A 288,358-nucleotide genomic window follows, 5' to 3' on the forward strand; every position below is an offset into this window, starting at 1 on the left:
CACTTAACTTACCCTTCTTAACTTCATGAAAATTTGGTACATAATTATATATGAAGAAAATGACTCTTGTGAGCACTAAAAAAGTCTTTATTCTTCTGAAATTAAAGACTGGACCATCATTTGTTCAATATTATTCCTAAGAATTTTAAAGAAATGTTAATTCAATAAATATTTATTAAATGCATTTTGTTTTCAGAATGAAGGGGTAGTATGGTATAGTGGAAGATTCCTTTGATCCAGAAAGAAATTAGTTTTAAGTCTTGCTTTTAAAATCTTCTGGGACAAGTCTCTCTCAGTTCCCTAGATATCTCTCTCATCTTCTATGAGTTAACAATCACTTGTGGATCTGATTTAGTATAGTGAATTATCCCAATCCCAAAAATCACAGATCTGGTAAAAAAAAAATAATAATTATATATACTAAAAGGTATTTTATTCAGGAAGACAACTGGAATGCAAGATTTATTTTGTTTATATTTATAGTTCATTTAATTTTCCTTGTTACCTTTCCCCTTTCCATCTTCCCATAAAGCTATTTCTTAGTATCAACCACCCTACTATGATACGCATGTATAACAGCATTTATAGTAAAAATACCACTGCACGGCCTTCACCCGTGACTTCCCAAAGTACATGTGGAGACCCCTATTGTGGGCGTTATAGTCCTAGATGCCATTCTACTCAAACTAGGAGGCTATGGTATACAAATTGTTTCATGTTCACTGAAAGAGGCAAACAGGAATTTGCATGAGATTGGACATACAATGGCACAATAAGCAAAATCTTTGGTTTAATGATTCAACTTGTGCCTAAATGATAGTTTTTGATTTATCACTTCTATTCTCACAGCCACTGAAACTCATATTTAATCTAACTTATCAATGAGCCCTCCATCCCATTTTAAATTTTCCTAAGTGTTCAAAAATCATTTATTTGGATAATAATCGGGAATTTATTTTAGAATGAAATTTTTCTTCTTTATTATTTGGAAAGTAGAACTGATTTTAGTTTATAGTATTGACATGGTTCAGGAAAGTTTATGACTATCTACTGAAAACAAATACCAGTACTCTCATTTTGGGAGAATTTTCTTTTCTTTTTAAGAGAAGAGCTGAAGAAATATACATTGTGACTTATACTCATAAAACAGTGAGCCTTAAATATACATTTGTATTTGTTTTGTCTTTCACCAAGGTTCTTCTAGTCTCAACAAATCATACAGATAAATCTTAATTCTTAGATTTTGTGAACAAAATAGAAGGTACTACCCAGATGGAACAGCTTTGTCAACAGGTCCAGGTGCCAACTACGTATTGGTCATCTGAGAACTACTTGTCTAAATCAAGTATGGAGATTATCACAGAAAGGAGAACTCAAAAAAGTGCTTATATTTAGCCACAGAATTTCATAAAGAGAATTTTCCAAGGTGTAGAGGAGTTGCAATGTAGTACCTATTTCCCCAAACCAGTCCCTCAGAAGAGATAACCATGGTTATTAAATGATGAATCTTAAGGTCCCATGTTCGAACTAACTTGTTTCCAGTAATTCACTCCAGTAGTGCTCCTAATTAATTCTTTATCCTAAAGTCTTTTTCTACCTTTTCTTACTGAAATTCTATGTAATAAAAATAATACTAGCTCATTTTTACTAGTAGGTACCAAAAGAAAATGGACCCAAACACCTAAAGTGTGTTATGCACAACTTAAATGAACACAGTAAGGGGTAAATGAAAGAAAATTATGCTTGGGAACAGGGAAATTAGGTTCAAATCACTATCTATAAGAACAGAGAGAAGTTGATAATACCTCTGAACCTCAGTTGCCTTGTCTATAAAATGTGGATAACATTTGCATTATTCATCTCATAGAATTACTTTGAGTAAAACTCTTTGCAAAGTTTAAAGCACTAGAAAACCATGAGGTGTGAGTTTTTCTAAAGAAAAAAAATTAAATCAGCCATGAAAATAAGCATTGGGCCATATGCCCAGAATTGAAGAAAATTTAGGATGACTCTGATTATATATTCTGTCTTTTAAGTTTTTGTTTTTTATAGATATTTGAAAGGGAAATGCTTAGTCTGATGCAGAAAATGATTTGTGAAAACTCCATTTTGCTAATAATAAAAGGGGGGAAGAGGAATAGAAATTAGGTGGAAAAGCAAATATTAATTATAGTAATGACTAGCATTTACATATATTTTAAACTTTGCTATTTTACATATAAATATATACACATTTCCATCTATTTAATATCTATATAGATTTATCAATCTATTTATCTAATTTGTGCCAGTTATACAAGCAAATTTGATTTGGGGGACAAGGAAAGAACAGATTGATATTGTTTGTTTAAAATTATTTCTAATCTAATGTTTATAATTTGCCCTCTGGTATATAAATAAATATTCTTTAAAATACTTAGTGTAGAGTGTCTAAACACAACATAAATAAAACAAAAATCTCCATTTGGGATGGCTACACCTTTCTCAAATTTGTCAACTACAATTATGCTTCACTCCAAGATCACTTTAAGACTGGGCCACCATACTGAATAGAGAAATCTATTTAATTGGCAGCTTGTTTTTTTTTTTTTTTTAATTCCCTGAGGCTGAAGAAACAAGAAAGCAGCAGAAGAGAGAAGGTGGAATAAGATAGAAAACATCTGGGACAGTATTTATTCATGTTGGTCTTTCATCCTTTTACACTATTTACCTTCTTGTCTATATACAACTTTCTCCCTTCCTTTCTTCTCTGCTTTCTCAATCTAATGTAGATCCTGGTTGTAGCCACTCTCCATTTTAACTACTCTCTTCATTAAACTTCCACAAAGCTTACAGGAGGGCATGTAAAACTACTCGGAAATGGATAGATGATTTTATTTATTTATTTTTACATTTTAAATTAATTTTATAATTATAACTTTTTTTTTAACAGTGCATATGCATGGGTAATTTTTTACAACTTTATCCCTTGCACTGACTTCTATTCTGAATTTTCCCTCCTTCCCTCAACCCCCTCCCCTAGATGACAGGCAGTCCCATACATGTTAAATGTGTTATAGTATATCCTAGATACAATATATGTGTGCAGAACCGAATTTCTTGTTGCACAGGAAGAATTGGATTCAGAAAGTAAAAATAATCTGGGAAGAGAAACAAAAATGCAAACAGTTTACACTCATTTCCCAGTGTATAGCTGATTCTGTCCATCAATTGGAACAGAATTAGATCTCTTTTTTGAAGATTGGATAGATGATTTTAAACCATGGTTTAAATGCTTTTTACATCTTCATGCATATGCATGATATCATTTGTTTTCTGGTTTGAATGATTAATAAAAGATTCCTAAATAATTTGGGTCAGATGCTATACAACAGTCTTTTGATTAACTATGTTATGGTTCTAGATATCAAATTAATGCATTATAGTGTTGTTCTGTTTATGAATGGAAAATCAAGAAAACACCTTTTTGAAATGAGTTACAATACAGGTGAGTAATAGTGATGGCAATTTTTTTTTTTTTTTTTTTTAAGTACCGTCCAATGCTTCATGATCTCATTTGGGATTTACTTTGCCAAGATATTGAAGTGGTTTGTCACATCCTTCTTCAGCTAATTTTACAGAAGAAAAATCTGAGGCAAACAGGGTTAAGTGAGTTGCCTAAGGTCACACAGCTAGTAAGTGGCTGTAATCACGTTTGAACACAAGAAGATGAATTTTCCAGATTCCAGGCTCTGCATTTTATTCACTATGCCACCTGACTAGAATTTATATAGCACATGAAGGTTTGCTAAGAGCTTTTCAAAGATTACCTCATTTTAGCCTCACAACCATATTGGGTAGTGGAGGATTTCATTATCCCCATTTTACAGATAATGAACTTGAGGTAATAAAGGGTTAAGTGACCTGTCCAGGATCACACTTCTTGAAAATGTCAGAGCATGATTTAAACTCATATCTTCTTGTTTCCAGTTCTAGTGCTCTATCTTCTACACCACCTAACTACTTTACAAAAATGCTACATGATTCAATCTGTCTTCTAAATTCCCTTCACGTCTTCTGTACTGTAAAACTGAGGCAAAATGTTTGGGGGAAATTGTGTTAAAATTGCAGTCATTTCCACAAATTACATTAGATTTTTTTTTTCCCCTTCAATATATTTTTTTATGTCAAGGAAGACTTAATTAAATTTATCTATTGGTAACCAAACAGGAGAAATGAAATATTTAAGGGTTGCTCTCAAAAATCTAAGGACACTGGAATACCAAGATAAGGTTTCAGTATTACTTGATCCTTGAGATCATTTCAATTTTCAGGACAGTACATGATTATAGGATTTTTCTAAAATGGTCTATCATTCAACAATAATAATATATCTGCAGGGCCTTAAGAGTCCATAACTCCTCTTAGTCACCTTTTTAAAAATTACTTCACCTTCTAGATAGTTTGTTTTTAATAAAATTTTAACTTCTTTTGACCTTTCTGTATATATCTGTGTCTGTAGGGGTCCACGAACTTGGATAGTGGAAAATAATACATCTTTATTTTCATTTTGGTTTCATTTGTATTTTGTTTCATTTCATTTTATTCATTTGAAAAGTTATTCTGACCAGATGGATGGGCTTCACCAGATTTCCAGAACAATGCATGATAGGAAAAAAGAAAAGGTTAAGAACCCTTTGTATATAAATCCAATTCCTTAAAGTTATTCATTTCTTCTCTCCTTTAGGTTTAATAAACCTATGCACTTTTAACTTTTTTTTTCTTTCACTGACCTTTCTATTGGATTATTGAATAAAATATAGTTAGGCTACTAGAAAATAACAATATTTTATATTTTTCTAATGCTGTAAGTAACAAAGGCAAGGGGAAATAAAACTCCCCATTTTCTTATGGGAACAACTTTGATCATATCATTATATCTCAGGGGGATTAAGCCTTACCACAATTAAACTTACCCCAGAGAATCTAAAAAATAATCAGCTGATGGAAACTCAAAAAATGACAAGCACACTGTAAAAATTAAACCCAACAATGTTTTGAAAGTTTAATAAAGCTTTGATAAAACTGAGCTTGCAGTATTGAGTACAAGAGTTTATATTCTGTATTACCCAAATTAACTTGTACATTTATGTAATTAGAGATTCCATGCCAGAAAATGCAATTAGTTTGATTCTAATTTAAATATGTACACTTTACAGTATAATTCAAGCATAGATTCCACAGTAGAGAACACAGACCTGCTGTGCAGTTAATCTGAACCGCCTTTATATTGTTTAGCCCTAAGGCTGGGCAAAACTATAAGAGATGAGACAGAAGTAGTCTTACAAACAGATCATGAACCAGCCTTTGGACACTTTCTATGTTATTCCTTGGTAGTAAGCATGCATTAAGTGGCCCTTATGTGCTCTAAAAGAGTAAATTTGCCTAAGTGCCTATCTTACTATCAAGAAGTAAGTGGCTTATGTACTGGGAAAATGAAGTACATTGTATTAGTTAACTAGCAACCTTCCATAAGATAAAAGTTCAAAAAGAATCATGTTCTGTTTGTTATTTTCAGTACACTCATCAAAAATATGTTTTCATGTCATACCACATGGCTAAGATATGAATTCACATATGATTTTTTAAAGTTGAAGACACAAATTATCAAAATTATTTTATTTCATTTATTTATTTACAGTATTTGGATGAATCAGGTTGGAACATGTTCATCTTGAGGGGTTCTGCAACATGAGAATTCTATGAAAAGAGAATATTCTGTAGTAGCTAACTTAAGTAGGATTACTCAATTCATTGAACATTTTGTAGTGTTGCAAGGTATCTTTCCAGTGTCCATTACAATACTGATCACAATATCAATGGGCCAAAAAACATCTTGATGCTGATTTAATTTTATTACAGACTCTTTCTTAAAGCCCAAGTCTCACAAAATCTGCCAAGTGACAATGCCCAGAAATTTATATTTTATTCAGTCCATAAAATCACATAAGGCCATTGTGCTAAGGAAGGGCACCATACACAGAGTAAACAAAAGTTCCAAAAATCACTTTGACAAGAGGCCTCCGGATTGAACAATTTGGTAATAAGATGACTTGGTTGGACTAGAGGGCAGAGAATGCCAATAACTAGTGAAGTGAGAGAAAAGGACATCATTTCTCTGTTAACTATATTCAGTATAACTGTGAACACAGTTCTGTTTCATAGTAATGAATTCATTGAGAATGACAAACTACCCTGAGTGTCTCTCACCCCCAATCCTAGAAAGCAAAGTGTTATATTATAAAAAGAGACAACAAGGACAAGCAAGATTCACTCAGACAAATCCATTTGAAATAGATCTTAGAAATAAGTCAAATTTTAAAATGTACTTCAGAGAGTACCTTTCTGGAAATGACATCCATTGTTCATATAAGGCAACTTTCACCAATAAAGAAACTATAATCCCTTCACCCAACATAACACATAATCTATTCATTTTCTGAAAAAAAAATGGGCTTAAATGGTGGGACCAAAATGGGCTCTATACACAATGAATAATCAATGTTGAGTAATACTAAAGCATGCCTTTCCTCTGATATTACCTTCCATTTATACTGCATATTTTTATACGCACATTTTTCCCATTAGAATCTGAATTCCTGAGACCAAAGGATAAATTTTTGCCCTTTTTTCGTATAAATCAATCTTACATCCCCTCATTTCATATTAAGTGCTTAACAAATGCTTGTTGACTACTTTTTTATCACATGATCCCAGCAGGATTCATTTAAATCCTATTGTATTTTTATTCTTATATATAAATAAATCACATTTTGGATAGTGAGATACTTGAGTAAGGGATGATGCCACTGGGAGACAGAGAAGTATTGATGGTTCATTCAGAGCAAAATGTGTCTGTTCTGATTTTTTAGTCTTAATGTTATGAGTTTCACCATAATCAGTTACTTGTCTCTATATGTGTGTGTTTGTGTATATGTAAGAGAGAGAGAGAGAAAGAGAAAGAGAGAGAGAGAGACAGAGAGAGAGAGAAAAGAGAGAGACAGAGAGAGATAGAGAGACAGAGACAGAGAAAGAGAAAAAAGAGAGAGAAAAGAGAGACAGAGAGAAAGAGACAGAGAGACAGAGAGAGAGAACAGAGAGACAGAGAAAAGAGAGAGACAGAGAGAGAGACAGAGAGACAGAGAGAGAGAAAAGAGAGAGAGAGAGAAAAGAGAGACAGAGAGAGAGACAGAGAGACAGAGAGAGAGACAGAGAGACAGAGAGAAAGAGACAGAGAGAGAGAGAAGAGAGAGAGAGAGAAAAGAGAGAGAGAAGAGAGAGAGAGAGAGAGAGAGAGAGAGAGAGAGAGAGAGAGAGAGAGAGAGAGAGAGAGAGAGAGAGAGAGAGAGAGAGAGAGAGAGACGGGGAGAGAGGAGGGAGGAGAGAGGAAATTCTTCCAGTGATACCTGAGGAGCAAAGCCTCTTCAATCTTCTAATATGAATATGTAATGTTTAAAGACTTGCTTGGAGCCTAGAGGGATCAACAAATGACTTATCACACACCTAGGCCTTTTTACTCAGTCAGTGGTTTTCAAACTATTTGGTCTCAGGACCCATATATAGTCTTAAAATTTTTGAGGAATCCCTTCCCTCAAAGACAGTTTTGTTTATATGGGTTCTAGTTCTGGGTATTTACCATATTAGGAATTAAAATAAATCAGTTTTATTATGAAAATAGTTTTAAACTGTACGATTTCTGAAAAAGTTTCTGGAACTTCCACACTTTGAGAACCACTGAGCTAAGATATACTGTTTTTCTACAATATCATTTACCCTACTATATACATTCAAAATAACTACTCTATTGCTGGAGAAAACATGAACCAATGCCACAGAATTACTGAGCAATAATACATGGTCTAATGTTAAAGAACAGGACCAAAGGTTAGGATGACTTTAATTTGAATCTAATGTGTGACCCGTGGCAAGCTACTTAGTCACATCTTTTGTGAATGAGGGAGTTGGATCTGATAATGTTTTCTATGATTCCTCGCAGCTCTAAATCTATGATCCTTAGGAAGTTACTAATACACACATACACTCCTCCTAAAATAAAGAAAACTAGAAGATAGGCCATTGCTTTTTCTGCCTTTATAAAAAGGGCCATAAAAAGACAGTGAAGATATGGTTATCTCTTCAAATTGCCAACTCACTCATGCATTCCATATTACTGTCTCAGGTATTCCATTGATTAATAACTGCAACTTCATGCTAACTATTCAAATGTTTCAGAAGTGGGGGTTAAGAAAATACTATTGGTCAAATCTCAGTTCCTGTGCCAATTCTTATTATTGCATGATCCTGATAGTCATTAGTACTTGCCCCTTCCTCCTTCTCAAATTAACATGTATATATCTGTTTAAATCTTTACATTCTCCATTATAGTATGTAAGCTCCTAAAGAGTAGAGAATGTCTTTGTTTTATCTTTGTATCCATGGTACCAAACATAGTGCATTGCTTATGCTGGGTGCTTAAAGGATATACATGCTAGACTGGACTAGTTTAGCGCAGGAAGTCTAGTGAAGCCAAAAGTTTGCTAACATTTTGTTCTGAATGTTCTGTGACATTAGATTTTCATTTTTTATGTCCTATAAATTTCTTTTATACAAAAAAAATATCCCTTCCAAATCAATAGTATCAAATGAATTGAAAAAAATGTTAAAGTATGGAAAGAAATGAGGACAATAAACAAAAAAACTAGTTAACAGAGGAAAAGAATACAATTTAAAATCAAATTAGACCTATATATCTCTTATAGTTAAATATTTATCATAGTTCATTATTAAATGGTCATCTTGCTTAGAGATAATTTCTTGGTCTAAAAGTGAGAAAAATTTGACACAACAGTTTTTATATGGATTCAATTGATTCACAGCGCAATAGAAAGCATTCGTCACTTAACTTGTAATCATAGTCTTAACATATTCAAAGTAAAGACTACTAATTGTTAACAGCATTTGTTCATGTGCTGGGTCCTATAAAAATCTGTTTGAGAATGTAAGTTTGTTAATATTTTTAGAAAACATAATTATTTAAAACTTTTCATTATTAAAAAAAAAATCAAGTTTAACTTTCCAGAAAAGGGACCAAATCCTAAAGATATCTCAAATCAAGCAACATTTCCTCATTTTTAGCATTTCCACAGCATTTGTAAAAACAAACAAAAACATAAAAGACACTTTACATAGTGATATCACTGCATATTTGTGCCTTGCATTTAAAAACTTAATTCTATAAGGGATATCATTTGCACAGCCCTAAAATAGTACAAACTTTATGAATGACTCTTATAAAGTATAAGTGAAAGCCTCCCATGATCCTAAATGACAGATAAACTTAAACAAACATTGAATTAAAATTTAAGATTACAAATAATTTAAGGCTCAAGGAACTGTTTAATAATTGTATAATGCCAATAACCTTAGCATTCTAAGAAAGTAAACATGCAGCAGGACTATTATATTGAACAGAACAATACAATCTCTATTGGAATTATACATGTACATGTATATATGTGTGCATGGGTACACATACATATATGTAAATATGTTAACTTAAAATTGTACTGTGCCCTGAAATCTATCCACTCATTTTTGCCTACTATACACTTTAGAAATATAGGGGAGAGTAATACCTCCTTAAATATTTTCAGAATGTACAATATAAATATAGTAAGAATCATGCCATAAAACTAAATGTGAAATTTGCACATTATTGCATGCTTGGTGTGATACTACATGCCCGTTAAGAATATCAGGTTCTTTTTTATTTTTCCCCATTATAATTTCCATTTTCAGCATAGTCAGCATTACTTGGGAGGAGCAATGTTGCCATGAATACATGGAATACACAGGGAAATGCCATCTTTTTCACAATCTGTCCTATGGAGAAGCTTACTTTGTCAGACAAAATTTGGACTATTACTAACTTCAACTTTAAATAATGCCTAAAAGTCTGCTCTTGTTATGTGAATCGATCAGAGTTCATTTTTCTTAATTTTGCTGGAAGGTTCCCTTCCATTCTGGCTGCACCTCCTGACATCTTTTGAAGCTTTGGTGGCAAATCAGCCACTGATTGGCTTATGGGATCAGATAACATCTTTGTGGTTTTGGATACCAGTTTTTCTTCTGAATTGCCGGGAACTGAGCTTATTCGTTGAAGTTTCATGGGTAAATCTCCCAGACTGTAGGCTTTTTCTGAAGTTGTAGAACTCATTCTTAGGAGTTTTTTGGGAAAGTCTTCCCTTCCAGTAATTTTCTGCAACTTTGATGGGAGTTTGGTACTAATGTCATCTATTCCATCTAAACATTCAACAGAATTATTCCTTTCTTTAGTGTTAGTTATAGCTGGTGCTATTAAAGGGGAGGACATGAGAAGCATTTCTTCCTGTTCTTTCACACTGTAAGGTGGAGTGGGGACTTCAAAGGTTGCATGGAATTGGGAATAATCAACTTTAAAGAATCCTTCCTCTAAGGAAATAACAGGGAAAAAGCGGTGACCCCAAAGAACTTCATCTTCTGTGTATGAAGTCCGAGCTTGACAGGTCATCCCTATAAGCAGAAAAAAAAAGAACTTAATAAATAACAGGCAATTCAAAGCACATGCAAAACCAACACAAATCAATAATTCCAAGTTGCATTATTATTATTATTATTATTATTATTATTATTATTATTATTATTATTATTATTATTATTATTGGAATTGCTTTGGATCACTGAACCACTGAGAAGAACCATGCTTTTCATAGCTGATCATCCCACATTCATGATGTCATTGTGTACAATGTATTATCTCTGGTTCTGCTTGTTTCACTCAGAAATAGCTCATGTAAATATTCCTAGGCCTTTCTAAAATCAGCTTGTTCATCATTTTTTATAGAACAATAATGTGCCAGTTATCTTCTTTACCACAGCTTGTTCAGCCAGCCATTCTCCAATTGATGGGCATCTATTCATTTTCCAACTCTTTGCTACCACAAAAAGAACTGCTACAAACATTTGCACATGTGGGTTCCTTTTCCTCCTTTATGATTTTCTTTGGATATAGACCCAGTGGTGGCCCTGCTGGGTCAAAGATATCCATAGTTTTATATCTCTTTGGGCATAGTTTCAAATTGCTCTCCAGAATGGTTAGATCAGTACACAACTCTACCAACAATGACTTAGTGTACCAGGTTTCTGACATCTCCTCCAATATCTATCATTATCTTTTCCTCTCCCTCTTAATCCCTCATCCCAAATTCCTAAATAAAAGTGTTGAAAGAATGCTGGAAAAACATAGGGAAATTTGAATTACAATCTGTACTATTTGATGGAAAATGAGCTAGCAGCTACAGAGGGCTCTACACTGTCAATGGCCCCAGTGGCATCCTGCAGCCCACCCCATAAGCAAGTTTAGGGCCATCACCCAAGTGCAGTACATCCTGCCAACCCTGACCTAGCAGGTGCAAATAGCCCCAGCCCTAGCAGCTCCTGGCCCCAAGCTGTCCTCAGATGGTGGGGAGGGGAGAGAGAATATGAGGTCCCATGGTCAACCTCCACTTTGCCTTTCTACCAGGAACTACCATGAATGGGAAGGTCCTAGCACCAGCCATCCCAACCATTAGGCTACAATCAGGACCCTCTGCTGCACCCCCACAAAAGTCCAATCAATATCTCTATTACAGACCCAGTCATGACAGGCTCTGCCCAGATGCTACCTGGGAAAGTCCTGGTACCCCTGAAAGTACCTAGTATGGCAAGGCTAGGTACGGGAGTAAGGGTAAGGGACTGGCTTCTATCCCTGGTGAGCCTCCCCTTCTCTGTTCTGTTTGCAGAAATTTATTAGCTTTGCAGAAATTTATTAGCTATATGATCTTAGGCAAGTTGTATTACATTATGGCAGCTGCTCAAAGATTATATGGTCTTTGAAGAAAAAGTGTTCAATGAAAGGCTTGAGACAGAGCAGAATAATAGAAGGAAAAGTAATTTAAGGAATTAGAGAGGGGAATGAGAAAACTAATATTTTTTTTTACAGATCATATGGTGACATTCTATAGAATTCCATAAAATCAACTAAAAAATCTACTTGAAATAATTAGCAACATTAGCAAAGTTGCAGGATATAAAATAAACCCATATAAATCATCAGCATTTCTCTATATTACCAAGAAAGCCCATCAAAAGTGTTAGAAAAAGAAATTCCATTTAAAATCAGTAGAAAATTAAAAAAAAAAAAAAAAATATATATATATATATATATATATATATATATATATATTTGGGAATCTATATTGCCAAGTCTATGTGACAAGAAAAATTATATGAATACAATTCAAGAAACTTTTCACACAAAGTTATATCTAAACACCTGGAAAAGTACCAATTGCTCATGGGTAGGCTGAGCTAATATAATAAAAATGACAATTATATTTAAGTTAATCAAATTACTAATGTCATGCAAATGAAGTTAGCAAAAAAAATTTGTAGAACTAGAAAAAATAATGCCAAATTCACCTGGAAGAATAAAAGGCCAAGAAGATCAAAGGAAATAATGAAAAAAAAATACAAAGAAAATGACTCTAAATATCAAATCTAAACCTATAGTAGCAATCATCAAAATTACTTAGTTTTAACTAAAATGGAAAATAATAGCATAATATTTATGTGAAATAGATTAGGGTACATATGACACAATAGTGTCATATTGCCTATACATAATGCCTATAGTAATGTATTGCTTGATAAACTCAAAGACTAATTTCTAGGATAAGAACACTATCTAATAAAAATTGCTGCAAAAACTGAAAAAAAAATAATATGGCAGAAACTAAGCACTGACCAACATCTCATCATATACTAAAGGAAGTCAAAATGGGTACATGATTTAGATATAAAGTGATACCATAAGCAAATCAGTAGAGGAAGGAATAGTTTATTTTTTGATCTAAGGATAAATAAACAATTTATAACCAAAAAAGTGATAGAGAACATTGTAAAATATAAAATAGATAACTTTGATTACATTACATTATTTTTTTTTGCACAAAACAAGCTAATGCCATCAAGATCAGAAGGAAAGCAGAAAGATGGAAAACAATTTATATAGCCAGTATTTCTGATAAAGGTTTCATTTCTAAAATAGAGAACTAAATCAAAATTTTAAGATAACAAGTCATTCCCCAATTTTAAGTGGTCAAAGGACATGACAAACAGTTTTCATTTCATTTATAATCGTATAAAAATGTTCTAAATCAGTACTGAATAGAGAAAGGCAAATTAAAAACAACTCTGTGGTATACCTCATTCCTATCAGATTGGCCATTATGAGAGAAAAGGTAAGTGTTAAATGCTGGAGAGGATGTGGAAAAACTGGAATACTAATGCACTGTTGGTGGATTTGCAAACTGACCCAACTACTTTGGAGAATAATTTGGAACTGTTTCCAAAGGGGTAGAAAATTGTACTTACTTTGTAATCCAGCAAATACTACTAATATTTGGAAAGGATCCACATGTACAAAAATATTTCTAGTAGCTCTTTTTGTGGTTCCAAAGAATTTGAAATTAAAGGGATGCCCATCAATTGAAGAATGGGTAAAGTAGTGGTGGTTTATTAATGTAAAGGAAGATTATTGTTCCATAAGAAATGATGAGCATATGAATTTCAGAAAAAACCTGTAAAGAATTACATGAACTGAGGCTGAATGAAGAGTGAAGAACCAAGAAAACACTGTGCATGGTAACAGCAATGTTATGGGATGATAACCTTTTTCTTTTTTATTAAAGCTTTTTTCATTTTCAAAAGATATGGATGGATAATTTTTCAAGATTAATCCTTGCAAAACCTTGTGTTCCAAATTTTCCCCCTTTTCCTCCACCCCTTCCCTGGATAGAAAGTAATTCAATATATGTTAAGCATGGTAAAATATATGTTAAATCCAATATATGCATAAAAATTATACAATTATCTTGCTGCACAAGAAAAATGAAATCAAAAAGGAAAAAAATGAGTAAAAATAAAATTCAAACAAATAACAACAAAAAGAGTGAAAATCCTATGTTGTGATCCACACTCAGTTCCCACAGTCCTCTGAGTTTAGATGAATCACTTCATCATAAGATCATTGGAACTGGTCTGAATCATCTCATTGTTGAAAAGAGCCACATCCACCAGATTTGGTCACTGTAGAATCTAGTTGTTGCCATGTACAATGATCTCCTGGTCCTACTCACTTCATTTAGCATTAGTTCATGTATGTCTCTCCTGGCTTCTCTGAAATCATCCTGTTTCTTACAAAACAATAATATTCCATTACACTCATATACCATAACTTATTCAGCCATTCTCCAATTCATGGGCAGCCACTCAGTTTCCAGTTTTTGGCCACTACAAAAAGAGCTGCCACAAACATTTTTGCACATGTGGGTCTTTTTTCCCTCCTTTATGATATCTTTGGGATATAACCCCAGTAGAAACACTGCTGGATCAAAAGATATGGACAGTTTGATAGCCCTTTAGGCATAGTTCCAAAGTTCTCTCCAGAACGATTAGATCACAATTCTATTAACAATGTATTAGAGTCCCAGTTTTCCCCACATCCCCTCCCACATTTGTCATTATCTTTTCCTGTCAGTCAATCTGAGAGGTATAAGATGGTACCTCAGAGTTGTCTTAATTTGCATTTCTCTTATCAATACTGATTTAGAGAACCTTTTTATATGACTATAAATGATTTTAATTTCTTCATCTGAAAATTGTCTATTCATGTGATGATCACCTTTAATAGAATTAACTTCTCAGCAATGCACTGCAATGCCAATAAAGACAATTCCAAAAGACTCATAATGGAGAATGCCATCCACATCTTGAAGAAAAATTATGGAGTTTGAATACAAATTGAAGTATACTATTTTCAGCTGTTTTCTTTTCACAACATGGCTAATGTAGAAAATACATTTTAAATTATTTTACATTAAAAAAAACAAAATATGGATCTGATTAAATAAGAACTGATACTTAGAAAGGCAAACTGGGAACAAACAAACAAAAAAAAAGTTTTGTTTTTGCATACTTTCTGCTAACTTCTCAAAGAAAGTTTCTCAGTTGAGTTCTGTAAAGTCATCATTACACTTGGAAGTGCCTTTATTGATAAGGAGAATGAATCATATATAGAGAAGATGGCAATCATTTCCTAAGGTAATTTGGAGAATCTAGCTTAAGTGTAGGGAATATTTTTATTTTCCAAATTCATTACTTCCCCTTTTATTCCTCTTTTGCCTCTCTATCACTAATATCACTGAAGCATATGTTCAATCTGGGAGAGGGAATCAGTCTAAGACTCCAACAATTTCTGAACTTTTTTGTAAAATTTGGTTTTAACCTTCTTCAATTGTTTGAATGGATGATCTACCTGGGAAATAAGATTAGTAAGTGTTAGGGGCATAGGGGAATTCCTCTCTCTGAGATTTGTCGAAATGCTTGTATACAATGTCAGCTTTGGCAGGGTGGGACTAAGGCATAAAAGGGGGCATGCCCTCTGAGGTGGGATATTGTACTTTGAAGGAGTTATAGGAACTTTTAATAGGTTCCTTGAGGTAGTAAAGGGTGTGTCCTCTTGTTAGATCTCCTCCTTGGGTGCAACATCTCTTCACATGCCTCCCTTCTGTGGTTCCACCTAGAGCAGTGTTGAGTGGGCTGGGCACAGGTAATCTGGGAAGAGAGGAAGCATAAATAGCTCTGAGCAAAACTTGCTCTCTTACTGCCTGCTATCCCTAGAGAGGATGACTGAATAAAGACATATGGTTTGCACTTCCCAATTGGCTCATCTCTGTGTTTAATCAGTGGCCTTCGAAGACTGATATGTATGGCTCTGGCACCCTAGAATAGTATGCCTGGACAGTCCAGCATATGTTAGGGTCAATTCCGTTAATATTCTTATTATTGATTTATAATGTAAATTTTTGATTATTGCCCACATACCACAGCTAATAATTTCCAAAATCATGTCCATATATATATATATATATTTTTTTTTTTTGTTAAATATTTGTCCGAGAGAAAATAAAAACAAATAAAAATTATTTTGTTATGTCTTCCCATCATCCTATTTTATTTTGGACATTGCTATCTTTTCTAAAGTTCTTATTCCTCTATTCCAGGAGAGTATCCTCTTAAAAATCATACCCTATTATCCCACTTAGCTACTCCAATCCACTGCATTGGACAGGTAATGAATTTGAATGATTGGTAGAAGTACCATACTGGAAATGGTAGTGGAAATGAATTTAATTTTGAACACACTGATTTTGAGATATCCAGACAGATAAATCCAACAAGTAGTTCGAAATACTGGACTTAAGAGAAGATAAATATTTGATAGGAATATGCATAGGTATAATAGTAAAAAGCAAAGAACTGTCAGCAGATTAACAAGGAGGGCAGGCCAGAAACTTAGTGGTAGAAGCTGGAGAATAAAGCATCTTAGAAACATGTGAAGTAAAAGGGTGATTTGGTGATAAGAAAGTCATTAGAAGCTTTAGAGACAGTTTTTAGAGAGCAGATAAAAATATCAAACTGTGAGTATTCAGTTAAATTTTAAACTTAAAAGAGGCCTAAGAAACCTGAGTTAACGTGAGAATGATTGCTAATTAAGTAAAGGTTGTGAGACTAAATTGTTCTTTTTTTTATTTTGGCAATAAAGGAGAAAGATAGAATCATAGTTTAAGGAGATGACAAAGGCAAAGGAAATAGTTTTTCTTTTAAGGATACCAGGTATCTAAGTGTGTCTGTAGTCAGCAATAAAAGAAAGAGTAAAGAGGAGGTATGACAGATGTAACAAGGTTAATGGAGTATATAAGTAGAGATGGGACTAAAGGTTTTAGCTTTAGCAAGGGGAAACTTTTTCCTTCTAAAACTGAAAAGAAGTAGATAAGGATATTTGATGAAGTGAAATACTTAGTAGCCAAAGGTAATGATAATTAGACTGTAAAATGGTATGTAAAATAATATGGTAAATAGCCATAGAAGATGATGAGAAATATCATTTATTTTTTAAAGAGTTTTTATTTACCAGATATATGCATGGGTGATTTTACAACATTGACAATTGCCAAACCTTTTGTTCTATTTTTTCCCCTCTTCCCCCCTCCCCCAGATGGCAGGTTGACAATACATGTTAAATATATTAAAGTATAAATTAAATATAATATACATATATATATATATATATATATATATATATATATATACATATATATATATATAAACACACACACAAGTTCAAACAGTTGTTTTGCTGTGCAAAAAGAATTGGACTTTGTAATAGTATACAATTAGCCTGTGAAGGAAATCCAAAATGCAGGCGGACAAAATTAGAGGGATGGGGAATTCTATGTAGTGGTTCATAGTCATCTCCCAGAGTTCTTTTGCTGCTTATAGCTGGTTCAGTTCATTACTACTCTATTGGAACTGATTTGATTCATCTCATTGTTGAAAATGGCCACATCCATCAGAATTGATCATCATATAGTATTGCTATTGAAGTATACAATGATCTCCTAGTCCTGCTCATTTCACTCAGCATCAAAACATGTAAGTATTTCCAGGCCTTTCTGAAATTATCCTGTTGGGTATTTTTTACAGAACAATAATATTCCATAGTATTCATATACCATAATTTATTCAGCCATTCTCCAATTTATGGGCATCCATTCATTTTCCAGTTTCTGGTCACTGCAAAAAGGGCTGCCACAAACATTCTTGCACATACAGGCCCTTTCCCTTCTTTAAAATCTCTTTGGGATATAATCCCAGTAGTAACGCTGCTGTATCAAAGGGTATGCACAATTTGATAAATTTTTGAGCATAGTTCCAAATTGCTTTCCAGAATGGCTGGATGTATTCACAATTCCACCAACAACATATCAGTGCCCCTGTTTTCCCACATCCCCTCCAATATTCTGCTTTATCTTTCCCTGTCATTCTAGCCAATCTGACAGGTGTGTGGTGATATCTTAAAGTTGTCTTTATTTACATTTCTCTGATTAATAATTACTTGGAGCATCTTTTTCAATGGTTGGAAATAGTTTCAATTTCTTCATCTGAGAATTATCTGTTCATATCCTTTGACCATTTATCAATTGGATATTGGCTTGAGTTCTTATAAATTAGAATCAATTCTCTATATATTTTGGAAATGAGGCCTTTATCGGAACCTTTGACTGTAAAAATGTTTTCCCAATTTATTGTGAGAAATATCATTTAACAGAAGAACAAAATCAGTTTAAAAAATACTTAATGAGAAATGAAAAATCCAAAAACAAGTTATCCCAAAGTAATTTAAGGATAAAATTGCAAAGCAGATATCAGAAGCAAAAGGGGGAAGAATCTAAATGTACTTATTTATCTATCTATCTATCTATCTATCTATCTATCTATTTATTTATTTATGTTTATCTTGGGGGGTAATCAAAACTGTGACTTCATCTTGGGATCAGAATACATCAAGATGAATATAGAAAACTAAGTTACCTCTGGAAAACTGTAAAGCTCTTTTGATGACTGCTAGCTTCTCCCAAAAACAAAATGTATCTTTTGTATACTAATATCCTATTCAAATTATTCAGCTGCAGGACTGAAAACACTAATTTTTCAAAAAAAAAATAAAATGAGTTTCAATGAGATAGCAATGGTAATAGTGAAAGAGCTTTATGATGTAAAACAAAACAAAAATAAAAAGACATTTTGAAGAAAACTTTAATAAATAAATTATATCAAATGGGAAATTTATGATTGAAAAATAAGGTTAGCAAGTTGTATGGCCAGAACATGGATAGATAAATTGACAAAAATCTTGTGTGCTCTACCAGTACTGGTGTGATATCAAGAAAAACAGTGACAATACCAGTAAAATAAATGGAATCTCTGTGACAAATTTATGGAATGACATTGAAGGGACACACAGGATATGCAGGCATATTCATGTCACCCTTGGAGAGAAAACCAAAAATGTGAATATTTGAATATCCTTTAAAAGCATTCATTTTAGTAAATCTGATTTTTGAATGAAATTTAGTACAAATGAGAGACAGAAAATGTTCTCAAAGATGGGAACAAGTAGATTTTATCTGAAAAGGATTCCTAAGATAAACATTACTCAATTAAAACTTAAATGAAAAAATGGACAGATATTGACCTAGAGAAAGAAATAATTTTTGCCTTAGATAGTGGATGGATTAAATTCATTTAAAATCATTCCACTGAATAAAGATGTAAAGACAGGCATGAATATAAACAATTTGGACATCTCTACTTGTGCATGAACACATTTCTGGCATGTGAAAATCTAGACATGAAAAGGAATTATTGGAAAAATTGGGCAGTGTGCATACATTCATCTGAAATATAAGGTAAGAGAAAAGGGAATTAGAACACCTAATAAGAGTTTTACAAAAAGGCTGAATAGAAAAATATTTTTAGTTCTAGAAACAAATGCTGATTTAAATAGTGGTTATTATGAAGATAAAGCCAATTTTGTTAAATTTCCAGAGTAATGTGAATTTTCTTTACCAAATATAGAACAATTATCTGCATTGGTGGCACATGATGAAGTACTCATTTTAAAATTTTTGTACAGAACAGTGCATACATGAGAAAATGAATCACAAGTTTCCAAATATATTGTTTTTCTCAAGTAGCCAATGACATCGTAATTCTAGTAGATTGTGGATTCTTAACTTGTGGTACATAGAACTAGAAGGATTCATGGATAAACTCCAGGGGGTTCTTTTATCTTGGATGAGAAAAAAATTTTAAAAACTTTTAACTGTAATTTGGCATTTACTTTAATTTTTAAAAACAAATTAAAAAAACAAAAACAAAAAAAAAAACTTTGTTCTGTGGGGTCCATAGGATTCACTGGACTGTCAAAGGGGATAATTAACCCAAAAAAGGTTAAAAATTCACTGTTTTAAGGTAAAAAGCAGATTGGGAAGTAGAGATTTACTTGCTATAAAACTAGCCTAGTAAAGATGCTGATTTCCTTAGCAGTAGCAAATTTTCCTTACCTTTCTATAATTCTTTCTATACCATCCCTTTCCAAGAAAAATGGGTAAAATCCTTTTGCTTGACACTGTTTAATTTTGTCCTTTTTGTTCACAGTGACTAAAAATGTATATTTTTCATGTAAGAATTTACTAAATACTGAATTTGGATAGAGTATATTATTTCAATTATAATTAAATGTAAATTCTATACATCCACTAGAATTCTGTTTAACACCATATATATTTACATAGAATCTATGGCTAAAATAGAATAAGCTTTAGAAGAATCTATGGCTAAATCAGAGTAAGCTTTGGCAGATTCTCGCAAGCTAGAAATTGCTCAAGCAAATCCATATACTCAACTACATAGGTCTGTTGTCCAAAAGCCAGACTAGCTAAATACATGGAGGCACATAATGATTTGCCCTCAGGTTAATGACACTGAAAGAGAGTATATGTTATTTATGTTTTCACCCCAGAATATAATTAGTACATAAAAAAGCACTTAATAAATGCTTGTTTATTTAATAAATGAAAGAATAAATAAGTGATTAAATAGACAAAAATAAAAATAAACATTCTTGAGAGATCACATTTCAGCTATAGTAGCTCTCAAATATAATCTGCTAAATTAAAGACATATTATATTGTTAATGGTAGAGAGAGGACCACAGCACTTAACTTACAAGTATGTGGGAAAAGGACAAGGTAGGGTCACTTAGTTTTTGAAAAAAAAATTCAGGTGGGAGAAAGGGAAGAAGTTAGGGGAACAAATGTAATGATAGGGCTTAATTGTTTCTACGTGAAAAAAAAAACCAATTTCAAGGGGGCAAGATCAGGGGCAAGGTCAGTGTATGTTAAGTTTTTTATTGCTATGCCTCACTAATTGAGAAATAGTTAATTAGTCTAATATTTGGAGGAACATGAGTGGTTGTTATTAATGGCTATAACATATAAGCAACTGAAGGAAATACTAACCATCAAAATTTGAAAAAGAATAAAAACAAATAAAAAAGAAATGTGAAACTTGTATGACAACAGGATCCTAGAGGTTGCCTGTCTTTTTTCTTGGTGTCTGTTCCCTTTTATCTAAACATTTTAAAATATGACTTAATATATTGCATAAAACAATTATAAGAAATGTAGATCTTGTTAAAATCAATTGTGGTATCCTGGTAATTATACTGAGCACTTTCCTCAACCTTGTTCTTCACAGCTGCTCATTAGCTATAGATACACAGACACCAAATATTTCCAACCAGGGCCTATGAACATCAGAATTTTGAGATCTGATTTCACCTAGGGATCTCATTAGTAAATGAGTGTTTGTAATCAATATATCGCTAATGAATACAGCAGCTTGGAAAATTAGATAAGGCTAAACTGTCTAGAGATACCAAATGATAGTTTGGTAACAAATATATTAAAATATTCTTTTAAAGAATAGAATTGAGTTTCTTGTGATTAAAAAAAAAAACTAAACTAAAATATTCTCAAAAACACGAATTGTGTTATTTATATAATGAAGCTGCAAAGTTAGATATAATTCAGGATGAATTTTCTTTAGGGATACAGATTTCAAAATTATATATACAAGTGTGACTCATTTCCTTTAAAAAAAACCTCATGTTTAAATTCCTAAATATCACTTAAATTTTGAATAAATGCATTTGAATTCTGTTATCCAAATAATCACATAAGAGTTGTCCAAATGGACAATACAGAAAAATACTACCACAGTTTAGTGATAACCATTAAAACATAAGATGTTGCCACTAAAATAAAACTTTTTTATCTCCCAGTTCAGAAACATTTTATTTGGGAAATATCTGTAATTCACTGCTTCGTGCACATAAAACATTAAATATTGGCTGCATTGAAATATTTTACTATTGTTACATACCAAAAGGAATCTATTATTCCCCATTTTTCTTTTTCTCCCCATATTTATTGCCTATATCACTCTACTAAGATTTTAGTTAATTTCTTTCTACTATACTCATTCATTTTCAATTAAATGACCAAATCAAAAGCATTACATTTGAAGAAATGTATCCATCAATGATTTTTTTATTTTCATGATACATTTTAATCCAGTTGTTATGTACTTTCCTCTATAATTATGCATATGTAAACCAGACTTTGAGCATGTCCAGTTTTTCTAACATGGATGCTACCAATGCTTGAAAGTTGAACCCCAGAGGGTTTGGATTTAAAACTCAGACTGTGCTTTACAGGGAACAGAATTATGTATCTAATCTCCTTTTTTCTCAGAAGCTGAAATGGTGTGGAGGGAGAAGGAGATTATGATTCCTGTATGTGGAGAAATGGAGTATGTCTATATATTTATGAATATCTTTTGAAGTAAATATTCCTCTTTGAAAAAAGTTGCATTGTTACATTAGTAATGTATTTGCACTGTTTAAAGGAAAAGATAGAGCAATACAATACCTAATTTTTTTTTTTTTTTTTTTTTTTTTGCCTATATCATGTTACTGTTTAACTGTTTGCTATCAATGACTTTAAAAAAAATGACTGGTTGTTAAAAATGCTATCTGCTTAATCTCATCATTGAGTTTGTCCTTCAAATTGATTTATAGTTTATATTTGGCTCTATTTTCAATCACTATGACACGAGTAAAGATCTACTGAATACAGGAATAGACAATCTTCATTCACCATTTCTATCCTTGTCCAAATAATAGGATCATTGGTTTTTAAAACTAATACCATGAATTTTTAATTGGCTATTTATTGTCCTTTGGGATTCAAGCTATTAGTCAGACAGTTCATTTTACTACATGATTTGTATGACATCTTTTCAAAAGAAAGGCTTCCTCTATTACACGTCATCTCAATCTTCTTACTGTTCTTTGGCAGTATGTTGAGCAAAATGTGCAATTTTCTTCCTTAAAAATTAAGAAATCTTACCTACTCTCAAGATATGCCAAGCATAAATTCTAATTGCTACATTAGGTTTGTCCTTTGCCATGTTTCAATTGGCTGAATTAATAAAGTATGTACATTCTTTAAAGAAGAATCATAATGATGGGGTTCTAGTGGCAAAGAGTTGTGGGAATCCCCTTTTGGTAGGTGCAGGTCCTTCATGAAAGAATTCATGGACCCAAAGAGTTTTAGGTGGCAAAAAGGGAAGTTTATTGTTGGATGAGAAGAAAACTTTGCTAGAAAGACTGACTTCTTCAGTGGCAAAGTCCTGGTAGAGGAATAACAAAATATTTTTCACTGAGAAGAAAATGTTTTCACAGCAGGAAGGGTCCTGTCAGCTATGCCAAAGACGGAAAACATGCTTCTTTGGACATTCTGCACAGAACTGAGAGAGCAGAAGCCTATTTTATGAGCAGATCTTGGCAGGAAGGGGGGAAGCTGGGGGTAGTTGCAGCTGATAAGACCAGGATTTCCCAATTGAAATTACTTTGAAGGCTTTTTCAGCCTGAATTTGAATGGTGATCCAGCTATCAATGGAGGTGATTTGCCTTAGAAATGAGCCAGCCTGAGAAATGTTCTCTCTCACAAACTCCAGAGCCTGGGAGACCAGGAATCAAAGAAGACAGAATTTCAGTGTTAATTCTACAGATCAAAAGGCAACACAGTTTCACACCCCTGTCATCAATGTGTCTTTGATGCTCTTCCACAACTAAAACAAAACAAAAAACAAAAAACCCTAAATGTGCATATGAAATATTTAAATAACATTGTAATTCTGACAACATTCCCTCTGGAATGGTGGTAATAAAACAATGAGTAAATGCATTACTCCTACTAGTGATGTTTTACCTATTGGTAAGATTTTTTTTTTTTATCAAACTTTAGAATATTCTTTTTTTTTTAATTTTTTTTATTATATATATATATATATATATATATATATTTTATAATATTATCCCTTGTATTCATTTTTCCAAATTATCCCCCTCCCTCTATTCCCTCCCCCCGATGACAGGCAATCCCATACATTTTACATGTGTTACAATATAGTCTAGGTACAATACATGTGTGTGAATATCATTTTCTTGTTGCACAATAAACATTAGAATCCGAAGGTACATGCAACCTGGGCAGACAGATATTAGTGCTAACAATTTACATTCACTTCCCAGTGTGTCTTCTCTGGGTGTAGCTACCTCTGTCCATCATTGATCAACTGGAAGTGAGTTGGATCTTCTTTATGTTGAAGATTTCCACTTCCATCAGAATATATCCTCATACAGTATTGTTGTTGAAGTGTACAGTGATCTTCTGGTTCTGCTCATTTCACTCAGCATCAGTTGATTTAAGTCTCTCCAGGCCTCTCTGTATTCCTCCTGCTGGTCATTTCTTACAGAGCAATAATATTCCATAACCTTCATATACCACAATTTACCCAACCATTCTCCAACTGATGGACATCCATTCATCTTCCAGTTTCTAGCTACAACAAAAAGAGCTGCCACAAACATTTTGGCACATATATGTCTCTTTCCGCTCTTTAGTATTTCTTTGGGATATAATCCCAGTAGTAGCGCTGCTGGGTCAAAGGGTATGCACAGTTTGATAACTTTTTGGGCATAGTTCCAAATTGCTCTCCAGAATGGCTGGATTCTTTCGCAACTCCACCAGCAATGTATTAGTGTCCCAATTTCCCCACATCCCCTCCAACATTTATCATTATTTGTTCCTGTCATCTTAGCCAATCTGACAGGTGTGTAGTGGTATCTCAGAGTGGTCTTAATTTGCATTTCTCTGATCAGTAGTGATTTGGAACACTCTTTCATGTGAGTGGATATAGTTTCAATTTCTTCCTCTGAGAATTGTCTGTTCATATCCTTTGACCATTTATCAATTGGAGAATGGTTCGGTTTCTTATAAATTATGGTCAGTTCTCTATATATTTTGGAAATGAGACCTTTGTCAGAACCTTTGTTTTTAAAAATATTTTCCCAATTTGTTACTTCCCTTCTAATCTTGTTTGCATTAGTATTATTTGTACAGAAACTTTTTAGTTTGATGTAATCAAAATCTTCTATTTTGTGATCAATAATGATCTCTAGTTCTCCTCTGGTCATAAATTCCTTCCTCCTCCACAAGTCTGAGAGGTAGATTATCCTCTGTTCCTCTAATCTATTTATTATCTCCCTCTTTATGCTTAAATCATGGATCCATTTTGATCTTATCTTGGTATATGGTGTTAAGTGTGGGTCCATATCTAATTTCTGCCATACTAATTTCCAGTTTTCGCAACAGTTTTTTCCGAATAATGAATTTTTATCCCTAATGTTGGAATCTTTGGGTTTGTCAAAGATTAGATTGCTATAGATGTACCCTTTTTTGTCCTTTGTATCTAATCTGTTCTACTGATCTACCGCAAACTTTAGAATATTCTTATTAAGTCAGTGGTTTTAACAAATAAGTAAGTTGTACAATTGTTATAGTAAGTTAATTGTTATAAGTTAAACAATAAGTTAAAAATGATATAATTTAAATATAAATAAGTATTTTGAATTGTTTTGTGTCTTTCTTCTATAATAAATGAAAAGCTCCTATGTGCTTAACAAAATATAGAAAGCTTGTATCTGAGTATAGATGGTAAGTCTAACTAAATATAAATAATAGGGTACATGCATTTGAATTATACAATTTTTAAAATTTAATTAAAAAGCTTTAACTGAAAAGTTTTTCCTATTAGACTTTTGAGTGATGGTATTTCCAGATACACATTTACCAAACTGTCAAACATGAAACTCAAAAAACTTTAATGAACAATGGCCAGAAGAAAAATAAGGCTGTGTGTTGAGGCAGGTATAAATGTACAGAGAGATGAAAGGGGCCATAGTTGAAAATTTTAGCTTCATTATTTATTTGACTAAAAAACAAATTTAAAATATTTGCCTTTATCTCATTTTCAACTCTGACCTCATTCCTAAGAATCAAATGGAAGCAAATGAAGCATTTTCCCCCACAGTATTTCGTTTTTAGTTATTCAATATAGACAGTTTTCCTAAAACTTAACTTAGATTAATAATCGATAAACATTTATTAAGGACCTACTATGTGTCAGGCATGGTGCTAAGCACTAAGAACACTAAAAGGGATAACAAATTACTTCCTGCATTTAAATAGCTACAATCTAAATAGCAAGAAAGCAAATATAGACAAAGTGAATTACAAACACACACTAAATATGAAATAATTAACAAAGGGAAGGCACCAAAGTTCAGAGGGATTTAGCTGTGTCTTTAGAAAGCCAAGAAGTTCAGTAGGTGAAGTGGAGGAAAGAACATTCAAAGCACAGGGGACAGTCAGAGAAAAATACTAGAATACAGAGATGAAGGGTTTTGCTCATGTAACAGTCAGACGCCCATTGTCACTAAATTGAAGAATATATTTGGAAAGTTACGTGTAAAAACTGGAAACTCAGAAAGAGAGGGGTTATAAGGAACCTTTACTATCAAACAGCATTTGTATTTGATCCTGAAGACAACAGACAACAAATGGAGTTTATTGAGGTGGGAAAAGAGAGATGACATTATTGGACTGGTACTTAAGGAAAATCTCTTTGGCAGTTGAATGGAGAATGAAATAGAGCAGAGACAAACTTTAGGTAGACAGACCTAGCAACAGGCTATTACTGTAATCTAGATGTGAGGTGATGATGATAACTCTAACCAAAATGATAACAGTGGAAGAGGACAGAAGGAGACATGTTTGAGAGTTCTGCCAAGATGAAATTGACAGGCCTTAGCATCACACTGAATCACACAGTGAAAAATTTAGGATAACTCTTAGATTATAAGCCTATGTAACTGAAAGGAGATGCTGCCTTCTACAATAATATAGAGGGGAGAAATTTAGGGGGTAGGATAATCAATTCTGTTTTGGATCTGTTGACATAAGCATATATGTTGAATATCCAGTTTAAGCTATCTGAATGGGGGTAGAGATGAGAGATTGGAGAGTAAGAGAGAGAGCAGAATAATTAGATTTGAAAATACATAGTGGAATGTGCAAAAATGTTTGTGGCAGCCCTTTTTGTAGTGGCAAGAAACTGAAAACTGAGTGGATGCCCATCAGTTGGGTATTGACTGAATAAATTGTCTGCAAGAAACAACCAACAGGATGATTTCAGAGAGGCCTGGAAAGACTTACATGAACTGATGCTAAGTGAAATGAGCATAAGCAGGAGATCATTATACACATCAACAACAATACTATATAATGATCAATTCTGATGGACGTGGCTCTCTTCAACATTGATATGATTCAAACCAATTACAATTATTAACTGAGTGGGATCAAAAACATAGCATTCTCACTCTTGCTGTTGTTGTTTGCTTACATTGCTTTCTTTTTCAGTTTTTTTTCCTTCTTAATATTATTTTTCTTGTGCAGCAAGATAACTATATAAATATGTATACATATATTAACATATTTAATATGTTAAAAATGAAAATAAAATATATGGTGGAGAAATAGTAATTAAATCTATGAAAGCTGATGAGTTTTAGCAAGTAAAGTAATGTAGAGTAAGCAAAGAAAAGGACCCAGGACAGAAGCCCTGGAACACCAATGGTTACAGCAAGACTGGGGAATGGTCTGGCTCATGGAATAATTTGGTGAGACAACCACAAGTGATGATGAGCTGAAATCTAGGTACAACAACTTCTCACTGCTTGACTTTTATAAGTTGATGATTTTATATGGTCCATGAATGATTTTAAAAATATCCAGATGGGATTCAGATCCTTGGGAGAAAAAAAAAAAAAGCTTCCTCACCTCTGGACTAGAAGGTATGATGTGGAAGAAAATCCAGAAAAAATAATTAGGAATGGACCTGTCAGGTAGGATGAGAACCAAAAGAGAAAGGTCCCTCAAAAACTTAGGAAAGAAAATGGAAGAATCAACAATGTCAAAGGTAGCAGAGAGGTCAAGATTATGAAGTCTGAGGGAAAAACTACTGGATTTGACAACTAAGATATCATGATAGTACTGGGCACTACATATAGGACAACTGCACTTAACAAGATGCACATTCTGTAGTTAATCCTTCCATTTAAAACTTCCCTAGCATAAAATGTACCTATATTTTGATAAATATTTCCTAAGTTTTATCTGTCCTTGATGATATAGATAGTTCAAATGGAAATTTAATGTGCTGTTTATTTTTACTACATTGCATCATCCATGTTGAATTGACATTTTAAGTACCAGTTCCCAGCAGTTAGTATACTACCCAGAGGTTAGGAAAGTATCTGCTGAAGTACTTGACAAAGTAGATGCATAATTGATGTTTTTTCATTAATTGATTTTCTAAGAAACATTTTTATAATCTTAAACAAACAAAAAAGTACACATAGAATTATGTAATTTTTAAACTTTTTTGTTATTTTTATTGATCTCATTCTGTCTCCATATACCTAAAACATACCTAAACACAGTTTGGATACATCCTTGAAATGAAGCTATGTAGTTAACCTGTAGACCTCAATTTGAAGTTTCTCCTACATTGGTAGCATATACCAGAGCTTTCCAATATGAGGGAATAGACTTCAGGGTCACCCTCTATATTATGATTTTAAAAACTGGATTTTAATAGAGGTCATAAAGTTATAAAGGTCTGGAGAGATTTACATAAATTGATGTGGAGTAAAGTGAGTGAACCAAGAGAACATTGTGCACATCAACAAGATTATGTGATGATTAACTCTGATGGACTTGGCTATTTTCAACAATGAGATTATTCAGGCCAATTACAACAGACTTGTGATAGTCATCTGCATCCAGAGAGACTATGGGGACTGAATATGGACCATAACATAGTATTTTCACCTTTATTGTCATTGTTGTTTTCTTGTTTATTTTTGTCTTTCTCATTTTTTTCTTTTTTGATCTGATTTTTCTTGTGCAGCTTGATAAATATAGAAATTTGTGTAGAAAAATTGCACTAAAGATTTCTAAAATTGAAATTTTGCAGTGTCATCATAAATATCTTCCTATTAAATGAAATGTGGGTATGAAGTAGAAGAGGGAGAAAAATAAGGGGAGGATGAAAAAATATTCTAGATTTTTGCTTGATTGCGTTTTACCTTTGATCATGAGCACAAGTAAAGAAAAATGTTCCTGCTATCATGGCAACAGCTATTGAAAGTAATAACAAAATATGAGAACTGAACATTCAGGTAGGGAGAAGATTGATGAATCAATTGCTTAAAATATACATCATGCCATCTGGAGGTGCTTTAATCTAGGACATAGTCAACAAAATTTTGATTTGCCGAAAGTAAATCTATAATTTTCTTGCTCATGTATTCGGCCAAACTTTGTTTATCCTTTCCTGGGAAATCATTTGGATTCTTACAAGGCAGGGAACAAAGAAAGAAAAGTTGAATAGTAATCACATATTTTTTATTGTTCCATATTTGCCAAAAGACTTTCTACTTAATTTCAGAATGACAATTTAATCTTTTGATTTTCAATGAAATTGGTCCCAATCATCCAACTAGAGTTTTGTATTTATTTAATTAATTATTTTTAAAAAATGGTCCTTAAATCATCTAGAGGGAGAACAAAGGCCCTCTTATTCACTCATTTTAGTATTATTTAAATACACTTTTGAGTGGATTTTGAATATATAATCTAGGATTATATATTGGCTATCAAACCTTAAAATTGATATTTAGAGGCACTATCATTTCTGGTTTTGTAGCTGCAACATCAGTCATAAAAAATCCCTAAATAGTTTAGTGGTAAATAAGAACACCAAATTTGAAAAATAGATATAATGCTTATATGCTCTTTCCTCAAAATTTTATATCTGTGTACTATCACAAAGAAGACAGCAAAGTCTCTAGAAACTATTTAGAGTATACCAAAATCACATTGGAGTTTTAAGATGTTTAAGTTTAAAACTGCACTAATACTTTTAGGACATACTGTTATAGTGGAACTCAAGAGTTGGGAATTCCTAACAAAATAGAAAATACTCTGAGTCTGGTGATGGACTGAACATCTGTCATCTGTAGATTAGACTATCTACAGAGAAGCTCAGGATCAGGTTGGCCACAAGATAATAAAGATTTTGCATAGCCAACATAATCAAAGTTATTTGAAACACTATATTGAATGAGGGTATGCTCATATATCCAAATACATTTGATTATAATGACCCAATTGCAAATATTTATATGTCCACAAATATGGAAGTATGTATATGTATGCATACAAACATATATATATATATATATATATAGGTCATTAAAATTTCTTCAAATAAATATGTATTTCATATATTATACATTTTAGTCATACATGTGTGCATAATTCAAGTTTGATTTTATTTATGCATATATGTTATAAAATGCTAAAAAGACACACAGAAAAAATCACTTATGTTAATATTTTTCTGTGAAAACACTTCAAAGTAAATTTTAAAATGATCTTTTATTTCCTAAAGCTATTCTATAGAAATCTTTCAAATATGAAATTTAACTATCCCAAAGATAACATGCTTTCTATATTTTCATATTATATTCATGCCAGTTTCTAGTTTTAAATAAATGACACTTTCAGTGGACATGGCATAAGACAAACTTATCCAAAGATAAAATATAACTTTCTTGATGGTTTATGCTGTTTTATTTTTGGCTTTCCACTCCCAGTATTATGGCCATTATTTAATCAATGTCTGTTGAACTTAATTGAATGTTTAGTTAGAATCAGAAATGCCCTGACCCCACAATTCCTCATCATTTAAAAAATGTGAATAGTAAAGACAAAGGTGTTTAAACTGCTTTTAATGCTTGATGGAAGAGATTAAAGAACAATGGTATAAATTTCTAATCATTTCAACTCAAATCATAACATATTGAAACTATAATAAAGATGTTATGTCACAAGTTCATTCAATTTTAAAAGATGCTATGTATGATATATACACACATACATGTAGAGGGCTGAAACTTTGAATAGGTGTATTTGAATCAGACAATGGAGCACTTAAGGCTAATTACCTATTCTAATTGAGACAATGACTCTATTAGCATATATTTGGATAAATGACTCTTCTCACAGTTGCTGGGTGAATGTTTAGTGTTAGAGGCTGAGGGACAGAGGCCATAGTCACTTTTGCAGCAGGACCAGGAGGAGAGAAGGTGGTGACTTTGGTTGGACTTGAGAATTCTGGATACATCTTTGGTGAGCCTTGTGGAAGCTTGCCTGCTTCTTTCACTTCTCCCTCTAAAGACCAAGGACTTTTACTTATCCTGACTTTGGCTGATCCTGAGGCCTCCAGGGAGCTAGCTCAGGCTTTACACATACATATATTTTATCATAACTTGTCCTAAAATTTTTCATTTGAAAAATATTGCACCAAGATAAATTTCCTGAATATTAAAAAATGGACTATTTTACAGTGTGATAGTTATCTTCTGGTTACAATTATTTATTTCTACAGTATATTAACTGGAAGAATAAGAGAGAATCCCTCTACATTTTGTCTTATACTCATATTGATTTCTTATCAATAGAGCTAGATTATGATAATGAGAGCTAGTAACTCTCAGGAGATACAGCAGAAAATATGCATCTGAAATTTCAGTTTTCTCTACAAATATGAAGCACTAATTTTCTGTTGTGCCTCCATATCTAACTATGCATAATATTTGCTTCTATTCCCATTTACATAGTATTTTAGTATTATACAAAATATTTTCCCACAAAAATCTTGAGTACTACACGATACAAGTATTAGTATCTTTGTTTAAAGGTCAGAAAACTAAGGCAGATGTTTATTATATCATACGGAACAGGTAAAGAAAAGCATATCAGATAGCACTGGGCCAAAACTCAGGAAGCATCTGGTTTTAGACAGGTCACTGAATTTGTTTTTCTCAATTTCCTCAACTGTAAAATAAGGATAATATTGGCAACTACTTACCAAAGGTTGTTATAAGAATCAAATGAGATAAGTATAAAAATGCTAAGCACAGTACCTGGTACATCGTGTTATATAAATATTTTTGTTGTTTTTTGATTGTTTTCAATTCTTTATGACTCCATTTGGCATTTTCTGGGTAAAGACATAAGGGAAGTTTATCATTTTCTTATCCAGCTCTGGTAGTATCTGAGGCTGGATTTGAACTCAGGAAGATGAGTCTTCCTGATTTACATGGACCATTACTATCCATTGTTTCACTTGGCTATGCCGTATAAATGTAAGCTCTTGTATTGTTCTTGTTATGTCATTATCATCATCATCATTCATCAGATAATCAGCAAGCAAAGAAGATGGTATTTAACTCCAGGTTTCCTAACTCATAACCCATTTTTCAAATTCCTCTGTTAGGGACCAAGTAGATCATGTTCATTATCATTATTTTGGAACAGGAAATCTGTTACTGTTTAATGATCTGGTTTTATAGTCATTTACAATTGCAAGCACTATAGCTTGACCTGATATCTTTTAAGGCCATCCACATCCATCCATATTATCCACCTCCACTTTACTTTAAGGTACAAATTCCTATTGCTAATATTCTGACCACAGTCAGATAAAGATCTGATGAAAAGAGGTTCACTGAATCAGCAAAGGGTGAGAACTCAACATGCAGAATGAAACAGATCATCCAATGCCTGTCAGCAGTTTGTTTAACCACTAGTAAGGAAGGTCAATAAACAAATTTTTATGGGTTATAGGCAATGATGAAATGGATATTTGAAATATGTCCAAGTACATCATTCTCTCTGCTTTGAAAACAAAAATTCCATCAGCTAAAGGAGGGAACAGAGACATGCCCTAGAAACATCAGAGCCTTTAAGCACCCAAAATTTCAGTTCAAAATAAATCTCAGTTCAGAGAGTGAAAGAATTTAAACATACAATAGGGGAAACAATAAAGAACTCTAAAATAAAGCAATAAATAAAGTACTAAAAACTCAAGATAAAATATTTTTATTGCTCAAATTATATTCCATGATTACTGAGTTAGCATAACATCAGTGTTCTGACACCCATTTTAGAAAACTCTTAGGCAATATAATTTAGTCTTACCCATTTATAGTAATATTTATCAAGATGCTGAAGTTTATCTGGACATATTTACTGGAGCTTTTTGTCTAAGAAAAAAAACCCTCAGATGATACTCATATTTGTGTACTAATTAAAAAAAAAGAAGAACTTATCTGTCAAGAAAAGAAACAATGCATGAGGGTACATGTACCCTCTTCCAGCTCTTCTTATGATCTAGAGTTCATTAAGTTTTCATTATTTCTTAAAAGCCACTGTTCCTCCCCTGAACATTCCTTAAAAAATTAAAACTTGCTTGAATTCTTATATTCCTTCTGTTTTTGTTCAAATGGATTTTCACATTATTTCAAATCAAAGACAAGAGCGAGATTTACTTTAAAAAAGTTTTTTTTTTTTTTTTTTAAATCTCCTTTTGGCCGCCATTCAAATTGTGTGTGTGGGGGGAGGCTTGGAAGAGATATTGAATAAATAACTGCAACCCCACATTTTTTCCAACTTCATATATTTATGGTAAAAAATTTCATGGACTCGTTCATCCATTTAGGTTTTCCCATTTCACAGTTCTGTTATTTATACATCTTATATCACAAATAAAATCTTTATTACTCTATGGCAATAGTTCTGAATAGTCTTTTGTTTTTGGTGTGAAAACACCACAGTATATTAAAACTACAAATATATTGTGTTGGCATAAATAACAAACCTGACGCTTCTTATCTAATTTAAATTTCCATTATTCTAAGAATTTTTAGAGGAGGAATGAAAGATATCTAAAAACAAGACAAATGTGGATATATTTAAATAAGTCTATAAAAGGAAGTATTTTTTCTTATATAAGAAAAGGTTGAACTAGCAAAATTTGTTCAAAATTATATATAAATTCTCATCTTTTAAAATAATTATTATAATGCACTTCATAAACCACCAAAAATATAACCAACGTAAGGAAAGTGCCAAAAATTACAAACATCTGAAAACAGAGGTACAAATAGTGACTATCTATAACTGCTTTTTTCAGAAGGAAAATAATATAGATCATCTGAAAAATTAAGCTAAAACACAACTGTAGCCTGGATTTTCTCCTAGGGCTTTTAAAGTGACAAAAGATCTGTCTAAAATAATTTTGGTAATGTGATGAAACAGAATCCAGAAGCAAAATTCTTAAATGGCTTGGTGACTTCAAGGGGGAATTTCATCTTTTACACTGTTGAGGATCACTTTTAGACTTTGAATAATATTTTATATGATATAAATTTTATTAAGAAAAAGCACCAATATGAATCTGTACATTCCTCTAAAAGGAATCTATACAGCAAAACCTTATAAGTAAAGAGGATTGGGAAAGGAAAGGAAGAAAAATACGCACTTAAAGCAGTGGAATCTAGTTACCCTTCCCCCTCGAAAAAAAAAGGCAAAACCTATGGCCAAAATGAAAAGAGCAATATATTTCAGTGAAATTTTAACTATTAATCAAATATGGGATTTGTTCTTTCCCCTGAATTCCTTCCTGCATACAATTTGAATGAATCTTATGATTAGTGTCATTGTTTTGGTCTAATTGATTTTTATTTCTTTCAGTGGAGCTCTGAGTTGAATACATTTCCATGGAACTAGTTACGTGTAGAAATCTCTCCCTTGAGGGAAGAGTATGAGACTTCTCTGTCTGGAGGCTAGTGACTGAGAGTGCACTGAGGATGACTAATGAAAAGCTCAAGGGTGAGCATACTTGTTGGAGGTCCCTCTCTTCTCTGTGGTCAAGTAAGACTAAAATTTGTGAAAAATTCATCCTGTTCTCCCTTGAACTTCCAGAAAAGAGAGATGGGGAGGAGCATTTCTCTCCTGATCCCAGCCCACAGCATAAACAACTTATAAAGGCAGAAGGAAACATGTTTGAGATTAGAATTCCTAATTCTAGTATTAGCTTTCTGCCATTTTCAGCTTTTGCTTCCATTATTCCACACTAGTCAAAAACTAGTTCTCCTGAGCAAAGACTATTTCCAAGTTTGGGGGTTTTCTCTTTCTTAATGCTGAGTTTTTTCATGAGGCACAAATTACTCGAGGTTCAAAGTATCTCAGTCCACTAATAAAATGGAGGCAGTGTTCCTAAATGTAGCTTGATATTTTTTCTTTTTGACTTTTATATTTGGGCAGAGATTTAGGTGGCATGGGGATAACAGCACTAGTCCTGGAGTCAGGACTACTGTGTTCAAATCCAGACCTCTTTCATTTACTAACTTTATGGCATTTGACTTTAGTTTTTCATCTGCAAATGAGCTGGAGAAGGAAATGATGAACCACTCCAATATCTTTGCCAAGAAAATGACACAGAGTAAGACATGACAGAGATGACTCAACAGCAGTGATAAAAGGATTCTATTACAAATAAATATATAATTTAGTGTTAAAAACTCCCAAGATTCTCTGACTTAATATGCAAATGAATTTGGTACAGAAAAAAACTGAGGAGGCAAGATTAATATTTTTTATGTATCTTTCTTTATTATGCCCTGTCAGCTATAAGGCCAAATTTCTTTATTGCTAAATTTTGTTTAATATAAATTCTGTTTTTCTGCAAAACTAAATACTTTTCACTCCAATAACCTACTAACTAGAACCTTGCATCTGTCTAACACATTTTGTATTGTTTTTGAAAGCATATTAAGTTTAGAACAATGAAGTCAAGCTTTTCATGTCAAGCAATCATTTTTTTTCAATAAGTTAGATGGTATCACTAGAAAAAAAAAGTAATGTGCATATTTCCTTAGGAAAAAATGCAAAGTTTTATAACAATACTGCAATTACAAAAACACAACCATTTTAAGGGTTCATTACTCATTCATCCCACAAAATCTTGAGTGTTTACCATATATATGTGTGCATATGTGTGTGTATGTGTGTGTGTGTGTGTGTGTGTGTGTGTGTGTGTGTGTGAGTATGTGTGTTTGTATAAAATATATATAATTTTCCATTATCTGGAAAATACTGGGCAAAAGTTTCAAAAAGGTCAAAGAGCATGCTGGCTAAGAAAAGGCATTTAGATTACTCTCTTGTTAGTGGCTATCAAAAGGACAGTTTCAGTTTAATAATCAATGTAAAGATTAAAAGAGGTTAAGAAATGTGTGGGAAATGAGAAAGTAGAGGCAAGGAGTACAGAATTACTTTTTCTTGGAGTTTGCAAAACAGAATAGATATAGGAAAGCAGACTAAGATGATGAAAAATTTTCATACTTTTATTTTGTTTTGGTTTTGATCTAATAAATATCTGAGAAAAGATCTGAGATGAGGTCTTTCTGATTCTAGACTGTCTGGCATCATCAGTTGGTTCTAGATAGCTAAGACCTTATTGTAGGCTACGCTACAAAAGTGTTTCCGAAACTCTATATAAATTCAAGTGTGGGATATTTGTAATATGGTCAAAATCACTGCAGAAGCCATCAATCAACCAGTCAAGCGATCGCTACAGAGAAGGCCAAAATTATAAGCTAATAAAATCATTATTAAGAATAATCACTTAGTCTGATTTCTCAAAATCAATTTAGTTTTTCTTTAATTTTAAAATGTATTGAATTACAGAACTTCAATCTAGATAATATTTGCTTAATAACAAGTTTGTGCAAAGCACCATAATTGGTGCAAATGGAAACAAAGATCCTTTGTTATAATGAAGTTTACAATTCATTTGGGAAGATAATGCATAGTTGATATAACAAGACAGATACAGGTGAACAAACAAAACAAAACAAAAACCCTAAATACCAATTCTACATAATAGTAGTCGATGAATTTTAGTGCTAGAAGGTATTTTAAGGGATCATCTAACACAGCTTATTCATTTTAGTATATCAGGAAGTTGAGGCCCAAAGAGCTTAATTGATATGTCCAAGGCTTAATGGGTTAATCTGGTAGAGTCAGCACTAGGACCTTAGATCTTCTGATTCATAAACAAATTATCTTTCCATTTTTTTTTAGAAGGATTACTCAGACTTCATGAGAGAGATGAAAACCTAGAAGACAGGGATTGACTAGGGAAAAATGTTGGTAGGGGAAGAGTATTATAGGCTGAAGTGCTTTACTGAGTCAAAGATTTAAAAATAAGAATGAAAATCACATACATAATGGTGGTAATAAATATGATTCAAGCCTATATGAGCATGCTGTCAAGGCTATATTATATGTTCAGAAAGATACACTGGACACATAATAAGAAGAATTTCAACATCAAGCTGAGGAATTTGGACTTTATAGGCACTACAAGTATGGTGTATAGAAAAAAATCATCATCATCACCACCACCACCACCATCTACTTCTACTACTATTTCTTGTCACTTTGGAGGGTTTTGAACTTTCTCCTACTCATTTTCCTTACCCAAAGCTGGAAATATTTTCTTCTCTCTTCAAATATGTTGAGAGAAATTTAGATCTCTTCCTTGTCATTCATATATGGGGTGTCTTAAAAATCATAATACTATTTACTTTTCAAAAACCATGTAATACAAAAAATAGTTTGTCAATAGAGAAATTTGAAGTTTTAAACAAAGTCAAAAATTATGGTGAAACTTTAGAGACATTGGGTATTTCCGTGTATATACAATCTCATCTAAGTAGATGAGATAGTAAGATACTTGATGGCCAGAATAATGTCAGTTTTAAATTTTGCATTCATAACACCTAACACGGCTTAATGTGTACAGGGTAGGTGCTTAATAAGTGTTCATTGAATTGAACTGAATCCTAATAATAGATCAACAAATAACTAAAATGTTCTGCCTGTTTTACTTCAAAGGCTATATTTTAACAATAGAAATGAACACTTGTTTCACTTTTATTTAATTATTTCACAATCTCAAAGTTGTAGAGGCAAAAGAATCATCAAGAAATTCTATGACCACTTATGGAATATTGCGGTTATGAAAGCGGTATAAGACTGATACACAGAAGAACAAAATGCAGACCCTTTTAAAAAAGAGCTTATGTGGGGGGCGGAGCTAAGATGGCAGAGAAGATACACGTGATCCTGTAAGCCCCTTTCTTCCCTCAATATCAATTAGTTAAATCGTCTCAAAAATAGCGCTGGACTGATAGAAACCACAAGGGCTGGAAGCAGGACTTACCAGGTGAAGAGAATCTGGAGTTTCAACAAAAACGGTCAGTTCCCAGGGGAGGAAGAGAGGGCCAGCACAGACAGTTGGGTGCTGGCACGCTGCGCCTATCGCGCTGGGGAGAACTCTGGGATCAGAGAAGCCACTGAGATAGAGGAATCTGGAACAGGCTGTTAGCTCTTCTCTGCTTATAAAACAGCAGTTCCAAAGAGAAATTAAGCCACTTTAAAATTTAAAACCAGATCCTAGAACCACCCCGACCCGGAAGTGACTCAGCAGATCTCGGCACTGTGGGTGTGGCCGACTTAGTCTGTCCAGGCCTCACCTGGGGGTAGTTAAGAGATTGAAAAGCGGGCAGACATGTCCCAAGGTAACACATAGTACCTTCCTTGGCTGGAGGCTGTGGAACTCAACCCCAGAAGTCCCAGAGAAGCGGAACCTTTGAACTAGGGACCAGGGTTTCTGGCAGACACTTCCAGTTTGAGCACAGGGGCTTTTCATGTCACCTGCGGCTGACATCCACGCCCCACCAGGACGCATAGGCTGGGCTTTGTGTTGCCTTTACTGTTCAGTCTTAAACCTCAGGAAAGTGGCTAGGACACACAGCCCTCACAGTACAGTCCTATTAATCACCTCTGAGGCACTTCCAGGGAGGGGGTGGGGAACTCTCTCCCAGAGCTCTCTCTTAGCTCAGGCACAGGAGCCGCTGCATCCATCCTGTCTGGGAGGAAGCTGGTAAAGAAATAAATAAATAATTTCCTACCCCAGGGATAGACCCCAAAAGGTTTTTTAAAATATGAGTAAAAAGCAAAGAAAAACGATTGACTCCTACTACACAGAGAAAGAGCGGGTATCCAACCCCGAGGAAGTTAACAGCAGATAGTCAGCAGATAACAACCCAAAGGGGAACGATACCTGCCCCCCATCACATAACTCTCTCCTAGAAGACACTATTAAAAAATTAAGAGAGTTTGAAGAAAAATGGGGAAAGGAAAGGGAAGCTATGATAGAGAATAACAACATTCTGAAATTGGAGTTGGAAAAAATAAAGAATTCACAGGAGATGCAGGGAAACAAAATTTGTGAATTAGAAAAGGTTAAAAAATCACAGGAAAGAAGGATTTCTGAATTGGAAAAGATAAAAAAGTCTCAAGAAAATAGGATTTCTGAATTGGAAAAAGAAAATGATTCTCTAAAAAAATTAGGGAAATGGAAAAAAAATTCAATAGAGCAAAATAATTCATTTTAAAATGAAATTGGGCATTTACAAAAGAACTAAAAACTGTGAATGAAGAAAATAACAACTTAAAATTCAGGATAGAGCAAATAGAAATGAATGATTCCTTGAGAACCCAAGAATCAGTCAAACAAACAAACAAAAAAAAAAAAAAAAAAAGAAAAGAAAAGAAAAGCTGGAGAACAACGTCAAATATTTACTGGGAAAATCTATAGACCTGGAAAATAGATCTAGGAGAGATAATCTGCGGATCATTGGACTTCCTGAAAACTATGACCAAAAAAAGAGCCTAGATTCTATTTTACAGGAAATTATCAAAGAGAAGTGTCAAGAAATAATAGAAAGGGAAAGTAGATGTTGAAAGAATTCTTTGAACTCCTTCTGAAATACACCCTAAAAAAAGAACACCACCTAATATTGTGGCTAATCCGCAGAATTACCACACAAAGGAGAAAATCTTGCAAGCAGCTAGAAAAAAACAATTTAAATACCAAGGTGCCACAATAAGGGTCACTCAAGATCTGGCTGCCTCCACATTAAAAAATAGAAGGGCCTGGAACCTGCTATTCCGTAAGGCAAAAGATCAAGGATTGCAACCAAGAATAAACTACCCAGCTAAGTTTAGCATCTTTTTCCATGGAAGAAGATGGTCATTCAATGAAATAGAGGAATTCCATATGTTTATAAGAAAAAAACCAGACTTAAACAAAAAATTTGATCTACATCCACAAGACTGAAGAGAAACAGAAAAAGGTATACAGAACCCTTGAGAACTGTATCTCTGTTATGGGTATAGAGAAAGTACGCATGGATAATTTGATTTTACTGATATAAAAAGGGGGGTGTAGTAAAGGGAAGGGGGTAGTATCAGAAAATGGGGAAGAAGTGATAAAAAGAGGGAAACTACATCCCAGGAAGAGGCATAGAAAATATACCATATCTGAGGGAATTTAGAGAAGGGGAGAAACATTGTGTGAATCTTACTCTCATCAGAAGAGGCTCAAAGAGTAAATAATTGACATATTTGTTTTTCAGAGAATTTTCTCTCACCTCATTAAAAGGGGGGAGAGGAAAAGGGAAAAGGAAAAGGAGAATAAGGGAAGGGACTTGGAGGGAGAAGGGAGGGATACTAAAAAAAGGGAGGGCTGCGCGCGTCACAAGTGGGGTCTATAAATTAAATATTGGGGAAGGGGTTCAGGGGGGTCAAGGGAAAAAGCATAATCTGGGGATAATATGATAGCAGGAAATACAGAATTAGTAATTTTAACTGTAAATATGAATGGGATGAACGCTCCCATCAAATAGAGACAGATAGCAGACTGGATCAAAAATCAGAACCCTACAATATGTTGTTTACAGGAAACACACTTAAAGCAGGGAGATACATACAGAGTAAAGGTAAAAGGTTGGAGCAGAATCTATTATGCTTTAGGTAAAGCCAAAAAAGCAGGGGTAGCTCTCCTTATCTCAGATCAAACAAAAGCAGAAGTTTAGTTAAAAGAGATAAGGAAGGAAACTATATCCTGCTGAAAGGTAGCATAAATAATGAAGCCATATCAATACTAAACATATATGCACCAAGTGGTATAGCATCTAACTTTCTAAAAGAAAAGTTAAGAGAATTGCAAGAAGAAATAGACAGTAAAACTATAATAGTGGGAGATCTCAACCTTGCACTCTCAGAGTTAGACAAATCAAACCACAAAACAAATAAGAAAGAAATTAAAAAAGTAAACAGATCATTAGAAAAACTAGGTATGATAGACCTTTGGTGAAAACTGAATGGCAATAGACAGGAATACACTTTTTTCTCAGCAGTTCATGGATCCTATACAAAAACTGACCATATATTAGGACATAAAGATCTCAAAATTAAATGTAGGAAGGCAGAAATAATAAATGCCTTCTTCTCAGATCACAATGCAATAAAAGCTACATTCAGTAAGAAGTTAGGGGTAAATAGACCAAAAGTAATTGGAAGCTGAATAATGTCATCTTAAAGAATGACTGGGTTGAACAGCAAATTATAGAAACAATTAATAATTTCACCCAAGATAATGACAATGATGAGACATCATACCAAAATCTGTGGGATGCAGCTAAAGCAGTAATAAGGGGAAATTTTATATCTTTAGAGGCTTATTTGAAGAAAATAGAGAAAGAGAAGATTAACGAATTGGTCCTGCAATTAAAAAACTAGAAAAAGACCAAATTAAAAATCCCCAACCAAAAATTAAACTTGAAATACAAAAATTAAAAGGAGAAATCAATAATATTGAAAGTAAAAAAAAAACTATTAAATTAATAAATAAAATCAAGAGTTGGTTTTATGAAAAAGCCAATAAAATAGATAAACCTTTGGTAAATTTGATCAGAAAAAAGAAAGAGGAAAATCAAATTGTTAGTCTTACAAATGAAAAGCCGGATCTTTCCACCAATGAAGAGGAAATTAGAGAAATAATAAGGAGTTACTTTGCCCAACTTTATGCCAATAAATTTGATAACTGAAGTGAAATGGATGATTTCCTCCAAAAATATAGGCTCCCTATATTAACAGAGGAGGAGATAAATTGCTTAAATAGTCCCATTTCAGAAAAAGAAATAGAACAAACTATTAATCAACTCCCCAGGAAAAAAATCCCCTGGACCAGATGGATTCACATGTGAATTCTACCAAACATTTAAAGAACAATTAGCCCCAATGTTATATAAATTATTTGAAAAAATAGAGGATGAAGGAGTCCTACCAAACTCCTTTTATGACACAGACATGGTTCTGATACCTAAACCAGGTCAATCGAAAACTGAGAAAGAAAATTATAGACCAATTTCCTTAATGAATATTGATGCTAAAATCTTAAATAAGATATTAGCAAAAAGACTTCAGAAAATCATCTCCAGGATAATACACTATCATCAAGTAGGATTTATTCCAGGAATGCAGGGCTGGTTTAATATTAGGAAAACTATTAATATAATTGACCATATTAATAATCAAATTAATAAGAACCATATGATCATCTCAATAGATGCAGAAAAAGCATTTGACAAAATCCAACATCCATTCCTACTAAAAACTCTTGAGAGTATAGGAATAAATGGACTATTCCTTAGAATAATCAGGAGCATATCTTTAAGACCGTCAGTAAGCATAAGATGCAATAGAAATAAACTGCAACCTTTCCCAGTAAGATCAGGAGTGAAACAAGGTTGCCCACTATTACCATTACTATTCAATATAGTACTAGAAATGCTAGCCTCGGCAATAAGAGCCAAGAAAGAGATTCAAAGAATTAGAGTAGGAAATGAGCAAATCAAACTATCACTCTTTGCAGATGACATGATGGTATACTTAGAGAACCCCAAAGACTCTGCTAAAAAGCTATTAGAAATAATTCAGAATTTTAGCAAAGTGGCAGGATACAAAATAAATCCATATAAATCCTCAGCATTTTTATATATCACCAACAAAATGCAACAGCAAGAGATACAAAGAGAAATTCCATTCCAAACAAATGTTGAGAGTATAAAGTAGTTGGGAATCCATCTACCAAAGAAAAGTCAGGAACTATAGGAGAAAAATTACAAAACACTTGCCACAAAAATAAAGTCAGATTTAAATAATTGGAAAGACATTCAGTGCTTTTGGATAGGCCTAGCGAATATAATAAAGATGACAATACTCCACAAACTATTCTATTTATTTAGTGCTATACCAATCAGATTCCCAAGAAACTATTTTAATGACCTAGAAAAAATAACAACAAAATTCATATGGAAGAATAAAAGGTAGATAATTGAAAGGGAACTAATGAAAAAAAAGTCAGAGGAAGGTGGTCTAAGTGTACCTGATCTAAAGCTATATTATATAGCAGCAGTCACCAAAACATTTTGGTACTAGCTAAGAAATAGAACGGTAGATCAGTGGAACAGATTAGATACAAAGGACAAAAAAGGGTACAGCTATAGCAATCTAATCTTTCACAAACCCAAAGATACCAACATTAGGGACAAAAATTCATTATTCGGAAAAAACTGTTGGGAAAACTGGAAATTAGTATGGCAGAAATTAGATATGGATCCACACTTAACACCATATACCAAGATAAGATCAAAATGGATCCATGATTTAGGCATAAAGAATGATATAATAAATAGATTAGAGAAACAGAAAATAGTCTACCTCTCAGACCTGTGGAGGAGGAAGGAATTTATGACCAGAGGAGAACTAGAGATCATTATTGATCACAAAATAGAAGATTTTGATTACATCAAACTAAAAAGTTTCTGAACAAACAATCCTAATGCAAATAAGATTAGACGGGAAGTAACAAATTGGGAAAATATTTTTAAAAGTAAAGGTTCTGACAAAGGTCTCATTTCCAAAATATATAGAGAACTGACGCTAATTTATAAGAAACCAAACCATTCTCCAATTGATAAATGGTCAAAGGATATGAACAGACAATTCTCAGATGATGAAATTGAAACTATATCCACTCATATGAAAGAGTGTTCCAAATCACTACTGATCAGAGAAATGCAAATTAAGACAACTCTGAGATACCACTACACACCTGTCAGATTGGCTAAGATGACAGGAACAAATAACGATGAATGTTGGAGGGGATGTGGGAAAACTGGGACACTAATACATTGCTGGTGGAGTTGTGAAAAAATCCAGCCATTCTGGAGAGTAATTTGGAACTATGCCCAAAAAGTTATCAAATTGTACATACCCTTTGACCCAGCAGTACTACTAATGGGCTTATATCCCAAAGAAATACTAAAGAATGGAAAGAGACCTGTATGTGCCAAAATGTTTGTGGCAGCTCTTTTTGTTGTAGCTAGAAACTGGAAGATGAATGGATGTCCATCAGTTGGAGAATGGTTGGGTAAATTGTTGTATATGATGGTTATGGAATATTATTGCTCTGTAAGAAATGACCAGCAGGAGGAATACAGAGAGGCCTTGAGAGACTTACATCAACTGATGCTGAGTGAAATGAGCAGAACCAGAAGATCACTATACACTTCAACAACAATACTGTATGAGGATGTATTCTGAGGGAAGTGGAAATCTTCAACATAAAGAAGATCCAACTCACTTCCAGTTGATCAATGATGGACAGAAATAACTACACCCAGAGAAGGAACACTGGGAAGTGAATGTAAATTGTTAGCACTACTGTCTGTCTGCTTGGTTACATGTACCTTCAGAATCTAATGCTTATTTTGCCACAAGAAAATGGTATTTACACTAGGTTATATTGTAACACATGTAAAATGTATGGGATTGCCTGTCATCGGGGGGAGGGAGTAGAGGGAGGGGGGAATAATTTGGAAAAATGAATACAAGGGATAATATTATAAAAATATATATAATAAAAATAATTAAAAAAAAAAAGAAATGAATGGAACCAGAAGATCTCTGTACACTTCAATGTTGTATGAAGTTGTATTCTGATGGAAGTGAATATCTTCAACATTAAGAAGATCCAACTCACTTCCAGTTGATCAATGATGGACAGAAACAACTACACCCAGAGGAGGAACACCGGGAAGTGAATGTAAACTGTTAGAACTACTGTCTATCTATCCAGGTAACTTATACCTTCGGAATCAAATACTTAATGTGAAACAAGAAAATGGTATTTACACACATATATTGTATCTAGGTTATATTGTAACACTTGTAAAATATATGGGATTGCCTGTCATCAAGGGGAGGGAGTAGAGGGAGGGAGGGGATAATTTGGAAAAATGAATACAAGGGATTATGTTATAAAAAAAATTACTCATGCATATATAATGTCAAAAAATTATAAATAAAAATTAAAAAAGGAATCCTTCTGCCACAGTCAAGGCAAAAAAAATTTTTTTTTGAATCCCCAGGGCTTACTTGGCTTTATCTTCATTAATTCATGTTATGAAAAAGCATCATGGAATAAGGGAGTTTCTATAACTCTTTAAAACATTTGTTCCAATTTCTTACGATACAAAGAAACAGCTAATTTTTTAAAAAATACTCAGTCTAATTACAAGCTTTTAGGAATAATTTCTGTTAAAAAAAACTATTAAAAGTAAAACACAGTTTTTAACCATAGGTCTATGATTTCCTCTATATAACTAAATCATAACTCTTGATTATACCACCTCCAAGACCTTTTTGCTTCTTTTGATCTGACAGTATTCTGATATTTTATTTAGTAGTACTTTATTTTTTCAAATTACATGTAAAATAATTTCAATATTTAATTTTGTAAGATTTTGAATTCCAATTTTTGTATTCTCATATCATTAGATTGTTATTGTACTTCTTAATCTGCTTCTATCCCAGAGCTACACATATTCAGTTTTCTTAATTTTTTTAAGACATCAATCTTAAAAAGTATTTACATCATCTACTATATATTAGATAAGGAATCCATATCATGATCCTATACTAAAATTTAGTGTCAGTTTCTTAAATACCAATATTAAAAAATCTCAGGTATTAAAGAGGAACAGTTATCAAACTACTAAAGTCAAAAAAGCAGAAAACCCTTAAAAGTAAAAATTACATGATGAAGAAATAATCTTCCAAACCACACCAAAATGAAAGCATAAACCTACTAGAAGAACAACTACTGTTAACTGGCTCTGAATGTGAAAAATGTGAATATGCCCCAAGAGTACATGTGCATGTGCACATGTGCGTGCGCGGGCACACACACACACACACACACACACACACACACACACACACACACACACACTCTTTTTGTGGCAAGGAGTAAAGTAACTTGTCCACGTCTCCCTCCTAGTAAATGTCATGTATCTTAGCAGTCCTCTATCTATTGCATTACTTGGCTACCTCTCCTAATAATATATTTTAAGTAATGAAGAAAAAGTAAAAGATATAATGTAAATTTATCCTATTTTGGATGTTTATGGATATTGTTTTATGCAACCAATTAAAATATCCTTTGACCACTTTTCAAAATATTTCTCATCATTTCAGATGTTACCACATTAAGCTGTTACCACTGACAACAAACTCAACATTTAATTCACCATTACCTCTATCTTCCTTCAAGGGAGAGTATGAACATGCCGCCATACTCTCTCCTTTCCTAGTTTTCACTTCTTACTTTTCATAATTCTCCTCCAGCTAATTTCTCTCAGGTCATTCCAGATACCTCAGGAAAATATTACTTCATATCTTTTTAGTTGTGCTGAAAGATTAAAATTCTATATCATCTGAATATATAGATAGAAATATATATATATATATATATATATATATATACATATGTATTTTTATAAACACATACATATATGTATATGAAATAAAATACAGTTATATTGCTATTAACATCTAAAGTTCATGAAAGGGGCAGATAAAATAAAAATTTCCAAATACTTTCACATTCTCTTCTTATTAAATTTTCTGAAGCACAAGTTTTCAAAATTAAGAAAAAAAAAAACACAAATTAACTTGTTCAATTGTAGTTTTAATGGTTAGAATTATTTTAGTTTTATTCTAACTGCTTTTAAATATAACTATACAATATTCCATCAATATTATGGATGGGATAGAATTTCATAGTTTGAGAACTTTACTACCAGTTTCAATATGACTCATAAATAAATATATTTCCCAAAGAGGCCTCTCAGTGGACAAAGGGCCCGGCCTGGAGTTAGGAAGATGAGGTTCAAATCCAGCCTTAGAAATGTACTAGGTATGAATTTGGGCAAGTCACCTAATTCTGTTTGCCCCTATTTTCTCATCAGTAAAATGAGCTAGAAAATGAAAGGTATGTCACTCTGGTATCTTTGCCAATAAAACTCCAAAATGGGTCATGATGAATCATATATGTCTCAAAATGCCTGAATAACAACATATTCCCCAAGTTCTAAATAAGAGACTTGAAAAAAATTTTAAATAAAATTCATTTTTACATGTAGGACTACTTGTACTATTTTTGTGTGTATGGTGTATAGAAAAAAATATTTTTCTTGGAAAAGCCCCAATGCCATAATTAAGAATTCTGGTGCCGGCACAAATTCACCTCAAGAGACTTCTGACTATATATAAGGTAAGATACCAGATCTTGGACATAAAATTGCATAAGGGCATTGACTTTGGGACATTATCATGTTGGGGGAAATACATACTCTAGTCTAGAGTGGTCTCTATGGATAAAAACAATGGAAAAACAATATTGGAGAGGTCATTACTGAAGCAATGAGAAAGGAAAAGTTGGGACGGACAATGATTATCTAGGTCACAGAAAGACCTTGGAATCTCATGTTAGCATATACTAGCTTTCATCTTCATTGATTCATATTCATACTGTCTGTATGTGAAAGACAAATTGCATTGCAATTAGGTATAGTCACATCACGGACAGAGAACTAGGTCCGCAAAGATCTAGTCCATATTTCTGTGGTATAGCTAACATCTGAACTCATTTAAGTTAGAAGTGTGGGAGTAGAATCATAATGGAGGAAAGGCCCCTAGAAAAAGTTACTATTGCAACAGAATCCTAGGGGTAAAATCCTACAGTTAGGCAAGAAAACAGAAGTGGCCACCTCTGTTTGTATTATATGTTATGTACTCTATATAAAAAGGTACAAAAATAATATAACATCAACTATGAAGTTGAAGTGTATCCCTCTTTAAAATTTAGGAACATAAGTTTTCCAAAATAGCAATTGTGCTGAATTTGGCATAATGGCATAATAAAAATTTAAAAAAAAATAAAAAAGAAATAAATAAAAGAGAGCTTTTATGTGAAAAGAAATAAAGTAAAAGTAATGACAGCTGGAATTTATATGGTACTTTAAAGTTGCAAAGCACTTTACAAATTTATCATTTGATCTTCTTAACAACCCTGTGAGGTAATCATTCAGCCAGGTACCCATTGTTGTGAATGATGAATTAATTGTGAAATGTTGATAATACTTGAATTTGTCCTGCATATTTCCTCTGGGCTGGAACCAATTACCATCTTTTACATAACTATAATGTCAAATAGCACAAATTTGAATACAGGAGACCATTTTCCACCAATCAGCATCTTGCAATATTATCTCTATTATGGATGAAATGAGGACAAATTTAAATTCAGATATTCAAGATTCCAGATTGACCTCTCTATTTAGTGTAGAAGCAAGAGGGAAGCCACATGTATGAGGAAGTCAGAATTTGCAATAATGTTACATAGAAAAGGAAGAAAAAAGGATTTCTGAAAACTTAGGACAGAAATGAGACATTCAAAAGGTTAGAGAGTTCAGTAGCTTGTCCTCTAAGACATGGTGCTCTAAAATCATGTGAGAAATCTTCCATTAAGATGCAGAGGAAAAAAATATGTGCTCTGTGCTCTAGTTGGTGACTTCCTGCTGCAGATCACCGAAGCAGCTGCTCCTGTGGTAACAATAATCAAAAGAACAGCTGTCTCTTTGGAGCATATAGCTAAAATACACTAAGAAAATCTTCTATAACATGTCAAACTGGATAATTACTACCTATACCTGGTAATTTGCACTGGCTCAAATGCTAAGGTAGAAGGAGTCAGAAAAGAGTGGTAAGAACTAGGAAGTCATGGGCAGGATCCTAAAGCTTTTAGGAATATACATCGTCATATTTGCCTATCAATGGTAGGCTTTGTAAGAGATATATCTGATAATCAAAAAGATCCTTAAGAAAATGGTCAGAGAGAAGAATTGGATTTGTATTACTATCCATACCAACCCGCAATCAAAATTTTTCTTTTGTCTATACATCTCCAAGTCAACCCTTTCCTTCTTTCACAAGTTTCAAACATGGCTCAAATTTGTTTTCTCTCCTCCTCAACTCCTGTTTTAAACAGGATCTTCATCATTTTTGACTTTTCCTCAAGCCCTCTAATCACTGAGTTCTTCAACCTACTCACTTACCATTACTTTTTCCTCCAAGCCATCTTAACAACAACCAAAGAAGGTTATAAACTTTACATGCAAATGTACACCCTTCATGTTCAAAATTCCAAAATCCCAAAATCCCAAAATCTGAACATGATTTTCCTCTTTCTCTGTGCTGTCCCTTATAAAACTACTCTTTATCTACTCTGTGACCTCAAGTCCTTTAAATCTTCAATTCTTTCCCAGGTCATCATTCTTACTCTTCCCCTTGCCTTAACGCTCTGTTAAATTAATTCTAACCTTGAGAAATCCCTGTCATTTGCTACCTTCACTCCCCCCCCCAACACACACACAGCTGAAGGCTAAAATAAGGTTGAAAATCATCAAACTATTAAAACTTGCTATACTTAAAATTTGTTTATACAACCTCAAAATAGGTCCTTACTTCTTGCCTTATTATCTTACTCTGCCAGTATCCATTGTCATATTTTAAACTGCTTCAAACTGAATGTTCAGTAGACATCTTAAAACTTAACATGTTCAAATTGGAACTCCTAATCTTTGTCCTAAATTCTACCCCTTTCCTATATTTATTACTTTAGACAGTAACACTATTTCCCCATATCTCAGGCTTACAGGCTATATAAGTTAATTCCTCATTCTCATTCCCCAACTGTTGCAAAGGCCTCTTGATTTCCCCTTTACAACATCTCTCAAATACTCTAACTTTTCTCCTCTGTTTCCATTCTGTTGTGGGACTTTATTAGCTCATAGATTATAGAAAAAGTGTACTAATGGGTCTGCCTGCATTTACCAACTCTAATTCACCCTCCATTTAGCTATTAAAGTGATTTTCTTAAAGCCCAGGTCTGACTGTCGATTCAAAAAATTCCAATGGCTCCATATATTCTCCAGGGACAAATACAAAAACCTTGTTTGACATTTTCAATCTGTCATAACCTAGCCTTCTCCTACTTTTCCCATCTCTTTATATGTTATTCCCTATCACATATTCGTTGATCCAGTATATTGGCCTTTGGATGTTCCATAAATAAGAAACTCCATCATTTAGTTGTGGTCATTTTCTCTGGCTATCCCTCACACCTGCAATGTTTTACCTCCACCTACAATTTTCCTGGCTTCTTTAAGTTCAAATTAAAATCCCATCTGAGAGCTATCTTCAGAAATCCTGATCTATATCTTGCCACTGGAACCCAGAGGGCTCTGGAGGAGAAAGTGAGGCTGGTGACTTTGCACAATCCTCCCTCACTCAACTCCAATTCATTTGCATCCCATGACATCACCTCCCTAATATCATGGTTGTCTTAGAGAACTTCAGAGACAAACGTAACCTCTGTGAGTAAAAGCTGACCCACAGAAGACTGGGCAATAGAGATAGCTTCCTTCCTTCCTTCTTTGATAAGTTGGGATTCAGGGGCTAGATTTCTTTCTTTAAAACCATGCATTAAACTCAAATCACTCTGGCTCTCATTTATAGCCAACAAAAAGATCCCAGGAGAAACTTACTATTTTTTGGTTTGGATCTAGAGTGCCTCAGAGTGAATATAAACTGCAATTGTTATTGTTTTGGCCAAAAAGTCTAAAGGTCTTCCCTTCCTAAACAGAGTCCTTATTTGCTCATTAATCCATTTACTTTGACTGGGTAAAAATGGCCAGTCTACTTTATTTCTTACCTAGCCTTAAACACCAATTGGCCACTTCCTCAACCAAATTAAGACTTGTTAAAGAGTTAAATTTAGAAAGACCAAGGTCTCTCACTGTATCCAAGGCCATCTCCAGTCATTCTGATCAATCTCTGGACCCAGATGGTACCTTAAGAGAAAGTAAGTTGGTAATCTTGCATAGACCTTCCTCACTCAATTCCAGCTGTGTCACCTGAATGCCATGGCATCAAGTCTTTGATGTAATAGTTGAAAGACAAATAACAATCAATTCCACTCTTTTAAAGTAAGCTTTCCCCAATTCCTCTTAATTCTGAGTCTTCTTTCTTATTTCCTATTCATCTTGTATATAAGTTGTTTGTATAGATTTGTTAGTTGTCTCTCTCTGTTGTAAGTTCCTTGAAGGAACTGACTTTTATTTCTTTTTCTATTTCTAGTAATTAATATAGTACCTGGAAATTAGTAGATGCTCAATAAATGTTAATTGATTGATTGGTTTCTAGACCATAACTTTTAAGGAGGAAACACCATTATTACTATGACTATTTGCTGCTGCTGCTATCAATCAAACAAAAAGTACCTGTTGTGTGCCAGGTACTTTAGTGCTACAATTACAAAAAGAGGCAAGAGAGTCCCTGCTCTCAAGAAGTTTACAATATAATTTTACTATTCCTTCTCCTCTGTTGCTTCTGCCTCCATATAAAAACCTGTTACTGCTGTTGCTACTGATAATATTACTATCATTTATCCTCCTGCTGCTGCTGTTACCATTACCAGTTTCTGCTACTACTACTGCTACAATTAGTCCTGTCACCATAAATATCCTTATTATGTTACTCCAGTTATGATGGTGATAACCACAATGAGGTAAATTCTTTAGGAGAAGGGAATCTAAATCATTTTTCCTCTTTGAATCCATTGTGCCTTTCAAATAGCTGGTATTTTTAAAAGGTTTGTTTAAATATACTGGATAAAATTTTAAAATGATGAACCTTTTAAAAGCATCCCTTTGGAAATTGTGTTTCTCCTAGATGGCATTTCAGTTATGATTAATGTTTTGAAAATATATCCCTATCAGCTGTCAAAAGTTTTGGGGTGATTTTTAAAGCATGAACTGATATTTTGTATGTTAACTATGCCACTCAAAAAAACCCATACATCTATTTGCCAAATTATGAAAGACTAACCAGATTATTATATCTAATGAGGTAAAAATTCAGCTTTAAAACAGAAGATCAAAGCTTTTAATCATGATTGAAAATCCTGATCTAATTACTGCAATCTTACTAGGCAATGGAACTGCCTGGGCTTTAATGCTTTTGCTTAGCTAGTTAAAATTTCATGGAAGACTGACATCATTGAGATGCAACATTTTATTTCCCCAGGCTCCTATTAACAACAAGCATGTTAGATTATGCAAATATTCAACTCCAACATATAGATTTTGATTTATGTAACAGGGCATCTTGCCCAGAGGAACTATAAAGTCAATGCCTATCTCTTAGTTTCTAGAGTGCATCACAAAACAGGAAATAACCACCCTAAATAATAAAATCAAACCAAAAAGATACATCTATTTCCACCAGTTTGAATTTGCTTTGTTTCTTTTTGCTCCATTCTGATACATATAACTATTTTAAAAATATCTACTTTCATTACATAAAAGTTAAAAGTAGAATATGCTTAAATATAAGATCTATATTGCATCCTACATACCCCTTTGACCCTGATATCAATGTATCCACATTTTGATCATTTCCATTAATTTTACTTAAATGCTTTCTATTTATAGTAATTTCCAGAGCCTTTCTTTTATATATTCCCTTATCTCTTTTCACATATATTATACTATTGCTACTCTAACATGATTTGGGGGGCTTTGGGCTTTTTTTGGGGGGGGGGCTTCCAGTCTTTCCACCTTCCCATCCTTTTTCTATATAATTGCCAAATGGTATTTCCAAAGCAGAGATCTGATCCTCCCTATTCAAGAAGCTTCTTTAAATATATAATGTAACTCTAAGATTAAAAAAAAACAAACAAACAAAAAAAACCCCACCTTTTTGGCATTTAAAGTCCTTCACAATCTGGCATAAATCTATCTTTGATTACAAATTGTTCTCCCTATTACATGCTGTGTTCTGGCAAAAAACAGCCTTCTTACTTTTCCCTTCTGTGTCCCTGTGCTTTTCCACAGGACACACTGTCTTCTATTTTTGCCTTCTCATCTTAGAAGTTCTAACCTACAAGAATCTACCATTTCATTTGTGTGGATATTTATTCCAAAAATACAGGTCTTGTGATTTTTGCCTATGTCCTCCCATAAATTCACCAAGTGGTATCCATCCAATATTTCAGGGGTTTTCCTATTTTTGTTTTTATTGGGGATGTCAATGTAAGTCCTAAGCTCATTTTTTGACAAGATCCTTTACTTTGCTTTTAATAGACACTTCGTTATATCGCAGTCATGAAATAATTCTGTGAAAATAGTTTATAATGTAAGTCTTTGTTTTAGAAAGATGTTTGATGTTATTTATGGTTTCCCAAAGAAAACCCAACCATTCTGGGTTCTTTAATTCTAGATCCAACTTATTATGCACTCACAGTGACTACATCTACATTCATAGAAGTAAATACACTATGGATTAGCTCAGTATTTTGTAAATATAAGTACTATACTACAATAGATATTCTTTATCAATTTTTAATGGGAATCATTTAAGGGAGTTCCTTTGAGTGGCTATGGATTTTATTTGGTCTAAGTGTTAATGCAAGCGGCACAATATATCTGTAAGCAGAAGTATCTAGTTTACCTCAACATCTATTGGAAATCTTTTCTTCAAACTTGCCATGGTATTTTATGTGTACCTAGTATTTATATGTAGTTTCCTGAATTAGAATATAGTTTCTTGAGGGTGGGGACTGTTTTTATGATTTCGCCTTTCTATGTTTCTCTAGTTCTTAGAACATTTCCAGGCAAATACATATGTTTAAGAAAAGGATGTTGAATGCCAGTTGGTCATTAAAATAGAGAGGCAGAAAACAGATAAATCTTAAACAAAAATATTTGCCGTAGTTATGGAGAAGACCAAATACAGAGTCTAAAATGATGAACTCAGTAAATATTGTGATTTATTAAGATAATCCTGCTGGCTGCTCCTTAATGCAATAGAGTTCTGAAACATTGCAGAGCATCCTAAATGAGATTTGTAATCATTCAAAAGATATTAATCTAAGTATCCACAGTGGAAAAAAAAAGTGAATGAAGAATGCTTATATTCTTGACTAGAATGTATAGATTAGGGGTCAACTGAATGGAATAAGAGAGAGAGCTGATAGCCTCTGGACAACTATAATGTTCTTTTAATGACTGATAATTTTTTTATGAAAAAAATCCAATTACTTTTAATATGTTTTCAATATATGGCTGAAAGTCCCAGCACACTAGGTTAAACCTGAGAACAATCCAAAGTAAAGTGCAAAGGATTGGTGAGCTTAAGGTAAACTTTGCAAACAAAGAATGAAGTGATAATCTTATAGAATATTAAATTTTAAATATAATCTTAAAGAAACCTATGGTGAAAAAGGAGATGGCTTGATTAGGTGGTACATGCAAGAGATAATGGATGGAAAACAGGTCTATCTGGCAATCTACTGAAATGTTTGTGGTATCAGGAAAAAGCAAGAAAAGCCCATATCACCGTGGTCACAGTTATACTAAATGAAATTTATGTAAGTATATGTATGTGTGTATATAAATATATATATATATATATATATATATATATATATATATGCATATATATGTATGTATGTATGTAAAAGTTGTAATGAAATAAGGTCATGAATAAGGTGTGATCTGCACTATTTCAGGAAATATTTAAACTGACAGAAGTCAGATCTATTTGATATTTGAGGAAGAATTATTTATTTAATTAAGGCCTAAAAATGTATCATTTATGGACTTCTAGAATCTTATTCATTTAATTCACAGATATCTTATCTACTCATTTAAATAGGGATAGTAATTCTTATTATAGAGATACATAACAGTAATAATCATTGACATGTATCATCATCTAAATCAAAGTGTTATAATAGATAAATAAAGTGGCTTTTTTTTTTCCTCTTGACTTCTTGTAATTAATACTAGGAAATTTCTCTTCATAGGGGCTACACTAAAGATATTGATTCTGGTAATTATTTTAGCAGAGTCATGAACATACCAATAAATTCATAAACACTGGCACTGATCAACAACTCACTACACTAATTATAAATCACTATATGGGAGGCTGTCTTGGGTTACTCCAAAAATTAGCAAAGAGGTCAATGAAATTTACCAATAGTCATTAAATTACACTAGAAAACATACCATAGAAATATGTAAAATGACATAACTTATTCCAACTAGATGAATGTTAGAATTGCCAGAAAATATGATATAGTCAAAGGCCTTATTCTTAAGAAGAAATAGGAAATGGGAGAGAGCAAAGGGAAAACATAGCTTCTCTTTCTTTTTGAACTCCATATTCATATTTTTAAGAAAGCCCTTTATGTCAGCTAATCTGTATTCTTCTTAACAGTCAGTTACATTAGGAAACATAACCATCCTCATCTAATCATGTGCCATTAAGCTAAGAACAATTACTTTCAACTAAACTGTCTTTCCATTCTGTCAACCTCAAAGGAAATGTTATGACCGAAATGTCACCTCAAATCTCAAGTTTCTATTCCTGGCATTAATTTCATTAATTATAGCCTTTTTGTTTTACTACCTAGCTGCTGACAGAGCATTGGCTTTGTTTCAGCCAACTAATCAGATTAAGTAAATTTAGATTGAAATACACGGGGCACATAGAGAAACAACTGCCATCCAAGGATCTTTTCTGGCTAAAAGGGTATCAGAGTAATGTCATGATGATTTGATGATTCTGAAATATAGGTTTACTGAAAGTATTATCTTTGCCTAATCAATAGAAATAAGATAGAGAAGTGATTTCAATTGCAAGGAAATTGGCAATAGCTCTTATGAGTAGAGAATTATTTTCTTTATAAGTATATGATCTTGTTTTGGTATAAAAAGGTTAGCTGAGAGAGGAAAAAAGAGATAAAAAACAGAGAGACAGAGGCAGAAAAGAAAAAGAAACAGAGGGCGACAAAGAGAAGAATTGTGAAGGCAGAATAATTTTTAGGGTTTAAAACCAAGACTACCAGATACAATCTAGCCATTTAATTTTAAAAGATGAGGTAACTGAATATTCAAAAGAGTGAATCAACTTAAAAGATTTGGATTTGACTCTTGATGTGCTATCTTGTGTCCATAACTTGGCACCAGGTTCTCTTCTGTAAAAGGGGTATAGGACTACTTGCCTTATAGGATTTTGTTAGGATCAAAGAGATAGTATTTGTAAAAGTACTTTGTAATTGTGGCATAAGTAGGAGTTTTCCAAGATCCTACTTCACTAACTTACATTAACACAAAAACATAGGAATATATAATATATAATGCTGTCAAATACAGTTGAAGAATTAGCATAACTGTCCAGCTAATTCTGACAACAACTAAGTTTCTGAAGAAAACTCATACTTTCTTAGTTTTCAGGCAAAAAGCACAAACAAATGGAGACCTATATGAATGACAAATTAGAGGAGGGAGACTTTAGACATAGCTACAAAGCTAAAATAGTTCAGAAAGTCAATCAATAAGTATTAAGTTCCCACTTTGTGTCAGACATAGTGCTAAGTACTAAGAATATAAAAACAAAAGATAGTCTCTGTTATCAAAGACTCTGAAGTCTAATAGGAAAAATAAGATGTAATTATGTGCAAATAAATTACATACAGTACAAACTGAAAATACTCAATGGAGGAAAGGGACTAGCATTAAGAGGGATTAACAAAGGCCTTCAATAAAATATAAGAATTTAGCTGGAACTTGAAGAAAGTGAGGGAAGTCAGGAGGCAGAGAAGAGGAAGGAAAGCAGTCCAGATTTGCAGTATAGAAAGTTCACTGCCAGTGGAGTTAAGGGTTGGGGGAATAAAGAGACAGACAGACAAATAGATTCAAAGACACAGAGAGAGAGAGAGAGAGAGAGAGAGAGAGAGAGAGAGAGAGAGAGAGAGAGAGAGAGAGAGAGAGAGAGAAACAGAGAGAGAGACAGAGAAGAAGGAAGAGGAGGAGAAAGAAAAGGAGTAGTAGGAAGAAAAGGAAGTAGAAGAAAGAAGAAAAATGAAAAGAAGAAGAGAATAGAAGAGAGAGGGAGGAAAAAGAGAAGGGGAAGAGAGAAGGAGAGAGGGAAGGAGGGAGGGAGAGAGAGGGTAAGAGGGAGAGAGAAGTAGAAAGAGTGTGAAGGAGGAAAGGAGAGCAGTCAAGCATGACAATAAAATGTTGAGCCAGGTCCATAGGAAGAATGGTGGTACCCTTGACAAGATGCAATAAGGATCTGAATAATCAGATTCCAGTTTTCCTGTCATATATATTTCATTTGCTGTCATATGTTGCCACATTAGGATAAATGATCCTTAAAGGAAGTGATGGGAAGCTGTGATTCTTTGTCTCCCAGCATCTAGCATAATGTCTGACATATATTATGGGTTTAATAAATGCTTATTGACTAACTGACGATTAGTAGTTGTAGTGAACAGAACAGGACATGTGAAATATACAAAGAATTGCTAGGATTTAGAAACTGATTGGAATTTGCATATGAAAGAGAAGAAAGAAGACAAGGTGTTTTAAAGATGGAAGAATGGCAGCATCACCATAGAAATAAAGATGGGAGAAAAAAATTGCTTAAAGTAGAAATGTATAAGTTCAGTTTGGGGCACCAACGTCAGCATATTGGTGATACAGTAAGGTGGAAATGTTCAATAGGTCTTCGCAATGTGGAACCAGAGCATAAAAAAAATATTTGAACTTGACATCATCTGATATCCCTGGGCCTCATCTTTCTCCTGTGCAAAAAAATAAATTAGATGGCCTTTGAGGTCTTTTTCAGCTATCTATGATGTTATGATTTTGAGAGTCATCTGAACAGAGAGAGAACTGTGGTTGGAGATGAGACTACCAAAGAAGATGTATAAAGAGAAGAAGGTAAAGAATAGAGTTTCAAAATAGTTAAATACAAGGTACATGAGGAATTCTCCTACAATGGAAACATCAAATTCAAAATCTATCATCTTAATAGCTAATATGCTATAGGGAAGAAATAGAAATGACATTTAAGAATATGAAAATTTTACTTGGAAAGAAGTATTAACTCTGACTCAATTTAATATGGATTCTAGTTAGGATTACCAGATGATAACTCAGGTTGTTTAAACAATTCTCTAGCTCAGAATTCACACCTATAGTTCAAACCTTTAAAAGGAGTTTACATCTTTAGACTTCTGAAAAGGAGTTTACATATTTAAAGGAGTTTACACCATTAAAAGGAGAAAGTTCATTGATTGAAGTATTTCCCACAAACCCCTGAGTTCTCACATGCCCATTCTCTGGGAGGATAAAAGAAGACAACATTGGGCCTGGACAAGCAGTCTGGATTGGGGAAGGACAAGAGCTGGAAGAGATTCAGAGCCAGGATTCAGGAAGAAGAAGAAGAGGCTGGCTGGAGAAGAGGCTGCTCACAGAGAAAAAAGATTATACAGAAAAAAAACCTCCTCCCATAGAAGGATTACGACTGAGAGAAAACAGGACCATTACATTTTGGCGCCCACAACGTGGGGCAAAGATTTTTGCTTATCCTGACTAGGGCTGCTTCTGAGCCCTTCAGAGGAGCTAGCCCCGACCTTGACAGATTCTTTTCAAAGATAAGTGATACAAGAGTCACTTAGAATATGATGTTCAAACTTTCTTAAAATATATTTTAAAAATCATGAGAAAGATCATGAAAAGTATCATGTTTCAGTCTTCCAAAAAGAAAGGAGAAGGAGATGAAGAGGAATAGGAGAATTTTACCTCTTGGAGAAAAAATGAAGACTCAGAAACTCTCTTCTCTAATTATCTTCATTATATTAAGTTCATAAAAATTCCTCAATAGAAATAACTATAAAGATAATTTTGTCCATGATGTTCTAAGTATAAATTAAAACATAAAACAGAGAAAAATGTTTACCAAACAATCAGAGAATGTCACATAGTCCAATAGAAGAAGTATGGTCAATAGATAGAGATACTATGAATATTTCTTTTAAAATATGACATTTTGTTGATCGCATTACATTTTGGATCATGTAGAGAGCTTTCTCAATGTGATTTCATAGCTACTTGAAAGAAACTATCCTAGTACTTTATATAGGTGAAAAAAAAGAAATAAGGAATGCATACTACTATAATCTAGCAAAGTGTCAGAATAAAAAGTTCTGAACTATTTACGTTTGCTCTCACTCTGCCTCAAAAAAAGAACAAGGGATTTTCCAAAATTAACAAAGGAATAATGTTCAAAAGAAAATAAAAAAAAAATACTGTAATATAATCTCTAAAGAAAAAACTAACAGTAAGTAAAGGCTGCACTTTTGACTCAATTATCCTTTGGCCATATATTACTACAATAGCCATGTATAGCATATTTCTAATGGTTTGTGATTATAATGATTTCTGAATTAAATGATTTTGAAATTAAAAGGAGATACAATGGGAAGGCACTAAAGACTCACACAGTTTCCTCCAGAGTTCATCATACTTGCTTGCCCCTCATTCCCTAAATCCACCTTAAGATTTGCACTGAATGAAATTTGCTACAATTTTTTCTATCCACAACATTGGTTTCTCTTAATCAGTCAGTTAACATTCATTTATGTGTTAGAATTCACTGCATGAAAAAAGGAAAAGGTAGAAGATAACTACAAGTAGATCAGCCAATTGCCTTCATCATGTCAGTCTTCCTAACAATATTGAATTAAGCACAATTCTTCACCACCAAAAAGAAAATGAGTCTCAAGTCCTGGGTTAAGACAAGGGTTGGGAACAGGAAATAAACAAGCAAAGGAAATTGCTTACACAGCATTGAAGAAATACTAAAGGAAAAGAGTATTTCAAATTGAATCTTCAGAAGAAGAGAAACATTATTTTTAATTATTCACTTTGAACTACCAAAAATGACTGAAAATTTAAGAATATAAAGATTATGCAAAATTGTAAACTTCTATTTACAGTTTGTTAAATATATATTAATTTATATAGTACTAAAAATCCAATGTATTCTTTCATGTTTTCTTTTGCTTTGTTTTCAAGAAGAGAATAATGTTACAATAGCCTAAGCAGATAAAATGAAATGGCCATGAGAATTCTGAAAAAGTTGAAAGGTCTAATCAGAAAAAAAAAAAAAAAAGTGAAAGAAAATATAAGGAGTGGATTAGGAGGCCTAAAATGGAAGTTAGAAACATACACAAAAATTCATAAACATGTCAATATATGTTAATAGAATAATTTTATAATTTGCAATTCCAAAGGAAAATAGAGCACAAAGAGATCATCTAAAGACTATTTATGACCTAGTTTCAAGTTAATTTGGGAATATTTTTATGAATTTCTGGGTACTGAATTAAGTAGAACAAGAAAAACAATTTACTCAGTAAAACAAATTTAAAAAGGCAACAGTAATAACAACTCTGAAAGGACTAAGAACTTTCATCAATGAAGTTACCAGCAAATATGACAGAACTGAAATGATACATGGCAACTATTTTTTGACAAGAGAGGGTGGACTCAATGCAGAATAAAGTATGGGTGTGTGTATATATATATATATATATATACATATATATATGTATATATATATATATAGGCATTAATAACATGAAAACTTTTTTGTTTGACTATATATTTTTTTCATATGGATATTTTTTTCTTTTGAATGGTGAGGAAAAGGAATAGGTTATTTTGTTAATTATAAATAACATTTAATTCAAATGATTGGTATAATCTTGTAAAATATTTAATAAAACTAAAATTAATAAAAATAATAAAATAAGTAACATGCTGCATTTTAAGAAATTATAGAAGATAATTGCTTAGAAGTATTAGAAACAGAAATGACAATAATAACCCACAGGTCACGAAAGTATAAACTACAGATAAACAGGAGCAAAAATATTATTAGCAACATTTAGATGTTCAATCACTTGAAGGGATGACAATTCACATAGCAATTTTTGCTGTAGACATTCTTCATTCTTCCCCTTCTTCTTCCCTCCTTCTATTAGGTGGATCTCTTTAAAGAACTCAAAGGTCTCAGTGAGAAGGATTTCTACATGTTCTAAAACATAATGCAATCAAAAATGTGATCTTTTAAGAAAAAGATCAGGAAATATCTCCTATTGTACTCTGATATTCTTTGACCATTTCATAAATAGCTGTTTTAAGTATTAGTTTATAAGTAGAAAATAATAAAGTGTGTTTATGGTTATTTATATCCAGAAAATTTTGAAAACTTACCAACATATAGAAGATACCTTGTATCTTTATTGGAACTTTTAACGATAACACAAAAACTAAGAAAATAGAGAAAAAAATTGTAAAAAGGAAAAAGCTAAACGGTAATGAATTACAAGTGAAAATAACATCCTGTAAATTTTAATATATGGGAGGGAAAAGAAGGATAAGAAAATCATGGAAACCAAAGTCAGAATTTTTTTGTAAAATATGTTAAAGTATATGTTAAATACTATATAGATATGTTAAAGTGTATGTTAAATACTATATAGATATTTTGCTGCATAAGGAGAATCACACTTTGAAATAATGTAAAATTAACCTGTGAATAAAATAAAAAATGCAAGCAGATAAAAAAGAAGGGTTGCAAATGCTATGTAGCGGTTTACACTAATCTCCCAGAGTTCTTTTGCTGGATGTAGTTGGTTCTATTCATTATTGAACAAATGGAATTGATTTGGTTCATCTCATTGTTGAAGAGAGTCACATCCATCAGAATTGATCATCATAGAGTATTGTTGTTGAAGTATATAATGATCTCCTGATCCTGCTCATTTCACTCAGCATCAGTTCAGTAAATCTCTCCAATCCTTTCTGAAATCATCCTGCTGATCATTTTTTACACAACAATAATATTCCATAGCATTCATATACCACAATTTATTCAGCCATTCTCCAACTCAGTGGATGGACATCCACTCAATTTCCAGAGGGCTGCCACAAATTTTTTTGCACATACAGGTGCCTTTCCCTTCATTAAGATCTCTTTGGGATATAAGCCCAGTAGTAACACTGCTGTATCAAAGGGTATGCACAGTTTGATAACTTTTCGAGCATGGTTCCAAAACGCTTTCTAGAATGGCTGGATGAATTCACAATTCCACCAACAATGTATCAGTGTCCCAGTTTTCCCACATCCCCTCCAACATTCAGCATTAATTTTTCCTGTCATCCTAACCAATCTGAGAAGTGTGTAGTGGTATTTCAGAATTGTCTTCATTTGCATTTCTCTGATTAATAATGATTTGAAGCATCTTTTCATATGGCTAGAAATAGTTTTAATTTTTTCATCTGAAAATCATCTGTTCATATCCTTTGACCATTTATCAATTGGAAAATAGTTTGATTTCTTATAAATTAGAGTCAATTCTCTATATATTTTGGAAATGAGGCCTTTATCAGAACCTTTGACAGTAAAAATGTTTTCCCAGTTTATTGTTTCCCTTCTAATCTTGTCTGCATTAATTTGGTTTGTACAAAAGCTTTTCAATTTGAATCAAAATTTTCTCTTTTGTGATCAATAATGATCTCTAATTCTTCTTTGGTCATAAATTCCTTCCTTCTCCACAAACCTGAGAGGTAAACTATCCTATGTTCTCCTAATTTATTTATAATATCATTCTTTATGCCTAGATCATTAATCCATTTTGACCTTATCTTGGTGAATAATGTTAAGTATAGGTCAATGCTTAGTTTCTATCATACTAAGTTACAATTTTCCCAGCATATTTTGTCAAAGAGTGAATTCTTATCCAAAAAGCTTGGGTCTTTGGGTTTGTCAAACACTAGATTATTAAGGTTATTGACTATTTTGTCCTTTAAATTTAATCTATTCCACTGATCAACTAGTCTATTTCTTACCCCATACCAAGTGATTTTGGTGACTGCTGCTTTATAATATAGTTTTACTTCCTTTTGTAATTTTTAAAAATTATTTTTAAAATTAATTTTATAACTATACTTATAACATATACTTTATAACATATGCATGGGTAATTTTTTACAACATTATCCCTTGATTCATTTCTGTTCCAAATTTTCCCCTCCTTCCCTCCCACCCCTCCCCTAGATGACAGGCAGTCCCATACATGTTAAAATGTGTTATAGTATATCCTAGATACCATATATGTGTGCAGAACTGAATTTCTTGTTGCACAAGAAGAATTGGATTCAGAAGGTAGACATAATCTGGGAAGAAAAACAAAAATGCAAACGGTTTACACTTATTTCCCAGTGTTCCTTCTCTGGGTGCAGCTGATTCTGTCCTTCATTGATGAACTGGAAGATATCCACTTCTATCAGAATACATCCTCATACAATATTGTTGTTGAAGTGTATAATGATCTCCTGGTTCTGCCAGCATCAGTTCATGTAAGTCCAGGCCTCTCTGAAATCATCCTGCTGGTCATTTCTTACAGAACAATAATATTCCATAACATTCATATACTATAATTTACCCAACCATTCTTCAATTGATGATCGGCATCCATTCATTTTCCAGTTTCTAGCCACTACAAAAAGGGCTGCCACAAACATTTTAGCACATACAGGTCCTTTTCCCTTCTTTAGTATTTCTTTGGGATATAAGCCCAATAGTAGCATGGCTGGATCAAAGGGTAGGCACAGTTTGATAACTTTTTGGGCATAATTCCAGATTGCTCTCCAGAATGGTTGGATTCTTTCACACCTTCACCAACAATGCATCAGTGTCCCAGTTTTCCCACAGCCCCTCCAACATTCATCATTATTTTTTCCTGTCATCTTAGCCAATTTCACAGGTGTGTAATGGTATCTCTGAGTTGTCTTATTTGCTTTTCTCTCATCAACAGTGATTTGGAACACTCTTTCATAATATGAGTGGAAATAGTTTTAATTTCATCAGGTGTGGATTATTTATAACAGCTTTTTAGTAGAATCACTGGGGTTCTCTATGTATACCATCATATCATCTGCAAAGAGTGATAATTTGGTTTCCTCATTACATACACTAATTCCTTTAGTTTCTTTCTCAATTCTTATTGCCAAAGCTAGCATTATTAATATAATATTGAATTGTAATGGTGATAGTGGGTAACCTTGTTTCATTCCTGATCTTACAGGGAATTGTTCCAGTTCATCCCCATTATTACTGGTTTTAAATAGATGCTACTGTTTATTTTAAGGAAAAGTCCATTTAGTCCTATGCTCTCAAATAGGGATGGATGTTGGATTTTATCAAATGTATTTTCTGCATCTATTGAGATGATCATATGGTTTTTGTTAATTTGGTTATTTATATAGTCAATTATGCTAATAGTTTTTCTAATATTCAACCAGTCCTGCATTCCTGGTATAAATCCTACTTGGTCACGGTGTATTATCTTACAGATGATTTTCTGTAATCTTTTTGCTAATATTTTATTTAAGATTTTTGCATTAATATTCATTAGGAAGATTGGTCTATAATTTTCTTTTTGTGTTTTCAACCCACCTCCTTTAGATATCAATACCGTGTTTGTGTCATAAAAGGAATTTGGTAGGATTCCTTCATTCTCTATTTTTTCAAATAGTTGATATAACATTGGAGTTAATTGTTCTTTAAATGTTTGATAAAATTAAATGTAAATCCATATGGCCCTGCAAATTTTTTCTTATGTACTTGATTAATAGCTTGTTCTATTTCTTTTTCTAAAATGGGACCAGTAAAGCAATTTACTTTCTCCTCTGTTAATCTGGGAAGCTTATATTTTTGAAGGTAGTCATCCATTTCACTTAGGTTATCAAATTTATTGGCATAAATTTGGGCAAAGTAACTCCTAATTATTGCTCTAATTTCCTCTTCATTGGTGGAAAGTTCTCTCTTTTCATTTTTAAGACTAACAATTTGATTTTCCTCTTTCCTTTTTCTAATCAGATTTACCGAAGGTTTATCTATTTTATTGTTTTTTTTTCATAAAACCAACTCTTACTTTTATTTATTAATTTAATATTTTTTCTTTACTTTCAATTGTATCAATTTCTCCTTTTAATTTTAGAATTTCAAGCTTAGGATTTGATTGGGGATTTAAAATTTTCTCTTTTTCTAGCTTTTCATGTTTCAAGCCTAATTCATTGATCTTTTCTTTTCTCTATTTTATTCAAGTAAGCCTCAAAAGATATATAATTTCCTCTTATTACCACTTTGGCCACATCCCACAAATTTTAGTATGATGTCTCATTGTTGTCAGTCTCTTAGGTGAAATTATTAATTGTGTCTATGATTTGCTGTTTCCCCCAATCAATCTTTAGGATGAGATTATTTAGTTTCCAATTACTTTTTGCTCTATTTACCCCTAGCATTTTGTTTCATCATGATCTGAAAAGAATGCATTTACTACTTCTGCCTTTCTGCATGTAATTTTGAGGTCTTTATGTAGTAATATATGTTCAATTTTTGTATAGGTTCCATGAACTGCTGAGAAGAAAGTGTACTCCTTTCTGTCTTCATTCAGTTTTCTTCAAAGAGCTATCATATCTAACTTTTCTAATATTCTATTTACCTCTTTAATTTTTTTCTTATTTATTTTGTGGTTTGATTTATCTAATTCTGAGAGTGCAAGGTTGAGATCGACTACTGTTAAAGTTATATTGTCTATTTCTTTTTGCAACTCTCTTAATTTCTCCTTTAGGAAGTTAGATGCAATACCACTTGGTGCATATATGTTTAGTATTGATATTGCTTCAGTCTATGCTACCCTTTAGCAAGATACAGTTTCTTTTCTTATCTCTTTTAATTAGATCAATTTATGCTTTTGCTTGATCTAAGATAAGGATGGTTACCCCTGCTTTTTTGATTTCACCTGAATCATAATAGATTCTGCTCCAGCCTTTTCCCTTTACTCTGTATGTATTTCTATGGTTTAAATGTGTTTCCTGTAAACAACATATTTTAGGGTTATTGCTTTTGATCCAGTCTGCTATCCACCTCTGCTTTATGGAAGAGTTCATCACATTCACATTTATGGTTAAAATTACTAATTCTGTATTTCTTACCACCTTATTATCCCCAGATTATGCTTTTCTTTTTCTTACTCTCCTTACCACACTCCCCAGTATTAAACTTAATGGGTACCACTTGCCTTACGCGGTTCTCCATCTTTAGAATCCCTCCCACTCCCTTTGAGTCCCTTTCCCTTTCTTATACCTTTCTCTTATTACTCTTTTCCTTTTCCCTTTTCCTCTCCCAATTTTAATGAGGTGAGAGAAGTTTCTCTGTAAACCAAATATGTCAATTATTTTCTCTTTAAACCAAATCTGATGAGAGTAAGATTCACATAATGTTCCTCCCCCTCCCTAATTTCCCTAAGATATGATAGGTTTCCTTTGCCTCTTTGTGGGATATAATTTCCCTCTTTTTTTCTCCCCTTTTCCCTTTTTCTGATACTTTCCCCTTTCTAGCAAAATCAAATTATACATGCACTCTTTATGTATGCCCATAACAAAAAATAGTTTTCAAGGTTTCTTTTTACCTTTTTCTGCTTCTTTTGAGTCCTATAGTTGTAGGTCAAATTTTTTGTTTAGCTGTGTTTTTTTCATTAGAAACAAATGGAATTCACCTGTTTCATTAAATGTCCATCTTCTTCCCTGGAAGAAAATGCTCAACTTAGCTGGTTAGTTTATTCTTGGCTGCATTCTAAGTTCTTTTGCCTTTTGGAATATCAGATTCCAGGCCATTCAGTCCTTTAATGTGGAGGCAGCTAGATTCTGAGTGATCTTTATTTCACTCCTCGATATTTTAATTTTTTTTTTCTGGCTTCTTGTAATATTTTTTCCTTAGTGTGATAGTTCTGAAATTTAGCCATAATATTGCTTGGAGTTTTTATTTTAAGGGCTTTTTAAGGTGTTCAATAAATTCTTTCAATGCCTATTTTAACCTTCTGAATCTATTAAATCTGGGCAGTTCTCTTTGATGATTTCCTGTAAAATAGAGTCTAGGATTTTTTTTTAATCATAGTTTTCAGGAAGTGCAATAATCTTCAGATCATGTCTCCTAGATCTATTTTCTAGGTATGTTATTTTTCCAAGTAGATACTTTAACAGTTTTTTTCATTTTTATTTATTTATATATTTATTTATTTATTTGGTTATTTGGTTTTTTATTTATTTTGGTTTTGCTTGACTGATTCTTGATGTCTCAATAAATAATTTATTTCTATTTGTTCAGTTCTAATTTTTAATTATTTTCTTCATTAACTTTTTAAACTTCTTTTTGTATATGTCCAATTGAGTTCTTAAATTGAGTTCAGTTGTTTTGCTCTATGGAATTTTTTTTTTTTCATTTCTCTATTTTTTTTTCTTTTTTATCTGAGTTATTTTCTTTTTCCGCTTCACAAATTTTACTTTCCTGGGTTTCTTTTTCTTTTCCAATTCACATTTCAGGAAGTTGTTTTCTTTTTCAACTTTATCAAATTTTTCTTTTAGTGTATTATATTCCTTTTCTATACTCTCTTGCAGAGCTTCTCTTTCCTTTCCCCATATTTCTTCTAGCTCTCTTTTAAGATCTTTTATAATTTCTTGTAGCAGAGCCTTGTGTGATAGGGAACAGGCTATATCCTCCTTTGGGGTTTGGTCTGGAGACTGTCTGCTATTAGTCTCCTCAGCGTTGAATACCTCCTCTCTTTCTATATCAAAGTTATCAATGGTAGAGTATGCTTGGTTTTTTACTCATTTTTTTTAAAAAGGCCTTAGGTTCTGCCTTAGCCTTCAGGCTAAGGAAGTTACCAGTTTCCTCTGCAGAGCAGGGATAGATATATGGACAGTAGCTATCCTGCAAACAGGCTGCTAAGAGAGGGTAAGCTGTGGGAATGCCCTGGGAAGAGCCCCATTCTGGAAGTATCTTTGCCCTGGGAAGTGCAACAGGAGGTTCTATTGCCCTGGGCAGAGCCCACCCTCCCCTCCCCTCCATGCAGATTTGTAGCTGCCCTGGGCAAAAGCCCCATATTGCAGAATGTGGCTGCATGGCTATGCTATGGTCTGTGCTGAGTCATTTCTGATGCTGGGTAGGTGTAGCCAGATCCTGATAAATTCTGGCATTTTTTGGAGTACACTCTCTCTTTGGCCTTTTTGTAAATTCTCTGCTGATCTACTGCTTTGCAACTAAAGAAGAGCAGCCAACCTCTGGTAGATTCCTCCCTGCACATTTTCCACTGGTGGAGACCTCACCCTGCCCCAAGTCCACTCAGTCTGCTAGCCTCTCTGTTCTGCCTCCCTTCCTAACTTGGTCTGTTCCCACTGATAAGAACAAACCTTTTTTGGTGATCTTCCTGATTATGTTTGCAGTATTTGTGGATTTTACCAGTCAAGCACTATTTCTGAGGCTGGATTTGGTAATTAGTAGTGAGGATAGAAGAGAGGCTTAATATGTCATGTGTGTCTTCTCTGCCATTTTGTCTCAGCCCCCCAGAATTTATTATTACTTTTTAAAAATGCAACAGTAACAAAAGAAATATAAGAAAAGTTAACATAACTTTGTGATCCTGGCCAAGTCACTTAACTACTCTATAACTCACTACCTCCTCTTTTTATTTATTTAACTATCTGCTCTAGTGACTGTAACTCACTAGTCTTTCCTTTTTTCATTTATCTGTTTATTTTTAGCTTTAATTTTTTATGGTAATTTCAAATTTTCTTCCTTCCACCTCTCGTACACCTAGTGAAAAGACAAGGAATATGATATTAACTTCGCATGTGAAGCTCTGAAAAATATATTCCCACATTAGCCATGATCCAATATAAATAGATGAATGAAGCAAAACACAAAGCAAGAAATAAAAATAAAGGGGAAAAGTATGTTTCAATCTACACCCAAAGTTCATCACTTCTCTCTCTGGAAGGTGATGATATTTTTCACATGTAAAATTGGAATAATAATAGTACCAATATCCCAAGACATTTGTGAGGATAAAAGCAGATAACATTTGTATCTAGCTATTATTAAAATATTTTTAAATTCTAAAATTTAGAAAGGAAGGCTGTTATCTATTGTCTGTTCATACCACTATATCAGTCTTCCTTTCCCAATCTAGTTTAGAGTGAATTTAATAAACTTCCCAAGATGCTTTCCCCAGCCCCCAACATCTCTATTTTAATAATCATTTCTCATTTAATTACATTAAAATAGAACAAAAATAGAACTGTGGGTTCTATTTTTATCACTAACATTGTAATACTGGGGAAAGCAATCTTTAAATGAAAACAAATTGTGGGGTACAGATAGGTACCTTACCCACTAATTCCTAACTAAATTATTGATATTTCATAATATTTGCATTTACAAATCTGATTAAAGTATTTATTCCTAACTTAAGCAAAATTCTTTAACAGTCAATAGTCCTTACTTACTCTTATAAAACATGTAACTGATTCTAGAAGCCCAACAAATACCAGAATACCTTGTAGCTGGCATCTCTGATTTAAGTAACTCTTACTATGTCTTCCTTCTTCTATAAACTTCCAAAGTACCAGAAAATTTAAGCCCCTTCTCTTCATATCCTGTTTCATCTGCTTTTTTAAATGAAAGTGCCTAGAAAAGTAATTTTTTGCAAAGTGCATTTCTATATTATTAAGGAACTTCAGTAACCATAGTTTTAAATAAAAAAGGTCTCTGGGGTACTTACTATTATTTTTTTTTCCTTTTTTGAGATTATATGACTGAAAGCCCTTTTCAGATAGCTATTTGCTTTAAATTATCAAAGAATATTCCTTTTATCAAGCAGTTCTCAAGAAGGCTTAGCTATAAATTGCTTTATGATCCAGGCTGCCTTATTGTTACAGATCAGTATTCAAACAGAAAGGATACATTTTCATACAATGCATTCATATAAGCTGCTTCCAACAATTTAATCATTTTTTCTTTTGAGAATAATGTTATAATTGGGGAATTCAGTCTTGATCAGCACCAAATAAATAAAAGACATAATTGGAAATGTCATCAAAACAAAATAATGAAAAGAAATTAAAAGACATTAACTTTTCTAATGAAAACATGGCATAGTAGGAAGAATATGTGTTTGAAATCAAAAGATCTGGTTTTAAATCCTGGATTAAGAAGTTACCAGGTAATCCTGGAAAAGACATTTAAATGTTGTAAGCCTCACTTTCCTTTCTTGCAGTCTATATCAATCTATATCTACTTACATGCATCTGCATCAAAATCTGTAGTATTTGAGTAGAAAAAAAGGGCAAGCGTGTAATGTTCAAATTTACTGAAAAGTAGTAATAATACTATAGTATTTTTTTTAAGGACTAAGTAACTGATGATCCAAATCAGACATATCAAATTGTGTCTTCACATGATACTTTGCATGATAATTTTGCCTTACATTTAAGTCATTATACCTACATTTAGGTATAAATATAATTTACTTTAAAGATACTGATTCCAAGTTAATAAATATTTCACATGATGAACTGGTAGACACTGTAATTGTATTCTTTTGACACAGTAATTAGGTAACTCAACAAAACATTCTCCAATAAAGCACAATAAGTTATCACTCTTATTATGGAGAAGAAATTTAGCTACACTGTCAAGTTGATTATATATTTCTTTTAATATATAAAATTTTATATTTAAACCTCACTGGACTATGGAAATAAAGATGATGACATTTCCACATAATTGAGGAAAAACACGAACTGTTAGGCATTGGCAGAGGATTTAGACTCAACTTAAGGGTCTTGGGTTAACTATTCTATTTTTTACTTCACTTCATCCCCATAGAAATAAATTGGAGTTGAAGACTTTATCTTAGGAGTTATAAAGTTGTTGTAATCCATATATTCATGCAGTGCCAAGAGCGGGGATTCAAAGTACCATGACAGCTTCTTTCTGTATGTCTTCATTTAATATATTACTATTTTAGAAAAAAAAATGAGCATTCCCTGATGACTCATTGCACCTTAAATGTTTGAACAACTGCTCAGTCCCATATGAAAATGCCATAAATCTACACCTAAGAGTTAGAATCAGAAATCTATTTTATCACAAGTACCATGCTTCCTAGTTTGCAGCATCATTAAAGTTGACAATTTGCTCTGGAGGTAGTGAAGGCTACAGTGGCATGTTATGATGCTCTGACTCCAGAAATATGAAGCTAGCACAACAAAACCTTTTTTAATGTTTCTCTTCTGTCAGACAGACGCACTTTTAAAATTAGCAAGTTTTTTTTTTCTCCTCTCCTTCTTAGAAAGGTTTATGCACCAGCATTTCCATCATCTCTGTAGCACTGAGAGGAATTCACTTTATTTTCTTCAGAAAAGAAAACCATTCTGAGCAAAACATGAGGGATAGTTAATGAAAGCTCACTTAAACACTATTAGAGATCATGATCTGAGGGTGCATCAACTATTTGAAAAAACAAACAGAGGATCAGAAAATGAAAGGCTACATGTACCAACCCTGTAATTTATCTCTGAAACAAAATTCTTTTAAATGGTTACCAGTATAATGTGTTGATTTTCTATTTATTCTCAAATTATCAAATCTATATATCCAAGGTAATAGCCCCTTAAAATATAGCTATTTATGTATTTATATACACACATATATACACATGTGTGTATATATGTACATATATATATATCTACACATATACCATTTTTTTCCTACCCACATTTATTTATTTATGCATTCATTTATTCATTTATTTATAATGACCTTTGTTTCACCAGCAGACCCTATTCAAAGTCTTGGCCATATTTTTGGTTTCTCTACAATTCATGACTTGCCTAACTCAATAGCTGACTGACTTTTTTTTCTTCCATGAATAATCTCTATATCCTTTTTGATGGTATGCAGAGAAACTTGGCAAGATCAAAAAGAAAGGCTTTTGCAGCTAAAGACAAAAGCCTATAGGACTTCTTTTTCTATGTGTAATTATAGTTGAGTTCTGATAAGAAAGAAAAAATGCCAAATATATTTGTTGGCTCTAAGACTAAGATTCTTCTTAAATTTTCATTAATATTTAAAAGTAAAGAGGTAACAGGAAGAAATCTTTTTTTTAAACTCTTAAACTATGATTAATCATAAAATTAAAGAAAATAATTCATAGAAAGAAAGCCAGCTTGCATTATATTTCTGCTTCTATTTCAGGAGAAGGGGGGATAATTTGGATATTATCACAACAGACTTTGCTAAGAAAATAAAGAGCCATTTGGAATCTATTGCTTTTTAAAGTACATCAATGAAACCAGCATTTAGTTTCCAATTTGAAAGTCTTGCCTATGGATGTAGTTTTTTTTCCCTAAATTGGTATAAAACAATAATTCTGGGAGTATTTAAACATATCAAAACTGACCTACACTATGATACTGGGAATGTGTATTTCTGTGGAAACCTGAAGCAAGTAGAAATTAGGCAATAATAAGGTCCATCAAATTTTCTGTTCATTTTGCTAACATTGCTCCCACAAGGAAAGACAAACTCTTTATTCCTTTTAAAGGAACCAAGGAATCTACTCAGTTTGCAAATAAATATGTGGCATATAGTTAGTGGTGGAGCATTACAGGAGATGTTTTCTTACCAAAGAAATAAAAAAAAATACAATGAATTTCTTTTTTTAAAGACTATAAATTTATGTTTCCTGGTATATAATAAGGGCTTAATCAATTTTTACTGACTGAAATTAGCATGAAAATGATCATCCCACTTCTTAGTGTTCCATACAAAAATGTAATTTGAAAATAAATTTCTCTAATGTTCTTGTATTGCATGGCACACCCCGAGATGAAAAACTTAGAATATGAAAACATAGCCAATATGTAACATGGTGGTAGGGTGATGGAGGTATAGTTTAAGTCACAAAGGATATGGTAGGCAATTAAACAAAGGAAAATGTGGGTTAGCAATTAGTAAGCATTTGTACACAATGCTATCTATTAGACCAGAAAAAGTTCTCCTAGGGGAAACAGTCAAAGCTTTATTGCCAAAGTCACATCAAGCCAACTAGACAAAACAATCAAAACCATTTTAAAGGGAACATTCACTCAGAAGCTGGAGGGTTCAATTAGATAACCTAATACATCTTCCTATCTTTATATTTTCATGATTTTACAATTCTAGGAAATTTGCCAGAAAGTTGATGGCTCAGTAGAGAGGCTTTAATTTTACTTTTTATGTCATATCTAATAGGTGAATGGCAGTAATTTTGAAAGCTTCGTCTAGCTTACTCTCCAGGGTTCAAATTTCTGGCAGGAAACTCAATACAGCTCTAACATAAACCTCAATGAAAACAATAATTGCATAGTATTCCCTATGTAAAATTTCTAGTAGACATCTAAGACTCATTTAGCTGGTGCCAATGTAGAATTATTGAAATTCAAATCAAACATGTTTACTGAAAAGAAGTATTAAGATAGTTTTGAAAAACCTTGTAATGATTAAGGCTGCAATATGTCTAGCATTATTAAGAATATAAAAGGAATAAAAAATGTGCTGAAATTCTGATGAAACTTTGAATGTTAAATGTAGAGAAATCTTGATTATTGGGAGGGAGAAGAGTAGATTTTTATTTGAAATACAATGAATTCACTCCAATGAGAATGGCTTACTTTTGTTTTTCTAACATGAATCAGTTTTCTTTATATGGCTAACAGCTGATATAATATGGGAACTAAGGATCAAAATTTTTTTTAAAGAAAAGAAAATGAAAGCCTCAAGTTATTTGAAATCTAATACTACAGCTTTATTCTTTTGATACAAATGCATGCAATTTTGGTGCCTAAAGCAAAGGTCAGGCAAATCAAACAATGTTATGCTGAAGTTCCCACTTATATTTCAAGAAATTGTCATAGAAAAATTAATAACACTTAAATATAAATGTCTAACAAGAGTTTTTTTTTTTTTTTTATTTACAGCCTACAGAAACTTTTATGGTTACTACTTTGTTGAATATAACTAAATACCTCCACTTCTGTCTCAGAAGCAATGAACTTCCCCTAGAGTGGTAAATGATTTGTGTACAGAAAGGATTCTGTTGATTTAACCTATCCAGATAAAATCAGACATTGTAAATATCATTTCTATTAATTCACTAAAACCAAATAGTCTAGTCTTTATGAAACTAAATAAATTCAGTATAATTACTAACAAAAAACAAATAGTTATATTTCATTCTTTTTTTAGACTCCTTTATAAGTACAATAGGAAAAGAAAAAAATAAGTTGTAATTCATTTGCTTTGAATTTAAATTAGCAATTTGAAGGAATAGGCAAACCTGACGCTGTATACCTAAGTCTTCTCAACATTAATCATAGCAACAAAAAAGTTGTATCAACTCAAATATCATAATTTATATTTCTTCAATTTCATTCCCTTTCATTCCATTAAACTGAATATGATAAAAGGAAAATCTCAAAATTTTCCATCTGAATCAACTCTAAAGTTAAAGATACTTTTGATATCGAATTATAAATCCTACTTTTTCGCATTTCTAGAGATTATGAAATAATTTTCGTTTCTTTGCAAGTCACATCTTTGTTTTCATTAGTTATTAATTTCATTAAAATTGGAATTAGAGTAATGGACAAATATGAACACAATAGCCATTGGGTTTTAATGCCTCCTTTTACAGCTCATGTGTTGTGTTTAGTACTGATTCCCAGAGTGAATAAATATTTTGTGTATAGTAAAAAAATATTTTTGATAATGATAATGAAAAAAAAAATAAGTAAACATACAGATCAAGTAGAGTGATTAAAAACTGAATTATAAAAACATTTAAATATGTATACATTTATATATTTATTCAATGGTTCTCTATGCATCATCTCTACATCTCTAATTCTTTATATAATATATATATATATATATATATATATATATATATATATATATATATATATATATATATATATCCATCCTAATGTTTTTTTTAATAAATTTGTTTGATTTCTAACTCAGACACCAACTTTCTACAAAGTAAGTATAAGCTAAAAAAAATCCAGGTTGCTAATTCAAACTCCCCTCTGATGAATTAAAATGTGCTAATAGATATCTATTAGTTACCAACTATATTTTTAAAATAGTCATTCTTCTGATTTTAAATGTTATTTTAAAAATATTATTCTTTGAGTCTTATATCTAAATATGATGAAACTAGACCATGTAATAAATAAAATGAGAAAAAAAAGATGACTTTCTCAAAAGTGGAAGAAATATGTAACAGTAATTTAAAAAAACACAAAGAGCTTTAAAATAAAGACTAGGGGCGAAGGCAAGACGGCAGAGAAGAAACACACGACTCTGTGAACATCCTTACTCCCTCACAACCAATTAGATAAATCAGCCTCAGAAATAGCGTTGGACTGAGGACTGATAGCTACCACAAGGACTGGAAGCACGACTTACCAGCTGAAGAGAATCTGGAGTTTCAACAGAAAAGGTCAGTTCCCAGGGGAGGAAGAAGAGAGGCCAGCACAGACTGCTGGGTGCTAGCATACTGCGCTGATCGCGCTGGGAAGGGCTCTGGGATCAGAAAAGACACTGAGATAAAGGAATGTGGTACAGGCTGTTAGCTCTTCTCTGCTTATAATACAGCAGTTCAGAAGAGAAATCTAAACTACTTTAAAAATTCAAAGATAGATTAGATCTTCCCTGATCCTGGGGGTGACTCAGCAGATCTCGGCACTGGGGGGTGTGGCCCCTAGCTCCCACCTGAGACTAGTTAAGAGATAGAGAAGTGGGCAGATATGGCCCAAGGCAACACACACTGCCTAGCTCAGCTGGAGGGTGTGGAACTCAGCTCCTGAAGTCCAAGAGAAGCTGAACCTTTGAACTAGGGACTGCAGTTTCTGGCAGACACTTCCACTTTGAGCGCAGGGGCTTTTGACGTCACCTGCTGCTGACATCCACGCCCCAACGGGACGTATAGGCTGGGCTTTCAGTTGCCTTTACTGTTCTATCTCAAACCTCAGGGAAGCGGCTAGAACACAGCGCCCTCAAGGCACAGCAGTGCTGATCACCTCTGAGGCACTTCCGGGGAGGGGGTGGGGAACTCTCTCCCAGAGCTCTCTCTTAGCTCAGGCTCAGGAGACGCTGCAGCCATCCAGTCTGGGAGGAAGCTGGTAAAGAAATAAATAAATAATGTCCTACCCCAGGGACAGACCCCAAAAGGTTTTTCAACTATGAGCAAAAAGCCAAGAAAAACCATAGATTCCTTCTACACAGAGAAAGAGCGGGTATCCAACCCCACGGAAGTTAACAGCAGAGAGACAGCAGATAACAACCTAAAAGGGAACGATCCCTGCCCCCCATCACATAACTCTCTCCTAGAAGAGACTATTAAAAAGTTAAGAGAGTTTGAAGAAAAATGGGGAAAGGAAAGGGAAGCTAGGATAGAGAATAACAACATTCTGAAATTGGAGTTGGAAAAAATAAAGAATTCACAGGAAATGCAGGGAAACAAAATTTGTGAATTAGAAAAGGTTAAAAAAACACAGGAAAGAAGGATTTCTGAATTGGAAAAGATAAAAAAGTCTCAAGAAAATAGGATTTCTGAATTGGAAAAAGAAAATAATTCTCAAAAAAAATTAGGGAAATGGAAAAAAATTCAATAGAGCAAAATAATTCATTTAAAAACGAAATTGGGCATCTACAAAAAGAACTAAAAACTGTGAAAGAAGAAAATAACTCCTTAAAAGTCAGGATGGAACAAATAGAAATGAATGATTCACAGAGAACTCAAGAATGAGTCAAACAAAACAAAAAAAAAAAAATGAAAAGCTGGAGAACAACGTCAAATACTTACTGGGAAAATCTATAGACCTGGAAAATAGATCTAGGAGAGATAATCTGCGGATCATAGAACTTCCCGAAAACTATGACCAAAAAAAGAGCCTAGATTCTATTTTACAGGAAATTATTAAAGAGAACTGTCCAGAGATAATAGAAACAGAAGGGAAAGTAGATGTGGAAAGAATTCATCAAACTCCTTCTGAAATAGACCCCAACAAAAAGACCACCACGGAATATTGTGGCTAAGCTGCAGAATTACCACACAAAGGAGAAAATCTTGCAAGCAGCTAGAAAAAAAACAATTTAAATACCAAGGTGCCACAATAAGGGTCACACAAGATCTGGCTGCCTCCACATTAAAAGATAGAAGGGCCTGGAACCTGATATTCCATAAGGCAAAAGATCAAGGACTGCAACCAAGAATGAATTACCCAGCTAAGTTTAGAATCTTTTTCCATGGAAGAAGATGGTCGTTCAATGAAATAGAGGAATTCCATATGTTTCTAAGCAAAAAACCAGACTTAAACAAAAAAAATTTCATCTACATCCACAAGACTGAAGAGAAACAGAAAAAGGTACACAGAACCCTTGAGAACTGTAACTGTGTTGTGGGTATATAAAAAGTACTCATGGATAATTTGATTTTACTGATATAAAAGAAAAAAAGGGGGGTGTAGTAAAGGGAAAGAGGTCGTTTCAGAAAAAGGGGAAGGAATGATAAAAAGAGGGAAACTACATCCCAGGAAGAGGCATAGAAAATACACCATATCTGAGGGAATTTAGTGAGGGGGAGAATCATTGTGTGAATCTTACTCTCATCAGAAGAGGCTCAAAGAGTAAATAATTGACATATTTGTTTTTCAGAGCATTTTCTCTCACCTCATTAAAAGGGGGGAGAGGAAAAGGGAAAAGGAAAAGGAGAATAAGGGAAGGGACTTGGAGGGAGGGAGGAGGGATAAAAAAAAGGTAGGGCTGATCATCACAAGGGGGGTCTATAAATTAAATATCGGGGAGGGGATCGGGGTGTCAAGGGGAAAAGCATAATCTGGGGATAATATGATGGCAAGAAATACAGAATTAGTAATTTTAACTGTAAATGTGAAGGGGATGAACGCTCCCATCAAAAGGAGACGGATAGCAGATTAGATCAAGAATCAGAACCCTACAATATGTTTTCTGCAGGAAAAACACTTAAAGCAGGGAGATACATACAGAGTAAAGATAAAAGATTGGAGCAGAGCCTATTATGCTTCAGGTAAAGCCAGAAAAGCAGCTATCCTTATCTCAGATCAAGCAAAAGCAGAAGCTGATCTAGTTAAAAAAGATAAGGAAAAAAACTATATCCTGCTGAAAGGTAGCATGAATAATGAAGCCATATCAATACTAAACATATATGCACCAAGTGGTATAGCATCTAACTTTCTAAAGGAAAAGTTAAGAGAATTGCAAGAAGAAATAGACAGTAAAACTATAATAGTGGGAGATCTCAACCTTGTACTCTTAGATTTAGACAAATCAAACCAAAAAACAAACAAGAAAGAAATTTAAAAAGTAAACAGATCATTAGAAAAACTAGGTATGATAGACTTTTGGAGAAAACTGAATGGCAATAGAAAGGAATATACTTTTTTTTCAGCAGTTCATGGATCCTATACAAAAATAGACCATATATTAGGACATAAAGATCTCAAAATTAAATGTAGGAAGGCAGAAATAATAAATGCCTTCTTTTCAGATCACAATGCAATAAAAGCTACATTCGTAAAAAGTTAGGGGTAAATAGACCAAAAAGTAATTGGAAAATGAACAATCTCATCTTAAAGAATGACTGGGTGAAACAGCAAATTATAGAAACAATTAATAATTTCACCCAAGATAATGACAATGATGAGACATCATACCAAAATCTGTGGGATGCAGCTAAAGCAGTAATAAGGGGAAATTTTATATCTTTAGAGGCTTATTTTAAGAAAATAGAGAAAGAGAAAATTAACGAATTGGGCCTGCAACTTTAAAAGCTAGAAAAAGACCAAATTAAAAACCCCCAACCAAAAATTAAACTTGAAATATAAAAATTAAAAGGAGAAATCAATAATATTGAAAGTAAAAAAAACTATTGAATTAATAAATAAAACCAAGAGGTGGTTTTATGAAAAAGCCAATAAAATAGATAAACCTTTGGTAAATCTGATCAGAAAAAAGAAAGAGGAAAATCAAACTGTTAGTCTTACAAATGAAAAGGGGGATCTTTCCTCCAATGAAGAGGAAATTAGAGAAATAAGGAGTTACTTTGCCCAACTTTATGCCAATAAATTTGATAACTGAAGTGAAATGGATGACTAACTCCAAAAATATAGGCTCTCTAGATTAACAGAGGAGGAGATAAATGGCTTAAATAGTCCCATTTCAGAAACAGAAATAGAACAAGCTATTAATCAACTCCCCAGGAAAAAATCCCCAGGACCAGATGGATTCACATGTAAATTCTACCAAACATTTAAAGAACAATTAGCTCCAATGTTATATAAATTATTTGAAAAAATAGAGGATGAAGGAGTCCTACCAAACTCCTTTTATGAGACAGACAGGGTACTGATACCTAAACCAGGTCGATCGAAAACTGAGAAAGAAAATTATAGACCAATTTCCTTAATGAATATTGATGCTAAAATCTTAAATAAGATATATAATACTATATATATATATATATATATATATATATATATATATATATATATAGATATATATTGTATGTATAATATAATAAAGATAATAATATAAGATATATATAAATAAATATAAGATATATATAAATAAATATATATAATAAATAATATATATAATATATTATATATATAATATATTTTATATATATTTTATATATATAATGTGTATATATAATATATATATATTATATATTTATACATAATATATATATTTTATCATTTATATATTATATATATAATATATATTATATATATAATAATATAATATAATATAAATTATAATATGAAATATTATAATATATTTATAATTATATATATATGTAATTATAAATTATATATATATAATTATATATATAATATATACATATATATATATCATATATAATATTATATATATTATATTATATATAATATATGATATATATAATATAATATATGATATATATAATTATAAATTATAAAAATATAATATATAATATAATTATAAATTAAAATATAAAATTATAATATAATATAATATAAAATAATAATATAATATAATATAAAATAATAATATAATATATATATTTATTTATTACATATATATTATATATATATAAATAATATATATACATAATATAAATAAAATATAATATATTTTATATATAATATAACATAATGTAAGATATATATAAATATATATATATAATAAATATAAGATATACATATAAATAAAATAAAGATAATAAATAAGATATATATATATATATATAATATAATATAATATAGATGACAATATTCCCCACCTAATCTATTTATTTAGTGCTATACCAATCAAACTCCCAAGAAACTATTTCAATGACCTAGAAAAAATAACAACAAAATTCATATGGAAGAATAAAAGGTCAAGAATTGCAAGGGAACTAATGAAAAAAAAAACTCAGAGGAAGGTGGTCTAAGTGTACCTGATCTAAAGCTATATTATATAGTAGCAGTCACCAAAACCATTTGGTATTGGCTAAGAAATAGACCAGTCGATCAGGGGAACAGATTGTATACAAAGGACAAAAAAGGGTACATCTATAGCAATCTAGTCTTTGACAAACCCAAAGATACCAACATTAGAGATAAAAATTCATTATTTGAAAAAAAACTGTTGGGAAAACTGGAAATTATTATGGCAGAAATTAGACATGGATCCACACTTAATACCATATACCAAGATAAGATCAAAAAGGTTCCATAATTTAGGCATAAAGAGTGAGATAATAAACAGATTAGAAGAACAAAGGATAGTCTATCTCTCAGAATTGTGGAGGAGGAAGGAATTTATGACCAGAGGAGAATTAGAGATCATTATTGATCACAAAATAGAAGATTTTGATTACATCAAACTAAAAAGTTTCTGTACAAATAATACTAATGCAAACAAGATTAGAAGGGAAGTAACAAATTGGGAAAATATTTTTAAAAGTAAAGGTTCTGACAAAGTTCTCATTTCCAATATATATAGAGAACTGACCCTAATTTATAAGAAACCGAACCATTCTCCAATTGAGAAATGGTCAAAGGATATGAAAAGACAATTCTCAGATGAAGAAATTGAAACTATATCCACTCATATGAAAGAGTGTTCCAAATCACTACTGATCAGAGAAATGCAAATTAAGACAACTCTGAGATACCACTACACACCTGTCAGATTGGCTAAGATGACAGGAACAAATAATGATGAATGTTGGAGGGGATGTGGGAAAACTGGGACACTGATACATTGCTGGTGGAGTTGTGAAAGAATCCAGCCATTCTGGAGAGCAATTTGGAACTATGCCCAAAAAGTTATCAAACTGTGCATACCCTTTGACCCAGCAGTACTACTACTGGGCTTATATCCCCAAAGAAATACTAAAGAGAGGAAAGAGACCTATATGTGCCAAAATGTTTCTGGCAGCACTTTTTGTTGTAGCTAGAAACTGGAAGATGAATGGATGTCCATCAGTTGGAGAATTGTTGGGTAAATTATGGTATATGAAGGTTATGGAATATTATTGCTCTGTAAGAAATGACCAGCAGGAGGAATACAGAGAGGCCTTGAGAGACTTACATCAACTGATACTGAGTGAAATGAGCAGAACCAGAAGATCACTGTACACTTCAACAACAATACTGTATGAGGATATATTCTGATGGTAGTGGAAATCTTCAACATAAAGAAGATCCAACTCACTTCCAGTTGATCAATGATGGACAGAGATAGCTACACCCAGAGAAGAAACACTGGGAAGTGAATGTAAATTGTTAGCACTAATATCTGTCTGCCCAGGTTACATGTACCTTCGGAATCTAATGCTTATTGTGCAACAAGAAAATGGTATTTACACACATGTATTGTATCTAGGTTATATTGTAACACATGTAAAATGTATGAAACTGCCTGTCATCGGGGGGAAAGAGTAGAGGGAGGGGGGGATAATTTGGAAAAATGAATACAAGGGATAATATTATAAAAAATATAAAAATATTAAAAAAAATAAAATAAAGACTAAAAAAAGTGACAAATCACTAACCAAACTGATCAAGAAAAAAGAAAACTAAAACATCAAAAATAAAACAATGAATAAGTGAATTTATGACAGGCAAGAAATAACAAAAGTTATCAGGCACAACTATGCAGTTAATAAATCTTGGGTATTCTTAGACTGAATACCAGTTGAGCCTAAGAGTTCAAGTCCAAAATGAGGAATTACATGTCCACAGTCTAGACGAGTAAAACTACAAAGTTGACAGCGGTTCTAAAACACAAAATATCTGAAACCTCAAATGTGCTCATTTAGAAAATATATAACTACAGAATTAAGCAAATGAGGAAATCTCACTCATGGCTGTATTTATTTTAAAGCATAACAAAACAAAATCTCAAGGGTTTTTTATGTCATTGAAGTATTAGAAATGCATGCTTTGTAAAAAAACTCACAATATAATAAGAAAACAGATTAAATTTAAAAAATCAATCAAAATTGAAATAGAATTTTTCCTTCCTTATGGGGCTTTAAAGAACCAAATATCAGTTCACACATACAAAATATGTATGACTAAACATATCCATATCATTGAGGTGAAAGTTGTATCTTATTTAACAGAACAACCAGTCTACTATATCTTGTAATTTTCTAGAGCCAATTCCAATTTGAATATGATGAGTCTCTTTGACAAACTACATTGTTACAAAAAAGAACTGACCAGTGTAATAAAATAATATTTTAAGAACATAGTAAATTTCTTTAAAACATCCACACAAAAAATTAGTAAATTTCAGATAAAATATAAACACTATTATTCAAAATATCACAGATTAATAATATTATAAGAGAATATTACAATAGAATCTCAAAATAATTAATCATGTGGCCCATTCATTATAGATAATATTTTCATTACAAAAGCAGTGAACAAAAATCTTCATAGTGGTTTGTTTTAAGAATGTTAACTATTCTACTAAGCATTTCTTCCTCCCTCCCTTTCTTCTTTTTTTTCTTCCTTCTTTCCTTCCTTTAAACTTTCTTAACCTTGAACTCACTGATCTCTTTCAAAAAATCTTCTAAGAAGGCTATTACATTAAAAAATGGGAAGATACAGAATTTAAAATTAAATATTAAATTGATATCCCTAAAGAACAAATTTTGATAATGTCAATCTCCTGCTCAAGAAGCTTCAGTGGTTTCCTATTACCACTAGAATATAATACAAATTCTTCTGTTTAATATATAAAGCCATTCAAAATATAGTTCTAGCTCTCAATCAAGGACATTTACACATGTGCAATCTATGCTGCAGCTAAACTGAGTTTACCTGACGTTCTTTATGCATGTTATTTCATATCCCACTTTAATATCTTACAAAGGCTGTATCTAGCATTCCAGAGGTGTTTTACTTCTCATCTCCATGTATCAGAGGTCCTAGATTACTTTAGGCTTCATTTCCAAGTGTCATTTTATTCAAAAGGCTTTTCTTGATGCCTTCAGGTATTAGTACTTCCCAGCACTACCTGAAGAAATCATGAAACATACAATATATCCCACAAAGGGATTTGTATTTGTCCTGTTATCAAGTAATTTAATACAAACCTCTTTGTGGAGACAGGGACAGATTTGCAGTGTCAAAGCCCATACTGATTGAAGATAAGCAGGGTAGAATTAGTAGAGCAAAAATCTCTCTCAGTGCCCTAGGTCTCAAGCAGTGGTCTTTCTTTACTTTAATTCTTCTTCTTTCACCTATAGGGTTCTTTTCTTTTCTTTGGGTAGAAGACATTAACGGCAGAGCCATGAGCAGGGGTGGAAAGGGAGAAATCATAGTACTGTACAGGAAAGCTAACATACATGTTTTTTGGGGGGCAGATTTATTTTAGATTTATTACACAAAGTATAATTTTCATAATGACAGTTTGTTTAAAGCAAGAACTATCTGTATAGGGTTTAGGACTCTCTGAGGTTTCAGAATTTTAGAATATATCCCCTGCAGACAAAATAGGCTGCTACAGATAGATGGCACTGATATTCAAATCCAACACTTTATATAAATAAACATGATTTCATATTGCCAATGATGGAAAAATTAGAATGATAAAGATTTTAGTATTCAACAAAAATACTACATTTCATTTTTCTATCCCAAATTTTGATTTTATCAAAAATATTACTCTAATATAAAAGCATATTTCCTTTGACTTAAATTTTATATGTAATTGATATGATTTTAAGTTTTTGTTTGACTGCATTCATACATTGCAATTAAACATTTTTGACCACTTAGTTGCATTTATATCTTATTCACATATGGAACAAACTAATATGATTTTAAAGCATTTTCCCAATGTAGTATTTTACTCAAATGAATAGTTTGGTAACTAGGAACTGGTAAAAAGCACCTAAATCAAAGAGCTTTGAACAAATATGTTGCTTTAATAATAATGATGTTGCTTTAACCATATCAGTTAAATACCTCTATTTGGTTATTTAAAAATGTAATTCAAATATCTCATAAACACAATGAGCTTATATTAAAGATAAAAGGAATCTAAAATAAAATTACCTCTACTATGTTAATTTTTTATTTTAGTTATGAACTTAATTATATTAACTAAGATAACTATATTTAATTATGAACTTGAGAAGTTAATTAGAATAACATTCTAAATGATCTTGTCATAGTTTTCTTACTTTTTTATATTGAACATTCTTTTTAGCATTTTAAGTAATCCATGATATGTTCCTATGCATCAAAATTTTCTTGATCAAGAAAAACAATTTGGCCTCTGTTAAATACTGAACAAAAACAATTCTATCTGATTGCATAATTCCTGCAAACACATAATTATAATTTTATAACCAACTTTGATCACTTCCCATTTAATTAAAACTTCCAGAAGTTTTGTGCTAACATAAAATCTGTGAGATTCTGAAGTTTGAAGAAAAGGTGAAATCTGATGAAGAGTGAAATTGACAGTACTTGACAACAGACTGTATGGAATAAGTAGGGTGAGAGAGAGTGAAAAGTAAAGTTTTCACCAATGTTGTAAGGGTGGGAGGATGGTGGTGCAAGGGGATAGGAAGAGGGGAAGATTTCAGGAAAAAAATATATTGAGTTCAGTTTTAGACATGTTGAGTTTAAGATATTTACTGGATTCAACATGCTTGAAATGCATCTGAAGATATGAAAATGACTAGAAGTCATTAAAGGAATTAGGACAGAAGATGGATCTGAGAATCATCTGCACAGAGATGACAAATGAAATTAATGGAAATCTATGAGATCACCAAGTTGTAGTACATAGAAAGAAGGGAAGAAGCTAGGGGATAGAGCCCTGTGGGACACCTACAGTTAGAAGCCACAACCTGGATGAGAATCCAACAAATGAGATTAAAAAGGAATAGTTTAATAGACAAATCAGGAGGAAAGAATGTTTAGAAACTCTAGAGAGAAGAGAATATTAAGGAAGAGAAAGTGTTCAATAGTGTCAAAGGTTGCAGAAAAGTCAAGAAGAATGAAAACTCAGACTGTGCCATTGGATTGAGCAATTAACAGATAAATGATTACTGAAGAGAGCAATTTCAGTAGAACAATAAGGTCAGAAGCCAGATTGCAGGAGTATAAAATAAGAGTGTAAAGAAAGTGGAGATACATATTGTAGATACCTTTTTAAAGGAGTTTAGTCACAAAAAGCAGAAGAGTTGTAAGATGGCAGTGGGGATCAAAAGAGGTTTTTGAAAATGAGAGAGACATGGGAATGTTTGTACGGCTTTGTAATGGTAAGAAAGTGGCCATTGACAGGGAGAGATAAAAGGCAAATGGCAGAATAAACATGAAAGAGAGGGTAATTGGTTAAAGAAGGGTGGATGGAATAAGATAATTTATGCAGGTAGAGTGATTTGCCTTGGTAAAGGGGAGGGGACAAAGGTGAAGGCATCTCAGTGCTATGAGATGAAATAGGAGGAGAGAAGAGACATCTCATTGCAAATAGTCACTACTTTTTTTTCTGTAAAATATGTTTGAATATGGATTGAATCACACTATTTTTCACTTTTATTCTTTTAATTTCACTTGAGTCTTGTATAGAATGACCAATATGGAAATGTTTTACAAGATTGCATATGTATAATCTATATCTCATTGCTTACCACCTCAGGGATATTTCGTGCTTAATAAATACTTGTTAGCGGAAGCAAGATTCTTGACTTGGAGAGGGGGATGGGGAACCTTGGGATTTTTGAGGAAGAATAAAAGGTTTGGGAGAACTGCTGAGAAAATTATAATAATGAGTTGATGAAGGATTTTCTACCAATTATGAGAACACAATTGAAGTTGTGTATCATCAATGTGCAGTGGGTCTAGTCAAAACACCTGCAAGATTTTTTCAACTTTGGCCCAGCAAGGTATGTGTAAGAGTAAAAGTGGCAGATAGTGGGATGATACATGGCTAATATTTGCCACTGTACAATATGTTAAAAGGGCCAAGAAAAGAGAAGAGTAAAGAGTTGAACTATTTCAACAACGGATCAAGTTGGGGGAAAGAGTAACTAGTGCAGTGTAGTAGTCTGGGACTACTAAGAGTTTGAGATATTGGAAGTCTTGAGGCAAAGAGTAAGGTTTCATAAGGGAGGGCACAGAGAGAGAACTAATAGATTATGGAAAGATAAAGATATTTTAGAATTCTTCAACATTTATTAGTACTAATAACTGCAGAGAGATTAGCAAGTAACAGGAAGTTAGTAATTTGAGCGACCAAAGAGTTAGTATGCTTGAGGGGGAGTCAAAATACATGTTAAAGCTTCCTCAAATTATATGTTAAAGCTTCCTCAAATAAGAGCAAGAGTTGGGAGGAGAGAAAAATTGTTAACCAAGTATTGGATTCACTAAAGAAGAAAAATGAGTGACTTGGAATTCAGTAGACAAATACTAGGATTTTGATTCTGTGGTAGAGATGAACCTTAAAGAAAGAGACATTACTACCTGAAAAAGTTAGGGGGAATAATCTGAATGTAGTCATGTGGATCAAAGAGTATTCCAACTCTTCTGCCTCAACTTGTTAGTCAAAGATTAAAATATTTACAAATGAATAATGGACTTATCAACATGGATAAAATCATAGATTTTAAAATAAATATTTTAAGAAGTCAAAAATATATAATCATTAATATATATCCATTATATATGGACTATAGAAAACAGAATTCTTCTTAAGGCATTAGAAAATTAGGAGAGTTTTATTCTTAAATGATTATTTCTTTCACATGATTTCAGAAGAAGAATTTGAAGTATAAAGTGTTTACTCTTTAGTATCTGTTGAAGAATAGACATAGTAGAAATGTCAATTTATAGGCTCATAGTTGAAAGGATCACAGATACAGAGATAGATGGAACTTTAAAGGTGCTGAGGCTGATTGATGAAAGGATTTTAATCAAATATAGTCCCTGAAGAACTTGGCATTTTATAACTGAATTTTTCTGTTAAATCTTTATAACAAAAAACCACAATTTTGGCCCAGCAGCTGGAAAGGCATACCTCTCTCTGACAAAGTGAAATGATTCATATAGGTCATTAGGGTCCATTTGTATTAGCAGAGTGATAATCTAACAACTCCCGGATACAACAAGTAACATAAGTATTGTCAGAGTAGTCTCAAATAGTTGACATAATTCATTTCTTGGCCTTTTGTGTTTATTTCTGAGGAGCTCTACGTGATTTTTAAAGTCTAGTTTGTCTTCACAGAGTTTATAAAGGCAAGAGAGTATGGTCATTATCATCTCTGCTTTACAGAGGAGCGCTAAGTTCTGGGCCACTTTCCTGATAGAATCGACGACTATACTAAACAAAGAGAATCTCTAAGTTGTTTCCTTATAAAATAACTGATTTGCTGGTATAATCCTGTTGGCAAAATCTTATTTTCTCACAGATTATATATCAAAAAAAAAAAAAACTAATCTTGGAAAATTTGATGCAATGAAATTGAGAAATCAAAGTTCAGTTAAACTCTGATTGTAATATTATAATTAGGAAACAAAACTTTTCTCAGTAAATAACAAAAATACTTTAAAACATTCAGTAAAGGGAAGTGTACGGAAAATCAGGGAAAAAGAAGTAAAGGAAGGCAGAACAATAAAAAAATGGTAAAAGAGGGGAAAAAAGAAGAGAAACTATTTATCTATCTATGTTTCTGTGGAGAGCAATAAAGAAAAAAACAGAATTCATCAATCTACCTTGAAAGTGATGACTAGAAATTTGTATTAATTTTAGGCTATTAATCTACTTCATTACTCTTTTAAATTTTATTTCCCTTCACAAAAATTGGCCATTTATTTCTTTAGTTTAAGTCCTTCAAGATTATAGATAACCTCAACTATCAGTGACTAGTTTATTTTTTCTCATCAAATGATATTTGTTAAATCTTTCCATACAACTAAAATTTGTACTGTGCAAACCTAAAACACTGATATCATATGACATTTTATTGCTTCCAGGAAACTAATTTCCAGGAAGCTAACCTGACAGCTCAAAGTACTCAAGCTGCTTAGCAGTGACTTTGTAAAAATACATCATTAAAAGGGTATAGTACTATTCACTCACTGTTTTCTCTCCAGTTTTAAATCAGAATATAAATATAAATATAGAAATATTCAATCATACAAGTCAAGTCAAGTAAATAAGTATTTATTGAGCATTTTGTGAGTATTATATATCGGGTTAAGAATTGGGGATGCAACTAGGTGGCAAATGGATAGAGCATTAGCCCTGAAGTCAGGAGGACCTCAGTTCAAATCTAAGCTCAGACACTTTACACTTTCTAGCTGTGTCACCCTGAACAAGTCACTTAACCCCAATTATCTCAGCAAAAAAAAATGGGAATACAAAAGCAAAAGCAACTCCTGATTTCAATGTACTCATAATTTAATGAAGGGTATTCTTTCCCCCTCTACTTCAAATGTACAGAAAGAAGACCTACTATGTACCAAGAACTATGCCAAGCATTTTGTAAATATAATGTTATTTGATTCTATATTATAACAACTCTGTGAAGTTTACTATGCCCATTTTATATTCGAAAAAACTGAGATAAAGAGATTATGTAACTTGCCCAAGAAAATACAGCTTACTGGCATCTGAGGCTAGAGTGCTGCTTAAGATTTCCTGATTCTAAGAACAGCATTCTATCTGGCAATTAATTATATAGTGCCAATTTAAGGTAAAGAGTATTGTCTCTTTCTTACTATAATCTGGGAGCTTTGTTTTTACCTTTCTCCTCTGCCTTTAATTCCATACGAGTGTGGAGACCTCCAGAGTTTCTTTAACAAAATACCTCCTCCATAAGTTTAAGGATATAGTATCCTCTCAAGAATAAAGTTGGAATTATGAAGACTTTCTAAGCCTAAATCAAAAAGACTTGGAAGAAGGTAGATCTTCCTAGCTGAAGGAAATAAATTCAGAGGCAGATTAAATGGCTGTCAACTCTGTGTAACTGTCTGATTATACTATTTTTGCCATGGGGACAACAACTCTTCCAGGTAAAAGGGAAAAGTGCCAATAACTAAAACTTTAGGAAATTATAAATCCCCCTTTCCTCAAAAAGAGGGGTTTACCCTGGTGATATCAGTTGCATAATTGGTATTTTCTGCTAAGACTCCTAAAACTTACCAACCTCTGAAGCCGAAAGATCAAAGATCAAAGAAATATTCTGACATAGGGAAAGGGGGAGAATGAGAAAAGAAATAAATTCTACAACCATGTGTCTTTAGAAGAGAACTATTAGAACTATTAGAAGAGTACTGTCAAGCAGTCATCCTGAAAATAATGCAGTAACACCCAAAGGACCATCCAGGAAGTAAGAGCAATGTAAAGACCTTGCTTGCTTTGCTCCTCCCCATGTATAGCTTCAATATATTTGTATCTATTATATGGATGAGTATTAAAAAAAAAAAAAAAAGAACACCATGGTACCTTGAAATAAGAGTAACTATAGAAGAATACATTTAAGGTGGATTATATCATAATTTAATAACCATTTTCTTTCAAGGACTGATATTTATTATTATCAAAGTGTCATTTTAATAAAATTGACATAAATGTCTTTTCTTTTACCTATTTGTCATGTACACATACATCTCTCCATCCCAAAGTCTTTGAAACAAATCCAAACTACACAGAAACACAATAGTGTGATTTATTAGATTTGATAGAACTGAAAAAAGATCAGAGCACAAAAGAATATAAATTGAATATTTTATATATTATATTTTTAAAGTTTAATTTTGCACTAAAAGTAAGAAGAATGCCATTCAAGAGGGAAGAAGCAAAAGTCTGAGACAATGCAATGTTACATCTATTTTAAGATGATATATTTGCAAGGAGAAATGGATATACTGGTGAAAACTCAAAGAATAAAAAAGCTTGCAGATTTGGAAAACAGGATTTACACAGAAAGGCTAATGTAATTATCATAAAGAAGAGATATCTGGATGTTGATTAAATCAGTTCCATATATGAGGATAGGATAAGAATCTTGTTGATTTCTCCTAAAAAACCAGAACTAAGACAATATCAACAATAAAAATAATAACAAAAACCACATACCTCTAAAGATATTTAAGGTTCACCATCAAGAAACAAAGAATTTCAGAGATGGAAGAGCTTTATATATCATCTACGAGGCAGCATGAGAGTAGAAAGAATCTGGGAGTTGGAATCAGGAGAGACCTGATGTCACTTCCTAGTTCTGTGAAAATGGAGTGGGCAGTCAACTAAGCTTTCATACAATGTTTCTTCAATTGGAACAATGCAGGTGCTACTTGTCTTTAACTCAAAAAAAATGTGTATGATAAAGCACATCATATATATGAAGTTCTTTATAACCTTTAAATAACTGAACAAGTTTACCTAATATTATTATTACACCATGAAATATCTACTTGTATACACTGGGACAATAATATCATATGATACTTCAGTGCCGTATTCACAAAAAAGCAGTATTATTTATAATTCTTAACAAATCTAGATGAATAGCGGTGCTGGAAATCTAAGGCATGAAAACTACTTTTATCTGAAGCAACATCCTTCTTTATTTAAGGAGCTCATTGGTGTTCACTTTCAGAAGCTGTCACTAACATTGATTCAAGAATATTTGAAGCCCATATTTGGAGAAGTCTTTGTTCTGGTAAATTGGATATGAAACCTCAAATCTGACAGATACACTTGAATGAATCAGAAGTCTCATCATAATGTGTCCTTTGTACAAATGTAAATCATACTTTTTCCACCCATTCTCATTTAGCTATATCATAACTTTATTTCCTGGACTAATGAATCTGAACTATGATTACTTTTTTTTTTTTTTTTTTTTGTTAGAGTGGCTAAATGTTTCTTCTCCTGGTTCAGTTACATTTCTTTTTCTCTGCCTGAGAATAACAGATATACTTCACATTATTTCTCCTTGACATGTATGTCTCCTTAGAGAGGATTGAACCTTGAGATAACTTCTTCTTTGGACATATTTTCTCCATCTTCAAATTTGCTAGGCCATATTCTTTAAAGCATTTCTGACAGAAAAAAAAAAATCTACGCTCTTGAAGTCAATTTTTTTTAATTTTTAGGTAAATCAATATCAAGCAAGGAAACTTGCTCAAACATTTTGCTACTGTCATGAAGAATGTCCTATATTAAGTCTACATTGAAGAGGAATTACTTATAAAGGAAGAAATCCCCAGGATGTTTCTATTTGCCTAGCCTTTCCGCCGAAGCTTTCCAAATTCCTTTAAATAATGACAAAATTTAGAGTGTCAGAACACCCAAAAATTTAAAGTAGAACAGTTTACAGCCAAAAACAACTTAGCATCAGCAGAAAAAGTCTGTGACATCTGGGTGGGAATCCTGGAGCAGGATGCAGTGCAGCCCTAGTCACAATCCCAACCTGGCATGGTCCAGCCCAGCCCAGACCAGCGTGGCCCCAGCCCTGGCCCTAGTTGTCAGCAAATCGGATTTCTGAAACAGCCACACTACTGGTGGCTTCCAGACTTCTCAGACAAGAGGACTCGGAACTTCAGCAGAAAAATTCTGGGGAACCAGAATAGGAACCAGTATGAAATTATAGCACAGGCTTTATCAATGCAGCTCCTTGCCCATTCCAGATTCCAGGGTCAGCAAAGCAGGACTCTGTTGCTTTAGCACACTATTCTACACTTAAATCTTAAGTTATAATGGAGGGCAGGGACACTCCTAACAGTTCAGGATAGAAAAGAGTGCTTATGATCAGGTCCCTAAAAGAATGTGTGAAAACTGTTGCACAAAATCCCTGAAGTTTGGGACAATACACCCCCCACCCTGGAAACACAGTCCTATTTTAATGAAGAATTAAAAGCTGAGTGATAAGCTAGGAAAATCACAAGAAAACAAAAAAAATTCTGACCATTGAAAAGTATTATGGTGACAAGGAAAAACAAAACACACTCAGAAGATGATAACAAAGTCAAAGCTTCTATATCCAAAGTCTCCAATAAAAATAAGAATTGAATTTAGGCCACGGAAGAGTTCAAAAAGGATTTTGAAAATCAAGTAAGAGAGATAAAGAAAAATTGGAAAAAGAATTAAGAGTGGTGCAAAGAAAATTTAAAAAGCTAATGAGAAGAAGAATGGCTTAAAAAGCAATATTGGCCAATTGGGAAAGGAAGTACAAAAGCTTGTTGAGGAAGATAATTCCTTAAAAATTACAATTGAGCAAATGAAAGCTAATTACTTTATGAAAAATCAATATACAATCATGGAAAATCAAAAAAGTAGAAAAAAATTAAAAATATCTCACTGGGAAAACAATTGACTTAGAAAATAGATCAAGGGGAGAAAAATAAAAATTATTGGTCTAAAAAATTATTCGTCTACCTGAAAATCATGATCAAAAAAAGGAGACCGGACATCATCTTTCAAGAAATTATTAAGGAAAACTCTTCTCATAATCTAGAACCAGAAAGTAAAATAGAAATTGAAAGAACTCACTGATCTTCTGAAAGAGATCCCAAAATGAAAAATCCCAGGAATATTATACTCAAATTCCAAGGTCAAGGAGAAAATATTTCAAGCATCCAAAAAAAAAAAAAAACAAACCTTCAAGTATAGTGGAGCCAAAATCAGGATAACACAAGACTTAACAAATTTTATATTAAAGGACAGCAAGACTTGAAATATTATATTCCAGAGAGCAATGAAGCTAAGATTACAATGAACAATCACCTACCTAGCAAAATTGATTATAGTCTTTCAGAGGAAAAAGTGAACATTCAGTGAAACAGGATTTTCAAACATTTGTGATGAAAAGACCAGAACTGAAGGGAAATTATGATATTATAACAATGATATCAATAAAGTGACATCATAATGAACTTAATTAGGTTTATCTGTTTACATTCCTACATGGGAAGATGATACTTGTAACTTATTAGAACTTTCTCATTATTATGGCAGTTTGAAGGAATATAAATAAATAAATATATATATATATATATATATACACACACACACACACACACACACGCACACACATATAGGCAGAGGGCATGGGTGTAAATTGATTATGAAGGAATAATATCTAAAAATGATGAAATTAAGGGGTGAGAGAGAAATGTACTGGGAGAAAGGGAAACTATCTGACAAAAAAAAAAGAGGGAAGAAAAAGCTTTTATAGTGAAGGGGAAGGGGGGAAGAAAAGAAAAGTGAGTAAACCTTTCTCTCACCAGAATAGCTCAAAGAGGAAAAAAAAAACATACACATTCAATATAGGTACCAAAAACTATCTTACCCTGAAGGATAAAGGGAGAGGAATGGGATATGGCAAGCAAGGACAGTGATTTAAAAAAAAAAAAGTCATATAGGGGAGGGAGGGGTAAGTATCAAAACACTTCTGAGGATGGAAAGGGTGAAAGGAGAGATAGAATAAATAGGGGAAAATAAAATTAGCAACAGTACCTATAAATCATTTTGATGCAAATTTATATGATAATGACATTTCTCAAGCATAAGCGGAAACAGTATCAAAAAATAAGAGTCATGATCCAATTGATAAATGATCAAAAGTTATGATCTTTGACCAAAGGGCTATAAATTTATACATACCCTTTGACCTAATAAAATTACTCTTAAGAACACCAAAAGAGATTTTTAAAAGTAGGGGGGGGTAAAGGAAAAGAACCTATAAGTACAAAAATATTTGTAGCAGCTCTTTTCTCAGGGCAAAGAATTGGTAATTAGGAAGGATTGTCCAACAATTGGGGAATGGCTGAATTAATTATGGTGTATGGTTGTCATGGAATACTGTTGTTCTATTGGAAGTGATGAGCAGAATGCACTTGGGAAAAAATCTGGAAAGTCCTCCATGAACTCAAGCAAAGTGAAATAATTAATAGCAATGTTCTGGGATGACCAGATGTAAATGACTTGCTATTGTCAGTGGCACAATGATCCCCAACTATTCTGAAGGGCATATGATGAAAAATCCTACCCATGCCCAGTGAACAAATTCATTTTGTCTGAATACAGATTGTATCTTACTCACTCTTGTTTTGTTTTTTTTTAACTTAATTTTTCTTGAGAGTTTTTTTGTTTGCTTGTTTGTTTGTTTTTTAGGGTGGGACATCATCTGATTTTCACAACATGAGTTTTATAGAAATGCTTTGCATAACTTCATGTATGGTTTCTTAATGATGGTTGGAGGCAGGAATAAAGAATCTGGAACTCAAAAACATTTAATGTAAAAAAAAAAATGTTTTAAATGTAACTGGACAAAATATTAAGACCAAACATTCATAATCATGAAAACCAGGTAACATCTTCACAGTTTTGTTCTCAGAAGAATAAAAATGCAGTGACTTAAAGCACAAAGAAAAAATATATAGTGGTTGTAAACAACCATATTAGAAAAGCAATTGTTACACTGATTTTGAATATAATTCTCTGGAGGCAGCTAGGTGGCACAGTGAAGAGAACACCAGCCTTGAATTCTGGAGGGCCAGAATTCAAATCTGGTCTCAGATACTTAACACTTCCTAGCTATGTGACCCTGGGCAAGTCACTTAACCCCAGCCTCAGGGAAAAAAAAAAAAAAAAAAAAAAAAAAAAAAAAAGAATATAATTGCCTGAGTGACTAATAGAAATGGGTCAGAGGTAAGGGTCAGTAATAGGGCATTCAAGAGAATATGATGGTCACAGCAGTGAGTGATTTATACAGTTCTAGGGCCTGGATGATTATAGAAGGATTACTTGAGAAATTTACCTTTCAATCTTTACTATTTAGAGGGTAGGGAGTCAGCCAAAATGAACACTTCTAGGAAAATATCTTCCAAAAATCAAAATAAGAAAGAAAAGTACTGGAAGATTGATAGCATAGTAGCTGCTTTTGTAGTAGCCAAAAATTAGAAATTAAGACAGTGTTTATCTATTGGGGATAAGCTAAACAGATTATACTGTAAGACTGTAACAGAATATACTGAGCCATGAGAAAAAATGAAATAAACAGTTTCAGAAGAAACTTAAGAATTCTATAAACTGCTATAGAATGGAGTAAGCAGAATCAAACAATAGTATACAATAAAGCAACTCTAATCAAATGTAATGATAAATCAGTACTGGAGAACATGGAATTTGAAGCACGCAAACTATCTCCTACCAGAAACAACAGATTTAAAATGAAAAATTTGAGATATATTTTTGAGTATGAACAACATAGGAATTTGTTTTGCTGTACAATGAATATTTATTATGAGGGATTTTCCTTTTTTAAAATTATTCTGTGAAAGTGTAAAGACTTTTTTAAAAAGAAAAAAAGGAAAGTGATAGGGAACAAGGTATCAAATTGGCCATTAGAGATTTCACACTTTTATGATCTTTTCCTCCATTTAGAGCAAAATATTTAAGTAATCCCAGACTTTATAAGCTCATACATAAGAGTATTAATTAAATATAAACATAACGATGAGATTTTTCCCTATGGACATTTATTAAATTCCAAGGACATAATTACACATTAGATTTTTGTAAAATTACGAGAAATTTTGGATTGACAACTTCCCATGACACGTTTTCTCTCATGAGTTTAATGTTTTGTGTAATTTTGTTAATTGCATCCTTTTCTGTTTTCAAAAGGTTAATAAAATATTATTCAAGTAATATAAATGATAATTTTATACTTTATACTTAAGCAAATTGATTCACTCTTAAGTACAATGACCCCAGTAACCTCACTGTGCAGAAAAAGCCCCCATCAGCAGCCAAAGACTATTGGCTGGAAAGCTGAGATGCCCTGTCTGAGTAAGACCAGACGTAAAGTCTGTTTTCCTACTGGAATAAGAAATTTGTCCCCGATTTTTCAAAAAGGTCTTTCCTTCATCTCAGTAGTATTGGTCATCACCAATATCAACCCAAGCTTCTTACTCCTATATTGTCTGGTCCTGCCAGACCCAGATAAAAAGGCACCATATTTTACTTCTTTGGGATAAGACTGCATCATTCTATTCAGGCTCTCAGCAGACTCCCCAATCTCACCCAGAAGCCTAGCAAATTTCTCTGGATCTATCCTCCATGCCCTTTTTGATTCGTGAGTATATCCTCTCAATAAATCACGTTTGTTCTACTGCCTTGTGAATTTTCTTGTATTTAAGACATTTTAATTATAAGAAAATACATGTTTAGAGAAATGTTTTTCAAAGAACTCAAGCTGCACATTTTAAATAATACTTGAAAAGTCATGTTTTGCTAATCAAATATGATAAAATTTATAAAAAGTGCTTAAGCACAGTGTCCAGTACTTAGTAGGTATGCTTATACCATTTATTTTCTTTTTCAAAGTAATAGAATAGCCTGTGCTTCTTTCTTTATATTGATTTTGCTTTTCTTGCATGATATAGTGATGTGAAAATTACTTGTTGCAAGCAGTAATTCTGACATGATTTCATTTTGTAACAGTAATGGTTTATGCATGTGTGTTTCCACATTGAACTGATTCAGAATGCATAATCTTGATCAAGCGCTACCTTTCCAAGTCTAGATAGTGAGATACTCTATTTTGTGACATTAACAAGTATCCCATTTATTTCTTTTGTTGTATATAATAATTAATGGGAATAATAACTAGCATTTATATGATAACTATCATTTGTCAGGTACTAAGTAATTTAAAATAATGTCACATTGGATCTTCACATAAACCCTATGAGATAACTGCTATTATTATTCCAGTTTTCCAGATTAGGAAAATGAGGAAAGTAGATTAATTGAATTGTTCAATATCATATAAGTAGTAAGTAACAGAGTTCAGATTTTAACTTAGGTCTTCCTGACTCCAGTCCCAGTGTTCTATCTATAATGCTATATAGCTGTCAGGATCATGATGATGATGATGATGATAATTATCATCATCATCAACATCAATATTATCATGTATGAAGTGATGCAGGCATGAACTAGAGTAATATCAGTCTCAGAGGAGAGAAAAGAAAAATATGTGAAAGATATAGTGAATGTAGATATAAGAAAGTCACAAGATTTAAGAATCATCCAAATCAATAAAGAAGCAGAATCAGTCATAATGAAGAAAAAAGAAAAATATAAACAAAATGAAAAACAATGCCCAGAAATGACAAAGTTTTCTTGCAAACAGCCTTACGGATCATTAGATAAAATACATTAAGAGGGAACCTCATTACTGGAAGAAATATTATTGATTCCTTTAGAATACAGTTTAAGATTTTGGAAGTTACAAGAAAAATGATAACTGCAGTAGAAAAAATTAGTAAGGTTAATTGTTATACTGTTGAAATCCACTTTTCCATTCAAAGATATACCAAATTCTTTTTGTCAGATTTCCAGATGAGCCAACAAGATATGGATAGTCATTTTAATTAGACCATAAGCTATCAAATCTTCCCAGAAAAATTGTTTGGGTGTTTGTTTTTTTACTTCCAAGTGGATCTTGAAGTCTTTTCTCCTTTGGAGCAAATAATGAATTTTACTAAACATATTAATATACTGAAAAGCAGAATTCTTTCCAGGTTATAGAAATTCCCTAAAGGAGATAGATTACTACTATATAACTAAAGGTTAAGAAATGTATCCATGAATTGAAAGATCAGCATCCATCAAAATGCTGGGAACTTGTTCAAGTTGCACCCATTCAAAACTTATGACATATAATCTTAGCTATTCTTGTAAAAATGAATTGTTTGTTAAAGGTATACAATATCCATTATGATAAAAATCTGGTTTAATGATGAAGAATTAAATAAAATTTAAAATTAAAAGAAAAAAAATTGTGAACTAAATCCCATATGTTAGTTAGGAGGGTTTTCTCTCCACCTGGGAATTTCCTGTACCAGTGAAATCAACTAATACTTAGCACCTATATTCTAAGAAGAAAAGTGACTAGTGATGAAAAAGATCAATTAATATTTAGAAATAAGTGAAAGCCTCTCAAAAGGTGTCTAGCCTAAAGATACTGCTTTCCTTTCCTTGTGGGAAATGAAATCTCTCCTCAGAAAAAGAGTATTAGGCCAGAATTATATCTATCTGTCTCTTCTCATCTCCTTAAATACAAACATATTTAAAACCCCTTAAAAATTTCTCTTTAAAAACTTTTAGTCTAGGGGAAATAATTTTTAGTTTTAAATTGGGTTCCTGATATTTATTTTTATTTAATAAAAAGGAGTGTTTCAGGCTATATCTCCAATACTCATCTCCCTTTCTCCAAATGCCAATTCCACATGCAAAAAACTATATTATATATATATACACACATACACATATACACATATATATGTATATATATATATGTATACATATATACACACATATATACACATATATATGTATATATATATATACACATATATACATATACATACATACATACACACATATGTATATATAATAAATAGATTAATATCAGAGTTGATAGTTGATGGCAAAAAGAATCAGGACTACAGAGAAGATATACATATAGATAAGAAAATATATCAGAAAGTATACAGAATAAATCAGCTCTCACATTGAGAGAGAGATACCTCAGCTCAACAAAAAGAAAGAGCCAAATGTAACTCAAGGGAAAATTCCTTTAGGTTTCTAGTGTAGTAAATTGGAGACAGAGATGATATCAAAGGGTCATCTCTAAGCTTATTCCCAATCTTTCTCTCCCTTCGGGTACCTTAACTGAATATTTCAACCACGTACTTTCCCTCTCAAAGACTGAACTCAGAATATAAGGGTCATTCTTCCAAGCTCCCTCCAACTTCAGCCAATATACAGATACAGAGCACTGAACAATCAACTCCACCAAAGAGTATGGTTTCATAAAAATAACCTTTAAGATATAGATCATATGTATATTTGATATGGGAGAATTTTCCATACTGGGACAAATGATAGGCCCAACTAAAATGTTTGATTGTCTTATAAGGAAAAAATGAAATATTTTGCTTTAATTATGATAAGCATTCAGTTAAGTTCCATTCTGAATGACAATTCAGACCTGAGTGACTTAATAGCAACTGAATGACAAATTACTGACGGAATCAAGTGTCAACTACTTTGAATTTTTGTAGAAATAAACAAATAATCTAAATAGTACATATTGTTATTAGCACTAATGTTTACATCTTTAAATTCAAGATTTTTTGTTATTGGGATGGGACAAAGGTATGAGCAGTATCCTATGATGCCAAAGTAATTGTGGAGTGTCATAGTCTGATTCAGGTCCTGTTTAAGATTGGCATAAGCTGGCTACTTGATTATACACAAGTAACTTGGCCTCTCTGTACCTCAGGTATCTTTAGTAAAGCTCTAAGCTACTGAGAGGTTGCCTAGAAATGAAACGATTTTCTATTCCAGAAATTCCCTAAATCAATTAAGTCACAGTTCTGAATTAAATATAAAAATAAATAAAAAATATTAAAGGCCTAATAAAATTCAATATTGCTCAAGGTGTCACAGCTAATGGAATTAGTTAATTTTTTAGTCACAGAATTCAGGTCAGTTTTGAAGTTCTTTTTATGAATAAACTTTATAAAGGTACTAAAAATTAATAAGGGAAATCCTGATGACTAATAACATTAACTGAGGAAAAGTCTATTAAACAAATAAAATTTTTTTTTCTTCCTTTATTAGTTTGTAGCATAAAATTACTTTGTATTCACCAAGGATTTTTTGGGAGGAGGGCAAAAAAACAAAAGTTCCATATACTTCATCCTAATGACAGCTAAGGAGACATATTTAGGCTTTCAGCAAGGTGCTATTTGGGAAAGGTACCAAGATGCCTCTACCATATAAAGGTATCAAAGAGCCTTAAACTATGAGACTTTGATTTTAGAACAGCTGTATCCTGCTGTTATATCTTTCTGGTGTTTAGTTTATTTTCTGTAAAATGTTTGTATTACTAATCCTACCTACTTCTGAGCTTTGTGATATTCAAAGGAGATAAGGAATATGAAAGTGCTTTGGAATTTTAAAAAATCAATAAGAGTGAACTATGATATTATACTGAGTGATATATGGGTTAAACTCAAAATCTGAATCATCCTGTTCCTAGGAAGCAATACTGGATTCCCAAAACATTCTTTGGAGCCACAAGGGCATCACATTTTCTCAAGCAGGAAGATAAGTGTTGTCTTCAATTAAGATATGAAATTAATGTAAAGAGAGGTTAGTTCCTAAAAGAGAGACTCCCATTAATGACAGAATTTAATTACTTAAAACTGCTTTTAATACATGCCAAGAAACCATATTTATCCATATCATACCTGCAACCTCCAAATAAACTATCATGTTAAATTAATAGATTATGTGCATTTTCATATGAAGTGCATCTATTACCTATCCTTGTCAAAGCAAAATGACCACTCCACATTAATATTCTGCTTTCTTTATTTGTTTACTTGAAAATTAAAATCTATAAAATCTCAGTTATATCTTAATGTTTTGTCTCTTTCTTTCTCACATTTTTGGATAACAATTATTTATTAAATGTTTTATCCAAGATTCTGATAAACATATGAATTTGGGTAGAAAATATCTGAAAAGTAATTTGTAGTGCAAATTTGTTGAGGTAACATTGTATGAGCTTTATTGATAGGAATGGGGAGGAAATTCCCTCAGTTTAATTTAATAATTTTAAAAACAAAATATAATCCTTCATGAAATTTGAAATTGGACTTCGTTTGCCCTAATGCTAATGAATATATTATCAATGAAGTCCCCAAGACTAATGTCACATGACATAATTCCTCCACTGGAACTAATGGGGGAAAAAGATATTTTAGTATAGGATATGCAGTATTCTCTGTAATGGGATGCATTATAACTTAGTCATTTTCTAAATTATCCAGATTTGCTGAAGGGTTGGAGCAAACTTTCAGTGATCCTACAGATGTACAATATAACCCACTAAAATAAACAGGATCACTCAATTTCTTTATACACCTAAATGTGACAGTGGAAAAAAGGGAAAAAAGAATGATGAAGAAATAAATAAATATTAGTAGTAGTAGTAGTAATTATTATTAATAGTAGTATGAATGAATGATCTTTTTGCATAATCTTATTATATAAAAATAATTCAATATGAGTTTGGTGAGTCATAGAATTAGAATTGAATTAAGCAAGTATCAGTACTAATTAAAAACAGGCTTTTGTTCTTTAAAGGAAAGAAGGCCAAAATAAATTTTAAAAAATAAATAAACAACTCATAAGAGGGAATCTGCTTTCAACAACCTTAATCCATCAAAAATGTATATGCCTTTGGGTTTATATATACCAAAAACCCCTCCTAATACTGGATCAAACATGGACATTCTTACCCCATAACTTTAACTATCAATTTTACAAGACCAAGATTCTTATAGCAGGTATAACTGCAAAGAGATGGCCAAAAGATAAAGGAAGGAAGGCAAATGTAATTAACTCTCAATGAATAGAATTAATTGGGATCTATTGAGGAAGTAGAGGTGGATTTGTAGAAAAAAGTCAAAGGAAAGCACGTTCCAAACAAATGTGAGGTTTAATATTCACCAACTGATAAGTGGTCAAAGTAAAGTAGCCAAAAACAGTTTTCAGAAGAACTCAAAACTATCAATGGTCACATGGAAAAATGCTCCAAATCACTATTAATTAGAGTAATGTGAATTACAACAGGTCTAACACACCACATACTGCCTCAGACCTGTCAGATTAGCTAACATTACAGAAAAGGAAAATGACAAAGGCTTAAGGAGATATGGAAAAATAGGTATATTAATGTACTATTTTTATTATAGGTTTTTATTCACAAGATATATGCATGGGTAATTTTTCAGCATTGACAATTGCAAAACCTTTTGTTCCAACTTTTCCCCTCCCCCCAACCCCCTACCCCAGATGGCAGGTTGAGCAATACATGTTAAATATGTTAAAGTATAAGTTAAATACAATATATGTATATGTGTGTCCATACAGCTATTTTGCTGTACAAAAAGAATCGGACTTTGAAATAGTGTACAATTAGCCTGTACAGGAAATAAAAAATGCAGGCGGACAAAAATAGAAGGATTGGGAATTCTATGTAGTGGTTCATAGTCATCTCCCAGAGTTCTTTCGCTGGGTGTAGCTGGTTCACTTCATTACTGCTCTATTGGAATTGATTTGCTTCATCTCATTGTTGAAGAGAGCTAGGTCCATGAGAATTGATCATCATGTATATTAATATACTATTGATAGTTATGAAGCAGTCTGACTAGCTATAGAACAATCCAGAAACTACTGCCAAAGGTTTATAAAACTGTTTATTATCTTTGAACCAATAATACCATTACTAGATCTGCATCCTAAAGAGATTTTTAAAAAAATCCAATCTATATATACACACACACACACACACACACATATATATATATATATATATATATATATATATATATATATATATATTTGTAGCAGCTCTGATTGTGGTGGCAAAGAATTAGAAACTGAGGGGATGCTCATGAATTGGGGAATAGCTGAACAAGTCGCTATATTATTGTGACAGGATACTACTGTGCTATAATACATGACAGAGAATATTTCTGAAAAACCTGGTAAGATCTATATAAACTGATGTAAAACAAAATGAGCAGAATCAGGTCATTGTATAGAATGTACAGCTACATCATATGATTATCAACTGCAAAAGATTTAGCCACTCTAATCAATCCAATGATGTAAGAAAATCCCAAAGGACTCATAATAAAAATACTATCCACCTTCAGAGACAGAACCTATGAATCTGTATGCAGACTGAAGTATACTTTTTTCCACTTCATTTTTCTTTCTTTTAATTTTGCAACATGGCTAATGTTTTTGCACAACTTCACATACATTACTGATAACATACTGCCTTTTCACTGAGTGAGGGAGGGACTGGGAAAAGGAAAAAAAAATGGTTACTATTTTTTAATATTAAAATAAAGTATTAAAAGAAAATTGAAGCCTAAAATAACTTTCAATCTCACTTTAAACTATTTTGTCTTCTTTTTTTCAATTATCACATATGGAAAAAAAAAACCTTTTCTGAATCTCGATTATTTGATTTTATTGTTTAGTAATTTTCAGTTATGTCTAATTTTGTGAACCCATTCACGTCTTTCTCTTGCCAAAGACACTGCAGTGCTTTGCTGTTTCCTTCTCTAGCTCATTTTTAATAGATGAGGAAACTGAGGCAAAGAAGATTAAGTGATTTGCTCAGGGTCATACAACTAGAAAGTGTCTAAGACTAAATTTGAACTCAGGAAGATAAGTCCACCTAAATCCAAACTGAGCACTCTTTCCACAGTTCCAAAGAGCTGCCCTGAATCTCAATTACTCATTTTATTTTATTACATATATAAAACTACATAGAGAGAACAGCAAGAGAAAAAACAAAGACATTTTTAATCCCAACCCATTCTTTCTTTCCTTTCAGGTTTCCATGTATGTTTTCCTTTGTATTATCTATTATATGTTTTTCTTCATCATAAACTTTAACATTAAAGAAAATTTAAGAAAAATTTGGGAGGAAATATCTACTATTTTCCTGACACTGTACTAAGCAATTTACAAATATTACCACATTTGTATCTCACAAGAACCCTGGGAGATATGTATTATTGTTATCCCTATTTTCCATGTAAGGAAACTGAAGCTGAGAGAATTTAAATGACTTACTCAGGGATCAAACGGTAAGTGAGTGTGACTGGATTTGAATACAGCTTGGATCCAGTACTTTGTCCATTGTGACAGTTGGCTATTTTAATAGGAGTTGTAAAATATATTAGACATTTCGTTAGCACATTAAAAAAAATAAAGAATAAGTGAATGCAAGCCTCTGGTGTATCCAAGACATCTATATTATTCATTTAGAAAAGTCAAGGAAAATTCTAATCAAGAGCAGAGGCTAGCATCCCAAAATCTTGACTATATTTGTAACTGCAAATTCTATATCTCTTCTTCTCTGGTAATATTTGTGCATTGATTTTTCCCCCTCATTGTATACAAACCAACACTATCATAGATGATTTGTTGGGAATCTTAGAAAAAGTTATTATTCTCTGAACAGTAATTTTTCATTTTTGGAAATATTGGGGATTTGCAGCAAACAGGCTCTTATTCTATTTCTGCCTTTACAGAAAGAGACAAAGCAAGTTTAGTAATAATAATAATTGCATCCATTTATCAAGCATTTTATTAAATAAGATGATTTCCTTTTAACAAGAATGTAATTAAGGCGGCAAAAAGCTTGTCACTTCAAATTTATAAATGAGGAAGTTGAGGCTTAGAAAAAATTATATTATAAATTTATATTATACATATTAGATTATAGCATTATATTATTATGGGTTCTTTACTATATGAAATATCAAATCTAGGATTAAACTTATGTCTATCAGTGGAACCCAATGTATGTAAATCATGAAGAGTATTTATAATTAATATCAAAATCATATGGGATAACTTCCATGCTTCTAAAAATTTTTTCATATTTTAGGTATCATATGGTTTCTTACTCCTTGAAAGAGGATTACAAAGATTTTTTTAATCTGTCTTAGAATGCAATGTTGGTTAATTATTTATGATCTTTAAAGAAATTTGAAATATTTAAAATATTTACATAAGCATTAAATAATGGAATTGCTTAACTCTTGTTTTTATTGATGTTAATTTTATTAATTCCACAGAAAACATTAATGGAGCAGGTGATCTATATTAAATAATGTCCTAATTTTTCACTTTTCTATTCAGCAATCTAAAATTATATAAGTTTTTCAAAGTATGTTTGGAAGATAAAGATGGGGAAATGTTAGAAAGAAAAGAAGTTTTTGAAGGGAGAGTTAATGAGTTCAGTTTTGTATATAATGAGTTAAAGATGTCTATATAGAATAGGGTAATGAACCATATATCAAAGGCTGCAGAAAAACAGAAAGGATGATTATTGAGAAATACTCATTATACTGTATTTGGAATTTGAGGGCAGTTTGCTATTATCTAAATAATGTGAAGCTCTACTTTGTTTGAACTCCATAGAACAATATACCCCCCACACCATGCATCCCCTGCTGCCCCTTCATCCCCATTCCAGATTTCTAGTTGCTTAATAAACATTAATTAGATTGGTTTTTGTTGTTGTTGTTGTTGTTGCTGTTTTGTTTTGTTTTGTTTTAAAGCAAGAGATATTCTCTTGTAGGAAATCGCTCTGAACATAAGTTCTAATCCAGTCTAGATGATAGATATGGGGGAAAAAATCCAGTTTTTGAAAGGAAATTGTCTCTCTCTCTCTCTCTCTCTCTCTCTCTCTCTCTCTCTCTCTCTCTCTCTCTCTCTCTCTCTCTCTCTCTCTCTCTCTCTCTCTCTCTCTCTCTCTCTCCCTCTTTCTCTCCCTTTCTCTCTCTCCCTCCCTCCCTCCCTCTTACGGATAGAAGAGATTTCTTTCTCTTGTTCATTCCCCAATGACCATGAGTGTCATGCAGCAGAACTTTCCACCCAGGTAGGAGACACTGCATACAGAAAGGTATGCAAGCCGAGTGAATTATGAGGAGCTCATCTATGTGAACTATACAGGAGAGATGCTAAAGCACAATCTGAGTAAGAACACAACAAAGAAAGGATACTAGGTTCTTCAAGAACTGGAGCTATGAATTATCTGAGACACATATATTCCCAACCTGTAAATCTCACTGCTACTATAGTATATGTGTGGCTGAAACTCCCTATTGATTTTGTTTATTTTCAGAAGAAGGCACCCCAAATTTATGTTTTGCTCCTTTGGTTATTATGATATCACTTCTGAAAAGTGCCTTTGCTTTAAATCCAACTGTGCCTTCTTGATAACTCTTATAGGTAAATACACTGGTGAGAAATTGTGAGTTAAACTTTGAGAAATAGACCCACCAAATTCTGTAGATATCTATTCTGAGAGGAAATGATCAAACAGGGTCATGGATCTTTAGATGTAAGGGACTTTATGTGTCCTCTAATTCAAAGACATTATCTTATATATGAAGAAAAGAGAAATTTGGAGGATTTTTACAAATTGTCCAAGGTTATTCCTGTAAAATAAGACAGAAACAAATTGTAAACTTGGGTTTTCTGAATCCAAACTCATAACTTATTAAGTTATACTGCATAGATCCTATTACTCCACCAGTCTTATAATTTGATAAGTCATGAAGACCATTGGTGTTACCAAATTTCTTATTTCTTTTTAATGAAAATAGTTAAAGGCTACAAGTCATTATAGTTGTAACATTCTGACTGACCAGAGGAGATTAGAATTTTATATTCAAACATCAGTTTTCCTTATAGAGAAAGGAGAAAATACTTACAATGAAGTATCATAAATTAATATATGCACACAGAATCAAAGTATTCCATTCAAATTTCCAGAAAGCTAATATTAAGAGAACTACCTATTCTTTGGCTTATTAAGCTAAGGATAACTATATCTTGGTACTAACATGTCAAGAGTCTTTTCTGCTTTAGAATAAGTATAACTGAAATATAAAATGTAGAAAGAACAATGTTCACACTGAAATGAAATTTCAATAGTAATGAGTAGTATTGTTGATTTCAATTAAATTAAACCAATTTAAAATCTCTATTTCAATTTAAATCATTATTCTGAAAGATTACATTTAACTAGTTCCTTTTCTTCAAAATTATATTGTCTGGTATGATCTTAATATAGATTCTTGACAATTCGGATTTATAGGTAAGTTAGTTTCAGAAGTTATGGATTATAAATTTTAAAGCAGTGATTTATCTTGATATTTTTAACTTGATATTTTTCAGACAAATTTTACAGTTATAATATAAAAACAAATGATAATTACATTATTTTATTTATCAGAACTATGTAATGCAGATAATTGTGAATTGACTGAGAAGTGAATTGTCTTCAAATTACGTATAAATCTCAGATATTTGGAGAATAGTTTTGCCATACTAAATCATAATAATGATTACACAAACAACAAAAATATTTTGGAAATATAAAGTATCCTACATAATTTTACTAACATTATATAATTATAAGAATATGATATATAATTACTCAAATAAAAATTATTACCATATTTGTCATTTCTATCTTTACAATATCTTTTATATGCATCTCCTCTACACTTAAACAGTCCACTGGAGTTCAGGCAATTGTTTGCTTTCACCTTAACTACCGCAAAAGCCTTCTACTTGCTGGCCTCATGTCCTTTTGCATTCTAATCTATCCTCCAGTCAGGTATCAAGATGATTTTTCCAAAATGAAGGCTGATCATATCAACCCCACTGTATTCATGGAGATAAAAACTTCGAGGTTCAAATTTTTTTAAAAGTCCTCAGTTTCTCACTTAAAGCTCTTCATAACATGACCTTCCCTTCCCTTTTTTGCCATCTCTACACACTCATTCACTGTACTAGTCATAAAAATGCTAAGTTTAGTTCCTCAGATAAGACATTCTTCCATGTCTACACAGGCACAGAATGGTTTGGTCCCTCACCTCTTCCTCTTAAGTTTTCCCTTAGTTTTACTTAAAGTTTCAGTAAAAAATCTAATTTTGTGGGAAAAAAAAAAAACCTGTATTTTTTTCCCAGTTCTAAATGTCCTTCCTCCATTCAGATTATCTTTACCTATTCTACCCATCTTCTATGTACCCAGTTAGTTGTTCGTATCATTTTCTTCATTAGAATGCTTTCTCTGTATTTAGATAGTTAGTATTTGTTTTGTTTTGTTTGTTTTCATTCAACAAGGGAAACCTCACCAGGCAGGGACACGGAAAGGATTGACAGATTGATAGCTCTTTCATATGAGTGGAAATAGTTTCGATTTCATCATCTGAAAATTGTCTGTTCATATCCTTTGACCATTTATTAATTGGAGAATGGATGCCTAGGCTTAATAAGGGCTTAATAAAAGCTAAAAATAACTTTGTTTTACATTTTTATTCTTGTAGTTATAAGCATAAAATTCTTTACAATGTAAGTTTAAAAATTAAATGGATATTTCAGTCATGTTATCAGATGAAAATCTAAATCTAAAAATCTAAAAAATATAAGATTATATAGCTAGCAGTCTTCAACTTCTTTTCTCCTGTTTCCTCCTACACTTGGTAAAGAAAGTTGAAATATTTAGGGTTTTTAATTGCCAAATACTTTCTCTACTTTTGACTAGATTGTCTATTTCAAAGAAATAACTCTATATATTTGACACTTTTCTGATTGTTGCCACAGTAATTGGGACTTTTGGGTTTAACACTATTTTTTGTTTTGTTTTACTTCTGCATGTTAGATCTATTTTTTTAAATAACATTTTAAAAATAATTGTTTTGTTAATGTAATTGTGTTGTGCCACAGTTACCTTTTATTATCCTGACTCCATTTCCCTAATTGTCCTGACTCAGTTTCCCTAAATTGTTCTGCCTTGGTTTCCCTGAATTGTTCTGCCTCAGTTCCTAATTGTTCTGGTCAATCCTGCAACACCACCTCTCCCTCCTAATCATGATGATCCAGATAAGGAGGAAGACCTTCTATCTTAGAAACATCATTAAAATATTGGGTGCCTCTCCCCATCCCAACTTATCAGCATATCCTGTGCCTCCCCCCACCCTATCAGAACTGTATTGATAGTCCATTTCCACTCTTAGTACTCTGACTCTGCCCCTGCCTCAGTCTATCCCTATAGGCCATCTACATATATATGTCATTGAGAATTCATATTGGTCACTGGAAGCTTTGGACATCAGCCCTGGGGGCAGCATGCCCCCCAGTACAATCTCTCCCTTTCAAATAAAATATTAAAAATCTCTAATCTCTATCTTGCCTCAGTTTCTCCAGCATTACAACTGGAGATTTAGTATTTTTAAAACCCCTTTTCACCCTGATTTCCCCTCATTATTTCCCTTCAGATTCTTGACTTTTTGTTCTTCCCGATGAATTTTGTCATTATTTTGTCTGGTTCTATAAAGTAATCCTTTGATAGTTGAATTGAAATGGTATTTACTAAATAAGTGAATCCTGACTTTTTAAATATTATTATATTGGCTCAGCCAATATATGATTGGTTAATTTTTTCAAACATTTATTTATGTTATTTCCATAAATACTATTTTGTAGTTGTATCATATAGTTCACAAGTATAACTTAGTAAAAATATTTCCAAGTATTTTATTCATAATCTTGTCATTTTAAATATAATTCCTCAGTCTGTTCTTATTGGATTTTATTGATATTATAGGAAAAAAAGTTGTTTATTTGTATTATATAGATCTTGCAATGTTGCTGAAATTATTTTTTCAATTAATTTTAGTTGACTTTAGATAATTCAGAATTATATACAAAACATTACTAAACTCTGAATGTCCTATTACCCAAGAACACCACTAATAGGAATATATCTCACTTAAGGAAAAGAAAGTATGAGGAAAATGTCCCATATGTACAAATATACTCACTTATTTTCCAGTTCTTTTACATTACAAAAATAGCTACAAAAATAATTATAATAGCTATATTTGTAATGTCAAAGAACTGGAAAATAAGTGGATATCCCTTAACAGGAGAATGGCTGAATAAATTAGGGTTTAAGAAATGGTATGCACTTGTGCTATAAGAAATGAAGGGAAAATTTTTGGTGAAATCAGAAGACATATCATGTGATTCACAGTAAAGTAAATATAATAAGATCAATTTATAATCTAATATCAATATAATAAAAATGAACAATTCTAAAATACTTAAGAAATCTCTATAATAATCAACAATGAATAATTACAGAAGATTGATGATGAAAAGAATGCTGCCCACATAGATCTGGCCACATGAGAATTTATTTGCTTCATTATGTTTATGACAAAAACATTTAATATTTCTATTTTTCTGACAGTAGGAGATGTAGAAAGAAAAAATGTATGATAATTTTTAAAAAGAAACAATTACTGCTTCTAAAAACTGGATTACATTTCAGTTGTTGCTAACAAGTTCAGATTTTTGAAAAACAATATTCTATCAGTTCATTAACATAACTTTATTTTACAGTTTCATCAGCAAAAATAGTCTGTTGATAGTTAACCATGAGAATAGAAATTTATTTTATTTGGTCTTAAGAAGAATAAGAATAACAACTTATTAGTTACGTATAATAGCAATGTTTTAAGGAATTAAGATATGGCATGAAGTACTGAAAATATTTCTGCAGGGATGTATAACCAATGTTTTTACTTCCTTATAATTTCTTGAAAAACAGTATAGGTAAACATTTATTTATTGAACATAGGTCTTCCTAATTTGTGTCTGTTTCATATTAATATTCCAAAAGCTGTAAATCAAAGTTATTTGTTTGTTTTACATTTTAGGAATCTTTTATAATTATAATTTATGTCCATGGGTGTGTTTATAAATGTTTAACAACTAACATTTTTGTTGTATACATATGTATGTATATGCATATATATTATGTATCTTTTAAACTAAAACTACAGTATTACATTTTCCATAATTTTAAGTCTAGATAATCAAGAAACTAAACCCATGACTTGTAGTATTTGTTCATTTCTAAGGTGTAAATGCTCATACAGAAAATTTAACAATTTTCTCTTGTGCCAATTAATACCGACCCCAACACATAGCTGCATATGTTGTCTTATTGAACTAAATGCTTCTGTATAGTCAATAAACATCAAGATCAGTGAGAACATGTCCTCTACTTTTTCAATTTTGAGGTAATAAATTTCTTGTTCTCTGTGGAATATTAAGCCACCTAATTGGTGATATGAAATGCAAAGTCCATAAAGTCTAATATTCCTGTTAGATGACATTGGGCTGATTGCAGTAAGACACAAAATACTGCAGAAACTCCTAAATGAAATTCATTATCATTCAAATATTATCTGCACCCTTGGAAGGAATAGTCAATTTGATGAGATCACAAATCCATTAATATATCAATATTAACATAGCATAAATATTACTACTTGATAATTGCATGCTATTATCACTGTCCTTTAATGTACTTTAAAACTAAGGAAGATTCTAATATACAAATATATGGTTTTCAAAACTAATGAAAATACTGGTTATTTTAAAATTCATTCCAGTTTCCAAATAACCGATATTTTCATTGGCTTTTAAAATATCTTTCTCAGGTGACCCCAAAGATCTAATTCACAGAACAATAGATATATGATCACCAAGAACTGAGTTTTAGGGAGGTTGAGTGTTTTGTTTAACACTTGGCCCAGTTGAAAAATCATTATCGAGATTTAAACCTCTGACTTCAGAATAAGTACCCTTCTCCACAATAGTTTTAATTAAAAACGTAACTAAAAATGGTCAAGTAATATCAGTGGCACAATGGAAATATTGCTTCAATATCTGCAGATTATTCTGTGTCTCAGAAAAATGTCTTTATAAACTGGAGTGGTTCCTCATCTATAAAAAAGGGGGTTGAACTAGTTGGGATCTGATGTTAATGTAAAAACAAACATTAAAAGACTTTTGTGGGTTTTGAATGAGAGTAAAATAGAAATATCCAATCTTTTAAAAAAGCAAACAAACAAAAGAAACCAAAAAAAAAAGGGAATTTTTATAGCAAGGATTCAATGGGAAAAATCTAACTTAATCCTTGTAGCAATGAATATTCATTTATCATGAGAGTAGACTTAGATCTAAACCTATTAAGAAGTAAATTGTTTAATGGCTTGGTAAAAGTTGAATATGAAGTTATCACAGTTGGTGTTCTTGCCAATATGCTCCCTGGGGGCATTTTCACTGTATCAAACTTTATAAGTTTCACTAAAATGCATGACATCATAAACTTTTGAGAAGGAAGAAAAAACATGATAAAATTTAACTTGAATTAGATCGAGGAATCAAGTTTGGATTTTGGGGAGTAAAGAACTTTTTAAATCTTGAAGAAATATCTGAACATAAGCTGTTATTGTTATCAAGAAACAGTATTATGTGAATTTTATACAAATAAATTTATATAAAATTATTTGCTGACTGTAAAATAATTAGACTAGAGTTAGCAATGAAAAAAAAATATGAAAACCTATGATGAATAGGCCCAATCTTTAGCTTTCTTTTTTTCTTCTTCAGGACATCTTTTGATTACAGCATTGCTGGCCATTAGAATGTTCACCAGGTGGTTGCATTTGATGGGGTCAGAATTTCCTTTTTGTTTTTTCAAAAGTTTTAAGTTTGAAACTTAAAAATGGAAATATTTTTTTCAGAATCTCTATTGTTTCGAAATACAATACAAATACATTTTGTCTATTGGCATATCAAGCAATTTGTTCTTTGTAGACAAGTGTAGGAATTAAATCATATCTGTATCCAAACACCAGAGACTGACATTACATCAACCCTAATTAAGTGAAATGAAACCATTTTATTATTAATGAAATATATACAATTAAAATTTTAAGAACATATTATCTTATTATGTATATACACATATATGTACATACATATATATATACATATATGTACTCATATGTATTGTTGAGTCAAACTACCTATTTTATTCATCTTAAATGGAAATTCAGAGTATAGCAGCAGAATGTAGTAAAAAAAAAAGTCATGAAACCATGCTGGCTGGGTCCACTATAAATTTATATTTTATACCTAACTGGGCCTTCACACATGCAAGGAAAACCTTTTGTACTCTTCTAATTAACTCATTACCCCACTCACTATAGCACTCTTTTCAAACATTCCCATGTCTATTACACTTTTTCCCTCTCTGTTAAAAGACTGTTTAATAATGTACCAGACTTTTAAAAATCGAGGCTTTTTATTAAAAGCTCCCGCTTTTCTCCAATTCCTCCTGTCACCTGTCAGATGCAATGTGCAACTATCTCCTCCTTCACCCCTATCTCACAGAAAGGGAAACTCTTCACCTTGCTAATGTAAACTCCTCGATATGTATGTGATCTCTTTAACTTTTGCATCCTATTATTCCCATATCTCACCCATATCTTCAATCTTTCCCTATTTATTGTTTTTTTTCTCTATTGTCTACAAGCATGTTCATGTCTCTCCCATACACAAAATAGCACATATACACACACATATACCACTTGATTTGTCCTTCCCCACTACCTTTTGTTCTATCTCTCTCCTTTGATTTGCCCTTCCCCATTACCTATGGTTCCATCTCTCTCCTTTTTACAGCTGAACACCTTCTAAGGGTCACATTCAATCTATGCCTCCACTTTCCTCTATCTTCTTAATATGGACTAACTTCCAATCTCATGATTCAATTGAAATTGCTTTTTCAAAACTAGCAATGATTGTGTAATTGCCAAAACTAATGAACTTTTCTTAAATTCATCTTTTTGCCCTCTTTGCTGCTTTTGACTCTATTAATCAAACTTATTTCTTTAATATTCTGTTCTTTTTAGGTGATGTTGTTCTAATCTGGTTCTTTTTCTACTTGTATGATTTCTTTTTTTGGTCAATCTTTTTTACCAGATCTTTATTCATCCAGGGCATGAATAAAGATCATGTTTTATTCTTGATAATAAGATTATCTAACTCTGGGTTAGATAATAACTTTGCTCTTACCTTTCCAGTTTTCCTAAACTATAAAATCTTTTAAGTACTCTGTGATTTAGGTGTACTCTGGTCTTTTTGCTGCTAGACACTCTCTCCCTCCGTCCCTCCTTCCTTCTTCCTTTCTCCCTCTTTCCTTCCTTCTCCCTTTCTTTCTCTACCCTCACCTGTCTTCTTCCATCTTCTGACTCTGGACACTTTTGATACTGCTCTCCAAACCTGCATGATTTTCTCTCTCTCTCCCTCCTCATTAACGCCTCCAAACTTTTCTGGCTTCCTTCAAGTCCCAGCTAAAATTCTATTTTATACTGTGGGCAGAGCAAGGTGCTAGGCCCCGGGGAGATAGCACACCTCAGCTAAGACAAGATTTCTCCTTTCAAACAGCTTATAGTTTAGTGGGGGGTGAGATAGGAGGGTGGAGGGGGAAATCAACCCAGGTAGTAGCTAAAACACCAGTAAGTAGAGATATTACAGTAAATACATTAAAATAACAAAACTAGGAATGTCTTTAGGGTTAGTCGTTTCTTAAAACTATTCTTCCCAACAGAAATCTCCAGATTTCAGGCTTCTTTCTTTCAAGTAGTTGGGAAGAATGAGAAAAAGGCACCCACATAGAAGGCTACAGAAATACCCAAAGGTCAGTTCTCTTTTATCTAACAAAATGTCAGGTCTTTCATACACATATAAGGTCAAAGTCTGAAAGGGATTTCCCATTACTATATTTTTCAGTGTGTATATCAATACATCCAGCAATTTTAAAATAAACTATTTGGATATTTTAGAGAAAGTTATCTCTTTAGAGAATGGTTATCTAAATAATTGTTTTACTTCTCTATTTCATTTTGCTAATATAGGTCAGGTAATAGGCAAGGAATAGTTGTTTCATCATCTACACATACCTTTGTTATGGGTCAGAACTCTTGTACTTAAAACAGGGATTCTTACAAGATATTAAGTCAGTGAAATTGATAAAGACAATAGTTATCTAGTTTAGCATGGTGATTGATAGTTCTCTAGTTCAGTACATGTGCTTAATACTTAATAGAGTTCTACAAGATTCACACACATAATGAAATTATCAGAGAGCTTATAAGCTGGGAGTCTTAGCCAGAGGCAGAGACAGATTCATTCCATTGTCCACCTTTGTGGTGGCTGGAGGCTGAAGCACAAGCCCTTGGACTCAGAATCATTTCCATTTTCATCAGCCTTTTGGTGGCTAACTTGTCCTACATTTTCTCCACTGAAACCAAGTCCCCTCTGAAGGCCATGAGAAAGCTAGCTGAGCACTAAGTGAAGGAGATAATAAAAGATTTGGACTTAACACCTGGCTATTCTTGTGGAGATTACTCTACTGAAAAGAAGGCTGCCCCAAAGACTGCCAGAAAACCAAAGAACATTGCATACCTTAAACATTATAATTTAATGCTTTTGATTTATAAAAAAATATAATTTATCTAAAATGAAATTAATTACTTCTTAAGTGTATGAGTAATAACTACCCATTTAATTGATAGGCTCTAGTGAGCTTCGTTTTAAAAAGGAAAATACCATTGAAAGGTTTTATACAAACATGAACAGTAATACCTAATTCTTATTTCATAAAACCTGCAAGAGCTGCTTGGGGGAGTGTCATTGAACAACTAAGTAAAAGTGGCAATGGTATTATTAAGTCTGACACCTGCGTGGGGGGAAATCATACTAAGAGGAAGTTCTCTGATATCAACGACAGATGATTAAGGAAAAAAAGCAGGCTTTCAGGTAATGAAGTGGGAAGTTATAACTGATCTAAAACCCAAAATTATATTACAAGAGAAATATTATTAGAATTAAAAATGTCCAGATACATTTTTTCTTTAATAACAAGAAAAAAAAAAAGGATTTTTTTCAACTTAGCTAAGAAGCTTCATCTCAAAAGAAAACAATGAGGATGTCAAAAATCCAGCACAAATAAAGAATACTTTAGAAGCATAGAGAACTGGATTGTTGCCTTTAATCCTTAAAAAAAAAAAAAAAAAAATTAATTATCATCACTTTCATGCCAACTTTCTATCCACTATGTTGATAGTGTATTATATATAACAATTATGTTCAGCAACTATTTGGTGACCAAATGAAGAATGTATAATTTTCCTAAAGTTATGATCATGGTCAGGTCAGCAGAGTTATGAGATATTTTTAAAAAAGCTTCAACTGAAGAAAGCAGAACCATAAAACAATTTTCCCTCCACCTATATTCTTGGAAGAGATCTCTGTCACATTTTTCTCCCTACAAACCACACCTGGAATGCTTAGAAGCACAGAAGGCATCTAAAAATACATTATAAAAATTAACAGCTGTTTCAAAAATTGATAATATTCCTGGAGTACTGAGATAACTTGGATTCTCCCTTTTAAAAAAGGCATTTACAAAGGGAATTTAAAAAAAGAAAGAAAGAAAAAGGTGATATAAGATAATATTTGTGAAGTACTTAGCACAGGGTCTGGTTAATATAGGTGCAATAATGCTTATTCATTTCCCTTAAAAATCATGCAGGCACACCTATTGATTTACACACAATATATAAAGATATCTGCAATTTCAAGTGAAATACAGCCCTGTAGAAAAATGTTTCTTAGAAAGCAAGAGAAAAGATATAGTTAGTTCTGCATCCATGGGGAGCTAAAATTACATTCTACTCTAAAATTATCTGTGGCAAGACATTCTGTGTCAAAGCTAATGTTTTGTCACATCACTGTTATACATTAATAATGAGAATTATTCAAAGATGAAACTGTTTGGAAACACCCTGAGTTCTTTTTCTTTAAGATGAAAACTTTATCAATGTAAATTTTGGAGCAGCATTTCTTGGATCTTGTTCCAAACATCAACACTGAGCCAAATTTACCTTGATTTATGATCCAGGATCATCAAAATTTATTTTAAATTCCAATGGAAACTTTTAATATTTTAATTTAATTTACCTCAATTTCTCATTGGAGAAAGGCTTGAAGTTTTTAAATGAAGTATAGCTTTAAAATACTTTAATTGCTGAATTTGGAATCAGATACGTGTGTGTGTGTATTTTTTTTTTTTTAACAGATGCGGGTTTTTTTTTTTCTTTGTTTTATACTCAACTTCTAGAAACATCCTGCCAAAATCTATTTCAAAAAATATTAAGAGTAGCTTTTCCTTATTTCTTGTAATAACCAGATGACACAAAAGACTATTATTATTAAAAGGAAATCATCTTTTTTTAAACATGTTATTTTTTTTGAAGGAGTAGCAAATAATGTAATTTAAATAAATAAGAATTCTTTTGGAGGTGGGAAAGAGAAGAAAAGAAAAGAGAAGTAGCATTTATATAATATGTATTAAGCTCCTACAATATGTCAAGCATAATGCTAAGCTATTTTTTTTCTTACAAAGATTATCGCATTGTACAGTCTAGTGGCTTAATAAAAATGTTTATTGGTGACTGTGTTGGGTTAGACCCCCTTACCCAGATTACTTTACCAGAGACATCTTGAAATATAAAGAGAAAGCATTTATTTACTCCTTACAAGAAGTGGCCCAAGCGTACCTAGTCAGAGATGAAGCCTCCCAGCTACCATGTTCCAACATGTGCCTGCCCTGGCGAGCTGGAAATATTAAAGCTAGCAAAATAACAAAAGACCCAAGTCTTTTTATTGGATGTATTAAAAAGTAATCATTATTGACCAATGATCACCAATGTTGTCTGCTTCAGTGACAGGAAGGGGGGAACCTAGGGTCTGACCTTTCTTGCCCTAAAAAACTCTAGCCTAGCAATCATGTGACTTCCTGCAACTTGGGCCTAAGATCTGACCTGTTCTGTCTCATAGACTTTTTGAGAAAACTTGATCTGGTCCCATTCAATGACTGATTGATTTGATATACTTAACAATCCTTCAAAGTAAGTGTAGGGGACCTGAGGCAGGGATTGGACATGATGTGGATTCCAGGATTCTGGAAGCTGCTGAGCCCAGTCCCTAACCAAGCCATCACTTCCCCAGGCCAACTCTTTACGGAGAAATGAAGTGGAGTATTCATCCTGAGGCACTTTGATGACACAATGAAAAGAATATTGAACTCTAAAGGGAGAAATATCTGAAATTAAATACTAGCTCATACAATAGCTGTTGGATTCCCCAAAGTCATAAACTCTATATGCTTCAGTTTCTTCACTTTCAAAATGGAGACAAGGATAATAAGCTGTACTTCCCAGGGTTTTGTGAGGATCAAATGAAATAACATAGGTAAAGAGCTTTGCTAACCTTTAAGCACATTATAACACTTGTTATTATTTTTACTTGCCTTTAAGAGGTAAATTGTTGTTCAGTCCTTTTAAGTTGTGCCCAATGCTACACAATCCCATTTAAGGTTTTCTTGGCAAAGATACTAGAGTGTTTTGTCATTTAGCAGTAAAAGTCTTGATGGCTGAGCTGTATAATTTTAATCTTCTTATTTTCAGCACTTTAGTAGGGTGACTAACACACAGAAGGTGTTTAATAAATGATTGTTGATTTTTTAATCTAGTTTTATGACTGCCCCCTATACTTCACATTATTAGATGTTTTAAGTTCCTTGAGGGCAGAGACTGTTTCATTTTTTTTTTGGGGGGGGGAGTATTGCCAGGATTTAGCCTACCGATTGGCATACAGTATGCTCTTATTAATAATAGTATATTTTGTAATTGATTGATGAATCCTCAATAAATCCCTGACAATAAAAAACTAACTAAATCAATTTTGCAGACTGATGATAATAATAAAATGAGATGGAAGAGGAAGACAGAGGAAGTAGATAAGGGAGGAAGGCATAAAAGAAGGTATGGAATAAAGTTTAGATTAAAGGGAATGTGATAAAAGGGATGCAAGGGGCAGAAGGAAAAGATAAGCAAAGGATCTTTAGAGAATGGGGGATTGATTAAATAAAAGCAAGGCAAAGAAGCCTGTACAAGTAAAGCAGAAGAGTCAACAGGCAGGCATGGGAAATGAGATATACTCAAACACACACACACACACACACACACACACACACACACACACACACACACACACACACACACACACATACACACAAGAATATGCCTAAATTGACTAAAAAACAACTTATAAAATTTGCTCAGAAATAAAGATAATTTTCTAAAACTATTAAAGCCATGATTACACTAAAGCTAACCCAACATTTCACATTCCTCTTATCTCTCATCTAGAATTCGTATGTCCAATGTATCTAATATAATTATACAATAAATGTAATACCTTATGTACTTAAAAAAAACTTTTAAAAACTGAGAGATAGATTATGAGAAACAAAAGGGAAAGGAAAAATGTGAGGATATCAAAACACTCACTGGTAAGCTACAGAATAGGAAAAAAAAAGTTTTATCTCCTATATTCCTACTCTATTTTAAAATTTTCTCAGATAATTCAAGAGGAAGGAGAATAATAATTCCAGAATGATATTTTGTATTCTAGAACAAGCTATAAAAATTGAGTACAAGTCATATATTTCTTATAACTCATTTCATTGCAATAACTCTCTAGTGAAAGAACCCTATCTTATATTAGCTTCTGGTTTATAGTAGCAGACTTGCAGTCTAGGGACCTAGGTTTTATTACTTACTTGTTATTCATTCTAACAGTGACTCATATTGTTACTTCATACAAGTAATCTGATTTAACTGTTCTTCTTATTTTCTAATCTATAAAATGTATAATGTTTACAGTTGTAATATGGGAAAAGTTCCCCATTTGCATTCTAAATTTGTTTCTTTTATTTTAATAGTAATAACCTCATAATATTATATTTTGGCTTATATTTTGTTGTGATTGATGGGGAAAATAATCAAAATATCTAATTTTTTAAATATGAAAAACTTGACTATATTATTAAAAGCCTGTCTATATCACACCTGACAGCAATCAAAAAAGAAAACTAGCAGCTGAACAAAGAATTATTTGCCCAGTCAAATAAGGACATTTCCCTCCTTTATTTCATACTATTCTGCCTAGCAAGACTGAAAATCTGACTCACGAGCTGGAAAACGCATTGACTAAATAAAATTTACTGGCAATTCTGTTAACATAATCTTATTATAGTATCTAAATATTTCAATATTGCTAAAATAAAATGAAAATTATCTTTCAAAATATAGTTATGGTAATAAGATAATTAAGGAAACAGTGGAAAAAGGTAGATTATTTTATTAGGGATTATTTCAATCTTTCTTTTGAGAGGTTCTCATTAATCACTGGTCTATTCATACAGAACATATAATAAAATAAAATGCACTTAAAATCTTTAACTATCCCAGTTTTATCAATTTAAAATGAAAATAATGCACAATTCACATCCCAGACTTAAAACAAGTTAGCACACTGAATATGATTGCCAAATGTATGTACTTGTGAGTTTTCTGTCTTTGTTAGCTCCTCAAAGTTTTCAGATTCCAGATTTCCTAAGGATATATGATGAAGTGTTGTTAGAGCATGCAAGTGCCATTTATAATTAAGCCACATGAGAATTCACTAAATACAGTGGAATTCATCATATTAGAAGGGAAAAAGTCTTGCTCATATTAAAGACTTTGAAATAGGAGATTTTCCTTATTACTCAATATGATACAGTCAAAAGATCACAGTCTCATTCAGTGCTCCTGGATAGGCCGAGCAAATATAACAAAGATGACAATACTCCGCAAACTAATCTATTTATTTAGTGCTATACCAATCAGACTCCCAAGAAACTATTTTAATGACCTAGAAAAAATAACAACAAAATTCATATGGAAGAATAAAAGGTCAAGAATTGCAAGGGAACTAATGAAAAAAAAGTCAGATGAAGGTGGTCTATGTGTACCTGATCTAAAGCTATATTATATAGCAGCAGTCACCAAAACCATTTGGTATTGGCTAAGAAATAGACCAGTCGATCAGTGGAACAGATTAGGTACAAAGGACAAAAAAGGGTACTTCTATAGCAATCTAGTCTTTGACAAACCCAAAGATACCAACATTAGAGATAAAAATTCATTATTTGAAAAAAACTGTTGGGAAAACTGGAAATTAGTATAGCAGAAATTAGACATGGATCCACACTTAACACCACATACCAAGATAAGATGAAAATGGGTCCATGATTTAGGCATAAAGAATGAGATAATAAATAGATTAGAGAAACAGAAAATAGTCTACCTCTCAGACCTGTGGAGGAGGAAGGAATTTATGACCAGAGGAGAACTAGAGATCATTACTGATCACAAAATAGAATATTTTGATTACACCAAACTAAAAAGTTTCTGTACAAACAATACTAATGCAAACAAGATTAGAAGGGAAGTAACAAATTAGGAAAATATTTTTACAGTTAAAGGTTCCAATAAAGGTCTCATTTCCAAAATATATAGAGAACTGACCCTAATTTATAAGAAACCGAACCATTCTCCAATTGAGAAATGGTCAAAGGATATGAACAGACAATTCTCAGATGAAGAAATTGAAACTATATCCACTCATATGAAAGAGTGTTCCAAATCACTACTGATCAGAGAAATGCAAATTAAGACAACTCTGAGATACCTGTCAGATTGGCTAAGATGACAGGAACAAATAATGATGAATGTTGGAGGGGGTGTGGGAAAACTGGGACACTGATACATTGTTGGTGGAGTTGTGAAAGAATCCAGCCATTCTGGAGAGCAATTTGGAACTATGCCCAAAAAGTTATCAAACTGTGCATACCCTTTAATCCAACATTGCTGCTATTGATTTTATATCCCAAAGAAATATAAAGAGGGGAAAGGGACCTGTATGTGCCAACATGATTGTGGCAGCCCTTTTCGTAGTGGCTAGAAACTGGAAGATGAATGGATGGCCATAAACTGGAGCAAATTATGGGTTGGGCAAATTATGGTATATGAAGGTTATGGAATATTATTGCTCTGTAAGGAATGACCAGCAGGAAGAATACAGAGAGGTTTGGAGAGACTTACATTAACTGATGCTGAGTGAAATGAGCAGAACCAGAAGATCTCTGTACACTTCAATGCTATATGAAGATGTATTCTGATGGAAGTGAATATCTTCAACATAAAGAAGATCCAACTCACTTCCAGTTAATCAATGATGGACAGAAACAACTACACCCAGAGAAGGAACACTGGGAATTGAAAGTAAACTGTTAGCACTACTGTCTACCCAGGTTACTTATACCTTCGGAATCCAATACTTAACATGCAACAAGAAAATTGGATTTACACACATATATTGTATCTAGTTTATACTGTAACATATGTAAAATGTATGGGATTGCCTGTCATCTAGGGGAGGGAGTAGAGGGAGGGAGGGGCTAATTTGGAAAAATGAAAACAAGGGATATTGTTATAAAAAATTACTCACGATATATACTATCAAAAAAAATTATAATTATAAAATTAATTTAAAGAAAGATCACTGTCTCTAGAGTTCAGATTTGAAATCCTGACTGATTCTTAATTTCAAAAATGTCCCTTCACTTCCTGAGCTCTTAGTATTTTCATCTACAAAATGAGTGGATTGAGCCACATGCTCTAGTTTAGAGGTATCAAATTCCCTACAGTCAAAATTCACATGTGCAGACCAAGTAGAATAAATTATTACTAGTAAAGGTTTAATAAAATACATAAACATATATACCACATAGATAATGTTAATTTGTTATTTTCTAAGCCAACATTGAGCAGTAGGGATCCTTTCAGACACAGATATATGATCTTACTGATTATTCAATTTAGGCCTCCCTTCAGAGATAAATGCTTTAAGAAAATAAATAGCTTTGCAATCTAGAGTTTTCCAGCATTTGTCTTTATATAAAAACAACTCAAGGAGAAATTTAAAAACAATCTCCTTCTGATATGTTATTTATATTAAAGGCATAAAATTTTTCATGGATTTTTTTTTCTTTTTACCAAAGCAGTACTTTTACCACAGAGATTTTTTTTTTCTTGAATTTAATGACATCCAGGTCCTTAATTACCAATAACAAAAGAGAAAGCATGATGCATTGGATTGGTAACTCTCCTCAGAATACAAAAGACCTGGGACTCAAGTGATACAAACTTAATGTGCTGAGGCCATATTCAACCTTGGGTTTTTCTCAACACATTCCAAGATGAATTGGAAGTTCTTTAACTGTCTTACAAATTGCTTCTTGGTGATCATAACAATCTCTCCTACCCATGAAAATTTCCTTAAAAGATATTCTTTGGGACTTTGTTGGCTGATGGGATTAAAGATTTATCTTACAGAATTTACCTTCTTATTATCTAAACTTGAAACAATCCCAAGTTGCTCTAGCAAATGTTTGTCAAGATCATTATGGTTCAGACAGGGGAACTTTACTTAGCTAACTCAACTCCTATTCTATCCTAATTGAATATCCTTCTCCTCTATGATTCTATGATCATATGATCCTATGATCTATGGTCTGAGTAAGGTTGATTCCTCAAAATTTATTACAAAGGAAATCCAAGATCCAAACCAAATAACAGCAACGTTACCCACTGCTAGATTTATATGCCAAAGAGATCTACTTGCACAAGTGTATTTTTAGCAGCTCTTTGTGATGGCTAAGAATGGGAAATATCCATCAATTGGGGAATAAGTCAAACAAAGTGTGGTATATGATTGTGATAGAATATTATTGTGCTACAAACAAAGACAAGTAATATATAATATCAGAAAGACCTAGAAAGACTTATGTGAATTGATACAAAAAGTGAGCAGAACAGGAAAACATTATACACAGTAACAGCAATATTATATAATGAAGAACGATACATGACAGCAATAAAATGATCCCATAACAATCCCAAAAGGCTCTTAAAGAATCAGAGAAAGAATTGATATTGCTTGAATATAGACTGAAAAATAATTTATATTTTTCTTTTTAACTTTGTTTTATTTGAATCCTCTTGTACAAAATGACTAAAATGGAAATGTTTCATATGACCCCATTTGTATAATAACATTGTTTGCTATTGGGGAGAGGGGAGCAAGAGAAAAGGATAGAATTTGACATTCAAAACTTTTAAAAATGTTAAGAACTATTTTAACAAATAATTAGGAGAAATATTTTTAAAAGAAAAAAATGTCACAAGCAGGCCACATACATAGAAAACTAGAGATAATTTTACAAGAACCAGATCTATTACGAATTTTACATTTTTTCTTTAAAATTAGTGCTTTCGTTTGAGTTATAAGGAATTTTCTAATGTTTCTTTTCTGTTACATAGTTGGCCAAAAATGCCATGATGTTTACAATGATAAGAGTAATGCCAGCAGTAATATATGCCAGCACTTCTATATAGTAGAAGTCCTTGGGTGGGGGGTGGGTTCCCTTATCAATGGAATTATCGATATATGCAAAACACTAATACCAACTGATATTTGTATAATTTCTTAAGGTTTACAAAGCATGTATAAAATGTGCCAAATTCTTAGTACAATTTTAAGCTTTAGTAGCTTCAAATTTTAAGCTTTAATTCCTTAAAATTAGACAACTTTTTGGGATATTCTGCATTATTGTCTGTGGACACCTACTTGATCCTACATCAGGTTTCTATTTGTGACAATATAGTTAGGGGAAAGGGTGTAATACAGAGATGATAATACAGAGAATTCAAAAATACTGACCATCAGTTCTCAGGGGAGGAATAAGAGAGACCAGCACAGACGGTGGGGTAGGGGCACACTGCGCCCATTGCGCTGGGAAGGGCTCTGGGATCAGAGAAGCCACTGAGGTAAAGGAATCTGGCACAGGCTGTTAGCTCTTCTCTGCTAATTATTTAGCAGTTCAGAAGAGAAAGCCAAAATATTTTAAAACTCAGATTAGCGGGCGGAGCCAAGATGGCGGAGAGGAAACACACGACTCAGTGAACGTCCTCACTCCCTCACAACCAATTAGATAAATTAAGTCTCAAAATTAGCTCAGGACTGATAGATACCACAAGGACTGGAAGCACGACTTACCAGCTGAAGAGAATCTGGAGTTTCAACAGGAAAGGTCAGTTCTCAGGGGAGGAATAAGAAAGACCAGCACAGACGGTGGGGTAGGGGCACACTGCGCCCATTGCGCTGGGAGGGGCTCTGGGATCAGAGAAGCCACTGAGGTAAAGGAATCTGGCACAGGCTGTTAGCTCTTCTCTGCTAATTATTTAGCAGTTCAGAAGAGAAAGCCAAAATATTTTAAAACTCAGATTAAATTTTCCCCGGACCCTGGGGGTGACTCGGCACCAGGGGGTGTGGCCTCAGCTACCTCCTGAGAATAGTTAAGAGACTGACAAGTGGGTGGATACGGCCCAAGGCAACACACACTGCCTAGCTTAGCTGGAGGGAGTGGAACTCAGCTCCAGGAAGTCCCAGAGAAGCGGAACCTTTGAACTAGGGACCGCGGTTTCTGGCAGACACTTCCAGTTTGAGCGCAGGGGCTTCTTACGTCACCTGCTGCAGACACCCACTCCCCACCCGGACACATAGGCTGGGCTTCCTGCAGTCTTCACTATTCTACGCCCTCGAAGCACAGCAGTGCTAATCACCTCTGAGGCACTCCCAGGGAGAGGGTGGGGAACTCTCTCCCAGAGCTCTCTCTTAGCTCAGGCTCAGGAGCCGCTGCATCCATCCGGTCTGGGAGGAAGCTGGTAAAGAAGTAAATAATTTCCTACCCCAGAGACAGACCCCAAAAGATTTTTTTTAAGTATGAACAAAAAAGCTAGAAAAACCATAGATTCCTTCTATACAGAGAAAGAGCGGGTGTCCAACCCCGAGGAAGTTGACAGCAGAGAATCAGATAACAACCTAAAGGGGAACGATTCCTGCCCCCCATCACATAACTCTCTCCTAGAAGAAGCTCTTAAGAAATTGAGGGAGATCGAAGAAAAATGGGGAAAAGAAAGGGAAGTTATGATAGAGAATAATAATGTCCTGAAATTGGAGTTGGAAAAAATAAAGAATTCACAGGAGATGCAGGGAAACAAAATTAGTGAATTAGAAAAGGTTAAAAAAACACAGGAAAGTAGGATTTCTGAATTGGAAAAGATAAAAAAGTCTCAAGAAAATAGAATTTCTGAATTGGAAAAAGAAAATAATTCTCAAAAAAAAAAAATTAGGGAAATGGAAAAAAACTCAATAGAGCAAAATAATTCATTTAAAAACGAAATTGGGCATTTACAAAAAGAACTAAAAACTGTGAAAGAAGAAAATAACTCCTTAAAAGTCAGGATGGAACAAATAGAAATGAATGATTCACAGAGAACCCAAGAATCAGTCAAACAAAACAAAAAAAATGAGAAGCTGGAGAACAACGTCAAATACTTACTGGGAAAATCTATAGACCTGGAAAATAGATCTAGGAGAGATAATCTGCGGATTATTGGACTTCCAGAAAACTATGACCAAAAAAAGAGCCTAGATTCTATTTTACAGGAAATTATCAAAGAGAACTGTCCAGAGATAATAGAAACAGAAGGGAAAGTAGATGTGGAAAGAATTCATCGAACTCCTTCTGAAATAGACCCTAAAAAAAGAACACCACGGAATATTGTGGCTAAGCTGCAGAATTACCACACAAAGGAGAAAATCCTGCAAGCAGCTAGAAAAAAACAATTTAAATACCAAGGTGCCACAATAAGGGTCACCCAAGATCTGGCTGCCTCCACATTAAAAGATAGAAGGGCCTGGAACCTGATATTCCGAAAGGCAAAAGATCAAGGACTGCAACCAAGAATGAACTACCCAGCTAAGTTTAGCATCTTTTTCCATGGAAGAAGATGGTCATTCAATGAAACAGAGGAATTCTATGTGTTTCTAAGAAAAAAACCAGACTTAAACAAAAAATTTGATCTACATCCACAAGACTGAAGAGAAACAGAAAAAGGTACACAGAACCCTTGAGAACTGTAACTTTGTTGTGGGTATATAAAAAATACTCAAGGATAATTTGATTTTACTGATATAAAAGAAAAAAAGGGGGGTGTGGTAAAGGGAAGGAGGTCGGTTCAGAAAAAGGGGAAGGAGTGATAAAAAGAGGGAAACTACATCCCAGGAAGAGACATAGAAAATACACCATATCTGAGGGAACTTAGTGAGGGGGAGAATCATTGTGTGAATCTTACTCTCATCAGAAGAGGCTCAAAGAGTAAATAATTAACATATTTGTTTTTCAGAGAATTTTCTCTCACCTCATTAAAAGGGGGGAGAGGAAAAGGGGAAAGGAAAAGGAGAATAATTGAAGGGACTTGGAGGGAGGGGGGAGGGATCCTAAAAAAAAAAAAAAAAAAAAAAAAAAGAGGGAGGGTTGCGCGTCACAAGGGGGGTCTGTAAATTAAATATCGGGGAGGGGGATCAGGGGGGTCAAGGGAAAAAAGTATAATCTGGGGATAATACGATGGCAGGAAATACAGAATTAGTAATTTTAACTGTAAATGTAAATGGGATGAACGATCCCATCAAACGGAGACGGATAGCAGATTGGATCAAAAAGCAGAACCCTACAATATGTTGTCTACAGGAAACACACTTAAAGCAGGGAGATACATACAGAGTAAAGGTAAAAGGTTGGAACAGAGCTTATTATGCTTCAGGTAAAGCCAAAAAAGCAGGGGTAGCTATCCTTATCTCAGATCAAGCAAAAGCAGAAGTAGATCTCGTTAAAAAAGATAAGGAAGGAAACTATATCCTGCTGAAAGGTAGCATAAATAATGAAGCCATATCAATACTAAACATATATGCACCAAGTGGTATAGCATCTAACTTTCTAAAGGAAAAGTTAAGAGAACTGCAAGAAGAAATAGACAGTAAAACTATAATAGTGGGAGATCTCAACCTTGCACTCTCAGATTTAGACAAATCAAACCACAAAACAAACAAGAAAGAAATTTAAAAAGTAAATAGAACATTAGAAAAACTAGGTATGATAGACCTTTGGAGAAAACTGAATGGCAATAGGAAGGAATATACTTTCTTCTCAGCAGTTCATGGATCCTATACAAAAATTGACCATATATTAGGACATAAAGATCTCAAAATTAAATGTAGGAAGGCAGAAATAATAAATGCCTTCTTCTCAGATCACAATGCAATAAAAGCTACATTCAGTAAAAAGTTAGGGGTAAATAGACCAAAAAGTAATTGGAAACTGAATAATCTCATCTTAAAGAATGACTGGGTGAAAGAGCAAATTATAGAAACAATTAACAATTTCACCCAAGATAATGATAATGATGAGACATCATATCAAAATCTTTGGGATGCAGCTAAAGCAGTAATAAGGGGAAATTTTATATCTTTAGAGGCTTATTTGAAGAAAATTGAGAAAGAGAAGATTAACGAATTGGGCTTACAACTTAAAAGGCTAGAAAAAGACCAAATTATAAACCCCCAACCAAAAATTAAACTCGAAATACAAAAATTAAAAGGAGAAATCAATAAAATTGAAAGTAAAAAAACTATTGAATTAATAAATAAAACCAAAAGTTGGTTTTATGAAAAAGCCAATAAAATAGATAAACCTTTGGTAAATTTGATCAAAAAAAAGAAAGAGGAAAATCAAATTGATAGTCTTACAAATGAAAAGGGGGATCTTTCCACCAATGAAGAGGAAATTAGAGAAATAATAAGGAGTTACTTTGCCCAACTTTATGCCAATAAATTTGATAACTTAAGTGAAATGGATGACTTTCTCCAAAAATATAGGCTCCCTAGATTAACAGAGGAGGAGATAAATTGCTTAAATAGTCCCATTTCAGAAAAAGAAATAGAACAAGCTATTAATCAACTCCCCAGGAAAAAATCCCCAGGGCCAGATGGATTCACATGTGAATTCTACCAAACATTTAAAGAACAATTAGCCCCAATGTTATATAAATTATTTGAAAAAATAGGGGGTGAAGGAGTCCTACCAAACTCCTTTTATGACACAGACATGGTACTGATACCTAAACCTGGTAGATCGAAAACTGAGAAAGAAAATTATAGACCAATCTCCTTAATGAATATTGATGCTAAAATCTTAAATAAGATATTAGCAAAAAGACTTCAGAAAATCATCTCCAAGATAATACACTATGATCAAGTAGGATTTATTCCAGGAATGCAGGGCTGGTTTAATATTAGGAAAACTATTAATATAATTGACCATATTAATAATCAAATTAATAAGAACCATATGATCATCTCAATAGATGCAGAAAAAGCATTTGACAAAATCCAACATCCATTCCTACTAAAAACTCTTGAGAGTATAGGAATAAATGGATTATTCCTTAGAATAATCAGGAGTATATATTTAAGACCGTCAGTAAGCATAATATGCAATAGAAATAAACTGCAACCTTTCCCTGTAAGATCAGGAGTGAAACAAGGTTGCCCACTATCACCATTACTATTCAATATAGTACTAGAAACGCTAGCCTCGGCAATAAGAGCCGAGAAAGAGATTCAAGGAATTAGAGTAGGAAATGAGGAAATCAAACTATCACTTTTTGCAGATGACATGATGGTATACTTAGAGAACCCCAAAGACTCTGCTAAAAAGCTACTAGAAATAATTCAAAATTTCAGCAAAGTGGCAGGATACAAAATAAATCCACATAAATCCTCGGCATTTTTATATATCACTAACAAAATGCAACAGCAAGAGATACAAAGAGAAATTCCATTCCAAACAAATGTTGAGAGTATAAAATATTTGGGAATCCATCTACCAAAGAAAAGTCAGGAATTATATGAGAAAAATTACAAAACACTTGCCACAAAAATAAAATCAGATTTAAATAATTGGAAAGACATTCAGTGCTCTTGGATAGGCCGAGCGAATATAATAAAGATGACAATACTCCCCAAACTAATCTATTTATTTAGTGCTATACCAATCAGACTCCCAAGAAACTATTTTAATGACCTAGAAAAAATAACAACAAAATTCATATGGAAGAATAAAAGGTCAAGAATTGCAAGGGAACTAATGAAAAAAAACTCAGAGGAAGGTGGTCTAAGTGTACCTGATCTAAAGCTATATTATATAGCAGCAGTCACCAAAACCATTTGGTATTGGCTACGAAATAGACTGGTAGATCAGTGGAACAGATTAGATACAAAGGACAAAAAAGGGTACATCTATAGCAATCTAATCTTTGACAAACCCAAAGATTCCAACATTAGGGATAAAAATTCATTATTCGGAAAAAACTGTTGGGAAAACTGGAAATTAGTATGGCAGAAATTAGATATGGATCCACACTTAACACCATATACCAAGATAAGATCAAAATGGGTCCATGATTTAGGCATAAAGAGGGAGATAATAAATAGATTAGAGGAACACAGGATAATCTACCTCTCAGACCTGTGGAGGAGGAAGGAATTTATGACCAGAGGAGAACTAGAGATCATTATTGATCACAAAATAGAAGATTTTGATTACATCAAACTAAAAAGTTTCTGTACAAATAATACTAATGCAAACAAGATTAGAAGGGAAGTAACAAATTGGGAAAATATTTTTAAAAACAAAGGTTCTGACAAAGGTCTCATTTCCAAAATATATAGAGAACTGACCCAAATTTATAAGAAACCGAACCATTCTCCAATTGATAAATGGTCAAAGGATATGAACAGACAATTCTCAGAGGAAGAAATTGAAACTATATCCACTCACATGAAAGAGTGTTCCAAATCACTACTGATCAGAGAAATGCAAATTAAGACCACTCTGAGATACCACTACACACCTGTCAGATTGGCTAAGATGACAGGAACAAATAATGACAAATGTTGGAGGGGATGTGGGGAAACTGGGACACTAATACATTGCTGGTGGAGTTGTGAAAGAATCCAGCCATTCTGGAGAGCAATCTGGAATTATGCCCAAAAAGTTATCAAACTGTGCATACCCTTTGACCCAGCAGCGCTACTACTGGGATTATATCCCAAAGAAATACTAAAGAGCGGAAAGAGACATATATGTGCCAAAATGTTTGTGGCAGCTCTTTTTGTTGTAGCTAGAAACTGGAGGATGAATGGATGTCCATCAGTTGGAGAATGGTTGGGTAAATTGTGGTATATGAAGGTTATGGAATATTATTGCTCGGTAAGAAATGACCAGCAGGAGGAATATAGAGAGGCCTGGAGAGACTTAAATCAACTGATGCTGAGTGAAATGAGCAGAACCAGAAGATCACTGTACACTTCAACAACAATACTGTATGAGGATGTATTCTGATGGAAGTGGAAATCTTCAACATAAAGAAGATCCAACTCACTTCCAGTTGATCAATGATGGACAGAGGTAGCTGCACCCAGAGAAGAAACACTGGGAAGTGAATGTAAATTGTTAGCACTAATATCTGTCTGCCCAGGTTGCATGTACCTTCGGATTCTAATGTTTATTGTGCAACAAGAAAGTGATATTCGCACACATGTATTGTACCTAGACTATATTGTAACACATGTAAAATGTATGGTATTGCCTGTCGTCGGGGGGAGGGAATAGAGGGAGGGGGGGTAAATTGGAAAAATGAATACAAGGGATAATATTATAAAAAAAAAAAAAAAAATATATATATATATATATATATATATATATATATATATATATATATATAATAAAAAAAAAAAAAATACTGACCATGTCTTGGGAGTGACACAAGTTGTCACAGAATTAACCTCAGAGTGCAGCTAGAGAACAGAATAGCAATGGAATAATTTCTAATAGTATTCAGATGATTAAGCATAATAACACTTCATAGAAAACATTTTATATAGTTAATTCAGTAAAGCCTTCTGTATCCACTCATATATATTATTTAGTATTACTGAGTACCTACAAGACAGAAATTCTACAAATGCAATGAAACAGAGAAAGACTTCAGTCACTAGGGATTTCTTACTGAACAACAAATAATTTATACTGAAAAGAAGCCTTAGAAATGTAATGAATTAGAGAAGGCATTTAGCAATAAGGAGTACCTAATTAAATATGAGCACTTGTACATAATGTTTATAGGAAGATCTTCAGCCAAACCACAAAAACTTATTAAACATTTGAGAATATACACTGAAAACAACATTATAAATATAACAAATGAGGCAACTCTTTATTCAAATAGATACCTTATTTAATATCAAGTAACTGACTGGAATTGGAACTCTATAAATACTAACAAATGTGAGAAATCTTTCAGCCAGAATTAATCCCTTATTATTAAGTGATTATCTAAAAATGAATTATGATGGAAAAAAAGAATAAAGAAACCCTAAAACTGAATGAATTCATCAGAATAAAAGCCTTTTTATGTCAGAAAATCATACTAGAGAGAAATCATATATATTTAAGAAATTTAGAAAAATTGGCAACAATATTACATTTACTCAAAATCAAATAATGTATTTTGCAAAGAAACCTCATAAGTGAAAGGAACACTGTTCAGTGTTATCTAATTTTCAGTGTCTATCTCATCTAAAATCAGAAATTTCAAAGTGGAAAGTAATGTTGCTCTTTGGTGATGTGTATGTACATCATGGTCTCTCTAGACCAAACTTATCAATCCACTCTAAAACTATACTCACTTGGCCACGCAAAAAAACATAAGATTATAGGATTTGTTTTTGTAATTACATGATCTATCATGCTCGTCCCCCTGAATAGAAGAAAGGGAATAGAAAGAATTATCAGATACAATTAAAGTTTATTCCCATTAATAAAACATACTTTTTTTGAAAGGTCAGAAAAGTTAAATTCAAAGATTACAATCTTCCACATTGGATTAAAAATGCTAGCATGGGTTTTTGGTTAAGAAATTAGAAGGAAAAAAGCTAGTTCCCCATATCAACTCACCACCATTACCATCCTACCTTCCCCCACCTCACCCCAACCAAAAAGTAAAGAAGGAAAGAACAGGAAAAAAGGAAAAAAGAAATACAGAAAGAGAGACAAACAGAGGAGGGAGGAATGGAGGAGAAGGCAAAGGATTTGACAATACCAAATAATGATCAAGAAATCCTATGAGCAACTGTAATAAATGACATCATATACCCTAGAATTTAGATAAAAAGCCCTCGGGCATTCAAAAAAGATCTGTTAGAAAAATAAGCAACATTTCAGGAAAACAAGGTAGAAACCTCCCAGAATGGACACATGACTGAATAATCTATACAGTCTGCAAGGCTTTGTGTCTAGAGGCAACAAATGCACAGAATTCTCACAGACTTCATAAGTAACTTGGAGGAGTAAGTAAAGAATCACTCGGACTACAGTACTTCAGGCTCTGGGTTCCCAAGATCCCTTATAATTTATCACAGAGGGATGAATGTCAGGAAGGAGAAAAGCATGAAGTGAGGAAATGGATTGTTCAGTCATTTGGATTTTCTTGACAAAAATACTGGACTGGTTTTCCATTTCCTTCTCTGGCTCATTTTACAGATGAGAAGATGAAAACTGACTTGTCTAGGGTCAAATAGCTAGTAAATGTCTGATGTCAAATTTGAACTCAGAAAGATGAATCTTCAGTTCAGGGCCACCATTCTATCCATTGTGCCACCTAACTGCCTTTGTACCACTTGGCCATTGCCATAATAATAGATATGTTTAAATCCTAACAAAGTAGGAATGTAGTTTTCTTTGTCATATTCATAATTTGTCATAATTTGACATAATATGACATAATAATGTCATAATTTGGAAGAGAGTAAAATATTATAAATATCTAACAACCAAACATAAGAGCAAAATCTAAAGCTCCCCTTTGTGTGAAATAACTGGATTGAAAATTGCTTCCATTAAACATACAATAAATAATATACATCTGGAATATTACATAAATTTAAAAGTGAAATATAAAATTGCCTCAGTTACTAAAGTTAGTAAATGGTTTACATATACTTAATTTTTCTGAGAATAGTTTCTCCACACAAATCTTCACTATGAATCTCATCAAAATGCAACTAGCCTGGGCCTAAGTAGATGAAAGAAAATTGGTGAGTGAACACAGAAACTCACTCTGAATGACATCATATGCTTTATTTAATATTCATATACCTCAGGCAATAAAAAGAGTTCCTATATATCAGCTTTAATATCTTTCTTTTAGAAGCCAGATCATTTTATATCTCTTTGGCAGAAGCAAATGGAAAAAAATGAGAGAAGAAACAGAAAAGTAATGCATTTCTACTTTATAGACAGTCAGAAAATACAATCCAAAACCAACTGTCTTAAAAAGTTCTTTACTAGGATGAAGGACACTGCTATGGGTGGAAAAGAGACCCAAGATAATTATCTAATACAGAATCCCATCCCACTGGAAGTAGTAGGAAGATGTCCTTAAATTCAGTTGCTTTGGCAACAGTCTGCAATATCGCATTTGCAAAGGATGAAGGAGAGTAACACAAAGAAATACACAAAAACCAAAGTCAAGGAGATTTTCAATGTAAAAAGTATTAGCTAGAGTTATCACATAAAGGCCATTTGTTAATAGCTTGCCCTGGACCTCTTAATTCTTAGCTTTAGAAATCTGGGCAAAGAAAAACAAAATTTCCACTGTTCTTTACAAATGGAAAATTTGAAAAAAAGTTTACTTACTTTCATTATATACTTTGACATGTGACCAGTGTACTACCCAGCATAATTGTAAATGTCTCCAAAAAGCAAAAGTGAAAACCTGAAATTGCTATTTCTAGTATGGCTCAAATTGGTAAATAATACATCTTGATAAATTAAAATTAATATTCTTAAAGACACAAACAACTTAGTTTTTAAAAAAAAATAGTGTATGTATATGTATATGTATATGTATTTGTGTGTGTATATATATGTACATGTACAGGTGATACCCACATTAAGTATGATTGAGTGTGTGTGTGTACTGGGATTATACCGTTCTGAACCAACAGTCAAATTTAGCTTGTTTCTTTATTGAAATTTCAATTTCAGTACAGTTTTCAATACTGAAATTCCATACTGATGTTTCAATTTAGACTTAAATTTTTAATATACCTCTGGGTGAAAATTGAGCGGATAGATTTCTAGAAGCATATTGTAGCACAAAAATTTCTGGGAAATATTTAGGGGTTGGATAACTGGTTATTTACACTGTCACTTAAAAATAAAACATTATTATCTCTAGAGAGAGTATGATTGACATCTCACAGTGGCACATTTTAAAAATCTCATTACTAGAAGCAATATTATTTAACTGTAGCAATTTTTGTACTCAGTTTATAATTCTTTCTCTTCTAATGGACTAGGAAATTAATTCAATATCATAATAAGAATTAACATAAAATATTTATTCATTTCCTAACAGAATTAATTGTCTGCCAAGGTTCAAAACCAATCAAAAATTTCAAGTACCTTTTGTTACATAAAGTATAATGTAATTTCAGAAATGTAAAGATATCCTTCCCGAGAGAGTTTTGAAAATTAAAATGAATATGGAAAGAAATTATGGCACTTCATGCAAATAGAAAAAACTTAAGGATTTGTAAATTATTTCTTCCTCCTTATCTATCTATATATTCCCCACCTTTGCTGATTCCTAAAATAGGCATCAGAGGTAAAATTATCTTTTTTACAATGTAAGGCCTTTGAGAGCAGGGTTGACATTTTATTCTTGTGTTTCCAGGGCCAGTTCAGATCCTTTAAATAGCAGAAAGATAAAAAGTGTTTGTTCAACTATATGGAATTGAAGTGGAAAGAGCACAGGACAATGAATAAGGAGCCCTGGGTTTTAATCCTAGTATTATCAATTATTATTGTTGGGTTTCAGCTTGCTCATCTGGAAAATGTGGGAGCTGGATTTAATTATTAATGTGTTCTCAAAGAGGAAGGAGATGATAGCAGTGCCTGAGTGTGGTCAGGGTTAGAGAGTGGAAGTGAGAAAAAAAGTAGAAGTTAATAGGTGATATCACGGTCCCAGATATCACACTTCTAAATTCCTTCTTTGGGAAGAAGGTGAAGACCCTAAAAAAGCAAATCATTTCCCCATTCTTAGTTAACTGTGAAGTAGGGAGAAAAATAATTGCATTATGAATTTCATAAAGTTGTTATAAAGAAATAATTTATAGAACCTAATTCAGTAGAGAAAGAATATTTAATATTTTTAACTACTTGATTTCTAAATTTTCTTCTAGCTGTAACAATCTATGATTCTATTTGGTGACCACAATAGTATGGTGGAGAGTTTCCCTCCTCCCTGTACTACAATAAAAGAGAACACTTGGAAAGTGGTTGTAAGTTGACTTCAAATATTTGAAAAAATATTATATACAAGAGAGATCAGATTTGGATTCAAAGGCCCAAACTAGGAACAATATAATGTAAAACATATGAAAAAAATGAAAAACAAAAACAAAGAAAAACCCTTCTTAATCCCAAAATAGAAGGGATTTCCCCAGATTATTCTTCACTGGAGATATTTAAGCAGTTGTTAGAAGATTATTATTTGAAACCTAGAAAACTATTCATGAGAGGTTACATATCAAATTCACCCCACTATAATTTATGGTTTTCATGAGGAATTTGCTTTTTTTTTTTTTTTTTTTTGAGTATCAAATCATTTTTCTAGATGACAATTGTTCTTTCCAAATATAGAGTATTTAGATTTGGCAATGAATATTTGTGTGAATAATAACAAGTATTATTTGTCCATTTACAGAAATACTTTAGAAGCAGCATAGCCTAATGAACTGCACTCTGAATATATTTAAGGATTAGAAAAGAGTTAGGTTTGTGGATCCCCTTAATCTCATGCCTCAGAACCAAGATGATCCCTCTACAGTTGACATTTCATTAAAATGGGGAAGCAAACTTCTTGTTCTTGACTTCAGGTGCAGCAAGATATGAGTTCAAATCTTGCCTCACATATTCTCCCTATAATCCTGAGTATGTCACTTAACATGTCAGGCTCAGTACTCTTATCTGTTAAATAAGGAAATAATAGCACCCACCTCCCTGGTTGTCATGACAATAAAATAAAAGTGTTGCAAAATACTTACATATTTTATAAATAGGCTATCATACTCATAATTTTTCTCTTCCACCACCAAATTCAGGAAGATAAATTTTCCTATCTTCAACAGACATTCCCAGCAGTATTGTCACATTATGCTTCAGGACTAGAATTTTCTAATAAATAAATACATAAATTTAAAATATGAGCTTCCAACAGACATAAGGGAAAAGACCTCTTAAAATTATTTTAATTTCCTGGGGTTTTGATTGTCTTTGTTGTGAGGGAGAATAAATAGTAAGAAGAAACAATATTTATTGATTAAAAAACAATTAATTTTAAAAATAATGGATTAGCTTCAATTTAAACAGGTATCTAATATAGAAGAAACCCTTTCCATTATAATGCTTTTTCTTTCAGAATGTCTCCTACGCCAGGTCCAGGTAAGTGAATTCTATCTTAAAAAACTTATATGGAACATTCCTCAATCACTCTAGCTTGTACATAGGTATCTAAGTATGCATGCCCTCTGAACTTTCAGAGCATTTATTTTCTATACAATTTATATATAAACATTTTGTATATATATCATTATTTGAATTTTATATGCCTACTCCCCATAAAACTATAAGCCTTAAGAGAGGGAACAGAGGTAATGAATTATCTTTTGTATCATTCCTCAACATTTAATAAAATATTATGCACATAACATGAAGCATATATTTATTTAATTGATTATAACTAGTATATATGTCCCTTACTACAATTTTTGAAAATGGCAAATTTTAAAATAAGTAAATTCAAATAAATAATAAATATTATTCCTAGGTATGTCCTTTATTTCACTTTCACAGCATAACTTACGAGGCTTTATACTTTAAAATTTGAGCATAACATCAGCACTCAGCAATCTAAATAGGATTTCTAGGGAAAGAATAACTTTTTCAATAAAATTTGATTTTCAATCAATCTTACATGGAATACCACTGTAATTTCCAACTTAAGCAAAAGGTAATATATTTACCACTTATTTCTAAAATTTCTATCATTGTCTAAATTGTCAACTAAAGCTCAATTTCTTAAATAAGGTTTGCATATGGGGTCTTATAACTGAAAGGGGGATTGCAAAATTAATGATTTATTATCAGTATATACCTGGGATAGTGTAAAAATTTCATGGGCAAAAAGAGGTTACAAGGTGAAAGAATTTAAGAAGCTCTGCATTAAAGGTATGTTCCTAGGGAAATTACCATTAATTAATTTCATTATAATTAATCATATTTCCATTTATTTGCAGTAAATTCTGAAATGAGATCAGTTTATTCATCTAGGAATTCCTGATAATAATGAAATCTTAGGCCCATTTCCTATTCTGTCAATTTGAAAAATGTTTATATTTATAAAATGAAATGGGAAAAAACCACTAGAGTTGCTGTAAAAACATCGAGTCCTCATTTCCAATTTTGATAAAATTATCCCTGCTGTCTGAAACAACTCATAATCTCTGTACTTTGGTTCCTCAACTTTAAAATGATGACACTAATATTTGTCTATTAATGGTGTTCTTATGAAGAAAAAAAAGCAATTATATAAATATGACAGCATTATTGTTATTTGTTTAATGTCAAATATCCAAAGACTTCTGGTACTAAAAACTCAAGATGTCTTTCTGCTTTTCCCTTTCCCCTGCTCTTATGTAGCCAATGACTTGTAAATAGGTAATATCAAGTACAGGAAGAGACTGGCTGTTTAAAAGAACCCTGTGAGTCTTTATAAAATTGAGTAATCCTTCTGTAATGCAAACAATCAACACATAAATTAGTATTTTATATACATGCATTTACATATCAGACTTTAATGAAAGAAGTACACCCTGTAATGCACTTGCTAATTAGCATCCAATTCAATCTACTGGAATCCTTCTTCAGACACTTAAAAGTTACATGACCCTTCACAGTTTATCTATTAAATAACAATAGTAACTACTTCACTGATAAGATCAAATGAGACAATATTTGTATGCTGCTTTGCAAATCTTAAAGCACTATATAAATTCTATTATCATCATGATTAATTTTATAATGATATACTATATTGCTTATAAGAATATAGTATATATTTCACATTTCATGATAAAAGAATCTGGTTTGATTTGCACCAGGGTAATTAAGTTGGGTTTTTTTGGTTATTTTTTTTTCTATTCCATATGGGTAATATCCATATAACTAAAGAGAAAAGCCAAGAGTAGCATGATAGTACTAAGAAAAGCAGTAGGAAACTCAGCTGATATTTATTAAGCACAGGAAGGAAGGAAGGAAAGATTACATCAAGGAGTTTATTTCTTTTGGTCTTTTGAGTCAGTTGCTATAGAATTGCTAATTATCATTATTACAGAGACTTGAAAGATCTGGCCTACATATTAAAATTCAGATTAAGTAAAGATTCTGTGTGTGCTTTCTCCCTAGCAGCTTTAATCATGTTAAGAATGCTAAATCTTTTCCTTATATTGGGGGAATTGCTTCCACACATTGCTTAATTAAAACTGTTAATTGTAAGTAGTGTTGTTGGCTTCCATCAACTGTTAATTATAGTGTTTCCAACTGATTTAGCGATCTCATCAAAATACTTTTTTTTTAGCCTCAACATTGTCATTAGTCTTTGAACCAATGATAATATGTTACACTTTTAAGAGCTACATTGAAAAGTGTACCACAGTAGTGAGTTTAATGAACTCTCCAGAAAAATTTACAGTAAGTCTGAACTGTTGGAGGAAGCAGAAACAGCAACCTCTAAATGCAGAAGAATAAATGTATCAATTACTCTCATCCCTCTATTTGTATGATTGAGTATAATGAAGATATTTATTTAGCAGTGGCTTCCCAATTATTTCAAGTGTGGTGCTGAATTTGCTGATTCATATATGTGAGTACAAATTGCTGCATTAAACTTGCTTAAACAGCTTGCTGCAGGGAAGAGATTTTTCCTTTGGAGTGAGAAAAAAACTAGATTTGAATTCTAACTCCTAGTCTTTACTAATTAAGTGATCTTGGGCAAATCATTTAATCTATTTAAACCTCATTTTCTCTGTATTGAGATGGAAGTTGCAATACCTTTGTATTACCTGCCTTACAAGATTATTGTGAGGAAATTATTTTGGAGAATGTGAAGCTCTTTACAAAATGTTAATAAGGGGTAACTAGATGGCTCAGTGGATAAAGCATAGGCCCTGAAGTCAGAAGAATCTGAGTTCAAATTTGGCATCAAACATTTAATACTTTCCACCTTGTGACCTTAAACAAGTCACTTAACCTCAACTGCCATGCAAAAATAAAATAAATACCTATTAGCTTATTTTAATGAACACATTTAATGTCATATGCTAAATGTGGACATTCTTCAAGTCTTTATATAAGATGAAACTGAATAACCATAAATGTAAAGTCAGGTGGTTGGGTTTAAGCAATCTATTTCACAAGTACAAGATAGGGGAAGGGATTATTTTCTCTGAACTGGAAATTCAATACGAGTCAACATTGTTGTGCATCAGCACTCTTATTCTTTTCCATCCTGTATCAATCCAGAAGGAAAAAAAAAAAAGGAGCGGCTCAAGAAGACAAGGTTGCGCTGAGAATCATAGCATCTATGAAAAGGGTGGTTGTGATCATTCCCTGAACTCTTCCTAATGAAATGCTATCTGGCATATTATGTTCAATTTATGACAATCATTTTCAGAAATACCAGATAAATCTATTTAATAGCTCAAGATCACCAAGAAGACAACCGAATTGTTCTTCAAATTATGCCATATAAGAAATGGTTGAAGAAATTGGGGATGCTTATCCTAGAGAAAAAATTACATAAAAAAGACATGAAAACTATATTCAAGTAACTGAAGAATTATCATAAAAAAGAATTAAGTCCTAGTTAGCCCTATGGAAGATACAAAGACACAGGTAGGAGAATACTTCCTAGCAATCAATGCTATCTAAAACATTAGAACTGGATATAGTATGTTCCCCCAACTGGAAATCTTTAAGCAAAAGCTAAATAATTGCTCATTGAGCTTGTTCATGAGATTTTAATTTTTGTATGGTGATGGTTTATCTGACATTTGAAGTTCTTTCCAAAATTTATGTAATTTTATGCATAAATAAGATTTTTAAAAAATATTTGATTTCAGAAAGTATGGCCTAGTGCTAACTGACAGGGACTCTAGTTTCTTAATGAGAACACTAAGTCTTACCTACAAAAATTCCATCAAAACTTTTTTTTAGCTAAGAGTAGGCCATCTTCCTTTCTTTCCTCCAGTTCATTTGAGCTGCTTTATCAACAGGAGTAAACAATATGGATGTAGCAATAAGCACATAATATTGGATTACTAATGGGAAAGAATATAATTTATGACATTCTTGATCCAATTTTATAAAGTGATTTTTTAAAAGTAGATTACTTTAATATTTCTTGTAAATGAAGAAAATTTACATCACTTGTCACAAACTTTTTTGCACTATTAATATAAGAAATTATATTAAGTAAATAGGTAGTTTTTAGTACTACATGTTTATATTATTGTATTCCATTTGGGTCTTGGGAAAAATAGAAAATATCCTTTTATGAATGGACTTTAAATTATTTTGTCAGAAATAAAAATGCTGTATTAAATGGATTCTACTTATTGTCAATGGAACAAATAAGGAGTTTATGGACCAAAAACTAGCAATAATATTTCATTTAAAGGATAAAGTGTTAATTCTACTGAATATTTTTAAGGTTGACTTTTACAAGGATTTTAAATAAAAGCATACCTCTATAGCTAAGGATGGCCTTGTATAAATTCATCATTTTTTACAAAAATGCTTGTTTCTTTTTATTTCATTGATGTCTAGGGAAGAAATTGAAATGGAGAAGGTTGAGAAAGTGGAAAAGGAGTATGGGATTAATTAAAGTACAGGGTGAGCATACTGTATTGCATGTGTAGCATTTCTCCCACATAGCAGTGAATGTAATATGAAAGTAGGATAACTTCTGAACATTCTTGATCACCTGTGGAAATGAGAAATCAGGATGGCATTGTTATTAAAAGTTCTAAACATCATTTTATTCAACAGTTTCAAACTCCTCCTTTTACAAAAATACAAAAAAAAAGAAAGAAAAAAAAGAAAAAAGAAGGAAAGAAAGAAAAAAAGAAAAAAGAAAGAAAAAAAGTCAAGATCTCCCACTGCATACAGAACTATGTTCAGTCACCTTGATCTATAGCTTGCCATTGAATCTAGATGGCTCCAGAGGATAAAGTAATCCTGGTAACTTTGCACAGGCCTCCCTCATTTAAATTCAATTCACTAACCTGTCATGGCATCACCTTCATGATGTCATGATCAAGAACAAAGGATAAACAACAATTATCAGAATAGCAATGAATAACTTGGTTGTTCCATAATGGCTGGATATCATTAAATGGAGTTATATTTTTATTTTGAGGAGTCTTTTAACAAGTTTTACTGATGCTTTTGTACTTTTATCCATTTCTGTACATATTTCCTCTATTTCAACACACTAGTAAACATAAAAATAAACAAATAAACAAATCCGATGTTATTTTTACTCACAAAGTAATACTTTCTATAATGAATGAAATAATAAAAATCATAAAAATTTTCTTTAGGGGCATTATTCACCCAAAATATTTATAGGATTAGGAAGGATTGTTAATTATGGAATAATTTCCCCCTTCAAAATCACTCCATGTTTTGTTGAGAATAAATGTTTGCCAATATCCTTTTGTTAACCAGTTATACATCCAGACTTTAAAATGATCATGAGTAAAGGATTCTGAAGCTTGAAAACAGAGATAAGCAAATATCATACTGCTAGAAAAGATCACCAACGTCATGTAAGAAGTATTTACTTCTCATTTTAAATATGTAAAAAAAAAATGAAGTTTTAGCATTTACCAAAAGATTCTTGATCCTGAGATAACTATAATTATCTGAAGTGGAGTTTTCATGTTCACAACAAATTTAGCATTTAGACACTGTTCATTTTGCTAAAATTATACCCTTATAACAAAAGTTTAGAAAGAACAGGCATAATCAGTATTTACATTCACCATGCAGGATTTGGATGCCAATAGGAAGATTCTTAAAGGGGGTGGGGTACTATTAATGTAGATTTCCAATACTAAATAGAACCTCCCACACTGCAAGGTCCATGATGAAGTATTTTAATATCTGCAAATTGCCCATTTTGGAAGAATTTAAGTAATGCCAATAGCATCTGACAAATTAAGAATTAATTAAGATAGGAAGGATCCTCTGGGATACAGTCTTTTTGTTTGTTTTCTCCCATCTCTCCATATTGTTTTTACCCATCCCAAAGAGAAAATAAAGAACAAGAATGAGGCTAACTGATCTACTGAGAGCTAAACATTCTGTCTAACTATTAGAAAGCCAGAAGATAAATAAATTGTTCTCTGGAGTGTTGAAAGATCTGTTCACATAGCAAAGAAGAAATAGTACCTTAAATGATAGCTTATTGAAGTACTCTAGATAATTAACACCTAACAATTTATCTCTAACATTATCAAATAATATTTCCTGAGAACCTGCAATCAAGACAAAGAAAAACCTAACCTTCCCACCAGCAAGCTACTAGGGAGCTGAATGTGTACGTAGTGGAAGGCAGGTTTTGAGGATTTTGACAAGGATTATGGAAAACCTAAGAAAAAATTTATCTGTGACTTTCCTCTCTAACCTGGTAGTTGTGCTGTGAGGTCATGGGGATAAGTATAATACAGTAGGCACAAAAAGGCAATAAGCTACCTCACTCAATAAAATTCAGAATTCCAATGGATCTATTATCTCATTGATACTCTGTCCAATAGTACAGATTGCAACCAATCCATACCTGCCAACTCCAACTCCATCACTTTATCTGTCTGCAATGAATGAAAAATTTCTTTCTTCTAGCTGCTAATGGCAAAATAGCAAAGCAAGCCATAATCAATCAGTTTTATATCATAATCATGGTACATTTCCATGATCAATTTTGTTCAATAGTTTTCATAATAAAAGTATACTTCTGTTACCAAATGCTTTGGGGAATCAATAAATATAATTTGGAAGTTTTGATTTGTTTTCTAAACTTTTCCAAGTTTTTTTTTTTAATTACAAAGATGTATTTATATGATCACAAGTCACATAATTTTTTGTAGCACACAGTTGACAAAGGTGGCCTATGAATTCTGCCATCCAAGAAGAATGCGTTACTATTGCAATCAACTTTCTAACCTTTTCTGTTGAGAATTACCTCAGACTGTTTAATTTCGTGGTACCTCTTCAGGAATCTCAGAGAATAGAATACTAAACAGTTGTTTGAACAAAACTACCTATATTTTTCCAAGAAATTACTAGGTTAGAATTGTGAATTATGCATTAATCTTCATAACTATCTGATTAATGAACAGTTATTTCCCAAAATCTTCAAACTCTCCATCCCCTACATCTTAACATGGCTCTTTAGCACATCTTTTCTAAATTTCTTATACAATTCTGATCCCATCATTCTTGACTTAAACCTTGAATGTCAAATATGCAAGTGTAGCCCAAACTGGATTAAGCTATAATTTGGAAATATTTAATAAAAATACAATAAAACATAACCTTAATATTTAGTTTCCTGACAACATTGCTTGCTATGTAAGATTTAGTGATTCTTATTACTATTTCAACTCTTTGTTGAAACAGCTCTTTAGCTACTGGTATATTTAATGCAATGGGAATGGGTGAATATGGAAAGAAAAGAATTGGCAAATATTTTCTATCCCTAGATATCCCATCAAGATCTTACAGATGAATCAATTCTAAAATAACACTGGTTGAAAACAGTTATCTTTTATTACTTTCCCTCCAACCAAATTCATTCAATTTCCATATCTAGCCAATATAATCAGGCTATTTCAGGTTCATCAGCTACCACATTAAACCTGGTCTTTTTTCATTCTCATCTGTAATACAATAAAACCTCTTAGTTTGTCATCCAATCTTCAACTTCAGGAAATTATATCAGGAAATTTTCCAGCAAAAGTCTAGGTATGTAACTTCACTGATTAAAAATGTTGAATGGCTAGAAATTCTTTTTTATTTTTATTTTGTTTTATTTTCAAAATATATGTATGAATAATTTTTCAACACGCACCCTTGCAAAACCTTGTATTCCAAATTTTCTCCTCCTTCCCCCTACTCTCTCCCCTAGATAGCATTTAATCTAATACATGTTAAAATATATGAATAACTAGAAATTCTTAAATTGATATTTAAGATACTGATACCAGTGTTATCAATGACACAGTCTATGACACTTATTTAAGCTCAACCAACATTAAAATATAAGTGGGAAATATTTAACAAAATAAATAAAAATCAACAAAATACAATAACATAAAATATAGACAGTGTTAATGCAAGGTTTTCTAAGTCATTATGCATAGGCAGGGATGCTTATGTATTAATTAATGTCATTCCCATTTGAGTTTGATGTTACTGCTCCATCTCATCACCCTAACAAGTTTCTCATACTAGCCAAACTGAACTTCCTTTGTCCCATAAAAGTGTTGTGAACTTGCCCTGTTTCTATATTCTTCACTTAGAATATGTCTTATTCTGCACTTCCCATGCATCTCTCAGAATTCTATCTATTTCTAATTAAAGGCTCTTTTTTTCCATGAAGATTTCCTTGATCTTTCTGGCTATGTGTAATTCAATTCAATGAATATTTACTGTATCTTATGTTGTCAGGTATAATACTACCACAGGACTTACAAAAATTTAAACTGATAATCACTTCATTCAAGGACTTTGCAGTCTCTTAGAGATATAAGGAATGTGTAAAAATAATAATAGAAATTAAAATGCTAATCCTATATTAACGATCAAATAGGAAGGAATGAAAAATGTGAGGAGGGAAATAAGCCACCTCTGAGGTATGCTTAATGCAAAGACTGATATCAGAGCTGAACCAAAAGAAAATGAAAAGACTTTTTTTTTCTTTTAAAACATTCTGAATCATAGAATGCCAAAGAAAATGAGCATTTTATATAGTCTATAGAACAGAAAAAAAAATTATATATAAAGGATAAAATTCAGAATATGTTCTAAGAAGAGTTATGAAGTTTTTAAAATACATCACATTGAGCAGTAAGAGGCTTATTGGTGTTATTGGTTATAAATATATTAATTTATTTATTTAGATTTTTTCGTTTTAAGAATCACATTTAACATGTAACTTTCAAAGCTATCTTTCCTGTCAATGATTCTTTCTGGGCTTATTTTCCTTTTTGTATGTTTGCATTACCCTGTCACTAGCCTTCTTTTCCTATTGGAGAAAAAAAGAAACAAGAGAGAAGATAAAAAGTAGAGAGGAGAGTAAAGGAAAGAAGAAAAGATCTGTTATTCATCTAACAAATTCGTAATCAAGCAAAATAAAATAACTTATTCTTCATATGCATAAATATATGTCTAATTCTGCATCTTGAATCCATCTTCTCTTTCTTTCCCTCTCTATTTCTCTCACTCTCTCACTCTCTCTCACCCTCTCACTCTCTCTCTTTTCCTCTCTCTCTCTCTCTCTTTCTCTCAGTGAAAAACGTGCTTAATCAGCAGTACTTTGGAATCATGGTTGAGTAATATGCTTTCTAACTTCCTAAGCATTTTTGAATTGTTTTCTTTTACATAGCTGTTATTATTTATATGATTGCTCCAATTCTGCTTAACTGCTCTTTAACAGTTCATATAATTCTTCCTATATTTCTCTGAAACTGTCCTTTTGTCATTTGTACTTTTTATGATAAAAAGGGAAGGAAAAATATTTCAACAAAAATACCATAATGTTTTTGTCAAGCTTTGCAAATTTCTGAAGGTAGGAGAGAAATGATGAACACTAGACACAACGAATAATCTATTTTGTCTACAACAAAGAATCGATGAAAGTAGAGTAAAGTAACATTAGGAAGGCAATGGAAAGGTTCTAAGACTTTTGAGGAAGAAGTAATGATCAAATCTGTACACTAGGATTAGATGAAAAATGTATTTCCGAGGGAAGATAAGCAGGATAACAAGAGCTTTTTACAATAAGCCCAGTGAAAGAAAATAAAGATCTGAATACAAGTGTTAGGAATCAGAATGGAAAGGAGGGAAAAATGGGAGAAACATTTTAAAGGTAGATTTACGATGGCTTGACAGTTAATTGAATATGATAAAAAAAAAAGGAAGAGAACAGTCAAATTATGCCTTCAAAATGCTGAATGCCAAAATAGGAAGAATATTGATGTTATCAACAGAATTATCGAAGAGGTACTCCAATTTTGAGAGAAAGATGTTATTTTTTTTTTGGCTTCACTCTATAGTTTTCTTACTATACTATATTATCTGTACTATGCTATGCTAACTATACTATACTACTGTCCTATAGTAGTAATTGATCTCTCCCTTATAATAAATACTGTAATATCCTTACAAAGAGCAAGGGGGTTTTATTTATTTCTGCATTTCACAAACACCTATGCTTTGTATATATCTAGAACTCCAGATATATGCCAAAATAACTGACAAGTTAAAAAATAATTTCTTAAACCCTTTGAATTGTTAATAAAGAGAAAAATGGAAGAAAATGTAAAGATTTACTTTATTAAGAGTTGCCACCTAAGGATTATAGTCAAAAATGAAACTACTAATTTAAGTTAGGTTTTCCAAGATATGTTTTGCCACAGGCTTATAAATGTGGTCATAGATTTTTAGACCTGGAGGTATCCTAAATCCAAACTTTTAATTTTACTTATGCAGTTTTATATCATAATCATGGTACATTTCCATGATCAATTTTGTTCAATAGTTTTCATAATAAAAGTATACTTCTGTTACCAAATGTTTTGGGGAATCAATAAATATAATTTGGAAGTTTTGATTTGTTCTCTAAACTTTTCCAGGTTTTTTTTTTAATTAAAAAGCTGTATTTATATGACCACAAGTCACATAATTTTTGCAGCACGCAGTTGACAAAGGTGGCCTATGAATCCTGCTCCAGAATTAATATGACATTATAAAGTCACTCAGTAAATTAGTAGTACTTTTGCAATTAGAATTCCATTTGAATTAGAAATTAGAATTCAAATCTCATGATTTCCAGGTTCAATGTTTAAGATCATTTTCACTGCCCATACTTTGCTTATCTTCCAAAGCTCTGCAAAGAAACATTACCAGAAAACACCAAAATGAAAAAAAAAAAGAAAAAAGCTCAAGAACAGAGAACAGACCTAATATCATTTCCTATAATGAAACAGAACAATAAAAAACAAAGAAATTATAATAATGCATCTTTACAAATACTGCAAAAATGGAGAAGAAAAAAAGTGTGGATTTTTTTTTCAAATGCACGATCAAGTATGTTTCCCAGGAAACAGTTTTAGAACAAAAATCTATCTAAGCAGATTTTATCAATATGAATTTTCTATCCATTGTTTAAAGAGAAATTTTGGTGGCAAGAAGTAGACTTCTGATTATAAAATTAAAACTTACTAAGAAAAGAGAATGAGTTGGAGTGATAATTATAAATCATTGGTTTAAAAAAAAAACTTAGTCAATGGTAGATATTGAAGACTGAAAAAAGGTCTAAAATAATATTTCACTTTTCTTAATTTGCAGATTTGATAATATATTTGTATTATATAATTACATATATATAGTCTATGTTTCTATTAACATTATAATTGTTCTCTAATAATTGTATGAATTTATAAAACACCATCTAGTTACAAGTTATTTTAAGTACTTTTTATATACACACATGTGTGCATATATAAAATATATAATTACACATATAACTATATGCATAAATATGCATATATATAAAGATAAATGCAAATATTTATATGTCTATATAAATATCAGAATTTATACAGATATAGATGTAGTTATAGATATCTTTGAAATGCACTACAATTGGAAAGAGGGTAACTAGGTGGTACAATAAATAGTGTTCTCGACCTGGAGTCAGAAAGACTCATCTTTCTAAGTTTAAATTCAGCCTTTTTTATATACACTAGTTGGGTGACCCTGGATGAGTCATTTAACCCTATTTGCCTCAGCTTCTTCTATAAAAAGAGCTGAAGAAGGAAATGGTAAAACACTCCAATAACTTTACCAAAACAACAACAACAACAACAACAACAATAACAAACAAACAAACAGGGTCATGAAGAATTAGATATGACTAAAGTGACTGAAATAACCAAACAAAACAATACAACAGGAAAAGAGGTAAGACCTGAATTGTGTAGTGTAAGATTAGACTAGAATGTTTTTAAGAAATTATGCACATATTTTAATGATTTTACACTATTCAATAGTGTAATACTCATTTCCTTAACATGAACACTTTACAGTAATATTATAAACCTAAATTAAGTGTAGCAATGAAGAATTAGAGATGAAATTAAAGAAAAAGACAAAAGACTTCAAAATAATAACAATGATGAAAGAGAGGATATGCTTGACATATAGTTCAGGCTTAATAAATACATATTGATTGAGTAAATAATGTATGATCAGAAAAGGATATAGATCTAAAATATAATAAAAATGAGAGATCTCAATTAAATGGCAAAAGTAGAACTTTGTTACATCCAAGAGATTCACATTGGGCAAGTCCTCCCCTAAAGATGCGTGACAAAGCAGAGACAAATTTAAAAGGGTTCAATGTAATAAAGTTTGGAATCTACATTAGTAGAGGAAGTACCCAGAATAATGAAATCTTGATCAAACCATGTATCAAAAAGTTGCATACAAAAGCTGATTCAAGCTATGGATTTTTCCCTCTGGTCTACACAAAAAGTTCAAACTGTATTTTTTGTTACATAACAGCACTCCTAATTTGGGAAAAATAAACTACATTCTCAACAATAAAAATAATTTGTAATGATGATAATAGGAAATACATATTTTGACCTAAAATGAATTTAATCTACTCTATATTAATAACATTTATTAAATCTATCTTACAGCTCTTTGAAACCCACTGGGGAAAAAAGTAAAGTGATAAGAGATTTTTTTAAGATAAATTAAAAACAACTGCTGAGATACTATACTTGAAATTCATTCAAAATAGATTCTTATGAAAGAATTATTTTTATAGAATCAAGTTATTACAAATCCATGAATAAGTATTCCAGCAATGTTTCAGGAAATCTATGATAATATTTTATATATTATTAAGATAATAAAACGTCATCTTCATCCTTAGGTTGTATTATAAGACAAAATACCACCACTGAAATTTGTATCTGTGACATTAATTACTTTAATATGATTTCTGATTTCATCTGTATGGGTGTTTTCTGCCACAAATGCATATGAGATCCCAAGTCTTTCACACAATTTTATGTGCCTGATATGACCAAAAACCCCAAGAACACCAACAACAAACAAATTAATAGTTAACATTGTTATGATGAGACTTTCCAAATTTAGCAAAATTGTTTTTCAGATACTTGCCTATTACTGGGTCCTACTTGAGGTCTTTACACTTTAGTAAAATCTGTCGTGGTTTTTATTCTGCTGTCCCAGTAAGTCTTCAGGAACAAGAGAATGGCTTTCACAAAATTTAGGGGGAAAAAAAGGCTTGTCTATTTCAATTGAAATTCCCTCCTGCTTAGCTTTTTTGTAGAATGACCTCAAAAGTCCCTTAAAACAGTTGCTTTTTTCTAAAGCTACATTTAACCTAAAGATCATTCCTATAAGTAAATTACCATTCAAATTTGGTTTTATTTTCATATCATTTTCTATTATGAAACAGTAATTTATTAAGTTGGAAAGCATATTACAGGAAGAACTATTAAAACACATTACTGCCTGAATAAGGGATGTGAAAACAGTGTCTATAAAAGGAAATGGCTCAGAATGGAAAGAGATTCATTTGGCTAAATGGCAAGAAAAATCATGTAGGAAAAGGAAAAGACTTCATTAAATTCAGCATTAGGATAGTGCATCATTACTTTAAATTTAAAAAAAAATAATTTTATAGATGAAACAAAACCCAGTTCCATATAACCTTAACTTCTGAAGGAATTCAAGTATTATAAACATTCAGAGGACTTAGATTAGGTAAATATGAACCACAAACCTTATTTCCAATATTCTGTGCTCCATAATTTAGCATTATCAACACACATGGGTACTCACATTGTCATTTCTTAGAATTAATTTTTGTTTTATGCTTGTATCCCCCAGCTAATCCAGATAAAACTACACCTAAAAAGAACTGATGTCTAAAACAGTGACTATCCAGTCTAAAATGAGAGAGGCTATAATTCACCCTAATTTACTTATTTGTAAAACAATTAGAAGACAATACCCTTTGGGGGGATCCATGAGAGATTCTATAATACTTGCCTATGATTAGAATACTCTAAAATGTTTTTTTCTTTACTATGTATCACAAAAAAAAAAAATGATTGGTTTGGGACTAATTGTTGAGGAAGTCCATTCAGCAGCCCCCACTAATAGTAAGGATCTATGTCAGACACTGCTTATGATTACAAAGGTAAACATTAAACAAAATTTAAAGGAGTTTATGTCATACCAGATGAATGAAATGTTACACAAAGGAATACAAAAGGATATACAGAATTATATGAAATGATAATAAAAGGTGAAAAAGACATACATTCTGGACAGAGATAACCAACTTCCTATATAATGGTGTTTGAAAACAGAGACAGAATGTTTTTCACAAGGAACAACTGGTAAGTCAGTTGAACGGAAATGACATAAAATAAAACTAGAAAAGATAGACAAATTCTATACTGTGGAAGACTTTATACACACAACTAAGAATTCTGTATTTTATTCTATATTTTAACGGAGAAACATTACTCCAGTAATAATGAAATGATCAATCATGTATTTTACAAATCTTCAGAGAATGAACTTAACAGCAGAAAGACTAGAAGGAGAGAGATGAATGAAGAAGGCACAGAAGAATAGTACAGAGTCAGCTAACATTTATTAAGCACCACTTAATTAACAAAGTATTTCTTATACATTGTAGATATAAATGTCTCAGGGATCTCATAGTCCAAGGGAATTAGGAGAGAACATAAGGGTAATGACAGATGACAGTTACTGACACACAGTGCTAAATAAATCTCTGTTATTCTAATACCTTCTCTCTGTTGAAGTTCTCTGTTTTTTATGTCTTATATATGTTTATAAATGTTTGCACACAACTGTTTATATGTTCTTTCTCTCATTAGGCTGAACTCCAAGACCAAGAAAAGTTTTTTTGACTTTCTTTGCTTAATAAATGCTTACTGACTGACTCCCTAATTGTTGATTGTTTTGTAATCAGAATAGAGGTTTTATGAGGGGAGACAAGAACAGATATGAGTCATGTTATCAAAGCAGTACTATCATGATTTGGCAACTGATTGCAACATATGGGTAAGGGAAAAGAAAGAGTTGTAGAGGACTTTTATGTAATCAGTAGTACCCTCAACAGAAAAAGGAAAGTATGGAAGAGGAATTTTGGGAAAGAAATACTATATTTCTTTCTGGAAATATATACTTTATTTTATTTTGGGGAAGTATTTATGTAGCACCTATTACAAGCCAGGCATTGTGTTCAGCCCTCTACAAATATTACCTCATTTAATCCACAAGATGCTGTTATTATCCTCATTTTGTAGTTGAGGAAGCCAAGAAAAATAGAGAATAAGTGATTTTCCCAAGGCCATAAAGTTAGTTACATCTCTAATGTAGGCAGTATCTGAACTCTGGTCGACCTTACTCCAGGCTCAACTCAGTTAATAATTCTATCAACTGAACCATATAACTATCTCAGTAAGTTAAGATGTCCATAGAATATCCAAGTGGTGATATCTAGCATGCAGATGGTTGGAAAATCAGAGATCAAGAGAGAAATTATAACTATATATAATATATGTTAGCAAAGGGAAAAGAATAGAAAAATTAGAAACTTTCTAAAAGTCTGCCTATTAAGCCAATCTACTGCCACCTTACCTCACTCCTCTTGAACAATGGGAGCTGAATTGATGCAAAGAGAAAACCACAAAGTTGGTGGATTACATATGTATATTAATATTAAAAACCCTGTCTCCTAAACAATCAAAATAATGTTCTGTCACTCGCCTTCAGTTTCCATTTGGAATAAATCCCTGATATTCAAAATATCCAGCAATCAGAGATGATGTGGCACCAAGTGCACATACTCTTGATGAGTAACTCTGATAATAAATAACCTTAATATAGACCGGTTCTTAATTGGGGATTTCTTCCTTAGCTCAAACTTAAAACTTGAGCAAAAGTATGGGTTGAGTCAGCATTTACTGGCACAATTATATACTTTTAATTGTAAAATGACAAACATTCTAAATGGCTTTTGCAAGTTTTATTCAGATACATACTAATTTTCCCTTCTTTCCTTTTGCTATGCAAACATTCCCTTGGCATAAAGATGGCATAACGCCCATCTCAAAGCTCCTCATTAAATGACAATTCAATATCTTTCCTTGGTTCCTGAGTAGCTGAGTCTCCAAGTTGGCCAACACATCAGTCACTGGCCCAGAAAATAAAGAAGAAAATATGGGGCATTTTAGAAAATCTTTCCTTCTCCCAATGGTCTTAAATTTTACAATTCTCTCAACAATATTTCATTAGGGCCTGGAATCAAAAAGCAATTGCAACAATACCATTAATGCTAAAGCTACTTCACAAGAAATGATAAATTGAAACTAAAGGTGAGCTTCCACAACTGTGATTTAGTCAAAATGATGAAAAGCACATTGTACCATTTGAATATTAACTTTTGGTAGGATATTTTCAAGATAATAATAAAAAAACACTAGACTAGGAATCAGAATTGGGTTTTTGTCCTAACCAAAAAATAAAAAGCTAAGTGACCTTAATCCAATTCACTTTGGACTTCAGTTTTTCCTCTGGGAAATATAAAAGCTGAACTGGATGACCCCCTGTACCCCCAGGCCTTTACTGGTCTGGCTAGAATATGTCTAGAATATGGATTTCCTTCCCACTGAACTCATCAGAGCACTCCATCTTTTCCCTTTAGTTTTGAACAGATGATATAGCCTACAACTTTCTTATCCATTATGGTGTGCCCCGATAGCTCCTTAAAGCAAGTGTGATATGGCTATGACTTAAAGTAATGATTCTCTTCTTCTCAAATGACAATACCTGTGCTGTCTACGAAAATAGTCTTCTTTTCATTGGAGCCTAGGTCTTGGTTCATCTTCGAAAAAGTTTACTTTAAAAAGTATAAATATTACTTCAAATGCCACCACTGACCTATTACTGAGAAGAATGAAGCATCACTCCTCTGCATAACTAGAATTATTGTTCAAAATATTCTTAAACTATGATGATTTATTCATTCATTTTCTCATTATAATAGGATCAAACAACACAAGTCAGATTCATGTGGGAGGTCAAAAATAGATAATATAGATAAGAATCCATCAGAACAAAAAACACTTAAATCAAACTTTAGAGCTTAGAACTTTGTATTCTAAGACAGCATAGGGATTTTTCTTAGTCCAAATCACTTCTAAATATCCTGAGATATAAAGTAGTTCAGGGAAGAATAGAAGGGAATCAGCATTTATAGAGAATCCTAGAGTAGTTACTCTGTTCTAAAGCATCACAAAATCACAGGTTTTATAGTAGAGTAATTGAATACCTTACAAAACAAAAACAAAATTCTACTGCTTTGATCATTTTACCCTTGTGCCAGAAGACAAACTAAGTTCTTGGTTCTAGAAACATTTGACAGACAGAACACTCAGAGTTGCAATGAGCATACATCAGTTGAAATACTAATTGGATTGGATGCAGGCATAAACATTCTAAATAGGACATTTAATAAAAAAGAAAGGGACACACCATCTGTTCCTGAGTCATCAAGTCAGAGAATTTGAGATCAACTATTTTATTTGCTTATATTGTGAAACATGTTTTTTGTTGTTGTTGTTGCTGCTGCTGCTGCTGCTATTGTAGTGAAAGGCCCTTGGGGCAAAACTAAATAGCAGAATCAAGATGAATGTAGAATATGAATTTCAAATCCAAAGTCATAATGACTTAAAGAAATAATGGATGATCGCTATCAGAACTTCTACATGAGAAGCATTCATTTACTTAGAACTAAGTTCTAAACTGGTCAGATTACCCTTCTAAGTAAAAATAATTTAAGGTGGTCAATTAAATGGTGGTGGTGACTCATTTTCCACTTCCTCAATGTTCACAAAATGCTCCCCAAATTCATGCCTCTGAATAATGGTCACCTCAATCATTTTCAGCAACACTTGGTGATCACTAGAAGAGATTATGTACATTCTTTAATATTGCTGTCTTCTATGTTATAATGTCTTTAATATGTATTTATCCTATTCTTATAATTAACTGCCAACTCTTAACTTATCCTTGGAAGTACCCATAACTGTATGCTATGAGATGGGGATTCTCAATTATGTTACAAATATTCCATTTGAATGCCTTTCCTACCCCACCTCAAATAAAGAAAAGTGGTTTCAAGATTGTATGTGATGCCTAACTCTTTAAGCCCTTGGCAAAATGTAAGGAGCTTAGCTGAATTAATGACAAAAATACCTACAAGGCCTGCACTCTACTTAAACTGGAAAAGAAAATCAAAAATCCTAAGCTCCAACTTAAAAAGAAATGTTTGAAACTAAGGAACCTTAGAATTATTCAACATACAGCTGCCTTAATGAATCTGTGATACTAAGTATTTCTGCCAAGCTAAGCATAACATTTTGTAGCAATGCCATCAAAAAATAGCAAAGACTAAAATTAAGCTTCCAAATATATTAAAGTAGTTGGTTTTGCCTCTCCTTAACCAATTCTTTATCCTCTCTGGAAGATGAAAACATCATGTGCATTTGTGAGAGGCTTGGGGGGGGGGGGGGATAGGTGGGAAGGTATGGAATGGAAGCAGAGAGAATAATATACTTTTACAACAAAAAAAAATTGCATTTTAAGCTCTTCTTCCCACATTCCATAGACTTACAGCACTATTTCTGATAAGGGAATAGTCTCAGCCAGCTGTCTCAATTCTATATCTTTCTCCAAAAAGACTCATTTCACTTATTATACCACTCTGTTGCTCACAAATACAGAATCAGCAGCTTTGCTTAGTTGCTGTTCTTAAAATGAGCCAAAAATGGAAGGGAGGAAACCTCACAGATTTTCTGTGACATTCAATATGTCTAGATTAGTCCTGCTCAGTGACCATTTTATTTAAAAATCAGTTATGTCTTTATCCATACTGGAAAGAATAGCTGTTACAGTGTAACAGCTATTAGATTTTTTTTCCTATCCAAAATATATTTACATCCAAATGTAGTTTTAAAAATTGGACGGCAAACAAAATGTTTTATCTTACTGACCTTCTGCCATAATGGCATTTTGTTGTTGTTTTCCATTGGGGCTATTACATGTTAAAGTAATTTTTAACATTTCAAAACTGTAATAATGATATCATGAAACCTCCATTAACCTTTTAATCTTATTTTGCTTCAGTCTTGAGTTGCTATATGAAGGAGGACTGAAGTTATGACACTATATAGAAAGATTTTGAGTACAGACTGTGAGTTATTCACTGATGGTCAATAATCTTAGGACTACCATGTAGAACTTAAGAAACTCATCTCCACAAGTTTGACTACTAAGTGAACCTCCCCCCCCCCCCACATATACAGATATTTGGTAAATTATCTGCCAAAATGTGGAAGGTTTTTGTGCAGTGAGGGGAATAGGTCATGCTGATGAAATCTGTGATTTTTCAAAGTAATAAAGATTATGAAAAGTTCACTTGCCTATGGAGTGTCATTTTCACAAATCATCAAAGATTATGTGGCAAAGTGGGCAAAGCTTCTAAGAAAAGCCAGGAAAGGTAATATCCTTCATTTGGCAAATACATGTTTACTATAGGGCTCTGTGCTGAGTATTGCTATATGGAAATGGCTAAAACATAGTACCTGGGCTAAGAATAATTTACAGTGTTGGAGTACAAATAAGAAAGGTTCACAAATAACAAAATAAAAATTTTTATCTTATATATGTGGAGGAGAGGTATAAAAGAGTCTTCTGGCTGGATGGGAATGGGGAAATTATTAGGAAATCTTCATGAAGAATCTCATGTTGGAGCTGCACTTTGATATAAAATGCAGCTCCAATTTTAATAAGAGAATTTTTGTCTTCTTTCTTATTAACATCATTTTAATAGGATATTTCTAGCATAGAAGAATGCAGAAACAACAACCAAAAAAGACAAGAAAAAAGGACAAGAAATTTGATGAATTTTAAGAAGTCCATTGAGCAGAGTATTTAAAAGTATTTAGAGTGAATATTTTAAAAGGAGGAATAAATGTGATGTGACTTTAAAGCAGGCATCATTTTTTTTTTTACCATGGGCCCTTTTACAGTCTTAGAATAACATTGTTACATAAAATAAAATTCATACGATTACAAAGAATACCAATTATAAATACACACACATATATGCATGTATGTATACATATTTTAAGTTCACAGATTTCATGTTAAGAAGACCTGATTTAAAGTAAATATCAAGGCAGGATTTAGAGGTTTATAATCCCAGCCTAAGGGAATATAACTTTATTCTTTAGACATAAACCAATCTAGATTTTTGAGTCAAGGAGTGCCATGACCAGAACAATGTATTAAATAGATTACTTGGGCACTAGTGTGTCTGATAAGGTTAAGGGAGGAAAAAAGTGAAGGAGGGATATGCTTTGCAAGTGTACAATAATGTACATGATGATGATGATGATGATGATGATGATGATGATGTGATGAGCACCTAAACTAGGATAGCAGCTATAAGAACACTCAGAAAGAGAGGGATTTCAAAGTGCTGAGAATTATCAAGCAGTTGACAGGATATAGAAGAGAAAGGAGAGGAAGAAGACAAAGGTGACAAAATTTTTAGTCTAGATTATTAAAACAGTCGTGTGACTACAGAAATAGGGAGACATTTAGGAGGAAATTTTTAATTTCAGTTGTTGAAGACAATAGCATAGGGAAAATAATATTGCATTTAAAGTCAGATTAACTAAATTTGAATCCTGGTTCTGTTATTTAGGATCACAGCACTGACCTTAGAGGCCACTGAGTTTATTCTTCTCAGAGGTCTGGAACCCATGGCACATGGTGGTTAGGTGATTTTCTCCAGGTCATCCAGCAAAGTATGATTTGAAACCAGGTTTTCCTGAATACTAATCCACTGCCCTATCTATTCACTCATACTTTTTTGCAAAATCTTGGATATATCAATACCTCTCACAGTCATAATTTTCCTGCATGTACCCTGAAGGATACTGAGTTAATTAAGGGGGATCTTAACCTGAGGTCTAGAGATACCCAAGGTCCCTGAATTTGCACTGGAAGAAATAATATTCCTATTTTAATCTAATTGGTTTCTGTTGTAATCCTATATATTTTATTCATTAAGAGCATTATTTTACAAGGGTTTCACCATACCACCCTTGGGATTTGACATCAAAAGGTTAAAAAAAATCCTGTTCTAAATATTTTCATTGTCACTTTTAACTTAAAATTCTAACATTGTGACAACATTCAGATGCAGAATTCATTCTCAATCTCAAGAGTATAGCCAACATGAATAAGAAAGTGACTTGTAAACATGTTTCAAGCAAAAAGGACACAAAAACAGGTCATGGATAAGACAGAACTCTTAGGAATTCCAGTATAAAGCCATTAATAATGCACAGTATTTATGTCTTTTACAGGAATTGTATGAAGACAACTAAACTCAAACATTTAGCTACTGAATGCAAAGCATATTAAGTGTTCTAGAAAGATAAAAAATACACAGGGCTTAGTCTCCTGGAAAATAATAGTCCAAAGGAATGTAATTAGTCTAAAAAAAGACTTGTTTTTAAGATGAAGTTTTAATGCAGTAGAAGTTGAATGTAAATCAAAACACAGCAACAGACTATAATGTGTACTGATTTCTAAAGGCACTATTACCACTTGCAGGAATTATCCAAGGGGCAACAAAAAGAATCTGTGAAAAGAGATCCAGTCTGAATCATCACCAGCTTCCAACTTTGCAGTGCCTGTCTGAATTAAAGAGTTCTTCCTAAACTTGCCAAGAAGCTGCCAAGATGGAATAGTGTTCATCGATTCCAAAGGGGTTGAATAAGCTAGATTTGGGAAGATGCTGAATAAAGCTACCATTTTAATTTTACTGAAAACCAAAATTTAACAAATATCTAAAACAGTGATCGACTTTCAAGTTAGAATAGAAGAAATGACTTCCCTCATTTATAATTCCTAAGTAATTTGAAATAAAAGTGAAGACTACCTAATATGAACATAGCTCAGCTAAGTGGATATCAGACTGTTACCAGTCATTTTTCCATACTATAAAATTCTATAGGATTTATAATTATATAGATATACATATTTATGTGATCTATTACACACACACACGTAAATCATTTGCAAAAAAAAAAAAAAAAAAAAAAAAAAAAAAAAAAAAAAGGTAACAATTGCCAAAAATCTCAACAAAACAAAAATCATAAAATATGAAAACTTTGGGGTTTATATCTCAATAAATGGGAGTTTCCCAAAGTTGGGAGGAATAGTTAACATACTGGCTAAAAGCATCTAAATCCTCCTTTCCCCAAAAAGTATTTCAATGAAAACATTGGCATAATCTTAGGAAGATAAAATTCAATAAAGATCTATTTAAAATTTGGATTTAAAATAATAAACCAAAGATAGACACAGTATATAACTAATCCACAGTAAACCTGAAAAAGGACTAGGATTTTAAGTGGCCTCATTTAAGTATATGTATCCACAGTAATATATACATAGGAACGTTCTTATAACCTTAGTTTATATTACAACCTGCTGGTCCAATCACATCTGAAGCATTGTGTTCAGTTCTGAACATCATATCTAAGGAGGGATATTAATAATCTCTTTCATATTAAGAAGAATGTGACTAAAGTAAAGAAAGGCCAGGAGATCATATTCTATGATAATCAGTTGAAAGAACTAGGGCAGGTAAGGGGTGAGTTGAAAATGCATCTTTCTTAAAAAGTATTTCAAATATTTTTCTGTGGAGGAAAAATTGATTTATTTAATCTGGTTCTAGAGAACAGAACTAGGGGAAATGGATGGAAGTTATGGAGAAAATGACTTACTTCTGAGTAAGGGAAAATTTCCCAAGAATTAAAAATATCCAAAAGTAGCATGATCTGCCTTAAGATGTAGCATTTCCATTCATTCAGTGTCTTAAAAGGTGGTATCATAAATTGCTGTATATTTATTAAAGGTAATGTTTATTCAAGTATGATTTGAATTGCATGGTATCTCAATTCCCTTCTAGCTCGGAGATTCTGTAATTTTTTATTCTAATATAGTAGCCAAATATTTGGACATACTGTATTTACATATATTGTATTTAATTTATACTTTAACATATTTAACATGTATTGGTCAACCTGCCATTTGGGGGGGGGGGTGATGGAGGAGGGGAAAATTGGAGCAAAAGGTTTGGCAATTGTCAATGCTGTAAAATTACCCATGCATATAGCTGGTAAATAAAAATTATAATTAATTTTTTTAAAAGAGAGTGAGGATAAAAATGGGGCAAGGAAATGAAAACTTTGCAAGAGGGTTTAGGAAAAGCATATAACTCATTAAAAGATTTATTTGATAAAATGGAAAAAGAAACTCCCAGAAAAAAACAGAATTTGCAAAAACAGAAAAATAAAATAATTCCTTTAAAAAAACAGAATTTCTGAAATGGAAAAAGAAAGTAACTCTTAAAAAAAAAAGAATTTCTAAAATGGAAAAAAATTCCATAGAACAAAACAACTCATTTAAAAATTTAATTGGACAAATACAAAAAGAAGTTTAAAAAAAGTAAACGAAGAAAATAATTCACTAAATTTCAGAACTGAACAAATGGAAATGAATAACTCAATGAGACAAAAAGAATCAGTCAAGAAAAAAATTTAAAAATGAAAAAAATAGAAAAAAATGCAAAATACCTAATTGGGAAAACAACAGACTTGGAAAAAAAAATCTAGGATAGATGATTTAAGCATTATTGGACTCCCTAAAATACATGATGAAAAAAAAAAAGAACATAGATATTGTTTTTCATAAAAGAGAACTAACCAGATATCAAAGAATCAGAAGATAAAATGACCACTGAAAGAATTCACCAAACACCTCCTGAAAAAGACCCCATAATTAAAACTCCAAGTAATATAATTTTCCAAAGGGCAAGGGAACTTGGAATGCAGCCAAGGATAAATTATCCTACTAAACTCGGCGTTTTCTTTCAGGGAAGTAAATGCATCCTTTTCAGATTACAATTTAATGAAAAATACACTCAATAAAAAGCCAGGAGAAAATAGACCAAAAGAGAATTGGAAACTAAATAATCTCATCCTAAAGAATGATTGAGTGAAAAAGCAAATTAGAGACACAATTAATAATTTCATCCAAGAAAATAACAATAATGAGACGAAATACCAAAATATGTAGGATGCAGCCAAAGGGGTAATAAGAGGAAATTGTCTATCTCTAGAGGCCTACTTGCACAAAATAGAGAATGAGAAGGTCAATGAATTGGGCTTGCAACTAAAAAAGCTAGAAAAGGAGCAAATTAAAAATCCCCAGTCAAACACTAAACACGAAATTCTAAAAATAAAAGGAGAGGGGCAGCTAGATGGCACAGTAGATAGAGCACCAGTCCTGAAGTCAGGAGGACCTGAGTTCAAATCTGATATCAGATACTTAACACTTCCTAGCTGTGTGACCCTGGGCAAGTCACTTAATCCCAACTGCCTCAGCAAAATTAATTAATTAATTAATTGATTGATTAATTAATAATAAAAGGAGAGATTAATAAAATTGAAAGTAAAAAAATACTATTGAATTAATAAATAAAATTAAGAGTTGGTTCTATGAAAAAACCAACAAAATAGATAAACCCTTGGTAAATTTTATTAGAAAAAGTAAAGAGGAAAATCAAATTTTTAGTCTTAAAAATGAAAAGGGAAAACTTGCCACTAATGAAGAGGAAATTAGAGCAATAATTAGAAGTTACATTGCCCAACTTTATGCCAAAAATTTTGATAACCCAAGTGAAATGGATGACTAACTTCAAAAATATTACTTGCCCAGATTAACAGAGGAAAATGTAAATTGGCTAGACAGTCCCATTTTAGAAAAAGAAATAGAACAAGTTACTAATCAACTCCCTAAGAAAAAATTTCCAGGACCAGATGGATTTACATGCAAATTTTACCAAACATTTAAAGAACAATTAGCTCCAATATTATATAAGCTATCTGTAAAAATAGGGAATGAAGGACTCCTATCAAATTCCTTTTATGGCACAAACTTAGTACTGATAACCTAACCAGGTAGGACAAAAACAGAGAGAGATAATTATAGACCAATCTTCCCAATGATCTGATGCAAAAATATTAAATAAAATATTAGCAAATAGATTACAAGGAAACATCCCCAGGATAATATACTATGACCAAATAGTATTTATACCAGGAATACAAGGCTGATTCAATATTAGGAAAACTATAAGCATAATTGACTATATCAATAACCAAACTAATAAAAACCATAGGATTATCTCAATAGATGCGAGAAAAAAAAAAGCATTTGATAAAATCCAACACCCATTCCTAGTAAAAAAAAAAAAAAAAAAAAAAAAACTAGACAGCCTAGGAATAAATGGACTTTTCCTTTAAAACAGTCAGTAGCATCTATTTAAAACCATCAGCAAGCATCATATGTAATGGGGATAAACTAGAACCATTCACAAAAAAGATTAGGAGTGAAACAAGGTTGCCCAGTCTCACCATTACTATTCAATATTGTATTAGAAATGTTAGCTTTAGCAATAAGAAAACGTGATTAAGGAATTAGAGTAGGTAATGAGGAAACCAAATTATCACTCTTTTCAGATGATATAAGAACCCTAGAGAATCAACTAAAAAACTATTAAAAGCAATTCACAACTTTAGCAAAGTTACAGGATATAAAATAAATCCACATAAATCATCAGCATTCTTATACATTACTAACAAAATCCAACAACAAGACAGACAAAGAGAAATTCCATTTAAAATAACTGTCAGTAGTATAAAATATTTGGAAATCTATCTGCCAAGGGAAAGTCGGTAAGTATATAAGCAAAACTACAAAACACTTTCCACACAAATAAAGTCAGGTTTAAGCAATTGGAAAAATATCAAGTGCTCATGAATAGGTAAAGCAAATATAGTAAACATGACAATAATCCCTAAACTAATCTATTTATTTAGTGCTATACCAATCAAATTCCCAAGAAACTCTTTATTGACCTAGAAAAAATAACAACAAAATTCATCTTGAAGAACAAAAGGTCAAGAATTTTGAAGGAATTAACGAAGAGAAAAGCAAATCAAGGTGGCCTAGATGTATCAGATCTAAAATTGCATTATAAAGCAGTGGTCATCAAAACCATTTGGTACTGGCTAAGAAATAGAGAAGTTGATCAGTAGAATAGGTTAGGTTCACAGAACAAAATAATCAATGACTATAGCAATCTAGTATTTGGCAAACCCAAAGGCTCCTGTTTTGGGGATAAGAATTCACTAATTGACAAAAAAATATTGGGAGAATTGGAAACAGTATAGCAGAAAGTAGGCATAGACCCACATCTAACACTGTATACCAAGATAAGGTTGAAATGGTTTCAGGATCTAGATTTATAGAATTATATTATAAACAAATTACAAGAACATAGGATAGTATGCCTCTCACATTTGTGGAGGAGGAAGGAATTTGTGACCAAATAAGAACTAGAGATTATTATTTGTACTGCCTGGACTAGGTTTCTGGAAGACCTTAGAATCAGCCCAAGTCCTTGGTCTTAGTGAAGAAGTGATGAAGGCAGCCAGCTACCACAAGGCTGATCAAAGATGGAGTCTGGAGTATGGAATCAGGAGTAGAGAGTCCTTTGTGTCTGTGTCTGAGATTTCCTTAAATACCTCAGGTACAATTACATCATTACAGCACACTGAGCATGTGCAACCATTATAATCACCATTTTACATTAAGAATATATTTAGAGAACCATAACCTCATACTGAGTAGGTGCTTAACTATAAGCACCCTGCTGTCCTTGATTCAAGTATACCTTTTCAGAGTTCTGGCCCTCTACAATTATTGATCATAAAATAGTAATTTTGATTATATTAAGTAAAAAAAAATTGTACAAACAAAACTAATGCAGACAAGATTAGAAGGGAAGCAATACACTGGCAAAACATTTTTACACCAAAGGATGTAATAAAGGCCTCATCTCTAATATATATAGAGAATTGACTCTAATTTATAAGAAATCAAGCCATTTTCCAATTAATAAATGGTCAAAAGATATGAACAGACAATTTTCAGATGAAGAAATTGAAACTACTTTTAGTTATGTGAAAAGATGCTCCAAATCACTATTGGTCAGAGAAATGCAAATTAAGACAACTCTTAGATACCACTATATACCTATCAGATTGGCTAAGATGACAGGAAAAGATAATGATGAATGCTGAATGGAATGGGGGAAAACTGGGTTCTTGTGCAGCAAGATAACTGTATAAATATGTATACATATATTGGATTTAACATTATTTCAACATATTTGACATGTAGTGGACTACCTGCCAGCTAGGGGAGAGGGTGAGGGTAAAGAGGGGAAAATTTGGAACAAAAAGTTTTGCAAGGGTCAATGTTGGAAAAATTACCCATGCATATGCTTTGTAAATAAAAATATTTAATTAAAAAAATATATCAATGAACTTGTTTGTTTTAAAACACTTTGATAACTGTTTTCTCAATACAAATGGATACTGGGCATTTATTTTACAATACAAACATTTATTTTATCCAATTAAAATACTTTTTTGTTACAGGCAATATTATTTAATCACATCAAATAGCCCCCCTTGGTCTTCTATAAACCACACTGTTATAGCAATAATTACACTGAGGATAAAAGAAATATTGCCCAAGTATCATCTTTGAATATAAAATCATTGATATTATTTTAATCTAACATTTTCATAGTAATTGCTTAGTGTTAATGTTTATAGAATTCACATTAGGTTATTAATTGGTCACTAATATATGATAACATGCTAAACCATACTAAATGTGGGAAAAACTAATTTACACAGATGCTTTCTGCAGCAAAACTTGGGTAGAGGACAAGATATTTATGCCTCAGTGCTGAAATGTGGAACAACCTGTACTACCAAGTTCTTTTCCTTCAAGCTGGAACTGGAATACAAGCTATTTTAAAAAAGAATTATCTCACCTAATGTTAATGTTAACCCTGTTTTATTAAGTCAATATAACAGACTGTAGATAAGTGGCCTCAAATCAGACAACCAATTATTAACCATCAGATAAGAAATCAGATGATTTAGGGTGGTAGATTTAAAATGAAGGAAAACCTCTTTAACATTTAGAACTATGCAAAAAAAAAAAAAAAAAAAAAAAAAAAAAAAAAAAAAAAAAGGAATGAGCTCTCCCATCCCTTCACAATCTGTTTCAGAAAAAAAACAAAAAAACAAACAAAAAAAAAAAAAAAACAAAAACAAAAAAAAAAAAAAAAAAACAAAAAAAACACCACACTTAGCATTATATGATTCTATTTCCATAGTATTATTCGCAGGATATTGTGTACTGTGTACTATGTACTGTGATTCCTTTAAGTCTGTATTAAAGTATTGTGTTATATGTTTAAGTGCCATGTTAATTTTTATATGATTAGATTTATAACTAGTATATAGCTAAAATTCTGGCTAAAGCAGCTGGGATTACAAAGCTACTTATAGAATTGGCTCTGGTTGCTAAGGGGGGGCATCATATGCAACTTCAACTTAGATAAGATTCTGCTAAGGAAATTTAAAAAATCTTTTAGGAAATTAAAACTATCTCCTATTTTAAGGGGAAAATGAAATATTAGTCAATTTTCTTTGGAAAGGGACACCAACAAGGATTCAAGAAAATGTGTGTAAAAACAAATGCATGCATGGATGTATACACCAACAAGGATTCAAGAAAATGTGTGTAAAAACAAATGCATGCATGCATTTGTTTTTACACACATTTTCTTGAATCCTTGTTGGTGTATGGCTATATATACATCCATGCATGCATTTGTTTTTACACACATTTTCTTGAATCCTTGTATGTTAGAATAATATTCTAAAAACACATTTACATATATATGTATATATATGTAAATGTGTTTTTAGAATATTATTCTATAAAAATCTATGAAAATCAAATGATTTAATCTATATAAAACACTTCATACCAACTATCATTATTATTACTATCATTCTTAATATTTCATTCTTGTCTTTTTTTTTTTGGTGGTATTCAGTTAAGGATCCATTCTTCTTTTAATTTTAAAGATTTGCAGATTATTGCACAGGTGGATAACTTAGATGTTTCCTCTTTCCATCCTCCCCCACATCAATTCAAAATTATTGGATATGAGCTCCTTTTATGTAAAATCACTCAAAGTATCATCAGTAAATCTGTGCAATGCACAGGATAACAAAGAAGACAAAGACATTTTATTCCTACAAGATTTTTATTTCTTCCTCTAGGTTTTCATATTTTGAAAGCTTTTCATTGAACAAATTTTGGAGATTATGAGTTTTATTAGTATTTCCTTTCTCATTTTTCAATGATGTTCATCTAAACCGGGGTCCTCAAACTTTTTAAATAGGGGGCCAGTTCACTGTCCCTTAGACTGTTGGAGGGCAGGACTATAGTAAAAACAAAATCTCACACTGTCTCCACCCCTCAGCCTATGTGCCATAACTCAGGGGGCCATATAAACGTCCTCGGTGGGCTGCAGTTTGAGAACCCCTGATCTAAACAGTCCTAGGCCAAGTAAATATGCTGTTATTCTTGTTATATATTCAATGTTATGTGGATTGTGCAGAGGTGGATAAAAAAATGGACTGTTTAGTTGAATAGATTTCTGTATATTTAGTAAAAAACAAAAACAAAAAAAAAAAACATCTTTACTGCAAATCTATTTGGAGACAGGATATTAAAGATGACATTTATGTACTTTATCCTATTCTGTCTCTCTGCTCAGGTCTCTATACATCCAAAGCTTTTGATTACATATAACTTACAGAATGTGAATTATCTATTTTAAATATTTTTCTTATGATTTTGTGACTCAGAATATTCTAATTCTAGCTATTATATTATTATCATCATTACATATGTTTAGAATAGAAGGATTACATTTGATACATTAATAATAATTAATAAACATAAGATAAAAGAAATATTACCCAAAAGTCATCTCTGAACATAAAATTATTGATATTATTAGGTTAAGTTTAAGCTAACATTTTCCTGGTAGTTGCCTGAAGTTAATATTTATAAGTACTCATCTTAGGTTGTAATGTGAACCTTAATATTCACATTAGAACATTTAAAACAGAATGTAAAGTCCTTTCTCTTTAATAAGAAACATTTAATAATAATAATATGAAACTTAATATTCACATTAGAAGACTTAAAACAGAATGTAAAGTCTTTCTCTTTAATAAGAAAAGCAAACCATTAATATTCATTTAAATTAGCTCCATCAGTCTAGTCTTTGCCTACCTTAGAAGAAAACTATCAGCAGCTGGAAGGTTAAAAATGATTTGCTAGAGGCATATTTTTAAGTTAAATTGAGCTCTTTGGATCATACATTTAGAGTTGGAAGGGAACTGAGAGATAAACTGGTCCAATGCTTAGATTTTACAGATGAAGGATTTATGCCCCAGTGAATGACTTTTACAAAGCCCTACAAGTAGAATAAGAAACAGAATTTGAATCCTGGAGTTCTAACTTCAAAGAAACTATATTTCCCACTGCACAACACCGCCTCTTTTCTAGTGCTATCTCAAGAAAGGATGTGATTCTAAGACACAGATATAGAATAAATTATAAAGAAGAAAGAAACTGAGATAAGGATAAAGACTAGAAGCTCTGCTTTTATTAATAGGGAACTATAGTTGTAGGGAAACTACATGGTAAGTAAACTCCCTCTTCCAAGGTTGGCCTTATCTCAACAACTTAGAGAATGCAACTCTCTAAGCACTCTAATGACTTGCTCACTATCACAAAGACAATAAGTGACCTGAGGCAGAACTTGAACCCAGATCTTCTTGGATTTTCAACACAACTATGAATTCACTTCTCATGCTGCTTTCTGGAGTCAGGAAAATGAGTCTTCCTGAGTTCAAATCTGGATTCAACACTTACTGTGTGACCCTGAGCAAGTAACCTAAACCTGTTTGCCTCCATTTCTCATCAGTAAAAGAAAGTAAAGAAGGAAATGAAAAACCATTCCAGTATCTTTGCCAAGAAAACTCTAAATGGAATCATGAAGAGTTGGACACAATTGAAACAAGTGAAAAATAACACAAAGAAGCTAGAATTACTTGGTTAAACTACTGTGAAAAAGATATAAACTTCTACTTTTAAAAGATGCTTGTGCTCTGTAGCTGAGTAAAATACTGTTAAAGTTCTGAGCTTGTAAGAGAGTGTTTGTGATTTTGATTATATCTTGTTCATTAGGAATTCAGAAGGTGTAATATATGGGAAAGAGAACTTGTTCCTTTGTGATCACAGGCAAATCACTTCCCCAGGCAAATTCAGTTACTAATTTGCTTCTCCTCCCAGGCTTCTCCAGTTGTGATTCATCATCCAAATTGTTTTTTCTCAGGTATAGACCTAAACACATCACTCCTTTGTCATTAGGGCCCTTCAAAATATGACTTCAACTGACTTAGTAAGATTTATTTCACATTCATCTATTTCATACACTATCTTCAAGCAATGTTGGCTATTTTTCATACACAACATTTGACCTCTTGCTTCTGAGTCTGTGATACATCTCATCATTCTTCTAAATTCCTCCAAATTGAAACAAAATGTCATTTCCTACATGGCCCTTACTGATCCCCTCAGTTACTAATGCTTTCTTTTCCATGAGATTATTCTGTATTTATTTTGTGTACATTTTGTATATACATAGTTAAATAAATACAAAATGTACACAAATCGAATTTAAGTTTTCTTAGGATATGAATCCCTTTTATTTTTGTCTTTGTTTTCCCAGAATCCAACACAATTCTTGGATCTTAATAAATATTTAATACTTGTTGAAAGGCTGAATGAGTGACTGACTTTGAATGATTGAATGAGTGAATGAATAAGATAGAAAGATTTAGCTAGAGAGAAGGGGAGTGTCCAGACAATTCCAAGATTTCTGTTGCCTGTGTGACCCTGATTTTATTAATAGGGAACTATAGCTGTAGGAAAACTACTGGGTAAGTAAGTTCCCTCTTCCATGGTTGGCCTTATCTCAACAAACCCAAGCAAACCCAAGATTGCTTATCTGAAAACCCAATCTCTTAATGACAAAGACAAGAAACTTCAGGGGATATACTCAATTCCTGGGAAGAAAAGAGGACTACCCATCTGGTCCCTAGACCTGACAGGGCAATAAGAAATTAAGGCCCATTAGAAGAAAGAAAAAGACCCAATTCCTGTTATTATCTATCATTAGTTATTTGGGTAGTACTCCATGGTACAATGGAAAAGATGGTGGATTTGAAGTTAAGACAAACAAGATTCACTCCTGACACTTCCACCAACCTGAATAATCTTTGCTAAGTCCTTTCTGGACCTCATTTTCCTCATCTGCAAAATGAGGAAGATGCTTTTTGTAACCTTAAACATCCTTTCCATCTCCTGGTTCCAAAATTAAAAATGTTCTTCTCTCTAGACACTCTCAAATGTATCCTTTCCAGGATACCCAGTGCCCTCAAGGTATTATTTAGGTGTCTGTATAAATCTCTCTAGGATAAAAGAGGTTTGATGAATTATCAGGTTTTGCCCTTCTAGCATTGCCACATCCCTTTCTAAGAAGAATACAAGCAAGAGGATTATCTTACAAGATAGATAGACACAAAGAACTCATATTAAGTTCTTGAGGAAAGGTAAAGCTCACTAAAGGAGGAAGAAAATTATATTAATTACATTTAGAGGCTACAATGAGTCCTTTATATGTTCCTATGTTTTCTGTGGGATGAAATAAAAGCTGTCCTGTATCTACTCTATGCTACATATTCAAATCTGGTCTCAGACACTTATTAGCTATGTGACTCTGGACAAGCCTCAGTTTTTTATCTGTAAAGTGGACTAAATAACAAAATGACAAATCACTTACCTTTGCCATGAAAATCCCCAAAACGGCCAGAAATACTTGAACTCAACTGAATAACAGCAAAAATAACAATCTATTGGCTAAGATGACAGGAACAAATAATGACAAATGTTGGAGGGGATGTGGGGAAATTGGGACACTAATACATTGCTGGTGGAGTTGTGAAAGAATCCAGCCATTCTGGAGAGCAATCTGGAATTATGCCCAAAAAGTTATCAAACTGTGCATACCCTTTGACCCAGCAGCGCTACTACTGGGATTATATCCCAAAGAAATACTAAAGAGCGGAAAGAGACATATATGTGCCAAAATGTTTGTGGCAGCTCTTTTTGTTGTAGCTAGAAACTGGAAGATGAATGGATGTCCATCGGTTGGAGAATGGTTGGGTAAATTGTGGTATATGAAAGTTATGGAATATTATTGCTCGGTAAGAAATGACCAGCAGGAGGAATACAGAGAGGGTTGGAGAGACTTAAATCAACTGATGCTGAGTGAAATGAGCAGAACCAGAAGATCACTGTATACTTCAACAACAATACTGTATGAGGATGTATTCTGATGGAAGTGGAAATCTTCAACATAAAGAAGATCCAACTCACTTCCAGTTGATCAATGATGGACAGAGGTAGATACACCCAGAGAAGAAACACTGGGAGGGGAATGTAAATTGTTAGCACTAATATCTGTCTGCCCAGGTTGCATGTACCTTCGGATTCTAATGTTTATTGTGCAACAAGAAAATGATATTCACACACATGTCTTGTACTTAGACTATATTGTAACACATGTAAAATGTATGGTATTGCCTGTCGTCGGGGGGAGGGAATAGAGGGAGGGGGGGTAATTTGGAAAAATGAATACAAGGGATAATATTATAAAATATATATATATATATAATAAAAAAAATAACAATCTATCATATCTATATACATGTACATGTGTGTGTGTGTGTGTGTGTGTGTGTGTAAATTAAATTGAAGTCCTTGTTCCATAATTGTGTACACCTAGCTCGAGCTGTTTTGGATGTATATGTGGAGATTTCCAAGAGGCAAATCTGGGCAAAAATGAGATGATGAAACTAGACTGGGGGGAATAATTAGAGGGGAAATGAAAGAGAGTGTTTCCAATATTAAACCCAATTAACAGAAGATTGGAGCCTGTGTTGCTGAACCAATGTAGATGGATAGATATAGATAGATAGATAGATAGATAGATAGATAGATAGATAGATAGATAGATAGATAGAAAGATAGATAGAAAGATAGAGATAGAGAGAAATGGAGAGGGATAATAGATAAAAAAGACAGACAGGCAGATATAGCTTAATAACATTATTTATTCATATCTCTTAATTTTTTTTTTCCAAAATGAATGATGGGTGTAGCCTCAGTTAACTATACATATGATTAAAGCCTACATACTAGGGCTATAGGACTATAACTCAATTCAGCAAATATTTAATTCCAAACAAAATGCATCTCTACTGAATTCTAAGATCTAAGATCTCTCCCATCAACTATCTTGGAAGTTAACAGAAGAGATTCAAATGAAATAAAATCAATGTCTGTTTATTAAACCTTTATTATATGCCAGGCACTGTGCTAAGTGCTAGGGATAAGATTAATAAAAAAAAAAAAAAATTAAAAAAAAATTAATTTCCTTGAAGAGCTGATAATCACACATTTTGATCTGCCCCTAATTTCTCTTATCTTCTTACAATCTGGCTTCCATTCATATGTATCATGTTATCTACAGTTATATGAGTGATGTAGGAAGTAATGAAGTATGAGTAGTTAAAAGCTGTTCCCTTCAAGGTTACCAAGGTTATAGTGAAATCCTATGGTTATTTCTCAGCTCTTGTCCTTTTTTTTTTTTTTTTTTGGTAACTTCTCTGAAGTGTTTTATACTATTTGTCACTCCCTGTTCTTTGGATATTCCCTCATCATTGTGTTTGTATGACTGCACTGTGCCAATAACAGCCTCTAGTAAAGTCAAATGAATGGAAATAAAGAATTAATTCTGGGAAGTTTTAATTAAAAAAAAAAAAAAAAAAAAAAAAAACAGACTATATTTCTACTTTATAGATTCTCTTTCACTGAATATTCACACTAAATTAAAACTCATTATGAATGTTTATGTTGTCACCATATTCAGATATTAGATGAAAAATAAATCAACTTTTATGTGAAATACTTGGCAACATTCTCCTACCATGTAAACTATTCCCTAAGACTAGTAGTGCAACACACTGGATATGATAAAGTTTTGTCATTACAATTCTCTATGGCTCATCCATATTACTGTCAGTGATAGGGAACTCAAGAAGACTAATGATGAAAAATCAAACATTCTTTGGTCACATTTCTATTCTCATCATCAGATTATCTTAGTATAACTTAAATCCTTGAGGTTCTTACATTAAGCTTTTTCAGGTCACTAAAGTATCTTCTAATGCACTGAAACCACGTTTGACTTTTATTCCTTCCAAAGGATAGACTAATTGGTTATTTAAAATTTTGAGATCTCTGACATTTCTATGTATTAAAACACTGGATTCCAATTGCTAAATGATATTTTATATCCATGTGGGGAAAAAAAAAATGATGTTTCCCCTAAATTTACCCTAAGGAAATAAATAAGTAAGACACTTGAGTTTCTATCTGAATAACATCAATGTTCTAAAATCATACTAAAATAAAACTAAATATAATTCCTTTTTAAGAAAAAAGAAAATGAATTAATTAGTAAAATATCAATGATGCTAGTCAACTGGAGCTCTTTTGCAAGCAACAATCTTTTATTCTTTAATATTAGAAAAAATGTGATATACTGAACAGATTTCCTTAAATGAAATTTACTTCTGTTCTTACTTTTTAGCAGGTGCCTAATTATCTGACATCAATGAATACAGAATATGCTTCTCAATATGTATTTTTTAATTTTTTTCCATGTTAGGTTCATAGATTTAATTTCTTTTTTGAGCTATACGACTTGAGGTCATTTTAAAGAATATATAAATTCATTGCCTTACACATATTTTCTCCAAATGGTTTTGTTTTCTAGAAGGGTTATATAAATTTAAATGCCATTAACAATTTGTGAATTTGAAACTTTATCTTTTCCCTATTTTTGCACAATAATAATATAGCATTCTATAATAACTTGAAGGGAGAAAAAACTATTCTCTTTTTAGGAAGAGATAAAGAATTCGCAAACTTATTTTTCTGTTTTACAATGCTTGAAAAAGGACACTGTGGATTATATTTTATATACTTCAGAACAAAAGTTTTGATTCAATAACTGGATTCAATTTTAATTTCTTAACTGTTCCTAGACTGAAAAGCATTCCCAATCTATACACTTGTTTTCTCACAGATTGCAATCTTATTGATGTGACTATTTCCTCCAGTGATACTGATTCATAGCCTATCCATCTGTACCTTTTATACCCTAGGCAACACTTTATCACATCCTCAACTAAATCCTCTACAAGATGTCTAACAAACATTAGGAAAGTCCTCTAGATTTCTTACCATTACATAGGTAGTAATGTATTTTTCAAGTTTTCCATCTATTAGCTCTCAGTCTCACTATATGACTAACTAGCTAAATTTTATAGCTATTTATCCCATTGAAGTAAAAAAGATACCATGGGTTTATCATTGGTAAAATGTTGGAGCCTAAATGACAACCATCTTCACTAACATTGACAGACTGCTTTAAAAAGCACAAAATATTTTACATATACTATTTTCTTTGAGTCTACCAATAACTAGACGATATTTTATTACCCATTATCACATTGCCAGTAAGTGGCAGAAGCAGGGTATTAAGATCTTTCTGGCTACTCACCCAGATTGCTAACCACATCACACCACCATTAGAAGTCTCTATATTTCCTTTGAAGTGGTTTATAACTTATTCCCTATCACCCCACAATTACAGTATACTACTATTTGTAAGCTTATAATAAAGCATCACAAGAAAAATATTGATATTTCAAGGAAATAATTTAGGGCAAAGCTTGAGTCAATTGAAAGTGTTACATAATTTCATAAATGTTCATTTGGGGCCTAGTTCACTATCCATCTGCTCCATCTGTCCAAAATGTATGTACTTATGGAGCATGTCAATGTGGTGTTCATCCAACTGAAATTATAGTCTAGACAGCAGGCTTCTACATTCACTTGTTAAGCCAAACTCTTGTGAATATTTGTTAATCTCATTTAGGAGATTTGGCAATCATCCAGAGATTGATACAATCAGCACAATGTCATTTACAAAAGGGAACATCTGCAAGACTTTACCGACTTTAGGGAATTCTACAATTTGGATATTGCATTGGACACCCTCTATGACAGTGGAAAACATCTGGCAAATGGGCCATCCTGTTTTATCTCTTGATTGATATTCATATCCAGAGGAGTAAAGTTAGTTATCTTTGTTGTTGCCTCATCACGCAATCTTATATGATTCTGGCATAAACATAAGAAATATATATTTGGAGGGCATTTTAAAGCTGTAGTTTTTACCTATTGAATTATATATTTTATAACAAACAATAAACATAGTGATCTCTTTTATTTTCAATACCATTTAGTCAACTATGAGAATATACAGATATAGTCTGCTATATTACATAATTTGTGAAAACCTCTTGAAAGATTATTATTTTCTTGTGTTTTACCATATAAGATAGACCAAAGAACAAAATTTATTTTAAATTACAAACAATTTTATTGTTAAAGTACTAAGGTTCTTACTTATATTTTCATCAATAATGCTATATATAATATATAAATATTTACACATAAAAATTTGTGTATGTATACCGAGAGAGAAAAGAAAGAAAGAAAAATGAAGAGAGAAGCAAAGAATGGGAGGGAGAGAGAAAAGTGCACTAATAAATATGTGTGTGTGTGTGAGTGTGTGTGTGTGTGTATACATCAGCTTTACAAAAGATCTTAGAAAATAAAACAGAATATGAAACATGATATATTAATGTTTCCTTCATATTTTCTTTGCTTTAAATATTTCAACTTTCTTATACACTAGAAAAAAGTACTACAAAGAAATACAAAAATATTAAAAACAGTGGTAAATACATACAAGAAATAATTGCTATATCAATCAATACATACAATTTCTTGTATCAAGTACACATTTGTTTTCACTAGAAAATTATTGTTTCTAATTCATTCCTTATTAGATTGTGAGGCAAAACTCTGAAATGCTTTATGCCATAAGAAAATACCAGATTATTTGCCTGGCTCTACTATTAAAGAACCAAAATTTCATTTTCTCAATGAAATATATACTCTACATGCAATATTTTTTAAAGATATATTCTTTTTCCCTTTCTCACTCCCCCCAAAACTTTTGCAAGCATTCAAATGATTCAAACTACCTTTTACTGCTAACTTCCAAAAAAAGTTATACATTCAATTTTCTAAATGTTAACATAGAATTACTTTGTTGTGACTTTTTATATATTTCAAAATTTATGTTCTAAGAAAATTAATGTGTTCAAGTAGCAATATGTTACTAATAAATTGCTGTCATAGATTTATTTTAAAAGTCTAGAAGTTTTCTGAAACACTATGTTTTCTTTTTACAGAATAACTTTAAATGCCTTAATTATTAGTTATGTTAAGAATGAAGTAAAAATTCATCTTTTTAAAAAAGTAATGGCCCTTCTAAGAAAAGTAAAGCATTTCTTGAAGTCAATGAGAAAATGTAGCCTACTGCATAAATTTTATAAAATTTTAGAAAAATTTAACAGATTTAAAAGTATGTTGGAGTAGTTCCATTAGTACTTTCCTGCTAAATTACAATGACTATGATAAATGTGGAAATATTTATAGAAGAATTGTACATGGTTATCATATATTGGATTATTTACCATCTAGGGGAGGGAGTGGGAGAAGGGAGGGAGAAAAATTTAGAACACAAAGTTTTGTAAGAATGAATACTGAAAACTATATTTGCATATATTTTAAAAATAAAAAGCTATTACTTAAAAAAGGAAAAAGACAGCATTAATAAGAGTTCAAGATTTTTTACAACTAAATAATTATAACAAAAAGTGCCATATAGTAACAAGAAATTTTTTCCCCATATTCACTTTGATTTCTACTTCTCCTTAAAACAGAATTTCATACTGTTTTTGTTATTGGTTTGATTTTGTTTAAATTTAAAGATTTCAATAATATGTAAAACTTGAAATTTTGAGTGGGGAAACAAATTTGGTTTTTTTGTAATGCCTCAGTTTCCTTGAATTATTATGCCCTGAATAAAATTATGGCCACCCTCCCCTCCCTTCCTAGCCATTAGGTGTGAGAGAATTAAAATCTCAAAACTCTGGCCACTTTATATTCCATTGAGTCATAAAACTCCAGGAGTCTTATCTCAAATGCTTACTGGGATAATTCCCCTTCCTTTGAGTACTGCCCCTTGCCTAGCTGTCTCCTGCCCTAGACCTTCTTATCTTGACCCCCATCCTGCATTGAGTTATGATCCTTTCCTGGAACTATGGCTTGTCAGCTCACCCAGTATCCTCCACCCCGTCTTTGTTTCCCCTAGCTATAAAAGTGTCCTGAATTAACTGCTCACTGCTGAATGCTTTGAGACAAGAGTCCCATACAGCCAGCTGGCTTCAGCTAGTCTAAATTCTCCACAATTAAAATAATACAAACTAATCTCTGTCTTGCCTCAGTTTCTCCAGCATTACACTTCAAAATCTTAAAAGAAAAATAAATAAATTACTATGACTAGATTAATCAGAGAAAAAGAATATCATATAAAAATGAAAACTAAATTTTCATTCCTGGAGAAATTGAGATATGTTGCATTTCAAAATACAGAGATAAAAATCTGAGGCAAAGGAGAGGTGACTTTATTTATGCATTGTGTCTTAAACATTTTGAAGACAGAAATAAAGAGTGAGACTTTTTTTTTCAAAATGTAGTAGTGAATCAATGAAAGAAAATGTTCTTTTGGCATGGATTTTGATGAATTTTTAAAAATGGTTACTAAAGTAGAAATGATGAGAATTTTAGGAAGTACCATCAGTATTCTCTTGGAAGATATGAAACAGAAGAAAAGAGAGCAGTCTAAAACAAACCCTAGACTTTGGGAGAGTTGTTTTTAAAGAATTCAAAGGAGTAAAAAAGATAAACAGGATCTGTTACATCCAGAGGCCAAAAAATTATTTATTATTTCAATTATTAAATTATAAGTACAGGCACAAAGGATTCTGGGATGTTGGCAGAATAGATAAAAAAATTCCAAGTTCTCTAATTCCAATAGTTTCCCCTACAAAAGAAATAAAACAGCTCAGGGCAAAGTTAGAGTAGTTAAAAAAAAAAAAAAAAAAAAGAGTTGGGGCAAAACAATGGTCATCTTGGGACAATTAGAGAAAATCCAAAGAAGATTCAGACATCTGAGTTGAAGAAGTCTTAGGCAAACTGGGTTAAAGAAAGCCAGGCCTAGTTGTGCTGCCAAGACTCAGGGCTGGGTAACAAGGAACCAACACAGGCCTGATTAGTGCCAAAGCTGTGGGGTACTTACAGGAGGATGGAGATCTTGGCTGGGGAGAATTGAAAGAAAACCTAACACCAAAGGTACCATCACCCATATTCCAAGACTAGAGGGAATTAGAACAGTCTTATTTAAAATATAAGTTCTTATTTTTAAAAAAATGAGCAGGCAAAGGAGAAAGAACCCAATCACAGAAAGTTGTGGCCTCATCTTCAGAGGAGGATATTCAAGTTCTCTTATACAACAAAGAATAATATCAGATGGTCACTTTTCCAAAAAGAATTCACAAAAAAACTCTAAAAATACTTTAAAAATCAAATGAGAAACGTTGAGGGGGAAAAAATTCAAGTAAAACAAGAACACCACAAAAACAAAGTCTACTAACTAGTACAGGGAATCCAGAATCTTAAAGAAGAAAATGACTCCTTGAAAAGTAGAAGTGTGCCAGGGGAAGTTAATGAAGTTATAAGACATCAAGAAATAATAAAATAAAATCAAAGAATGAAAAAAATAGAAAAGAATGAAAAATATAAAAAACAATATATCTAAAGAAGAGATCCAAGAAGAAAAAACATAAAAACCATAAGACTATCTGACAGCTAAAATTTAAAAAACAATATTAGTAAAATAATAAAAGAAATATTTAAAGAAAAATTTCCTGAATTGTTAGAAATAGAGAAGGTAGAAATAGGAAAAAAAAAAAAAAAAAAAAAAAAAACACTTATCAACTCCTGAAAAAGATCCCATAAGGAAAATCTACAGAATCATCATTGCCAAATTCCAAAGTCCCCAGATCAAGGAGAAAAATTTTATAAGCAGCAAGAAAATAAAAATTAAAATATAGTAGAGTCACAATTAGAAGTACACAAGGATAGCAGTGATTATAGTAAAAGACCATAAGTCTTGGGATACAGTTGAAGAGCAAAAAAACTAGAGTTGCATCCAACAACATCATACACAAGTTAAGCATAACCCTGAACAACAATAACAACAAAAATAAATATTCAATGAATTGTTAGACTTTCAGGATTTTTTTGTTGCCAAAAAAAAAAAAAAAAAAAAAAAAAGGTAAAAACCTGAATTTAATAGAAAATTTGATATATAATATCCAAGGGAAACAGAAGGTAAACATCAAAGACTAATTTCAAAATTAGTCTCTTTAGAGATTAATCTAAAGTCTCTTTAGATACCTCATTTAGAGACTCATTGAGGACAGGTCATTTATGTTTTACATGTGGAAGGTAAACCATATGTCTAAGACTGTCATTAGTAATTGGCTTGTTAGGAAGAAAGATTGGGGTAGAGTTGAGTATGATGTGATGATTCTAAAAAGTAAATCTGAAAAGGAAAAGGTGGAAAAGAATAATTTATATTATACAAAAGAGGTATGAAACCCAGAGGGATTAGATTGGAGGGGGAGGGAGGTGTTTCTGGAATCCTACTTACATCAGGAATGGATTAAAAAGGGGACTATATATATATATATATATATATATATATATATATATATATAGGCATAAAAGACTTTTAAATGTATAAAGAAATAAGAGGGAAAGGGAGTTAAGGGGAGGTATAGAAGAGTGTATAGAAAAATGTGAATGGAATAATAGATGTAGTTTAACAGGAATGGAATAAAGATGAAGAAAAAAGATAGAGGAGATGATAATGGAAGTATCCTTGTGGGGTAGAAAGAGGAGGAGATAGGTTAAGTAATAGCAAGGAAAGAGAGATGGAAGAAAAGAAGAGAAGTTAAGTATGGACAACAAATACACACACAAAGAGAAAAAAAGACACATGCAAACATAATAAAAATAATATAAAAGCAGGGCTAGTAATCATTGATCTCAGACAAAATTAAAGTTAAAATAGATTTAACTAAAAAAGAAAAACAGGGAAACTGTACTATATAACAGCCATATGAATCAATATTGTTTCACACTATTTAAAATAACTAGACAGTGTATGATTGGAATATTATTATAGCATAGAAATGCTATAAGTGGATTTAGAAAAATATTGAAAGACTTGGACTCCTGAAGGATGATGTCATCTACCCCACCTTCAGTGAATGAGAAGAAAAATTAGTATAGCACTGCCTAACACACACACACACACACACACACACACACACATATATATATATATATATGTATATATACACATATATATACATATATATATATATATGTATAGACTGTGTACTTATATGCTTAGATATATTTGTATCCATGTATATGTTATGTAATAGAACTCTTATATCCCCTGATCTTTGGAGGCATGGGCCTGGATTAGAAAAAAACCTTAATCTCAATATCTCCCAGTCTCTGGGAAAATCCTAAAATGATCCTACCTGGTTCCCATGGCAAACTCCCACCTCCAATTAATCTGGAAATCAGTTTGCCTGGGCCATCACCCTTTATTGATTTGGAAATTAGACTCTCAAATGCTCCCTAGCCCCAAGACATAGAAAGTTAAATAAAATCAAAACTCTATATCCCAATCTTTGCTATCTTCTTAATCAGGAAGAGGCACACCAAGAGAAAGAGCTTCTCAGTGAAAATAAACCCATTTTTGCCAAAGTTCACTTGGAGAATGGAACTGAGAATTCTTTCGCAAAACCTATGAAACTGGCCTAGGGTCCCCCATCACTGTTAGAATATCTCATCCCTCAACATATGTGTAACTATACACACACACATATATTTACATATGCATGTGTATACGTATGTATATATAACTATATCCATGCTTATTTGTAGCGTTCTTCCATGAAATGGAGAAGAAAGGGGAAAAATAATAAAGCAAAAAGTGTAGAGCAGAGAATAAGAGAACACCTACAAGAAAGTAAAAGAGAAAAAGAGATATGGACCTTTCTGAAAAGAACATTAATATTTATATAGGCCTTTTTGAAATGGAAATTTATTGTCTCAAATTATGAATTCACTCTCATGTTCTGCTACATACATAGCAACATTTTTCCCCTCTCTTTTTTTTTCCTTTTCCTATTTTTAAATAATTTTTTTAAAGGTTTAGAAAATAAAATTTAAGCATAAAAGTACAAAAATTCTTAGGTAATGAAGAAAAAGGAGATTTCACTAAAGAAGATAATGTGGATACACCAGATGTTTAATCTAGTCAGTCAAAAAAATACATATTTATTAAAATCCATATGCTAAAGGCACTATGCCAACCCAGAAATACAAAGAAAAGCAAAAATCGTTCTGCCCTTAAGGGGCATGCATTCTAACTGAATACAGAACATATAAATAGCTATGTATATATAAGAAATATAGGGAAGAGGTGACCATTTTAAGATTTAAAAAATACACATGTAGACTGAAGAAAGGTTGGATTAAGACAAAAGGATGGCATTTTTATCTAAGAACAGTGTCAGAACTACTAAAGATCAAAAAAGCCTGATGCTGAAAATTAATGATAAAAGGGAAAAGAAATTAGGCATAAAACCACTGAGGTTAGGGGGTGTGTGGGAAGTGGATGGGTAATGAGGCTAAACTACAAAAAAAAAAAAAAAAAATTTCCCTCTTAAGATGAATAGTGTTCAATTACAAAGAAAGAACAAAATTGGTTAACAAGGAATTGAAATAAAATATAAGTAAGAAAATTTAAAGACAGGGCCTACCTTCCCTCAGTGTGTGATTTGAATGTCCTAGGGCTCAAACAATCTACATATCAAAACAGTAAAAATGATAAATATGTTTAAACTGCTGTCAGTTATCTCCAGAATAGAGAATGGAAGATGATGTTCCCATAAAAAAGGTAGACTTTTCAAAATCTATTCCAAAGATATTGATGTTATTAATTCCTAGCAAAACTTGAAAATGAGTGATTAAAGAATTTTTGTTTTCCAAAAGACACAATAACTAAAAGCTAATGATGTTTTAAGAGAACTTGATACTAAACTAATCTTGTTTTCTTTTTTGAAAGTTTTACTAATTAGTCGATTAGGGTAATGTGTTTGGATGTTAATAAAGCATTTAGCAATGTCATTTATGTGGTTTTTATGAATGAGATAAAGATATGTGGGTAAAAAATTAACATATATTAAAGACAACTGGATGACATGATCCAGAGTTGCTATCAAATAGGAAATGTTGCTGATTTTAGTGGAGTCTCCCTAAGGACCTGTCCTTGTGGTCTTATGCTACTCATCTGCCATTTATCTACTTACTATTGAATTAGTACATAAAAAGAATATTCATTTATAGATGATATGAAGCTTGAGAGATATTGATAAGATGCTGGACAATGGATTGAGGATCCAAAAAGACCCTGAAAGACTATAAAAAGTCAATGAGAATAATAAAAAATTGACAATCTGATTGATTTGTTGGGTATATAATAGAAAGAATTCTTGTTCAGATAAAGGTCAAACTCAAGATTCTCTTCCAACTCTGAGATTCTGTGATTCTTTAGATATTTGTAGAAAAGCACCCAAATCTCTTTTTAAAAATTGAACTCTAATTAAATGTTTCAATTATGCATAAGAATGTTTTGTGCAATCAGGGATTTCTGTAGCAAATCTTATTTCCAGCTGCTTCTTGACATTATCAAATACTGTGCTTATTTCATATGTTAACATTATTACCATCTCTATTTACTATTATTCTCTGAATGCACTTATAGAGACTAGAAAAGTAATCCTTTTAAATCAAAATAATTAGCCTTGCTACCTCCAAGATCCAGATATAAGAGATTTAAAGCAAGAGTAGAGAGCTGCTAAGAAATAATGTTAAAGGGTGGGAAGTAGAAAGGAATTAAGAGATGCCGGAATTACCCATTTTTCGGATCATCTATTTGCTAATTATCATTCCAAATTATGGCTAACCCAGAGATGATTACAATTCAGAAACACATATGCAATAACTTAAAATAAGTAGATGTTCTCATTGACATTTTAAATTCAGATTACAAATAATGCATATTGGTGTAACTGGTTCTTTACATATTACAAGTCAGCAGACTGTAAGGAGATGAAAATTTAATTAAAGATTTTTAAATATGTTAAAAAAAAAGAGGTAATAGTTTATACTTACCAAAACTAGCAAAGGACTCTACACAGAAAAGCTTTTGCTCATATATATTAAAATTCTAAATTTAATCAAGCATCAAATAGATTCTGGAAGCACCTTCACTACAGATTATCTCCAAACATTCCTAGAGTATACAATAAATGCCTATGAAAACCTGAGTCCTTTTTAAAGCTTTGTTTTCAAATTAATTTCATCACCATAATTTGTAACATCTTATCCCCCCCAGCTCTCTAATCTTTGACATTCAAACCCCCCAAAAAAGTCATATCAACTCAAAAACTTTCATTCAGTTTTAATTATAATGGGAAAACTATAATTCGAGGTGAATTTTTCAAAAAGCTGTCTCTAACAGATCTGGATGAAAAAATGGCACTGTATAAAATTACAAAAAATTATTCTTTTTCAAAATTTAGTCTGAAGCAATTTTGAGAGGTCCTCTGGATCATTCTTTTGCCTTTGGCTAAATTCAAACTATCCTTTTCCTTCATCTGGTATACCAAAATGGCAAATTTGGCACAAGAATTTTTAAGAAAATTTTTCCTCCAAAGAAAACAGAAGTACAGCAACATCAAAAACAAAACAAACGAATGTACATTTTATAATTCAGGAAGGCATGATTCAAGTAGTATAAGTCTGCTGAGCTTAGGATCTACCTTGCCACTAGCAGATTTTTAGAAGAACAGAAAAATTCCTTGGATCAAGATTTCTTAAGTCTAGAAGTAGAAATTGGAGAAAAATAGAAAGCAGATGACAAAAAATTTCATAAAGACTCTCAGACATGCCCAGATTTTTGCACTTTCCAAAGTAGATTTGAGCCTACACATATCATGAAATGTTGTTGCTTTATGTCAGGAAAGAAATAAAAATCTAAAGATATTAGATATGTGGTGATACCATCACTAAAAACTTAAGAAGATAGTGCCTCATTACAACGTTTCTATTAAAATGAACACTGGATCAATCTCTTTAGAAAGATTTAGAAATAGTCCCAACAGATCCATTCCATTTAAGACAAAAAATAAAAAATACAATAAGTTAAAAAAAAAAGTCAATATAAACTAATTGGAATTCAGCATTAATCCAGAGAAAAAATGGAATTATAAATTCTAGGATCATAGGTTTAGTCATGAAGTTAGTCATTTAATTCCATCCATTCTACCCATTTGACAGATAAGCTGAGGCATTTGTAGATTTTTTTTTAATTTCCCAAGATCACACAGAATTTTTTTTTATGGTTCAATTGTTCAATCATGGCCAATTCCTTCTGACCCTATATTGTTATGCCACAATTTCCTTTAATTGTCCTGCCTCAGTTTTCCTAAATTGCTCTGCCTCAGTCCTCCCTGATTTCAACCCCTCTTCCTGACCATTAGAACTGATATAAATTAGGGCTGGGAGCCCTGACTATTAGCATTCCATAGAGCCATAAATTGCAGATGGGTTATTTAGAGATAGGTAAGCATATCTTCTTTCTCAGACTCAGTGGCTCCTAGCCTCTCCCTCTTATTAGAATTTATGGTCCTCACTCTCAACCTGCTCACCAGTGCTCTACCTCCCCCCCCCCACCTCTGTCTCTCCTGATTGCTGGAGCCCTTTAAGAATTCCTGCATTCTCACATTCAGTGCTGGATATTTTGAGACTTATTCAGCCCCGGGAGCAACATGGATCCTGTTTTGTCCCCAGCACAATCTCTCCTTCTGAAATAAAATATTAAAATCTCTATTCTCTCTCTTGCCTCCGTTCCTATGGCATTACAGTATGCTAAAGTAGTCTTCATCAATGGATTAAGGCAATCTAGAGATCAATTGCCCTTGCCCAGGGTTCACACAAATAATAATTATCTGCTGGATTTGAACTCTGGCCTTTCTATCCAATGCTTCATCCATTGAGCCACACAGCTGCCTCTACACAGCCAGTTAAGCAATACAATTTGGGTTTAGATTAGGATTATATTCCTACTCCAAATTTAAAACTATTTTCATTAGAATATGCAGATTTTTAAAGTAATCTCTATGGGGCTCAATCTGAATTCAATGATATCCAATGGTAAAGGAATGGCCCAGATGTCCTCTCAAGGTATCTTCAGGATTACATAAAGGCTTTTGTAGAACATGAAAAATTTGGTGGTCAAAATCTACCTATCAACAAATAGGAAACAAAAATAAAAAAAGAAACCATGACCAAACGGTTTTTTTTATGAATGATATTATTGACACTGCTCAAGCTACAGAGTCAGAAAAGATAAATTCTGTAGATATGTGGGTTTGAATGCATACCATGTGTCACCATCAAAATGCTTTCTACACAAATGTTACAGAGACATTGCTATTGTCTAGAGATGCAAACATCTTTCATGGGGAAAAGTAGAGATTTTTAAAGGGTAACAATAATAAAAGCTTATCATCTGCAACAGGAGAACTACACAAAACTCAAGGGTCCTTTCTTATCCAATAAAGTACATAATAGCTCTGCCAAAGAGATAGATGCTCAAATTGGAAGGGTCTCATTCAGGGCTCAGCATCAGGATTTTGTAAAAACTACCTTGGAACAGGAGGCCTCAGGAAAAATAAACACTTTCCTTTAAAGATTTTTTTCTCCTTAGTAAACAGGAAGAGCTAAACTAAAATTCGATAAATGAAAATTAACTCTAGTAATTCTGCACGATTTTCAGAAATGATCCTATGGATTTTCAAAATAGGAGACAAAGCAACCACTGAACATACCTAGCAAAATCATACAGGATAGTGGAAGAGAGGGAAGAGGGTGGAAATAAAGTAAAATTTTGTTTTCTGTACTTGTTTGCTTTTAATTGAAAATAGTTTTCAGTGACAGAAAGGGTCAACATAAAATTAATTCATAAGCAAAACTCCTCCATCTGACTTTAAGAGATATTGGGGGAAAGGGAAAGTCTCATTTGGGGAAAATCACAGATTTGTGATATTCAAAACCTCCATGTATAGGATTTATGAAAAAAAAAATCACAGTCATCACTGTACTGGGCAACCATAACACATTATTCACCAAATTAAAATTTAGTTACCTTTGGATATAATTTTTAACACAGAAGATATTCATCCTTTGGGATTTCACAGTATGATTTCAGGTCTGTTTGCAGAAGGATGGATTTGGGGATTGTAGCTACTGAGAAGGGCCTTTCCAGGTAGTCCAGCTGAACTTTACAGTGGCAGGCGTATAAAACTGCATGGATTGGGGGGATATGATGGTAAAGTGAAAGGAAGGCTAGCAAAGACCTAGGCTAAAGCGTTGGCTCTGACACTTACTAGTTTATGATCATCATAATCTGAATAAACTATCTGTGCCCCCAAGCAAATTCTCCAAAATTATAATTCCAAATGAGTTGCTAAGGAACACTAAAAGAAAACATTTCTACACCAGTAGTTCCCCATCCCCAAAAAATTATAAGTCCAATCAAATAAATAAAATAAATGAATAAGTAAAAAACAAACAAAAAATAACAAATCAATTAACCTCTCAATGCTCAAGGCAATTCTATAAAACTAAACAGAAGAGAAGGTTGTGACCTATTTTAATGGAAATTTCTCCAGCAGGTTATCCTTCTAACAATGAAATTTCAGGCCTGGCTATGTACCAATGTCTAAGAAGAATTTTAAACTTAAATGCAATTAAATTAGGTGTAATTTAAAATAGTTACTTTTTTTTATACACAAAGGCTATTTCATCATGTGCATTTTCAGTTTGACAATAATCACCCCTTGAACATCCATTACCCACTCTTTCCCTTGTCCTTACAAAGAACAGTTTAATTATTTATTTCCATGCAGTCTATCCAACATTTTTTTTTTTCTTTAACAAAATACTTCCTTCATTTGCATTCTATTAGAGCCAATGGTCATCTTGGAAAGATTATGTTATAAAATTGTCTTAGTATATTATTTAAGTTTTGGTAAAAATGGAAACAATGCAAGATCCTTTAAGATAATCAGAAGAAAACGAGACTTTCTAATGTTTCTTTCAAAAAGATGAGGGAAGAAGTATGAAATGAAGTTCTCTAAATCTATTATTACAAAAAAGTGATGAGAGGAAAAAAAACTATACTAATTTCTTACCTCTGTTACATTCATCATTTTAGAAATAGTTTCAGAATCTGAAAAGAAAATGACCCCTCTCCCTCTCTTCAACACTTCCATTTCTGTCTCTGTCTCTCTTCTTCAATCCCCAAGAATCACACTAAGGACAAAAATCATTCTGCTAAAAGAAGGAATAATTAATAAAAGCCCCAAATCCAGGACCTCTTGATCAGCTTTTGTTTTCACTTCAGTCAGAAACACCTTGTTATCCATTTTTTAAATTTCCTTTTATTCTGAGATAAATTGCTCAAGGGGATCATGAATTTTTATCTGTTAAGGAAAAGGTAATAAAGGTTGGTAATAAAAAATTTTCTCCCTTCAGATAGCTTTTTATTTCCTCATACCACATTGCTTTACACTTCTACTTTTATTCAAAAAATACTAAATAAGCTAAGTTTAAAAATTTCAATACCCTGTTGAAAACACATTGGAAGGCATTAAATGATCATACAAGTAGTAATAAATCTGCTGTCAAAGCACAAGTATGAAGCTAATACAATACAATCAAGAAGCAATAAAGTAATAAAAGAAATAACAACGGAGGTGAAATAATCAAGACTTGAGTGGAAATAGTTCCTCTGCCACTGAATTGTGTGATCTTGGGCAAATCACAAAGTCTCTGAGTTTCACTTTCGTCAGATATAAAATGGGAATAATAATAATACTTATCTTATTTTATAGTTTTCCTATGATTCAAGTGAAAACAATAATATATTCACACCCTTATAGTTATCATATAACTCAAGTTATAATAATATTTACATAACAATAATTTATAATAGTTGACATTAAAATATTACCTCAATGTTTGCAAAATATTTAACACACATCATATCTGATTATTATACCAACTCTATGAAATAGCTATTATTCTCATTTTACATTAATGTTACTTTAAGATTGTCTAAAGCTCAATACAATGATAAAGATAAACTGTTACAAAACTAATTAAATGAATATGTTGGGTCTTCTTAGCCATAAAATAGAAATTTCTCATTTTACACAGCTAAATTATTTTGTTAAATTATTTTCTCTCAAATCCCAGAATTTAATAAGCAAGATGCTGTACAATGAATGTCTACTAAAGAAAATATAAATTCTTTAGGCTATAATTCATCCATGTTTCTTTAATCTGCTTGTTCAAATTTATTTCATGATTTATCCTGTTGCTTCCACTGAATAAAAGTTCCCCAATTTTGATTTGAGGTATAAATTGTTCATCTGGCCAAGAATGGATTCCACTGCCTACAAAAAATGCTTTCCCCCCTCGCTTAAAATGCTTGTGCCTCTAGTACCAAAGCGTCCATAATGTTTTTCCTGATCTTGCCAGTTCAAACTGTTTCTCTCCTTTTTAAAATCTCTCAAAACCCTTACTTGTACATGAATGAGATGAGGTGAGATCTCTCAGGACAGTTGTGAAAATTGAGTAAGGCTTCATCTACTTCAGAGTTGGAGTAGGCCTGAAGGTCTTTAAGCATTGATTCAAGGGCATACTTAAGTCCCTTTCCTGCTATACTCCCATGACATCATTTTCTCCCTATTTCAATCAACTATGGGCAACAATGTACTTATTGGTCAAGTTCAATTTCTTGGTTAGTTCCTGCTTTTAGAATGTAAGACCCTCAGACAATGAGAGTCAGTGGTGGGAGGGGTATTTGCCTTAGGGATTTAAGAGTCAAACCTGTTCTGAAAAGTGCCTCCTCCCTTCAATTGCAGGATCAATGGGTAGGTTGTCCCATTCTCACAAGAACATACAATAAACTTTTTTTTGCTCTTAAAGATCTCTCCAGCTTTTTTTTTTTTTTTTTTTAAATAGTGACCATTTCTGAGCCACACCCATTGTTTGCATGTTCTCACTAATTGTTACAGTTATGTGTACATAGTTCATTCCTTCCATTACATTATAATTTACTGTACAGCAGACAATATGTTCTTTGACCTTTATAGTCCAAATCTCTAGCACAATTTACTATATAAAGGGAGCCACTTACTAGGTATTTGATGAGTAGAACTAAATAATTTCTAAAAGTCAAAAAGCAAGCTGAGATAAAATCTATTAATTTCATTAAATTATGCATTTCATATTTCCTAGCTCCATTAAACATTAAAAAAGAAATTAATATTATTATTAAAAATAGATAATTTGGTTAGGGATTTTTAAAATAATAATGTTTTTAGAGAATAAGCAGGCAAACCCCCAGTGTTTCTTTTTCTGTTGGTTTTCATTTCTCTTCTCAAAAGCTCTAATCCAATAGCTTAGCTTTCTATAAGCCAATTATTGTCACCTTCAATATGAGAATATGTTGATAGCTTCATACAAGATGGCGGCGATGACACACACAGCTGCTTGAGCTCTGTGTTTTCTCTCAGGACTTACTTCATGACAAGCCTCGGAATTAATGCTTGACCGGAAAAAAAAAAAAAAAACCCACAAATAATCACCAACAGAAGACATCCTTGAAATTCACCAGAGAAGGTCTGTGTTTGCTTGGGGGAGGGGACAAACAGACTGGGCACAGCCTGAGGGCAGGCAGCGAGAGTCCGAGGCAGGCAGCTCACACTGCTCAGATCAGAGGAGGGAGGGATGAAATCTCTTCCTTTTCTGGGAAAAGACTTTTACCCAGTGTGGATATTCTGTCTTGGCAGAAAGCCAGGAGCAGCAGAGACTGAATACTGGAGATGAAGAATAAAACCCCAGAAAGCTAGCATCTCTCAAGTCCAGGCCACTCCCACCCGAAATGAATCAGCCTATAGAGCCAGAGAAAGGAGACGCAGCCCAGCCATTGCTGTCCTGTTAGTACCTTGCTGCTGTCTCCCACAGTCTGTAGAGGAAGCCTGGGAACATCATCCAGCCCCATCGCCACCCAGAAACAGACCAATTGTTTCTCTTTTCAATTTGTTTTCTTCCATTCACACTCTGACAAAATGAACAAAAAACTTAACAGGGCTCTAACATTGACAGCTTCTGTATGGAGAGAGTGCAGACTTCAAACACTGAGGAGACTAAAAGCAGATTGTCTCCAGAGGAATCCCCTAAGGGGGATATGATTTGCTCCTCAATATATAAGACTCTCATAGAGGAAATCAAAAAGGCTCTCACAAGAGAGCTAGAAGAGAAATGGGAAAAGGAAAGGGAAGCTTGGTAAGAGTCTGGAGAAGTCATCCCAGGCATTTAATGACAGAGTGGATAAAGAAAACAGATCATTGAAAAATAAAATTAATGAATTGGAAAAAGAAAAAAGCTCTCTAAAAAATAAAATGGATGAAATGTAAAAAAATTCCATAGAAGAAAAAACTCACTTAAAAACTCATTGGACAATTACAAAAAGATATAAAAAAAAATGAGTGAAGAAAATACATTATTGAAAATTAGACTCGAACAAGTAGAAATGAATGACTCAAGGAGAAACCAAGAAATAGTGAAGCAAAACCAGAAATTCAAACAAAACAATTGAAAAGAATGTCAAGTACCTTATTGTAAAGACAACACACTGGAAAACAGATCCAGTAGAGACAATTTGAGAATAATTGGACTCCCTGAAAAATGTGAGGAAAAAAAGAGCCTGGACACTATGTTCCAGGAAATTATCAAAGAGAACTGCCAGACATTTTGGAAACAGAGGGTAAAACAGGCATTGAAAAAATTCAGTGATCACCTACTGAAAGGGACCCTAAAATCAAAAAGCCAAGAAATATAGTGGCCAAGTTCAAGAACAATCAGACGAAAGGAAAAAATATTGGAAGATGCTAGAAAAAAAGCAATTCAGATATGGAGGATCCACAATAAGGATACCTTTGTTATTTTAATGTGGACGCTGCTGGATCCTGGGTTATATAAAAAATAACAAAGGGCCTAGAATATGATATTCCAAAAGGCTAAGGAACTTGATATGCAGCCAAGAATAACTTACCCACCAAAAATGAGCATCGTTTTCCAGGGAAAAAGATAGACATTTAACGAAATAAATGAATTCCACCTATTCTTGATGAAAAAAACAAATTTACACAAAATGTTTGATCTTTAAATACAGAACTCCAGAGATTTCTAAAATGGTAAAAAGAAATCTTGCGAACTCTTTCTGCCATAAAGATATGTAAAGAGCACATGTATAATGTGTCCTAGAAACTAGAGGTGGAAAGGAAATTATATCATAAAAAAAGGTAAAGTGGTGGTACTACATCTCATGAAGAGGCAAAGGTAACCTATTATATCTGAGAGAAAGAAAGGAGGGAGATGAACATAATGTGTATCAATAGACATATTTGATTTATGGTGAAACTTCTACTTCATTAAAAAGTGAGAGGGAAGGAGTAAGCTAAGGGGAAGGGAATACAGAAATTGTGAGGAAAAGGGGTAAAATAAGGGAAGTAACTTTAAGGTGGGGGAGGGATACTAAAAAGGGAGGGCTGTGAAAATCAAGTGGTATTCACAAGTTCAATACTGGGTAGGGGGATAAGAGGGAAGGAAAGGAGAAAAGCATAACCATGGGTTAACAGGATGGCAAGCAACATAGAATTAGTCATTCTAACCATAAATGTGAATGGGGTAAACTCCCTCATAAAAAGGAAGCAGTAAACAGACTGGATTAAAAGCCAGAATCCTACTATATGTTGTTTACAGGAAACACACCTGAAACAGGGTGATAAATTCAAAATAAAAAGTAAAAGGGTGAAACTAAAAAAACAGGGGTAGCCATCCTCATCTCAGATCAAGCAAAACAAAAAAATTGATCTAATTAAAAGAGATAAGGAAGGGCATTATATGCTGCTAATGGGTAGCATAGATAATGAAGCAGTATCAATATTAAACATATACACAACAAGTGGTGCAGCAACTAAATTCTTAAAAGAGAAATTAAGAGAGCTGCAAGAAGAAATAGACAGCAAAATTATAATAGTGTGAGATCTCAACCTTGCCCTCCCCGAATTAGATAAATCAAACCACAAAATAAATAAGAAAAAGAAGTCAAAGAGGTAAATAGAATACTAGAAATGTTTGATATGATATATCTTTGGTGAAAGCTAAATGGAGACAGAAAGGAGTACACTTTCTTCTCAGCAGTTCATAGAACCTATACAAAAATTGATCATATACTAGGACATAAAAACCTCAAAATCAAATGCAGTAAGGCAGAAATAATAAATGCATCCTTTTCAGACCACAATGCAATGAAAATTACATTTAATAAAAAGCCAGAGGAAAATAGACCAAAAAATAATTGGAAACTAAATAATCTTATACTAAAGTTGGGTAAAACAGCAAATCATAGACATAATTAATAACTTCACCCAAGAAAATGACAATAATGAGACATCATACCAAAATGTGTGGGATACAGCCAAAGCAGTAATAAGGGGGAAGTTTTATATCTCTTCAAGCCTACTTGCATAAAATAGAGAAAGAGAGGGCCAACGAATTGGGCATACAACTAAAATTGCTAGAAAAGGAACAAATTAAAAATCCCAAGACAAACACGAAACTTGAAATTCTAAAAATAAAAGGTGAGATTAATAAAATTGAAAGTTAAAAAAAAAACTATTGAATTAATTAATAAAACCAAGAGTTGGTTCTACGAAAAAACCAACAAAATAGACAAACCCTTATTAAATCTGATTAAAAAAAGGAAAGAGGAACAGCAAATTGTTAATCTTAAAAATGAAAAGGGAGAACTCACTGCTCATGAAGAGGAAATTAGAACAATACTTAAGAGCTACTTTCCTCAACTTTATGCCAATAAATTCGATAACTTAAATGAAATGGAAGAATACTTTCAAAAATATAGCTTGCCCAGATTTAACAGAGGAAGAAGTAAGTAGTCTAAATATTCCCATTTCAGAAAAAAGAAATAAAACTAGCTATTAACCAACTCACTAAGAAAAAATCCCCAGGACCAGATGGATTTACATGTGAATTCTACCAAACATTTAAAGAACAACTAACTCCAATGCTATATAAACTATTTGAAAAAATAGGGTTTGAAGGAGTCCTACCAAATTCCTTTTATGACACAGACTTGGTACTGATACCTAAACCACGTAGGCTGAAAATAGAGAAAGAAAATTATAGACCAATCTCCCTAATGAATATTGATGCTAAAATCTTAAATAAAATATTAGCAAAAAGACTACAGAAAATCATCCCCAGGATAATACACTACGACTAAGTGGGATTTATACCAGGAATGCAAGGCTTGTTCAATATTAGAAAAACTATTAGCATAATTGACTATATCAATAACCAAATTAACAAAAACCATATGATCATCTCAATAGATGCAGAAAAAGCATTTGATAAAATCTAACATCCATTTCTACTACAAACATTTGAGAGTATAAATATAAATGGACTATTCCTTAAAATAATAAGAAGTATATATTTAAAACTGTCAGTAAACATCATATGTAATGGCAATAAACTGGAACCTTTCCCAGTAAGCTCAGGAGTGAAACAAGGTTGCCCACTATCACTATTACTATTCAATATTGTACTAGAATTGCTAGCCTCAGCAATAAGAGCCGAGAAAGACATTCAAGGAATTATTGTAGGTAATGAGGAAATCAAACCTTCACTGTTTGCAGATGACATGATGGTATACTTAGAGAACCACAAAAACTCTGCTAAAAAGTTATTAGAAATAATTATGAACTTTAGCAAAGTTGCAGGATACAAAATAAATACTCAGCATTCTTATATATCACCAACAAAATGCAACAGCAAGAGATACAAAGAGAAATTCCATTCAAAATAATGGTCGATAGTATAAAATATTTGGGAATATATCTACCAAAGGGAGGTCAGGATTTATATGAGCAAAATTACAAAACACTTGCCACAAAAATAAAGTCAGATTTAAATAATTGGAAAGACATTAAGTGCTCTTGGATAGGCCGAGGGAATATAATCAAAATGACAATACTCCCTAAACTAATCTATTTATTTAGTGCTATACCAATCAGACTCCCAAGAAACTATGTTAATAACCTAGAAAAAATAACAACAGAATTCATATGGAACAACAAAAGTTCGAGAATTTCAAGGGAAGTAATGAAAAAAAAATTAAATGAAGGCGGTCTAGCTGTACATGATCTAGAACTATATTATAAAGCAGCAGTCACCAAAACCATTTGTTATTGGCTAAGAAATAGACTACTTGATCAGTGGAATAGCTTATGTTCACAGCACAAGATAGTGAATAAAAATAGCAATCTTGTGTTTGACAAACCCAAAGATCCAAACTTCTGGGATAATAATTCATTATTTGACAAAAACTGCTGGGAAAACTGGAAATTATTATGGCAGAAACTAGGCATGGACCCACATTTAACACCACATACTAAGATAAGATCAAAATGGGTCCATGATTTAGGCATAAAGAACGAAATCATAAATAAATTAGAGGAATATAGGATAGTTTACCTCTCTCAGACTTGTTGAAGAGGAAGGAATTTGTGACCAAAGGAGAACTAGAGATCATTATTGACCACAAAATAGAAAATTTTGATTACATCAAATTAAAAAGCTTTTGTACAAACAAAACTAATGCAAACAAGATTAGAAGGGTAGTAACAAATTGGGAAAACATTTTTACAGTTAAAGGTTCTGATAAAGGCCTCATCTCCAAAATATACAGAGAATTGACTCTAATTTATAAAAAATCAGGCCATGCTCCAATTGATAAATGGTCAAAGGATATGAACAGACAACTTTCAGATGATGAAATTGAAACTATTTCTACTCATATGAAAGTGTTCCAAATCACTATTGACCAGAGAAATGCAAATTAAGACAACTCTGAGATACCACTACACACCTGTCAGATTGGCTAAGATGACAGGAACAAAAAATGATGAATGTTGGAGGGGATGTGGGAAAACTGGGACACTGATGCATTGTTGGTGGAGTTGTGAAAGAATCCAACCATTCTGGAGAGCAATCTGTAATTATGCCCAAAAAGTTATCAAACTGTGCATTCACTTTGATCCAGCAGTGCTACTGCTGGGCTTATATCCCAAGAAAATACTAAAGAAGGGAAAGGGACCTGTATGTGCTAAAATGTTTGTGGCAGCCCTTTCTGTAGTGGCTAGAAGCTGGAAAATGAATGGATGTCCATTAATTGGAGAATGGTTGGGTAAATTATGGTATATGAATGTTATGGAATATTATTGTTCTGTATGAAATGACCAACAGGATGAATACAGAGGGGCTTTGAGACGCTTGCATCAACTGATGCTGAGTGAAACAAGCAGAACTATGAGATCATTATACACTTCAACAATGATACTGTACGAGGATGTATTCTGATGGAAGTGGATATCTTCAACATAGAGAAGAGCTAATCCAATTCCAATTGATCAATGATGGAGAGAATCAAGTACACCCAGAAAAGGAACACTGGGAAATGAGTATAAACTGTTAGCATTTTTTTGTTTTTCTCCCCAGATTATTTTTCCCTTCTGAATCCAATACTTCCTTTGCAACAACAACAAAATTCGGTTCTGCACATATATATTGTACCTAGGATATACTGTAACATATTTAATATGTATGGGAATGCTTGCCATCTAGGGGAAGGGATGGAGGGAAGGAGGGGAAAAATTTGGAACAGAAGGGAGTACAAGGGATAATGTTGTAAAAAATTATCTATGCATATGTACTGTCAAAAAATGTTATAATTATAAAATTAATTTTAAAAAAACATGAGAATATGTCCCTTGAGAGGAAAGAAGTATTCTTCTCTCTTCCCCCAGGACTTTATTTTCTAGTTTCTAATACTTCATTATGTTAATGTACCCCCACAGGATGAATAGTATTATATATCAGAGGAAAACCCATGTAGAACCCTAAGCAAATTCCAGATCCATTTTTAGGGCAGCTTAAATACTTCACCTCTAAGGTCCCTTCTAGCTCATAATCCTATGACCTCTTATGACATCTTATTCTACTTTTTGAAATCTTTTAATTATTGCCAATTTTTTTCTTACATTAAGCTAAATTTATTTCCCTGTAACTTTCATCCACAGTCCCTAGTTCTGTTCTTTGAGGCTGAACAGCAGAACTCTAATCAACTGCCCCTTCAAAAACACTAGAAGAGAGATATTGTGCTGTCATCCTCCCCCTTAAGGCAGTAAGCATTTATTAAACACCTACAATATGCCAGGAACAGCTAAGCATTTGATCCTCACAACCACAATATGTGAAGCAGAAGATATTATTATCTTTGTTTACAACTGAGAAAACTATAAAGCAGAAGTTAACTGACTTTCTTGAAGTTGCATAACTACTAAGTATGTAAGGACTGATTTAAAATCAGGGTTTCCTGACTTTCAGTCTAATGTTCTCTCCAGCTGCCTTTCCCCAAAGACACATCCAGTTTTCAACTTTCATGTCTTCCTTTACCCCAAGCAGACATACAGAATTTCAAAGCAGTCTAGACCTTTTTCTTTCACTGCTTCAAAAATAAATACAAAAAGTCATCAGAATTAAAAGTAAATGATAGGTTTACTTTGGGTTACCTTAAATGACTTCAAAGTAATTAAAATAAAAACAGCAAATAAATTAACTTAATATGTAAAAGAGGGAGAGGGAAAAAAAAGGGTTTTTTTTTTTTCCCAAATCCAATCTTATTTTAAGATACTGAATAATTGATACAGATTTTAAGTACAATAACAACAACAAAAAGCCCTCATTCAATTAGACTAGAGCTATATCTCACAATGTCATGTGGAAAGTTACCCAATGTATTTTGCCTATGGAAATAATCAGTTCAAAATAATTCAAACAACAGGGTCTTTCCTATTAATCAACACTGAAAGAACAAACAAGATATACATATTGACTGAATTCTACAATCCCAATAAAATACTTACCATAGGTGAACAAATTAATCTTTACAGCTAAACATAAAATAATTTATATTTTTACTATTCTTTACTTAAAATTTTCTCAGCTGGCTGAGCACAAAGTCCAAATCAATGGAGAATTGCCAGGTGTCTACTTTAAATTGCATGCATTTGGTCCAACTTAGCCAGAAATATTCTAAATATATCTTCCTCCACAAGTTTTTTGAAAAATCACTACTTTAAAAAGCTAAATTTATTTGTGTGCCCTATTTCTCTTCAGTGTATAACGGTATTTTTTTCAAATGATTTGAAAAAATACATTACCCCATTAAAGGGGCACATAGTGAAATTTTATAGGCAATTAGTCAACCAATGTAAAGAAAACAAAAATGACCAACTAATGATATGCTTGGATGTTGGCTTGGAATAAATTTCATAAGAAATTTTGTAATAAAATTGCATCTTTTTCTGGTCCCCCTGACTACCCTCCCTACCCTTCTAATTAGCATAAGTAAAATTATGAGGATCCAATATAAAGCAGCAATGGTGGGTAGTAAAATTGCAAAGGGAAATCTAGAAGGCATGGACCAACCATCCCAAAGATTAAAGAAGAATAATTTACCATTTTATCAATAATATTTACCAAAAAAACAACAACCCACAAGCTGATAATATACTGAATCAGGTGAAGCCATCAAGAATTTGTTATCGGGACCTTTTGGTCCTATGCTATGTGAATCTTAAGCACATTCCAGATACTGGCAGTAAATCCAGCAGATCACCAAAAGGTGTTGATAATTTTGTGATGATGTGGACATGCTAACTTAAAAGTTCTCCTGAAAACTCTGAAATAGTTTAGATACTTTAATGAACTAAACTCAAAGTAAAATTGATACAAATTAGTCTATTCACCCCTTAAAAAAACCCTATAAAAACGAGACTTTCACCTACTGCTCCCCAGGTACTCTTCTTTCTCAACTTCAATCTTCAGTTAAGTGACTCACTTCCACTCCATTGGCTTTGTTTTTACAGCCTGCCTTCCTTTGCCACCTCATCCTTTGTCCCCTTACCATCTGTCTGTATACCATTTTCATCAATTGTTTCTTTGTTATTTGCCCCATACCTTCTATCTCTTATTAAAATGATTGCTGTCTTGCTTCCCATTACCACCTTGATATTTCCCAGCAAGTATCTAAAGAACTGGGCATGCCTTCTTCATTTCAGAAATTAATTATCAACTCAAATTTAATGTCAGGTATTATGAAATTTCCCCCTATCCATCTTGCATACAGAATATCTGAGACACTTAGGTTTTTTGTTCCTCAGTTTTTGCCAAAACACAGGTCTGTCTCTAGACTACTTTCATATTTCTAAAAAGTCAACTATCCTTTTTTTTTCCTTTCTAAAAACTTATCCAAATTTTAGAGGCACAAAAAATTACCCATTGCCCACAGAGAGGGGAAAAGAGAAATAGAGAGTACAAATAATCTCAGATTCATTCTAATGAGAAAACAATATAATTTTCACAGACTCCAAACTATCCTGGGATGCTATAACAATAAGAAACCATATGTGTATGAATATGAAATTTAAGTCAACTACAAAAAAAGCCTTTATTATTTCACTGATTTTCCCAATTAATGCTTTCAAAATTCCATTTTTTATAATGGAGCAAATATTTAAACAATGGATATGTTCTTTCTAAAATAATTATGGATATGTCTTCAATAGTTTATTTCAATTATCCCAAGATGATGATCAAGAACAAGGCCAAAAGTTATACGCCAAATAGCTAAACAAAGTAATTACTTAGAAAATTAATCAAATATCAAAGTATTTCAGGTATTTTGCTTTAATTTCCTTGAAGTTACTCAAACAGTTCCATCTCTCTACTTCAAAATATTATCTGTTTTTACATAGCTACTTTTTACAAAAGGAAAAAAGGATAGTGATTGTTAATTAATTCATCTTATTGTAGTAATTCACTATATAAGTTACAGTTGTCATACTGTTCAAAATACCAATGACATGCCAATGATATGCTAAGAAACATATCTGAGCATCTTCCAACATACTCAATACAATCAATAATATATCCCTTAGTTCTACAAAAGAAAAATAAAAGATACAGGCTGAATTGCTTTCAACATATTTTCTAGTTTGCTATTTCCCCCTCAAATGGTGTTGCCTCACTAAATCATACTTTACAAGGGAAGCAGTAATAGTCTCCTGCAGGGCCTGAATTATCAATCTGACAGAGTAGGTAAATAATATCTTTGGGGCTGTGATAAGAGCACTTCTTTTAAGAAGATTCACAATCTTCATTCTAACAGTAATAAAATATAAAGTTTAAAATTTTGTCATTCACTATTTGGTAGGAGCTTTGAGACTCAAAATCCAATGGTAAAAATGAAAGGACGGAGCCTATACTGTTCTTCATTCACATCAGGGATAACTGTGAAGTAAATTTAAGAAAGAAAAAGAAGTGAATATTATCAAGTGATCTTTAGAATGTACTGTAAGTAAATTTGAAAATAGCATGTAAATATGAATATCATAGAGTTCATCTAGCAAGCAAACTGAGGTGCAATGAAGTGACAACTTAAGAATTAAACATCTAAATAGTAGCATCTAAACATCTAAATAGTTGGATTTAGATAATAATGTGTGCCACTCATATTTAGACAACAAAGGTTTTAGAGAATCAAAGGATTAAGAGGGAACTAAAAATATTAAGTATTCTCAATTCAAGAAATGAAACATAAGAAAATCCAGGAAGACTCTAAATTTAATTTCTATTCTTTTCATTAGCATACAATAAAACCATTTTCAACTCCCATGTTGTATGCAACTTTTCTTACTAAGGATGGTCATCAAAATAGGAATAGAACAAGAATAAATAAATGAAAACTGAAGCTTAAAATGGAGCATCTAACTCATCACTAAACATTTGGTAAGCTTTAGTTAGTTGCAAGGCTCTAGGCCAGAGTAATATATCCTACACTACAGGAAGGATGCTAAAAACATGCAGATAAATAAGTGGCACAATTTTCAAAAGTAAAACACTTGATATTAATAATTTATGATTGAATTCTAGAAGAAATAATTAAATAGATTATTGCGAGCACCTGCAAAATAAAGCAACAATTACTGGGAGCCTGCATGGGTTCTCTAAGAAGTTTCAAACCACACTGTTATTATTTTCTTTTCAGACAGACTGATTAGGAATGCTAAGTCAGAGGTCATGGATAAAATGTATCATTTCATCAAATTATAACATTTGTTGGGATATCTTTTTAGGACTTATGCAGGACAGTTCACTGAATTTTACATTGATCAGACTATATCTATTTTTGACATCCTATTAATGCTTGGCAATATTAACTCAGTGAGGATAGATCATTCAAATCCTCAAGGAAAAGTTTAGAAAGGAAAAATTAAGTATATATTTGTGATTAACTAGAGAAGGGAAAGCCTAGAAAAAAACTGAAAGATCACTTGATACAATTCCTTCTCAAATTTAAGCCTAAATAGGTGAATTAATCTGCTCGAGGTTACAAAAGCAGGAAATTACATACATAGAATTTAAGCCTCTTTTCCGTGAATCCATATCCAATGTTCTTTCTACTACATCATGCTGCCTCTTACTTTCCAAGCTGAGAAGTTTCCCATGAGAAACACACACACACACACACACACACACACACACACACACACGCACAAAATATGATTTATTTAAAACATAATATGATGAACTAGGGGAAAATGGACAATGAAAGAAGAGTTCAGTTTTGCACAAAATTCATTTCTTTAACATTTGTCTGTTATTCCCTTGTGTTTTCTTTGCATGTTCTTATATATTTTAATTAACATCATAAATCTCGGGGGAAAGGATTAATATACTGTCTTCATTATACTCAATGAAGTTTTTATTCTTAGGATTATCTATGTGCTATATGTAGGGATTATCTAAAAATACTTGTCAGCTGATTACAAACTAATTAGATATTTCCACTGAGACTTCACTATTTATGGCTAATGATTACCAATAAGCTATAATTACCAAATGCCTAATACATAAAAGCCATTATATTAGGCACTATTAGACAATACTATAAATGTGAAACTTGTCTTCTGACAGCCTAAAATCTAAAATTTAAATCTAAATGGAAAAATAATATATTTATGTGCAATGACGGGAGAGAGAGAGAAAAAAAAAGAGATAATGGGGAAGGAGAAAAGGAAGAGATAGGGAAAGAGAGGGAAATAGATGGAGAGAAAGGGATAAGGAGGAGAGAAGGAGAGAGAGGGAGAGAAAGAGGAAAGGGAAAGAAAAAGAAAGGGAGAGAGACAGAGGAAAGAAGAGAAGAAGAAGGAGACCAGATAGATATGCAAATATATCTGTATATGGGTAGCTCAATGGCAGAATGGACAGAATACTGGGCTTAGAATCATGAAGAATCATCTTCCTGAGTTCAACTCTTACCTCAGACATTTATTATATAACCTTGAGCAAGTCATTTAGCCTAGTTTTTTTCATCTATAAAATGATCTGGAGAAAAAAAAAAAAAAAGAATATAATTCTAGTTTTTTTTTTTTTTTTTTTTTTTTTTTGCCAAGAAAACCACAAATAGGGTCAAGGAAGCGTGAATACAACTGAAACAAACTAAAAAATGACAACAACAGTATGTCTCTCTGTGAGTAGAAGCATTCAACTTTTGTTATAAGTTGAAAATATAATAAAAGAGTAGAGTCATAGATCATTAGAGTTTGAATCTTAGAGATCATATAATTTGAACTTTTAATTTTTTATATTAGGAAACTGAATTCAAAAGAGGGAAAATGACTTGGACAAGTAAGGTCAAAGAGGGAGTTAAACAAATGACTTCTGATTCTAGGTCTAGAATGATTTTTGCTACACTAATGTATAAAACTAATATTTATACTAAGACTAGAGAATCTGAGTAAGGGCTAAATTATCTACTGACTTATTGGAGTGACTACATATGAGGCTCTATAGGAGGCAAACGACTATTAGGAGGCAAAAATCATTAAAGGCTAAAGTAGGGGTAAAGGACAGTCTAAGAGAATAAATCAAACAATGACTGGACTCTTTCCAACCCATTATAAATGCTATTATAAAATCACAAAGATCAGATTATGTTGTTTTGGCAATTTATATTGTCACTATTTCTAGTTATGTGTAACTCAGTTTAAGCATTCACTCACACACACTTTACTCACATCTCCATTCCCTTCCTTACCAATACCCATTCCATAGATGCTTTAGCCCTTGATGGCTCTTTAGACTATATAACATATATAGTTTGAGGCACTCACAGGAAGAATCAACCTCTCATCAATGTTCCAAGATGGACTACTTTCTCTGATTAGGTGGAGACCCATGAATCAGATTACCCTTTATGTTCAAGAGGAATCAAATGGAATATTGAGGAAGAAAATGATATTACAGAGGAAGAGAGCAAATTTGAAGAGGGGGGTAGAAGTTAAGGATGTGGCACTAACATATTCAGTTAATAATGTAAATACAGATATTTTATACAGAAGAAGCCATGAGAGAAAAGCAAAGAAATTCAATAGCAAAGGTTCTTCTCTCATTATTTTAATATAAGCCTTCCAGGTTCAGCAAGAGAACTAAAGAAAGTTGGTCCGAGAGAAGCTATCATAGTTCATAAAAATAAGACTGAAAAATGTGAAGAATAGTAGTAGCTACAATGCCCTCAGTCTTCCTAGAGCAACAACCTAATTAATTTCCATTACTCCCTAAAGCCACATAATTTGTCAGATATTGGTAATCTTGTGTCCTTGTGTGGACTTGTGTCCATGGGGTTTTCTTGGCAGATACTAAAGTGATTTGAAATTTTCTTCACCAGTGGCAAATAGAAGTTAAGTGATTTGCATAAGATTGCAAAGATAGGAAATTTTTGAACAAGTCATTGTAAGCAAAGGAAACTGAGTCAATATCTCCAGTGAAAATGAAGCTATTATAACAATTTTTTCAAGGCCCTAGGGAATAATGTTGCTACTCCATGTATTTCCAGAATGGCTCAAAGGATCAAATAAAAGATCTATGTGAAAACATCAAAGTCATAAGAGTAAAAACTGAAACTCTTAAAGAAGATTACTAGGGTAGAAAATTTAGAATAAAAGCCACTCTCCAAAGCAGTAGGCCCTCTGGGGGAGAGGAAGATGGGAATATAGGACAAAATTATAACTAAAAAAGGCATAGATTCAAAAATTAAACAAATCAGAAAACAAGATTAGAAGAACCCATATCATTTCTATTTTAAAAAAAGGAATTCTTAAAATGATGAAAATAAGCAAGAAAATACAGATAAAGAAAAGGCCACAAAACACTAACAGAAAGAAACCTCAAGTTTAACACATGAAGAAGCACTGTCAATTTTTAAAATCTCAAAATGAAAAAAGGAAGACAAATTGTTTGCATGCAAACAAGAAAAAATGTTTATATTACAAGGAGACTCATTCAAAACAGAACAGTATTGTCCCTTGTTTATTTTTTAAAAGAAAGGAAATGAAAAGTTAGAAAGTAACTTTTTAAAAGCACAGATCAGTTGGCACCCCAAAATACCATTCTGCAAAGCTGTCTGTGGTTCAAAACAAGGGGTTTTTCAGTAAGTGAAAATTTTGAATCATGCCTTTAACAGAATATACAAATTTAAGAAACTTAAACTCCTTCCATTAGCAATTAAAGACTGCAAAATTAATTCTTTATTTTCATTTGGTTAGTTACACATAAATATGGTTTGATTCTTAGATCTATTTATTTGACCATGATATCTCTCCATCATTAGTTTATATCTCACCTGCCTAAGTGAAAGACTGAACTGGCTTTCCCCATCAACATCTTAAATTCAACATGACTAAAACTATACTCATTACCTTTACCCTCAAAACTTCCCCTTTTCTAAACATCCTATTACTGAGCACCACAATCCTGCTGCTCTCCCGGTTTCATAATGTAGAGGTCATTCTATAATCCTCATTCTCATGTCCCCCCATCCAATTTCTTACCACATTCTATTGATCCTGTCTTTATAACACCTCCTATATTTGCTTCCTCTGGTCTATCTATCACTTCCACCACCCTGATACAAATCCTCACCTCCTCATCACCTAAATTACTGGCAATAGTTCGTTGGTTGATCTCACCTCCTAATATCTCTCCTACAGATATCATGCATCCAGTGAATTGCCAATTTTTCTAAAGTTTAAATCTAATTACATCATCCCACCTTTCTCCAAAATCACTAAATTTCAGTGACTTCCTATTACCTGCAGGATCAAATACAGAATCCTCTATTTAGCTTTTAAGTCCCTTTACAACCTGACCTCTTCCTATCTTTATAATTTTTGTTTATTTTATCTTTCTTAAACTTTATTCTCTTTTATGTTCTTTACAATCCAGTGGCCTTTTCACCATTTTTCATAGGCAAAACTCTGTCTTCTGTTTATGTATTGTCACTAGTTATTCACCATGCCAACAATGTCCTGCCCCCTAGTAGATTTTTTTTTTCCTATCATGGATCCAAATTTAGACCACACAAAGGCAACAGTTTTTTTAAGCTTTTACCAAGTGTCATATCTTAGGCAGGCACAAAGTATCACTTTTTTAAAGTTAGTTAACAGATTAACCTTCAGAAAAGAACCTCAAAGAATTCTCTAACTCTAGTTTTTGTTTTAGTTACGTTGCTTTTGTTTTTGCTATTACTTTTGTCTAAATAAACAGATGTAGATAATATATATCATGTTTTGAAATTAAAATAAAATACAGAAAATTACAAGAAAAAGCAAAGATTAATAAAAATAAAGACATGAGCACTGGGGGAAAATTCTCTCATTAAGAAATGAAGGAAATGACTAACCTTAGGAAGCTGAATTTTAAACTATCTATCTACATTAGCTGCTGTGACTAAAAGACAGTCATGACCTTTGCAGTGGCCAATCTTTGGATGATGTATTTCTGAATTTAGCTCAGATTTGACACGTGAGTGACAGGAATATCATCAGCTCATTTTTGAAACTTTTCTTCTATCTTTCTGAACATCAGTTTCCTTAATTGTAAAATGATAGGATCATAATAAATTCCCTTTAAGATCCTTTTGGTCTCATTTTTCTGCACACTTGTAAATGTATATATATATATATATATATATATATACACATATATATATATATATATATGTATATATATATATATATGTATATATATATATATATATATGTATATATATATACATATATATGTATATATATATATATATGTATATATATATACATATATATATATATGATTCAGAGAGTCATAAAAATGTTCATGGTGAAAGTAATCAAGTTCAATATCCTCATTTTACAAATGAGAGAATTATACCAACAAGAAAGGAAGTATTGGGACAAAGGTCACCCAAATAATTGAAAACAAAATCAGGGCTTAAGAGCTTTTCATTTTGCACCCCAAAAATGATCTTAAAATTAAAAATAAAATAAAATTTAAAAACCAAACTAATCATAATGAGATAACTTTTGTTCTCTAAACATACTTTGTGATTTCCTACAAATATGCTTTTCTTTTAATCACCTCCCTCACCTTCCCATCATAAAACAGTATGAATCTATTTTCACAACATAATATATTATCTCATGGCTCTAAAGTTTTCAAGGGCTCACCATTATCTACTGAAAAAAGTTTAGATTCTTTCCTCACATTCAAGAATTTCTACAGTTGATTCTAACCTACTTTTCACACTACTCAGTCTAGACAAACTTAACTATTCCTATTTTTAAGCACATTTCATGGTTTCCTATTTTTCTTGCCTCCTAATTATTTATGCTTATATTGCCCTCACATTTTTTTCTGACTAACTTAACACTCAATCTGATCAATCTAATACTATCTAATACTTAATCCTCATCTCTCCACTCCACCTATACATATTCCTACCTAATTCCATAGGCCAAGCTCAAATGACATACTACATAAATCTGCCTTGATCCTTACAGCTAGAAGTAATATTTCCCATGTGCATTTCCTGATTCTACTATTCTATTACAAATTGTGCTTCATAATTTCTATGTATATGCTTCATCTCTTCTACTAATTATAATCTTCATGAGAGCAGGGATCATATCTTTGTATTTCCAAAATACCTAGTAACTGTATTGTCATATGATAGTTTAAATATATGAATGTATAAACAAACAAATGAATAAAAACTATTCAGTGAAAAGTTAGCCAATAAGAAATTGGATCTAGATTTTTAAAATTTGAGGACACAATGGGTCTCTCATCCCTATCCAATATGAATTATGCATTCAAATATTTATTCTTCTTCTTGTATGTCCAACTACTCCATTTACAAACATGCCAAAGATAGTTACTTAAAATCAATGTACATTGAACTAAAAAGCCTTTTTGTTACTATCCATCTTTCTTTTTTAACTACAGAACATAAAGCCCAAAGATTTAAAGAGTCAAACATCACTGATCCACATAGCTGAGAACCAGTAAGGATTTACTCTGAATCTAGAAATACTGACAAGAACAGAAATACTGAAATTATAAAACACTCCATAAAAAGTGATTGGCCTAATTATTAAGGGGATTAAATGCAGCAAACATAATACTATTTAAATACAGACATGCAAATAGAGATAGGAGTTTATGTTATACAAATATCGGCATGATATGGTATTCAACAAAGTAGTGAATATTCAGATAATGACTACAAAAGGATTTAAAAGAAAATGCTACTAATTTTCTTTGGTGTCACCAGAAGAGTTTTCAGAGGAAATAGGAATTTAGACATTTTTTTTTTTTAAGGATGCTAAGAATACATGTAAGACTAACCCAAGCAAAATTACTATGCTGGAAAAAAACAAAGAAATAACAGTGGATAGAAAGGAGTAACAACATTATTGAGATCGTTGAGATTCCAGAAGAAAAAGCAGAGGGAGCAGGGAATCACTAGAAAATTATGAGAATATACATATTCAATATATTTTGTTTATTTTTATTATTATTGAGGTTAATATAATACATTCCGATCCTTCAAATTTTAATTCCATTAATCCTTCAGCTAATAATATTCACTTAAAGCAGTAATCTAAGAAGATAAGCACACTGAATGAAGGAAAAAACACCCAGATCATTCTCAATATCTCTAAATAGGAAATCAATGTGCTATAATATGAAACATTTTCTTGAATAGTATAAAATTATTTTTTTTCTTAAGTCAGATAAGCTTAGTGAACTTGGATGAATTCCAAAGCCATTTTGCTATATTTTGACCTCAAATCTTTATAAAAACGTTTTCAAGGATGATACTCAAAAGTACATTTGCAAAAATATTCTTTCTTCTGTACAAAAATATGATGCCCCAGAAAAATTCTGAGTTTCTCCCCATTAGCAATAACATGTATTCCTTTATATTCTCTTACTCCTTGTCTCTATGACAAAAGTACTAAGTAAATTTAAGTCATATAAATTCATTGATTGTTTAAAGAACAGATGTATGATTCCACTGCTGGAAGCTTGATAGGCTGTTTCTCAAAATGTTAATTATTGCTAAGGAAATAACAATCAATGAGACTGATACTGGTTGGAAAATATATAAGAAAGGTTTCTATGTACTTAAAGCTTTGAAAACAATAGAAAAAGGCATGAGGCTGGTCATCAAGGGAGGGAGTTCTGTTCCTCCATTAACTAGTGATATGATCTTAGACGGGTCAACCTCTCTGAGTCTTGGCTTCATCAACAATGATGGTGAACTATATGACCTTTAAGGTTCCTTCTACCTCTCAAATCTTATGATTATCTAGTTTCTCCATTCTAGTTATATAGTAAAAAAAATCCCAAAATAATAGAATCTTAAATTGTTTATTCCTATTGCCTCACCTGCTTCTTACAATATTATTGTTCTTATTTTATAGATTATTATTATACAGAGATTAAGATTATACATGGTGACAGAAGTGATGATAAAAGGATTCAAACTAAATTCTCAACTAACACCAAGTCCAGTGGTCCATCTGTTTCTTGTGGTTTGTCCTTTATTTTTAAGAGGACCAATGATATCACTTAGGCATCAACTGGATTTAAGTGAGGCAGAGTTATACAAACTCTTCAGCCTTTCTCTCTTTCAGAGTCATTGAAGTCCAGCAGCAAGACAATAGTTACAATGGCAATACTTAAAGATATAGTGGATGATGATGTCATCTGTGACTTCTGGCCAAGCTTCAAGTAATCCACAGTGCCTGCTTCATGGTCATTAGAACAAATTGTCCTCATCTATCTCTTCATTCTGCTGCTGGAAGAAGTCTTCACATGCTTAGAGTAGACATCTCCCTATATCATCGAAAGTTTTGAGACCTCTTCATTAACCTCAACTTGGTTTCACTCATCTGTTGAGATTTTACCAGAAAGTGGCTGCTGTGCAACTACAGCTTCTTGAAGCCACAGGATGGATGACATGTAGACACCAAAGGTGGATGAATAGCCCAGAAGAGGGCTCAGCAAGCCCTCACATCAAAAGTGATAATCCTTGCTATACCCAGAAAAGGAACATTGGGAAATGAGTGCTAAACTGCTAGCATTTTTTGTTTTTCTCCCTGGGTTATTTTTACCTTCCGAATCCAATTCTTCCTTTGCAACAACAACAACAACAACAACAACAACAACAACAACAACAACAAAATTCGGTTCTGCACATATATATTTTACCTAGGATATACTATAACATTTAATATGTATGGGAATGCCTGCCATCTAGGGGAGGGGGTGGAGGGAAGGAGGGGAAAAATTCGGAACGGAAGGGAATACAAGGGATAATGTAAAAGATTATCTATACATATGTACTGTCAAAAAATGTTATAATTATAAAATTAATTTAAAAATAAAATATAAAAAGTGATAATCCTCTCCAAACAGTCTTTAAATAGACATAAATGCTATTCAAATATTACACCTTAAAATTAAGTTTTCAATTAAAATGATAGTCTGTATTTTGTTAGAAAAATAGTTTAAATTTACTAGGGCAAAAGAAAGGGGAAAAGTTAAATTTAACTTTTTCAAAACATTGGGTTGGATGGGTAGATTAAGTGGGATAATTCAAAAGGTAGCTTCATGAGTAGGAGAAAATAATTTAACACATATGGAAAGATGTAAATATATTAAGCATACAATGGGCCTATGTTTGCTTTAAAGTATTATTACAAAAAGCCCAAATAAAAATGATTTTTTAAAACCTATGTAAAAAGGAGAATTATTTAATAAATCATGCTTTAAAACTTTGGAGAAACACAAAATATGACAGTTATCTAAGCTAATGGTAATAATTGTTCCAAGAAAATTAATGGATGCCATCAATTGTAGAATGGCTGAACACGTTATGGTATATGAATGTTATAGAATATTATTGTTCTATAAGAAATTATCATCAGCATGATTTCAAAGGGGGTTGGAGAGACTTACATGAACTGATACTAAGTGAACAGAACTAAAAGATCATTATATACAGCAACAGCAAGATTATATGACAATCAATTCTAATGGATGTGGTTCAGACCAGTTCCAATGGTCTTGTGATGAAGAAAGCCATCTGCACCCAGAGAGAGAACAGTGGGAATTTAATGTGGACTACTACATAGTATTTTTACTCTCTTTGTTGTTGTTTGCTTCCATTTTGCTTTTTCTCATTTTTTTTTCCTTTTTGATCTGATTTTTCTTGTGCAGCATATTTATGGAAATATGTAAAGAGGAAATATATATATATATATATATACATATATATATATATATATATATATTTAACATATATTGGATCACTTGCCCCCTGAGGGAGGAGAAGGAAAAAAATAGAGCACAGGTTTTTATAGGGGTGAATGTCAAAATTTTAATTATTCCCTCACAAATTAGTAGTCTTACATCTGAAGGTTATAGATTATTGGGAGTAGGATAGGTAGACCAGAGAGAAAAAAGTTTCAAATGTTACTTGCATAACTACTAGTACTTGGTACCAAAATGTAGAAACAGTCTATATTTGGATGCAATTCATTAAAACAAGGAAATTATGAAAGTTTCAGTATTACATTTTATGAAGAGAACCACAATTTTCCAGTTTGTAGTCACCCAATAAATAATTTAAATTATATATTTCTATTTTTTTTTCTACTGACTTTCTCTTGGGGGTTTTAAAGTAAGATTCAATAGTGTTTCTAAGTTCATTAAATCTGGCTTGAAATGTTTTCAAAATAATATCTAAAAATGTCAGTTCATAAAATTTATTATCATTAATTTAGCACTTTACATTTGAAAAAGTTGCTTGTTAGTTCTCGCAACAGTCCTGTAAAGTAGAATCAGGGTTTTTAGTTTCTTCCAGACAAAGAAACTGGAACATAAAAGGAATTCAATAATAACTAGAATCAGAAAGTAGTATCAGATCCAGATTTAAAGCCTGGCTTTGTCACATAAATTTACTGAATCAACCTTTCAAAAATTTCCCTAATCAAAGTTACCTAATACTAATCTCACAACATTCTATTTAATCTCTATCAATCTGGCATTTGCTCTAAGAATAATTCTTTTTAAAAATTCCTTTTTATAGAGAATATACTAGAATGGTTTGTCTCAGTGACTAATAAAATCTAGCAGCAACTTCAGCTTGAAACTCTTTGAATTATCCTTTTCTGAACTTTATCATGAGAATATTATCATCTATTAAATAGTAAATAACTGGAACACAGTGTCCTAGCCAGAGTCTAATGCATGGGCAGAAATTCTAATGATCTGTGGCCTATCCATCAGTTAACAACACCAGCATCCTTATTTGGCACTTATATTACAAAATGTTCCAGGATAACTATCACATCCTGTTCCTGGTTATGATGATGAATGACAATACTTCTTAATTCATACTCCTGATTTATACTGGTTTTTTAACCCATGTTCATTTGCATTTGGCTTCTTTGATTAGGACAGCCTATGTTTGTACAAATCTCCTCTTCAATCTCTTGAGTGTATTTTGTGGGGTACATATTGTCACAGGTGGGTTAATATATCTCCCACTGCCTTTAATCCCTGACAAGGTCACATAATGAATTGGTGACCTTTTAAAAACTAAAACATCTTAGTCACCTGTACCCTATAATGTCTACCCTTCTTGCATACAAAGGTTCCACTAATTTCCTCTTATTTTTCTGCCATTACATTCAAGACTTTAAGAGTTTCTCAGTTTTTTCAAAGTTTGGTTTTACAAATAACACAATTTGTAAGAAGAATAATCAGGTACAAAGTCTTAATTATATAACTACATAAAGGAATGTTTGCAATCTTCAGATTTTTGAAGGCATTCAGGGGGAGGGAAGGAATAAATTTTTGTGTAAGTGTTTTAACAAATATTATCTTATTTAATTCTCACAACAATTCTTTGAAATAAGTGCTATCATCATCCCCATTTTACAATTGAGGAAATAAAGTTAAAGATTAAAGTGAGCTGGCAAGGGACATACAGCTATTAAATATCTAGACTGTATCTGAACTATCCTTTGATGTGATCATTTTATTTATGTCAATAATCTTCCTCTCCCCACATTATCACCCTCATTGTCACTTTATCTCATTATATTTTGGTTATGTCTCCTTTATCACTCTTTTTTCCTCTCAACCTATTATTAGTTGTTGTTTGTTTTTTGTTGTTGTTGTTGTTGTTGTTTTTGCCTTGCTGTTCTAAATCAGATCTCAAATACCCAGAAAAAAATCTTCTTTAGTATTTTCTTCTCTAACCACAACAAACAAAAAATATCCACAAGAACCTGACAAAATATGCATGAAGTATTTCGGGTTAGGCAGTATGATGGAATAATAGGTAGCTGTGAGTGAATAGGGAAGTAAAGAATAAAAGTCATGGAATAAAAATATTTGAGAATAACGAAAACTTTATGTATCTAAAAGATAAGAAAATTATTTTACAGATTTCATTGATTGCAAGGAATTGTTGGAACTCTCTACAGAGAGGAATCTAATCAGCTTGGACAAGTAGCAAATTGTGTGAGAGGTGTGTGGGGGGGTATATATACATATTTTATTAAATTATTTACTCCTTGAGGGAAGAGATTCATCTTGGTATCAGTACTTTACTCACAGGAAGTACCCATTGAATATATGTTGAATGTGATGTTAAATATCTGAATCACAGTAAAACAAAATTATATTCTACAACTACAAAACAATGTATTAATGAGGAAATATTAAAGCCTATATTGGTTAATTATAAATTACTTAATAATTAGAACAGAATAGTTTCATCCATTCCTACAGACACAGAATGTGAATAAAAATAACTCAAAAAATGTTTTCTCAGCACCCAAGAGAAAAAAATGCTGCCAAAGCCTTATCTACTTAAAAAAATAATAATAATTGAGGAATTTTTAAAAAATAGAATGTCCAAAGAGCCTCAATGAAAGAATAAGAATAGCTAAAGTTATAATAGGTCAAATGTAAGAAGATGGATTTTAAGGACAATGAAAGACCAATTTTTCTTTTTTTTTTTTTTTTAATACAGAAGAAATTGCCAGAAGCAATGAAAGAAAATGTAGAAACCAAGTATTATTAAAATTACTGCCATATGCATTATCTGATTTGTTTTGATCTGTCACTAGGGACAGGTTGAGGGTTGCACCTAACATTTCATTGTTATGAAGACCTTTTGGTAAGAGGCTCCCTGTACCAATTTAGGTCAACAAATCTGGTGCTACTCAGTCTTAGCCAGTTGCTTCAGGTACCTAAAAATTAAATTCCTTTTATAGAATCCCTTAACCAGTGTATAAAAAAGGTCACGTGAGAATCTAAGTCTTCAGAGTCTGGCTCTCTATCATGCCATAGTACTGCTCAAACTATCTCAAAAGAAAAATAAAACAATGAAGTATTATGAAATTAGGAAAAAACAGAAATTGAATAAATAGAGCTTTATAATTTGTTAGGAGATAATTTTGAGATTTTCAATATATAAACAAATTATCCTATTTACTGGATTTTCCAGCAAAGATGCTAAAACAATGACAGTTCCAATGATCTTTATTCTGAAAAGTTACAGCAACCTGAGGAAGTACAATGAGGAGTCAAGCCAGTGACTTAACTGATACTGGTTAAGTAGATATAAAGATCTGAGGTTTTAGTTGATCCTCTAACTTGTTCAAACCTGTGTAAAGCTAAACTGAGCAAATGTTATTTGCAAATATTATTCCAAATTATAAAATTCCAAATTATAAAATTACTAGCACATATCATGTTAAATTAACTCTAAAAAAAATGATGACTATCAGGGAAAAAAATAAATTAAGACTGAGAATTATAAGATTAAAATGACATGCAGCTCTCGATTAACCAAACTAGCTTGTGTTATATGCAGTTCTCATTAGCAGTTTGCTAATTTTCTTTCACTAGTAAAGTAAGTAAGAGCACATGAACAGTGCTTGTTTCCTTTCATTTGCTAACCATAATCACATTTGTCAGTATCTTGGATACCTATGTATAAATAAACAATAATCTGGCAAGAAGTAAAAATGGAAAGAATTTTAGAGATTTTAGCTTAATCTAGATTTACTTAATTTCTCTACCACTATAGTCAAAATTTCAACCCATTTTCCCTATGGAAATTTGTATATTTATGTCAAAATATGCCTCAGATTTAAAAGGTGAATGTTTTTGAACCTACTATTCTTATTATGCCATTTTGGATATATGTCTTTGTTATGTGACAATTGTATGTTAATTTAATAGAAAGCATACTGATATGGGTTTATGAATTTACAGTGAAAGGAGTAGTAACCAGCCATTGGAAAAACTTAAAACCTAAAACAATAGTCACCCAATGGAATGCTGATCCAAATGTTCAAGTATGAATATCCTAGTGTAAGATATTGGGAAATATCCAGAAACAAGGGGAAAAATAAACACCTTTGACTTTTAATCAAATTATAAAGTTTCCAGTTCACTCAGTAAACTAAAATTTAAATATCTCAATATTAGGAATTAAGGAATGTAAGAAATTAAATATATTGAACTGTCTAGGGAAATACCTAACTAAAGTTAGGTGAGCAGAATCTGGTATCTAACAATATAAAAAATGGAGCATCACTCAAGAATGATTTCAGACTCTGAAAAAGCAATGAAATTTCTCCTCATTCTAGTTAATGCATTGTCTCTAAAACTGTTATAAAATTCATGAGTAAGATAGTCTTAAATTTTCTCTTTAAAATATTGAGTTTCTTGAAAAAAAAATTCAGCTGAATAGTGACTGAAACAGAATTTAGAAATGTTTGTGTACTTTTTTTTCAGAGTAGCTAAACTCTGGTATAATAAAAAAAGTTTACAGAAAAACAAAAATTTGAATAGTATATATGTTAATTTTAGAAGATACTCTGAAACATCCTCTAAATGTACTTTTCCTTAAACTTAAATCTCTCACCAACTGCAAAAAAATAAAATTAAAAATAAAAAAAAATCCTAAATAAGAAATTCGGGCTTGCCAAATACTTTTTTTTAACATTTAAGAATAGAAAGGGAGAAAAGTTGTCAATCTGACATCTTAAAAGATTCTTATTACCACAAGCTCCTTGATGGCTTCATGCAAAACAAGAAAGTACTCACCTTTGGTATTCTAATGTAAAAGATGACAATTAATTAGTTAATGAAAAAATACGCAGAACATAAATGTTGTATATAGTCTCATTCCCTAATCTGGTCTCATATATTCAATAATCAGAATTCCTAATGAAAGGTTCTTTAGACTGATGGGAGAAAAAAAAAAAAAAAGTTTAACTCACATTCCAGATCAATACACTCATTATTAATAAATACTTGCTAATCTATTAACAAGTATGCTGGTGATGTCCTATGTCTTGAATTCAACTTTCATTTGTCATTTTTTTGGAGCTATGAAACCATAAACCACAAGAGAACAATAAATAAAAAAAAAAAACAAACAAACAAAAACTTATCTGGTATCTGTTCTCTAAGCTGTGATAACTGTGATAAGCTGTGGTAACTATCAGTTCAACAAATGAACTAAAAGCCACTTGAAATTTATCTCAAAAAGTATTAATGAATAAAACATATCTAAAAAAGCATTTGAGAAGAGTGAGATCAATGGCTGGCTTTGAAATCAGTAACACCAGAGATAAAGGTACACCTCAGATGCTTATCATCTGTTTAACTATAGACAAATAACTTAACCTTTTAGCTCCCCCCAGGCAACTCTCACAAAGTACAAGTTACAGAGAAATTGTTCATCTACATACATGAGGGGAAGGAGTTGTCAAATTGGGAGTTCCACAAACCAATAAAATATTAGATCTAAATGTATTATTATTGAAAGAAAAAAAAATCAACTTTAGTTATAATAAAAACTAAATCATCTAACTTGTCAATTGCATCATTTCAAGAAAGAAAACCCAAATAGGAAGTCATAATTAAAAATTTTAAAAAATTCATATTGCCCAAAAAGTAAAATCCAATATAAATTAATAGAAATCTTTACTTATAAAGTATTTTAAACCGAGTTTTTGTTTCCTGAAGCACTGACAACCTGGATGGACATCTAGTGAAAAATGCTATGTGATCAAAGATCTTAACTCTTTGCATAAATCAACATTTATTTGTTTCTGCAATTCTTTATTTTTCCTTAATTCTGTTTCATTCACAAGTAATCACTCTTTAAGACCTTTTATATGATATGTACAGTGCTACCTCAAGGGCCAATACTATCATCTCTTTATAGGTAATGAAATGGCAGGATAAGTGACTGTCCAGAGGGCAAATAGCAAGTCATCCAGATAACTACAATTTAGAGCTGTCTAAACAACAATTCTCACTTCAATTGATCCTTAGAATTAGAGTTTTGAAGAGATAGTAAGAGAAGCAAGAGAAGAACATCTTTCTTTAAACTTAAATAAGTTAGGGTTATGAGGAAATGATAAATCTAAGTTCAGTGGATAAACTTGGAGATTACCTTATCTAGTAAGAAAAGGTAGAAGATACACTTTCTTTTAAGAAAAACAATGATGCATAGTAAAACAACTTCTCTAATGTCCTTGTACCAATTCTCATCCTTCAATAAAATCACTTAAACAAGGCATTAGTATATTGTTTTAAAAACGACTTGTACAATAACTGTATGACAATACTAATGTATACTATTGTTTTAAAAAATTAACTTCAAAAAAATTTTTTAAAATAAAAAGTTAACTTCATATATATGGATAATTTTTTCAGGGACAATCAAGTACAAAGCACAAAGGCAACTTTCCATGAAACTTAGGTACCAATTAAGATGTACTTTTCTATCTCAAAGGATATTCCTGATTTACATTTTAAAATGAACAATAAAACACCTTGTAAGGATCTGTATCAAATTTAAGCTATTTTACATCAATATTTTGATATATGTTATATATATATGTATATGTGTGTATGTATGTATGTATGTATATGTATGTATATGTATATATGTATATACACACTTCATTTTCATTATATCACCTTAGTTTTCCAAATAGCATTCAAGAGAAGTATAATTAAAATGGAAACAAGTTACAAGTTATCATTTTCATTTATAATAACCATTTGAGACTCAGTAGTTTTTTGGGTCCAATTTTTAGCAAGCAATATCAAGAACAAAAAAAAAATTGGAAGAAATAAAATATTGATATGGATACAGTGATATTTTATCAAGTATCTATTTTTTTACTCACCAGTTGTTTCCACAATGCCTTCTAGGATGACGACAATCTCAAACTGTTCAGCTTGCATGCTTCTCTGGGATAGGTCATAGAAGGGGCTTTTGGCATCGATCACGTGGCAAATTGTGAGGGGGGAAACAAGAAAAAGTTGATCTGCCCCTGTACTAAAACCTACATCCAGTTCAAGTTGGTCAAGGGGGAGGAACTCACCCTCAGGTGTCTGTCGAGACTAGACAAGCACACAGAAAAAGAGAAGAAATCACCACTAGTACTGCAATGTTCAAAGTATTCTAACAACAATTCACATCTCTGCCAACATTCTGCCCTATCAATCATCTGTAACAACACCAAACAAATCATTATATGGCTGTATGATAGCAAATGGGCAGAAGCTACATATTGTTCACGTAGAAAATATATGCAATATTTATGATATAATAAAATAAAGAGAACCTCCGATCAGTAATTGCATCTGGTTGCAATGCTAATTACAAGATCATGTCTGTCTTGTGAAATTAAGCCTAATGTAATTAAGCTCCCTCCCTCATGAATTTTGGGATGAAAAAAAAGTATGTCCCCAAAATGGTTCTTGATTAAAAAAAAACATAACATGGGCTAATATAATACATAAAAATGCATGGCACCTCACTGTCAAAAAAGTTCTTATTTGTTTTTTGAGGGGGGGTTGCAATTAGATATATAACTCCTGTCCAATATTTCAAAGCAGAAAAGTTATTAAATTATGACAATACTTCAATAAAATTCAGTAAAATCACAAATTTAAAGTCATAAAAATAATCAGAAAATTGGTGGAAATCAAAGATGAGGTTCTAACTTATTTGACAATTAAAAAAAAGCAATGAAAATGATACATATAATAGAGAAATGAGGAAAAATTTGTTTTTTTCTCTTAAAAGTTGTTATATATATATATATGTATATATATACATATATATATATACATATATATATATATATATATATATATATATATATATAGTGGGGTATCCAATATAAAAAAAAAAAAAAACGGTTAATTTTGCTAGGGGTTTTCAGAACAATAACAAATTTGTTTCAGAGCTTTTAAATTTACTATTTAAGAATGTTAAGAAAGGAAATTCACTTGTGAAGATCTTTATTCCTTTGAAATCTACTTAACCAAAACATGATTTTGATAGTGCTACATTACTTAAATGAGAAATCAGTTAACAGTAGATTTCTATACAGCAATCATTACAAAATAAAATAAATTCCAGTGAAAGGAATAGTTTATAATGACAAATGATCAAAATTCATTTGTCCACAATCAAAAATTGTCATGGCAAGTCTAGCAAAAATAAATGCAAAGATGTCAGTAGATTCAAAACAGAAGATACTGTCTCTTCCTTTCCATTTCATTTTACTTTCATTATTAAAGGGAAGACAAGGGAGCTTAACAAAAGGCAGAAACGTTTGTTTACTGATTGAGAAGGGATGATGGGCTAAGAGGAATAATATGGTAGTCACTAATTTTTTTAAAGTGTTTCGGACCCCATTAACTGTGAGGGTTGTTTTTTTTTTTGAAGGGAGAGGGGGTATATACCATATATATGTGGTAGAACAAAATGGTAGAAAGAATGTTTTTCTCTTGAGTTGAGAATCAAGAGATATAACTCATCTTATAGATGCGCAAATGATATATTCCCATTATACATGATCAAAACAAATTTTAAATTTAAAAAAAATTACTACAGGGGCAGCTAGGTGGCGCAGTGGATAGAGTACCAGCCTTGAATTCAGGAGGACCCGAGTTCAAATCTAATTTCAGACACTTAACACTTCCTAGCTGTGTGACCCTGGGTAAGTCACATAACCCCAGCCTAAGGGGGGGGGGGGGGAACACACACACACCAAAAAATATGACTACATAAGAACTCATCCTAGAAACAAGGAAGTGTTTCAAATTGGTAATGGCCTAATTTGGCAGAGACCATCAGGATTAATATGGGCCACAAAAGAAGTATAGTGCTCCAATATAGTGTGACTGCTGTCCATTGACAATAGATAACACAATTGTAAAGAAAAGTACTCAAGAAATGGATTAGATATACCTAATTAGCCTTTGACATTCAATAGCTAGACTGAATGAAGTAACCCATAATTATGATTGAGAATGAAAACTCATTACAAAGCCTGTTTGTCAAAAAAATATGAATGAAAGTATTAAGCTTTCTTTTAAAAAATAGATTTGCTCATTCTGTCACTTTAGAAATTCACCAATTCTTTATCCTCAATTTTCATAAAATTAGTACTAACAAAAATATTTTTTCTAAAAAAATATTCTGACATATTTTTAAAAAGAGGTGCTATACAAACACAAGGCATCATTATTATTACTAGTGGTACCAGATAACACTAAATTAGGGAAACTAAGGTTGACTACATAAAAAATTAAAGAGTTTCCTGACAGCTCTATTCTCTTAAAAACATGTCTGGTCCCTCAGAATATTCCCAATCTTCTATACATATTTTTGTAGACAACCTTATCCATGATATACAACCTTTAAAAAAATCTGAAATAATACTTAATTTATCTGGCATATTGGAAAATGAAATGTTGCAAAAAGGGAACAACTCAAATAAATGAAGGAGTTGGATTTGATGATCCTTAAGGTCTTTTGAGCTCTAAGTTTATGATCCTCTACCTGGACTTTTTTAATTGAATCATTCCCCATCTTTTTAAAACAGATGTCATGAACAGGATTTCCTTTCATTCCATTTATCTGCTCAGAAACTTTGAAAAGTACTTCTATTATCCAGAGAATAAATGACAAACTCTTCAGCCTAAACATTTAATATCTTCCATAATCTATCTACCTTTTATACCTACCAATCTCCTTCAACCTAATTTTTTTTTACTTTATCTCACACTACTTACATATTCATAAATATAAAAATAGAAGAAAATATCATGTCCAATCCCCTAATTTTATAGTTAACTAAGATCAAGGGAAGCTAAATGACACATTATGGTCACAAAAAGGTCAAAGATAGAATTTGAATCCAGGCCCTTTAATTCCAGATTCAGGAGGCTTTCCCTCTCATTATTTATTCTATATTCCAGTTAAAATGAATTGCCCTGATTTTTGCCCTGGTTTATCTTGCTTGCATGCTTTTATGTACATTATGTTTCATGCCTTACACCCCTGAAAAAGGGGTGCTGAAATCCCTCCTTTGTTTCAAGATCTGTCATATGGAGGAAGTGAATAGCCCCCAACTGAAAGTAATCCCTCTTGTGGTCATGATTGCTTTCATTATTTTAAATTTTTTTGTTGTTTTAACTTTTCCTCAGTGTTCATCAAATTCTCCCTTGTCTCGTACTCATATACATATATTAATTTTCTTATTTTCCATTCCTCATCTTTGAAGATAAGGATTCTATCATTTAAAAAATCTTCTATCTCATGCACTTAGTGTAATGCCCTGCCCACTTAACCTTTTCTTTATCAGTCATCATATTATACATTATTATTTTCATATTCAGTCATATCTTATTTTTAGTTTGGTTATTTCCTCTCTTCTTATCAGGCTGTCAAATAACCTTTTTATAAGATTAGTCTCTTTTTATTTTGTTATTTTGGTAGAGAAAGTTAAGCTTATTAAGAATAGTTTATTAAGATAATTAAGCTTATTAAGATTGTTACTAAAAAAGGAGGGGAATAAGATGCTCTGTCATAACTTTGTATTATAGAACTTTTGCATGAGGATAAAAATAATGTCTACCACTATGAATTTATTTGCATTAATATTCAATCACATATTAATTTTTGTAATAATCTAAACAAAACCATTCCAAATAAATTGATTTTAGAATAAATGAGAAAGCCATTGATGTTAATGTCAATTTCTACTCTCTTATGTGAGCTATTTTATTCTTTATAAGAATGTCATTGATTTGTTGCTAGACTATATTATCTTAGTTTTTATAGCTTTATTGACTCCCCAATTTGAAAAGAAAATTAGAATTTAAAACTGAAGACTTAATGTTTATTTTTGTGTACTTCAAGTTTATAATAAATGTAAAATGGTTGAAAAGTTAGAAAATTCACAATTTGCAATGTTAAACAACTATTTTTTCCACTTAATTGATTATCTAAAGGTATTTGGATTCAGTATGAAATTGAAAGAGAAGAGTTACTAAGATAGAAATTTGTGACCTTGCAAATTCTAAGAGTTTATAAAAATATTCAATTAATTAAAAATCAATAGAGTAATTGGCCACATGGGATTATAAGTCATAAAATATTAAGTCTGGAAGAAACCTCAGAATTAATTAGGATCAGAGCTTTCCTCAAATGGAGTAAGAAGCTGAGTCCAGAAAAGTGATTATTTGAGATGGCCTAAGTAGATATCCTTGCATCTGCGACCTGAACCCATGCCTTCAATGCTTTTTCCATTATACCTTGGCCCCTGCTAACATACCACTATGAATTTTCTTTATAAATGTTTATTTCCAGTGATATGTTTGCAAGCAGATTATGTAAAAAGAGGAAAATACTAACTTCTTAAAAATTAAGCTTATTGTATACATCAAAAATAACTATATAAATCACCAGGGATGATGTAAATTGAATTCTTTAGGGTTTTAAATAGAAGTCCTTAAAAGTGACCTTTAGTTATGATTTCTTTAATTTTCCAATAAAAATTACTGCCACCTATTTACATTTTATTTTATGTGTGGGTCCATGTATCAGCATTAATTTAGCATCACTTTTTTATGTAATCAAACATTAAGTTGTGATGAACACAGATATAAACTACAGCAACACTTTAAATTTTCAAAGGAGCAACAAAACAACAAATAAGTGAATTCATGACACCAAACCCTTGTTTCTATCAGGGGCAAAAAGAAGGCACCAAAGATAAAGAAAATGTTGGAGGCTGACTCTAAGGATAACTTTGCTTAACTCTTCATTTTAGAAACTAAAACTTAAAAGACGCCAAGTAAGTACTAAAGGGTAAACAACAAAATTAGAGGGAAATATGTCTCACCCTTGCCTGTTTCTGCTTTTCTTCTGGGAGCCACATGACAATGAATCTACCTATGCTTAATCTGCAAGACCCCTCTCTGTCATAGTGTCTGTTGATCTAAGAGGTCAGGCTACTCAGCTTTTGCCAATAATGATATATCTAAAATACATTATTGCTCTTCGTAAAGACCTCCAATAAAAATTAATTTGTCAATTTAATTTATATTCGGTATAATGTAAGGTAAATTGCTACCTTCCAACCACCCATTTCTCCATTTCTCATCTATACTGCTATACTATATGTTTAATCTAGTTTCTACAATTCTTCCTCCTCCATAAAAAATGTCAAGAACAGATCTCTTCATCTTTTTTATTATGTGTATATTCTTCCTCATGGCAATATCTCTGTCATAATGGGTGGCCTACAGAGAGAGGACTTCTTACTCTTTCATTTGTCATTATACTTTTCCACCCTTAAAACATTTAATAGGTACAAGGAGAAGCCCAGGTAAGCAGAGAAAAGGAGCTACTTTGGGCTGGGATTTTAAATATGAACAATCATTAGAAATAAAGAATGAAATATACTAGGGCAAGGATCAAGATAAGAATAAAAAATTAGTATACCAATAAAGCTGAAAGTAGACATGGCACTAGGATAGCACCAAGAAGAAAATAAACTAAAAAATTTGAAGTATATTATTTTATTCATTCGAACCATAAATGTGCATGGCATTATATGGTTCTGTATGTCTTTTATCTGTCTATACTAAAAATGTCATACACACATTTTCTACTATATCTTTAATCTAGTTACTACTGTAAGGAAATATTTTATGTCTCATCAAAGATAAGACATATAATAATTTCAATTAATTAATTAATTTATTGACCTCAGCAAATAATCTGTACTTTATATCTTGTCTCCATATATTTGAAAACATATATTGTGTCTCCAAAGGTCACATGAATTTTCAGAGAAAACAAACTAGATCATCTTTTTTAATAAAATATCAGGAAGGGTAAGTTTTCTTTCTCTCTTACCACATCACCCTGCTGCTGACTAAATATACTTCCACTCCTGCTGTTTAATCTATGCCCTTCTCTTTTCTTTCCTTTTTGCGTCTTTCACTTTTAGCTCTTTTTGTGGAAGTAGGGATCTTTATTTCCATTTTTTTTAGCTCAGACTTTATGCTAGGATACAAGGTCTTGTCTTCCCTAATATCTACTTTTGAAAAGCTTACTGTTTAAAAACAAAAACAAAAACAAAACAAAATCCTTCAATTTAAAAAGTAAAATCTTGCCTTTTCGTGCACACATGTAGGAGTAATGAAAATGAATCCTGGTCACATAAGAACCAACCTACTTTAAGTAGACAATGTAACTTATTGGAGAATTCAATATCAGATCATTCCTAACCCCCTTCCCCAGGGTCTTTGATCTTTATACAATACTTTTATTGATAATTTGAATGATGAGGCCAAGGTATGGCAAACCAATCAAAAATGGAGTTAAGTTCTCTCAGCATATTAAAAGAAAGAAAGGCACTATTTGTGATCTACTGAAGAAAATTAGTTTAAGAATAAAAAATAAAAGCCCTTTTATGAAGGAAAGGGCATTAAGATAACCAGGAATAGATAAATTGATAGTTAGAAATGATTTCAAACTAGCATGATGTTAGAATCATAAAAGAAGGTGCATGATGTAGAAGTGCTACTGATATAATTAAATTGAAATTGACTTGATACTATTTTAGATTTCTATATTATAATAAAATAGACCTCTGCCTCTAGAGTTAAAGGATCTGAGCTTATTATTTTCTGTGTGATTCTAAAAATCACTTAACTTCGGTGGGTTTCAGTTTTTTTTTCCAACTATAACATCAGGAGATAGACTAGATGACTTCCAAAGTCCCTTCCATCTTTTAATGTAGAATACAATGAATGATTTTCAAAAAGTACATTTGCTAAACACTGAAACAAGTTACTTCTTTAGGGCACTGAAATTATTCTTCTGATAACTATTAATAATGCAAAAAGCATTCAAAATAATAGTCCAAGATGTTGTCTTGCTCTTAAGAGATTTGACTAGGGGATCATATGAGGCTCTTTAATTTCAACACAAAAACGCCACAGTCCAATGACTTTTCACTGCATAGGTGCACTTTTCTTCCTCTAGTCCCTTCAATTAGAATAACCCCCTTTTCATAACTTCCAGTGACTGGCTAAATTCAGTTGATATAGTTTTCCACCTTGCCTTTTGCTAGAGGTAAAAATCAACCATGTTATTCTAGAGCAACTGGAGAGGGATGAAAGTGTAGAAAATCCTATTGATTAAAGTAAAACATTTTTCCCCTTAGCAGATGATTTTAGATACAGTAAAGCAGAATGAGCCAGATAATTAAATGAAAAGTCTACCTTTGAAAGGGGTAGAGAATGCATTTTTATTCTTCAGATAAATGAAGACACTTTTGGAACAAGTGAAAAAAGAAACAGACCAAAAAAAAAAAAAAAAAGAAAGGGGTAGAGAATGCATTTTTATTCTTCAGATAAATGAAGACACTTTTGGAACAAGTGAAAAAAGAAACAGACCAAAAAAAAAAAAAAAGAGTTGAAATTAGCTTCCATAAAGAACCAGGGAAGGCAAAGGCATCATAGGCAGGAAAAATTTCCAGCTAGCAAAGATAAAAATCTTTGTATAGTTGGGGCTTATTTTCTCTGGATTCTAAAACTCTCTATAACAAGATCAATTATCAAAACAGAATCAGACATTTAGCAAATAACAAAATCTTTATAAAGAAGAAAGTGGTTTGGTTTAGGTAACATCAAGGATATATAATTGTCACAAAAATATATTTTTTTCCTTTCATGTCTTTAGAACCTGCATCTTTTCTCTTCAAATTGTAAATAAAAACTAATACACATTTCCAAATATAGAGATTCAAAGTTGGCTATAAATTTTGAAATAGCTTTGGGTTATACTTAAGCTATAATTCACTGCTTGAATCTTTATAGAAACAAAATTTGACCTAAATCATAAGTAAACATTTTGTGTGGTATATTTTTAAAATGAAGTTAGTCCTTAAAGGTCACTTTCCAGTACACTTCGAGACAACTACTGACAACTACTTATCAAAACACAAGTCCACTTTCAGTTCTGAGGGGGAAATGTTACTCCATGATTTAATAAAATCTAAGACTAATTTAAACTTTTCAGATTGTGTTTAAATTAAGGCAATTACAGTAAATTTTGACCTCAAATGAACTACTATAATTGGCTGGGTGAAATGCTGCCATTGGTCACCATTTCAGTAAACATTCTTCCCATAATTCTGCAAAAAATTCATCCCCTATGTAAATATTCCCCTTCTTCTGCATCACTTCTATCTCTCCATTCTTCAGCATCTCAACAATCAAAAGGATATAAAAAGACCATTGAATTATATGACCTTGTATTTATACAGCACCTTGATCCAAGTTGTAAAAATTCTTAAAAATTAGGTCCTCAAACAAGGCACTACTAATGTATTATAAAACTTGATGATCTAAAGTAGAGTTGCCTAAGATCCCAGTTGCACTTCAAAAAAGAACATACTTCTACCTGAGGAAGCAGAAGTAAGCCATAAACTGATCATGTACAGATTTCAGTGTTTTGCTAACTTTTAAAAACTTGTACATATTCTTATACATTTATTTACAGTGATTTTCCAAATCTCTTTCTTATAATCATTTTATGAATAATTTGTTTTTTAACAAAATGTTTAAATGAAATCATTTGGATAAAACTGGAAAATGTCCATAAATGTTTAATACACATTTTTCATTTCAGTGAGGCCCAGATAAGACAGAACTGTGCTTCAACTACTGAAAGGGAGATTTAGGTGGCACAGAAAACAAAAGTATTGCCTAAAAGATAAATACGTTAAACATTATTCACTTTTATCCAGTGTAAGGAGACTCTTCTCTGCAATTCTTTAATATAAGAATTCCATTTTCTGCCTGGGGATTATCTTATGATACAGTACTAGATAAAGGGAAGGAAATGGAGGAGATGGCCACTCAAGGGACTATCTATGATTATTTTTGAAGCTGTATGAAAATAAATAAATGTTTTAATACAAATGTTTATATGTATATTATCCACATACATATGTCAAACCAAGTTACAATTATAACAAAATAAAAAAAGATTCAAAATCCACAAGAAATGGCTCACTTATTCAAGCAAGAATTAAGAAAACAAAATTTCAAAGTCCTTTAAAAATGTGGACAAGCTGAGGAGCACAGCCTAAATTGCAACACAGAAGACATGACTCTTACATATTACAATTAAAATAACTGAAAATCTTTTCAATGTTCACTAGGTGAGCTTTTGGATAAAAATGTAGAGAGGCTTAGGAAAAACAATGTATCCTTAGATAATGGTGGGTATTTAATCTTTAGAGGAAAATGCTCAAATTAAGTGATTAATATATTTTATTTTATTACATTTAATTCTGAAACTGGCTTCAGCTGACTATCTTTTTTTAATTAAATATTATACTGAGGGTCTTCTAATTTTTTTCAACTTCATCATATCTGACAACTACCTTTTGGAAACAATGAATTTAAAATCACTCACATAGGCTAAATTGATTTTAATTCTAGTGTTCCAGAGCCTAATTGGGCAACTGCCATAAAAGGACAGCTGTGTCTCTTGTTTGCTCTAGTGCCCTCTAAAGACAAAATGGGCATAATCATAATCACTCCATAGGCAATTTATTTTAGTCATTTAAGCTGCTGATGTTAGGAACCTTCTTTAATCGATAAAGAAAAGCTTCAACTACAAATTGTAATTGACAAAGCTCCATGGAAACACTCAATTTAAAATCTACAGAGGCACTAATGGGAGGTAGGTAGTCAAAGTTTCAAAAAAGTCTTTCAATTTTACTCTGAAAGAACTTCTAAAACTTAAAATAGAGACTGGAAAAAGCTAACAGGGTCAGATAGAGGCGAAAGTGGACTTTGTTGTTGTTGTTGTTGTTGTTTTGGGGTTTTTTGTTTATTTTTGCTTAGTTTTTGTCTTTCCTCTCTACTACCCTCTCCTGTCCTCCCTTCTAGGAAAAGAAGATCAAAAAGTTGTTTTTGTTTGTTTGTTTGTTTTCTCTTTTTTATGGGAAAATGCCAGCCCCAAATAAAAGTGATGCCAACACCAGTTTTTTCAAAACTAAAAGCTGTGGCCAGTTTAACAACTCACATTTAGTAGGACAAGGTATAGAAAACAAATTTAAAGTGTTGTGAAGGAAAAGAATTAAAGGGAGAAAAAACAAACAGCAAACCAAGCACACAATTGCCTCTGAGTTTTGGAAAGGGGGCCCAAAAGCTGCTCAGATAAAGTGTTATTATTTCAGAATAGGATACATCCTCCCAAACTGAAGAATTTAACTAAAGGTGTGAGAAACAGCGAAATGAGGAATGAATCGCGCCTGCACTAGCTTTCCTAGGACCCAAAGTGAGTTTACCTGTTGGGATAGCGAACTTGAAGTAATACTTGTAGGGGAAATCTAAGGTCCTCCTGACCAAGGAATTAGGGTAAGGGTGATATGAAGGTGGGGATTCAGCGAGAGTGGGAGAGTATCTGACTTACTTTGAGCAGCTTGCAGCGGATTTGAGCGGAGACCATGTGGCTGTTTCGCAGGTTGCCCACTCTGAACATGAGAGTCAGCTTCCCGTCTCTCATGGAGATCACCGAGTGCTCGCTGAACATAAGGGTCTCCGCCCGCTTCTTGGGCTGGGACATCTTAATGAACATGCAGCCGATCAGAAAGGCATCCACGATGGAGCCCAAGATGGACTGGAAGAGGAAGAGGATGATTCCCTCAGGGCACTTGTCGGTGATGTAGCGGTAACCATAACCTATGGTAGCTTCAGTCTCGATGAAGAAGAGAAAAGCAGAGGGGAAGTTGTAGACATTGGCCACACAGGGCGTGTAGTTGCCGACGTGGGCTTTGTTCAGGTCTCCCCGGGTGTAGGCGATCACCCACCACATGGACGCCATAAAGAGCCACGCCACGGTGTAAGTGAGGATGAAAATGAACAGGTTCCAGCGCCACTTAAGGTCCACCAGGGTGGTGAAGAGGTCGGAGAGGTAGCGGCTAGTTTCACTGCCCAGGTTGCCGTGCTGCACATTGCACCTCCCGTTCTTGTCCACAAACCGCTGCCGCTTCTTCCTGGGGACCAGCTGCTGCTGCTGCTGCTGCTGCTGCTGCTGCTGCTGGGGCCCCTGGCCCTGCAAGCCCGCACTGCTGGACGAGGTGGTCACTACCTGGTAATCGTCCCCAAATTTCCTGCGGAGCGCAGACATAATACGAGGGAGCGGGCCAGATTCAAAAAGGAAGGAGGCGCAGGAGCGAAGCGCTGCAAACCAATACCAACAAGGGGGAGGGGTGGGTAGGAAAGGAGAGGAGAAGCAAATGAAGAGGAAAGGGAGGAGGGAGGACACCCAAGCAGGTATCCTAAGTCTCTCAGTCCCCCCACCTCTTCCTTTCCTCTTCAGGTACGACGGCTTGGAACCTCCCCTGGGACAAATTTCTTCTTTGTGATTTGAGTCCTAAGCGGGGTGGGGGGATTGCTCTCCCACACTTAATGGCAAGAGAAATGCAGACAAGAACAGAAAGCCCAGTATTTACCTTTGTACCGTTAAAGCTCTTTCCTCCTTTATTTCCTCTTCATTTCCCCTTACCTTCCACCTCTTTTCTTCACTTCTCCCTCCCTTCAGTTGCACCCACAAGTTGCAATAAAAACAAAACATTAAAAACCAAAAACAAAAACCTACTCCTTCTCCACCTGCAAATTAGCTGAGCTGCTAAGGGCTGATCTACCTCCCTGGACCCTCCCCCCTCCCCCCAAAGCCTCCCTCTTCCCCTACAGCCCGTGTCAGTCTCACTGTTACCCTCCACTCTGATTCCTATCCTTCCGCCAAAATTGGATACAAAGGCATGCCTGACCCGTTATGGTGCGACACCCAGCAAAACGCCCCCCTTCCTTCGGTCTCAGAAGATAAAGCGGAGCAGTCCCCCTCTCGTTGGCAAATCCGAGACTACCCCCAATTCGACGTTCGGCCAGGCTTTCACTACTGACAGCCAGGGCTCTTCGGCTGGACCCAAGAGTGGCACACGGGCTGCCCCCTGCGAAGAGAAGACGGGACTGGCAGTACCAAGCGCCCAGATCTGGGAGAGGGAACGCCAATGCGAGGGGGGAGGGTGTTTAAGAGGGGGAAGAAAGCAGCAGCAGCGGCAGTGGCTTCCCTTCACAAGAGCCTCTCTTACTCCCAGGTTGTTTTCATCCTCGCCCCCACTTTTCCTGGTTTACCAAGTCGGGTGCCAATGCAGCTCCCCCATAGCCAGCTTGCTCCAGTGCGTACCAAAGAGCCCCTTCTTCCCCCCTTTTCCCTCCCTTCCCCTCTCAAAGGAATCCTGGTGAGCTAGGCACAGCGGGACTTGAGGACTAAGCTCCTGGTTTCACCAAGTCTCTCCTCCACCACCACCCCCCGCCCACCCCTTTTTCCTGGCAAATCACGGTGATTTCTCAGCAAGGAGGTTAAATCTGGGAGCTGGCGATCAGACTTTGAGGTCAAAGGGGAATGCTGTTCTGCTGTTTACTCTTCAGAGTAAGATTTACCCCTCTCCTCCAACCTACCCCTTACCCTTTAACACGTGTGTGTGTGTGTGTGTGTGTGTCTGTGTGTGTGTGTGTGTGTCTGTGTGTCTGTGTGTCTGTGTGCGTGCGCGTGTGTGCGTGCGTATGTGAGAAAGAAAGAGAAAAAAAGAGGAAGGAGCAGAGGGTCTGTGGGAGTGTGGTGTTGGTGCGTGTGATCAGCTGCAGAGCTCAGCTAGCCCCGCCTGTCCCAGCCTTCCCCCACTGTTTCAACAGCCTGAATTGCACCTCCGCTCGGGAGTTGAGCCTGCAGTGTCTCGCAGCACAAGAAAAGGCAAGCCCCTAGCATCAGTAGCGTCTCAAAATCTGCTTGCCCAAACCAGCTAACTCTCCTTCTTTGCCCCATCAGCTAGAAATCATCCCAGCAAACAAGTATTGCTAGTCTGAAGGAAAAGCATTGCACTCTGTGGTTATAATAACTATGGCTCTAACTCAAAAATGATGCCTAGTTGTGTTGCTCCATCATTAACAGTAGAGGTCCCTTTAAGTAGAAAACAACCAGTTTATGAGATAGGGAAGCAAGAGATAGGGCTATAAGAACTCCAAGGTGCATGCGGCAGAGGGGCTTTAGAAGAACCGTATTAGATCTTTAGGAAAGATTCCCAACTTCGCCTATCAACAATTGCTATACTATGAAAAAATTCAGTATTCTAGATGTTGATTCATTCCCTTTAAGAAAAGCTGGGTAAAGGGGACGACTTAACTGACATAAGAAAGTAGAGGGGTACAATACTGAGGAAAAGGATTTAAAGAAGGTAACATTTTTTTTCTGCTTCTACAAAAACCAGAGCAGACAAATAAGAGAATCAATTTGGCAAGTAATAGTAAATGAAAAAGCTATTAATTTGACTGAGTGATTTATCTGAAAGGGTATATATCCAAAAAGTATAAAGAGTATTTTGATCCCTTCTCATCTGTAAATTCCATTCAAACAATATATGTGTGTATATGTGTGTGTTTATACACATACTGAAACACTAGTATGACAGTAGAAGACAGAAGGGGACTTTTCATTACTTGCATTCTAAGACAAAATATGTTGTTCGTTTAAGCTTTCTTTCTTTATAAGAGATAAATGGCTGGATTCACTACCAAACATTTACAATTGTTTTTGTTAAGATTATATAATAGCACTGTGCTCTTACTGTGCTTGTCTATATTCTGATAGCTATGCTCTGGAGATATACTTGTCACTGAGATAGCACAAGACATTTTAAAGAGTTACTCGGATGTTATAGACTAAGTCAAAAGGCAGCAGAGGTTATATAGAAGCTGTCTTAAGAGGTTCTCATCTCCCTAAGCCTTTCTCCAACATTCATCAAAATCTTTCAGAGCTGTAATATAATGGAAAGCTATCACTAAATTAATAATATCACAGAACAAAGGAAACATAATAATTATAAAAACAGGATCAACAAAGCATTAAACTCCAGATGAAGTTAAGAATGTGGCTATATCATACTTAATATGTGGATGAATCTTTGACCTACTATAGATATCTTATCCAACTTTTTGAAGAGTTTCACTGATGGACCAGAGAGATTAGGTACTGCAAAAGTGGCAGCATGTACAATAGAGAGATCTTGAAGGACAGGTGGCTTACAAATAGTGAAGTCATTCTTTCAGCATTTTGAACCAGGACACGTAGAAAACAAATGACAGACTGTTGGATACTAAAGCAACTGCTTTCTGATGAGTTGAAGTGGAGCACTAAACTAAAAAGGGGGGCTGGCAAAAGCAGTAGTATAGCAGAGAAATCTATTATAATTCTTGAAAACTACTAAGTGCAACAACAAAAAATAGGGGGAGGAGGAGGAGGCTGATTCCTATAGAGTTAACCAGAATGTGAAAAGGCTAAACCAAAAAATAATAGTTATTTTCTGGATTCTGGAGAGGATTACTGCTACTGTGTCTCTTTTTTTTGATAAGCTTATAGATAGCAATATCAATAGCAGCATCTTCAAAACTGAAGAACTATGAATTTATGCTTCAAATTAAATAAGGGTGATAGATTCAACCTCATGGTCCTTTACCTAATTGCAATACATATCATAGCAAAAGTCTTTGCTCTTGGAAAACATACTTTAAAGTATTATCAAATAGGAAAATTTTAAATGGTAGTTGCTTTATTATTTATTATTATCATAAAATATATATACTTTATAGTACACTTATTTCACCATTCACTGGATAGTCATAGTGAGTTATAGCACACATCTTTGCTATGAGCTCTAATACATTATCCAGAAAGGAAAGTATGCTTTATATCCTCATCCACTTATCTCCTTCCTTGTTCTAACACCAATAACTGGGGTTAAGGAAAAGAAGGCATGGGAGACTAAATCCTTATTGTTTTATATGGGGCATTTTCCTTGGGTTTTATAACTATTTGTTCCCTACCACTTGGGAAAATGTCACCCTAAGAACTTCCTGTATGTAGTATGGGGAAACTGCTTAGTTTGCCATTTTTCCTTTCCTATAAAAGAACTTTGGTTATTTCCTTTGTAGGAAAAAAAAAAAAAAAAAAAAAAAAAAACCTCTAACTCATAATTACCAGAACAGATAATTAATTCCATCCCATCTTTAATCTTAGCTCCAAATTGTGGCCTCTTCCAAAGGATTCAGGGAAAAGCAAAAATGTCACTATCTACATAATCTGTTTATTTTCAACCCTCAAAGCTTTTGATGAGTTAGAGTCAAGCCTCATAAATCCTTTAAAAATGCATAAATGTATAACAAGAAGTAAGCTTCTAGTTCAAGGAAAATAACTTTTATATTGAATAATGTTTTTTCATGTTTGTTGTCAAGGCTTCATTAATGAACAACAGTAGAATGTAGAACTCTTTGAGGGCAAGAATTATCTTTTTTCAGCGATAGTACAGAGCCTGTCTTATGAAAGTTATTTAATAATTACTTATTGAATTTGATTGAACAAAGAATCTCAAAGTGTCTTTTCTATTTCAATGAAAGTTCAGGACCATTTCTTCTGAAAGCATTAAAAAGTTGCAGTATTTCAAAATTTGCATCTGATAAAAGGGTCTTTATTAATAAATATAACTATGTATCAAGTATAAATATTACATAAAATACCATTTTGAAATCTTTAGCAGATTAAATGAACACCATTTTCATGTCAGTATTCCTTCCTTTATCTCAGAGATAGTACAAATGTCTAAATGAATGCTGGCAATCTTAACTCCAACTACTTCCCTAAAGTTTTTAATCTTTAATTCTCATGCATCTGGTATATATTTCACCATCACTCTTCCACTATTTTTTTAGCCAAAGATATTAACCAGCAGCAAGGAAGAAGTTCAGCACAGAGTGAAAAAATAGTTCTCTAGAGACTGGAAATTCTTAACATTTTTCTATCATGGCCTCCTTTGGTCTGCTAAAGTTAGGGACTTGCTGTCTCAGAATAATGTTTTTAAATACATGTGGTAAAATTCATAAGATTACAAAGGACTATAGTAATTAAATATGATTAATAAATTATAGTTATCACAAAATTTAAGTTCATGGACCTCTATTTAAGAATAATTATAGATGATCTTGTTCTCCAAATGTTTCTACTTACAGATGATGAACTGATTAAATTAATTAAATAAATGAAATTAATTAAATTTTAGAACATTACAGGAACTCTGAAATGAAATACATACTCAAATGCATTTGCCTAACTACACAGAAAAATTAGTATAGGAAGGTAGAATATTGAACAAACTTTTATTACATATTAGTATATATAACTTGGACAGTCACTACACATCTAAAATGAGCTAGACTCAGAATTTAACAGAAGTTAAGGCTGCATTGCCTTTAGAAAATTATAAATTATTTAATAACTCTAGCATCTTCTTGAAATAATCATCTAATTTGTTAACACCAATTTCCTTCTAGTAGTTAGAATTGGTACTTCTGTGACTGAAATTCATGAAAAACTGGTCTCCAAAAGATTGACAAAGATAAAAATATATGATTAGACCAGTGAAAAATCGCACGATGATCATGTTGTTATTGTTCAGTCATATCTAATTATTTGTGACCCAAGTTTGGATTTTCTTGGTAAAGGTACTATAGTAGTTTGCCATTTCCTTGTCCAGCTCATTTTACAGATGAAAAAAACCAAGGCAAATAGGTTAAAGTTATTTGTTCAGGACCACACAGCTATTAAGCATCTCAGATCCGATTTAAATTCAAGAAGTTAAACTGACTTTGGGCTCAGGACTCTATTCACTATACCATCTAACTGTCCATACAATGGGTATGATCACTCTATAACACATTACAAATATGCAATTATATAGCAAAAGTACCATAAAATATTTCATAAAGAAATATATGATCATTTTTTTTAAATGGACCAATTATCACTTAGCAAGATCAAAGTATAACAATGGCAGGTGAAGTCTGTGCTCCATAAATAAATAAATAAATAAACATATATATATATATATATATATATATATATATATATATATATATATATACACACACACACATATATATATATATGAATAAGTTACATTGTAAACAATGTAAGTATTGCTAGTCACTAAGCTGAGTATTAAAAATACAAAGAAGAAGAATGAAGCTTTCCCCCAACTTAAATTATATTCTAATGATAGTAAATAAAAGGTACTCAGAGAAGAAAGTGTGAAATATACACAAACTAAGCATCAAGTAATTCTTTCCATGGTGAGAATGGCAGTAACTTAGAATATCAAGAAAGAACATTTTTGGATGTATCACTTGAACCTTGAAAGAAGCTCAATGGCTGATTTCAGAAAAGCTTGGAAAATCTTTCATGAACTGAAGCTGAATGAAGTAAATAGAAGTAGGAAAACATTGTACATAATAACAGCAACATTATGTGATCAACTCTGATTGACTTACTCAGCAACATGATATTCCAAGATGATTCCAATAGACTTGGAATGGAAAATGTCATCTGTGAACAGAAGGAAAACTATGGACATCGAATGCAGATCAAAGCACTTTTTTCACCTTTTTTTGTTGCTTCTTTCTCATATTATTTTTTCCTTTTGTTCTGATTTTCTTTTCACAACATGATAAATATGGAAATGTGTTTAAATTATTGTACATGTATTATGCATATCAAATTGTTTGCTTTCTTGGGAAGGAGGAGATAAAGAAAGAAGGAAGAAAAATTTAGAACTCAGAATCTTAGAAAAATGAATGTTGAAAACCATCTTACATGTAACTAGAAAAACAAAATACTATTTTAAAAAGTTTAAAAGAAGGAAAGAAAGAAGCTCAAGATTCCAATACCCAGGAGTGAAGAGGAAGAGAATTCTAGAAATTGGAGATTGCTTGTGCAAAGGCTCAAAAATGGGAGATAGTACATTTTGAATGCTGACTACTGCCACATCAGAGTATGTGAGGGAAGTAATATATAGGTTAGAAACTGATTATTCAAAAGCTTTAAAAGTTCAACATAAGAGTTTGTATTTTTTCCTAAAAAGACATTGAAATTTCTTGAACAAAGAAGTGATGTGGTCAGACCTATGAGATCCCAACATGTAGGATAGACCCTTTATGGTTTCCTTGTAAAATGACACAAAGAATTGCACAAGACGGCCAGGTATGGATGGCTTATAATTGTACTGCTTAAATAAAAGTGCACATCAATGAGATCATAGATTAGTTAGAATATTAATAATAGTACAGTGCCCATGACAGCATTAATTATAAGTGGACAGCTATTTGATAATTGTATTCCTACTATTTCTAACCATTTTCTTTCAAGGGGAAAGTTTTAATCATGCCACAGATAATGGGGATTGGAGGAAGTTTAAACTATTCCAACAACCTACAGAATCACAAATAAGTGAACTCAAGGGAGGAGAACCATGACCTTTGAATTGTAAAATCCTTAAATGTCTTATGGACTTTCCTTAATAATATCACATCTATTTTGTATATTTTAAAAATCATTTTTTCTGAAGCATTTTTTCATAGTAATTTCAAAAATGTATATATTTTGTTTAAAAGAATTGCACATATTTAACATATCAGATTACTTGCTATTCTGGAAAATAGGAAAGGTTAAAGAGAAAAATTTGGAACACAAAGTCTACAAAAACAAATGTTGAAAACTATCTTTACATATATTTGGAAAATAAAATACTGTGAAAATTTTTTTCAAAAGAAAAAAGTACATATTTTAAGATTCAGGACTCTGAATGTAATAAAACCAGAAGTGTACACTGGTGCCTTTCTATTTCATATGTTTCAGCAATAGATATTAAACTTAAGTTCCTGTAGCAGGAGTGACAAAGAGGGAAAAGATTGCATTTGTTGAGTTGGTAATTCTGGGCATTTAAATGAGAGGATCTTGCCTTCTGATATTGAATGAGATGATCAATTCCCAAAAAGCCTATGAAGAATGTCAAATAGATTCTAAGCTCTTGTTTTATATACATTTTAGAAGATTCCAACCCCCTAGATTCTCTAATCATAGAGGACTCCCAATGACTTTTTGCTTACAGAAATGCATTAAAAATATACTCTCTTCATTGCTTGAGATTCCAAAATTCTTTCCCTATAATGAGACTGTCAGGACCTGGAAACTTAAGTTGTGCTTTTGTTACAGTTTCTTAACATGGCGAAAAATATTTAAGTTTCAGATATACTACTTAAATATCACCTTCTCCCAATTACCAATATTGATAGCTTATTTTTTATTCATTTTAATTCAGATTTCAATGAATAGACAATATTTTTTATTTTAATAATTTTTATTATATATATATATATATATATTTTATAATATTATCCCTTGTATTCATTTTTCCAAATTATCCCCCCTCCCTCCACTCCCTCCCCCCAATGACAGGCAATCCCATACATTTTATATGTGTTACAATATAACCTAGATACAATACATGTGTGTAAATACCATTTTCTTGTTGCACAATAAGCATTAGATTCCGAAGGTACATGTAACCTGGGCAGACAGATATTAGTGCTAACAATTTACATTCATTTCCCAGTGTTTCTTCTCTGGGTGTAGCTACCTCTGTCCATCATTGATCAACTGGAAGTGAGTTGGCTCTTCTTTATGTTGAAGATTTCCACTACCATCAGAATATATCCTCATACAGTATTGTTGTTGCAGTGATCTTCTGGTTCTGCTCATTTCACTCAGCATCAGTTGATGTAAGTCTCTCCAGGCCTCTCTGTATTCCTCCTGCTGGTCATTTCTTACAGAGCAATAATATTCCATAACCTTCATATACCATAATTTACCCAACCATTCTCCAAATGATGGACATCCATTCATCTTCCAGTTTCTAGCTACAACAAAAAGAGCTGCCACAAACATTTTGGCACATACAGGCCCCTTTCCGCTCTTTAGTATTTCTTTGGGATATAAGCCCAGTAGTAGTACTGCTGGGTCAAAGGGTATGCACAGTTTGATAACTTTTTGGGCATAGTTCCAAATTGCTCTCCAGAATGGCTGGATTCTTTCGCAACTCCACCAGCAATGTATTAGTGTCCCAGTTTTCCCACATCCCCTCCAACATTCATCATTATTTGTTCCTGTCACCTTAGCCAATCTGACAGGTGTGTAGTGGTATCTCAGAGTTGTCTTAATTTGCATTTCTCTGATCAGTAGTGATTTGGAACACTCTTTCATGTGAGTGGATATAGTTTCAATTTCTTCATCTGAGAATTGTCTGTTCATATCCTTTGACCATTTATTAATTGGAGAATGGTTCGGTTTCTTATAAATTAGGGTCAGTTCTCTATATATTTTGGAAATGAGACCTTTGAATAGACAATATTTTCAAAAATTCATCTGTACAAAAAAAAGTAAAATAAAATATGATTAGTATATAGGAAATGTATAGATGTTTTTATTCCTCTGACACATGCTGCTTGTAACTCCAGAAACAATTAAAATAATGAAATAATTCCCTTCTCCCTGTCCTTTTCCAACCTTTCCTCATCTAACTGTTAATCTAGTGATTATGAATCCTGTTCTTTCAGCACAATTTAAATGAATTTCAGAGTAGACCAAGATGAGAGAATTTCTTTTTTTGTTGTTAATCCAAATGAGCCAAAAGGTCTTTTAATAGCAACTGTTTGGGTATTAATTTTGCATTGAAGATCTAGCCTAAAGCATGTCTTTGAGCTTTTAGATTTGTTGTTTGTTTTTGCGATGTTTTGAGGAAGATGAAAGGTATAAAGAAAGATTGAAAAATCTTCTATAAAAGTATCAAATAAATAATGAATTACCTTGCTGTGTGTGTGAACAGAAGTGTCTTTCAGGAAGAAGTTCACTTAATGATAAGCCAGAGAATAAGAATGTAGTAATCAGAAAAGCTAAATGAAAGAAAGATAGATGGGAAAATGAAAGCTCAAAATCCCAGTTCTAATAACCAGTGGACAGAATCATTTCCTTGCATTCTGTAAGACAGGAGTTGACTGCTGATGAAATGTACTTACATATTCTGTCACTGTCAGAATGCAAAACTCATGTCAAGATGTCACACAATGATTATTTATGCTTCTCTACAATACTGATGAGTGACAAAGCAGCTCTAGAACTGTGAAAGGTTTCATACCAATTGTTAAAAGCTAATATAGCAAAAGGATAATACTGTCATCGGAAATAATTTAATTTATATAATTTAAACAATCTATAATATAGCCAATATATGTAGTATTGTAAGTCAACTTTTTGGAAAAAATATATATGCTCTTAATTTTTCATACTAACATCCACAGGTGCTAAACATATAATAATTACTACCTATTTTGCAACTGTAGTTTTTATTGAGCAGAGTTTTTTTTTTTCTTGTTTTTTTTTTAAGGAAGTGCTTATTTTATTTCTCATAGGTAGAAGGTGAAGAGGCAGGATCAAATGTGAAAAGAGAATTGACATTAGAGTCAAGAAAACCTGGATTCAAGGACTAACCTCTGATTTACTGGCTATGTAACCCTAGATAAGAGATTTAACCTCCCACAGTATTCTAGGCAACTTTCTAACCCTAAAAGTTGGAGAAGATTTACATATCTGCACTGGTCAAAGATCCTCCAATGGAAACTTCCTATAGCAATGAAAACACACAATTGGGACAGGGACAGGGACAGGGACAGGGATCAAACCTATAGTTTCACTGATAGAGAGAACTTTCAAATGAGGAAAATTTCTCTATCAGAGCAGTCAGCACCTGCTGTAACTTAGAGTCTAGATTCTAGAATGTTAGTTATCTAGAGGCTAAATAGCTTGATCTGGTTCACACAGACAAGATATAGCCAAGAAAAAAAAAATTTTTAACATAGAGAATTATTTAGGAAAGCCTGGTTCATTTGCTAAGTTAACCTTAAAAGATGAAGTCATTGGTTGGAATCTTGATTCTGTGAAATGACTCAGTGCCTCCTAGATAAATATAAACATCTCCATAAAGTGGTTACTCCTTCCATTTCCATGAATAGATATAAAGACTTTTTCCACTCATGATCCCTGAGAAATTTTATTGTGACCCTGGGCATATAGATATATAAAATAGGTATAGAAATCAAACATTTACTAATAATAAATCAAAATTTCCTGACCCTCACATTTAATTATGTAATCTTATATGAGGTTATGATTCACAATTTAAGAAACTTCCATATAAAGGATTTTTATTTCATTTCCCTGGGAACAGTATGAACATGTCTATTGCATGTCACAGGAAGAATATGATATATTTTAGCAGGTGATGATGAGGAGTTAATTGGGGCTCTAAGCCTAGATGGATCAGCTCTTTTCCTGTGGTCTGATTACCTCTCTCTCCTTCTCCAAAGTAACCCAAGGGCAGGTCCAATAGCAAATGAATTCGCTATCAATGCTGTACTTAAAACAAAGTCTTTATTGATAGTAAAGGGATGGACAGGCATTTGGCCTCCAGAAAGGCCAAACTGCCTGTAAAGGGCCGGTCTGCCAGAACAAGTTGGCAGGCACAAGGCAAGTATAAACAAAGTGTGAAGTTTACATTTTTAGAACTTCATTTTATACATAACCAGGGTCATGAAAAACAACATTTGCACAGAGATGTTATCCAAGAGGTTCCGGAGATATTAGTAAATAAGACAGGAATTTCTCTTAATCATTTGTGTCTCAAGTTATCTCCTTTTAACCTCTCCCAAGACAAGAATTTTCCTGTTAATTATTTTTATTTTGGGCTGTCTCTTTTTTACCTTATGAGGTGAGATTTGAACTCCCAGGTCTTCCTTATTTCCAATAAAATTCTATCCTGTTTATGATCATTTAACATGATTGAGAATCTAAAAGAACAATATTAATCACGATGGATAAAATCTGAATTATAAGAATTCTTGTGGGTCCAATTGAAATGATATTTTTCCTATAGTATAAATATTATTTAGAAATTATTAGAAAAATTGTTTCCATCAAGGTAGGCATTATGACCAAACAATGCAGAATGTCCACATATATAATCCAAATATGAATTCCTAGTGGATAAATTATAAATTAATAGCCTTTTACTTTGCCTCAAATTAAATAGATTGACACTTTCTGCAATTATTAACACTTTAAAGTAGATATAAAGCCTAGTTCCCAGCAATATTTACAAGGAAGTTCCTTTATCCTAAGCACCTCTGCAAATACTCTATTCTATATCTGCTTCCATTGTTACAGACATTTATAGTTTCAATTTGAAATGTACATTGTTAAAAAAAAATAATAATGAATTTCCTTCTGAAATAGGAAATTATGTTAGAAATAACTTTGAAATGAACAATTTCACTTTAGGAGTTTATATTCCAAGGCAAAAACATCAACAAAGAAAAAAGCCATAAAACATAAAATATATGTCATTAAAGTATAGTAAAACAGATTACTAAAAAAAGTTTAACCTAAAAAGCAAAACAGAAAAGAGTTTTCAGTATGACAAATTCTTTATGGAGAATCTATGAAAAAAAAAAAAAAGAAAAGAAATTCTGCAGTATAAGGAGGCTTGGAGGAGTTGCTATATATACTAGTGAAAAAAAATATACATGATACCATAGAACAGAAGTTCTTTTAAAGAAATGACTGTTCCATTGTATTCTTTGCATTCTATGTACCTACCAGTGCTTGGCACATAATAGGTGCTTAGTCAGTGTCTGTTAATTTCTTGCTTGATGAAATCATAGCTGCTTCAGAATACCAAAATAATCCCTCATTTAAAGTCTGGAAAATCAGCTATATAATGGAGTTTTCTAAATAATAAAACTATACTAATAATATACAACTTGTATTATTCTACTTGCTTAAATGCAGATCTTAAATCTGTCACATGCCGCCTTGTCTTCATAAACAGAATATATAGAAAAAACTTTCACATTTTCTGTGTGATTCAGCATGATCATTATGAACATCCATTATGTTTCTGTAATATAATGTTGCCCTCAAGGGCTTTGAAATATGTGAATTTTGAGATTTCTTATGTATTTTCTTCTTTTTTTTTCTTGAAACAGACGACCAGCTCAGTTCTAATGGTTTTAAGTGGAGAATTGCAAATATCATCACAAATTTAAAGAAATAAAAGCAGGGTAGGGAAGAGGTAAATCACATTTCTATTCCAAACAACATTCTAAGATGCATTATTAAAGAGAAGATTTGTGAACACTTAGAAAAGAGAAAAAGGTAATCATTAAAAGCCAGCATAGCTTCTTTAAAAACAGGTCATGTCAGTATAATGTTGTTAGCTCTGTTCTCCCCCCCCCAGCCATACCCCCCAGGAAAACTGTTCTGGTAGATCAGAGGAGTGCTAAGGACATGACAGAAAGATTTCATTGAAGTATTTGTCAAAGATACTCATTCTTGCTAGTCTTGTTACTGAGAAGCAGAGTGATTGGTAAGAAGGCAATATATTTCAGTGACTTTGGTACTAATGGAACCATCATACCAAAAAACATAATTCTTAAATAGATTGACCTCAATTAAAAAGGTGGTCTTTCCCTCCCAGATTTATTTATTTATTCATTTAGATTGTTTGCTCGGCCTATCCAAGAACACTTAATGTTTTTCCAATTATTTAAATCTGACTTTATTTTGTGGCAAGTGTTTTGTAATTTTTCTCATATAATTCCTGACTTTTCTGAGAGTGCAAGGTTGAGATCTCCCACTATTTTAGTTTTACTGTCTATTTCTTCTTGCAATTCTCTTAACTTTTCGTTTAGAAAGTTAGATGCTATACCCCTTGGCTCATATATGTTTAGTAATGATATGGCTTCATTATTTATGCTACCTTTCAGCAGGATATAGTTCCTTCCTTATCTTTTTTAACTAGATCAACTTCTGCTTTTGTTTGATCTGAGATAAGGATAGCTATCCTTATCTACCCCTGCTTTTTTGGCTTTACCTGAAGCATAATAGATTCTGCTCCAACCTTTTACCTTTACTCTGTATGTATCTCCCTGCTTTAAGTGTGTTTCCTGTAAACAACATATTGTAGGGTTCTGATTTTTGATCCAGTCTGCTATCTGTCTCCATTTGATGGAAATGTTCATCCCATTCACATTTACAGTTAAAATTACTAATTCAGTATTTCCTGCCATCATATTATCCCCAGATTATGCTTTTTCCCTTGACCCCCCCTGAACCTCTTCCCCGATATTTAATTTATAGACCCCACTTGTGATGCGCAGCCCTCCCTTTTTTAGTATCGCTCCCCCCTCCCTCCAAGTCCCTTCCCTTATTCTCCTTTTCCTTTTCCCTTTTCCTCTCCCATTTTTTAATGAGGTTAGAGAGAATTCTATGAAAAAACAAATATGTCAATTATTTACTCTTTGAGCCTCTTCTGATGAGAGTAAGATTCACACAATATTTCTCCCCCTTTCTAAATTCCCTCAGATATGGTGTATTTTCTATGCCTCTTCCTGGGATGTCTTTTTATCACTCCCTCCCCTTTTTCTGATACTACCCCCTTCCCTTTACTACACCCCCTCCTTTTTTATATCAGTACAATCAAATTATCCATGCGTACTTTCTATATACCCACAACAGAGATACAGTTCTCAAGGGTTTTGTGTACCTTTTTCTGTTTTGATTCAGTCTTGTGGATGTAGATCAAATTTTTTGTTTGTCTGTTTTTTTTTTTTTTTTTTTCTTAGAAACATATGGAATTCCTCTATTTAATTGAATGACCATCTTCTTCCATGGAAAAAGATGCTAAACTTAGCGGGGTAGTTTATTTTTGGTTGCAATCCTTGATCTTTTGCCTTTTTGGAATATCAGGTTCCAGGCCCTTCTATCTTTTAATGTGGAGGCAGCCAGATCTTGTGTGACCCTTATTGTGGCCTCTTGGTATTTAAATTGTTTTTTTCCTAGCTGCTTGCAAGATTTTCTCCTTTGTGTGGTAATTCTGCAGCTTAGCCACAATATTCCGTGGTGTTCTTTTTTTAGGATCTATTTCAGAAGGAGTTCAATGAATTCTTTCGACGTCTATTTTCGCTTCTGTTTCTATTATCTCTGGACAGTTCTCTTTGATAATTTCCTGTAAAATAGACTCTAGGCTCTTTTTTTGGTCATAGTTTTCAGGAAATCCAGTGATCTGCAGATTATCTCTCCTAGATCTATTTTCCAGGTCTATAGATTTTCCCAGCAAGTATTTGACATTATTCTCCAGCTTTTCATTCTTTTTATTTTGTTTGACTGATTCTTGGATTCTCAATGAATCATTCATTTCTATTTGTTCCATCCTGAATTTTAAGGAGTTATTTTCTTCATTCATAGTTTTTAGTTCTTTTCATAAATGCCCAATTTCGTTTTTAAATGAATTATTTTGCTCTACTGAATTGTTTTTCCATTTCCCTAATTTTTTTTAAAGAATTATTTTCTTTTTCCAATTCAGAAATTCTATTTTCTTGAGACTTTTTTATCTTTTCCACTTCAGAAATCCTACTTTCCTGTGAATTTTTAACCTTTTCTAATTCACAAATTTTGTTTCCCTGAATCTCCTGTGAATTCTTTATTTTTTCCAACTCCAATTTCAGAACACTGTTATTCTCTATCATAGCTTCTCTTTCCTTTCCCCATTTTTTCTTCAGACTCTCTTAATTTTTTAATAGTCTCTTCTAGGAGAGAGTTATGTGATGGGGGGCAGGAATCGTTCCCCTTTAGGCTGTTATCTGCTGACTCTCTGCTGTTAACTTCCTCGGGGTTGGATACCAGCTCTTTCTCTGTGTAGAAGGAATCGATCGTTTTTCTTGGCTTTTTGTTCATATTTAAAAAATCTTTTGGGGTCTGTCCCTGGGGTAGGAAATTATTTATTTATTTCTTTACCAGCTTCCTCCCAGACTGGATGGATGCAGCGGCTCCTGCGCCTGAGCTAAGAGAGAGCTCTGGGAGAGAGTTCCCCACCTCCTCCCTGGAAGTGCCTCAGGGGTGATCAGCATTGCTGTGCTTTGAGGGCGCTGTGTTCTAGCGTCTTCCCTGAGGTTTGAGACTGAACAGTAAAGGCGACACAAAGCCCAGCTTATGCGTCCTGGTGGGGCGTGGATGTCAGCAACTGACATGAAAATCCCCTGCGCTCAAACTAGAAGTGTCTGCCCTAAAACCGTGGTCCCTATTTCAAAGATTCTGCTTCTCTGGGACTTCTGGGGCTGAGTTCCACAGCCTCCAGCTGAGCAAGGCACTATGTGTTACCTTGGGCTGTGTCTGCCAGCTCTTCAGTCTCTTAACTACCCCCAAGTGAGGCCTGGACAGCCTAAATCAGCCACACCCACAGTGCCGAGATCTGTTAGGTCATTTCCCGATTGGGGTGGTTCTAGTATCTGGCTTATATTTTAAAGTGACTTGATTTCTCTTCTGAACTACTGTTTTATAAGCAGAGAAGAGCTAACAGCCTGTGCCAGATTCTTCTATCTCAGTGGCTTCTCTGATCCTAGAGCCCTCCCCAGTGCGATCAGCACAGTGTGCCAGCACCCAACCGTCTGTGCTGGCCTTTCTTCTTTCTCCCCTGGGAACTGACCTTTTCTGTTAAAACTCCAGTTTCTCTTCAGATGGTAAGTTGTGCTTCCAGTCCTTGTGGTTTCTATCAGTCCAGCATTATTTTTGAGGCTGATTTAACTAATTGGTATTGAGGGAAGAAGGGAGCTCACAGAATCACGTGTATCTTCTCCGCCATCTTGGCTCCGCCCCCCCCATTTAGATTTAAAGAGCTTCATCACATGAACTGATGCTGAGTGAAATGAGCAGAACCAGAAGATCACTATACACTTCAACAACAATACTGTATGAAGATGTATTCTGATGGAAGTGGATATCTTCAATATAAAGAAGATCCAACTCACTTCCAGCTGATCAATGATGGACAGAAATAACTATACCCAGAGAAGGAACACTGGGAAGCAAATGTAAAATATTAGCACTACTGTCTATCTACCCAGGTTACTTATACCTTCGGAATTCACTACTTAACGTGCAACAAGAAAATTGGATTTACACACATATATTATATCTATGTTATATTGTAACACATGTAAAATGTATGGGATTGCCTGTCATCTAGGGGAGGGAGTAGAAAATCTGGGAAAATGAATACAAGGGATAATATTATAAAAAAATTACTCATGCAAAAAAAAAAAAAGAGCTTCATCTCCATGAACAGGAAAGAGATCCTTTTTGTAACCCATTTTCTATTGACATTGAAAATGTGGATACAATTTATCAAATGGAACTGGCTGAACTGCAGAATTGTGACTCTCTGAAAGACACATTCAAGTCAAGCAGCCTTCATAATTTCTATGCATCTCTCCCCTCTGAGACATATCTTCATCTCAGGAACCATGCACTCAAAATGGCAACCATCTTTGGCAGCACTTATGTCTGTGAACAGATGAATAGACTTTTTCTAGAATGAAACATTTGAAATCTTCAACCAGATCAAGACTAATGGATGTACACTTGTATCACTTGTTACAACTAGCAGTGACAAATTTGGAACCAGACATTGACTATCTCATTAGCCAAAAGTAGGCCCATAGTTCCCATTGAAATACTGGTAAATTTGTTGATTTAACTTTACTTCATTTTAAATATTGTATTTGTTCCCATTTTGTTTTTTGACTTCAAAATAAGATATATACAGCGGGCATAGGAATTTGTTCATAGTTTTTGTTTTTACTATAGTCTGGCCCTCCAACAGACTGAGGAACAGTGAACTGGTCCCCTATTTAAAAAGTTTGAGAACCACTGGTATTATATGTCCTTTCATAATAGCAAGCTTGCCCAGATTCTGGGCAATGGGACAAGCTTTCTCAGTCACCAATAGAGTGAATGAAGGCTGTGTACTTGCTTCCATGCTTTTTAGCATGTTTTTATCCATGTTGTCAGACACCTTCAAGAGTACAAACTGATGGTAAATTTTTCAACTTTAAAAGGCTACAAGCCAAAACTAAAATGGAGGGAGTTTTGGCACATTTTTTGTTTGTTTGCAGATGATTGTGCATTTAATTAGACTTTGAAGCTGAGATACAACAAAGTAGGAACACTACTCTGCTGCTTGTGCTAATTTTGGCCAAACAATTAACATAAAAAAACCACTGACCCTCCATGAGCCAGAACTACACCATCCCTATGTGTTACAGTAAATTTTGAATGCTGTGGTTATACAGAGCAAATAATTGTAAAGTGGTCAGAAAAAGCATACACTCTCAAGTTATGGAAGACACTGGCACAAGACCACCTAGAATGGCATACCCTCATCAGAGAAAGTACTGTGCTGTATGAGCAAAGCAGAATTGAATTAGCCCAGAAGAAACACTAGATACACAAAATTAGAGAAGCTATCCAAAATCTTCTTATGGACTATTTGTTCTAACTTGTGGCAGAGCACTCCAAGTTCATATTAGTCTGATAAACCACAGTCTAATACAGTGTAACTCAACTCTAATGTAGTGGTATCATTTTGGTCCTCTTCAATAACAACCAACCAATCACATATGAACAAATGAGATTAAAAAGAAATTTAGTATTTCCTTAACGTTACATGATTATTACAATGTAGTGATACTATTCCAAGGTCCTCAAAATATAACACAATATATGTGCTAGAGACAGGATCTAGACATGAAATGGGATATTATATAGAATTTTTCTCACAACTCTCACCTAGGTTTGTGAAACACTCCATTTTTCTTTGGGTCTGCCTTTATCTTTGAGCCTCGAAAGTCTCTATTTTGAACCATAGACCACCACCAGCCTATTACATTCTAACTGCATAAGATCCTTAGAACATTATCCAAGGAAAGGAAATATGCTTTTATTCACAACTTTGGTTCTTGAATTTCTATGCAATATGTCTTCTATACAATTAGCAATTCTCTTTTTTTCAGTTAATAGTATTTTATTTTTCCAAATACATGTAAAGATAGTTTTCAATATTTAGTTTTATAAGATTTTGAGTTCCAAATTTTCTTCCTTCTCTGCTTCTCCTCTTCTCTTCCCAATACAGAAAGAAATCTGATATAGGCTATATGTGTGTAATCATGATAAACATATTTCTATATTAGTCATATTGTAGGAAAGAATCAGAACAAAATGGTAAATATACAAGGAAAAAAACTTTTAAAAAAGTGAAAATAATATGTTTCAATCTGAATTAAATTTCTGTACTTTCTTTAGATATAGATGGCATTTTCAATTACAAGTCTTTTGGAATTATATTGGATCACTATATTGCTAAGAAGAATTAAATCTATTATAGTTGACAATCACAAAATGCTACTGTTATTTTGAAAGAATATATTGTATTTGTGTACAATGTTTCTCCTAGTTCTGTTTACTCCTCTCAGCATCAATTCATGTACGTTTTTTCCAGGTTTTTCTGAAATCTGCCTGCTCATCATATCTCATAAAACAATAGTATTTCATTACATTCATATACCACAACTTCTTCATCCATTACAAAACTGATGAGCATCCCCTCAATATCTAATTCTTAGCCACCACAAAAAAAAAGAGTATTATAAATATTTTTGTACATGTGGGTCCTTTTCCCTTTTTATGATGTTTTTGGGCTCCAGACTTAGTAGTAATATTGCTGGATCAAAGACCCTGCACAGCTTTATTGTCCTTTGGGCATAACTCCAAATTGATCTCTAGAATGGTTGAATCAATGTACAACTTCACCAACAGAATATTAGAGTTTCAATTTTTCCACATCCAACTCAAATTTATTATTTTCTTTTTCTATCATCTTAGCCAATCTGATAGGTGTGAGATGATATGTCAGAGTTGTTTTAATTTGTATTTCTCTAATCAATGGTGACAAGCAACCATTCTCAATTGGATCTTAAACAAAACTATATACTTAATGAGGGAAAAATATTATAGATATTAATATTAAATAAAATATATAATCAAAATAAAATCACAATATATAACTATAATACAAATATAAACTCAGGCCATATTCTTCTACCAGTGGACACAATAACTATGGCACTTACTTATAGGTCTCTGACATGGATATACTTCCTTTATCCAATTAGTTGTCAAATTCTGTCCATCCTACTATGGTAACAATTTTTATATGTCTCCTTTTTTATTCTCTGGCACTAACACTACATTAGAACAAGCCCTCATAACTTCAAACTTGGACTACTATATAAAATAGCTGTCTTCTTGATCTCTGTACTACTAGTCTTTCTCCATTCCTGGATTCACTTGTCAAAGTAGCCTTCCAAGACAATGAGTCTGACTGTGTCATCATTATCCCATACACTGAATAAGTTCTAGTGATTCTCTGTTAACTCCAGGATCAATAACATATAAAATCTTCTACTTAGCTTTAAAAGTCTGGCTCCTTTGAAATCTGGCCACATGCAGTCTTTTCAGTCTTCTCACTCTCCTCAGCATACTCATTTTCACTGGGAAAGCTATTCTTTATTATATTCCTAAATCCTTTGCCTTTCAGAATATCATATTCTATTCTACTCCTTTAATGAAGTAGCTGTTAAATATTATGTCACGCTGATGGTGGATTCATGATAATTAAATGATTTCTTTCTAACTATTTACAATATTTTCTCTTTGGCATAGGGACTCTGAATTTGATTATATTATTTCAGGGAGTTTTTCATTTTAAGATCTCTTTCAGGAAATATGTGGTAGATTCTTTCAATTTCCATTTTACTCTCTGGTTATAAAATATTGATGGTATTTTTCCTTCATAATTTCATAAAATATGATATCTAAGCTCTTTTTTTTAAATGATAAATTTCAGGTAGTACAACAATTCTAATATTATCTCTCCTCAATTTATTTTCCAGGTCAATTGTTTTCCTAATGAGAAATTTCACTTCTTTTTTTCATTCATTTGACTTTGTTTTATTGTTTCTTGATACTTCATGCAATTATTTGCTTGCACTTGCCCAATTCTAGTTCTTGAAGAAATATTTTTCTTTATATAGCTTTTGTACCTCTTTTTTCTTTGGATGAATTCTATTTCTTTCTTTTTTTAATTTTTTTATACCTTTTTATTTACAAGATATATACATAGGTAATTTTACAACACTGACAATTGCCTTTTTCCCCTCCTTCTCCCCACCCACCTCCCCCAGAGGGCACATATGTTACATATGTTAAAGTACAAATTAAATATAATATATGTCTGCATATCCAAACAGTTATTTTGCTGTACAAAAAGAATTGGACTTCGAAATAGCGTACCATTAGCCTGTGAAGGAAATAAAAAATGTAGGCAGACAAAAATATGGGTATTGGGAATTCAATATAGTGGTTCATAGTCATCTCCCAGACTTCTTTCACTGGGCATAACTGGTTCAGTATATTACTGCTCAATTGGAACTGATTTGGTTCATCTCATTGTTGAAGATGGCCACATCCATCAGAATTGATCATCATATAGTATCATTGTTGAAGTATATAATGATCTCGGGTCCTGCTCTTTTCACTCAGCATCACTTCATGTAAGTCTCTCTAGGCCTTTCTGAAATCATCCAGTTGGTCATTTCTTACAGAACAATAATATTTCATAATATTCATATATCACAATTTATTCAGCCATTCTCCAGTTCATGGGTATCCACTCAGTTTCCAGTTTCTGTCCACTACAAAGAGGGCTGCTACAAATATTCTTGCACATACAGGTCCCTTTCCATTTTTTATGATCTCTTTGGGATATAAGCCCAGTAGTAACACTGCTGGATCAAAGGGTATGCACAGTTTGATAACTTTTTGAGCATAGTTCCAAATCATTCTCCAGAATGGCTGGATGTATTCACAATTCCACCAACAATGTATCAGTGTCTCTGTTTTCCCACATCCCTTCCAACATTCTGCATTATGTTGCCCTCTCATTCTAGCCAATCTGACAGGTGTGTAGTGGTATCTTAGAGTTGTCTTAATTTGCATTTCTGATTAATAATGTCTTGGAGCATCTTTTCATATGGTTAGAAATAATTTCAATTTCTTCATGTGAGAATTGTCTGTTCATATCCTTTTGACCACTTATCAATTGGAGAATGGCTTGATTTCTTATATATTTGAGTCAATTCTCTATATATTTTGGAAATGAGACATTTATCAGAACCTTTGACTGTAAAAATGTTTCCCAGTTTATTGCTTCCATTCTAATCTTATCTGCATTAGTTTTGTTTGTACAAAAATTTTTCAATTTGATATAATCAAATTTTTCTATTTTCTGATCAATAATAGTCTCTAGTTCTTCTTTGGTCATAAATTCCTCCCTGTTCCACAGGTCTTAGAGGTAAACTATCCCATGTCCCTAAAATTTATTTATAATCATGAACCCATTTTGACCTTATCTTGGTGAATAGTGTTAAGTGTGGGTCAATGCCTAGTTTCTGCCATCCTAATTTCCAATATTCCCAGCAAATTTTGTCAAACATTGAGTTCTTATCCCAAAAGCTGGGGTCTTTGGGTTTGTCAAACTCTAGATTATTACAGTTATTATTGCCTGTTTTGTCCTTTGAACCTAACTTATTCCAATGATCAACTAGTCTACTTCTTAACCAATACCAAATGGTTTTGGTAACCATTGCTTTATAATATAATTTTAGATATGGTACAACTAGGCCACCTTCATTTGATTTTTTTTTATTAATTCCCTTGAAATTCTTGATTTTTTGTTTTTTCCATATGACTTTTGTTGTTATTTTTCTAAGTTATTAAAACAGTTTTGGGGGAGTCTGATTGGTATAACACTAAATAAATAGATTAGGTAGAATTGTCATTTTTTAAATTATATTTGCTCGCCCTATCCAAGAGCATTTAATGTTTTTCCAATTGGTTAGAGCAGACTTGATTTTTGTGGAAAGTATTTTGTAGTTTTGCTCAAATAGTTTCTGATTTTCCCTTGGCAGATAGATTCCTAAATGTTTTATGCTATCTGTAGTTATTTCAAATGGAATTTCTCTTTTTAACTCAAACTGTTGGATTTTGTTGGTGATACATGATACAATGCTGATGACTAATGTGGGTTTATTTTGTATCCTGCAACTTTGCTAAAGGTGTGAATTGTTTCTAATAGCTCTGGGATTCTCTAACTATACCACCATATCATCAGCAATGAGTGATAATTTGGTTTCCTCATTACCTACTCTAATTAATTTAATCTCTTTCTCAACTCTTATTGCCAAAGCTAGCATTTCTAATACAATGTTGAATAGTAATGGTGATAGTGGGCAACCTTGTTTCACTTCTGATCTTACTGGGAATAGTTGCAGTTTATCCCCATTACATATGATGCTTACTGATAGTTTTAAATAGATGCTACTGATTATTTTAAGGAAAAGGCCATTAATTCCTATACTCTCAAGTGTTTTTAATAGGAATGGATGTTGGATTTTATCAAATGCTTTTTCTGCATCTATTGAGATGATCATATGGTTTTTGTTAATTTATTTATTAATATGGCCAATTATACTCATAGTTCTAATATTGAACCAGCCCTGCATTCCTGGTATAAATCCTACTTGATCACAGTGTATTATCCTGGGGATGATTTTCTGAAGTCTTTTTGCTAATATCTTATTTAAGGTTTTAGCATCAATATTCATTAGGGAGATTGGTGTATAATTTTCTTTCTCTGTTTTCAACCTACCCCATTTAGATATCAGTACCATGTCTGTGTCACAAAAGGAATTTGGTAGGACTCCTTCATTCCCTATTTTTTCAAATAGTTTATATAGCAATGAGGCTAATTGTTCTTTAAATGTTTGGTAGAATTCACATATAAATACATCTGGTCCTTGGGATTTTTTAAATGGAATTGATTAATAGCTTGTTCTATTTCTTTTTCTGAAATAAGACTATTTAAGCAATTTACTTCCTCCTCTGTTAATCTGGGAAACCTATATTTTTGGAGGTAGTCATCCCTTTCACTTAGGTTATCAAATTTATTGGCATAAAGTTGGGCAAAGTAACTCCTTATTATTTCTCTAATTTCCTCTTCATTGGTGGAAAGATCCCCCTTTCCATTTTTAAGACTGATAATTTGATTTTCCTGTCTCCTTTTTCTAATCAGATTTTCCAGAGGTTTTGTCTATTTTATTGTTTTATTCATAAAACCAACTCTTAGTTTTATTTATTAGTTCAATAGATTTTTTACTTTCAATATTATTAATTTATCTTTTTAATTTTAGAATTTCAAGTTTAATATTTGATTGGGGGGTTTTAATTTGTTATTTTTCTAGCTATTTAAGTTGCAAGCCCAATTCATTGATCTTCTCTTTCTCTATTTTATTCAAGTAAGCCTCTAAAGATATAAAATTTCTCTTTATTATTGCTTTGGCTGCATCCCACAAATTTTGGTATGATGTTTCATTGTTGTCATTATCTTGAGTAAAATTATTAATTGTGTCTGTAATTTGCTGTTTCATCCAATAATTCTTTAATATGAGATTATTTAGTTTCCAATTACTTTTTGGTCTATTTATCCCTAACATTTTGTTGAACGTAGTATTTATTGCATCGTAATCTGAAAAGAAAGCATTTACTATTTCTGCCTTGCTGCATTTAATTTTGAGGTATTTATGTCCTAATATATGGTCAATTTTTTATAGGTTCCATGAACTGCTGAGAAGAAAGTATACTCCTTTCTATCACCATTCAGTTTTCTCCAAAGATCTATCATACCTAATTTTTCTAATATTCTATTTACCTCTTTAATTTCTTTCTTATTTGTTTTGTGGTTTGACTTATCTAATTCTGAGAGTGCAAGGTTGAGCTCTCCCATTATTATAGTTTTGCTGCCTAATTCTTGTGACTCTTAACTTCTCCTTTAGGAAGTTAGATGCTATACTACTTGGTACATATATGTTTAGTATTGATATTGCTTCATTGTCTATGCTACCCTTTAGCAAGATAAAGTTTCCTTCCTTTTCACTTTTAATTAGATCAATTTTTGCTTTGGCTTGATCTGAAATAAGGATGGTTACCCCTGTTTTTTTTACTTCACCTGAAACAGAATAGATTCTGCTCCAGCCTTTTACCTTTACTCTGTATGTATGTCCCTGCTTTAAATGTGTTTCCTGTGAACAACATATTGTAGGGTTCTGACTTTTGATCCAGTCTGCTATCTGTTTCTGCTTAATGGGAGAGTTCATCCCATTCACATTTATGGTTAAAATGACTAATTCTGTATTTCCTGCTATCTTATTATACCTAGATTATGCTTTTTTCCCTTGCCCCCCACTCCTTTTCCCCAGTATTAAACTCATAGGCCCCACTTGTGTCACACTGCTCACCTTTTTTAGTATCCTTCCCTCCCACCTTTGAAACTCTTCCCCTTCCCTTATTCTCCTTTTCCTTTTCCCTTTTCCTCTCCCCCTTTTTAATGAAGTGAGAAAAAATTATCTGTAAAACAAATATGTTAATTATTTTCTCTTTGAGCCAACTCTGAGGAGAGTAAGATTCCCACAATGTTCCTCCCCATCTTTATGTTCCCTCAGATATGATAGGTTTCCTTTGCCTCTTTGTGGGATGTATTTTCCCTCTTTTTATCCCCCCTTTCCCCTTTTTCTGACACTATGCCCTTTCTACTTCCCTTTTTTATGTTATATCAGTAAAATCAAATTATACATATAGTCTTAGTCTATATCCAAAACAGAAATACAGTTCTCAAGAGTTCCTTTTACCTTTTTCTGCTTCTCTTGAGTCCTATGGTTAGAGATTAATGTTTTTTGTTTAGATATGTTTTTTTTTTTTGTTTGTTTTTTTTCCTTAGAAACAATTGGAATTCATCTATTTCATTAAATGTCCATCTTCTTCCATGGAAGAAAATGCTCAGCTTAGCTGGGTAGTTTATTCTTGGCGGCATTCCCAGTTCTTTTGCCTTTCAGACTATCAGATTCCAGGCCTTTCGATTCTTTAATGAGTGATCCTTATTGTGGCACCTTGGTATTTGAATTGTTTTTTTTTTTTTTTGTTTGTTTGTTTGTTTCTGGATGCTTGTAATATTTTTTCCTTAGTCTGATAGTTCTGAAATTTGGCCACGATATTCTGTGGAGTTTTAGGTTTAGGGTCTTTTTCAGAAAGTGTTCGTTGAATTCTTTCAATGCCTATTTTATATTCTGATTCTATTACATCTGGGCAGTTCTCTTTTATGATTTCCTAAAAAAGGCTTTTTTTTCATCAAAATTTTTGAGAAGTCCAATAATTCTCAGATTATCTCCCCTAGATCTATTTTCCATGTCTGTTGTTTTTCCAAGAAGATATTTAATATTTTTCTCAAATTCTTCATTTTTTTGGTTTTGCTTGACTGATTCTTGATATCTCCATGAATCATTCATTTCAATTTTTTCAGTTCTGATTTTTAATGAGTTATTTTCTTCATTAGTTTTTTTTTTACTTCTTTTTGTATATGTCAAATTGAGTTTTTAAATGAATTGTCTTTCTATATGGAATTTTTTTTTCATTTCACAATTTTTTTTTTGGTGAGTTATTTTCTTTTTCCAATTCACAAATTCTACTTTCTTGGGAGTAATTCACAAATTCTATTTTAATGTGATTTCTTTATGTTTTCTAATTCCCTAATTCTGTTTTCCCTCACTTTTCTTTACCTTTTCCAATTCACATTTCAGGAAGTTGTTACTCTCTTGCATAGCTTCTCTTTCCTTTCCTCACGTTTCTTCTCTCTTTTGAGATTTGTAATAGTCTTTTTTAGGACAGTGTTACTTGGGGTATAGTCTGGAGGCTATTTACTATTAATCTCCTAGAGGTTGTGAACCTGCTCTTTTTCTGTATAGAAGCTATCAATAGTCCTTTTGATTTTTTTTTAATCATTTTCAAAACCCTGTAGGGTCTGCCTTCAGGGCAAGGAGGTTACCAGCTTCCTCTGCAAAACAGGGATCAATACCAGCTGGCTACAGAGAGTGGCTAGGTTTGGGAGTGCTCTGGGAAACAATTCCCCACCCCCACTGGATGTGATTTAGACCTGATGGCGAGGCCCAGCTGTGGAAGTGCCCAGTGAAGAACCCTGCTGTGTGGATTATGGACTGCCCTGGGGCTAGAGACTGGGCAGTCAAAGTGTCATTGCCCCAAGCCAAAGCCCACTGTGGGGGTGTGGGTATTAGCAGCTGACCAGCAAATAGCCCCACATGAACCACAACTGGTTCTGCCCTGGAAGCACAGTTGCTCTGCTGAACCCCTCATTGTGCAGATTGGAGGCTTCCCGGGGACTGTGCCCCCCTCCCTTGCAGATTTGCAACTGCCCAGAGGGAAAGTTCCGTACTGCAGAATGGAGCAGTACAGCTATGTTGTGGTATGTGCTGAGGCACTTCCAGTTTTGGGTGGTTATAGCCAGGTCCTTTTAGGATTTGACATTTTTTAGAGTACCCTCTGCCTTTGGCTCTAATTTCTCTGCTGATCTGCTGCTTTATAACCAAGGCAGAGCAATCAGCCTATACCACAGTCACCTCTGTACTTTTTCTAACCACAGAAGCCAACTCCTCCCCTGTCCACTCTGTTTGACAGCCTCTCCCACCTCCAGGTTTGTTCTGATCTGCTCGGGCCCCTCAGGACAAACCTTTTCTGAGGAAATTCCAGATTATTTTTGGCTGGTGAGTTGTACCTCTAGTCTTAGTGAATTTTGCCAGTCAAGTGCTATTTTTGAGACTGAATTTAATTATTGGTCTTAATGTATGAGAGGAGGCTTAGAAAGTTATATGTGCATTCCCAGCCCTCTTGGCTCTGCCTCAGATCAATTATGTTTCTTAAAAGATTTTTCATCAGTTTTCCATCAATTGTTTTTAACTTATCCAATTCTACTTTTTTAAGAGGTAGTTTTCTTCAGTAAGGTTTACATAATATATATATGTGTGTGTGTGTGTGTGTGTGTGTTTGTATATATATGTGTGTGTATCTGTTTTTGTAATTCAATCTCTAATTTCTTTTATCTTTCTTGTTTGATTATATTTTTCCTTACTCTTTACTCTTTAACTTTAACTTTTAACTTTTCTAGGAATTCTTGTTGGACTTGCGCTGGATTCACTTTATTTTTTCCTTTGAGGCTTTCTTTGTATCTGTTTTCATATCATTTTGGTCTTCTGAGTTTATGTCACCATAGTAGATTTTTATAGTTAGGTTATTTTTGTTGTTGTTTTCTAGTATTTTTTCAACCTATTTCTTCACTTTTAATGTTACAACTGTGCCATGCTTATCTTGCTTATCTGTCAGGGGTGAGGTCAATGGGACTGTTGAAAATTTCAGAGGGGTGTGCGTGTGTGTGTGTGTGTGTGTGTGTGTGTGTGTATGTGTTTGTGTGTGGTGGTGATGGTGGTGATGTTATTGTTGCTGCTGTTATTACTGTTTCTGATGCTAATGCCATTGTTGTGTAGTGAATTTTTAGTGCTTCTAAGGTTACTGCTTTCCTGGTTTGTATTGAGGTCATTATCCATGAAGGTTTTCTGACCTCTTGTAGCCACACTAGTGCTCCTTTTCTCCCTATAATTGGATATGGGCAATTCCAATATAGCAGTTTTTTAGTGTCCCTATTATGTCTTCATATAATTTACTGCTGTTTTTCATGATGCCTCTTGCTCTCCTCTTTTGTTCAGTGACAACTTCCTATCTCTCAGTGATTATTCTTTTGCTTAAAAAATCACAATTTCCCAAATGTCTCTATCAAACGGAGAATCCTATTTAAAAACAAAACAAACAAAAAACAAAACAAAACAAAAAAAAACATACTTTAGTCTTCCCATAGATTTTTTTCTTTTCTTTTCATCTTTAATTGCTCTACATGAAAAGAACCTTAAAAAGAAAATGTACTTTATGACAGTAAGAGAAATAAAAAAATGAATGCAGGTATTTGGATCCTTTTAAAGTTGAGTTTTACTAATATTAATTGGGTTGTGATGTTTACTCTGAAGTAGATGTAAGAGAGACCTTGAATAAAAGGAAAATTATAGACAGTTTTTGCAATAATGATTTAAAATAAAACTTTTCTAGGAGTGCGGGGGTATGAGGGAAGAGAAGGGGGAAGAGAGAAGAACACTTTCATTTTCATAGAGCTAGAAATTCTAGCTCTATGAATTTTGCCATTATGAACTAGATTTCTTATTTTCCTGGAACTTTCCTCAATGCCTGGGTCATACTCAATCTTGAATATTCCTCTTTAGTGCTGGGCCTTCTTCTCTTATTGGTGAATACTTTTGAAATCTTCATTTTGAAGACTTGATTGCTCTCCTGGCTGTGCTTCTTACTTTAAGGACTTAACCTTAGTATTTCCCCTCCATTCCTTCTCTCCTTCCCAGGGCCCCTCCACCCTCATCCCTAGCAGCTATATTTTATAAAAGGTCTTCTTCCATTACAATGTAAACTCCTTATGGGGTGATGCAAGGACTGTTTTCTTTTAGCGTATATTTGTATACTTAGTACTCTGCACAACTCAGTCACTTGATAAATGCTTCTTGCTCTGCCTTGCCCTACATCATCTGTTTCCTCTTAATGGTTAATATAGACATGATTACAAGATCTAAAAATCATACGACAGACACATCAGTGGACTTGAATATGTGCTAATGTAAGAACCACTAATAGTAATTCCATTTTTTCCTTTTCCTTATAAAAATAGTCTTTCTAAGTAGTTCCTATTAATCTATGGATTCTTTTTAGGCCTGTACAATATACCTTTGGTGAGCCATATAACATATAACATATAACATCTAGTCAATCTAAATCGGGCCAGTAGTTACCATTATTGCATGATTTTACTTTTGTGGGGACAAACTGAAGAGAAAAATTTTAATAGGAAGATATCAGGGACACTGTGAGGAGAAGATCAGTTGTGATCCAGAAGGAACCACACTACTTGCACAGAAATTGTTAAGAATGCCTCATTGAGCAAAGGTCAGATGGGTTTCCCTGGGAAATCTCTTTCCTCTCCAGAATGATATCTCAGGTGTGGGCTTTGCAATCAAACAATCCTGTTGTAGACTGCTGAGACACAGCAGGAGAAACAGTAATTTGGTGGGCAGCAATCAGAGCCCAGGCAGTTTTTTGAGTCCTTTGAGACAAATAGGGACAGGTCACTTAAACGTCACAATAGCTATCTAAAACAGACTTCTTGTGGTGAAAAAAAAATTGATTATTTATTAGGTATCTGTCTTCCCCCTGCTCCTCAGTTAATAATTAAAATATGCCCATATTATATTAATTGAATCAAATGGGTAGAACTATATTATACCCATGGTTCTTTCAGTTCTAAATCTTATGATTTTAATATAACTCAAGGATAATAACTATTATAAGGAAGAATAGAAATGACAAAGGCAGACTTGGGAATAAGTCTCTGTTTAGGTAACAAAATTTGAGGAAATATTAGGCAATAAACCTTGCAGCAAAATACCAAGTCTGATCTCTGTATTCTGAATACTATAGATGAAATTATTTGGTGGTTTTCATGAATTTGTTGTGAAAATATTATTAGGATAGCCTTTTTTATCTAGTATTCCAATTATCAGTTAATGCTAAAACAGTATTTATAAATGGAACTCAAAAAGACTTGAATTTTATTACCAGCTCTATGATCTCATCTAAAGTCTGTTGGCCTTGGTTTATTAATCTATAAAATGACCAAATGTAAAAACTCTTGTGATTATTCAAATTGTAGTTCTAAAAATCTTCCCTAAATGTAGACTCTTGACAAAGAACTGTACTGTGTGATATGGAAGATTCTAAAAATAAATAAAAAGCCCCTGTCTTCAGGGACATTGCAATATAGTAGGAGAGATAATATGGATGCACAAAAAGTAAATGCAAAAAAATAGTTTAATTAGTGCATGAGAGAGGATAACTGATTGAGTGAATAGAAAGTTAGCCTTCAAATTAGAAAGATCTGAGTTCCAGTTTCATCTTTAGTAAATACTATGGCTGTATGAATGAGCAAATAGCCTAGTCTCTCAATGATCCCAGGCATCTCTCTCAGACTACAAATTACAGGGGAGATCCAACTCTGCTTGGATCATTTCTTTATAAGGAGATCCTTATTACAATTTAATTACAGACCAAAGAAAGGGGAGTGGGGCATATGAGAGATAGTCTGTATTTTCTTTTTCATACTATTTCATGCTGGTCCTGATTTGAAAAGACAGAATCATAAATAGTCATTGGTTTTTAAGGAAAAAAAAAAGATTATTACCACAAACTAAATAATGAATGTTAGGGGCAACTGTATACAACTATATAGTTCCTACTTTTAAGTATGTTATCATTTTGGAATTTTAAGGATTCCATTATACATTGTAGAGCAATTTCCTGTGTTTACTCATAATAACCACTTGAATTTCCTAAAACATATAAGTTTCCTTTCCTCCAGTGTTTGAGCCAAACATGAAAATGGGTATCAGTTACTAAAACGCAAAGAAAATAAAATGATAAGCATTATTATACTTGCTTTCCCAGTATTATGGCTAACTACCATGAGCTGATGGTTATACAATAGGACAATTGATATTTGGGACGGAACCTGGGATTCTGACATGAACAAATTCAGAATGAAATGATCACCAGCCAAAGCAATACAATCTAATCTTTAAAATGATTCACATTTTAAAAAAAAGTTATGTTTTGTTTTGTTTTTTGGTTCAGGCTACACCTAGTAAATTGCCTTGTTCAAGTAAAATTCTTAGAGATGTATCATTTGCTTTGCACTGAAGTTGGTGTGACTGCAGCAGAGCTGTTTTGGGATGCCCAAACTAACACACAATGCCAAGCTAATGGCTTGCTTCAGCGTTCTGCTTTTTTCTGCAGAGATGTGTTGAGCTGATTGACAGGCTCATAATCAGCAACAACTGTGAAACAGGAGATATGACACTATTGAAAGATTAATTCATTCCATCGATGGCATATATATATATATATATATATATATATATATATATAGAGAGAGAGAGAGAGAGAGAGAGAGAGAGAGAGAGAGAGAGAGGTCTGAGGGATGAAAAGATTGTTCTTTAATGGAAACAGCACTTGTTTTGGCTTTGATTGCAGACCTCTAGACTTGAGTTAGACAGAAATTGTAATAGTTTCGAACAGTCTCACAAGCCTATCAGAGATTCCAACTAAAAATGCTTAGTCTCAGTCGGTTATCCTTTTCATGTGAAATAATGGTAAGAAAGAGAAATTACATTTATTTTTTATTAGTCAATGTTGGGTTGTAAGAGGGAAAAAACCTATTTTGTCTCCTTGTTATAGAAAATAAACATTTATCAATTCTTTATTAAAAAAAAAATACAACCCATTGTGATTTTAACAGCATGGGTATTGCCCAAAGTGGCTAAGTCTATATCTTCCCATTTCCTCCTGTAAATTCTCTGCAAGGGATCCACATCATGAGTTTCGGGCTCAGTATGAGCTTTGGATGTCAGTAGATTTGATGGGCCATTTAATTCTTATTATTTGATAAACCCACTTCCTTTTCCAGTTGTACCTTTCTTTGAGATTTCTTTTTGCACTATTTCTGTACAATTTTTTGATGGTAATGTGCTGTAGTTTTCTCTTGCTTAATATCAATCTTTCCATTGTCTTTGGGTTGAACTGCAACTTGAATTTTCCAGAGATAATGACACTATGTGATTCTTTAGCCATATAGCATCACCATAAGAATATTGCTGTTAAAAAGACAAACAGTTGCTTAAAAGACAAATTTGGTACCATTAAAAGAAGTACACAGTTGTCCAACTATGATTTCTCACCCTCTTTTCCATTTAATTCTTTCACTAGTTCATTTGTCTTTCAGGCAAATCCTGGTCACATACAAATATAAACACATATATTCATGCACATACCAAGAACAATATTATCCACAAACTGGAACTTCTAGAAATATTATATTTGGACTTTGTTACCCTCCATAAGATCAGTGATAAATATGGGAGAAAATTTTAAATATTAAAACAATTTATTTTGCTACATAGACTCAAAGAATCATTGTTTATTAGATATCTAAGTGACATTCTCATTTAGTTAAGCCTCCCTCTACTCCAAAAATTATAAAAGTATCTACAAATATTTATTAAGCACCTACTGTATGTATACAGGAATTTAAGGACTCCAGTAGACACTTTAGATCAATTTCTTATTGATGCATACCACTTAAAAGTTTTGTAAAAGTTATGTTTTCTCCAGTTTCTCTGAGGAAGAATAAAAAAATGGTTATTAGTCATTAAAATAGAAAGAAAAGAAAATAACTAGAAACTCTACAATTGCTTTTTTACATCTCAGTGAATTTATCTCTAAAATGTTGTTAACTGGGTAGGAATCAGGAGTTACAACAAGAACAAATGTAGTGTTGGCAATTATTATAAATATTTTCAGTGCTTTACTTCAATACTACACTCAGATAATCACTGTGCAAGGGGAAGATATAAAGCTTAGATAAAATTATGATGCCTTTCCTTCATGGAGCTTCAAGTCTAGCAGATCATGCAGACAAATAAGTTTAATATTCAAGAAGTTAAGTGACTGATGAAAAGTCATAATGTAAAGCCAGAGCAACTGAGGCAAGACACAACATATGCTTGGGTAATTTTTCAACATTTTCTCTTGTAATCACTTCTGTTCCAACTTTTCCCTTCCTTCTCTCCACTCCCTCCAGTAGATGACAGACATACATGTTAAAGTATATCTTAAATACAATATATGTGAACATATTTATTCAGTTCTCTTGTTGCACAAGAATAACTGGATTTAGAAAGGCAAAAATAAACTGGGAAGAAACACAAAAATGCAAGCAGTCCACATTCATTTCCCAGTGTTCTTTGTCTGGATGTAGCTGGTTCTGTTCATCACTGATCTAAATTCATCACTGGAACTAAATTGGATCTTTTCATTGCTGAAGATATCCACTTCCATCAGAATTGATCCTCATATAGTATTGTTGTTGAAGTGTATAATGATCTCCTTGCTCTGCTCATTTCACATACATCAGTTCATGTAAGTCTCTCCAGGCCTTTCTGAAATCATCCTGCTGGTCATTTCTTACAGAACAATAATATTCCATCACATTCATATACCACAATTTACCCAACCATTCTCCAATTGATGGGCATCCATTCAGTTTTCAGTTTCTGGCCATCACAAAGAGGGCTATTACAAATATCTCTGCACATACAGGTCTCTTTCCCTTCTTTAATATAAGATATTGATTTTTAATCTTTTAAATGTGAAGGGGTTTAGGATAGCTGATTCAAGAGAACTCATGTTTAAAAATCATTGGGTCCTGAGAAAGTGATTCAGGGAACTTATAGAGGGTCCTAATCAGCATGTACAAGCAGGATAAAGAAGCTGAGAAGGCAATTGGTCTAACATTTTACAGCTGTCGTCTTTACTTCAGAGAGAACTGAGAAAGAGGAGTTAACCTAGAATTTACAGCCTTGGATCATGACTCAGTTTCTATCAGAGAAGGGAATAGGACCATTCTTGGATAGATAGGGACTTCTAGAATGAGGGCATAGGCAGGAAGCAAGATAACATAATTCTACTCCAGGGTAGTTTTGTACAAGAATGGAATCAGAGTGGCGGGCACCTGGATCATTGTTTTTCTTTTCTATCCCTCATTGTATCACAATGTTATTTAAGACTGAATTTCCAGTCTTAATGGCAAAGGATGAGGGGCAGAGCCCAACAATAATAAAAGGCAAGGGAAGAGCCAAGATGGTGGAGAAGGCACATGCAACTTTCTAAGCTCCTCTCAAAGCCTCAGGACCAATTATTAAATTCAGCCTCAAAAATAGTGCTTGACTGGGAATATTCACAAAGATTAGAAGTACAACAACTCATTAGCTGAAGATAGTCAGAAAAGATTTGTACTGAGGGGTGGGAAAAGACCAGTGCAGGCAGAGATAGAACTATAAGCTAGCATATTGAGCAGACCCGGCTGGGTTGACCCCTATGGTTAGAAAATATACAGAGACGAATCTGCCATAGGCTGACTGCTCTGCTCTGCTTGCAAAACAGCAGAAAAACAGAGAAATTAAAGCGAAAGGAAGAGGGTACTCTTAAAAAATGCCAGAATCTAACAAGCAGTGCAGCTGCATTGTGCAGCACAGGCCAGGGCAGTACAAATCTGCATAGCATGGGGGCACAGCCAGGACAGCCTCTAATCTGCATAATGGGGGACGGACTGGGGCAATAGAACTGCATGACTGTGCTTCCCAGGGCCGAGACACTTCCAGTCCAAGGGGCCTATTAGCTGGTCAGCCACTAATACCCACAGCCCTATGGTGGGCTTTGGCTTGGGGCAGTGACACTTTTGCTATTCAGTCTCTAGCCCCAGGGCAATCACTAATCTGCACATTGAAGTTCTTCACTTGGCACTTCCACAGCTGGGCCATGCTAACCAGGTCTGAATAACTTGGTGGTGGTGGTGGGGAACATTTTCCAAGAGCACTCCCTTACCTCGCCCTTTTGCAGGACAGCCACTGTCCATACATCTATTCCTGTTCTGCAGAGGAATCTGGTAACCTCCTTGCCCTAAAGACAGAACCTATAAGCTTTAAAAAAAGAGTAAAAAAAATCAAAAGAAGATCTATAGCTTCTATACAGAAAGAGAGCAAGTTTTCAACCCCTAGAAGACTAATAGCAAATAGTCTCCAGACAATACTCTAAAGGGGAAGGTTACCTGACCACCATCACATAAAGGTCTCCTATAATAGTATACAAACAATCTTAAAAGAGAGCTAGAAGAAAAATGGGGAAAGGAAAGAGAAACTATGAAAGAGAGTAACAACTTCCTGAAATGTGAAATGGAAAAGGGAAATAATTCCCAGGAAGTACAGGGAAGCAGTATTTGTGACTTGGAAAAGGTAAAGAAATCCCAGGAAATTAGGATTTGCAAATTGGAAAAAAAAATGGAAAATGGAAAAAAATCCCATAGAGAAAAACAAATAATTTAAAAACTCAATTGGACATATAAAAAGAAGTAAAAAAAGCTAATGAAGAAAATAACTCATTAAAAATCTGAACTGAACAAATAGAAATGAATGATTCATTGAGACATCAAGAATCAGTCAAGCAAAACCAAAAAAAAAAAAAAAAAGAAAGAAAAAAGAAAAAAAAAGAAAAAATAGTGAAAAAAAAATGTTAAAGATCTACCTGGAAAATAGATCTAGGAGAGATGATCTGAGGATTATTGAACTTCCCGAAAATTATGATGAAAAAAAGAACCTATACTGCTGGGCTTATATCCCAAAGAAATACTAAAGAAGGGAAAGGGACCTGTATGTGCTAAAATGTTTGTGGCAGCCCTTTTTTGTAGTGGCTAGAAACTGGAAAATGAATGAATGCTCATCAATTGGAGAATGGTTGAGTAAATTATGGTATATGAAGGTTAGAAATGATCAGCAGGATGAATACAGAAAGGCTTGTAGAGACTTACATGAACTGATGCTGAGTGAAATGAGCAGAAAAAGGAGATCATTATACACTTCAACAACAATACTATATGAGGATCAATTCTGATGGAAGTGGATATCTTCAACAAAGAGAAGATCTAATTCAGTTCCAAGTGATCAATGTTGGACAGAATCAGGTATACCCAGAGAAGGAACACTGGGAAATGAGTGTAAACTGTTTGCATTTTTGTTTTTCTTCCCAGGTTATTTTTACCTTCTGAATCCAATTCTTCCTGTGCAACAAGAAATTTGGTTCTGCACACATAAAAAAAAAAAAAAAGAAACGAAAAGAAAAAGAAAAAAGAGCCTAGATACTATTTCACAGGAAATCATCAAAGAGAACTGCCCAGATGTAATGGATTCAGAAGGTAAAATAGGCATTGAAAGAATTCATCTAACACTGTCTGAAAAAGACCCTAAAATAAAAACTCCAAGGAATATTGTGTCCAAATTACAGAACTATCAGACTAAGGAAAAAAAAATATTATAAGCAGCCAGGAGAAAACAATTCAAATACCAAGGTTCCACAATAAGGATCACTCAAGATCTGCCTGCCTCCACATTAAATGATTGAAGGGCCTGGAATCTGATATTCCAAAAGGCAAAGAACTTGGAATAAACTACCCAGCTAAGCTGAGCATTTTCTTTCATGGAAGAAGAAGGACCTTCAATGAAACACGTGAATTCCATTTGTCTCTAAGACTCTAAGAAAAAAACAAACAAACAAACAAACAAACAGATCTAAACAAAAAATGTAATTTCCAACCATAAGACTCAAGAGAAGCAGAAAAATGTAAAAGGAAATCTTGAGAACTGTATTTCTGTCATTTGATATACATAAAGACCACATGTATAATCTGATTTTACTGATGTAAAATTAAAAAAAGGGAAGTAGAAATGGAAAGGGGATAGTGTCAGGAAAAGGGAAGAGCAGAGACAGAAAGAAGGAAACTGCATTCCAAGAAGAGGCAAAGGAAATTTATCATATCTGAGGGAACCTTGATAGAGAGGGGGAGAAACATTGTATGAATCTTACTCTCCTCAGAGTTGGCTCAAAGAGAAAATAATTAACATATTTGTTTTAGCGATAATTTTCTCTCACCTCATTAAAAAGAGTGAGAGGAATAGGGAAAAGGAAAAGAGTAACAAGGGAAGGGTATAAGAAAAGGGAAGAGATTCAAAGTGGGAAGGGAAGAATACTAAAGAAGGTGAGCAGTGTGACACAAGTGGGGCTTATAAGTTTAATACTGGGAAGAAGATTGGGGGGGGACAAAAAAAGAAAAGCATAATCTGGAGATAATAAGATGGCAGGAAATACAGAATTAGTAATTTTAACCATAAATGTGAATGGGATGAACTCTTCCATTAAGTGGAGGGGGATTGCAGACTGGATCAAAAGTCAGAACCCTACAATATGTTGTTCACAGGAAACACATTTAAAGCAGGGAGATACATACAGAGCAAAGGTAAAAGGCTAGAGCAGAATCTACTATGCTTCAGGTAAAGTCAAAAAAGCAGGAATAACCATCCTTATCTCAGATCAAGTTAAAGCAAAAATTGATCTAATTAAAAGAGATAAGGAAGGAAACTATATCTTGCTAAAGGATGGCATAGACAATGAAGCAATATCAATACTAAACTTATATGTACCAAGTGGTATAGCATCTAACTTCGTAAAGAAGAAGTTAAGAGAGTTGCAAGAAGAATTAGACAGCAAAACTATAATAGTGGGAGATCTCAAACTTGCCCTTTCAGAATTAGATAAATCAAACCACAAAACACATAAAAAAGAAATTAAAGAGGTAAATAGAACATTAGAAAAATTAGGTATGATAGATCTTTGCAGGAAACTGAATGGTGATAGAAAGGAGTATACTTTCTTCTCAGCAATTCATGGAACCTATACAAAAATGACCATATATTAGGACATAAAGAACTCAAAATTAAATGCAGGAAGGCAGAAATCGTAAATGCTTTCTTCTCATATCACAATGCAATAAAAACTACAACAAGAAGTTAGGGGTAAATAGAAACTGAGTAGGTGCTTAATTATATGAATCCTGCAGTCCTTGATTCAAGTACACCTTTTCAGAGTTCCAGTTGCCTTCTATAGGGGCCAGTGGCAATCAGGATTGGACTGGACTTTGAATACAGTGGGAGATTTTGGCCTTTTTAAGCAAAGATCTTTAACAAGTCCAAGTTTGGCTGAAGCATTGCCCAATCAGTGATTAATGCTAGGGAAAAACTGAATCAAATCAGGGAGAGGAAGACCCTCAGGCTTTCTGGCTTAAACAGAAGCAATTGTTATTTAATTTACTCTGAGTCAATCTGGGCCCAAACAGTGACCAATTAGGGTTTGACCTGGAACCTGTCTCAGTCAATCACAGAGAACCAGAGTGATTTGGGTTTAAAGCATGGTCCTTAAGAAGGAAAACTGGCCAGAAATCTGGCCTCAGAAACTAACTGTGGGACTCTGGACAAGTCAATGAACACATATTAAAATATATTTAAGTGAAAGGGAAAAAAGAGGGGGAGAAGAAGAAAGAAAAGAGAAGGGGGAAAGAGTAGAAAAGTGCTAGTTACTGCTTAAAAGAGTTTATTCATTAATCTCTTCCTTAGAAACAACAATCACTTTTTCCTTATTCCTAACAAGATCCTAACACTGTCCAATTTTAAATGACTAGAGCCTTTGAAGATGGTCATTATGAAAAATCCATGGCTTCAATTACTGAGAATCTCCTAGAATTAGCTAAATAAAGAAATCAGCTAGATGAAGTATTTCTTTGTTTAAAGAGGGCTTAGTTTTTACAGCAATACAATTATATCATTATATGGACAATGTTATTTTAAAATCCTTTAAATGAATTTGATAGCTTAAGGGCTGTCCATAATTGTAACTGTTTTTATATTTTAGCATGTTTGTCAATTTTATATTGCTAGAACAAAGCAGCAACCTAGACTAGAATCTAATAGGGACTCAGGAAGTGTTTGTTGGAGATTTTAATGATGGCATTTAGCCCATGAAGTGTGATAAACTATGCTCAGATTTTCATTATCTTCCCAAATGAAAGAAGAAGGAAGAAGGGAAGAAAAGGAAGGAAGAAAGGAAGGAGAGGAGGGGAGAAAGGGAGGTAAAGGGGAAAAAAGATAGTATTCATTTTATCCTTTCAGTGATATTATAATGTGAAAAATGCTGAAAAGTTGGGTTTCTACAGTGTTGCAAGCTTTGAAGTAGTTTGGGATTGAGATAGTGTGTACCAACTAACCAAGAGATTTTCAGAATGTGTGAGATTAAGGAAGATTAGGATTCACAGAACAATTAAGTGATCAATAGAAGCCTTGAGCAAAGAAGAAATTAGGGGGCTAGGAAGGCAAGGTGAATTCAGCCATCAGAAAGAGTCTTGTCAGGTGTTGAGAAATCCACAAACAATCTAGTTGGGGTCAATGACCTAACTTGACCAAATCACTACTGTGCCTGCTTAATAGGCTAAATTAATATTAAACAATACACCCCAGAGGAGGAGTTTTCTGCCATTTTTGAATATGGGATGTGTGATTGGGGGGGGCATGTTTTATACATAATAAGGGAAAACATGTAGTGGGCATATCAGAGAAAGTGTAACCCAGATAAAATGGACCAATCAATTTTCTTAAGGGGGGCCTGCACTACATGAGCAAGTATAAAGATTCCCCCATTTCTGTACCCGGGGTTCCCTCTTCCCAAATAGGAGTAGGGCACACTCCTGTCCAGAAATATTGAAATTATTCCTTAAGATTTTTCTTTAATAAAATTTCCTTAATAACTGATTTTCAGTGTCAAGAGTGTAATTTTTTAACAGTAATGAGATGCATTTGGATGCACATAGAAATCAATATATGTAACCATCTTACTTCCGCAAGATGCAAAGATGCTTAAGTGTCTACTAAAACCTCCAGATATGTATCTATGAATAAGAGCCATGAAAAGTGATATGTATTTATTCTTATGGATTCATTAGATAAACATTAACAGCTACAAGTAGTTTTCTGTTCCAGTTTCCTAAAAGCTAGGTTTAAGACTTATATGAAACTTAACCTTGACAAGAAAAATATCTGTAATTACAGAATGAAATAAGGCATTTTAAATGTTGAAGTAGAAAATATATATATAGTCTGAGTTAAACTTTTCTTTATCAGATGAAAAAATAACCTCCAAATACATTTGCAGCATCATCATTAATTAGTTCTGTGATCTTGGGCAAGTCAGCTTTCTCTTGACCTTGTTTTCTTTATCTGCAAAATGTGTGGGAGAGAGCAGGTGGAAGGGTGATTTATCTTGGAGTTTCCTTCCAACTATAGCATTCTATGATTTTGTGATAGGGCCAAAGAAAAATCAGGACACAGCCCTAAAACGGGCTGTATTATTTTTTTCTTCTCATGTGGATTTTCTTAAATCAACATGAAGATGTGACTTGTGTGCCTGCTTCGAACTTTTTTCTAGGTTGGGTATGACAAAGATATTCTACATAAGGCAGGAGTTCTTAATCATTTTTTGTGAACCATTTGGAAGTATACAGAGCACTTTTCAGAAAAAAAAAGTTTTTAAATAAATAAAATAAAGGACTACAAAAATCAATAATATTGAATTACAATTACCAAAATATTTTTAAAAACCAACAATTTTACAGGCTCCTTAAATTTATTTATAGAGTCTAGGTTAAGATTCCTTGACTGAAGGATATCTCATTCTTTGTTTAAATGACAATATTTATCAATAATAATGATAATAGCAATAATTGCTAACATTTATAAAGAGCCTTAAGATTTGCAAAGTGCTTTAAAATGCTATCTCATCTTATCCTCACAATAACCCTGGAGTTAGGTGCTAGTATTCATATTTTACAGATGAGGGAATTGAGGTACAAAGAAAGGTTGTAATGTAACTAGTGATTTTTAATAATACAGGTTGTATTGGGCAATTTAGATAAGGAACAGAATAATTGCTTTATTGACTTAATTGAAAACTACTCAATTACGAGTTTTGTAGCAGTTGCCAGATGTTCATTAGTTATTGCTTATTCAGAGGATTGGCTATATTGGTATCAATGTATTTGTCTTCATATATTTTTAGATTTATTAGTGTGTGAACGTATACTGTAATTATGAAAAGCATATGATCAACCATCTGCAAATATCTCTCCCCTTTTCAAGGACTTTCAGACCAAATTGAGTCATATTCTACTGATGAGTTTCCCCTGGATTAAAAAGCTTCACAGCAGTGTAAATCACAATAATTATGGTGCTGAAAATATATTGTTGCCTTCCAGTGGAAACTTCCTTTTCTGTCCTTGCATCCCCCATCAATAAGTTCTAAAATAAATGCCTTCTTGTGTCATATGTTAATAAGCATCATTACAACTCCTTAGGTCAAAAATTTTACTTAGGTTTGACAAAAGGATTATTGTTGATGAATGTGCACTTTATTTCAGGCTTCAAATCAAGGAAACTAAAATAGTACATTGAAAATCCTTGGTTCATGGAGTCACTTAACTCAACTCATATGGACTTATGTCAAGGCTTGTTGGCTTTGTTGTTCTGGATAAAACATTGACTGACCTTGTCTATATAGAAAAAAAATAAAGAAAACTAAAAAATTCTCAAGGAGTTTCAGTATAATTCAAATTAGATCAATGGAGGATTTACTTTCTTTGAGAGAATTTGCTAATGAAAATGAATTCACTAGGGAATAATTTTAGTCTGAAAGATTTTCTCCACTTAGTCACAAAGGCAACAACAAGTTAGAAATCCATCCTTTGACTGGTGAGTGGGAGCTTGAAACAGTGCCCTTAATTATTCACTACCAGGACAATGGCTAACATTGATTAGTTTGCTGAAGTTCTTTAGATTCTATTGCCTTTAAACATTTTCCTAATGAGGACCTCTAACAAGTTACTAAGATTTTGTGATAAAGACTCTTAAACTACTACACATATGAAATATTTCATTATTAGGTAACACATAAATCTCTCATATTCTTGTGTAGTTAAATTATAGGGTCATCTTTATGGTGAGGTGTGTGTGTGTGTGTGTGTGTGTGTGTGTGTGTGTAAGCTTTATTTCAAGAAGAGACTAAAATGAGGAATGGATCTATGATTTCACTGGTTTAGGTTATTTCTGGGTGAGAAAGCTGCCTCTGTGAATGCAAATCAACATCTTTCTATAATTCACAGTCTTAGACAGTTACCTACAATGGACTTCTTAAACTTTGTCCAATTGAGTCTTCTTTTCTTTGCAAAAATTCCTACGTATGCCCATCTCCCTGGGTATATATGTATATTAAATAGATATACAAATCAAAAAGAGTAATAAATAATAATTTTGCAATCCCCACATTCAGACTCCATATGGGGTCATGTGCCATAATTTAATAAGCTGGGGCCTATAGCAGCAAAAAGTGGTGAATTTCCCAAAATGATATAGCCAATATTTATAAAAGGCAAGATTTGGACTCAGATCTTCCTTGGTTTGAGGCCATGTAGACTTTTTATTATCTTTAAAACCCATATCCTAAGTGACCTTTAGTTACCTAAGGCAAGCTCTTCTGAATATAAATAAGGATGTACTCAGAAGTATATAATTCATTTCCTCTATTTTATCTTTAGAGGAAGACAAATATATCACCTTCTCAAGGCAGACCACTCAACTTGTGCAACCTTTTCCTAGTTAGTACATTTTTCCTAACAGCAAGCATAAATTCATTTCTTTCTTTTAAACTTTGTCTCATCAAGAGTTTGATAAGCATGTCCACAATACTGTTCTCTAAATAAGTCATTGATAAAAAATGTTAGACATCACAGGACCCAGTGCAGATCCCTAGGATACTTATATAGATACTACCAGCCAAGTTAGCTTTGAATCATTAACTACTACTCTTGGAATCAGGCCATGTAAACAGTACTGAATCCATATAATTGCATTATTGTTTAATTCACACATCCCTACCTTTTTGCACCTGGTTACCATAAGTTACTTTAAAAAAACCTTTCTAAAATGTAAACAAACTGTATCTATAGCAGTCTTCTCATCAATTGAGTAATCCTATGCAAAAAGAAAATAAAGTTAATGCAGCATTATTTGAACTTTATATCTTAATAAAGCCAAGCTGTTTCTTTTTAATTATTCCTTTTTGCTCTAGCTGCCTAAGCAATCATCTCTTTAATTCTAGAGTTTTCTCAGGAAGCAAAATAAAGCTCAATATCAAAAGCTTTCAGGTTCTGTTCTCTTTCCTTTTTTAAAATCTCTTGTAGTTCATTCTGCTGGTACATACTGTTTGATGATTGTGGGTCAAGATGATTAATAATCTAGCCTTAGGCATAGTATCATATACCATCTTCTGATACTTGAGTACTCCACAACTAGGTCTCCCTGATTCTTCACTTTTGCCTACATATTAGTTCCATAATTGTAAAGGGCTAGAACTGAGTAAATGAACTTGGATAATGGAGAACGTGAGACTAATTGCCAATTGGACAATTCTCTATTAACATATTTGAAGGATGATCCTCCCCAACTATTCTGTGCTGGCTGGATCTGTGGGTGTGAACAAAGAAGGGGAAGTGACATGAGTGGGTAGAGTAGGAGGAGGAAATTGTGACATTCTTCTGGCAGTGAAGAGAGAAGAAGGAGGTGTGGAGATTGCTAGATCTAATCCCCTGACTAGGACCACAAAAGACCAAGAATAAAGATTTTTGATTATCCTGACTCTGGCTGATTCTAAGATATCCAGGGTCCCAACACATAATCTGTCTAAAACAAATCAGCCATTTACATCATTGACCTGAGTACTCGGTAGTATATTTTTTTTAGGCCAATCAGTTAAATTTCTTTCCCTTTTTACTACTATTCAAATGTAGTTAAATATGTATTTTCTCAGTTAAATCAACAAGCCAAAATATTGTCAAGTTAACAACATTTATTTATTTTTGAATAGTATTTTATTTTCCCCCTACTTACGTCAAGATAATTTTTAATATTTATTTTAAAAAAGATTTTGAGTTTTAAATTTTTCTCCTTGCTATATACCTCTTCTCCCTTCCAAATATGATAGGTAGTTTATCCATTTGCAATCATATAAAACATATTTCCATATTAGATATAGTTGTAAAAGAAGCAAATCAAAAGTAGCATTTTCTTTTGCGAGGCCTTTGAATTTGTCTTGGGTCATTATGCTGTTGAGAAGAGCTGAGTTATTGTAGATGACTATTACCTAATGCTATTGATATTATGTACAATATTTTCCTTGTTCTGCTCATTTCACTTTGCAAAAGTTTGTACAAATCTTTCCAGGTTTTTCTGAAACCTGCCTATTTATAATTTCTGATTGCACAGCTTGTTCAACTATATCTCTCAATTTCTAATATTTTGTCAACCAGGAAAAGGCTGTTATAAATATTTCTGTAGGTCTTTTTTCTTTTTATGATCTCTTTGGGATATAGACTAATAGTGATATTGCTGAGTCAAAGGGTATGTAGAAGTTGCTCTTCTGATTGGTTAGTTTGAGCAGATTACAACTCCACTAACAGAGCATTAGTCTTTCAATATTCCCATAGCTCTCCAACATTTATCATACTCCCTTTTTTTGTCATATTAACTAATCTGATAGGTGTGAAATGTTATTATAGAGATGTTTAATTTGCACTTCTCTAATCAAATGTGATTTAGAGCTCTTCTTTCTATGACTATAGATAACTTTCTTCACCTGAAAACTGCCTGCTCATGTTCTCTTACTATTTATTGATTGGGGAAAAGTTTGTATTCTTATGAATTTGACTCAGTTCTCTGTATATGTGAAAATGAGATCTTTTTTAGAGGCACTAGCTGTAAAGATTTTTTTCCTAGCTTTCTTTTTTCCTTCTAATCTCACTTGCATTAATTTTATTTGTTCAAAAACCTTTAAATTTAATATAATCAAAATTATCTCTTTTGCATTTTATAATGATTTCTAACTTTTTTGGTCATAAATTCTCCTTCTGTCTACAGATCTATCCACTTCCCTTTATTGAATGTTATTTTTATAGCATTATGATCCCCCCCCATTATCATTTTTGCTTTTTTACACTTGATTTTGAGGTTTTTCTTTCAAATCTAACTTTTTTCTGGTAGTCTATAAACCACCTTGGATTTTTTCTTGTTAATTTCTTGGTTGGATTTATCAAACTGAGATAAGATAGTTGAGGTGCCCTGCTAGTATAATTGTCCTCTCTATTTCTTCTTGTAACTCACTTCTCCTTTCAGAATTTGGATGCCATACCACTTGGTGCATCTATATTTAGTATTGGTATTGCTTCAGTGTCTGGTACCTTTGAGTAAGATGATTTTTTTTTCCTTATATCTTTTAATTGTCTAATTTTGCTTCTACTTTGTCTTAGGTCAGGATTGCTATCCTTGCTTTTATTTATTTATTTTTACTATAATTAAATTATAGTAGCATCTGCTCCAGCTTTATACCTTTACTTGTGTACGTCTCTCTGCTTCAAGTGTGTTTCTTGTAAGAACATATTATATAGATTCTAGTTCTTGATTCACTCTGCTATCTTCTTCTGTTTTATGGGAGAGTTCATATCATTCACATTCACAGTTATGATCACTATCTGTATTTCCCTCCATCCTATTCTTCCTCTTGTTTGTCCTCTCTTTCATGTCTACCACCTCTCCTGATTTGTCAGTCTTCAACTCCCCTCTTTACTTAATTTCTTTCCCTCATACTTTTCTATTGAGTAAGATAAATTTCTGTATTCAAGGAATTGTTTATATTATTTCCTTGAATAAATAGAGATGAGGATAAGATTCAAGGAATACTAATTGACCACTCCTCCATCTTTCCCAAAGGTCTTTTGTGCTTCTTCATGTAAAATAATTATACCATTCTACCTCTCCCTTATGCACTCATTTTCTCATCTCTCAATTTATTTTTTTAAATTATTCCCTCAAATTCATCTAATACCTCTACTCTCTGCCCATCTATATTTCCTCTAGTTGTTCTATCAGTGGTACAATTTTTAAGAATTAAAAGTATCATCTTCCCTAAACAGTTTAGATCTATTTTTCAGGTCAGTTTTTTTTTCCATGAACGATTTTACATTTTTCATTCTTTTGAATTTTTTTGATTCTTGATGTCCCATAGAATCATTAACTTTCACTTAGCCAATTCTAACTTTTGAGGTATTGTTTTCTTTTAGTAATTATTCTATTTTCTTTCCCAACTCTTTTCTCCAATGAATTTTTGTATCTCCATTTCTATTTGGCCAATTATATTTTTAAGTAATTATTCAAGTTCCTAATTTTCTTGCATCACTCTCATTTCTTTTTCCATTTTTTCTTCCACCTCTATTATATGATTTTAAAAATTATTTTGAGCTCTTTCTCTGCATGAAACCACTTCTTGTTGGGGGAGAGGGGATTTTGCCCATAGATGTTTTGACATTGTTGTCCTCTTCTTAATTTGTGTCTTCATCTTCCTTCTCATCATAATAATTTTCTATAGTCAGAGTCCTGTTGTTGTTGTTGTTGTTGTTGTTGTTTTGTTTAATTTTTCTTTTGACCTTTCTCCCTTCTTTTAAATTTGAGTTTTGCTAGGGTGAAAGGCTTCTTGTGCCAGTGGTTACAGACCATGGATGTTTAGTTAGTGCTGCATTGATTTGCCTTGAGGCATATGATGCCATGCTGAGGGACTGAGGTGGGTTGTTACTAGTGCTGCTGTAGGCTGCAGGGATCTGGCAGCTTATCTGGTACTGAGATGGGGTCCAGGTGGTGAGCCCAGCTGGTGTGTTTCATCATTTCCCTAGGGAAGCAGAGGGAGCGTCCTCAGAAGCAGATACCATTCTGTTCCCTGGAGGCTGCATCTTTGCCTGGGGCTATGCTGAAGAGTGTTGGAGTCCATGGCTGGCTCTAGTGCTGTGACTAACTTGAGGTTTTGCTAAAGCATGTGAAGATCTGGTCACTGAAGGATACCTGTTGTTCCAGAGCTATACCAAATCTAATGCTGTAGTCCACGGTTTCCCCTGGCTATGTCAAGGCATCTGGGCAGGGGGAGGGAGGGAATGTCCTGAAATTGGCATTTATCCTCTTTACCAAGCATATTTTGCTCAGAATCTCTTGATGATTTTTTGAGGTTAGTTTTGATGCCAGTTCCCTGAGGAGCTTCCTAAATTGGATTGTGGTCCATCTCACCCCCTTTACCCTAATGAGCCTAATCCCTCCTGCCTGCTGATCTTTTTTTCAAATTTTATAAATACGTTTTAGTTAAAAAAACATATGTCTGGGTATTTTTTCAACACTGATCCTTGCAAAACCTTCTGTTCTTTTCCTCCTTCTCCCACCCTCTCTCCTAGATAGCAGGTAATCCAATACATGTTAAATATGTTAAAATATATATTAAATGCAATATATGTATACATATTTATGCAGTTATCTTGCTGCATAAGAAAAAACAGATCAAAAAGGAAAAAAATTGACAAAGAAAACAAAATGCAATCAAAATACAACAGAAAGAGTAAAAATTCTGTATTGTGGTCCACACTCAGTTTCCACAGTCCTCTTTCTGTTTGTAGATGGCTCTCTTCATCAATGAACAACTGGAACTGATTTGTTGTTGAAGACAATGATGTCCATTCCAGTTGATTGTCATATAGCTTTCTTGTTGCCATGTATAATGATGTCTTGGTTCTGCTCATTTCAATTAGCATCAGTTTATGAAAGTCTCTCTAGGCTTGTCTGGAATCATCATGCTGGTAATATTTTATAAAACAATAATATTCCATAATATTTATATACCATAATTTATTCATCCATTCTCCAGTAGATAGGCATCCATTCAGTTTACAGTTTCTTGTCACTACACAAAAGGGTTGCCACAACATTTTTGCACATGTGGATCCCTTTCCCTCCTTTAATATCTCTTTGGAATATAAGCCCAGTAGAAACACTAGTGGGGCAAAGGGGATGCACAGTTTGATGATTTATTGAGCATAGTTCCAAATTGTTCTCCAGAATGGTTGGATTTGTTCAACAGTTCCATCAAAAATGTATCAGTGTTCCAGTTTTCCCACATCCTCTCCAACATTCCACATTATCTTTTCCTGTCATCTTAGCCAATCTGTCAAATATGTAGTAGTTCTCAGAGTTGTCTTAAATTTGCATTTCTCTGATCAATAGTGATTTGGAGCACCTTTTCATATGATGACAAATAGTTTCAATGTCTTCATCTGAAAATTGTCTGTTCATATCCTTTGACCATTTATCAGTTGGAGAATGGCTTGAATTCTTAAAAAATTTGAGTCGATTCTCTATATATATTAGAAATGAGGCCTTTATCAGATCATTTGGATGTAAAAATGTTTTCCCACTTTATTGTTTCCCTTCCAATCTTGTCTGCATTAATTTTATTTGTACAAAAATTTTTCAATTTGATATAACCAAAATTATCTATTTTGTGATGAATAATGATCTCTAGTTCTTCTTGGGTCACAAATGCTTTGCTCCTCAACAGATCTGAGAAGGAAACTATCCTATGTTCTTCTAATTTGTTTATATAATTTTTTATGTCTAGATCATGAAACTATTTCAACCTGATCTTGGTATATACTACTTTCCAGGTTTCTGCCATACTAGTTTTCAGGTTTCCCAGCAGTTTTTTTCAAATGGTGAATTCTTATCCCAAAAGCTGGGGTCTTTGGGTTTGTCAAATACTAGAGTACTATAGTCATTGACTATTTTGTTCTGTGAACCTAACTTATTCCATTGAGTGACTACTCTATTTTTTAGCCAATACCAAATGGTTTTGCTAAATTGTATGATTTTTGCACGTATTTATACAGTTATCTTGCCACACAAGAAAAACAGGATCAAGAAGGGGAAAAAAAAAATTGACAAAGAAAATCTGGTCCTGGGAATTTTTTCTTAGGGAGTTGATTAATTGGTTGATTAATAGCTTGTTCTGTTTCTTTTTCTATTTAAGTAATTTGTTTCCTTTTCTGTTAATCTGGGCAATCTATATTTTTGTAGGCATTCCTCCATTTAACTTAGGTTATCAAATTAATTGGTATAAAGTTGGGCAAACTCCTGATAATTGCTCTAGTTTCCTCTTCATTGGTAGATAGTTCTCCCTTTTCATTTTAGAGACTAACAATATGATTTTCCCCTTTAAGTTTTAATCAAATTAACTAAAGGTTTATCTTTTTTTTTTTTTTCATAAAATCAACTCTTAGTTTTTTTTTTTTTTAATTAACTCAATGATTTCTTTTTTTTTAGTTTCAATTTTACTAATCTCTCCTTTTATTTTTAGAATTTCAAGTTTGGTATTTGATTGGGGTTTTAAAATTTGCTCTTTTTCTAGCTATTTTACTTACAAGCCCAATTCATTGATCTTCTCTTTTTCTATTTTATTCAAGTAAGCATCTAGAGATATAAATTTTCCCCTTATTACAGCTTTGGCTGTAACCCACAAATTTGGGTATGTTATCTCATTGTTGTCATTTTCTTTGATGAAATTATTAATTGTGTCTATGATTTGCTGTTTCACCCATTCATTCTTTAGGATGAGATGGGTTTGTTTCCAATTACTTTTTGGTCTATTTTCCCCTGGCCTTTTATTGAATGTAATTTTTATTGCATTGTTATCTGAAAAAAAAAAAAAAAGCATTTACTATTTCTGCCTTTCTGCATTAGATTTTGAGATCTTTATGTCCTAATACATGGCCAGTTTTTGTATGGGTTCCATGAACTGCCAAGAAGAAAGTGTATTCCTTTCTGTTGTTATGCCACATTCCCTTTTATTGTCCTGACTCAGTTTCCCTAATTATCCTTAGTCCTTCATTGGTTTCCTCTCAGTTCTGCAAAACCTGCCCTCTCTCTTTATCAGAATACTTGATAAGGATAAAAGAACTTATGTTTTAGAATATCAGAATGTCTCTCCCCATCCAAAGCTATTAGAATATCAGATACTGTTTTATCAAGACCGTGTCCAGGGTGCCTCTCCCTGATTATGTCATCCCATCTCCAGTGGCTCACCCCACCTTGTCATTCAGAGTCCCATTCCTGCTCTCAGTACCCTGACTCCATCCCTGCCTCAGTCTACCCTCTGCATCTGAGCCACATGTATATATGTCATTGAAAAGTCTCATTGTTTGCTCAATTCTTGGAGATAATAGTCTCATTCAGCCCTGAAATCAAACCATAGATCCATTTGATTCCAGTATATTTCTCCATTTAATAAACTACTACATGTTCGCTAATCTCTATCTTGCTCAGTTTTCCCAGCATTACACTGTCTACATTCAATTTTCTCCAAAGATCTATCATACCTAACTTTGCTAGTATTTTATTTACTTCTTTAACTTTTTTCTTATATATATTGTGGTTTCATATATTTAGTTCTGAGAGAGGAAGGTTGAGATCTCCTATTATTTTAATTTTGTTATCTATTTCATCTTACAGCTCTTTTAACTTCTGCTTTAGGAATTTCCATGTAATATCACTTGGGGCATATATGTTTAGTATTGATATTGTCCATTACCTATGTTACCCTTTAGCAAGATATAATTTTCTCCCTTATCTCTTTTAATTAGATCAATTTTTGCTTTTGCTTGATCTGAGATCAGGATGGCTACCCCTGCTTTCTTTTTCCTTCATCTGAAGCATAATAGATTCTGCTCCAGCTTTTTTACCTTTACTCTGAATGTATCACTCTGATTTAAATGTATTTCTTGTAAACAAAATATTGCTGGATTCTGACTTTTAATCCAGTCTGCTATCTTCTTTTGCTTTACGGGAGAGTTTACCCCATTCACATTTACAGTTAAGATTCCTAATTCTGCATTTCCTGCCATCTTATTAACACCAAATTATACTTTTTTCTTCCTTTTTCCTCTTTCCCTCTTTCCCAGTATTTTACTTATGAGCACCACTTGCCTCAAGCAGCCCTCCCCCTTTGGAGTCCCTTCCCCTTTCTATTTAACCTACCCCTTACTTTTTCCCCATTTCCCTTACCACTTTTCTATAAGATGAGAGAAGTTTCTCTGTGAAAACAAATATGTCTAATATTTTCTCTTTGAGCCAAATCTGATGAAAGTAAGATTTACACAATATCCATTGCCCTATCTTCTTTCCCTCAATTTTAATAAGTTTCCTTTTTCTCTTTGTGAGATGTAATTTCCCTCATTTTACCCATACTTTCCTTTTTTCCAGTACAATCCCCTTTCCACCTCTAGATTTTTTTATATTGTAATAGTAAAATCAAATTATACATGTACTCTCCATGAAAACCCATAACAGAAATACCGTTCTTAAAAGTTCATTTCTTTTTACTTTTTTATGCTTCTCTTGAGTTTTATATTTGAATGTCAAATTTTTTGTTCAGCTTCTTCCCTGAAATAAAATGCTCCTTTCATCAGGATAGTTTATTCTTGTCTGCATTTTGATCCTTTAAGGTGGATGCTACTGGGTCCTGGGTAATACTTATTATGAGTCCTTTGTATTTGAATTTTTTTCTGGCTGCTTGTAATATTTTCCCCTGGTTTGATAGTTCTGAAATTTAGCCACAAACTGGAAATTAGTATGGCAGAAGCTAGGCATTTACCCACACTTAACACTGTACATCAACGTATACCAAGATAAGGTCAAAATGAGTTCATGATCTAAACATAAAGAATGAGATTATAAATAAATTAAAGAACATAGCATAGTTTACCTCTCAGACCTGTGGAAGAGGAAGAAATTTATGACCAAAGAAGAACGAGAGATCATTATTGATCACAAAGTAGAAAATTTTGTTTATATCAAAATGAAAATTTTTTGTACAAACAAAACTAATGCAGACAAGATTAAAAGGGAAGGAATAAACTGGGAAAACATTTTTAAAGTCAAAGATTCTGATAAAGGCCTCATTTCCAAAATATATAGAGAATTGATTCTATTTTATAAGAAATCAAGTCATTCTCCAATGGCCAAAGGATATCAACAGATAATTCTCAGATGAAGAAATTGAAACTATTTCTAGCCATATGAAAACATACTCCAAGTCCTTATTAAATAAAGAAATGCAAATTAAGACAACACTGAGATACCACTACACACCTGTCAGATTGGCTAGAATGACAGGAAAAGATAATGCGGAATATTGGAGGGGATGTGGGAAAACTGAGACACTGATATACTTTTGGCAGAACTGTGAAAAAATTCAATCATTCTCAAGAGCAATTTGGAAGTATGCCCAAAAAATTATTAACCTGTGCAGACCCTTTGATCCAGCAGTGTTACACTGAGCTTATATTCCAAATAGATCTTAAAGAAAGGAAAGGGACCTGTAAGTGCAAGAATGTTTGTTGCAGCCCTCTTTGTAGTGGCCAGAAACTGGAAAATGAGTGGATGCTCATCAATTGGAGCATGGCTGAATAAATTGCAGTATATGGATGTTATGCAATAGTATTGTTCTGTAAGCAATGGCCAGCAGGATGATTTCAGAAAGCCCTGGAAAGACTTGCATGAACTGATGCTGAGTGAAATGAGCAGGACCAGGAGATCATTATATATTTCAACAACAATACTATATGATGATCAATTCTGATGGATGTGGCTCTCTTCAACAATGAGATGAGCCAAATCAGTTCCAATAGAATGTTAATGAATTTAACCAACTACACCCAGTGAAAAAACTCTGGAAAATGAGTATGGACCACTACATAGAATTCCCAATCCCTGTATTTTTGTCCACCTGCATTTTTGATTTACTTCACAAGTTAATTGTACACTATTTCAAAGTCCAATTCCTTTTGTACAGCAAAATAATTGTATGGATATGGACATATATAAATATATTGTATTTAACATATACTTCAATATATTTAACATGTATTGTCAATCTGCTATCTGGGGGATGGGGGAGGGGGAAGGAGGGGAAAAATTGGAACAAAAGGTTTTACAATTGTCAATGCTGAAAAAATTGCTCATGCATATATCTTGTAAATAAAAAGCAATAATAAAAAAAGAAAGAAATTTAGCCATCATGGAGTTTTTCAGGAGGTTTTCAATGAATTCTTTCAATGGCTATATTAGCTGCTGGTTCTATTAAATCTGCACAGTTCTCTTTGATGATTTCCTGAAAAAAATAGTGTCTTGGCTCTTTTTTTGTCATGGTTTTCAAGGAGTCTAATAATTCCTAAATTGTCTCTCCTTGATCTATTTTCTAGGTCAGTTGTTTTCCTAAGTAGATATTTTACATTTTTTTGGTTTTGCTTGACTGATTCTTGCTGTCTCATTGAGCCATTCATTTCCAATTGTTCAGTTCTGATTTTTAGTGAATTATTTTCTTCTTTTACTTCTTTTTGTCTTTGTCCAGTTGATTTTTTTTCCGTGAGGGAATTGGGGTTAAGTGACTTGTTCGGGATCACACAGCTAGGAAATATTAAGTGTTTGAGAGTAGATTGGAAGAAAGGCCTTCCTGACTTCATGACTGGTGCTCTATGCTTTGTGCCACCTAGCTGCCCTGTCCAATTGAATTTTTAAATGAATTGTTTTGTTTTATGGATTTTTTTTTCTATTTCACAAATTCTGTTTTTCTAGGAGCTGTTTTCTTTTTCCATTTTGTCAGCTCTATTTTTTAAGGAGTTATATGTTTCTATTTCACTATGTCTATTTTGTAGTGAATTTTCTTTAGATAATTTCTGTGTTTTCTTTTCAAAACATTCTTGTAAAGTTCTCCTTCCCCATTCCTTCTCCATTTTTTTCTTTCTGCCCTCTTTTAAGATCTTTCATAATTTCTTCTAGAAGTACCTTGTTTAAAAGGGATCAATTTATATCAGCCTTTAGGGCTTCATCTAGTGATAATCTACTTTTAGTCTCCTCAAATTTGAAATCTATTTCTCTCTTTCACCATATAAATTATCTATGGTCAAAGCTCTTTTTGCTTTTTTACTCATTTTCTTTTTAAAATTGAGATTTGCAAGATGGCGGAGAAGATACACGCCACTGTGTAAGCTCCTTTCTTCCCTCACAACCAACTAGATTTAATCAGCCTCAGAAATAGTGTTGGACTTATAGAATCCACAAGGACTGGAAGGATGACTTACTGGCTGAAGAGAATCTGGAGTTTCAGCAGGAAAGGTCAGCTACCAGGGGAGGAAGAAGAGAGGCCAGCTCAGACGGTGGGGTAGTGGCACACTGCGCCGGTCGCGCGGGGGAGGGCACTGGGATCAGAGAATCCACTGACATAAAAGAATCTGGCACAGGCTGTTAGCTCTTCTCTGCTTATAAAACAGCAGTTCAGAGGAGAAATATAAGCCACTTTAAAATTTAAAACTAGATTAGATCTTCCCGGATCCCAGGGGTGACTCAGCAGATTTCGGCACCGGGGGTGTGGCCGACATAGGCAATCCAGGCTTTCGCCTTGGGGTAGTTAAGAGATTGAAGAGTGGGCGGGGCGGTAACTCATAGTGCCTGGCTCGGCTGGCTGGAGGCTGTGGAACGGAAGTCCCAGAGAAGCGGAACCTTTGAACTAGGGACCGCGGTTCCTGGCAGACACTTCCAGTTTGAGCTCAGGGGCTTTTCACGTCACCTGCTGCAGACATCCACGCCCCACCGGGATGCATAGGCTAGGCTTTGAGTCGCCTTTACTGTTCAGTCTCAACCTCAAGGAAGCCACTAAAACACAGCGCCCTCAGGGCACAGCAGTGCTGATCACCTCTGGGGCACTTCCAGGGAGGGGGTGGGAAACTCTCTCCCAGAGCTCTCTCTTAACTCAGGTGCAGGGGCCGCTGCATCCATCCTGTCTAGGAGGAAGCTGGTAAAGAAATAAATAAATAATTTCCTACCCCAGGGACAGACTCCAAAAGATTTTTTAAGTATGAGCAAGAAGCCCAAAAAAACCATAGATTCCTTCTACACAGAGAAAGAGCGGGTATCCAACCCCGAGGAAGTTAACAGCAGAGAGTCAGCAGATAACAACCTAAAGGGGAATGATACCTGCCCCCCATCACATAACTCTCTCCATGAAGATACTATTAAAAATTTAAGAGAGTTTGAAGAAAAATGGGGAAAGGAAAGGGAAGCTATGATAGAGAATAACAACGTTCTGAAATTGGAGTTGGAAAAAATAAAGAATTCACAGGAGATGCAGGGAAACAAAATTAGTGAATTAGAAAAGGTAAAAAAAATCACAGGAAAATAGGATTTCTGAATTGGAAAAAGAAAATAATTCTCAAAAAAATTAGGGAAATGGAAAAAAATTCAATAGAGCAAAATAATTCATTTAAAAATGAAATTGGGCATTTACAAAAAGAACTAAAAGCTGTGAAAGAAGAAAATATCTCCTTAAAAGTGAGGATGGAACAAATAGAAATGAATGATTCACAGAGAACCCAAGAATCAGTCAAACAAAACAAAACAAAACAAAACAAAAAAAAAAAAAAAAAAAAAGGAGTTGGAGAACAACGTCAAATACTTACTGGGAAAATCTATAGACCTGGAAAATAGATCTAGGAGAGACAATCTGAGGTCATTGGACTTCCCGAAAACTATGACCAAAAAAAGAGCCTAGATTCTATTTTACAGGAAGTTATCAAAGAGAACTGTCCAGAGATAATAGAAACAAAGGGGAAAGTAGATGTGGAAAGAATTCATCGAACTCCTTCTGAAAAAGACCCTAAAAAAAGAACACCACGGAATATTGTGGCCAAGCTGCAGAGTTACCACACAAAGGAGAAAATCCTGCAAGCAGCTAAAAAAAAACAATTTAAATACCAAGGTGCCACAATAAGGGTCACACAAGATCTGGCTGCCTCCACATTAAAAGATAGAAGGGCCTGGAACCTGATATTCCGAAAGGCAAAAGATCAAGGATTGCAACCAAGAATAAACTACCCAGCTAAGTTTAGCATCTTTTTCCATGGAAGAAGATGGTCATTCAGTGAAATAGAGGAATTCCATATGTTTCTAAGAAAAAAACCAGACTTAAACAAAAAATTTGATCTACATCCACAAGACTGAATCAAAACAGAAAAAGGTACACAGAATCCTTGAGAACTATAACTCTGTTGTGGGTATATAGAAAGTACGCATGGATAATTTGATTTTACTGATATAAAAGAAAAAAAAAGGAGGGGCTGTAGTAAAGGGAAGGGGGTATTATCAGAAAAAGGGGAGGGAGGGATAAAATGAGGGAAACTACATCCCAGGAAGAGGCATAGAAAATACACTATATCTGAGGGAATTTAGAGAGGGGGAGAATCATTGTGTAAATCTTACTCTCATCAGAAGAGGCTCAAAGAGTAAATAATTGTCATATTTGTTTTTCAGAGAATTCTCTCTCACCTCATTAAAAGGGGGGAGAGGAAAAGGGAAAAGGAAAAGGAGAATAAGGGAAGGGACGTGGAGGGACGGGGGAGGGATACTAAAAAAAAAGGGAGGGCTGTGAATCACAAGGACGGTCTATAAATTAAATATTGGGGAAGGGATTAAGGGGGGTCAAGGGAAAAAGCATAATCTGGGGATAATATGATGGCAGGAAATACAGAATTAGTAATTTTAACTGTAAATGTGAATGGGATGAATGCTCCCATCAAACGGAGAAGGATAGCAGACTGGATCAAAAATCAGAACCCTACAATATGTTGTTTACAGGAAACACCCTTAAAGCAGGGAGATACATATAGAGTAAAGGTAAAAGGTTGGAGCAGAATCTATTATGCTTCAGGTAAAGCCAAAAAAGCAGGGGTAGCTATCCTTATCTCAGATCAAGCAAAAGCAGAAGTTGATCTAATTAAAAGAGATAAGGAAGGAAACTATATCCTGCTGAAAGGTAGCATAAATAATGAAGCCATATCGATACTAAACATATATGCACCAAGTGGTATAGCATCTAACTTTCTAAAGGAAAAGTTAAGAGAGTTGCAAGAAGAAATAAACAGTAAAACTATAATAGTGGGAGATCTCAACCTTGCACTCTCAGATTTAGACAAATCAAACCACAAAACAAACAAGAAAGAAATTAAGAAAGTAAATAGAACATTAGAAAAACTAGGTATGATAGACCTTTGGAGAAAACTGAATGGCAATAGAAAGGAATATACTTTCTTCTCAGCAGTTCATGGATCCTATACAAAAATTGACCATATATTAGGACATAAAGGTCTCAAAATTAAATGTAGGAAGGTAGAAATAATAAATGCCTTCTTCTCAGACCACAATGCAATAAAAGCTACATTCAGTAAAAAGTTAGGGGTAAATAGACCAAAAAATAATTGGAAACTGAATAATCTCATCTTAAAGAATGACTGGGTGAAACAGCAAATTATAGAAACAATTAATAATTTCACCCAAGATAATGACAATGATGAGACATCATACCAAAATCTGTGGGATGCAGCTAAAGCAGTAATAAGGGGAAATTTTATATCTTTAGAGGCTTATTTGAAGAAAATAGAGAAAGAGAAGATTAACGAATTGGGCTTGCAACTTAAAAGGCTAAAAAAAGACCAAATTAAAAACCCCCAACCAAAAATTAAACTTGAAATACAAAAATTAAAAGGAGAAATCAATAATATTGAAAGTAAAAAAAAACTATTGAATTAATAAATAAAACCAAGAGTTGGTTTTATGCAAAAGCCAATAAAATAGATAAACCTTTGGTAAATCTGATCAGAAAAAAGAAAGAGCAAAATCAAATTGTTAGTCTTACAAATGAAAAGGGGGATCTTTCCACCAATGAAGAGGAAATTGGAGAAATAATAAGGAGTTACTTTGCCTAACTTTATGCCAATAAATTGGATAACTTAAGTGAAATGGCTGACAAAAATATAGGCTTCCTAGATTAACAGAGGAGGAAATAAATTGCTTAAATAGTCCCATTTCAGAAAAAGAAATAGAACAAGCTATTAATCAACTCCCCAGGAAAAAATCCCCAGGACTAGATGGATTCACATGTGAATTCTACCAAACATTTAAAGAACAATTAGCCCCAATGCTATATAAATTATTTGAAAAAATAGGGAATGAAGGAGTCCTACCAAACTCCTTTTATGACACAGACATGGTACTGATACCTAAACCAGGTCGATCGAAAACTGAGAAAGAAAATTATAGACCAATTTCCTTAATGAATATTGATACTAAAATATTAAATAAGATATTAGCAAAAAGACTTCAGAAAATCATCCCCAGGATAATACACTATGATCAAGTAGGATTCATACCAGGAATGCAGGGCTGGTTTAATATTAGGAAAACTATTAGTTTAATTGACCATATTAATAATCAAATTAATAAAAACCACATCATCATCTCAAAAGATGCAGAAAAAGCATTTGACAAAATCCAACATCCATTCGTACTAAAAACTCTTGAGAGTATAGGAATAAATGTATTATTCCTTAGAATAATCAGGATCATATATTTAAGACCTTCAGTAAGCATAATATGCAATAGGAATAAACTGCAACCTTTCCCAGTAAGATCAGGAGTGAAACAAGGTTGCCCACTATCACCATTACTATTCAATATAGTACTAGAAACGCTAGCCTAGGCAATAAGAGCCAAGAAAGAGCTTCAAGGAATTAGAGTAGGAAATGAGGAAATCAAACTATCACTCTTTGCAGATGACATGATGGTATACTTAGAGAACCCCAAAGACTCTGCTAAAAAGCTATTAGAAATAATTCAGAATTTTAGCAAGGTGGCAGGATACAAAATAAATCCACATAAATCCTCAGCATTCTTATATATCACCAACAAAATGCAACAGCAAGAGATACAAAGAGAAATTCCATTCCAAACAAATGTTGAGAGTATAAAGTATTTGGGAATCCATCTACCAAAGAATAGTCAGGAATTATATGAGAAAAATTACAAAACACTTGCCACAAAAATAAAGTCAGATTTAAATAATTGGAAAGACATTCAGTGCTTTTGGATAGGCCGAGCGAATATAATAAAGATGACAATACTCCCCAAACTAATCTATTTATTTAGTGCTATACCAATCATACTCCCAAGAAACTATTTCAACGACCTAGAAAAAATAACAACAAAATTTATATGAAAGAATAAAAGGTCGAGAATTGCAAGGGAACTAATGAAAATAGTCAGAGGAAGGTGGTCTAAGTGTACCTGATCTAAAGCTATATTATATAGCAGCAGTCACCAAAACTATTTGGTACTGGCTAAGAAATAGAACGGTAGATCAGTGGAACAGATTAGATACAAAGGACAAAAAAGGGTACATCTATAGCAATCTAATCTTTGACAAACCCAAAAATACCAACATTAGGGACAAAAATTCATTATTTCGAAGAAACTGTTGGGAAAACTGGAAATTAGTATGGCAGAAATTACATATGGACCCACACTTAACACCATATAACAAGATAATATCAAAATGGGTCCATGATTTAGGCATAAAGAATGAGATCATAAATAGATTAGAGGAACAGAGAATAGTCTACCTCTCAGACCTTTGGAGGAGGAAGGAATTTATGACCAGAGGAGAATTAGAGATCATTATTGATCACAAAATAGATGATTTTGATTACATCAAACTAAAAAGTTTCTGTACAAACAATACTAATGCAAACAAGATTAGAAGGGAAGTAACAAATTGGGAAAATATTTTTAAAAGGCAAGGTTCTGACAAAGGTCTCATTTCCAAAATATATAGAGAACTGACCCTGATTTATAGGAAACCAAACCATTCTCCAATTGATAAATGGTCAAGGGATATGAACAGACAATTCTCAGATGA

At 32.9% G+C, this 288,358-nt stretch overlaps 1 protein-coding gene across 3 annotated transcripts; it reads right to left on the minus strand.

Annotated features, from left to right (window-relative positions):
- Positions 1-6,705: 6,705 nt before the first annotated feature.
- Positions 6,706-229,503, minus strand: KCNJ3 (potassium inwardly rectifying channel subfamily J member 3). 3 transcript variants are annotated; one of them, XM_074303425.1, is made up of 3 exons: positions 227,621-229,493; positions 217,002-217,218; positions 6,706-10,590 (listed from the first exon to the last, which is right to left on the minus strand). In XM_074303425.1, exons 1-3 carry the CDS (start codon positions 228,335-228,337, stop codon positions 10,004-10,006), a joined length of 1,521 nt encoding a protein of 506 aa, XP_074159526.1. In that variant the 5' UTR covers positions 228,338-229,493; the 3' UTR covers positions 6,706-10,003. The 3 variants fall into 3 exon arrangements, with proteins under 3 accessions (XP_074159526.1, XP_074159528.1, XP_074159527.1); XM_074303426.1 differs by lacking the exon at positions 6,706-10,590 and adding an exon at positions 12,706-15,732 and having other exon boundaries at positions 227,621-229,497; XM_074303427.1 differs by lacking the exon at positions 217,002-217,218 and having other exon boundaries at positions 10,452-10,590; positions 227,621-229,503.
- Positions 229,504-288,358: the final 58,855 nt, after the last annotated feature.

This window comes from Sminthopsis crassicaudata, chromosome 3 (assembly GCF_048593235.1).
Source record: "Sminthopsis crassicaudata isolate SCR6 chromosome 3, ASM4859323v1, whole genome shotgun sequence".
Classification (NCBI taxonomy): Eukaryota; Metazoa; Chordata; class Mammalia; order Dasyuromorphia; family Dasyuridae; genus Sminthopsis; species Sminthopsis crassicaudata.

Bases quoted from the DNA above. Each gene is read 5' to 3' on its own strand.
- KCNJ3 (XM_074303425.1), bottom strand. From the start codon at position 228,337: ATGTCTGCGCTCCGCAGGAAATTTGGGGACGATTACCAGGTAGTGACC. The intron at 217,219-227,620 runs GTAAGTCAGATA...GTGCTTGTCTAG, and splicing joins TCCGCTGCAAGCTGCTCAAA to TCTCGACAGACACCTGAGGG. The intron at 10,591-217,001 runs GTGAGTAAAAAA...TTCTGCTTATAG, and splicing joins AGGCATTGTGGAAACAACTG to GGATGACCTGTCAAGCTCGG.